Source organism: Lates calcarifer, linkage group LG9 (genome assembly GCF_001640805.2).
Source record: "Lates calcarifer isolate ASB-BC8 linkage group LG9, TLL_Latcal_v3, whole genome shotgun sequence".
NCBI classification, from domain to species: domain Eukaryota; kingdom Metazoa; phylum Chordata; class Actinopteri; family Centropomidae; genus Lates; species Lates calcarifer.
In genome coordinates, this window is record NC_066841.1 from 21,998,620 (window position 1) to 22,229,617 (window position 230,998).

General features: G+C 39.8%; 10 protein-coding genes across 19 annotated transcripts; 7 read left to right on the forward strand and 3 right to left on the reverse strand.

Moving 5' to 3' along the window:
* Positions 1–1,342: 1,342 nt before the first annotated feature.
* On the forward strand, positions 1,343–21,685 carry dqx1 (DEAQ box RNA-dependent ATPase 1). Its single transcript, XM_051072701.1, is given in 14 exon segments — positions 1,343–1,653; positions 5,509–5,914; positions 8,306–8,499; positions 11,144–11,597; positions 14,122–14,430; positions 14,695–14,794; positions 15,200–15,358; positions 17,486–17,526; positions 17,528–17,569; positions 17,572–17,680; positions 18,111–18,236; positions 18,563–18,753; positions 19,643–19,833; positions 20,677–21,685. Coding segments are annotated over 13 exon segments (2,466 nt in total). The 5' UTR covers positions 1,343–1,653; positions 5,509–5,572; the 3' UTR covers positions 20,885–21,685.
* A 1,522-nt stretch (positions 21,686–23,207) lies between these two features.
* Positions 23,208–33,084, reverse strand: macir (macrophage immunometabolism regulator). 2 transcript variants are annotated; one of them, XM_018701897.2, is made up of 2 exons: positions 33,026–33,084; positions 23,208–26,365 (listed from the first exon to the last, which is right to left on the reverse strand). In XM_018701897.2, exon 2 carries the CDS (start codon positions 26,356–26,358, stop codon positions 25,705–25,707), a length of 654 nt encoding a protein of 217 aa, XP_018557413.1. In that variant the 5' UTR covers positions 26,359–26,365; positions 33,026–33,084; the 3' UTR covers positions 23,208–25,704. The 2 variants fall into 2 exon arrangements, with proteins under 2 accessions (XP_018557413.1, XP_018557412.1); XM_018701896.2 differs by lacking the exon at positions 33,026–33,084 and adding an exon at positions 31,273–31,889.
* Positions 33,085–36,010: 2,926 nt separating this feature from the next.
* Positions 36,011–41,885, forward strand: cdk9 (cyclin-dependent kinase 9 (CDC2-related kinase)). The gene is made up of 8 exons (XM_018701898.2): positions 36,011–36,108; positions 36,241–36,354; positions 37,088–37,169; positions 38,082–38,172; positions 38,349–38,515; positions 40,043–40,214; positions 40,460–40,608; positions 40,717–41,885. The coding sequence occupies exons 1-8, from the start codon at positions 36,068–36,070 to the stop codon at positions 41,080–41,082; spliced, it is 1,182 nt and encodes a 393-aa protein (XP_018557414.1). The 5' UTR covers positions 36,011–36,067; the 3' UTR covers positions 41,083–41,885.
* A 4,746-nt stretch (positions 41,886–46,631) lies between these two features.
* Positions 46,632–57,952, forward strand: sptlc1 (serine palmitoyltransferase, long chain base subunit 1). 3 transcript variants are annotated; one of them, XM_018701900.2, is made up of 15 exons: positions 46,632–46,723; positions 48,444–48,551; positions 48,755–48,849; positions 50,129–50,222; positions 50,314–50,386; positions 50,862–50,994; positions 51,169–51,298; positions 51,450–51,539; positions 51,866–51,973; positions 53,098–53,193; positions 54,624–54,720; positions 54,895–54,949; positions 55,806–55,923; positions 56,174–56,247; positions 57,443–57,952. In XM_018701900.2, exons 1-15 carry the CDS (start codon positions 46,670–46,672, stop codon positions 57,534–57,536), a joined length of 1,419 nt encoding a protein of 472 aa, XP_018557416.1. In that variant the 5' UTR covers positions 46,632–46,669; the 3' UTR covers positions 57,537–57,952. The 3 variants fall into 3 exon arrangements, with proteins under 3 accessions (XP_018557416.1, XP_018557417.1, XP_050928667.1); XM_051072710.1 differs by lacking the exon at positions 46,632–46,723 and adding an exon at positions 47,701–47,786; XM_018701901.2 differs by lacking the exons at positions 51,450–51,539; positions 51,866–51,973; positions 53,098–53,193; ... (3 more) ...; positions 56,174–56,247; positions 57,443–57,952 and having other exon boundaries at positions 50,862–51,045.
* Positions 57,953–59,155: 1,203 nt separating this feature from the next.
* On the forward strand, positions 59,156–108,920 carry ror2 (receptor tyrosine kinase-like orphan receptor 2). The gene is given in 10 exon segments (XM_018701899.2): positions 59,156–59,904; positions 80,443–80,514; positions 91,048–91,335; positions 91,705–91,735; positions 100,281–100,402; positions 100,538–100,852; positions 101,219–101,473; positions 105,349–105,554; positions 106,382–107,203; positions 107,205–108,920. Coding segments are annotated over 10 exon segments (2,811 nt in total). The 5' UTR covers positions 59,156–59,840; the 3' UTR covers positions 107,841–108,920.
* Positions 108,921–118,295: 9,375 nt separating this feature from the next.
* Positions 118,296–126,208, forward strand: nfil3 (nuclear factor, interleukin 3 regulated). 6 transcript variants are annotated; one of them, XM_018701952.2, is made up of 2 exons: positions 118,296–118,378; positions 122,405–126,208. In XM_018701952.2, exon 2 carries the CDS (start codon positions 122,520–122,522, stop codon positions 123,891–123,893), a length of 1,374 nt encoding a protein of 457 aa, XP_018557468.1. In that variant the 5' UTR covers positions 118,296–118,378; positions 122,405–122,519; the 3' UTR covers positions 123,894–126,208. The 6 variants fall into 6 exon arrangements, with proteins under 6 accessions (XP_018557468.1, XP_018557466.1, XP_018557467.1 ...); XM_018701950.2 differs by having other exon boundaries at positions 118,303–118,539; XM_018701951.2 differs by having other exon boundaries at positions 118,303–118,532.
* A 2,128-nt stretch (positions 126,209–128,336) lies between these two features.
* auh (AU RNA binding protein/enoyl-CoA hydratase) lies at positions 128,337–141,048 on the forward strand. Its single transcript, XM_018701930.2, has 10 exons — positions 128,337–128,620; positions 130,012–130,079; positions 130,899–130,986; positions 131,290–131,376; positions 131,527–131,619; positions 132,181–132,237; positions 135,295–135,482; positions 135,735–135,785; positions 138,193–138,240; positions 139,303–141,048. The coding sequence occupies exons 1-10, from the start codon at positions 128,392–128,394 to the stop codon at positions 139,378–139,380; spliced, it is 987 nt and encodes a 328-aa protein (XP_018557446.1). The 5' UTR covers positions 128,337–128,391; the 3' UTR covers positions 139,381–141,048.
* A 10,771-nt stretch (positions 141,049–151,819) lies between these two features.
* syk (spleen tyrosine kinase) lies at positions 151,820–178,107 on the reverse strand. Of its 2 annotated transcripts, XM_018701923.2 has the most exons (15): positions 177,985–178,107; positions 177,806–177,892; positions 170,236–170,707; positions 169,424–169,584; positions 166,124–166,262; positions 164,733–164,814; positions 164,543–164,589; positions 163,120–163,182; positions 161,755–161,836; positions 160,320–160,479; positions 158,997–159,206; positions 157,093–157,282; positions 153,641–153,781; positions 152,286–152,398; positions 151,820–152,144 (listed from the first exon to the last, which is right to left on the reverse strand). In XM_018701923.2, the coding sequence occupies exons 3-15, from the start codon at positions 170,635–170,637 to the stop codon at positions 152,072–152,074; spliced, it is 1,863 nt and encodes a 620-aa protein (XP_018557439.1). In that variant the 5' UTR covers positions 170,638–170,707; positions 177,806–177,892; positions 177,985–178,107; the 3' UTR covers positions 151,820–152,071. The 2 variants fall into 2 exon arrangements, with proteins under 2 accessions (XP_018557439.1, XP_018557442.1); XM_018701926.2 differs by lacking the exon at positions 163,120–163,182.
* Positions 178,108–189,680: 11,573 nt separating this feature from the next.
* On the forward strand, positions 189,681–215,628 carry chd1 (chromodomain helicase DNA binding protein 1). The gene is made up of 36 exons (XM_018701905.2): positions 189,681–190,047; positions 191,496–191,611; positions 192,434–192,641; positions 193,044–193,163; positions 193,336–193,532; positions 193,719–193,993; positions 194,290–194,515; positions 195,406–195,506; positions 195,616–195,794; positions 195,933–196,057; positions 198,353–198,569; positions 198,773–198,862; positions 199,145–199,335; positions 200,248–200,436; positions 201,024–201,186; positions 203,511–203,663; positions 203,873–203,944; positions 204,041–204,190; positions 205,849–205,997; positions 206,217–206,313; positions 206,828–206,923; positions 207,031–207,207; positions 207,350–207,510; positions 207,589–207,630; positions 207,710–207,843; positions 209,143–209,281; positions 209,490–209,640; positions 209,731–209,853; positions 209,982–210,125; positions 210,229–210,507; positions 210,817–210,942; positions 211,235–211,413; positions 211,829–211,928; positions 212,008–212,059; positions 212,148–212,400; positions 214,065–215,628. The coding sequence occupies exons 2-36, from the start codon at positions 191,559–191,561 to the stop codon at positions 214,345–214,347; spliced, it is 5,394 nt and encodes a 1,797-aa protein (XP_018557421.1). The 5' UTR covers positions 189,681–190,047; positions 191,496–191,558; the 3' UTR covers positions 214,348–215,628.
* Positions 215,629–217,741: 2,113 nt separating this feature from the next.
* reep5 (receptor accessory protein 5) lies at positions 217,742–227,397 on the reverse strand. The gene is made up of 5 exons (XM_018701906.2): positions 227,187–227,397; positions 226,865–226,958; positions 224,001–224,139; positions 220,752–220,920; positions 217,742–218,057 (listed from the first exon to the last, which is right to left on the reverse strand). Exons 1-5 carry the CDS (start codon positions 227,302–227,304, stop codon positions 218,008–218,010), a joined length of 570 nt encoding a protein of 189 aa, XP_018557422.1. The 5' UTR covers positions 227,305–227,397; the 3' UTR covers positions 217,742–218,007.
* Positions 227,398–230,998: the final 3,601 nt, after the last annotated feature.

A 230,998-nucleotide genomic window follows, 5' to 3' on the forward strand; every position in this document is an offset into this window, starting at 1 on the left:
GAAGCAGAGACAAAGACCTGACACAGGCTGAATTTGATATTAAATCTGATTCTACTCTTAAATGTAATCCTAATTTCCATCCAAAGACATAATAATTTGCATTTCTACAATACTGCAGGACTGTTTTATAACATATTATAACAGTAAGTTATTTGAAATTTCTTGAAAAATCTGATTTTATAGACACTTCAGATAAATAAAACAGGAGCAATCAGTGTTGTAGTTTGTTCAGAGGAAGACTGGTGCCATCTACAGGCTAAGCCTTGAAACATACCATCATTCCACAGAAGACCAATATCTCTCATCTGCATGTGTACAGCTGGGTGACTGATGAAAGTGTCAGTGCTCCCCTGCATAAATTCTCCAGGTTTCTACAATCATTACTGGAAGGATGAATGCCATTCCTCCAACAGATATTCTTTCTTTTGATATTGTGATAGCAGGAGTGAGGGTCGCCATCTAACACGATGCTCCAAAATCTCACATAGACATCCAGCTGGGTTGAAATCTGGTGTCTGTGAATGCATTTCCACTGTTTTTTGGTAGTTAACTTGTAAGCAGCATTTTAATGTTGTAGCTGGTCGAGGTAAAAAATAATCTACATTTTTAATCTACAACAATAAATCATAACATACTGTGACAAGCTTGCTTTATGTTTTGTATGTAACATCTTACTTTTAAAAGTAACCAGTGACCCCAGCTGTTAAATAAATGTGCTGTTGGACTTTCACAAAGCTGAGACTAAGCATTAATTATTGACTTCTGTTATCTGCACTTTTGGTGAGGACACTATCCTTTGATCAAACTATCAGTGGGATGTGGAATTTTATGGTTTTGGTGTAAATCAAAATGGTGCTCTGTTTAAAATATGATCTGTGTGAGTTTCTGTTACATATATATGTCTATAATGACTTTGGCTCAAATTTTTCTAAGATTTTATAAGGTCTGTAATTTAATGTGTGCAACTTGTATAGTAACTGGTTTCTGACTTCAGGTGGCGCCCAGCTCTCAAAGGACACATGATGGAATCATTACATCAGACTGTAAGTTGTACTGACAAACTGCTCAATGTAAAGCCGAGAAGAACCTGATTCCAGGGCAGCCCCATGTCCAACAGCAGCTAATGGAATAGCACTGTAGCCCCTTCCTTAGATTGTAATGAACGGAATAAATAAAAAGTATTGAGGTATTTTGTTCCAGTAAAAATAACTGCCTGGGTTATACTAACTAACTAACTAACTAACTAAAAAAAGTAAAGACAATAATTAATAAAACGTGTAAAGCATTTTATTAGGTGAACATTTGTCCCACCATTGACTGTAGGTGTTCTGTGTTTTCCGAGGAGCCCTGAATGTAGCACTAGGTTTGACAGCTAGACAGCCAAACATGGCGGCTGTTAGCTAGGGTAACCACTCAGCACTTGCGTCTTTTATTATCATTGTCAGCTGTCAGGAAATAACCTGGGCCGGGAAGGATTCACGGAAACAGACGGTGAACGTCCTCCCGTGGTCATCAGGCCGTTGTTCGGTATGTGAAGGCGGTTTGTGAACCACAGAGGACGGCAGACAGGAGTCAGTGCACACAACAGAGGGCTGAGGGCGGACTGCCTGTCTTTATTTGGTTTCTTCACCTGTCTGCCGATATGTCGCACAGGTAAGACATTGCTCCACTGTTAATCTTGTAATTCCCGTGCCTGCTCAGTGCAGTCTTATGTTCGCATGTGTGACTGTCAGCTGACACGTCGCTCCTGGCAGAATTTAAATGGCGTTCAGAGATAAGTAATGGAAGAGAGAGAGAGGCTTTTGTTTTGATAAAAGACAAGAGCGAGACTCGAGGCTGCTACAGGAGTCCGTACAGACACAGACAGCCATAATATGGAGTTTATATTCTGACCCATACACTCACTTGTTCAGACATCTCTCACAAAAAATAATAATAATGATAGTAATAATAATAATGAGAATGAACAAAGAGCCCACCTTGAATTCCTTGCAGAGAAATGGTCAGTATTACAGTATCATGAAAAGGCCACTGGCATTCACAGCATCCTTTGTTTTTTCTGTACTGACCTGTAAACAAACAGGAGCTGTGGCTCCACCCATGGCTCATTCATATCAGAGAATCCCCTCCACCTAATATTTATAGTCCCCGACATAGCAACGGGACAAATTAAAGTAAAATGACAATAAAGGCTTGACTAAGTTATACTGTAGTACTATTCAGTGTAGTGGGCTCTACACTGTGGAGAAGCAATACTCCTAATAAGACATAAGGCCAAAGGGTTACACTTGGTAAATAGGTAAGAACATAATTTTAATGCAGGAAAGCAGATTCTAAAATGCTGGAGTACACCTAAAAGGATTACATCTCTGTAGCACTCAGTGGTAAATTATCAGAAATCAGCAACAAATTTGATGATCAATTACTCATTCCCATGGGCTCTGGGTAATTGTGATGGACATCATTCCCTGTTTTTGACATTTTATAGACTAAAGAATGAAAATCAGTTGTGGTTCCTCACATAGCCTTACTATTGTTAGTGAAGCATGGTGGTGGCAGCACATTAAGGATACCTGTCAGCAGCAGGAGCTTTGAGACTGTCACGCTTGAGGGAATTATGAAAAGATCCAAATACAGAGAGGTCCTTGAAGAAAAGCTGCCCCATAGTGCACACAACATAACCTGACAGGAGTCATGACATTTCCTGTGACATCAAGATAAGAATGTGAATGTACTTTGCCCCGTGTAGAACTCTGAGTCTATGAAGACCTGCAGGTCACAGTTGACCAACATCTTTTCCCATCTGATCAGATGCTCTGAGATGATCTGAAAGAACAAGTGAGAGTGCAAAGCTGGCACCGGCAGACGATTCAACCACAAACCAACTGCTTCTCAATGGTGTGTCTCTAAAGGGCTTAATAAATGGTCAAATTTGTATAAATGAGAGATTTCAGATTTTTACTTTCAGTGCAACTAAAAATATCTAAACATCTAGACACTGTATCTAGATGAGTGTCTTTGTCCACTCTGTCTACATCATGTAGCTACAAGCCAATTTACTTCATAGCAGCTCACGTATGCTCTGTATAACTTTACAGTGCACCTGGAATCCTCAAGGCTCCTGTTTGTAGAGTATGTCTAACTTATTGACCTGTGGCTTACATAACTTCTGTGATGTCAGGACAGTAACATTCACTGCTGAGTCTGAGCTGAATGACTGCAGAGATAGCATGTGCCTTGACAACCTGCTCAAGCGTATTATTATTACCCAACTGTGATCTATTTAATGCTCTGCTCTTCACAGTGAGTGTGCTACTTACTGCATGCCTCTCTGTATTTCAGTGTTATGGCTTTCATCAGTGGCTCTGTGCAGACACTCTTAACAGTTTCTGTTCAATTGGAGATGGGTATTATTAGAATTTGTTTTATTCTAATGCCAAGATAATACCCAAGTTTTACTACAGACGCCAAAGTAGTTGTTTTTTGTTTTTTTTCCCATACCTTACTTTGAGAATAGAAAAAAAATCTCTCCAATTTCTTTCTTCCAAGTAAAATGTACTCTAGAAGTCAAATATTAAATAAATAAATAAAAATCAGTGAAGATTCTGACCAGATACTCAGTACCAGGCCTCAGTACTCTGGTTCACAAAACAGTATTGAGGTTTGATACCCAGCCCAAAATTGTGTTTTATTATTACCCCACTTTGCCAAAGATTAAGACATTTTTCTACAAAAACCCGTCTCCCAAACTTCACATTGCCACGCTGCTCAGATATGTATAGTGATTCAGTCTGTGAACAGTCAATGTGGGAAAATGGTAAATGTACATGTTTACATCCCATTTCTCAAACTACTATCTGCCTTGACACCTGTCTCATAAATGCCTCTGCTCATGTTGTTACATGCAGTAAATGTTTTGCACTGATATGATCTCAAACCCCCTCTCATCCTTTATTATTTGATGAAGCAATAAAGTCATTCTGTAGCATTTAAATTTCTTTTGCAGACTTTTCATGTTCAGTCTCAACCAGGGGATCTCACCATGAAGTAGCTTATCACTGTCTAGGGATGCAACTAACAGTTATTAGAATTATTGATTAATCTACTCTTCATTTTATCAGTTAAACTACAGTTAACTAATTGTTTTGTTCATGAAATGGCCCTGCTATTGACTGATGATCTGTCCAGGGTGTACCACGCCTCTCACCCAGTGTCAGCTGGGATAGGCTCCAGCCCCCCCTCAAGATAATGAATGAATGAATAAATGAATGTCCATGAAACAAGTGAAAAATGCCTATCATGGCTTCCAAACAGAGTCCAAATAAACTGTCATTAGACAAAGGTGTTGAAGAATAATTTAAACAATAAATGGATTCTTTAAATAGCTTCAAATGAAATGTTTGTCAATTGATGGATTAGTTAACTAATTGTATCAGTTCTACAGCTATCTCTAGCTAACATTATGGATCATGTGATGTGACACTACCCTACAGTTGTGTCATTGTACTCTTTGACTTGTATCTTTTCTGCTCATCCTTTTAATGGAAAGGTTCAGTGAGCCTCTGACAGACAATATGACTGTTTAAATTAGGGTTGCAAATAACAGTTAATTTGCCAATAATTTTCTCAAGTAATCATTTAGTGTAAAAATGTCAGAATAATGACAAATGCCTTTCACAGATTTAGTATATTTTCTCTCATAAGACAATAAACTGGACCAGTTAAAACCTCTCAGTTAATAAGCTAGAGGGAAGAAAATGTTTTTTGACATATGACTTCAAAGATTATTGTTTCAAATCAAATTTAAATTGTGCCATTTATACCAGTGTATCCTGCTAATATCTCTGTATTAGGCCACTGTAGCCAATGTTGAAAATCAATGAGAAGGACTGCTTTATGGCAATGATTTATTTTTATAGGACTGCTGTATCAGTGTGATAAGGTTTCTTGTTTTCAGGTATTTCATTCACTGGATTAACTAAAAACAGTCTTCTGATAGTGTAATCAAAGTGTTTTCAATGGAGTGTCCAGGAAATATACTATATCACAAAACATTCTCCAAAATGATGCACAAGTAGAAGCTTAAAACTTGCTTTTCTGTCTTCCCAAAACATGAATAAGCCAGCACAAGAGTGATGTGCCTGCAGGCCGTCCTCTCGGAGCAGATCATGTCTGTAGCAGCTGTCCAAGACACTTAATGGCATCTGGGTGGAGACAAACATTCCACTGAAACATACCGAACATGTTGCAGGCTCCTAGGCCAGGCTGGTGGGAATGAGAATGGAGAAAATGTTGAGTAGAGATGGGGTAGAGACAGGTAGTACTGTGGCCCTACCTCACATTGATGTTTGTGGTGGATTTCTTGCTCACCTGAATGTTAAAGGTTTATTTGCACTGCAGGTAATTTGTAACTCCAGAATCATTTGAAACATGAATTTTGTTTACAGTAACTAAGTGTGTCTAACAAACTGGTAGCCTGACATTCCTTTGCTTCATGTCACCTCTCAGCAGGTAATCTCCGGCCTCTCTGCGAACCAGACCATCACGCCTTCCTTATCCCCACCCTCTGCTGATGATGTCATCGCCACCAGCAAAGCCCTCCACCACCTCCACCTCGCCTGGGTCCCAGCTGCAGGCTTCAATGGCCCTTGACGCCCTGTCTGTGTCTTCTCTCCTGTCTGGGGATTTAGATGATGAAGGAGATGGAGGAAGAGGAGAAGGGGAGGGGGAAGGGCTTGGAGACCTAGAAGTGAACCCATATGATGGTTTGCCCTTCTCTTCCCGCTACTATTCGCTGCTGGAGGAGAGGCGCCGGTTACCTGTATGGAGGCTCAGACAGAATCTACTGGAACACCTGGAGAGCCACAACATGGTGCTGCTCAGTGCTCCCAGTGGAACTGGAAAAAGCACCCAGGTAACCAGGGACCAACAAGGCCACAGGCCAAATCACATATAATCACCTCGATTTATTTATTATCACTATTATTTTTAGCATTCTAAAATTGACAGTGTTGCAATTATGGTTGTTAAAGTTTGTGGTACATGGGAAGGGTTGTGAGGGAGAGCATTAAGCAAGGATCAGTAGAAGTGCAGGAGGCATAAGTGTAGTTAAGTATGTCAGTGTTAGGAGAGGAGGAGCTCTCAGACAAGATGAGTCTCAAGAGATTGTTGAAGACAGAGAGGGACACTCCTGCTCTGATAGGATTTGGAGCTGGTTCCATCATCAGGGAACCACAAACCAGAGCAGTCTGGACTGAGAATGTCTTGCATGTAGGGATGGTGATACCAGATGACAGTCCTTGGAGGAACACAGTGGCTAAGAAGGAGCAGAAGCCTGTATGACTGAGTTCAGACCCAGAAGTCTCTCTGTAGCTAGCAGCATTAGAGACTTGAATTTGATTTGGGTGGCCATGCGTAGCCAATGGAGGTCAGTGAACAGCAGAGTGACATGTGACCTTTTAGACTGATCACAGATCAGATGTGCTGCTGCATTCTGGACTTTTTGTAAGGCTTTCAGTGTCTGTTAAACGGAGGCCTGCTAGAGGAGCACTGCAGTAGTGGAGGTGAGAGATGACCATGGTCTGTACCAAGAGTTGTGTGGAGTACTGAGACAGGTTAGGCCTGCTTTTTCTTATGTTGTTAAGTATGAAGTGATATGACTGGGAGACAGATGCAGCAGAGTCAGAGAAGGAGAGCTGGTCATCAGACATGACACCTGAGTTTTTACAGCAGTGCTTTGGATGAGAGATGAAGAGGAGATTTTGATGTTGATATTGTGATGGAGAGATTGATTGACTGGGATGGCTAAGAGGTTAAGAGTTTTTATGTAAGTGAAGTGCTAATCTACAAAGTAATCTGTAACTATAGATGTCAAATAAATGCAATGATGTGACATGTACTGTGTCTCCGTCTGAAATGAGGTGAAGTAGAAATGTCAAGAGAAATAAAATGGGAATAAGCAAGATAAGTACAAATAAAATCCTAATTGCACTTCAGTGTAGTACTTAAGTAAATGAACTCATACACCGACAGCCAATATTGTGGGAACAATGTTAAAGCTGAAATTTATTACAACAATAGCAATCATTAGCTCATTTTCCATCATCAGTGACAAATAGTCCAAACTACCACCATACTGTTTGTTTGTAATGACGTTTGATTAAGTCTGCAGAAACCAAAAGTAGAAGCAGTGAGATTATCCTATGCCACAACTTGTTCAGTGTGGAAGTAAGCTGGGCATCTCAATCAAGTGTCTCATAATCACAGTAGAAGACCGACTCGGTTACTGTAACACAGTAATAATGGTTTTATCTGTTGATATTCTCTCATATATTTTTAGGGCATTTTATCATCAGGGAACCGTCCCTTTGACCTTTGCACTTCTTACTGTTGGCTTCATGTAATGTTTGTTTAGCCTTTATTAGCTAGGACAGTGCAAGAGAAACAGGAAACAGGGAGAGAGAGTAGGGGAGTGACACGCAGTGAAGGTGTAGCTGGATCAGGAGTTGTCTATGGGAGCACCCCAGGCTTCATGTAATGTTGATCATTTCTACTCCCTCTGCTCTAATCTAGAGTTGAGGAACAACAACTGTTATCTTGCTCTAAATGTCTAAGGGTTAATTGTAGAGAGCAAAAACATAGCACTTAAGCCAAGAAATTAAATTTTAACACAGGTGAGAATATTTCTGTTCTTAATTCTCAGGTTAGAGCCTCCTTAGCTTCCATAAAGTGACATGTTGTTTCAAACTTCAGTCTGTATCTTTCACTGTCTTCATCATTAGCTCTGATGTAAGGCTTTGATTAAATATTTGTTCAGAATCCATTGTTGGCCATGTTTATTTTCACTAATCATCCATGGAGGGCACTTCAGTTTCTTGTTCATTCATTACCTGAACATGTCCACACTTACAGTGCTGTAAGCCATGTGGATAAATGGCATGAAAGAAATGGCTGATGGTTGTGGATACAGTCTGTATCACACACCATGTATTAATTTTCTTGAAGATATTTTAACCTCATACACTACTTTTGAGGAAGATGTCCAGAGCGATGTAAATTTTTTGTCTTGTGTTGTACAATACAATACAATACACACACACAGTGATGTCATAACTATGCTAATTAGAGTATAATGTCATTTAGCAACTTTTCAAGCAGGCTTTAGCTGCTCTCCATTTAAAGTAGCTGTTTATAGCAGAACCACAAATGGTTTCAACTACATGTTCAATTTCACACTTTGACTCTACACTTTACTTCTGACTACATCCTCCTCTTGTTGACCTCTGGACTCCTGTCCTCCCTGCAGGTGCCTCAGTGGTGTGTGGAGTATACTCTGTCCTATGAGTTCTCTCAGGGCCTGGTTTGCTGCTCCCAGCCCTACTCAGTGGCAGCAGTGAGTCTGGCCCTTCGTGTGGCTGATGAGATGGACCTCAGCCTGGGTCTGGAGGTGGGCTACAGGGTATCTCACGATGACAGCTGTACACCAGACACCATGCTCAGGTGAGGAAAGATGGATACTCATAGGGGCGGCTGTGGTTCAGGAGGTAGAGTGGGTCGCCCACTAATCGGAAGGTCAGCGGTTCCGATCCCTGGCTTCTCCAGTCCATGCCGAAGTATCCTTGGGCAAGATACTGAACCCCACATTGCCCCTACGTTGTGTGAATGGGTGTGGATGTTAGAGCCCTTTGTGATTAGAGCAAGTGCTGTATGAATGTGTGTGTGAATGGGTGAATGTGACACATAGTGTAAAGAGCTTTGAGTAGTCGATACAACTATAAAAGCACTATACAGTCCATTTACCATTCATAGTCCAATGAGTCTCATTTACAGCTGTACTATTACGGCTACCACCAACAAGACTGAAATCTGTGTCTTCCCTTTAGTCACACACTGGAAAAGAAACTGAGCTATCCAGATTTTGTCATGTTTAAGAGTAGTGTTTTTTCAGCTTTTTTCAGTGTCACTAAATCAGGTATGTTGATCTGTGTGGTGGGATGAGCAGCACAGTTTTTAGGCAATAGATTATCTTCTTGTGGTGTTGTATGAACCATTGCTGACATGTATTCTAACACAAGAAAAGCACTACAGAGTTCTATCTCTGTACTTAAATGTAAAAATATACTTTGCACTATGCTCCTGTGATCAGAGTGCAGTGGTCAATACTGACTGCTGTTTATGAGATTAAATTTGCCTTTGTTGGATCATTATTAGCATTGTCGCATTGTCAGCACCATGGATTTACCTCATGACTGTATTTTTACTGAAAACTAAAAAAATGTCCAAAAATTATACTGATTGCTGGTAATTTCAACAAATATCTAAACTAGAAACATTGGAGTTTTCATACTGACAGTTTATTGTAAATTTGTGTTCCTTGGCAATATTATGTTTTAGTAAAAACTAATTAGCAGTACTACCTATAGTACCTACCTACCTACCTCATGATTCCTAAAAGTCACTGTGCCCAGAGAGAGACAGTGTGAGTGTATACGTTTGCAACTTCTTATTCTTACAAACTAGATACAACATGTAATTAATTAGTGAGTTTTAGAGGTATTGGTAGACATATTTTTTAGCACTGAAGTTAGCGTGCAATCTTTATCAGTATCACTCTTTGAACCATTCCTTTAATTTATGTAGGTATGGCTAATAAATAACGAGACTAATGCTGTAATACAGTTTTATTGAACATAAACATTTTTCATTGTCTTTCTCCTTCAACATACTCCTCTTCTGCATCAACACACCGCTGCATTCAGGTGTTCATTCACTGATCAAAGCAGTTCAGTTTCTTCTTGGGACAGTTGTCTCAGAGCCTCTGTCATTCTTTTCTTAACTTCTGACACAGACTCAAAACGTGTTCCTTTGAGCACAGATTTGATCTCAGGAAAAAGGAGAAAGTCACACGGTGCTAGATCAGGTGAACAGGGAGGGTGACCAAGCACTGGAAACTGCTTTACTGAGAGTGTAGTGTTTGGGACAACTTTGGCACACATTTTTGTTATGTTCAAATTCTCATGCAAAATTGTCTTTATCAATGGAGACCCTTTCTGCTCTCGTTCTTATACAGAGTCGTTGATCATTTCAAATTTGTTCAGTTTGTTGTTTTCAGAATGTTTTTGATGTGCATGGACGTCATGGTCGTCTTGGACATCCTCTCTGCCTTCACTAAATCTTTTTGGCCATTCAAACACACATGCACATGACATGCAGTGTTCCCCATACAATGTATGAAAAGAATCAGCTGCTGTATTGTTCAATTTGCAAAAAAACACATGCATTCACACATTCAATCAGTATCTAGCAGTGAACTAAAGACGTCACTTATTGGAAACTTAGAGCAGCTGTGTGTTAATACCCAACCTTTAATATATAACACTCAGTGTGACTGTGAACCACGTGTTTTTATCATCACAAGCGCAGTCTCAGTATTTAATAGCCATACCTCGTATGGCAAAAGTCACAAACATAAATGGGCATGATGAGCAAGTTTTTTTGCAGTTTTGGTGACCACAGGTGTTGGCTCAAACCAGATGCAACCAAGCCCAGCTTGAAGAGAGGCTGAATACATTATGAGTGGGAGGGATAGAGAATCAGCAGGTGGAGTCAGGGCAAGTTTCAGTAACGACCAATCACATGAGCTCCTCTCATCCTCTTTAAAAACAGCAAAGGATTGAGGTCTCTGAGAGTGAACCTCTGCGAAGCACCTGGAGTTCCAAAATGACAATTCTCGCTTTAAAAATGAATATTCATTGTCCTAAGGATCCTGTCACCAGTAGAATTTTAAGGCTGCTAATGTACCGACAAATGAACTCTGTGGTTCTCTGTATATTTAAAACACTCAGTTCTCTCTTTAAAGACTATCCTTGCAAAATGTCAGTTATTTAATGAAAAAAATGAAGCAGTCCTTTCATCTTTAAACAAACAAAAACAAAATAATGTAAAGTCAGATAACTTTAAATCCCAGTATCTCATGAAAAGATTTAAATAATTAATGGAGGTGTCCATGAGTCTGTGATTTAAAGTTTCAGTCTGATATTTTATATTACTGACCGATCTTGCTGCTGCGTCCACAGACTTTCATGCATATTACATAAGGTTTTGGTTCTTTCCTCAATTATTTCTTTCTTTTCACTCTCCCCAGGTTTGTCAGTGACACTGTCCTGCTAGAGGAAATGATGTCCGACCCTCTCCTACATCAGTACGGTGTTGTGGTGTTAGACGAGCTCCAGGAGCGCACCATGCCTACCGATGTGCTGCTGGGCCTGCTGTGTGATGTCTGCCGCCAGAGGCCAGACAACTTTCGGGTGGTTCTCCTCACTCACCCGACACTGGCTCCCCGCCTCTCCACCTTCCTGGGACCCTCTGTCCCTCATCTCTCCCTGGACAGCCTCCTTACTGACCCTGCTACCAAAGACCAGGAAGAGGGGGGTGAGGCAGGGGAGGACAGGAGGACTGTGGAAATGAACAGGTTTGAAATGCTGTACAGGGAGCTTTCTTCTGGGAAGGAACCTGTGGCTGCTGCCTGTCACATGGTATTGGATCTTCACAGAAGAGGAGAGGAAGGAGATGTGATGGTGTTTTTGGCCAGTACACAGGTACAAGTTCTATACTTCATATACTAATTGCAGGTTCTGGGGTGAAAACAACCCATGTTTAGATTTGTACCAACCAAATTTAGTCGAAATATCAACATGTAGTTTGACCAACATCTATGAGATTATGTCTTACTGACCTGGCAAATAAGATTTTGGTCCAGGTTGGTTTGACAACATCGTTGTAGGTAATAACAGCTAGTGCATTTTCATGACCCAGATCGCCCCAGAGATCCCCGACTTCTGTTCACAGTAACAAATGTAGCACTTAAACAATTAATTGATTAATTCACAGAACATTAATTGGCAGTTATTATGATAAATGATTGATTCTTCCTTTTAAAGCTAAATGCCTAATACTGTTGTGGTTGTTACAGTTGTGCTGCTTTTCTCGGTTTTATATAACTGTAAATGGAATATGTATAGTGGGATGGGAGGGTGGGGGTGGGCAGTATAGCATAATACAGATTCCATGTAGAGATGTAAAGTGGTATAAATGACAATTATAAGAGTAATAATAATAGTAACAATAATACTAGAAGAAGTAGCAGCAGGAGGTTTGCCATCAAAGATCAGACTCTGCAGCTCCAGAGGGAGAAAAACCTGCACAGTACATTGATGTAAGAGAATGTATCCTACATACAACCATGGCAGCTACTCTCATAGATTTACAGTATCTGTTACAGTGCAGCCAAATAAACTGTAGGCTGAGAGGTTCCATTTCCCAACGTTGTTTTTATAAAGACAGTCAGGTGCTGATGTAGCTCTGTCTGTTGTTCTCAACCTCATGTTTAGTACGTACATGCATTGTTCCCTGTGAATCCCTTATGGTGCTGTTTTATGACTGTTACAACCCCTGCACAGGGAGAGGCAACATGAAGGAGTGAACAAAGTTAGATAGACCTGATTTTAAGTTTATTAAGTGAATGACCAACAGCACCAAACAGCGTGGTGTGGGCACCACAGGACACCATACAGGACAGAACACCCCACCCCCTGAAAAAGATGCCTAAGAAGGCAGGCATTTAACAATGTTCATTTTACATTCTGCAGTAGATTAGAACTAGCACCTTTGTCACTGGACACTGGTTTCATTAGGACATGTCTTAGAAAACCTAGTGACTCTAGTCAGGATAGACCACCAAAGGTTACATGGCAGACACTGTGCAACCATCAGAATGACACTACAGTCTTTTACAGACAAACCTGGAGAGGCACACAGGATTCAAACATTTTCCAAAGTGGGCAGCACTGTGCTACCAACCAAACCACTAGGGACAGACACCTCACAGGCATCTCTGAATCCTGGGGCACATGTACCCAAGAAATCTACATTTCAGAATGATGATTCACAAGTTTATTTACCAAGTATACAAAATCTTTGTCTGATCAGACAAGACTCTTAGCAGCAGCAACAATAAGATGACATGTGCCAGTAAACACCAGTACCATGTGCTAATGGTACTTGTCACCCTCAAGCGTCCTGACCAAAGAAGACATAGCTCACTAAACAAGACTACGTACCACATGCTATACAGTATCAGTCCACACAGCCACTACTGACATGTATAAAAATGAATTAAAAACAAAGAACACAAGGTGGTATGGGGTGATTGCTGGCTATGAGAGAGTGAGTGAGGTTGGTGGAGGATGGGCCAGTGGATCAGTTGTCACAGGTTGGTCTGGAGCAAATGAATGGTCAGGACTTCCTGAAACAATGAACAGAGAGCAGGTAAACAGAAACACACCACACCACCATACCACCATACCAGGCATAACAATGATCGCTTAAAAAGTATGGACTCAGAGGTCATGTAGTATTATGAAGTTATTCATATGAACAATGTGCAAAAATGCAAGTTAGCAGTGCAGAACTAATGTACTGGAAAAAGAAACAGAGCTAAAAATCTGAATTCTATCAACAGTAATGGATGTGGCTGTTTTTGTGGTAGAAACTTTCATTTTCATTAACACCTCTCGAATACTCTTTTTGTATTTTTAACAAAAAGAAACCTGTGTAGCAGAGGAGTGAAACAGGTATACCTAAACCTGAGAGGCCTCTGGTGCACTGCAGGTGTCTGGTGTCCTGGTTCTCACACACACACACACACACACACACACTTAGATGACTGTATACAACACACAGGCATAATCTGTCATTTGTTCTCCCTTCATGTCTAAAGCTGCCTGTACATATTGACCTTCAGTATCACAAACTCTGTAATGCAATTTAACTCCCTTTTTGTCAACATCACCACACCTCTAGTAGCATTTGTACCAGTGTTAGCTGAGGCTACATTTCTGTCTGGTAATACTGATCTGTTGTAGATAATACTCGTGAAGCGCACACTCACACACACTCACACACACACATACACAGTGAAACAAATGAACAAATAAAACCACAATAAAACACTTCTTAGGTTTCCTGTCTGTCTGCTGAAATCAACCCCCACGATGTATGTGGAAGGTTTGAAGGAGTGGATTAAAACACAGACTTTCCACTTTCTTTCCATGTTTTGTGTAGGAAATAGAGGAGTGTGTGGCTCTACTGGAGAAGGAGTGTATAGCTCTGAGTCCTCAGCTTGGTCCTCTCAGGATCCTCCCCCTCCATGCTGGACTTGGTGGACTGACCCAGCGGGTCTACGAATCCGACTCTGAATCTTCTACGCTGAGGGAGAACGACAGCTCTGAAGGCGTGGAAGACAGCTTGGTCCTGGGAGCTGGAGGTCCAGGGGTCAAGAGGAAGGTTGTCCTCACCAACACACTCTCAGAGGCCTCCTTCTCTCTGCCAGCCATTCGCTATGTCATAGACACAGGCCTTCAACTCAAAACTGTGAGTTTATGGTACTGACAAAAAGCAAAGATGAAATTACAGATTATAATAAAAACCTGTTTACTTATGTCTCTTATGATATTATTCTGTTTATCTTCTCATTATAGGGTGAGCTAAACCAGTTAAATACAAAAAAAACAAAATTTAAATTGTACTTAATGACAAGAGACAAATATTTGATTTAAGTAACAAAACAAAATTAGCACATTCTCACTATCATTTAAACAGCTGATGTCTCCATTTTTCCTTCATACTCTGCCTCAGGTTTACAATCCACAAATAAGAGCGAACTCACAAGTCCTGAGGATGATCAGCAAACACCAGGCTGACATGCGAGCTCAGAGGGTCAACAGTCACCTTCCAGGTAGGTCAGAGGTCATTGCTGCTGCTCTGGTTACCAGCTGATATACTCCAATGCAGACCCTACGATTTCAATTAAGAAATGTTTGTAAGATTTGAAAATGCTTACCTTGTGATTTCGAATGTTGGAATCAAAAAAGATACTGTGGCTAATTTAGATTTTGGCTCTTAATTTTCAGTGTACCTCGCTTTACAAAGTATTAGAAAACTATGTCATTAAAAGCTCATTATAGGAAACTTGTATGTATTTTACAATCGGGCTACTGGGTCAGATCTCAAATTACAAGTGATTCATTTTTTTTTTTAACAAAATAATAAAAAATTTTCATTTCCTGGCTAAAAATCTGATTGTACAACTGCAATATTTTACTGTGTCGTGACTGGTTGCTAATCGTTTGATGGTCTTTAGGGCTGTGTCTTCGTCTGTACCCCCAGTCTGTATATGATGATGAGATGATGGAGGCTCATTGTCCAGGGGTGGTGGAGGAAAACCTCAGCCACTTGGTACTCCTGCTCAAGAGGCTTGATATTGCCGACATGGGACAGTGCAAGTTCCTGGACAGACCAGGTACGCTTATAAACTACTTTGGATGGATTTAAAGGAATAGGTTGAGATTTTAAATTAGAGAAGATCGATAGCCCTCATACCTGCATGTTAAATATAAGGGTACAGCCAGCCTGATGAAAGCCTATTACCCCTGTTTACAGGGTAACAAAATCCACTTAAACTGTGTTTGTTTTGAAAATTAATTTGTCATATCTGATTAGGTAGATTCATCACAGATGTCTATCAGATCATGAAGACCTCTAATGCCTGTTGACCAAAGTGAGAGCTACAGATCAGTGGGATGCTCTGAGTGTTGTGTGTAGGTCAGGGGACTGCAGCTGTAGTTTCAGAAATGCTGGAGGCAGAGCAGGTTTTTCAAGACTGTGTAAGATCACAGTAGATTCAGATGTAGAGGAAAGCCGTACATCCCCAGCTGTTCCTACTTGGGTGAAGAATTTCTGTGCTAAACTATTTTGAAGCACAGACATAAGACAGAGCTGACAGACCTAGGCCGTGGGAAGAAGATCGTAGGAAAGCTCCTATGTAGACAGTATTCATCCAGATATGCTTAAAGATCTGGATATTATCAGGCTGTCATTACGGTTGTCATGTCATGTCTGCAGTGCTGTGTGTGTTTCAAAGCCTGATATAGATTATTCCTCTGAGCCATAAAGCTCTATTGTTGAGCAGAACTGTTAAAAACAGACCCACACTGCTGCACTGGCTGACATGTTCCTTCATTACCATCATAACACACTGTAGTTTATTTTGACTGTGTCTCCAACAAACAAACACCAAAACAAATGATTTCCTCCTGGTTGAGCAACGTTAAATAAAGACTACAATAACCAGCTGTTTTAGGACATGACTGAATCTTTTTAAAAGTGGAACTATATATTCTAGACCCATCTTTAAAGCAGTAATACTTATGCGTTCTGAGTTAGTCACACCACAGAAAATTGTGCTATTAACCACCCGGCTAAATTTGAATCGTTAAAAAAAATCGGCAAATATATAAAATTAGGTTTCAAAATCATGACAAAAATAAAATCGAGCTCTCTGCTCTGAGACGCTGGGGGCGTGTCCGGAACAGGCACTGAAACCAGAGAGTTAGCACAGTGTTAGCATCCTGCTCGCACCCTGTTAGTATCACGACCTGGAAAATGGATACTAGCAGCCTTGAAGTTGTATAGACGTTCACGTTTGAGCCACCAGAGCCAGAGTCCAGTCCAGAGCCGGATGACAATTTCTTATTGATTTGGAATGAGCAGAAATTACAGTTTTGTCGGTCAAATGGCCTGTCTGTCTTTCAAGGACTCAAGAAAGTTGAACTAACCGGAATGAAACGGTCAGTGCAGAGACAGGTGTTGGCGGTGTCTCTCAGCTCTCCATCAGTGTGGCTCTTCACTACGTTAATCCACCTCCTCTTAATGACTTTGAAATAAAGAGATGACCGATCTGTTCTGCAGACACTGGCATCCAGGGAAGATGTAATGGCAGGACGACGGCTCAGCTAACTAGCAAAACTAACGATGACACGCAGTCGACCAGGAGAAGTACTGATGCTAATGCAGTGCTAATAATTCAGAGTATTGGGGGCGGGGTTATGCTGAGTGGTGGCTCCAGTGCGTCATTGAGCCACCGTTTCAGATCCACCCATAAAATCCTGAAGATGAAACTGATGGAAAACTGTGAAACAGTCTAACTCCACAGTGCAGTAATACATCATTTACAAGTCAAGTCAGATTTTATTTATATAGCGCCAATTCACAACAGAGGTTATCTCGAGGCACATTTACAGACTTTACACATGTATTCAGGAACTATTGTCTAACATAAATAATGTGTAGGAACCAGTGAGCTTAGGGATGAGAGCCACACACAGGGCAGGCAAGACTACCACATTATTGGTTTTAGTCAGCCACGACATTAAAACCATTGACAGACGAAGTGAATGACTCTGATCATCTCATTACAATACAGTGCTCTGCTGGGAAACCCTGGGTCCTGACATTCAACTGGATGTTAGTTTGACAGTAAATATGATCTAATTAAGATCACCCAACCAAGCAAGTGGTTTTAATGCAATGGCTGATCGGTGTATATAAATACATATTTATCTCTCGTCCACGTCTCCCTCTCTCCCAGCCCCCGACGCTCTGATGCAGGCCTTGGAGGACCTGGACTATCCTTGCAGCATTGGATGATGATGGTAACCTGTCAGAAGGTGGGCATCATCAATGTCAGAGTTACCACTGGAGCCATCGCTGGCTAAAGCCCTGATTGCTGCCTGCGAGTATGACTGTGTGGACGAACTGCTCACTATAGCTGCCATGCTCACAGGTGACTACAGCAAAGCAAATCGTTCTCTTTGGTAGAGATCACACAGTAGCACATACTCAGGACACTCATGGAAATGGCACATGCAAGCTAGAATTAGCAACATATCTGGGAACTAAATGGAAAAATTAATAATGAGTTTCAAGACATTATTGTTCTTTGTTAGATCAAATTTACTGTAAAGAGGATAAATACAACCAATGAGAAAAATTCCAAGATCAGCATTAGTCAAGATATCATACAGCTTATAACCTGTGACCTTGACACAATGAAATGCATTGTCACAGCTGTATGAATAATAGCCAGCAACAATTATTGATAGATACTGACTCTATATACAGCACATTTTCATATCTACTTTTTAAACATTTTATTCTTTCTTTTATCTTATTTTTTGAAATGAACGTGTGATCTGATCTTTGTCTTGTGTCAGCACCTTCCTGTTTCATGATGGCAGAACCCAACAGAGAGGAAGCTGCTGTCACACACTGGAGACCTCTAATGCACATAGAGGGAGACCACATGACTCTCATTAATATCTACAATGCCTTTACAGAGCGTACGTACAGTTCATCCTCCATCACGTGTGCAGTGTTAGTTAGAGGGTCCCTGCCGATGGTGTTATCATTCAGAAGTGAGGTTTAGACAGGGAAGGTTCTCACTTTCTGTTCTCACTGGAGAGATGACATCAGGTGATCTCAGAGCTTACAGGGACATGGAATGTGTCTTAGTGTTAGCATTATTAGCATTAGCCAAGGATTGGATTTGTGTATGAAACATAATGGAAAAGTCCTGAAATTTTGCATCTTGATCACAGTGGGAAAACTGTAGACACAGAATGATACTTACCTGAAGTAGTGAATGGTGTATGTGTTGTAATTGCAGATAATCAGGATGAGGCATGGTGCACAACAAACTTCCTTAGTCACGCCTCTTTACGATTGGCTGTGGTGATCAGGGCTCAGCTGCTGGAGGTGATGCAGCGAATAGAGCTTCCTGTTTCTCCTCCTGCTTTTGGATGCCAGGACAACTGCACAAATATCAAGCGTGCTCTCATCTCAGGCTTCTTCCTCAAAGTAAACAACCTGTTTTCTTAATCTGTACAAAAGAAATTCAATTCTGTATGCCTTTTATTCCTTAGGTTTTATATGTATGCTGCTATATTTGTACTATATTTCCTCCGATACACACACACGCAATACATTACATTTTTGGATATTAAACTTTTATCGTGGTACTTGTCCAGTATAGGTTGAGTTGGAGCAGTGTTCCTCTAGTCTAGTGTCTTATTTCAAGAAAAACAGGCCCTGTCTCTGCTGCCAATGTCCTATCTCCACCCTCTCCTCTGCACTCTGCCTTTCAGCTATGATCCAAGAAACAGTTAAGATGTGTACTGGATTTCTTCCAGGAGAATAATTACATTTCTTTTGAAAAACTGCAGTGTATCATTTCTCTCTCTCCTTTCTGCAGATGCTTTCAGCATCATGATTTAGTCAGAAAGCTTTTGCTTCCTTCCCATCTCCACCAGATCAAAACAGGGACCCAGTTTGGTCTGCTGTGTTTGAGATGTTTTACACCTTCTGTAATGTGGAGATGCAACTAGACCAAAAAAAGCCTGTGCAGTCTGTAATTCACTGGAAATATGAGAAACCACCACTCCACTCTAAATGGGTGGAATGTGTTATGACCATCTAAAGTTCAAAACCAAAATACTCCACAAGGAGTTCAACAATATTTTTATTTTATGTACCAGCCTCACAGTTAGCTGTAGCCAGCTTCTAATGAATGCACTGACTGTGTGTGTGGAGAAAATATTAGCTCTGTCATTCTTTCTTCACACAGACTATTCCACAGACTATTTTTTGCTTTTCTCTAGCCTATTTCTTTCTCATGTTATGTTCCTTTACACTTCATCCCACCTTTTCTTTTTTATATCATAAGAAATGCTGTTCTTTTCTTCCGTAGGTGGCTCATGACGTGGATGGCTCAGGTAACTACCTCTTGCTAACTCACCGCCATGTGGCTCACCTGCATCCCTTCTCCTCCTATCTGTGTCGTCAGCCGTGCCCCAACCCCCCCAACTGGGTCCTTTACCATGAATTCACCATCTCCCGTGATAACTGCATCCGCATCGCTTCTGAAGTCCACCCACAGATGTGAGTTGAACTATAAGATTGGTTATATCATAAACTATTGAAGTGTTAAAGTGTGAACATCTGTTTTTGATGGTATGGGACTCGGTTTGTTTTTGATGAAGCAGAGCTGTTGGTTTTTGAGGGAGTTAGGAGTTGGAACTAGAAGGTGTATTTTTGAACTTTCGCTTTCAGGCTAGCTGTTTCTCCTGTTTCTAGTATTTATGCTAAGCTAGCCCATTGCATTGTGGCTTCAGGGGTAATTCAGAAAGCATTTTAACTCTAAAAGCAAGCAAGTTTATTCTGAGAGATATTAGAGGTAGTGCAGTGGACTTCTGAGTTGCTGAGAAGTGCAGGTAAAACTCCTTGTGGTATGAACTTTCAAAAGCATACTTTGATGGCAGGTAAGTTAATAAAGATCTGGTTAGTTCAAAAAGAAATCCATAGAATCCAATAACTCTACACATGCAGCCCTGATAAACTTGGGATATGTGATTTATTAAGTTATTAGTAAAATGCACTTTTCAGTTCATTCAGAAAATAGGAGGAGGAGTTCTCTGTGTTCCTCACTAAAAGTGTCTCTCAGCAGCTTTGTGAAAAGAAGAAAGTTAAATCTCATTCAGGCGTACTATAAGCTAAGATCTGATCTGTTATGAATGTAGGCCCAGCAGTGTTCCTAACACATGGATATGAGATTCTCAGTCTCCTGAGTGTGCTCTTGGAAAAAAAGCTGATATGTGTATTTTCCAAAATGCTGAACTGTTCCTGTCATCAATATTGCATCCTCTACACTTAGGAGGTTTATCATTATCTGTAAAATGCAGTACCAACCTTACATAATGACAGTCGACTCTGTCTCTGCTGAAGGCTTGTGGAGCTGGCTCCTCAGTACTACCTGGGAAACCTGCCATCGAGTGATGGTAAAGAGCTTCTGATGGAGCTGAAGCAGAGTCTGTTGCCCCGTGGATATGAGCAGGGCGAAGGGTCAGACGAGCACAGCAGGCCTCACAGAGACCCTGATGGGAAGGGAGAGACTCACAATCAGTCCAGCACTGAGCTCTGTGTTGTACAGTGAGATGGAGCTGCTCAGGAGAAGACACTAATCACACACAGCTGTCACTTTACTGTTTGATCTGACATTTGGTACTGTGCATAATTTAGTCTGTGAAATCTCATTTGAGCTTCAGTTTTGATGTGTGATTTCAAATGGACTTGTGAAAACACTAATGTACAGTAATGTATTGTTGATATATCTTCTATGCAGTTGCTTTGGAAAATATTCCCACCTTTTCATTTTCTCCATGTTTTGTTGAGCTATGTCTTAGTTTAGAATTTATTTTAAATCCTTTCTCACTTGATGAGGGATTTCTCTGTTTCTAAATTATTCTTATTATAAAACATATTCTCAAAACCTGTTATCACTGTGTAATTGTTGGGTTTTATGTGGCACAAAAATATATTTTTTAAATTGAGAACAAAAAAAATTGGGGGAAAATGAAGGGGACAGAACACTATCAAACCGCTGAATGCTTGTTTACCTTAAAACCTATTAGAAGCAATACATACTCCTTGAGTGAGCTGAGGCACTGTTATTGTGCAACCTATGACCTTTATACAGATGCTGTTCAGATCAGTGATGAACAGATGACCTCTCAGGACTCACTGTGATCTGTGATGAGATTCCACAGTGATGAACAGAGCTTCTATTTTCAGCTTTTTGATACACTTTGTATAATGTTTGGGTTTCCTGCTTAGATCATCATTCTGCCTTTTTTTCAATAATGAAACATCTTTGTGTAAACTGGATTCTTATGTCCTATTTTATAGGATGTATCTGTCAATACAGAATGAGCTTTAAATAAAAATGTGGTTTTCATGTTTGTGTCAACCAAGTGATTTCTCTATATAACTGAAAAGTACCAGTGTTGGGCTGTCAGGGCCAGCAAAGCCTTCTCTACTGGCCTAAACACTGTCACCATCACCGAATTATATTTTCATATATGTTTTTTTCCATTAAAACTATATGTATTAAATTGTTCCCAATAGTCTATTCTGTTCAGTCTATTCTTGTAGTTTTCCTCTTGGCTGTGCTGCTTCTAGTACAGTCTGTTTACGTTAGAGCTTTTATCCAATCAGATTTCAGCCCTGTGCTGCCAGGTTAAAGGAAACCTGCCCTGAGGCCTTTAGAATCGACAGGCCGCTGTAATTTAAAATAAATGATGATGAAACCAGATGCCATTTAGCAGGCCTACCATGACATCAAAATTTTCATGTCATTTGATTGGATGGTCAGAGCATCTCAGTCCAACAATAAGTCCTTTTCTGTCGTTTTAATTCGCATTAGGGCTGAGAATGTCTGCTCGACAGAAGCAGTTTTTTTCATTTGCCTACAAATAATCAGCAGTTTCAGTAAGATGCATTGACCTAGATTTTATTGTTTACATCTTTGTCATTTAATGAGTTAATATTGATGCTTCTGCTGGAGAGGATGTGTGTGGAGCAGCTGTGGCTGCAGTGTTTAGACACCTATTCAATTGTGTTAAGTGGGTTTTTATAGCATTGCTTCATTAATGGCATTTATTCTGGCTACATGACATGTCTGTCTGTGAAGCAAAGATCTGTTATACTGTGTTTCTGGATGTTGTTGATGGTTTCTATAGCCATGACATCATAGTGACGGTATTAAGAGGTGAGGTAGGTTAATTCAGGTAGGACACCATTGAAATACATAAAATACATAAGAAAAGAAACATATGGGCCCTTGTCCTTTGAGGAAAGCCATGAGATGTAGATGTATGTATGGATTTTTCTGACTATTTCGGGTTGCTCAGCCAAATACATACAAAGGAGCTCTTTTTCTTGCTGTAAGGAAGTCGCCGTCATGAAATCTAGTGTGCATTTTTGGAACGTATCCATGTGTGTACTCCTGATTGCAGAATAAAGTGTCCATGTCCATCTGAGAACAAGTGGAAACCATGAACTGTCTGTGTGAATTGTAAAACTTCTGCACAACTCAGTGTTTTAAAATGTTGTATGAGGCTGCATTTGTCACACATCCTGTGAGTGTTGTCACTATCTACTGTAACGCTGAGAACTCTGAAATCAGATTAGACAGAGGAACATCACCAACAGCTGATAGATAATGCTGCTGCCAGGCTTTTAACACATTCTAAGAGACGTGGCCATATCACATTAATTCAAGAGTTTACTGCTTGTTTTAACAGCCTTGAAGTTTGATCTGCCAACCTATTTACCCATAGTAATAATGGGAACAGTAGAACCTTCCATCCTGCACAACAATGTTGGGCAATCATCATGTTATAGCTAAAACTACTCAGAGGTTTTAAATGTGGGCTTTAATCTCCCATCAGAAAGAAATGTAAAACTGTAAGCTTCACTCTGATCTTCTCAGAGATCGGTTTGAAATAACCTTTAATCATCTAACAGTCATGGGTTAACATCAAACATACATTTTTTGTTTGGCTTAAGGAAACAATAGAAGTGCATAAGAGTGACTTAATATACAGTATACAGTGAAAGAGTTTGTACACCCCTTGAGTTTTATATCAGTGTTCCAAAATGTCTGAAATGATTTTCTGTTTTCCTTGGCAGTAGCTACTGATTTTATCTGCATTAGTGGCTATTTAACATTTACATGAATATGTGAATTTAGTGCCTAATATTGAGCTTTAATAGGCCAATTCTGTTTCACCTTTTGCAGTAACACTGCAATCCCACTCCCTAGCAATAACCTGGTTACATATAGTTTTATGTATGTGAGAGGGTGTGTCTGATTTAAAAAAAGAAGAAGAATAAGAAAGAAAAAGACACTTACAGACAGTAACGCCTGCTAACCGTTGCCCTATGGATCTGAGATGAATGGGCTCCAAGTAACACACACTGTAGCAGTTTTACTCAGATTGTTTCATTTCTTTTCACAAGAAAACAATTTGAAAGATCACATAAAAATTCAACACAGAGGCTTCAACTGTTACACATTCATAAAATTAATGGAAATTTCTAATGCTTTAGTGTACTTCCTTCTCAAAGCAACACAACACATTGTGCAAAACTAAAGGGGTGTACAGATTTTTCCACAGAACTGTGTGTTCACATGGCTTGCTTATGTACAGTATTACAGTGTTACTGTGAACACCTTAACTAGTGCCATGGTCATGACAATGTTAAGGTGCACTGACGTTTCCAGAGAGAGTCTGTAGAAGATGTCCAACAGTGCAATCAGATACAGAAAACATTTTTTCTGCGGTAGAGGCATTGGAAACACATCCATTACAAGCCATAAGGGGAACACATACACTCACTGAAAAGACACACCTATACATACTATTGTGCACCAATAACCAATGTACAAAACTAGAGATGCACCAGTATGGTTCTCTAAAGCCAACATATTCCAAACCATATCAATAACCAATAAACAGATGCAAAAAAGACTTGATACCCCACTCATATATACCTGTGCACAGGAACTCTCACTCACAATATGTTGAGAATGATACTGCAGGAATAGTTTAAGAAGTTTCCACAGATGTTTTCTTATCTTCCACCATGTAAACAGGTTACTACCACCAACATATGAATTCAAGCTGACTGAAGCTACTGTTCTTTGTGAGGACTCAAGCTACAAAAGCCAACTTTCAAACTTATGTGGGTGAGAGTTTGACAAAAGGATTTTTTCCGTCTATCTTAATACATGTATCATATGTACATTGAAAGAGTTACTAATCACTATAACCATTCATCCTGCCCATACTGCCCTGAAGCAATCCCCTTTCTATTACTAAGTATAAGAGATGGAGGAAAAAATCCACAGCACTCGCTCAATGTAGATATGCATACATACATTCTCAGGTTTAGCTGAAGGTGAAATGAAGCCTCAGCAGTCTGAGTTAGACTGATAGAAAATGGATTCTCTCCCCCACATGCTGCAGTGTAGTTACTTTAGGAGAGGACTGTTCTGGGCCATCACTGCGAGTAGTGGTCCATGGAGCTGACCAAATAAGCAAAGAGTCCCTAGTTCAAGTCTGACTGGGGACCTTGTCACATGTAATCCCTCTTCTCTTTCTCCCTGACACTTCTCTAATTGTAACTATCAAGTAAAGATGCAAGCAAGAATACTTTAATATATTAAAAAAGGATGGGATCACTTGATGATTACAGCGATTACCTCTAAATGTACATATAGCAAGTATCTTCCATTCTAGGAAGATACTTAAATACGTTCATTTATCTACCCTTCAATAATCAGATTTTGAATGGAATATCAAGTATCACATTTTTTCCACATGCCCCTCTCATAGTAAATAAGCAGTCTAAAAACACTGGTATTGATTGACAGCATAAAACAGCAATAAATAAATTAGCAACATACTAAAAGTATCATCTTGGTAATTCGACAGTTGTATGCAGTGCCTTAATCTGGAAAGAAAATCACAAAACCTCCATTAACTCAACTCCTTTCAGATACTAGAACTATTGTTGGCCTAACAGCCATGGTGCATTTTTAAAGCTGATACAGTATGTGATATGTGCTTTTCTCAGCTGTAAGCTGATGTATCAGTGCGTCTCTGACCAGTACAAATACACAACACTGTCAATAAATAGGTTCACTAGTTATTGCTAAGTTTATATAATTCACATTTTTTTAACCTCAACAACCTCATTATAATGTGAGGACTAATTTAAGGATTTTCTTCACAATATTATGTGTACAGTACAAGGTAAACCCCCCACTTAATGATGTAACAAGATTATCAGACTGTCTTCTTAAAGAACTGTTTATAATCTGAGTAGAAATAAACCAAGCTGAAAATAGCACCTAAAACCCCAAAGGGTGAAAGACGCCTTCCACTGAAAAGGCCCTTCACTGTACTTTCATGTCTTGTTTCTGGTAAACACGCGCTCTCCCCGCAGGGTGAGGTGCTGCAGTTGGTACTGTAACACCTCAGTGTCTGATGACTCTTTGACACTTATTTTGTCCAGATTAAGGTAGTCCAGAGATTTGGACTGGGCCCCCTTTCCTTTAAGCAGACATCTGGGTAGTGGAGCATGCAGACCCCTCCCAGGCTCTCCATGAGCCAGTGACCTGAGGAAGGTGTCACTCGAGCTGGGCATACGTCTCCGTCTCCGCCCATTGGCAGCAGGGATGTCATAGGGTTGATAATAACGACTTTTGCCTTTGAAGATTCGTGAAGACCGGTGAATGCCCAAGTCCACAGACTTGGGGACAGCACTCTGAATGGAGCTGGATACAGCCTCTGATACAGAGCCCTTCTCTGGAGTGCCCTCTGACCACTGGTGGGCCAGTTTGAGCAGCTCCTCACCAGTGGTGAAGCCCACCAGATAGTTTGAGTCCATGTGCAGGATCTGGTATCCTGCAACAGTTCCTCTGATGGGTGAACATGGGGTGCTGGCACAGCGAGGTCTCTCTGCTTCTGGTTTCAACGTGGCTTTGATCTCAGCTGCAGGTAGAATGGAGACATGTGTCCTGGACACTCCACTGATATCCATTTCCATCCTTACAGACATATCCTGACTGACGAAAGATAGAGAAAAAAACATCACTTGTGTTACTCTTGTGTCAAGAGTGGAGTCAATATAGCATTTACAAAAAAACACTCACACATTCTTCTTAAGGTACAAGATTAAGTTTCCTCTAAATGGTAAAGTCAGTCCTAATTTTAAAACTTAACTTTTTGATCTAACACTAACTTTCACATGTGCAAATTTTGAGTGTGTTTATGATCATATGTGGGATATGATGTTTACACAGAACATGAAAGACATGGTTATTCATATGTCCCTGTGTATGTGATCATAACACTATCCATGTTTCTGATTACCTATCACATCATCTCAACGACAGACAGAGAACATATAGAAACCAGGACCAAGGTGTTCACATGCCACAGCATCCTGATTTCTAACTTCTACAGGTAGCATATTCTAGATTGTCAAAACTAGGATATGGTCTTCTCCAGGTTTCTGAAACCAGGGCATGAGGCTTACATGAACAGATATACAACAAATAAAAACCCACACATAATCAGCACACTGGGGCGTATGTAAACACACTAGTATAATGGCATAATGAGTCTTTTGTATGCTAATTTATCATGATAGTTACTATATAGATCAGGCCTAAAGATTTGCACAACCCTCCACTACTGGGAAAAAATACAGTTTGCATCAGTGATGTACTAGGAATATCTCAGAATGTCAGTCTGTCTGTCAGTGATTCACCAAACCAACTATGCTGTTCAGACACCACTTGCCTCTTACTTGGAGACATATGTCAACATGTCAACCCAGTGTAAGAAAAGTTTGCTCATCCCTCTATTTGCCAAGAAAACTATTCTTTTAAACTGGAAAACCAAAATACGCTGAATGTCAATCACTGAATCAACCTTCTCATCGAGCATATAGACATGGAAAAAAATAAGCACCATCAGCACATAAAACTTGCTCTTCTCCTTCTTATCATCATCATTATTAAACCTCTTTCTGATTCTGGTTTCTTCCTGCTGAGGAGGCTCTCATGCTTGTGCAGCCTCGTAACTATGGCAACTGCAGGTAAATACCAAGGCCCACTATTTTCTCTTTAAATTCTTTTGTATTTAAGATAACAGTGAACACAGTTGTGCCTGTGTGATTATTGTTATTTTGTAGTTAATTTTACCAAACGTCAGCTTCATACTGACTTGTTTACTAAGCTAAGGAAAGCAGTAGCTTTGGTAAGGTAGCCTGTAATGTAGGGAAGTCACTTTTCTGTTCTCTGCAGTGCAGGTTGGTTTACATTTTTATCTTTTTTTTTTTGATGGGTAGAATTTTGATGCTATGTGTTTGGAGTCTGATTAAGAAATTTCATTCCTCTGGGTACTTCAACAAGTCGGTTGTCAGTAAGTGCCATGGAAGATGGTACACAGGATGCTAATCCTGCTGCTAAAAGTATTGCTCGGGTAGGAAACTTAATATCCCACAGGATTATTTAAGACTGTGTAGGTATAGAAGGTTTCTGAATTTTAGTATTTGTCTATTTGTCTGTGTGTTTCCAGACATAAACAATTCCCATTGCACCCAGTTTTATTTGAGTAGTTTTGGATGTCAGTAAAAAATGCTTACAACAATGCTTTACTAGGAATGAATTCAACATTTGGATTTGCAGCAGATATTGCTAATGATGGAGCATTGTCAGACACATGACTGGTGCCTGATGTGCTTTGCCACCTGTACCTCCTATCCCAGGACAGCTCACTTGCTACTTCTAATAATCAATCACTAAATGACCTGCAAGCTATAAGAAACCCAACACTACATGAATAAATACATTTTCTGAACTGCCCTAAGATTTTATTTGGTTCAAGAATAAATAATGTATACATTAAGTTGGGTTAAAAAATAGAGTGAATTGCCAACAATACTAGGATAGACAGCACATGGTATTGTGGTTATTCTGCCTTTTAGGTCCTAAAGTCCAAACATCAACAACACAATAAACAAAAACTGTAATAATATTAATAATTCATTTTATTTATAAGTGCCTCTCTGGTCAGTCAAGGACACTGTACAATATACAATAATCAAAAAACATGACACAAACACACCAAAATAATATAAAGGCCATATTACTGATTGTGGCCACTGCAACTATCCACTGTATAAACAGATGAAGCACCAAAGTTTCCTAAGCATGCCTAGTTCCATGCCTCCTCCATCACTTCTAACCATTTGTCTATGTTTTGTCTCAGTCTCAGTTGAAAGTTATTTTCTCCATTTTATAAATTCCTTACATACTAACTGCCTGGTGTCATAGGTTCGGAGGTGCAGGTCTGTGTTTTTGCTTTTTTGCCCCTGCAAAATGTATATGTAGTAAGTACATCTGATTTTTGATCTGATTTTTGCTCATAAGTGCTTGTGGGATGGCCCAGAGGATGGCAAATAATGGGCCCCTGGGTGGCTGAATTTTTCTAAGATGGGGCATTTCCAAAATGTGAGCACTGCTTGCGGATTTCTCTCTGAAATTCCTCCAGCATGGCCTTTTGTCATGTTCAAATGTTCAAATTTTCAAACTGCCTTTTATCAATAGAGACCCTTTCTGCTCTCGATCTTATACAGAGTCGTTGATCATTTCCAACGATTTGTTCAGTTTGTTGAATGTTTTCAGAAGTTTTTGATGTGCATGGACGCCCAGAACGTTCATCGTCTTGGACATCCTCTCTGCCTTCACTAAATCTTTTTTACCATTCAAACACACATGCATGTGACAAGCAGTGTTCCCCATAGAATATATGAAAAGATTCAGCTGTTCTTTTGTTCCATTTCACCAAAAATTTCAAGTTAATGCATAGCTCAACTTTTAAGCTAATCTTTTTCCAACACCTTAGCAAAAACACATGCACTTCAATCAGTATCTAAGCAGTGAACTAAAGACGTCACTTATTGGAAACTTAGAGCAGCTGTGTGTTAATACCCAACCTTTAATATATAACACTCAGTGTGACTATGAACCATATAGTTTTATCCTCACAAGCGCAGTCTCAGTATTTAATAGCCATACCTCGTACAGTCTGTGGTATGAACAGAAATTATTTCTGATGCAGAACTAAAATGGTTGTCGGGACAGAGTCAATTTTCATTTTAAAACACTGTTTTAAAAAGAAAACGTAGTGTGAGTAACCTTAGAACCTCCAAACTCCACAACCACTGCTACACCCCTCTGGTGGAGCTTGCTGAGTTCAAGACATTCAAAAAGCACTCTGCCACACCTCAGGACAAAGTTGAGAAAGGCTTAGCTATATACATATATATATATATATATAGTTTCCTAATTCTCTACCTCCACCACACAGTAAGGACAAAACTGTCCAGTCAGGCAGAGTACATAAATTGACCCAACTCCAGAGCAAAAGATCTATGAGAGGCCAGACATCACCATGTGTCTGTATATGTGAACACACTGTAAAGGCACACTGGATACAATTCCAAGCAATTACACACAGTGTAAATGATCGTGACAAAAGTCAGGAGATGAGATCATAAATGAGATCTATGACAAATAACTTTTAACTTTGTCAGCCCACAACAGCAGCCGTAGTATGGAGGGATACACCTCTATGTTAGCTAAATGCACATTTTTCCCATCAGAGGTAGCTACTCTGCCACAAGTCTGCTTTTAAAAATGCACAGTAAAAGATAAATTGAGCAGAGGTGATTAACTGTCCAACACAAAAGATTCTCTCCCCAAATGGAAAGCAGCTCCAACTGGAGTTTTGTCTATGGCTTGATCTAATACTTCTTAGTCTTGTTTCTTGAATCTATCTATTCCTTGCACACTGAGGCGTTCCTCCAAAGATCTCTTCTCTTGGGCTGGAGGGGAAAGGGACTAACACTGGCCCTGTTCATACCTGGCACTAACATGTGTCTTGGGTGAGTTTCCATATGTATCTTGAGTGATCCCTCATGATTGTATGTCACTCCCCTGCTGTATATGCAAATAAACCTACAGCCTACATCTTTTCTGTTTGCAAATATGTTGTTGTTCATCGCTTCCCATGCCTAATCTGCCAGACATGAAAAGAAAAAGAAGACAAAACAGTACAGACTGGATCTATTCCTTGGTGTGTTCCAGGCAAAACTAGTCGTCTGAGACATACTCATAATATACCTCTATGGGCTCTTCATAACGTTCAGATGTTGTAGACAAAACTGGATTTACATATCATTTTCAATGTTGTGAGTAGGCCTACCACAAAGCAAATTAAGTTAATAATCATTTGGTTTTGTAAACATTAAGTTAATAGGGTGGGTGACTTATAAAACCTTTTTTTCTTTGTTTCAAATGTTGACATAATAATGATGAAATCAAATAGTTTCAACAGAAATGGACCAGCACACAGACTATTGTGACTAGACGCCTGTTCATGCCATGGCGCGGCCAAATCGTGCCGTAAGCCAGTGGAAAAGGGCCAGTAGTGACAGAAACCCTCCCAGTGACAATACCACTGCAACATCAGGCCTCCCATCTCAGGCTGCACACACTCGTACTTGAAAAACAGCCGTAATAGTCGTGATACAGATGCTAATATCTACTGTAGCGTTTTGAAGTCCAGTGAAAGATGACAGTGTAAAAGATGGCTGTGCAACAAACAAGAGGCGTTCATCCTGTCCTCGGCTAAATGGGAAGCCAAGTCTCACTGCACGATCGAGAGAACGAACAGTATCTTCACACGATATTTTCTGTACCACCCATGCTAAAATGCGACGCCCGGATCAGTTTTAACAGCGACTCTCAGACTTCATTGACAAGATCGAGTCTGTCTGCCGTTTGTGCGGCAGAGGAAGCTCGCGTCATCCTCGCTGTTTAATCCCCATCAAATATCTCGATGAAACCATCTTTCATTGCCTCTGACGACTGACACAGTTAAAGCAGAATAACACACAAACCTGTCTGACGATCCGATGTTCAACCTTCCCGTCTGTGTGGTCTCTAGCCTCTCCTCCCACAGTGTTCCGTCAACAGCAGCAAAAGGAACACTTCCGGTCCATTAAAAAAAACACCATCTGTACACTGTTTCTGTGGTGATAAACACTATTAACACAAGGTTACGGTTTTAATGAGTCTCTCTGAAATTCTAAAAAATATTAAAAATAAAAAAAAATCACTCTAGATGACAAGCGCATCTCACTCGAGACCGGATGTTCATTATTACACATGTCCTGTATCTGCAGACTATTCGGTGATGATGTTAACACCTTTATGCAGTTAAGCAGGTACCAGATAAGGCAGACAGGAGTAGGTGTTGTCATTGATCACAGTGGAATTTAATTTCATAAAATACTGATTCAGAGGCTTTTATTATTAGTTCAGATATACACAGTGGAATATTCTTTAGTTCAAGATCTCCCTATATACTTTTTTATTATTTAAAAGGTAGCATAGGCTGCCACCACCTTTGTTAATCCAGTCTGGTCTGGTGTCAGAGGCACGAGAATATACACCACAAGACCATACCATACCATACAAATAGAATAACCTTTATTGACGACCTGTTCATTAAGTGTTCACCTGATAAGAGCACATAGAGGTAGCATGGAGGATACAAGCGACCACCCTTGGACCCTACAACACAGCACACACCTTAGGAAGAACACTGCACGCAAGTAAAACACAGCAGTTACACCGCACACTAGTGAAATACAACAGCATGCAATAAGAGCAGTCCAGGCTATAAACAGGTCAAGACCATTTCAAACACTTGGGGGCAGTAGAGGGCCCCTTGACCACCAGCGTTCCCCGGAATTGAGCCCCTGCCAGGGTGTCACGTCACTAAAATCTACTTTTTAAAATAGCCTAACTCATACAGCGACATAGGACAAAGCATCTCAACCAGACAACATATAACAGTAAACATTAAGGTATTTTAAAGTTCATTAAAGTTCACTAGACTCGCCCGGTCTGGCGACAACACCCCCGCCGTGGGGTTCGAACATGGAGTCTCCCGTAGGCCTTATCTTCGCTGCCGGCAACACTAAAAGTTGTGAGCAGCACCCTCCTGCCCCAGGGCCATTGGCACAGTCCTGAAAGACAACAGGCACGTCCCCCCCCCCCCCCCCCGCCCGGCGTTCACTGCCCACCGTCTTCTCAGCGTCCTCCTCCCACCTCTCTACACACGTAGAAGTCATCTGTCACATCAGTGATCAGTCCGTGCCGGGAAGCAGGGGCCCCTCCCCATAACATCCACCAGGGGGAAGAAACCCTCCCTCTTATTCCCTCATTACAATATAAATGGAACTAGAGTGGAAGCTATCAGGCTCCTCTTCTGTGAAACCAGAAACCCCTCTGCAGATTTACTGTTAGGCCTGAAACGTTCATTTTTGATAAATGGCTCAGATGAGTAGGAAGTTTGAAATTAAGGACTTTATGGTATTTCTGTTTTGTGTAATTTAAAATTGCAAGTCAGCATTGTCTATATAGGACCACATTGGCCTTTGTACAGTCATCCACAGAATGTAGATTTCAGCTCATCCTACACCTGCCCTATTAGCCTGATTTAGATACCATTTCAACCATTTCAACCATATCGAACATTTCAACAGTGATAATGACCACTGCTCCACCCGACCAGTTCTCTAGTAAGGTGCTGGAAGCAGCAATGAGTCCAAAATGATGTGATGAAAAAGATCTCCACACACTTACATCCATGCTGTATTTGGTGAGTTTTAGGTTTCAGACCTTCATCAAAGCATAGATGACTCAACAATGAGCAGACAGGCAAAGACACACAATCACTTTCTAATCAGTGGTAGAATGGACCACACCTGTGTACACCCTTGCAATAGAAACTCCACCTCTTGGGAATTGTGGTTTTAAAGTACAGTGAGGCAGACATACAGAAGCCATATATGTTATATGATACACAAAAAGGGGGTGGAACACAGTGAATATAGAAAAACATGTAGAAAATCAACAAGCACCTTACACTAATATCATACATAGTGATTTATAGCAGACAAAAACATCTAAGAATAGAAACAGAGCAAAGAACCATCATGAACCTCAGAACCCAGATTCTATGATAGAAACAAAGAACAAAAAATCTTAGACTACAATGTAACACATACCAAATTCCTCACTGAGACCCGTAGGCTGAAGTGTATCTTAAGTATGAATCAAATAGCACTCCATTTGGCATATCTTTCTTTCAACATCTCCCCCTCTCGGCAATTCAATGTGTTCAATGTTCTAAAACACAGCAACAACAATGTAACGTAGCCTACCACATGACCACACTCAAATAAATGTATTGAATTTATCTATACAATTAGAATAAATCCACAGCTTTTAAGCTTGACAGGATATGCAGTATTACACTTATGAACAAATAAAATAATGAAATTCTCTCTTTTACTTGCAGCGTAGGTCATTTCTCTTATAGTAATGCATGCAACCATTTTCTGTGTGGAGTTCACATGTTCTCCCTGTGTCTGTGTGGGTTCTCTCCAGGTTCTCCAGCTTCCTCCCACAGTCCAAACACATGCAGGTTAGTTTAACTGGTGACTCTAAATTGCCCATGAATGTGAATGTGTCTGTAAGTGTTGGCCCTGTGATGGACTGGTGATCTGTACAGGGTGTACCCCACCTTTCACCCAGTGTCAGCTGGGATAGGCTCCTGCCCCCCATGACCCTTAACGGATAAGCGATATAGATAATGACTGAATGAATGAATAATGCATACAATCAGTGTTTCCACTGATAGGGAAACTAGGTGTAGCGGGCATGATGCATAAAAAAATTACACCAGAGGAAGGTGGAAATCTCCAGTGTGCCAGGAGGAAAATACAGCACCCCCAAAATAATTGTGGGACATCCACAAAGGGGATACTATGGTGCTCATTTGGCACCACAAGCAGGAGAATGCTAAATGCTTTTGCTGGCAAGGTCAGCATTGTTGGGAGCTAAAGCAGACCGCTTCAGACAAAGGATGAAAATTGGTGCTGCAGCAATGGACAATGAGAGAAATAGTGTGAATCTTGAACACTAGAAAACGTGTAACATTTAGTACATCCCATCTAATGGACCCCAAAAAAATGTGCATGATATATCCTCCTAACATTGCTATGTTGTTGAGTGCTGCTGTGCTCTCTGATGAACAGAAACACAGGCTGTTATACCTTGTCTGACATAAGTAACGCCAGGGGGAGTGATCAGCTGATAGGTATTCAGTGAATGTTTGCATCTGTCTACAGAGAGTCTTTCATAAAGGAGATTGTAAGTTTGGCAGACTTTGAGAAAAGAGGTGGTGAGGATCTGTCTAAAATAATATCTAAACAGAGATGAGAATCCTCTCCTGCCAAAGCCCACCCTATACAGTATTAATATCATAACTGTACAATGCAATACAACAATTTATGGTACTGTACTTGTAATTACAGATGGAATAGAAAACAGGGATGGTAGGTAGTAAAAGGAACAGATTTCTATACCATACATGTCCTTACTCTGAGTGTAGCTGTGGAGGTTTTGTTTTCATTCTGGATATTTCTCCAGAAAAAAAAGATGAGTTTGACAGAATCTCTTGAGTGTATTTATACCTGTATTGAGGCAATTCAGTTACAATGTGTATGAAATATGTAGCAGGCATATTTTTCCCTGTGTGATCCAAATCTGATCTGATTATCCCAGATCATCTCTGGGATAATCTGGGACCTAAGACTTTACCAGTGAGCCCACTATATAGTCCACTACATTGAATTCCCTGTATAGTGAGTAGGGAGTAGGGAATGAGTGAGTGATTTCAGACATGGCCCATGAAGTACATCATTGTTTACAGAGACTATCAGTAAGCCTCACAAGAGCAAGGATGTAGGAAACTGAGCTGAATCCCACTTCATCTAAAAAACATTTCTTGTGAGGGAGGGAACATCTACAGATAGACAACCACAAATATCATTCAATAGGCTGCCACACCAGAAATTCTACCATACTGCTATCTGCTGTGCTTAATGTTGTTTAATTAAAACACTTAAGTTATCAGATACTACAGTGATGGCAGAATAAACGTTTCCCAAACCTAGTTATGAAGTTCCCTGGAAGGTTAAGAAACACATAAATCATCATACATCATAGGTGCCCGGTTAAGCCATCCAGTTATTAAAAATAAACGAAATTCTTACTGAAAAACCCCTGTCCATTCAGAGTCCAGAGTTTTACTGTCACTGTATTTAATAAACCTACGCACGGTTTTTACAGAAAGTACTACTCCGAGTCGCCAGGTGTCGCTTTCATTTCATTTAGCCGTGTTGTCTATTATTGTCGCCTTCGAGTGCTATCCTAATTATCAGATTTACAATTATTCGTGGTTGGTGCTAGTAACATTCGCATGCAATTATGTGCTTGTGTGAATCGGTGCGACCCGGCAAAGTAGTAATACAGCAGAGAAACATCATAATCATGGGATATTACATGGAATCAACATAATTTTCCCGTATCCCGACGGATGACAAACTTACAAATACTTGATAAGAGCATAGAAGTCAAGTAAGTTCTGTAATGGGTTATTACATTGAGGTCAATATGAATGGAAATAATAAGTGAGAACATGTATTCTGATTATTTTTCATTTGCTATTATTGTTTTATTTATGAATTATTGAAACCATTTCCTTACACTGTTGAAGTGTCGGAGTAGTACTTAAACGTAGCATACGACGTCGTACAGCAGACTCGGAAAAGCAAAGGGATGCAGCGAGACAGAACAAGTAACGCCGGCGGGGCTGAAAAGTAAGAATGTATCCATTTACACTTTTACTTGTAAAACATTCTCCCCATAATTGCACCTGTTTAATCACTTTGTCTACATATATCTCGTGTTGCAACATGAATGTCCTAATATTGAGTGAAATGTCTTTTAAGGCCCGACCGGGAGGCCGCCATAATGTCGAAATACTACGATGGAGTTGAATTTCCTTTCTGTGACGAGTTCTCCAAATATGAAAAAATGGCCAAAATAGGACAGGGTACTTTTGGGTGAGTGGTACAGAAACATTGTATTGTGTGTTCCTATCTGTGAATGCTAGCTGTTGTTGTTAGCTTATAGCTAAAGCTACGAAAGAAAATATGAGACAATAGGTAGACTTTGACTGTTTCCTTTTCCTCCATCCATGTATAGGCTTTTGGAAAAAGGTGATGTCTGTGTGATTTTATAGTAGTTAATAGAGGAATTTACTAGACTGTAGTTGATATACATAGTATGACTTCTAGATCACCAGGGGAGAGGCATTCGTTCATACTTGGACGATAGATGGATGTTGTGCTGTGCTAAGAGCGAAGTATATAGAGTAATAAACAAACCGGTAACTCCTAGTTTGAAAGCAGACCTGATATATTTTGTCAATCAGACAGATGTAGTTCTGAAGTTACGTTGTGAATGATGCCACAGATGTAAACAGTAATGACAGTGGCGCAGTAAATTGAGTGAATTGAGGGATTTCCTCCGACTGCAGTTGTAGAACACCCAACGCATGATGCCAGCAGAGTCGTAGGCTTGACCTCTAGTCAACCCAAGTGAAGTGCCATAGTATTTACTCCTATAATATCGATAAAATGTAAACAATATACATCTTTAGCTTGAAATTATTTACCAATGTCATTTATACATTGAAACCGAATGCTTTCTTTTGTAACTCATCAAAATCAAATTATCATCAAAGCGAGTGCAACTTGTGTTGTCTCTTGTGATATAATGTTCTGTCTTTCACAGGGAGGTGTTTAAAGCAAAGCACAGACAGACCGGGAAGAAGGTTGCACTGAAGAAAGTTTTGATGGAAAATGAGAAAGAAGGAGTAAGAAACAATTCTACTAGTTGATTGTAATATGTTGAACTGATTTTGAATCAGCAATGAGGGGATTTTCCTTATAATAGAAAATGCATATTAATAGACATTATAGTTTATTTCAAGTTGGCTCCTCTTTTTGTAGTTTTGGCCTTTTATTAGTAATAATAAAATTGTTAAATTAGCTGCAGAGATCTGGGAACAGGGCTGTGTTGATAAAGAAGTCAGATGGGTGAAGAAACATGAGCAGTCAGGCAATCAGACCAGTTGTAAACAAATGTTCCAAATTGCAACAGCTGCCTGTTGTCTGGGCCTCTTCCTCTAACCACTCAAGTGTTGCTTCTACCTCTTATACAATTTCTTACTTGAAATTTTAAAACTTCACTAATAGCATAAGTCTTACTCATGCTACTCTCAGACAGCAAGCCCACACATTGAACCCACACTGGACTATGAGTCCATGAGACATCTGTCTTCTTAATGTCAGCAGACTCCAGTCTGCAGTGTAGTTTGCAACACCCAGCTTTTATTTGTAAATTGTTCAGTGTAATTTGCACCCCCTTGTGTTCACACTCCTCTGGATCACCCACGTCTCTCTCCCTGTCTCTCTCTCTTTTTGGTTGGTGAATTGAATGACATTGAAATGTTGGTATGGTTGAGTTAATTTCCATTCTTGGTAGCAACACCAGTTCCCCAAAGCCAGGCAGTGTCCAACCCTTATCTAACCCTGGTCAAGAGGAGGGTTGTGAGGGAGGGTTGACTGATGCAGGTTTACTCATACAGATAGAGCCATGATGCGAGTTTAAGCCCCGGCACTGTACCAGGGAAAAGCCATTCGTAAACTCATGGGTCACTGTAGAGGAAACACTGTTGCATACATCCTGCACTCATAGTGCAACCTATCTTTTATTTTTGTTTCAGTTTCCAATCACAGCATTGAGAGAAATCAAGATCCTACAGCTGCTCAAACATGAGAATGTGGTTAATCTGATTGAGATCTGCAGAACCAAAGGTTGGTGTGACTCGTCTCCATTCTGTAAAAATTTGTTATATAGGTTTATATATATACTGCAGACACACACACATATTTATTATATAAGTCTTGTTGCTCCAATTTACTGAAGCAGAATGTGTAACATTTGTTAGTAGATGTGTTTCATTCTTTTTTTCCCCCTCTGATTCTCAAAGCTACTCAGTTCAATAGGTACAAAGGCAGCATCTACCTGGTGTTTGACTTCTGTGAGCACGACCTGGCTGGACTGCTGAGTAATGCCAATGTAAAGTTCACCCTGGCAGAAATCAAGAAGGTCATGCAGATGCTGCTTAATGGACTGTACTACATCCACAGAAATAAGGTGAGGTGACTCAAAGGCTGTTGACAGATTTAGCATCTAAACTGAAATGTATGTAAAATACCTGTATTTAGAGGGCTGTAAAGACTGTCAGTTCGCTGGTGGTGAGGAAAGGTAACAGTGAAGTGGCACAAGTCTTCTAAGCTGATCCCACTGATGCAGAACACCATCAGTTTTACTGCCAACTAATTTCCCAGTTACTTATCAAAGGTCTGGGGGAATATAGCAGCACAGTTTACACTGATACTGTATCATCTAGTTATCTTTATGTCGGCATTCCATATAAATAGATCCACTTTTCTCCTTTCTTCCACAACTCTTGTCTCCCTATCCTAACTCAATTGCCCCTCTTAAGAGTAGGAACACTAATGCAGACCCCTGGCTGAACAAATCCACAAGCTCTATTTGAAGGGACAGACACCCACAAAGACAGACAGAATGTCTCTTATGAAATGTATAAAGAGCTCCTTCTTATCAAGTACTAATTCTCTTTACAGATGCAAAAGCAAAATGCCACTCAGATATCATTCAGTGTTTCCCCTACCATTATATGGCTCAACTCCCCAACGTGACCCCTTTTACCTCCAAGAAACCAAAGAAACAACATTTTTTAAATTTAGAAAAAAGTATGAGAGTCTTTACTGAGTTTTACTTACGGTCTCGTTTCTCTCCTCCTCTCCTCCTTCTAATGGTCTACTAATCTCTCCATGGTCTGACCCTTCAGAACCTTTCACCCCTTACAGCGTCACCACACCCCTCAGATCCTCCCACTGTGGCACATTGGCTGTACTTTGCTCATGTTCTGTGTTTAAATTTTTCTTGTTTCTTGTCTCTTTCTCTTGTGTTATTTCCACAACATCTGGTATGCACATATCTACTTATGCTGTATAATTACTATACATCCACAGACCACCAGGATGCTACTTGAGAGCTCTTATGCACTATAAAGTAAATAATATGGTATAAAAATAATGAATATTGATCTTGTCATCTTAAACTCAAGAGAGTAGTGCTATAGTCAAAAAAAAGAAAATTGTGGTCAACTGAAATCAAAACTACTGTTTAACCAATCAACTGTCACAGGGAAAAAATCTGCACTGAGTGCACTCTCATGTAAGCTGATAGAGAAACAAGTTACTGTACCATTTTTAGATGATATGCTGTGTTGGTTGTTGAACTGTGATATGAAAACTGCTGTTTGCAAAGTTGACACTTGACTTTTTGGTCACCCATTTTAACAAAATGCAGCCACACAAAACGTTCAGTAAACAATCTATAAAAGTTAAACAAGTTAGATTTAGCAGTCCCCCTTAGGTTGAGTGAGTTAAAGCTGTAAAAACATGAGTGATTTTAAAATGTTTGTAAAAGACCAGTGAGAACTCAGTCAGACCAGTATATCACCTTATATTAACCAACTTAGAACCGGGAGACTTTTGCCCTACAAGAAATCACATTTGTCATAAATTGTTATCACTCTTACAATGTCTCATGGTCTTAATCATTACATTACATGGTCGTCTGTTGCATCAGATCCTTCACAGAGACATGAAGGCTGCCAATGTGCTCATCACCAGAGATGGTGTCCTGAAGTTGGCTGACTTTGGTTTGGCTAGAGCCTTCAGTCTGGCTAAAAACAGCCAGGGAAACCGCTACACCAACCGCGTGGTCACACTCTGGTACCGACCTCCAGAGCTTCTGCTAGGTAAGAGACAACCATAAAACTCAAGACATGTATGCACTCCAGCATCTTGCACACAATACAGTATCCTGATTTGTGTTGTCTGGGTCTACTACTGCTGTGAATGTGTATCATACCACCCATGTGTACAAAAACAAACAAAACAGGAACCCATTTGTTGAAACATTGCTCCATTGTTCTACAGTGCATATATAACTCTCATACAGTCAAGAAGAAAGCATACTTTATTTATTTATTCATTTTGGTAGGAGAGCGAGATTACGGCCCACCCATTGACCTGTGGGGAGCAGGCTGCATCATGGCAGAGATGTGGACAAGAAGTCCTATCATGCAGGGCAACACAGAGCAGCACCAGCTCACGCTTATCAGCCAGCTTTGTGGCTCCATTACTGCAGAGGTAAGATGGACTCACAAAAATTAACATTAGTTCAGACTGAAGTTGAATTACATGGTGGCATACTTCTCTTCTTTGTCAACTGGATGTTTAACAATATTCTCTTATCAGGTGTGGCCTGGCGTAGATAAGAAATATGAGCTGTACCAGAAGATGGAGCTTCCTAAAGGACAGAAGAGGAAAGTGAAGGATCGTCTCAAAGCCTATGTCAAAGACCCATACGCTCTTGACCTGATCGACAAGCTCCTGGTCCTTGACCCGGCACAGCGCATAGACAGTGATGATGCACTCAACCATGACTTCTTCTGGTCTGACCCCATGCCGTCAGACCTGAAGAACATGCTCTCCACCCACAACACCTCCATGTTTGAGTATCTGGCCCCACCCAGGCGGAGAGGCCACATGCCCCAGCAGCAACCCAATCAGAACCGAAACCCAGCTACCACCAGTCAGACTGAATTTGATCGAGTGTTTTAGTGGTTAAAGAGGTTTATGTTTGGACTGTCACTCTTACCTCTCACCCAATGACAGCTGGGATAGGCTCCACCCCACCCCAACCCCCGCGACACACACACCCTTAACAGATAAGCAGTATAGATGATGGATGGATGGTTATGTTGCAGCTTTATTGTAAAATTTGAAATTAAATTTTCACCCATCAATCTACACTCCACCCCATGACAAAGCAAAAACTGAATTTTTGATTTTTTTAAAATAAATTTAATAAAAAGATAAAACTGAAATATGATTCATCATTCTCATTGACATAAGTATCCACTTGAAATTTAACTCTGGTTCCTCCTAGGCACACACCTGTCTATATAAGGTCTCACAGCTGACAAATTATGTCAGATCAAAAACCAAGGCATGAGGTTGAAGGAATGCCTGCAGAGGGCAGAGGCAGAAGTGTGTTGAGGCACAGATCTGGGGAGGACTACAAAAAATTATTCAGCATTGAAGATGAGCACTATGGTGTCCATAATTCTTAAATTGAGGATGTTTGGAACAACCAGGAGTGTTGCACCTGTTCAAGCTCAGTGTCTCTGAAGACTAGGTATTCTGGGTTGGTCATAGGTACATAGGTAATTTGGAAGTATTGGCCTCTTTTAAAAGGTCACTTCCTCCAGAAGTTGATGACTGCTGAATTTCAGCAGCAGTATCCACCTAAAATACATTTACACAAACATTTTATAGAATAACTTTCTGTCATAGTCTGTGCCTACTTGTTAGTTCAATGAACATGCATTATCTTTCTGTGGATTAAAATGAATTGCAGAAGCGTTTCTTGTCATTTTACATTGATTTTTGAAAGGGACTCCAAGCAGAAATGTCTAAAAGAATGAAATATTATTTAAATGGACAGGCTTTCTAGTTGCTTAACATTACTGTGATATTGGAAGTTCTGTTGTACTGTTTATGACAGTTTTGTCATATTGTCAAAGACATAAATCTGACCATATAGCCCGGTGCCTCAGGACCAGGAAACAGATCTTGGATGTCATCTTGGGAAAGTGAAGGTAGTAGGTCTCCTCCAATATTAGCAGCTGGAATATAGACAAGTTACAGTCAAGTGACACCTCTTGTACAATTACCATTAATTGGACAGTTTGCTCAGTCTTGCTCAGACTACCATTCTATTTCCAGAGCGCTGACTGAATTTGAAAGCATTTATAAACAAGATATAGCCTATCTATATTCCAGCCATTCAAACTATAGTAGGAGTGAAAATGGAGACTTGTTAAATAAAGTGCAGTCACATTCACAACTCTTATCAGTTAACATATTTTATAAGGCTATAGAAAATCAAAAATTTTATTTTACTCAAGTATATTACACCATACAATTCATATTTACTATAGCACTTTTAAACAAATGTGTTACAGAGGAACAGCCAAGAGTGTCTTGTAAAAGTTCTGTGGATTGGACATGGGATCTCTGAAGATCTCCTGTAGTGTCTGGCACTTGGACATTGGTGGCAGATCCTTTGGGTCCCGTGGATGGAAATCAGTTTTTAGCAGCCAATCACGGTTAGGCACAACATCTGTTCTCAGACCTCAGCTTTTCTGTTGTTAACAAAACAAAGGTGTAGCCTCTGGTAGCATTCTGTGTGTATCTGATCAAAAAAACCTAGTGTATATAAGTAGGAGGCAGAGGTGTTGCTTGGTATAAAGCTCTACTGGGGCACAGGCCCTCCACCACAAATCCATCCCCCCTGGTTTCTTGCATTGATATCAAATGAAATACATATTTTACTAGAGGCATTTATCACATGAAATTGTGAAAGTGTAATATTGGCCAGGAATCATAAGAAAAGTGATGCATACGAGGGGGTTTCAAAAAGTTTGTGGAAAAAGAACTGTTGGAAAAAACAGTTTATTTGATGTTTATTTTTGCATTGTAACATGCATTTAAAGGTTCATGTTAGAACATGTTATGACACATTACTACGTATACGTATGACCATGCAGATAATGACCCTCATAGAGCTGGCCCCCAGCCCTGGTCTGAAGAATGGGAGCCCAGCCCAGAAATGTAGGTGGCCCCCTCTTCCTCCACATCATGAAAGAGGGAGGCTGAGGCTGGGTGTCTCTGCATCCTCTGCTTCAGTGCCAGAGGGTTAAGAGTAGAGACTTCATCTGAGCCAGCTTGGCAGATAAGTGCCTCTCTCAGTTTTAGCCTTCTTCCTGGAGGAGACTCTTGCAGCAGTCCCCACCTGATGCTTAGAGTAGGGAGGTTGGCCCAGAGGCACCTGGTCTGATGAGGAGAGCCCCTTTCCCCTGATCGATTGTTCCACCTCGGCTAGTATAGCAGCCTACATGCTGGAGGCATGAATGGTTGTCTGAGAGGCCCTCTCTTAGGTGCTCAAGGCCAATACACAAGGGACACAGATTGTGACCATCATCTAGCTGAAGGAGAGCCATAGAGGTGCTATAGTAGTGAGGAGTATTCCTCCGACAATGCAATCAATAATGTTAGTTCGGGCAAGAGTCACTAAATTAAAACACCAACCACCAAGTCAGCCTAATCAGTAGCACTGTTGGGAACTGAAGGCACAGGGCAGAAACAGTAATATTATACCACCTGCTACCAACAAGGAATGTTGTAACACCTCACAAGTTAGCTCAAGTGGGAACGCCGTTGCTAACTATAAGCAGGAATTAAACCACAATTAGTATTGGGAGTGGGGAGCGGAAACACCAACCTCACCAACAAGGGTTGCTGTAATACTCAGTAGGTTAGCACAGGCGAGTACCATCACTAACTGAGGCCACAAAGAAAACATTCCAAAGGTAACCAACAAAGGTAAATTCAGCGCTGTTAAATCCCCTCCTTGGTTCACTGAATCTATCTGCACTTTTAGACACACTTGTTGTAAAACTTGCTGGAAAGTCACAAAACTTGAGTTTCACTGTTTACACCTTAAGAAACTCTTGTCTACTTATGATGATATGGTGAAAAATGCAAGAGCCTTCTATTTTTCAAATTCAATAACTATGGGGAAAAGAAACCCTAAAGTGCTTTTTGACACAGTAAGCAAGATTGTTTCTCCTTCAGTGCCAAACCTACCAGTCTTTTCAGACAAGGACTGTAATGATTTTCTGACATTTCTTGTGGAGAAGGTCAAATGCATTAGAGAAAAAATCATTCCTTCAGCCAGTCCTTTTAATCATGGTCCTCCTCATCCCACCATCATGGATTCCTTTCACCTGGTTTCCTTGGAGGACATCTCTGAAATATTGACCCAAATGAAACCTTCAGTGAGCCCAGCTGACATTTTACCAATATCTCTGTTTTTAAAAGTTTTTGATTCTATTGGTCCATCTTTAGTCTCCTTGACAAATGGCTCCTTATTGTCAGGCCATGTCACCAGCAACTTTAAACAGAGTGTTATTCACTGTCGAAAAAAACTAATCTTGACCTTTCCAGAACCATTTCAAAACTTCCCTTCATCTCCAAAATATTGGAGAAAATTGTTGGGACACAACTCAGGAAGGTTTTGGATAAGCATAACATCCTTGATAAATTTCAGTCTCTACGGGCACTTTTTTTTAATCAGATGTCACTGTTTTATCATGTGGTGTTCCACAAGGATCTGTGTTAAGTCCTCTGTTATTTTCATTGTATATTTTACCACTAGGTGAAATCATTAGCAGTTTTAAAAACATTTCTTATCATTTATATGGTGATGACATTCAGCTGTACCTATCCCTCAAACCACACGAAATAGACAAGTTATATATTTTAACTGACTGCCTAAATGCAATCAAAGATTGGATGGCAAATAACTTTGCAACTCAACACAGACAAAACAGAATGTCTAACTAATGTCTAAATAGGTTTTTTCCTTTGTAAGAGCCAACGTGTGGAACCCTGGTTTCATTTTTGATTAATCCATGACGTTTGATTCTCATGTCAAGTCCCTGTCTCGATCTTGTTTCTTCCATTTACAAAATACTGCTAAACTCAGGACTGCTGTCTCAAAAAGTGAATTGGAGATGCTTGTCCATGCCTTCATCTCCTCACGTGGACTATTGTAATGTTTTCTTGTCTGAACAAAAAGTCAATTAATTGCCGCCAATCTGTACAAAATAGTGCTGCGAGGCTCCTAACTCACGCTCATAAATTATCCCACATCACCCCACTTTTAAAGCATTTGCACTGGCTTCCTGTCAAGTTTAGATTTCATTTTTAAATTTTGGTTTTCACTTTTATGGCCTTACGGGTTGAGGCCAAATTACATTATGGAATTACTCCACCACTATAACACGACAGCTCTTAGGTCCTTAGACAGAGGTCTTCTTATGATTCCACGTATCAGTCTGAAAACTAAGGGTGACTGTGCCTTCCAAATTTTAGCTCTTAAGCTACCCACCCTTCACACTGTTGACTCAGTGGCATCCTTTAAAAGGCAGCTAAAAACGCATTTGTTTAGACAAAGATTTGAGTAGTGCCTTGTGTTTATGTTTATTATGTTTGCCTATTTTTTGGACTTAAAGAATGTTGTGAAACACTGACTTCTCATCTGTAAACTAGCAAATTTTAATTTCTCCACTAATACACTGAGAGGCCTATCTTGAAGGCAGAATTCATTATGGAAGGGTGGGTGGTGAAACGTCACCCCTTCTTACTAACTGAGTCCACTTACTCCTTCCAAAAACAAGTGAAGAAAGCAATGCAAATAACAAAATACAACCTGGCAAATTTTAGATATTTGACAAAATGCTTAACAATCTTAACAGCAAAATTATATATGAATGCAATGACTATCCCCAGTTTATGACAAGCTGAATTCAGGCAAAAGGTTCAACACTGAGGCCCAATCTCTTTCTGTACAGGCAGGGTCTGAAGGTGTTAGACAGACATTACTGCAGTATTCTTGGCAAATATGACATACTTAGCTGGAAAAATCTTATGAAATACACCAAGACCCACCTGATGTTTAAGATTGTGAATGGCAAGACTCCACCACCACTTTGGTAGCAGGAAAAACAAACACAAGATCTGCTCTGAGATAGACTGTGTAATTCTTCTCAGGTCCCTGATCATGAGGATGGGTAAATGTGACCTGTAGTGTAAAGTGCTTTGTAAGTGCAGCAACATTTGTGATATGCCCCAGGTAGGTGGGCAGTATAGAAAAGTATAGATAACAGTATAGAAAGCACACTGCAATGAATTTGCCCTACAGCATGGATTTGGACTACAGGTGTCAGTATTTAAGTAATGGTTGCAGTGATTAAAGCAAATATGAATTATACCATGATATAAATGACAGAACTGCTCAGCCCTAGACCCAAGGTTCTGTTCTTGGTCCCTAATGCAAAATGTTGGTGTCACTATGCCCACTGTGTGACAAACAGATATTGGGATGATTATTTATGCTTTAATCTCGTCTTCATTATTTCTCTTCACTGGCTCCTCAGAATTCACATTCAAAGTTATTGACCTCTGCATGGTCAGGTAGCTGCTTATATATATATATAGAGAGATGGATTCTCAGATCTACTATTTTTCTGGAAGAACTTAAATGCAGCCTTACTGATGACGTTGCACAAGGAAGCTAAACATGGCGTCCGGGCAGCAATGGGTGTTGGTGGAAATGGTGCAAGCGTTTTATGAGGTAAGTTTCTCTTCTCCACAATTTAGCGAGTTGGGTTATTTTCTGACGTTTACAAGTAGATTCCTGGTATGTTCACCTGAACGGTGATGTTTTAAAATTCTGTCCGGATCTGTTGATGGTAAACTTCTTAGTCAGGAAGTATCCGTGGCCTAGGGAAGGCTCGAAGCCAATCAGCTGCTCCCTGTGTTTCTGTTCACGTAAAGACCCGTTAACGTCAAGCGGCAAAATAACAAGGAAGTTGGTTGATCCTTGGCAACCATTATCTTCGTCTACGTGTTTCCACAAAAGAAACTTTTATACAAACTAAAATCACAAAATCGCACGTTTGTACACAAATAATGTAGTTGTAATCTGTCAGTCTGTTACTTTAGGTTTGACAGTAACAGAATGGCGTTACTTTCTTCTGATGATAAAATCACAAGGTTCTGTAGAATCACAAAGCAGCCAAGACTGCTATCAGAAATTTCTGTCATCCAGAAATATGATAAGGAGCTACAATGTGCAATACAAAGAAATGTGGTTTGCAGCGATTAGTTTCTGTTAGGGAATTACATTTTTTGCGTTTCTCAGTTTAGCTGTTTGGTCATTACGGTAACTGGACAAACGTTCCAGGGGCGGGGATTCTCTTTGTTGCTCTTCTATTGGTCCAATAAACTGTCAGTCATGTGTTCTGATAGTCTCTAGGAGTTGATCACGGTGCTCCTTGCTGTAGCACTTCCTTAAAGTAGCAATTAATGTTATTTCACTGTCAGTTTTCGTCATTGATTTACAAATGCTCTCTGTCAACAACATAGAACCTTGTGGAGAGTATGTCAAGGACTCATTAGTACTCTGAGCTACTGAAGTTAGTATGCTACACCCACGCTGAGTCAGCTAAATGTGGAAATGCTATTTGACAGCACGTTTTCTGCCGTTTTGGTGAAGAGCCTCGACTATACCGAAACACACTGACAGAGAAAAATTCTCCCCTAATTCAGAAATCAAAAAACTGTTGCTGACAGCCAACGTGAGCAGTGCAGCAGAGCGTCTTCACGGACACAGACTGTTGAGCTGCTCTCATCAGGTCTGTTCCTGTGTAATCATAATTACTAAGTCCAGTCACTTTTATTTATATAGCACATTTGTAAACAACAGTTGTTGTCAAAGTGCTTTACAATCACAGCAGATATATCAGCAATACAAAAGGAACAATCCAAATGAGTACAAGAGAAATGACAGGACGTAGTAAATTCAGGCCTGCTTAGCAGAAAAAAATCTGAAAACTTCCTCAGCTGTAAAAATCCAATTGTACAGAAGCCTTTACCTGTTCTATGTTCTTCGAAAAGCTATGTGACAATTGAGCATTGAAGAAAATCTTCATCCTGGAGCAACAAGGACAACTAATGTGTATTGGTGGATTTATTTTGCTGTGTTTGCTATCAATCATTGTGTTGTATACCAGCAGTTAAGCTAGATATTTAAAACAAACACTATATCCACATTAAGCTAGTATTTTTTATTATTCACACGGGGAAAAAAGACTTGGTCGTACGCCTGCTACATGCAAGTGTCCATGCATAAAGATCAAATGCGACATGACTGCAATTAAAAGATGGGATTTTATTTGTAGGCTTGAGTTCAGTGTAATTTTGTTCCGTTGAAAGGATTAAACACTGATACTCGGAGTCGACGCCCATTCACCAGTTTTACACCAAAATAATCATGTCCCTGTCTACCTCAGGCTCCTGCTTATCACCTGATTCTGGAGGGGATCCTCATACTGTGGATCATCAGACTCCTGTTCTCTAAGACCTACAAACTTCATGAGACCTATAAACTGACAGAGAAGGTAAACGCAACACAGTGCAGTGAAAAGCAGAGCAGTTTTAGTTTTGTGTGTGTGTGTGTGTGTGTGTGTGTGTGTGTGTGTGTGTGTGTGTGTGTGTGTGTGTGTGTGTGTGAAAGAGAGAGAGAGAGAGAGAGAGAGAGAGAGAGAGAGAGAGAGACACCCACCCACCAACCAAACAGTTGTCATGTGTGTCCATGTTACAGGAAAAGGAGGACCTGATTGAGGAGTGGCAGCCAGAGCCTCTTGTTCCTCCTGTATCCAAAGACCATCCCTCCCTCAACTATGATATTGTCACTGGGTAAAACCAACAGGACTTTCTCTGCTTTACTTACTGCTGTTAAATATCGTCTCAAATCAAATCAAGTGTGTCCACAGGTCGCAGAAAGTTCTCTGTAATCACACTTGGCAGTGGCATATGAGATGACTGTGTAATGCAGTATTTATCTGGATGTTTCTGAACAGATTTCATATTGGCAGCTTGACAGCAATATATCAAGGAAATTAAGCACAAAAAATCAAGTCTTAAAATAAATATCATTCATCTACATCTTAACTGTCTAATTTACTTATGTGTTGGGTTTAAATTATTTCACATCATTTAGCTAAGAGAGGAAAAAGAGCTGCATCCAGGTGAGACATTATATACTGTCAGACAGAGGTGAAGAAAATGATTTGAAGAGGAGAGTCAGGCAGACTGAATGTTAAGGGGTTTCCACAGATCATGGCTGTCAGCAGTCTGTACAGTCTGTCACCATGTGTGTTTGGATGCAGATATGAATCCATAGGGAAATGATGAATTTCTCAACATTTTCTGTCATTAGAATAACAGATATAGTGGAGTGGTGGTATGAGGTAGTTTCTCACTTGCACTGTCTATGTTTTTGCTTTGCTCTACAACTAGAGCCTGACTGATAAAGTGACATGGCTGACATTATCTGCTAATTATAGCATGCATATATTAGTACCAGTGTATATGTGAGCTGATCAATAACAGTAAATGTGATTCATTTAAAAACATGGTGTGCATTACATAGATTGTCCAACTGAGAGAACCACCAGTAAAATGTCCTGCTCATTATACATTTTAAGTTTTTAAGTGTTAAGGAATCCAGATCAGAATTGCTATCAGACTAAAAAGAACGGCTTTTTATCAGATGTGAAAATTAATCTCATTCTGTTCTGACTCTCTGCTGTTGTTATCTGTCACTTGTGTTTAAATAGTACTGCTGTCATGGGGCCAAATGAACCAAAGTAAATGAAGAAATGAGACTCCAGATGCTCTGATACTTTAAGACATGCTCTGTGACTGTTTTTGCCACTTGCTTTTCTGCTCAACATTAATTAATGTTGTAACCAACTCCCAATAATTGTAACTATAACTGTAATAACTTTTCTTATGTGAACTATATCTCTTAATTTAAACACTCATTTTTAATGCCAGGTCTGAACAGGGCCCATGTATTTTATTGGACTAAAAATGCAGAACACTAGCATACAATAACTAGATGTTGTTTTGTGCTCTGAACTTTATACACTGTGTTGAGCTAAGCATTTAAACAAGGTATTTTCCATTACAGACCTCCTAGCCACAAAATCATAATCAATGGGAAAGAGTGCACTAACTTTGCATCATTTAACTTCCTGGGTCTCCTCGACAATGAGCGGGTTAAGGTCAGTACTTATTTAAGCCATTATTGCCTGTAGCAGTAATGTTTGTTTGTTTAATGTTTAATTATTTCCTCTTTTTTCCTCCTCGTGACAGCAAAAGGCTTTGGCATCACTGAAGAAATATGGCGTGGGTACATGTGGTCCAAGAGGCTTCTATGGAACCTTTGGTGAGCAAAGGATTCTCTGCTTTCCATCTTCTATTAACAGAATGCCATCTGATAGAGAGATAATTTAATAGACTATAGAAAACACAGCAGAAAATTGGCCTATGTTTCTAAAGGTTGGTTTAAATGTGGATTTTGAATGAATTCTGTTAGAAGGATGGACAAGCCTGTGGCAGCCACTGAGGCCCCTCTCAATCAAGCAATACCAATTTTACCACACCCAATACAGAATCAGAAATAATACAAATTATTAATAATAAAAAATCACCATGAAATTTTGGATCATAAAGTTAAGAAACAGTTTGAAAGAAAAGAAAAAGAAACGTTTGTCAAAGTTCTTCCTGATATCCTCATTAAATCAGGTTTAGTTTTGCCTTGCAGAAAGCTGCTGTATTCTCTGCAAGCCTGAATATGTTCTGTTATAGTAAATGCAAATGAACTTTTTAATGTCACCTACTTTTTGGTTTCCCTCCTCAAGATGTTCACCTGGAGCTTGAGAGTCGTCTGGCAAGATTCATGAAAACAGAAGAGGCCATTATCTATTCATATGGCTTTGCAACCATTGCTAGTGCAATTCCTGCTTACTCCAAGAGGGGGGACATCATCTTTGTGTAAGAAGTGGCTCTGCTAACCTGTAAAAAGCAAAAATACACCCAATATAGGTACTGTACGGTACTGATTAGACAGACACAGATATCATCATTTGCATCCTGCACACTTTTCTGATTTGTGTTCGTTTTATTTTATTTGATATTTTTTTATATTTCCCTTGATTTTGTGTTCAGGGATGAAGCAGCCTGCTTCTCCATCCAGAAAGGTCTTCAAGCATCCCGCAGCTTTATCAAATACTTCAAACACAATGACATGGAGGATCTGGAGAGGCTGCTGAAGGAGCAGGAGCTGGAGGATCAGAGGGTTAGTACACAATTGCTTATTTTGAGAAAAAAATGATTGTGGCTGTGTGTCACAATATGCCCTGTGCTTCATGCTTACAGATGTTTGAACTGCAGATAGTGTTTTATAACCCTGTTTTCACTCTGTAAAATCTATATTGTTTCTGTTGCAGAATCCTCGTAAAGCACGAGTGACCCGGAAGTTCATTGTAGTGGAGGGGCTGTACATCAACACTGCAGACATCTGTCCTCTCCCTGAACTGGTAAATAGATAACCAATGGACCTCAACTGCTGATGATTATACTCCATGATACACCTTATGATTTGTTAACTGGCCAACATTCTGCACAAACAACATGACAACATTTCAACCACAGTTCTGTTGAAAGAAAACACTCACTGGTTGATTCAACTCCACCATCACTATACTTCCTGTTGATACTCAGATGCCCCCCAGTGCCCCTCAATAAGTGTTATTGGGGTGTTGTGAGTAGCAGATATAAATAGTACTCACTAATAAGTTGTGTCTCATGTGACATGATTTCTCCACGACTGTCATTGCCATTTTTGTGTTTGTCTAACCTCCAGGTGGAGCTGAAGTACAAGTATAAAGTGCGGATCTTTCTAGAGGAGAGCCTGTCTTTTGGTGTTTTGGGAGAACATGGCCGCGGAGTCACAGAACATTATGGGGTCAATGTGAGTACAGCTTTAAATGAAGCACTTAAATCATTACGTCCAGGTCTGCCAACCATTTTAACATCAAAATATGCTGGTACAGTTTTTCTCTGAAGTACCAGTACTGGTATCATAGTGCCGGATTTGCTCCCTTCACCGTCACCCCACTGTTCACCCATATACGACAGAAAATATTTATAAGCAGGTACAGTTGACAAAGGTGTAATGTCATTTCAAGAGACAGAGACTAGTATTAGCAAAGTGACAGCAGTGCTGTATTTGCAGGCTAGCTTGCTTGTTCACCAGTCATTTAAATTGGCAGAGTAAATTATATTGTCCATGTGGCTCAGATGGTTATTGTGACTTTTTATAATATTCATAGTAGAGGTGTGCCACATCATATTATTCACAATAATACTGGTACCAATTTTTACAAGAAAAAAGTTTCATATCATGACATCAATGGTATAGCAGCGTGATGACGTGTTGCCACATGTGCATACTGTAGCATGCAATCTAGTCTTCTATCACCACAACAATGGTGGGAAGCCAGAGCAGTGCATCAGCTGCTGACGAGGAGCTACATCTGTTGTGTGGAGGTGGTTTGGCTTTAAGAAGTCAAACCTCCAACAAGACACAATTTTCTGCAAGGTCTGGAATGATCTCAGCTAAAGGTGGCAACACAACCAATTTGTTTCACCACCTGAAACAAAATCATAGAGTATGATGAAACTCTGCAGTTGCATGAGGACCAGAGTTCATCTGCTGTAGCTGGTGATGTGCGGCTGAATATTAGTTTTCATATATTCTTGAATGTTATTACTGCACATTAACCTGAAATATTATTACATTATTTTAAGACTGTAACGTCCACCCCTAATACTGATTGCAGCCAAACCCATAATCATCATAAGAAGATCAGGATCATGGCAGCCCAGGCTGAAAAAAAGGCACAAACCATATGTAATAAGTTTGTAATTCTGACACTAGTCATGAAGGATTCCTCCGAAGTCCAGCTTTAAACTTTTCCAATAAACAAAAATACATGACACACATGGCTTTGGTATCCAGTGTCTGGAATCTGAAAACATTTTGGGTATATTTGTGTGCAATGATAACATGGGACCATTTCTGCCTCCATGCAGATAGATGACATTGACCTGATCAGTGCTAACATGGAGAACGCTGTGGCCTCTATAGGAGGCTTCTGCTGCGGACGCTCCTTTGTCATCGACCACCAGGTAAACACAACAAGAGTTTTATTGATACATGTTGAATAAATGACTGCTTGTTAGCTTTGACCAAATTTTTGATTAAGCTGGTAATTAAAGTAATGCACTGTGTCACTGTAAAACTTCTATTCTCATATCGCAGCTGTATTAAGTAACATTAGTGATGACTCCTTTCACACTCACTGAGGTGAGCCAGAGATCTATGCCTCCTGAAGAAAGTTTTTCATTATTCAAAGTTTGACATTATCTGTATCTGTTGCAGGTTTATCTGATGGCAATTTGTTGTAGTCAGTTATGGATAATTCTATCTCTAGTTAGCAGTCTTAAAAACTGTATTAAAAGGTTGATGTTGAACAGCCTTAATATGTGTAAATGATGATGCTACAGCTTCTCATGCTGGTTTTCCAAAATATTACATGGACAGTCATTATTGCACATAAATTTGAATTGGTTCCTCACAGTTTCCCTGGATGGTGTATTGGTTTTTAGGTCTATTATTAAAGGGCCCATATTTATTTCCATTTGTGTTTGTGATTATAAAGCAGGTCTAGTATAAATACTATGAAAGTGTGTATTTACAAATTGTGCCCCTAAATGAGCTGTCAGGGCCTCAGTAACCATGATTTCACAACTTTACTGTCTCCTGGACCCAGTGTTCAACCTTTTTTTCTTGTTGTTTTAACTTTATTAACAATACCACACCAAACGGTCATTCAGTCAGATGTCAGGAAGCCAGTATATCATTGCACAGCCTTCCCAAGACTACTCATATTTTTCTGAAATACCAGAGCATTTTAGGCGTCAACCACACTAATATGTTTTAGTTTTAAAACCCATTGTTGCTATGGTTACACCTGGTGTCCACACTACTCTGTCTGTGCAGTAGACCATGCATCCCTGTTAATCAGCTTAAAGATGGAGTCAAAACACCCTGTTCTTGCTAGAGCTCCAGAGAGGAACATGGCAGAGGAGATGTAAAATTCTGTTTATATAATACAACTTCAAATAAACCACTGGAAAAGTGTAAAATACTGGAAATTTAAACTAGTTTTATTCAGGGAGTAGTCTCAAGTCAAGTCTTTTGTCCTGCAAACAACAACCCCACCTGTAAACCCTGAGTTCTCTCAAGGAAATTTAAATCGAACGCAACTGGACTTAGTTGTAGTCTGGGAAGATGTTTCACCTCTCATACAAGAGGCTTCATCAGTTCCTGTACACATCTGACCAGGCTGGGACTGGTCCACACAGACTGCTGCCAGCAGTGCTTTAACTAAATACTGACATGACAAGTTGTTTTCTTTTTTTTAACATTCAATTTTGGCCAGTTTGGAGATACTGTTACTATATTATTTTTTAGTGAGAAGTGTGAAAATACTCATTCTAATGACATCCACTATGATTCAGTAAAAAGTAAGATGAGTCCTTTGTGTGTTTTGTAGCGTCTGTCAGGTCAAGGTTACTGTTTCTCTGCATCTCTGCCTCCCATGTTGGCTGCTGCTGCCATCGAGGCCCTCAACATCATGGAGGAAGATCCAGGTACAAGTTCTTAACTGGCTTCACCTCAATGCACATTTATCAACCTCAGCTGCAGAGAGCTCTTTGTTTGAGACAATGTGTTATTTGAAAGAGAGATAGATTTCTGTCTGTTGCTGATTAGAGGTATATTTTAGATCTGTTCCCACTCATCCATCTTCAACATGTGTTTTGCAGATATTTTTGCTGTCCTGAGGAAAAAGTGCAAACATGTTTACAAGGCTTTACAGGGGTGAGTTCATCTTTGATTAAAGTCAGTGTGTTTGTTGAATAAAGATCTGTTTCTGTATGAATTTATCAAAAAGTTAAAATTTGAGTGTTGCAGGCAAAACTAAGACAAGGAGTTATTTACTGAGGATTTATGGCCATGATGTAGGTTTCTTTACCAAAGGACAATATTAAACATGAACATAGCTAGCTAACATTAAACAAGTCAGACACTGACACAGACTCTGTGGTCATTAGAAAGATAAACTTTCATCCTCAGACTGAAGTCACCATTTATCCCAAGACCAGCGTTTAGTAATAATACAAAACATAGTCAGCAGTGCATGGGTCTGTACCTGTGCAACTTTTGTAAGCAACCTGAAGGTAGGTAGGAAGGTAAATGACCAGCTGGCCCACAGTCAGATCTACAGTAGAAAACCTCAAGCTGATTAACAAAGGACCAACTGTTACTGGCAGCACATTATCCCTTTTTCTGGTCCTGCCCATCACCACTGCAGAAGGTCATCTTCTTTTCATTAAGTACATTAACATGTTCACACACTAGTAAACATGACAGTCCTATTGACAACACGAACAGCTGAACAGTGTTTGAAACTGCTTCACAAGAATAGGACCAAGAATGGGAATAGTACATACACACAATGGATGATACCAGCCTTCAGTTTACTTGTTTGGCACATTCACAGTCAGCACTCAGTACTCACTGTGTGGACAGTCCATGTGGACTCAAATTTTGGGTTGTGTGTGGATGTTGTACAGGTCTGCAAACGTAGTAGGTGCTGCACACTCGTTTTTCCCCAGTATGTTATTGTTGTGTTGTGTCCTGATTTTTGTTGTTCTTGGTTATCTGTGCGTGACAGAACTCCAGGTCTGAAGTTAGTGGGAGTACCATTTGCCCCAGCTCTTCACTTACAGCTGGAGAGAAGTTCAGGCTCCAGAGACTCTGACATGCAGCTGCTGCGCTCTCTTGTAGATTATGTAAGTCATACCCATTTTCACTTCTCATAACAACATTAACCCTGTCACATTTTATGCCTTTAAAGGTACACATGAAGAAGACACCAGGAAATCATTTCTGTGTTCTATAGTTTTTAATCCAATTGTATACTCTGCATATATTTGCTTTATTTATTTATTTATTTTGCATTATACTTAAGATCAGATGGTGATAACACCAGAGATTGTTTAATACCAGTACTCTCATAGTAGTTCATGTTTTCTGTATCAGTGTTTGGAAGGACAGGTGGCTCTGACCCTCGCTCGTTACTTGGAAAAAGAGGAGCGCTTCCTCCCCCCTCCCAGGTAAGGGGCTCAGTGTATCAAATTGTATAATTGCGTGAGTCTCCTTTAGTGCTTTCTTACATGTGTATTTTAATCCTAACCCCTGACCCCTGTACTAAACACACTGTCCACTCAGTCTGTTCTATGACCTCTGAAAACAACTGGCTGCACTAGTAATAGTTTAGCTGTGTTGTAGTTAATAAGTATACACTTCATTTATCAACAGATCCCATGTGCAGACTCAAAGCCAAGAATGAATGTAACCCACTAAGTAGGGATGCACTGATACCGATACCAGCATCTGTCCGATACCCTGTTCTTGTACTCATACTCATATTCATAAAAGTGTCCTATACCACAGCACCTGATGCCACTTTACGGCAGCGTGACGTTCAGTTGGACGTTCAGGTGCTAATTAAGAGCTAGGAGGAGCAATGTCGGCAGTGTGGAGGTATTTCACAGTGGATGATGGTGACTAAAGTAAAGCAGACTGCAAGAGGAGGGACGAACGTGAGAACTTTCAACACAAGCAGTCTGTTAAAACATGTAAAAAACAGCAGCAGTGTGGAAAGTGAAAGGCTTGTTAGCTCAGTGTCCCACATTGTAGATGAAAACCAAAACAGCTGATAATGCAGAGAAGCTGCTTTTCATTAAAAAAACAAAATAGACTTAGTTCTCACAGACAGAAGCTGCTGATTACAGGATAATGCCTTAGTTGCTCTGCCACAGTTTGATGTTGGTACAGTTATATTTCAGGGCTATATTTAAGTGAAATATGTAGTTAGAAAGTTTGTTAGAAAAAAGATGCAGTTGAATGCTAAAATGTCAATAACAGTACTTCTGTTTGAATAAAATGTGTGGCAATTTCTTACAGCCAGAGAATGAAACAATATCTGATGAAAATAAAACATGTTTTCAAGTAAACGTACAAAGTGTAATGGCATTAATAAGTACTCATATCGGTACTCGGTATCGGCAGGTACTCAAATGTAAGTACTTGTAATTGTAATTAGATTGAAAAAATGTGGTGTCGGTGCATCCCTACCACTAAGTATTGTGTGTGTATCCATGGTCTGTGATGTGTTGTTCCCCAGTGCCATAGAGCTCTGGTGTCAGTTAGTGAGACACTCACATACACTCTTTCACATAAACTCAGTATGTGGATTCATCTGTCACTGCCTTGTTGTGCCTGACTTCTCCACCTGTGTGTCCTCAGCATCAGAGTGGTGGTCACCATTGAACAGACAGAAGAGGACATCCAGAAGCTTGTGTCCTGCATCCAAGAGGCAGTTTCAGCTAACCTCAAATGACCATGAAGTGTTTGTCACTGCTGAAAGTGAAGCGACATCACTGGAGCTTCACCAGCAGTCCCTGTTTTTACTGCAGACTTTGTTTGTGTTTCATTCTTTAAGTTTAAGTGTTCTTTTACCTGTATCACGTGTCATAACCAAAGCACATGTACTACGTGTTGTATATTGTCATGAATGTGAGTGTGTCAGCAGAGACCTTTCTGCTGTAAATAATAATGGCCCCCAGTGATTCACAAAGAAAAATAACTGCAGTGAGAACTAGACTTGATCTTCACAGGCCAGTTGCTTTATATACTGACCAAAGGTCTCTTTGGTGCACAGTATCTTATTTAATAGTCTGCTGTCTGTTAGAACATTACATGTCTTTACATGCCACTGCTTGTTTTAGCTCAAATACACAGATTGTCACAACTGAATTTATTTGCTCTTTGTTTTTCAGCTTTGTTTTTTAAGGTTATGACATTTCCACCCCTTTACTTTTATGAAATGTAAATGTATATGATTTAAATTGAGCTGTGAGTATCCTGCATCTGCATCTCAGTTAAAATAATTGGATAAGTTATTAGTGAGTTATTAGTCAGTGATTTAGTATTTCACTCGTCTCAAGAGGTGGGACTCACGAGATGGAAAAAAGAAAGGTAAAAGTTAAAGCAGCAGAGGCTGACACGTCCAAAACTCCTTCATCAAAAGAAGTGGACAGAATAATGGGAGTACTTGTCAACATCACACAGTGCAGTCCAACAGCACTACATCCCCCAAAATGATGACAGAGTTGAATCACTCCCCTTTAACACAGGTCCAACAAACACTGATCATTAGAGCCTTCATGATGGAGGATTTTTCACAGGACTGCTGGATTACACTTTTCATAAATCTCTATTTTATAAACTGCAAAGTAAAAAGTAGCAGTAAGCACGGCTGTAGCTTTATAGAGTTACATACTACCATTTTAAAGACTGGAAGTACAGTACTTGAGTAAATGTACTTAGTCACTTTAACCTCTGGCTGACAGCTTCTTATTGAACTTTGAGGTAAAAATGTGATCAATGCCAGTGAACAGTTTCAGGCTGATATTCAAGTTCATTTCATAATCCTTCCCTGTCAGAGCACACAGCTGCAGAGGCCACTGTAAACTCACAGCGTCCAGATACTGACTGAGATTAGGGAACAGTTTTTCATGAATGGTACATATTGTAATAGACCACATTAAATGTCAAATGTTACATAAAGATATGAATTAACAGGCAACATACACATTGTTGCAGTGAGTTGAGGGAGAAACAGGAGGAGTGATGGCTGACATGCAGACTGCAGAGATGGAGGAACATGAAGAACTGAGCAGGATATCTGAGCTGTGACTATGATGTCAGCACTGTGGGTCTCAGGACCCCACTGGCCTCAGATCAGCTGTAAAACCAAACATCAAACTTTTCCATATTTATTTTGATATCAAATAAATCTATAACTTTATTTTGAAGTGACTCCTGTGTCTTTAGACTGAACAGGTTTAGATTAATGGAAAATAAAATGTAAAGAGCATTTAATCATTAACTGAATGGATACATCAAAATCCATCTGATGAAAAACACTGAAGGTGTTTTTGGTTTCCAGATGAGGACCTTTGTCACAGGTCGTCCTCTATCTGCAACAACCATGAGTAAAAATCCATCATAACTGACAACAGTTAACTCTGTTGAAATGACCACTGCAGTTTGAATCAGAGTGGAATGGCTGATCTGATTCTAGAGACACATTCGGCTTCATTTCTACAAACTCCATCCAGGTGTGAGGGAGCTGACACATGACCACGAGCTTATATTAGAGGGAATAATCATCTGACACAAACTTCATCGTCAGCTTGTAGTCCTGCCGCAGGCTGCTTGTTAACTTCCTCTGTCCTGTCTCTAGATGGGGCCCTCCACAAAACCTCTGTGTGTGCGTGTAAGTGAGCGCGTGCGTCCGTTTCAGTTTTCCAAGCTCGCTCCTTCTCAGCGCGAGGACAGAGGCCACTTTGGGTTGAGCACCTCAGACGGAGCCGCGCGGCTCTCGACGCCTCTATCGGACTGAGCTCTGGGGAGGAACGCGGCTTTGTTTTCTCTGAACCCGCATCTGGTCCGCACCTTCATGCGCGACTCCTCCGCGACCTGGAAAGTGCGCTGTCTGTCCTGGCCCAGCTGCTGACTTGGAAAACAACAAGAGGAGAAGATCCGACAGGAGAAGCTCTGCTCATAAAACTGGATGAAACGTTGATCAGTCTTGTCGTTGATATTCTCCTGCTGACTCGCGCGGCTGAAAACTAACGCTATGAGCGCGTTCCTGAGGAGCTGGATCTGGATGCTTTTCTTGTTTCCAAATCTGAGATGTGACGGTAAGTCTCTCTGATACTGCAAGCTTCTAAAAGACAGGCTTTCAGATTTAACTGAGAAGTGGTCCACTGCACAACGCGTAGGGTCGGCCAACAAGCAGATTTATTTATGGTCAAGTTTCCACAGTTTGTGAATAACATTCTTTCTCATCCCTGTGTAAGACCTGGAGAAAAGCTTTGGGCATTCCTGCGTTCTCTCCGCGCGCTGAGAGGAGTTTACACAATCGATGGATTTTTTCTGGGCTTTTTCGTGTTCAGATTTGGGCCAGATGCACTGTGCTGCTGGGAGCTGGAGATTTCACATCCCATTTGTAGAAAAAGGCTCAATTACTTTTCCTCAGAAATGCCATCCCTACATGTTCAGCCTACCTTCATCATCTGAGTCTCACACACTTTGATGTGAACACACTGAAGTTTCTGAGACCACTTAAACAGTCTTTGTCCTCTTTCAGCTTGTTGACATGTGCTGCTTGCAGCTCCTGGTATTCATAAAAAGCTTCTTGTGTCAGACTCAGATGGCTGCTGTGTCCTTGTCATGTTAATAGAGCGCATCGCTCGAGGTGATTTCGCGTCTTTGTCAGTTATGCTAATTCATTTAGTCTCTCTGTGGGGGGTGAGGCCTGGAGAGATTTCCTGTTTTCAGCTCTGGCTTTGAGGACTCTCCATTTGGTATCAAGTGAAAGGGGCATGGGGGGTGGGGCGCAGCGGGCTGCATGAATGCCCCCCACTCCATAGTTTGTGCATCTCCTTTGTCTTTATAGGAAATTCCAGCACATATTCATGTTTTAGACTAGCCAGCCTAAAACCCTGAAGGCTGGCCAATATGCTTTTCCAGTCATGGAAAACATGGTTAGGCCCATTCATCAATTAAATGTATTCATTACTCATGAATTTCATGTGTGTTTCTGAACAATTCACACGTGAAGCTAATGTTCTCACATATTGAATGTATAGAAAACACACATGCAGGTATCCTGATTTGCTGCACTTGATAAATATGTGAAATTGACTAATGCATAAATTTCTTATCAAACGTGAAATGCTGTTACATGTGATTTTATATGTCAAACTTGTTTTATTGTGTGAGATTTCAGACTTCACAAAGAAACTAAATGAAAATCTGCTGTGTGATTCTATAACATGTTCCTTTGGGAACTTAGTCCTCTACGTGGTAAACATGCAGTTTGTTTCACATATGATAAATTCATGTTTGCTTTTTTATGTATTACCACATAGTTACAAAAGAAAAAAGAACGTACTGGAAAGACAAACTGACAAGTTTTTACACCACTGCAAAACAACATTAAATGAAATTAATCACTATCAGTAGTCATATGCTACAAATAGAAAGTGAGAAAGTGCCTGTTGTGTTTTTCTTTGCACTAGTGTCAGCCTGTTGTTTTATCTTGTTGAGGAGCAATAACAGTCTGTGGCTGAAATCACTGATTTCCCAGGATGATACTGATCAGTTCAACATTCAGCTAAAATGTGTTCAGATCTTCATCCAAGTTTTTCCTTGCCTCTGTCTCCTAGTGCTGCTCATGGTGGATCTGTTGGGTCTCTCTCTGTAAATACCTATGTTAAAGAGTACGGTCTAGACCTGCTCTATATGAAAAGTGCCTTGAGTTGTGATATGGCGCTATATAAATAAAATTGAATTGAATTGAATCTAAGTGACATTAATGAACAAACACAATCTGTTTGAACTAATAACAGACACATCATTGTGTTGTTCTTGTCCACACTGAAAACATCATTCAAACATTCACAGTGTAGGCTGGAAAAGGTATGTGAACCCCTCAGCTAATGACATCAACCAAAGTTAACTGGAGTCAGGAGTTAACAAACCTGGAGTCCAGTCAATGAAACCAAACTGGAGGTGTGTTAGAGCTGCTTTAACTTATAAAACACTCAGACAGAAAAGGTCTCAGAAGACGCAGGATCAAGAACTGCTGATTAACATAAAGCTGAAAGGGTTACAGAGTCAGAGTTCCATGATAATGTCAGGGTGTGTGTCCACCACCCTGATCCACAGCTCCTGGAAGAGCTGGACTGAGGTTACTGCTGCCAAAGGAGCTTCAACCACTTCTCACATCCAAGGCTTCACTGACTGTTTCCACCAGCACTGTGAATGTTTAATGAGTGTGTTCAGCAAAGACGTGAAAGATTAGAATTGTTTGTGTGTTACCATCTTAAACACATTGTGTTTGTCTGTAGTTATGACTTTTTCAAATTGAAATAACATGAGAACAGTGTGTGGAGGAAGAAGCAGAAATAACTGAAATCCGAGGCAGTTGCTGTGAATGTAGTGGAAGTTTGTTACTAATGAGTACTCACAGTGCTATGACTCACCATGTTAGGGTTAGAGTAGAGAGGCAGAGCTGCTGCTGTTGGAAACAGGGCCAAAGGGCCTTCCTCTGCTGTGGTGGGTGTTTAAGCAGAGCTCTCTTAAACCTTTGATGAAACCTGTTGTTGATACTGAAAAATGGTAAATGGACTTTTCTAGTGATGTTGACCACTCAAAACGCTTTACATTACATGTCACATTCGCCCATTTACACACACACTCATACAGCACTTTTACATATTCACAGCACTCTGACTTACACACACACATCGGGGGCAACTTGGGGTTCAGTATCGTGCTGAAGGATACTTTGGCATGCAGACTGGAGGAGCCGGGGATCAAACCTTTTTTAATACTCAGTGTCATTTTCTGCTTCCAAGCCCCATTTATAAACCTGAACAGTCTGATAGTGTGTGCAGGTCCCCATTTAAACAACCTTGTGTCTATAGCACCTGGCTTTTCAAGCTGCCTTCAGGTGTAGCCTTTTAGAGCAGCTGTATGTTACTTCATCTTCTATATCCTTTTCTCTTGTATGCACTTTTATCCTCTTGTAAAGCACTTTGTGACTTGTGTCTGTGAAAGGCACTTTAGAAATACATTTTATTTACTTACTTGGCTAAACACTTTTACTGACGTGCTAGAACACACATAAAACAAATGTTTCAAGCCCAAACCTCAGCCTGAAATCTGCTGTTACAAAAAGCCATCAGGAATGGTCCCTGCATGTATTTGATTGGTCAGTACAGTGCCTTGTTGGATGATGTCACATTGCATTGCAGCTAAAGTTGAGCCTGGTTCAACTTTTTTGCCAGACAACAGTGTGTTGTTTTGCTGGAGCCCCCTATGGTGGCCCCCTGGTGGTGGACTGACTGGCTCCTTTCTAATGAATAAGAGGGCTGAATGTTATAATGCATGGCTCAAGTTGATCTCCAAATGTAGTAATTCTGCTAAAAGTAGGTATGGTGAGAAACACAATGTTTTAAAAAACCCAGGTCAGGGAGCCCCTGTAGCTGAATGGTTGGGGGGCGTACCACATGGGCTTCAGTGCCCTAAGCAGCTGGTCCCTGGGTCGACTCCTGGTTTGGCTGGACCTTTACTACATGTCATTCCCCTGCTCTCTCTCCCTGTTTCCTGTCTCATCTCCACTGTCCTGTCTTAAAAAAAAAAAAAACCCAGGTTGGGGAACTGTAACGTTTTTACCCAAACTGTTTATTGTAAACATTTTCTATTATAACTATTACAGTTCACCAAACCACATCCTGCTCTGACCTTACTTTGACCTATTATATTTACTGTATTTGTATGGGCACAGTTGTCCAATTTATTGGATTGTGTATCTGTGAGGGGTGGAGGGGTTCAAGTAAAGAATCCAACCTGTTTGGTTAGTTAGTCACTGTCTGGGGCAGGTATGAATTGTTTGGTCATTTAAAATAGACCACAAGCCATGCACAGAAGAGACAACAAATAAAGTTACTGGAAAGAAAGCCTTGTACCAATCACCCAGTGAAACGTCTCAGTTGACATGGATAAAGTGTAGGGTGCAGTGGTCAATCAGTCTTGGAATTGGCAAGTTGACAAGACAAAGCACAGTGACAGGAATCTCCTGTTAGCTGTAACAATGATGGAGAAGAAGATGTGGAGCACCAAGCAACACGTGTGGCTGTAGACAGCACCAGAGTGTGAGAGAGCTCATGGAAAACCTGCTCTTTGAGTTGAGATTTGACAATGAAGCAGTGTTGGGGGTGAGTGTGAGTGTTGCTCCTCTCCTCAAGACATTTTAGAGAGCAGACATAAAACAGCAGGTGAGAGTGATTCATGTGGAGTCTCAGTCGTAGTTAGGGTAAACTATAGACTGTATATAAACCATTCATGCTGTTGTAATCAGGTGCTCCACCAATGAAATTAGATGCAGTTTAATAAATACATACCTGCCACTCCAGGGTGTACCCGGTCTGTGGTTTGATGAACTGTATGAACTAATGGTGGTGTTTTTACATACAGGGCAGTCACTGATGTAACTGACAAACATAAGGATAGATGATTAACTGGCACACGTAGTACAAGCTTTTCTCAAGCTTTTATAGGCCTCACCTATTACACCCTGATTTACTTCCTGTCCATGCTTCCCCTCCTCAGTCTTAACTGTGAGGAGAAGCAGCACTTGAGAAGCCAGAGGAGTTAGCCAGGGGTCTGTCCATTAATCTGGACTTGTGGGGAAATGTGGGGGATGTTTTCAGGGCCACAAATTCTCCCTCAGTTTTTAGAGCAAGGAACTTGTAATTCTATGCTAAGATGTGAAAACTTTATTTTGGACTGACAATAAGACAGTAGAGTTGGACCCATGTATAGTATATCCTACGTTAATTTGACTGGGCATGAAGTCAGTGGTCGTCTGCCAGGGACAGCAAGAGATAACATGTTTTAAAGCAAGACTGTGTAACCTTAGAACAACCAAATAACACAGTCCTCCTCTTACAAATGAAGAAGTGAATTCATAAGCAATAAAACACACTGATACTCAACACAAGGGTTTCACTGCTACAGCCATCACCAAGTCTGTTTACTGACATTATGGCTCTCGCTCCACTGGCCCATCGCATAGACTTTGCATTTCTACATTGAAATCTAGAAAGGTTTTAGATTTCCTGGCCTTGTTTGCAGTTTTACTGATATCTCTTTTGTAATGGTCTTGGGGACAAAGCTTTTTGGGCTACAGGGGATTTTTTTATTGTTGCAGGTTACAATATACCACAGATGTATTGTAAGAACTAGATACCAGACTCCTTCATGGTCCTCATTCATTAGAATGAAAATGATTTACCTGACAAACAAGCCAAAACATTTCTGGTGTTTCCTGGTTTTCTTAAACATTGTGCAGCCCACTGTATAAGCCCCTCCCACCCAGTCCATAGATTTTACACTGAGATGATGTCAGTCACTTAAAATGGCTTTGCTGGACTCAGGTTAAGTTTTACAAATATAAAAACGTCATGATTTATGACTTCAGAATACAGTACATAGTAACAACTGACTTTTGGAGTTGGAGCTGTACTGTAAAGAGTTTTTCAGAGTTTGTCATATAATGGATTTCATTAAATAAGAGACATTATCTTGTAGTTGCCTTCTGTGGCTCTCATGGATGCTGCTCAACAATGTGTTAAACTTTCTACATCCCCAGGTACACAAGGGTCAGTGTAATGTAAATGTGGTCATGGGAGGGGTGTGCACAAGTCTGTGTGTGGACATCTGCCTACCCAGCATGTTGTTGTGTCTTTGTAGGGTCTGCACACCAGCTAAACATGAGCTCTGCCATTGTAACTGAGCGGACACACACTTTGCTTTCTTGTTCTCCATGCTTTTTCATGTTTCTGTGCTCAGAACAGATAAAGCAGCTCTTCTTCTTGCATGGATGTCACCATTTTGATTTGATTCATCTCCTGACCTTTCAATTAATTGATAAACCATCCGTCCTGCTTAAGTGCTAACTTACACAGTTTCCTAAAACCTAAGACAACATAGTCAAATAGCTTATTTTTTCCAACTATATCCCAAATTGACTATCATAAAAAAACTGGCAAATACTTACATTCATGAAGCTGAAACCAGTGAATGTGTAGGATTTTTATTTCAAAATATGTCAATAATTTATCAATTATCAAAAGATGTGCTGATTAACTTTCTTACTATTAACCGATTAGTTGAAAGTCTAATCATTTCAGGTCCAACCAAAGCTATGAAAAGCAGAAACAGCTCCACACAGCAAAAGTCTTGTATTTCTATGCTAATTTTCTTGATCATTACTTTTGTCCTGTGCATGGTGATTAATGAAGTTATCTATATATCTTAAGAGTGAATCATGCCCCCCCCCCCAAACAGAAGCCAGAGGTTGTGGTTTTATTAATTACAATATGTGTTTGTTTTTTCTCCCAGTTTTTACCTGGGGTATTTAATATTACCCTCTCAGCCACCTCATCACAGTGCATCATAGCCAACCATCTTCCATCAGTTAGTGCCTAGTCATCCTGCCTGTAACAATGGTAGCTTTGTTCTAAGTTGCGGCTAATTGCTGGCTGGTGACAAACACTCAAAGGAGTGTGAAACTGCTGGGGGGAAGCTGCAGGGTGCTGTTGTGCGGATACACGCAGAACAGCACCACAACATAAAGACAGAGCTCCACAGAGATCATGCAGATGTATATAATCAGAGTCAAACTTCAACATTATGAAATGTAACATGGGATAAATGTTATAGTATTATAGTATATTCAGTCTAAATGGGTCACACCAAGCTCCCGGCAACAGCACTGGGCTTTACTATGATTTTGGCAGAGTGACCATAGTGCAGCAACTGCAGATTGTGATGCCCTCTTGCCCAGAAAGGCAAAAATCAGTATTACAGAGGAAGCAGCTGTCAGATTAAAGCCACAAGTGCAGGGTCTGAAATTCACATGTACCCCCCTTTCTCCAGTGTAAACAGTGCAACAACCATTTTAAATGTGAATGGAACTACAGTGGCAGACTCAGGTCTTGTGTGAACAGTAACAAGTGAGCAGTCCTCTGCTATGAATGGGTCAAACATTGGTTGAACATGTGCTAATTATCCAGTGTTTAACACTGGGGGTTTTCTCTGAGAGACGGTATGAGTAGAACATTTTGAATAAGAGAAGGTAGACAGTCAGCAGTTTGAATGATACCTGGTCTGTGAGGGAGAAGGGTGTAAAGCTGTTAGTGTGCTTCAAAATATTCCTCTAACAGCATCTGAAAGATGCACCTGACCATTTCTGTAACTTTCTGAAACAGACAATCCAATCTCACTTCACCTGGTGACTGGTTGACTGGTGTGTGGATATAAGACAGGCAGGATTTGAACAGGATCTGCTTTTTTCACTTATGTGAACAACCACTCTAAGAATTCCTCTGAGGACACACTGTGTGCACTCATAACCCCATTTGTTTGATTCATCATGTCTTACCCCCCTTCATAGACTCTTTTACACAGAGATAGCAGAACCATCATTACACCACACGTACCTGTTTATACTGAACCAAACAAAGTTGGCATAATGCTGCCCCTGTGTGTGATTTTGACATGGGTGACATGTAACACAACAGCATCAGCGTCCGTCCCACCATTCAGCTCTCTGACTGTCTCTGCATAAAGAAACAACAGCCCCTCCCCCTCCAATCACATAGGTAAACTGGCCATATTCTTCAGTCTCTTCTGTCAAAGCAGAGCACTGTTCACTGCTGCCAACACAGAGGTGACACATGCAGTTGATCAGGGAGCAGGGACCCTGGCAGGAAAAGGAATGCAACGGTTGTGATGGCAAGAAGTTGTTTGGCCACAATGATCAACTTGAAACAAATAAGAGACTGATTGATGTTAGGTGACAGGGCAGAGAGTAGTGACTGTTGGGAGGTATACTGCTGTATGCTGGTATGTCTTGGGTCTGGTACTAATTATTATTCTGGATCTGGGACTAATTAGAGCAACTCAAAACATTCCCATGGACAGGGCTCAGTGTGGACTGACTTATAGACAGGATGAACTCTGTTAGCATACTGTTGTTGTTGAAGTTGTCTGTTTAAGACATATTAGTTCCTGTTTTTTTGAAAATACTAACTATTTTCTTGGTGACCAGTTGTTTAAATTACCATAGGGCTGGGTTTTAATGTAACTACTAAATGCTAGATTTTGTATGCATTAATACCATAGATGGACTTATCTTGATTTAATTTTGAAAAGACACCAAGAGGCATAGTATTAACATATGTTGCTAATTACTGTAGCTGTAGAGGCGTACATGTCTCTGTAGGAGAAAAAGCAGTGCGACACAGTTGGGCTGTTCCTCTAATTCCTCAGTGTGTTACTGTTACTGTCTGTATATGTTAATGTGTTTATGTGTGGAGTATAAACAGACAGACATTTTGCATCAGAGGGTGAGACAGAACCCAGCACAGAATGAGGAAAACTGACAAAAGCAGAGAGCTTTTCAATGCACAGTATGAAACAGAGAAATTCATTATTATTAAAATCTTTTCTGACGTTTTTTTTACTGAGGGTTTTAGACCATTCTATTTTTGTTTTTCTCACATGCACACAGGTTACACTTTGGCTGATCCACAGATGGGAATAATACTCAAACAAAGGCAGGAGACTAGATTCCAAATACTTTAAAAATCAGTGTAGCAAATGTTTTGTGAGGAAGGAAATGCATTCACTACATTTGTTAGACTTCAGAACTTCATTCTGGTGATGGCTTTAGAACACTGAATGTACAGATAACTCTTCTTTGTTAAAAAATGCCACAGGGCACCTTTAAGTACTAATAAAACTCCTTTCAGGCTGAGATGGGGTTCTCTCCAGTATTTCCTTTACTCACTGATGGGGGTGGAGGTGGTGAGGAAGTACAGCCCTGACTGCTCTCGCTGCTGCGTGGACAGAGTTATCACTCGTGGCTGCTTACAGAGGATCTTTTAACTGGAAGGTAGATCTGTTACTTCCTGTGTGGAATGGTAGTAGTGTCCCTACTGACTAAAGACATCCATTTTGGCAAATCAGGTGAATTTATAGTGTGTGGGGACTTGAGGAGATGGAGCATGTCTTTGTGAATTAGTGTGACTGGATCTTCATAGAGGGGCAGGCAGATTTATTCTGCACTAGACAAAACACACGTCATACATCACACTCCCTCCACTGTGTTGGAGATCTTCATGTTGGGAGGTTTATCACTTGTTTGGTTAGGCAGTTGGCTGGATCACCTTTTGAACTATATTACATAAATTGTCTGTTGAGCAAGAGAGAGACCCACCCATTCCAACTCCTCTACATACCCAGAGGTTAAAGGTCAGTCGAGGCACTTGCCAGGCCTTTTGTGTTTTACTTTGTATATTTAAGACATTTTATCACAACACTTATTGACCATGAATATGTTGCTGTTTATTTTAAATCTGTGTGTTAACCAGGAGAAGACGATACTGTGGATGTTTTTAATTTTGCTGAATTCCTACATCTGCCTGGCCATCATCTGTTTGGATGAGAAAATATTTGGAGCTACAGGCAGTGTTGTAAGTCTGTTCATAATTATCCTGTTAAAATGTCCCAGGATGTGTTCTCATGTTTTATGGTGAATACTTGTCTACCTGTGTAACTGTCTTCAGAGAGCCTTGTTGTATTTATGTATATTTGATTCTGGACCCCTCATACATTCCTCCTTAACTTGATACATAGAAACAGAGTTGAGTTTCTTACAAATATGAGCTGCTCTGCACAGTTTGTCTTGGACCCTGGATTGTTCAGTGCTGCTAATGTTAGCTGAAAACATTGCACAGTGTTTATTTTTTGGGAAACAAAGAACACAACAATCTCTATTAATTATGATCTTTTAATAACTAGTGCTAATTTCAGTAAAAATCCCTAATCCTTGCATATATATACCATGCAGGCATTTGTATTTAAAAGCATATGTACTAATAGTGAATTAAAACCACTGGATTTTCTGTGCATTGTAGAAAATGCTACTCATCCAAGAGGCTTCATTAGTTCTGCACAGCAGTGGAAGAACGCTCAAACCTTTCCCTTATTCTAAAGTATTAATTCCATAATGGGAAAACAGGCAGTTAAGAGTCCAGCATTCAACATTTGACTTAATCTCTGTGATCTCCTCTGTCTGCACACAACACCTAAATATATTTCCTTCTGATGGATGCAGTAAAACCATGAGGTCCTGGAGCAGAATGTTGAGCTTTTTTTTTTTTTTTTTCTTCACAAAATGTCCATAATGACTTTAACTTGCATGTAATGGCCAATGTTGTAGATTTTTTTGCCAGTTGCCTTTTAATAGAATAATTTATTTATTTTCTGAAAAATAAATAATAAATAATTGTAATGATAATAATTAACCACAGAATAAGTGTATAATTGAGGTGGAGGTCGGGCCACCCTCCACTGGACACGCCGACTGATATAAATGGAGTGGACAAAATAATTGAAACACTTGCCCTCATAACATGATACAGTTCAACACAGACTGAAGCCTCCAAAATGACCAAAAGTTGAATCAACTCTAAAACAGTTTCAACTTAAATTGAATAATTTAACTGTCATGGAGGAGCATTTATTGCAGGACTGTTGTGTTAGACTGTATTAGGTGTTGCTATGTTTACCTAGTAAACAACACTAACACCTGAGCATGGGTGGAGAAGTGTTGAACAACCCTCGCAGCAGCAGCAGATATGCTGCAGATACAGTGTTGAAAATCTAACAGTGTTATGGTAGAGGTTAGGTTAAGGGAAAGCTAATAGGACTTTGTCATGGTTACAGTAATAAGTCCACAGTGAAGGTTCTGGAACAGTCATGGTTAAAAGAAACAACACTGACTGTCAATTTGAAGCAGGAAACAAATGGAGGTTTCCTGTGTTAAAGTCCAACGTTTTGTTGATCCATCCAGAGTCTGACCTCCTCGCTGTAAGGCTCTGCAAGATCATCACCTGCCTTCCTACCACAGTCAGCCTCTAGATGGATTTGACACTTAAGACTAATGGCTGTCCTTTTGGGATATTTGCTCAAATGGTTCACTTCATCACTCAACCACCACAGGTTGCTTCACAATAAACCAGAACTGTAGGTCATAATAAGGTGCATGCACCTATTGGACTGTTTTTATTTACTCTGTACTTGACTTGTTTTATTATCCAGCTCACTGGAGTTTTACACATTGTCTCGGTGACACACAAGTTCACAGCACATGGACTGAAGGATATGAATGTGATCTGAATGACAATAAGATGAACCAAAATCAACTGAAGAGGTGTAGAGGAAACATCACACGATTTTCACAAGGACTTTGTGTTGATTTATTAATCAGTTTAAAGTGAAGAATATCTATTCATGGAGACAGATGAGTTGAATATTCTTAGAGCCCTCAGTGAGCAGTGGTTGGCCTTTACAGTCTGCCATGGGTCTGTGAAAATATGTTAACAGCAGGCTTGTCAAAGTAACAGCCTGTCCCTCCTCCTCCAGCAGATGCTTTGCTAATCATAGTTTAGAGGCAGGGACCAAAGAGGAAGAGTTCTGAAGAAAATTAAATGAAATATCTGTAATGTTCTGCTGCTGTGTGGAACTTTTCAGCTCCACATTCCTGCTCTTCCCTCAGACTGTTTGGGTGAAGGAAAGAATGACTAAGAGCTGGTTTGGAGAAAGATAAACAATTGACACAAGAGCTTTGTTTTACATGCAAAATCTTTCTTTTTCATGGCTGAACCTAGTTTTCCAAAGACCTAGCCTGGTTTGCACAGCTTGGTATCTTATCAGAGAGTCAATAAAATGCAAATGGCTCAGCTCGTCCCCCATCACGACCTTCCCTGTCTCATTTATTGTCTTGTCTTTGAGCATCCAAATGGCCAAATATTTGAACGGAAGTCCCTGCTTTTTTATGAGATGGCTGTTGTTGTTTTAACTCAGTCATGGGGATGGAGTTACCCTGTGTAAGCTGCCTAGAGATGAGGGTTTTCAGGGTAGGAAGATAGCATCAGAGCCAGTTAGGAGGAAATTCCACAGCAAGTGATACCATCTGCCAATTCAGAGAGTGCCATGATTCAGTCATTATGTCAGAGAGACTGTAAACTTGTTTCACATAAACGTTTATGTCCAGAGAAGTGTGATGGAGCCTGTGTGAAAGACATAGTCACATCTGGGCAAGCTTTGTTTTGTGAGGAACTTCACCACTGTCACAGTTCTGTACAGAACTTGATGCTGCAGTCTCAAGAATACTTTCTGGGGGAAAAGTGACTTCTCAGTGCATGTCTGGTAAAACTTAGTAATAATAGTTTGATTTCATAGTCCAACACGAAAGTTCAGTATGCTTCAGACAAACTCATGTATATGGTGTCCTCATTTATTCTGGTACCTTTGCAACAACTAACTTTTATTTCCATTCGGTGAGATCTTTTAAAACCTTTGGGGTTTCTTTTGTTATTAACTGTGCAACTAAATAACCTGAATGTCACAGTGTAACCAGGCACACAAGGAAAAGGACCCAAATGCAGATGTGAAAACTGGTGAATGCAGTTCAAAGATTTATTTAACAATGAAACTCAGAAGACAGACAAAGATCAAAGTCCAAAATAAAAGCTGTGTGAGGAGAAAGCAAACAAGTCCAGTCTGGGGCACAGACCTGGTAAAAATTCCAAAAAACAAACAGGAACTATGGTAGAAGCACAGACAACACTGGGGGCAGAGGCATGATGCAACACCAGGGAAACTGACAAAATGTGTGAAGGACATACACACTTCAGTACTGAGGGGAAGACAAGAGGATACAGGTGAAACTAACAAAGGTGCAGCAAGCAATACCACGGGAAAAATAAAGATACGTCCTGTCTTTTAAAGCATAATGGACACACGTGAGTGATCCTTTCAAAATAAAACAGGAGATTAAAAGAGAATCACACAGGGGGCAGATATTGAAACTGAAACTAAACTAAATATGAACATTGCAGAAGTGTGGAGGGAAGAGGTTTCATAAGCTGTTTGACAATAAGCTTACACCCATCCAGCAGCTCCAGAGCAGCATTATCATTCATTTAGAGTTGTGTTTTTATCCACCTGATGAATGTTGGATCAGTATTCACTCTAAATGAGCTCTTGTTTGGGCTCCACCAACCCCTGAGAAAAATGTCAGGTGTTGTGCAGGTTGTTTATCAGAGCTGCCTGCTGCAGTTGGAAATGAGGAGCAACAAGAGTGCTGCAAACAAACAGTTACAGGCAATGAAACCAAATGAACTGAAAGAGGCTACAATGTTCTACAGTGTTGAGTGCAGAGTTACACAGTGATCATTTACCATTGGTTAGCCACTACAAGGGGCCTGTTTTACATTACACATTGTCAAATGAACCATTTTTTAAAAATGTCATTATGTAAGGGACAGTGTTACAGTGGAAAAGGCACTAACCTAAAGCCAGGGGAGGTTAGCTGAATATTTTATTTTTGAGTATTCATAGACTCTTCTGGATACGTAAGGATTTTATTTCATTGTTACCTGGTCTAGCCACTGGTGCAGTATAGCTGAAACACTGACTGTTTAAAATCTAATTAGAGTGACAGTCACTATGAAAAACAAGCACTGATTTTAGAGAGAGATAACTTTATTATTAGTGAATTCAAGTGGTATTTTCTGCATACAACCAGCTGTGAGCAGACAGATAGTACAGATACTGATAATGCAAGGGGAAACCTGTGGAATTATGGTTCATTCCGATGGTTGTCCTTAAGGAGCTACTCTGTCAGTTCTTCCATAAAGATGGGGGACATACTGTCATGGGACAGGTAGTAGTGATGAAATAATTTTTTACCTCTAGGGGATTTAGTTACCACTGAGCCTTAGTGTTGTATCAGCTACTAACAGGCCACAACATGCACTTGAATGCCTGGTTACCGCTGAAGAAAGGATGCAGGTTTTACCTGCTGCAGACGAGCAAGGCTAGCTTTCCACTTAGCTTCACTTATTCCTGGTGGTGTCATCAACTTGACTGGGTGGTCAGGCCAGCAGGTCCACTCCAGTTCTCTCTTGGCTTTAGCCACTACGCACTGAGCTTAGGTTAACACCGACATCTCTGAAATACTTCAGCGATGAGGGCAATCATTGTTTATCGTACCCTAAACAATAAGTTGCTCTGTGCATTTATTTGCAGGCCACACTCCCATGTCTCCATGACATCACAAGAGCCAATAGAAGGATGGCCAAAACAGCAGATGCTGAGATATCCACGTTTTTAGTCCCTAATAGGGTTAGACACTAGGTCCTACACCTCCCATAATGCAGTTCAGTAGCATCTTATGGTAACTGTTTTCCCAAACTTGACATAACTCTGCCCTTTAACATTGAAACAAATGACTGTGTAATATCATTTCACTCAGTGCAGAAATCACAGATTATTAACACTCAACTTTTTATGGAGCACAACTTTGATGTTTATGTTTAGGCTCAGGACTCAAATGAGCTTTGTTTCCAGCAGGCAGTGACAAAGCTCTGATAAACCCAGTGTATGAACACTGTGGAGCGTTTAGCAGCTTCTCGGTAGCTGGTGGAGACCAAACCAGAGTTAAGAAAGAGCATGACCATGGGACTCATTGTGTCCCCAGAACATGACTTCAAATGAATCTTAATGTGTCTACTGCATGTGTCATAACATCTTTGCCATAACATCTCTATGAGATGTGGATATGATGGTGGCTGTAAATCTGCATCTGCATCTGTAAACTTGTTTTGACGTTTCTCTGCCCTCTAGTGGCCAAAAAATTAATAAAGCAGCTTTTGCTTGTAAGTAACTTTAGAATATCAGTCAACAATGTCTAGGTTTTTTTTTTTTTTTTAATTTGACCTGTTTTTTGTTTGAGTAGATAACAAACAGCCCTTGGTAAAGGGCTGTTAGAGTGTAGCTTCGGGACAGTTTCAGCTTCAATCAGATATTCTGTCTGTTGGTTTTTATGAGGGGTCATAACTTCAGGACATCTTTTGTTTTTCCCTTCGCAGTGGAGACGAGGTGTGTGTTGTGAAGTAATTTGTTGAAATACCAGTAACACATTCCAGCACGTTACATTCAGACTTTCCATTCCACTCTTAACTGGCTTTGGAGAGTAATAATTTAGGATTTCCGCTCTCATTTTTTTTCTTGTTTGATTTGGCGTCATTTCACTCCCTTTGCCTGGTAACTCAGTCCACCAGACAGGACATTGCTTGTGGTAGTGCGTAAATGGCCTCTGCAAATTAGTCTGTCATTTTGATTATGGAAGGGTCGATTACCACTCCTCTCTTATGCAGGTCCTACGTTTGCCATTTCCGTTTCACCCAGCTCCCCCTCCCATATTGTGCACTTATCTCATTTCATAACAGTTCTACAGCTGCAGACTGTAGGAAAGCTTTAAGATTTAGTAGATCCTTTGAACATTTGGTGCCTTACCAACAACTTGTCTTTGCTCCAGTTAGTTGCTTTGTTCATCCTGAACAAGGACAGTTCCTGGTCAGATTTAAATTACATCTGTTTTTTTTTTTTATCAGAGGAAGATTCCTAATCATTTTGATGAACTTCTATCCTTTACCCTGGTGCCATAATTGGGCAGATTTTCCTGTATTCTTCTTGTAATCTTGTATCTAAGAACATTTAAAATCTAGTGGCTATTGTGCTATGTCATTTACTGTACACATTCATGTGCCCCTGTGGATGAGTCCTTTCCATTTTGACCAGCTAAAATATATGAGGTTGGGTGTGGTAGATGTCTCAAACCTGGCAGTTTGAGCTGGGCTCAGTTTGTTTGGGTGTTAATGTCACCTGGTTTAGATGTCAGTTTCACGCCCATGCAAACCTGAAATGAACATGATATTCTGTGAAAAATAAGAAGCCATGGAAGGTAAAAGACTTGGATTCTAGGGAAAAGTACATTTCACATCGAAAGCACATAGAACCCAATTGAGGGATATCTGTATTAAACATAAAATGAACTATTTTGAGAACAATCTAGGGATGCAACCTCTAAACAGCAGTGTGGGTTTTCCTTCTAAGACAGCACTTATCTCGGTAACTGAGGAGGGCCTGAATAACTCCCATGACAGAAAACTGAGAGGCTGACCAGAGCGAGAAAGACAGAGGCACACAGTGTGGTCTGACTTGGATATCTAGAAGAGGGAGGTTGACCAGGACTTGACTTTGCCTGGGAAGATAACATGTGCCCTTCCAGCTACTCTGAGATTATAGCAGAGTCCGAGTCTCAGCAGGCCAAGGGCCAGATTAACAGATAGAATGCAGGTGGTTGTTCAGGAAGAGAAGTAAAAGCACATTGAAAAGAATGAAGACAATACAGACTACTTTTGTAGAGGCTTAATAATTAGATCAACCATCTACAACCATGTGATGCTAAAAATCAAAGCCACTTCAATGTTCTCTTCATTCACATCAATAATCCACTGTCCAGAATGAAACAACCCTTAACCTGGAGCTTCTCACAACCTGAACTATGAAGGACCTTGAGATGATCTGGATACAAGGTTATTCCTGTGTTGGTACTGCATGTCCACCTTTTTCTCTGCCCTGTTTGGCTATGTGTTGTATTCCCACAGCTGACTATAACTCCCTGCGAATGGCCTCCCTTTACCTAGCTATGTCTCCATGTTGTTTATAAAGCACTATGCAGCAGTAAAACAGTGATTAGTTGTTATGTTTGTAGTGATGTGAATTGTCCAACCACTATGGACTGCTCTGACGATTTCACTGCAGGAACTACTGTAGTGAACTGAGTCCAATCATAGGTCAAATATCAATTCTCATTGTTGTAAGTCCAGTTGTTAGGTGGTAAGATAGTGGTCCAGGAAAAGGGTTGGGTGCTGCTGGTGCATGGTGACTCCTTGTTACCACTTTTATCCACCTATTGAACAGATGTAACTTCATAATTATGTGTCAGCACTGTCAACCAGGAGAGATGGCACCATACATACAAGCTGATCAGTAGCTGAGCAGAACCTCTATCATTAACCATGTTACTTACCCACATACTTCATACAGAGATATTGATGAAAAAACTTCATAGCTGCTGGCAGCTTTAAAACACTGCAGTGTCAGAGAGACAAGAGGCAGCGGTTGAGTTTTCAGTCACATTTTCCTCCTTTGACACACTGTGGTTCTTTACCTCCATCCATTGAGGTTTAACATAATTTCTGCCTCCAGAGTAGCTGTGCCTTCAAGAAATGTTTATACAGCTCTAGTCTGCTCTCCAGCCGAAAACTCAAGGAAAGGTTGGAAGTGAGAGCAGAAATGTAGAGCGGTGGAGGATGGGGAGTAATGGAGACAAAGGATAGAAGACTGAGAGGCATGCGGACACACACACAAGCACACACACACACACACACACACACACACACACTTAACAAGCAGTTTAAACAGGGGAGGGAAGGAAAGTGTTGAGGTGTGCCAGAAGGCCCTCAGTCAAAACTCCAGTAGATGGAGCTGTGACCTGGCCTCTCAGCTCTCAAAGGGTTCTTTCATGATGGGGGCAGCATGCTGCTGGAATGCAGCAGCCAGCAGTCTTACTTAGCTTGGGATGGAAAAGCATCCATGTCCCCAATCACACATTTTCCAAAGCTGGAGATAATCAATCAGCCACTGCCTGCAGCCTGGCTCTAGGAAGCTCAACTCTCCTCTGTGTTGTCTTGGTTTTCTTCTAATGAGCTGACAAAAGTTAAATATATGACAAAATACTACATTGCTCTGTTGTGGGGTGCACAGTGTATAGGTGAGCCACTTATCAAGACTGAAGTTCCTCTAATGGCTCCTAGAGGCTGCTGTGTTCATTACACCTCACAGTACAAGAGAGTTAGAGGATACCAAAAGCAAGCACACCATTTTATAATTTTTGTATTTTGTATTTGATTTGTAATGTAGTGGCTGTGAAATCTAGAATTAGTGTGTGAACTAGAACAAAATTAGTTATAATTATTAATTTAAACTGGTATTTCCTTGGAGATCAAGGTCACAAGTTACAATGCAACACTCACATTAGTTGATATAGTAATTTACCCTTATGCATTTAAAACAACTTAAACTCAGTAAATCTGGGGTTATTTGGACACCTGGGGCAGTTGCCTGACCTTAGTTGTTCTTCATGGGCAGTAAAAGAAATTCCTTCCAAATTCCCAGATATTTGTTTTTTCCACTTAGAGAGTTAGATGTGTTTGGATACCAGCACATAAAATATGTTACATCAAATCCCATTTTAAATCTGTTTGTTTAATCTGTATCTTTCTAATCATATATTGAATCTAATTTGGATTTGACTTGCAAAATTTGTAACAAAAGTTAAAAATAAATAAAATCTTGTTATTTGTTATTCGGACTGACAAAAGTGATCAGCTGAAACTGAGAGGCCTGTTCACCGGTGTGCTCTGCACATTGTTGGTATTTAAAAAAAAACAAAAAACAGACCCAAAATAAAAACTGCTGTCTGACCCAACCCAGTCAGAGTTCTTGGGCTCTGTGCAAATTAATAACAGAGGGTTAGCATTACAGTCTGGAGATGTGGAGTATGAAAAATGTGGAGAATGGAGGGTTTCATGAAAAGACACTATTGGCAGCACTGTGGGAAATGTAGGATCCAATGTTTTTGGAGCTTTACCCACGTTGACTAAAAGTCAGGAAATCTCAGCCTCTACTGCTTTTGTTCTGACCACTCTTTTTTATCTGTCTGTAGTGAATTTCCCAACTTTATGGAGATGCTATACTGAATTAGCGGAGTATCTAAGCTTACACAGGTAACCTGTATTACAAGTCGGTTTACCTGTACACTTTATTCAGAATGTTTAGCTGTTCTGTTGTTTCACGTTCTTTCAGGAGCAGATCACTCTTTGTTATTTCCATTCACTTGTTACTTAGTGACTTCTGCAGTAGATCTATAACAGATGGGAGCAGTGGTCTGAGTATGATCAAGGGAAAGATCAAACAAACACCAGTGTTGATGCTTGTACTTTATCATTGCAGTGTGAGGATAACTACTGTGATATTTAGAGGATGTCTAAATAGACTGTTCACTTGTACTTCCTTTAAACCTTAGAGGACTATGCTCGACCTGTCTACTAGAACTAGATGGCAGGAAGACACACTGAATACAAATCTAGCATTCACATTTACAGTCACTCCTGCTCATTAGCATCTGATGCTGAAATATTTTTGTTCTTCTTCCTTCTTATACTGAAGGAGACTTGACTTGCAGTGGGAGAAGCTCAGGAGGTAGAGCTGGCTCAATCCCAGGCTTCTTCACAGAGTTCATCAAAGTGTCCTTGAGTAAGACACTGAACCCCTAACTCTTCCTGCACCATCAGTGGGTGACTGTGTGTATGAATGGGTGAATGAGACAAACACTATAGAGCACACTGGGTCATCAGTAGATTAGAAAAGTGCTATATAGAGTAACTGCCTTTCCATTTCTGCTTATATCTATGGTTGAATTAAACAATCCAGTCTACAGAGGGAAGTATGGCTACTGAAAGGAATTCTGTATGACTCTGTTCACTGCAGTCTTCATAATACCAATCTCTACCACAACCCACATCTGTCAAGCACATGCTCTGTATCACAGGGAAGACAGGAGCCAGTGCCAAGTAAAGTTGGGCTAAAAACTAAGCTATAAATTGTGTCTGTTCACGTGTGCCTGATCTTGATTAGTTCCCAGGGAGAGCAAGGCCCAATCACACTGAGTGGCCAGAGTATCCATAACACATATTCCTCCACACAGAAACTAAACAAACTCTAAAAAAACTCTACACCACACAGCCTAAACTGAGAGAAGTGGCTGTATCCTTTAAAGAAACCAAACACAAAATATGACTTTTAGTCAGTTTATACCTGTCATATACTTTCTGTTGCTGCATTCAAACCTGTCTGTGTTCTCTCTGTATTTTTCCCAGTCAGTGGAGACAACTGAAGGTCTCAATATCTCTCAGTCAATCTGGGAAACATTTTGTTTGACTGACACTGATGCCTTAATTCACTCTGTCCACCCAGTCCACAGCCAGATGTCTGGTCAAATTGTCATAGAATATACATATCCATGTCTCCAGAGACAGACGTCTAATAATCTGACCCCAAACCTTTAGTCCAGTGCCATGTCAAGTCAAAATGTTCCTTTGAGATGCTCATAACTTGGAAACAAATGGCTGGAATATCAGGAAGTTCTCTGTGAATATTCATTCACTCCTCTGGTACCACTATCAAACCAAAATTTCCACTGTTACTATTTTACTATGAAAACTACTGAGATCATTTGCTCTTCCCACAGGATGAATCATTGTCATTCTGTACACTGTGAGTTCAGGCCAAACCACCAACTTTTCACACAATGCAGTCATATTCAGACAGATTGTCCTGAAAGTTACAAAGTTCGTTGCTCCTAACTGGATGAACTCCTAATATTACAGTTTTTCTCGTCTACAAGACACGCTTAATGAACATCATCACCTTCTTTGGTCAGTCTGCTTCTGTTTCAGCCTGTGTGTTAAATGTGATCTCAGAATGGACAAATGTGTTTATGCAAATGTGAAAACATGTAATTGTCCAATGACCTTTTCAAGCACCAGCCTCAGGACAAATTTCACATTTGTAGCTGCACTACTGCCAACTCTACAAATGTTTCTGTGTTGCTGTTTCTGCAGCTGATCCAGGTCCGTCAGCAGATACAGATGGTCTGGCTGAAGCTCAGAGTGGTGCTGCACCTACAGCCGAAGGTAAGATAAAAACTACTTGTTTTGTTTTCTCTGCTGTAATCAGTGTGTACAGTTAGTCCAAAAAACTGTGCAGAAATATTTTAGGGGTTGCTACATGCTGGAACTATTTCTTGATGAACAGCACAGTGCAGTGACTGTGCCTGGTTTCTTGGAGTCTTGTCATCACAGTGAGCTTGCCAGGTGTGTCAGTGTTGTGCTTGAACAAAGAGCAAAACTAAAAGCTGTGCTCATCAGCTGTATCTAACAACTGGCACCACAGCAGGACATGCTGCTCAGAGGCAGAAAAATTGACACAACACTTAACAAATTGCCATTTCACAGTTTTGTCTGTGTAAAGATAAGAAAAATTAGATATGTTGTGTAAATCATTCTGGCTTGTTACAACTTTTGTCTGTCATTTCTAATAGCCATGGTAAGTTAATATTCACCAGATTAATTGCTGAGATCTGGAAACTGCATCATTGCTACAACAAAGTCTAATAAGCAACTAAACAAATTTCAAATTTTCAAACCAACTTTCCTTGGCCAGTTTTTACCTCAGAAGTCAGTGAACTCATGCCAACAATCAGGCCTCTCAGTGATATTAAAGAGTTCATTAATGATTAGAAATAGATTTGTTAATGGCTGTGCCTTCTGGTTTTTAAGCTCTGTCCTTTTAGCTTAGCTCTGTCATACAGCATGGTGTGTGTTCAGTGTGGCCTCCTGTGATCATCAATCATGTTATAATTTAAGGGGAGGCTTCAAGACTGCCTGCGGCAGGGTCTGTTTAATACCAGGGTAGAGAAATGGAATGGTACAATGTGAGGACTGTTTCTGTTGACCGTCTGGGGACCAAAGTGAACACTGAGTAATAAGAGTTTTCATCAACATTTGGAATCATGCTTTGGAAAAGGAGAGGAATACTGCAGAGCTCTCTACCTAATTATTCTTGTCTTGATCACATAATTGTTTAAAGAGTAGGAGGTGTAGTTGTTTTATTGTTTATATATGTCACTTATTTTAGTATATATATACACTCCTGATCAAAATTTTAAGACCAGTTGAAAAATTGCAAGAATTTACATTTTGCACTGTTGGATCTTAAGAACGTTCTAAGTAGTGCTTCAAAATGCAAAAAGAAGAAATGAGACGATAGTGAGTGTGAGACAATAAAAAAATTTTAGTAAGCAATTTATTGCAAACAACCATTAAACTGAAATAGGCTGTTCATCAGCTGATCAAAAGTTTAAGACCACATCTCAAAAAAAACCCAAAACCCCTTAAAATAGAAATAAAATTTTCAAAAAAGGACTCAGTAATGAGTAGTTGCGCCATTCTTGTTAATCACCTCAAAAATTTGTTTCGGCATGCTTGATGCTAGTGTTTCCAGGAGGCTAGTGGGAATGTTGTGGTGAAGTGGTGAAGATGGCTTCACAGAGGGCATCCACTGTCTGGAACTGGTGTCCATTTTTGTAAACTTCACTTGCCATCCAACCCCAAATGTTCTCAATTGGATTTAGATCAGGGGAACACGCAGGATGGTTCAAAAGAGTGATGTTATTTCTCTGGAAGAAGTCCTTTGTCAGGCGGGCATTGTGAACTGCAGCGTTGACCACCACACAGACGATGGCCTTCAGTCATAAGAGATGCCTCCTGCAACATCTCCACACAGCCAGCTGCCGTTTGACGCCTCTGCACAACCTGAAGCTCCATTGTTCCATTGAAGGAAAAAGCCCCCCAGATCATGATGGCGCCTCCTCCACTGTGCTGTGTAGAAATCATCTCAGGTGGGATCTCCTTGTCATGCCAGTAACGTTGGAAGCCATCAGGACCGTCAAGGTTAAATTTTTTCTCATCAGAGAATAAAACTTTCTTCCACCTTTCAGTGTCCCATGTTTGGTGCTCTCGTGCAAACTCCAAACGGGCAATTTTCTGCCGTTGAAGGAGATGAGGTCTTTGAAGATGTTTTTTGTTCTTAAAACCCTTCTCTCGCAGATGGTGTCTAATGGTTATGGGACTGCAGTTGGCACCAGTGACAAGCTTAATTTGGGCCAAGGATCGTCCGTGTCTTGACGGACAGCCAATTGGATCCTACGACTCAGGGCTGGTGAATTTTTTTTGGGTCTACCACTTGACGTTTTTTTTCCCATAACCCTCAGGATCTTTTAAGAAGTTTAAAATGACTGTCTTACTGCGTCCAACCTCAGCAGCAATGGCACAGCTCAACAATCTGGCCGCGTTCAAAGAGAGAAAGCTTTTTTGCCTTTGCCATCAGGAGGTCGTGACAGTGTGGATACCTGACAGAAAATGACACTGAATCCACATTTTTGCAAAGATTTGGGCTTTTAAAGGCTGTGGTCTTAAACTTTTGATCGGCTGATGAACAGCCTATTTCAGTTTAATGGTTGTTTGCAATAATTTACTTGCTCAAATTTTTTCTTGTCTCACTCCCATTTCTTCTTTTTGCATTTTGAAGCACTACTTAGAACCTTCTTAAGATCCAACAGTGCAAAATGTGAATATACATATATATATATATATATATCACAGTCTTCATCAGCAGATTGCTCAGCTGTCACACACAGTTACACAAGAGTCATTACATAGAGTCATTCCATTAAGTACTTTTTCCCTCCAAATCTTTAATACAGACTCAATGAGCAAACAGGAGTAAAACATATATAATATAGAATATGTGATATGATAGGTTTCTGTGGGCTTTAGTCCACTTTTACAGCTCTTTGGGTACTCATGCCTCCAGTGAATTAAGCAGTATTAACCGAGAAGGTGTACTTTAACGTCATTTGAGCACAACAGTGATACGGTCAGGTAAGCATCTCTGAAGTGCTCAAATGATGTTAAAGTGTGTAACATTGCGATTATAGAGCTATTACCAAAAACAGTAAAATGTATATGGCGGAGTAATATTTTTAGTGATGAGTAAGGCGTGCTGTCATACTGATTTGAGCACATTCTAAATGTCTTGTTGACCAATAAGATTGTTGTTATTGGTCAGAACTATTTGTTGTATAATCAAGAATTTGTTGGCAAGGGCTTGTGTTGTTTCTATTGCCTACGGAGGATTTTACGATCTATGAAGTCAGCTGGCAGAGGGGGTTCTCTAACCCAAAAGACTTCATGAGAAAGGTGAATGTTCTCCTGAAGTAGCATGGAGTCAGGGATTCGTATTTCCACTCCGGTCATATACCCCATGTAGAAGGTTGATCTCCCATGTGCAACCTTGTTAACTCAGGTACCCATGCACGCTTCCACCACCCTGTCTGTCCATTCTCAGTCCTAACTTTTGACATTTGAGCCACAGTCTGATCAGAACTATGACATTGGCAAAGAAACACCTTACTGTACTGATACAGCTCTGGGCGTCCATACATAGGTTCAGTTATTTCAGTGTGGACTGTCCATGAATTTAAACAGCTGCTCGACCTCCTCTCTGTACGTCTGGCAGTTACTGTCCAAGGTCTAAACACCTCTTATCCTATATATGTGTTTGGTGGGGTGCTCTGCTGGTAGATCTCCCATCTTTGTGATTCAAATTAGCAGTCACCTGCAGGTTAGACATTTAGGACGGACTAGATGAGTCTTTTTTCCTCTCTTGTGTCCAAGTGTGCGTGTTTCGGCCAACCTCCAATGCAGACGAGATTATCTTCAAGAATCAGATTGGGCATGAGAAGTGTTCTCTTCTTAGTCAAAGGTCTCTCTTTCGCTAGAACAGTGAATTCTCCCAGAAAGGCTTCTCTGCGTAGCAGTTGTCAATACTTGGTTATGGACACTTTTGATTAGAATCAACAAAGTATTAAGGCTCATTACTGAGCTCCACCTGAAGCATATCATTAACAGTTCTACTGCAGCTGAACTGAACATTTTTAAGGCAGGCAGAAGGCAGACTTACGCCATCTCTCTCACTCGTGTTTGTTTGAAGAGAGTTTAACCTCCTCTGATTTAACTCGGGGTTATCAAGGAAAGTCGGGGTTGAGAAACCCTGACTGCCTCGATCTGTGTTAAATGGTACTACAACAGTGGTTCAGATGTTGGTAACTTGAGTTGGCGTTAACTTAATCAGAGTTAGTGTGCGTGCATAAAACAGGCGTGCACCGTATCTCTCAGATGAAGAGCGCACGTTAATTCTGTCAGTTTGTGAGTAATTTAAAGAGGACAAAACAAAATGTAAAACTGCGGCTGCCAACAAAGACAGGGAGACTGGTCACATGTTCTCTGGGTTCTTTATCTGTAAATTGAGATGTAAGGACACCCAACATATGTGATGATTTTTTGGATACTTGGATTATAGACAACACGTGGAGCACATGTCTGAGAATGAGCTGTTCCTGTTAATGATGTTCTGCCTGGAACACTCAGGCTGTATATGTATGAATGTAATGCTGTTATGTTCAGTATGAACTTCATGTTAACAGTATTTCAGCCTCAGTGGAAACTGAACCTGGATCAAATAGAAACATTCTATAAAGTGGTTCACATTCATATTTCCCATCATTAATGCTGCATGTTTTGGTCTGTAGTCTACAATTACAACAGCCTGTCACATTCTTTCAGGACAATAATGCCCCCCACCCCCATTTAAAGGATTATTGAAATCGATAATATGCAACACTAATGATGCTCAATTCTGCTGCTTGACTGAGAAAAAAATCAATGCAAACTAAAATAACTGAAATTGAAAATGGAAAATGCGGAGCATAAATAAAATTTATTGGTCCATATACCTCCTCCATCCACTACATCTCCACCATTTTTCTTTTTTGTGGAGACTGACCATCTTAGGACAACCCCCATCCTGCAGAGTCAGCCTCTCTCAGTCGTTGTGCCAATATCCATTGGTTGTTCCACCTGTGGGGCGGAGCTTAGGTAGAATAACACCCAGTTAACTGGGTGGTGGGTGGTGGACAGACTTTGGACACTTGCCAGAGAGCTGGCTTTGAGAGAAAGGTGCTTTTCATTACCTCTATCTCGTGGGGATAGGACAAATCAATCAGGCACTTCAGCCTCGATATTTGAGACAGCCATGCCTCCACAAAGTACCTTACAAAGCTGTTTGACTTTTGACCAGGAATGATGATGTCGGAATCTCCCAGTGGATTATTGAAATTGGGCCAAGCATGCATGTAGACATGCTGCCATTACCAGTCAGTGCATTTGATGAGAGAATGGTATTTGTGCTGCACTTACATACAGTGGAGGAGTCAGGGATCAAACCACTGCTGATTAGTGGGCGACCTTCTCTCCTTCCTGAGCCACAGCCACCTGTGATTGTGATTGATAAGAGAATTGAGTGTGTTGATTGCAGTGTGTTGCAGCAGTGTTGCATCTGCCTCAAATTTTTGATGACTTGTCCATACAGACTGCCATGTTTACCAAAAAAGTCAGTGCCATTTATGTATAAACATTAGTTTACTGGGTTTTAACAACTGCATCACAAGGACAAACCAACAATGATTTGATTAGCATAGTGATGTGAGGGTGGGGAATGGAAGGGGTAGAGCTCTGTTGAGTAGTTTGATGTAAACATGTATGGTGAAAGTTCTTATTTTGAGAAGTGAATGTTTGAAGGTGATAAAGCTGATAATGTCAAGGGAAAGAAAGAACTACATGAGGCTACGTGAGGCATAATATGTTTTTAAACAGCTCTATCCTTAGTTAATGACAAGAGCATAGCATAGCAAGTTTAGGATGGCTTCTGGGGATGTGGTGATCAGATGGAGAAGCTGAAAATGGTGGAACCAGTGTTGGATGGAAATCTGAGCCCAGTGACAGGAATTTGACTTTCTGAAAGGAAGAACTGGACAGAGAGTGTGTGGTGGTCATATTATCATGACGTTCCCTGAAAACAGAGAAGCATTAATTCCCAAGGGTCAATTTACTGTTCTGGGTCTTTTAATCACTTCTGCATGTCAGCTGTTTTATCTTTCCTCTCCTGCCCTGCCCTCACACCCTAATTCACTCATTCAGAGAGTTGCAGCACATCCTCTAATGATGGATGAGGACATTATAATTAAAGAGTTGTGTGGTGACATCACTCATCTGTAGGCCGCTCTGTGGACAGCTCTGCTGTGGCCAGGTTTGGAGGCTGGGCACACATCTCTGTTTTTCCATTGCATAAACTTCAGAGCCTGGCTGCTTCCCGAAATGCAGATGGTACAAAAAGCCAGGGGACTGAGTGTGTGTGTGTGTGTGTGTGTGTGTGTGTGTGTGTGTTTATCATTGTTTCTGCTCCCCAGCCATTCCTTTTTATTCCCTTATTCAGTAATCTACATAGCTAGCAGGGACTCTAGCTTTTATTGTCAGTGTACAGTTAAGTACATGAAATTGTGGCTCTAGCAGAGAGTTTTCTGCATTGTTGCGCATTGTTGCGCTAACTGACCGAAACCAAGACTGAATCTGAGAACACTAATTACATTATTTCAGCCAGAGACACTTGCATCACGGAGGAGAAGGCTTAAAATGTATTAGCCCTTCTCATCTCAGGAGTAGCTCTGAAAACATCCTGGCTGCTTCCCAGATAAACATATGGCAGGATACTAATATTGTCCTGATTCAAGAGAAATATCCTTCTCTAGAATGGACTAACTGGAGTGAAGTATGTTGCAAAGCTCTTCTTATCTGAGATAGAACCCAGTATTACTTATAGCTCTCAGATGAATGTCAAGATCCTAATGGCATCTTGATAAAAGGGAAATATCCAACTTTAAAATGAACAGACCCAAATTTCAGTATTGTACCTCTGAATGAGCTAAATAACATGTACAACCCAAAAGAAAACCAGCTGAACAACATCAAACCACAGAGGGAAAATGTGCCTAAGATGGATTCAACCCAATAATTACTTAGTAAGAAGACAAGCATAGAGCTCAACTGCTACATGAATTTCAATAGGATAATGCCAATGCAAATAAATACACATAATGCCACATTTCAAACATATATACAGATTGCAAATAAATATATTCAAATCAGAAACATAATAACAGAGCAGGCAACAGCACAATATACCCTGTAGTCACACAGATACCATAATGCCAATAATTTATGCGGCTCACAAATTGAATCTTAACAGCATAAGCTGAATGAATGAATGAATGAAAGCAAAACACCACAGCAGCAGATACTTGGCTTAGTCCCCTGTATAATGGCAAGTTGGGAATATGGTGAATTGGCCCAACAGAGTAGACACGTGGAAAACCAGGTTTCTCTCATCACTCTACTCCTCACTGTCCGGTCAGTTGTAGCAGCGAACAGTGTCAGCATGAGCATTATCATTAGTAACAGTGAGGAAGAGTCAGGTTATAATGTCCTGAACATGTGGATGTTACTATTTGTGAATGAACCAATCATTGTGAGGCATACTGCAAATGGCTAGAGCCAATTAATGCTCTGCCTGAACTAACACTAACCTTCCTTTTTGGTTGATCCCAGTGTTTTACAGTGAAAAAGCAGCACTGGGAACATGCAGAGCTGTTAGAAGGCTTTTGGGACAAATCTAAGGAAAGTCACAGCCCTGTCAGAACAAGTTTCTCAAGGAAAACTCCAACTCAGCTCTTCAGTCAAACTTCATAGCTTTATAACTGTGGTTGTCTTCTAGTTTTGGCCATTGTTCCCATCAAATGAATAACTGAGATCTGGAAATTGCGTCAATATCACCGAAAAAAAGAAGTCTGACAGCTGAGGAAAGGTTAGTCAAAGTGAGGGTGAACAGTAAAATTATCACCCAATCACTTTTAGCCAGTATCATCAATTGTAAACATCCATTACAGCTGACAGACCCAGTTTCTGCTTCAACTTTGACCGGCTGTGCTTATTGTAGCTGCATGCACACAGCTGTCCAGTAGAATGACAGATTATTAACATCATTTCAGATGCAACCACTTTCAGTATGACCTTCAAATTAAACAGTTTAAACCACCTGGATAAAATATGTATTTGTCTCCAACCTGTTTGATTATCTGACTGCTCGAGTTTGTTGACCTGTAAATTGGTGAGGTCATTGATGTTATAACCAACAGAAGCAATACCCAAATTATTGGAGCTATCCTTTGATCATTACAAAGAAATGCACTACCACTGCAAGAACAAGCCTACATGAATATCTGGACAAGAATTCACAGCCAGTGGTAAGAAATAGAAGAGATCGCCTGCATCACCACCATCAGGTTCTGCTTAACAGGCGAAGAATACAAACAAAACTCTTTGCCTCATTCAAGTACTCTCACCTGTGATTATCATCAGCCTAAATGGAAAAAAACTATCACTGCGAATAATAAGAATCCTGTGTCTGTCTGACTCCAAGGCTGTTTGAGGCAGAGTAGTTTGAATCAACAGTTGGGGAGAAGCCAGTAACTTTTCAGGCCTCCAGAGGAAACAGTGCTGGAGTCATTTTTCCAATTGGAATATTAGTGGCTCACTGCCCACTCCTGAGTAGCCTGCTAAAGTTCTTGCTTTTGTCCTCATTTACCTTTGTTTTTTTCTTTCTCTATCTTTGTCTTTCTCTTTTTTGTCTTTCAGTACCAAAGGCTGTTTATCCAGATTTATTTCATCTACTGTCAGCCACACTCACATCCTGCTCTCTTCTCACTGTACAACTACAATCTGTAGTCTTTCATCAGTTCTTGGAGGGGGAGATAAGGCTAGTAGCTGATAATGGGGGGAAGGTTGGTCAGCCAGTCTGTTGGTCCATAGACTTGGTCTGAAGCTAAATGTTACACAAATTAAACAAATACAAACACATCTTCAGGTTCATCTCCCACAGAGAATGAAGAAATGCTTATTACAGCACACAGCCACAGTTCCCCCACCACCCCAACATCATCTGTGTGTCTTCAGACCTTCTTTATTAAATGTACATGTAATCATTATTTTGTTCAGTTCCTTGTGAAGTAATTATTGGAATGCATTATAGCTGTCAAAAGAAGCGTGGAAGAGAGGGAGGACACTGTCCACTCGTCCACAGCATAATTTACATGTCACACAAAACAGGGCACACATGCTTTAATTTCACATTGTAAATCTCAGTAACAACCACTGTGAATATTTGAATTATGTTTTCAATATAGATATTTTAGAATACATTTTCAAATAAATGGAGAAATTCTGAAGAGTTCACTGGCAATAAGAGGAGGGGTTTATGTCTGGTGTCATTAGAATGTCTTTGTCAGCTTTGTAGGTGAAATATTTCTATCTCCAGCTCCTGCCAGGAGTTTCATCAACCATTATGGCAGACCTGGATTACTTTCAGAGAAGGATTGGCTGCTTAATGCTCCTGCCATATGTTCAATAGTTTGTGTTAGTACAAATTCTCTTGCCCTCCTGCACAGAGCCTTAGCAGAACCATTGGTTTCTTTCTGTACACCCCTGTGGTCACTGTTGAGACTGGCATATGGACTGTGTTGGAAAGAGACAGCTTAATTGTGACAACAATACATCAGTCACAGAATAACAACTCCTGTTTCCAATTTTGATTGAGGTGTGTTATGCTAGTAGCAGCTAATGCCCTGAGCATCTAGTCTCAAGCAGAGATGAGGAGTGGGCTACAGAGGTTAGAGCTCACCTCTCTCACTGTTCTTTCATTTTCACACTGCTGAGTCAGACAGCTCCCTCCAAGTTTTTTTTACACATGAAGTAGTACACAGATGCATAAAACGTGTGGATTGTGTGGCACACTTTTGCAAAATAACCTCTGTATGCACATCAAACTTGTAGTCCTGATAACTTTTCTTTTCTACAGTTACTGCAAATAAACAGCTTAATCAATTAAAACTCCCTCAGGCCTGCTCCTTTCTCCTTCCCCAGTGCCTCCATCCAAAACGTCATGTAACCGGAGCACAGCTTTGCACTATACCTTATTTTTAACCAGTCTGGCCAAGGTAACACCTAAGATCTACATTTAATAATCAGAATAGAGGGAGACATGGCTTCAATGAGCAATGTGATGTGATAGAGACTATTTGGGTTACATTGTATACGTGAATGTTATTTTAAAATCTTAATTTATCTGTGGATCACACTATGATCACTTTAATGTCACAATGAATTTCAGAAATAAAGTAAATGAGAAATACAACATAAAAACTAGACCACATTTTAAATTCTACTTTCACTGTATATATGCAACTAAGGTGGTTTTAATGGCAGATGGTCACGGGTGATGTATGATGATGCCTGGGGTGCACTGTGCAACATGTTCACAAAAATTTGGGTCTAAATGTTTGTTAAATCAACAAAACCAAAAATGTAGCAGGTAAGCTGCTCTATAAATGTCCCGTATCTCAGGTTTAATGCTTTCTATAACCTTAAGTGCTAAAGTTGAAGGCAACTAGACTTCTTTTAGGTTTCTTGAAGATGTTTCACCTCTCATCCGAAAGGTTTCCTCAGTTCTGAAAACTGGTTGGGTCCAGTTGCCAGAAGTCCAGTTGCCTTCAACTTTAGCAAAGAAGACTGAAGACTACTGCTACCTGGATGACTGAGAACATACATAGGCACACTACTTTCTATAACCTTTGAACCATAGTGTTTCATCTCCTCCAGGTTATTTCCTGGAGTTCCAGGAGCCAGTCAACAACATCACCCACTTTCAGGGCCAGACAGCCACCCTGCACTGCAAAGTAGCAGGAAACCCACGACCCTCCATCCGCTGGCTTAAGAATGACGCCCCTGTGGTCCAGGAGCAGGGACGCATAACCATCCGCAAGACAGAGGCAGGATCAAAGCTACGCATCCAGGACCTGGACACCACCGACACCGGCTATTACCAGTGTGTCGCTTCCAACTCAATCAAGGTCATCTCTGCCACAGGTGTCCTGTATGTCAAGCTAGGTGAGGTTCACATCATTTATAAACCATATGTACAAAATTTGTGTTAAATGTTTCATTTATAGACTCTAAAATATGAAGCACTCCTTTAATGATTGCCTGGTTTTTGATCTACAGCTGTTCTCACAAGGTCTCAATGACACGAGGAGCTTGTGCAGAGAGCTTGTATATTTTTTGACTGATGATGTCATTAATGACTCCTACATGTTTCTTTGCACTGTAAAAAAGTCAAATCTAACATGTTAGTGAGAGTTTTTCAAATAACAAATAGTCATACATGTAGAGTCATAAAGTGATCACTCCTTGATGTGAATTCTGTTCTTGTTAACACAATCTTTATGTTTTACACATGTTTTTATTTTGGATTCACAGGACAGATGCCCACACATGGCCCCGATGAACCGTAAGTGAACACCTTATTCAGATGAGCATGTTTGTCAGAGTGTGTGTAAATAAATGTCCTTACAGCAACAGAAAGAAAAGCCTTCCAAAGAAAGATACTTTCTTCGGAGGATTTTTGAAAAGAAAACTTTGGAAATTAGGATCTGGACTGCAGTTAGAATTGATTGTAAGGATTTTACAACAGGAAATCTTTCCCAGAAACTTCTCAAACAACTAGTGCAACGTGAGCCACCTCTCTGCTGTGCCTCCATATGTTTATTAACATCATATTTTGCCACAACATAATCAATCAGTAAAAAATATCACAATGCATAGCAAAAACAGTGATTAGCCATACATGAATCATTGACATACTGCAAGATCACATCCAAGTGAATGAATTCTTTTTTTTTTTATTTTTTTTTTTTCTATCTGTAATGCATCATTTCATCATATTTACTGATGCTATCAACTGCAAAATAATAAATCTAGAAAACACTGCATAAAAGAGCGAATGAAATAATAAAAAACATGATCAGAGAACATCTGATACAAACATCAACCAATCATAAAAATCAAAAATATAATCAAAAAATAGCAGAATGATCACAATCAATCATCAAATCATCAAGCCATCAAATCAATCAGCAGGAATCATGAAATCTAAAATTATCTGTAAAAATGGTATAAAAAAATAAAATCTACAAAGCTCTTTTAAGAACATAACAAAAAGGACCAAAGATTTCATCAAATACCTATCACCATTACATTACATACATTACATTCAAACAATCCTTTCTCAAACATCATCAAACAGAATGAGAATGTTCAAAGAACTCTTTATACAACAAGTAGTTCCGACCGACCAATCTGATTGGTCAACAAGACATTTAGAATGTGCTCAAATCAGCATGACAGCACGCCTTACTCATCACTAAAAATATTACTCCGCCATATACATTTTACTTTGTTGGTAATAGTTGTATAACCGCAAGATTACACTCGAGGGTGTCCTTTAGCGTCATTTGAGCACTTCAGTGATGCTTGCACACACTCTCGGTTAATATTGCTTAAATCAAATATACATGATGAGTTGAAGCAGAAATGTAAAAGTCAAACAAAGAGAGAAATAAAAAGGCAGGCTCAAACCAATGTCAGATGGAGTTCCCCAAGCAATCATTAAGAAGCCCTCAACTCTTAAAATGCTTGACTGTTTATTTTCTTTTTGGCCCCTGGCCCTGCACCAAACTTACAACACCCCCTCTACTGCTACATCACTTTGAGCTATGTCTTGTTGCACTTTCATGAGACGTGTGTCTATTTAGGTGATAGAGAGTTTATGAAAAGCCGAGAGAATCTGTGTGATTGTTCTGATAGATAGTAGTAGCGGCTGTAGTAATACAAGCAGCACTTGCAATAGTTGTAAGAAGAGTAGTAGTGCCAGTGTTAGGAATCATTTTAATGAAATCTTTTTAGTGTTGCTGTGCTGGCTGATGAATTTTTACCTACAGTGTTCCTCAGTGTTCTTAACTCCAGTCCTCAGAGGGCTGTTGGGGAGCTGATGTGGAAACAGTGGTGTGATCCAAACATGACCAGAGGAACAATGCTGAAGCTGTTTGTGCACCTGTCATAACACTGATTGACTGCTATATTAAGAAATGTGACGAGTGAACTCCATGTGACACCAATGCAAATTTTTCATTCATGCCATAGTGAGCTGATGAAAAACTGTGTTTACAGTGATGATACAACAAACTTAATTGTACTGAGTCCATTTAACTGCCATGACCATCTCCCTCCCTGTATAATCATAAGCTAACTACAGGCCTACTTTATTTTCCATGTGAAAATATCCAAAAACCCAATGAATATACGTGATTATATGGTGCAAACATACTTGTGTTAGGTTTGATGTAACAACTAAATAGATTTGATGTTAAGCATTTCCAGCTCCTTACTGTCATACCCCAGGGCTAATTTGGTTTGTGCTTACAAATTGTTTCATGAAATAAGAGATAAAAACTGTCTTTGTTATATTTTATAATTGTTTTAAGCATTTCCAAACTCTAAATGTTAATGAACATTTGTTACATAAAAGTATACATACTATTGCATTCAAATGTCATTATAAAACATGACTGTTGCCTGTTGTGTAGCTCCAGTCTGTGATTGGATTGTTCCAGGCTACAATCAACATTTGGCCTGTTTAAAGCATTCAGTTTAATACTGAAACAGCTGTTACTGATTTATTTGATATGTTTGCTTAGTACCTCTTCCAACCTAGAACTTAGACTCATGTACAAAAATCTCAGTTTTGGGTTTTACTCAAAAACATTTAGTAGAAATACCAGCAAACCTGCTTTATGAAACCAGACCACTGAACTGGCTGTTGGTTTCTTGTCTGACTAGCTGGTATTTCTGTTTTTCTCTGTCAAAATTCCAGACGGGCTATTGTGTCACCTGTTTAGACATTAGGTACAGTCAACCCATTGGGTTAAGGCCATGTTTGGTTTTGACTGCATCTACTGAGGTAAGGAGTCCAGTTTAGAAATGTGAAATTCCCAGTCCTTTCCCTAATTTGACAAGCTAAAGGTTTGTAGTTGTGAGGATGGATTAGAAGGTTGGTTTTTAGGAAGGGGCTGTAGTTAATTAATATCTTCAGAAGTGTAGAGGTGCAAATGCACGTGTGTGGTGTTTCAATTCAATTAAATAATGTCTGCCTCCCAGACCCAAACTGGGAGAAGGTTCCACAGTAGAGGAGCCTGATAACTGAAGGCTCTGCCTCCCATTCTACTCCTGGAAACTCTGGGAACCATCCAGTAAACCAGCATTCTGGGAGCGCAGAGTCCTGGTGGGATTGTAGGGGACTATGAGATCTTTAAGGTAATGATGGTCCCTGACCATTAAGGGCTTTGTATGTGAGGAGGAGGATTTTAAATTCTATTCTGGATTTGACTGGGAGTCAATGTAGAAAGGCTAACACAGGAGAAATATGGTCTCTTTTCCTAGTTCCTGTCAGTAATGGTGCTGCAGCATTTTGGATCAGCTGCAGAGTCTATAGAGACTTGTTGGAGCAGCCTGATAATAATGAATTACAGTAGTCCAGCCTGGAAGTAACAAATGCATGGACTAGTTTGTTGGCATCCTTTTGAGACAGAAAATGTCTGATTTTGGTGATATTACACAGGTGAAAGAAGGCAGTAGAGGCCTAATGTAACTACATCATTAGAAAATGTATTTCTGAGGTGTTTGGGGCCAAGTATGATAATTTCGGTTTTGTCTGAGTTCAGAAGTAGAAAATTGCTGGTCATCCAAGTCTTAATGTCCCTAAGGCATGTCTGAAGTTTAGCTAACTGATTGGTTTCATTAGGTTTCATTGATAAATAACAATGGAAGTTTATTGAGTGATTCCTGATAATGTTGCCTAAGGGAAGCACATACAGAGGAGAGGTCAAGCACTGACCCTTGTGGAACTCCATTTCTAACTTTTGTGTACATGGAGTAGTGAATGTACAACTGAGCTATCAGATAGATAGGACTTAAACCAGTTTAGTGCAGATCCTTTAATACCAATAAAATGCTCCAGTCTCTGTAAAAGGATGTGATGGTCAATCGTGTCAAAAGCAGCACTGAGATCTAACAAGACAAGTACAGAAACAAGTCCTGTTGTCTGATGCTATCAGGAGGTCATTTGTAACTTTTACGAGTGCTGTCTCTGTGCTGTGATACAGCCTAAATCCTGACTGAAAATCCTCAGATAAACTATTATTCTGTAGAAAGTCGCACAACTGTTTTGCAACTACTTTCTCCAGGATCTTAGAAAGAAAGGGGAGGTTAGATATTGGTCTGTAGTTGGCTAATACGTCTGGATCGAAAGTAAGCTTTTTCAAAAGAGGTTTGAATACAGCTACTTTATAAGATTGTGGCATATAACCTGTTAGTAAGGACAGGTTATATATCTGGTACAGAGTTGCTAACTAAAGGTAAGGCTTCCTTAAACAGCCTAGTTGGGATGGGGTCTAGAACACAAGTTGAGGGTTTGGATAAAGAAATAGTTGAAGTGAGCTGGTTGCAGTCAGTGGGAGCGAAGCAGTCTAGATTAGGTGTTACAGTTGGCTCTAGAGATCCTGTGTTTTGACAAAAATCAGTGCTGGTTGAGGGCAGGAGGTGGTGAATTTTGTCTCTAATAGTTAAAATGTTATTATTAAAGAAGCTCATGAGATCATCACTGCTGAGTGTTATAGGAATACATGGATCAATAGAGCTGTGACTCTCTGTCAGCCTGGTTAAAGTGCTGAAAAGAAACCTGTTTTTATTTTCCTCTATTAATGAAGAGTAATAGGCAGCTCTGGCATTACAGAGGGCCTTCTCATACCTTTTAAGACTGTCTTGCCAGGCCAAGTGTGATTCTTCCAGTTTGGTGGACATTCTTTGAAGTCTACAGAGTTTTTGTTTTAGTGTATGGGTTTGAGAGTTAAACCATGGAGCTAACCTGTTTTGCTTTATTGCTTTCTTTTTTTAGGGGGGCAATAGAGTCTAGAGTTGTATGTAGTGAACCTGCAATGCTGTCTACAAGATGATCAAGTTGGGAGGGAATAAAGCTAATGTGGGAGTCTTCTGTTAAATTGAAATCTGGTAATGAATTTAGGACAGAGGGTATCACTTCATGAATTTAGCTACTGCACTATCAGAAAGATTTCAAATAAGGCCATTTTTGCCCATTGATATGTAATCCAGAGACAGGAATTCAGAAGTAATTAAATAGTGGTTTAATAAAAGGGGATTCTGTGGGAAAACTATTAGATGTTCAATATCAATACTATAGGCCAAAACAATGTCAAGGATCTGATTAAAACAGTGAAACAGGTTCATTTATATACTGAGAAAAGCCAATACAGTTCAATAACGAGGCAAATGCTGAGCTAAGGCTGTCATTGTCATATTGTCATATTAAAGTCACCTACTATAATGACTATATCTGTTCTAAGCACTAAACTCGATATGAACTCTGAGAATTCAGATAAGAAGTCAGTATGGGCCAGGAGGGCAGGAATCTATGATAAACAGAATTGGCTTTAGTGTTTCCCACCTTGTGTGTGACAAGCTAAGAACAAGGCTTTCAAATGAGTTTAGGCTTAGTGTTAATTAGTAGACTGGAATCAAAAATGGCTCCTCCTCGGCCAATGTCTCAGGGGATGTGAGTATTAATCTTGGGGGTGGGGTGGGGAGGCTAATATACCTATACTGACACAATCAGGTTTTAGTCAAAATAAATCAAGATGGAAATCTGAAATCAAATCATTTACTAGTATAGCTTTAGATGAGAGAGATCTGATATTAAGTAATTCACATTTAATTATTTTATCTCGCTGTAAATTTGATTTTTAGAAATTTCTGCCCAAAGCTAAATGAGCATGTAAAGACATGTCAGCTAACAGTCATACCTCCAGTGCTTTGACTGACTAGTAGAAGCAGATTGCAGCTGAATGATGAGGGTAGCAGGACATGCAGTTTTTTCTTCCTCTGCCTGTGGGTTTGACTCACCAGGACGGGGCTCAGAATAGATTCCTTAACCAACAGTCAGACACTAGCCAGTGGTCTGGAGAGGCCTGCTCTGAACTGGAAAGAATGCTGAATCATGTTCTCAATCAGACCAACTGTTTCCAGGGAGCTTATCTCATCACCCAACAATATGACTCCTTTACATGTAGAGTTGAGTAAAGAGGGAGTTTACATTTTTAGGGGCACTAGGAAGGGTACAATGACCCTTTTTTGTCTATTTAAGCAATAGCTGGCATATTTATACATTGTATAACTAACCATAAAAGTCAAAGTAACAATATGACATAGTCCCACTGTGTCACAGTGTTAGTATGAACACATGGCAGATTTATTAAGTAGAGCCATTGTCACATTAAAAGTATGCAGTCTTCCAAATAAATAAAAGTGTGACGTCAGGCTAATTCATCACAATGACAGTGTTAGGTTTAGTCCACGATGTCACAAAAAACTGTATGAGTACTAAAATGAGGTAGGAGTAGTAGTATGAGGTAGGTCTATCATGTGTAAGGTTGTCCTTCTGTGACACAGAAAGAGGAGGAGGTAGACCCATTGCATCTGTGTAACAACAGAAATATCGCAGTGGCAGCACCACACATTTAATCTCTCGTCAAAGTCAGTGTCACTACTGTGGTTTTGTTGTTATTCGAAGGATCAGGCGTTCCAAGTAGTGAAGGTCATATTTTGTTACATGCTGAACTCAGACATGGTGTTTGTGTAGTGGTGTGGTGCAGCACTGTGAGCACTGTGTTTCATTTCAAACAACAGGAGAGGGTCACATAGTCCTCAAGCTTGATACACAGTATACAGTCTCTCAGTTCAGTAGTCTGTTTTACCTCATTCACACTGCCCACACACAGACATACACAACCAGCAAAGCATGTCTAACATAGCAGAGCATCAGACCAACATAAATCACAGTCCATTTGCTTACAGCTGGCTCACACACACATCACAGTAGTAGATAACAGGCTGGAACGTGAAGACAGAGCTCCATTCCAATGACATAGTGACATATACACATTATTCAAAACTGGCATACTCATTATTGTTTAAAGAAACAGTATGACATTTTGGGAAATACTTTTCTTTGCCCTCTTTCTATTAGTCAGATGAGCAGATAGATGCCACTCTCATGTCTGTACAGTAAATATGTAGCTGTACCCAGCTGCCTGTTTGTGTAACTCAACACAAAGAATGGGGAAAAGGGGGAAACATCTTGCCTGGCTCTGTCCAAACATTCCCCCAGGCTACCAGTAACTTTCTGGAGTTGCCTGGCAATTGTTTCCGTCAAGAAATTGTCTGGCATATAACCCCCCTGTAAAAGGGGTGAACTGTCAGTTTTACACCTCAGTTTTCACACAGATTAAACAAATAAGATATAACACATTAAGATTTTGTAATACTTTCCACATCCGTGAGTAAGCAAAGATCTGCTAGGGTCCATGGAATGTAAATTTCATCATCAGAGGGTGTATACAACACTCTGTGCAGATATCTGTGTACCCTTTAAGTCCAAGTGGCCACTACAATAAAGGGCATGCATGTCTCCAAGCAGACTGAAGAAGTGTAATAAGAATACCTATGTGTCCATGGAGTCCACAGCTGTCTGTGTGCATGTCTGTAAGGGAGTATAATTGAAGCCTTAGAAGTGTTAGTAGATGAATTTTGCTGCTCTTGGAAAGGGCCAGTCTTTTTTGCTAAGCCACTGGCCCAGCAACATATTTACCTTACAGCAGATCCAATTTTGGGCGGCACGGTGGTGCAGTGGTTAGCACTGTCGCCTCACAGCAAGAGGGTTCCAAGTTGCAAACTCCACACAGACAAACTCCACACATGTTCTCCCTGTGTCTGTGTGGGTTCTCTCCGGGTACTCTGGCTTCCTCCCACAGTCCAAAGACATGCAGGTTAGGTTAATTGGTGATTCTAAAAAATGCCGGTAAGTGTGAATGTGAGTGTGATTGCCTGTTTGTCTGTATGTGTTGGCCCTGTGATGGACTGGCGATCTGCACAGGGTGTACCCTGCCTCTCACCCAATGTCAGCTGGGATAGGCTCCAGCTGCCCCTCAACCATTAATGGATAAGCGGTATAGATAAATTTTGCAAACCCACATAAGTAAACTTGTTACCAGAACCAAACCTGCACCTTTAAGGTGAATTAAAGGTATAGTATGCAGTGATCAGTAATGTAGTAATCATCTGTCTATGTATCTAATATAACTGCCCTATTGCCAATCAGTCCCCTGCAGTTTCAGCTCGGGAATGATGGTGAATTGAGGGGTGACAGGTTGTGTCATAAGCATTCACAATAAAAAGAATATCATGACAGCTAATTGGGACTGATAAAAAACTAGACACTGGTTCAGGTGAAAAACTCTGCCTTTATTTTAATCTCTGTTTTATCTTTATTGTTTTTTTTAATTTTCATGTTTATTTACACTTTTGTCTTGAGCAACTTACAAGTGAAGGATGGCACTAAAGCTTAAATTAAATTAAAATTCAACTAGACAAATAGCAGGAGATAAAGTAAGGAAGTTGACAGACAGTGTTAGTTGATGAGTCTTCCAGATATTGTTGAAGACAGAGAGGGACACTCCCACTCTGATAGGGTTTTTGGGAGCTGCTTCCATCATCAGGGAGCCACAAACCATAACAGTCTGGACTGAGAACACCTTATGTGTAAGGATGGTGATGCCAGAGAACGTAAGGACTAAGTTCAGGTAGATGGTGCAGACCCAGTCCTTCTGTAGGTAGCATTAGAGACTCAGACGGCAATGGGTAGCCAATGGAAATCAATATTAACTGAAAATGTTTTTATCAATTGTCCCCTAAAGTACATTTAACTGGACCAAGACTGGACTAATTGTTGGTCACTGCCCTCTGACATGGTGATCCTAGACTCTCAGCAGTTCCCAGCATCCAGGCAAATAATGAAGCTGCCATGTGCCATCTGCTGTGGGTACTAACGTGATGTTTGAGGTGACAGCTTATTTTGTTTATCTTTTCAGGTCACATGAAAAAGGTTTTTGCCAGCCATACCGGGGCATCGCCTGTGCTCGCTTTATCGGCAACCAGAGCATCTATGTTGAGTCCCTGCAGATGCAGGGGGAGAGTGAAAACCGCATCACAGGTAAGAAAATCAGCTGGTTAGTTTGACATCAACTTAGTTGACAAGATGCACTCTTCAGTAAACAACTGTGTAAGATATCTGAGGTTACATAAGCATGTGGGAAACAGTTGAAACGTGTGTCTGTTTCACCCCAAGCTGCTTTCACAATGATTGGCACCTCCACCCACCTATCGGATCAGTGCTCCAGGTTTGCTATTCCATCCTTCTGCTACTACGTCTTCCCTCTGTGTGACGAGGGCTCTCGGGGCCCTCGGCGGCGTCAGCTTTGTCGAGATGAGTGTGAGGCCTTGGAGAATGACCTGTGCCACGCCGAGTACACTATTGCCCGATCCAATCCTATGATCCTCATGCAGCTGAAACTCCCTAACTGCCACCTGCTGCCACGGCCAGGCACACCTGATGCTGCTTCCTGTATGAGGATAGGCGTGCCACCAGAAAAACTAGGTCCATGTAAGTAGATGCTATGGCACACACACATTACAATTATTGATGTAAAAAAACACCCTGCTCATGAAATCAATGACAAATGAATCATTTCAACAGTTTGCAGCCACAAGTATAATAGTGTAACACTAAGTGGAGTTGGTCAGTAAACCAGAATAATGCACTACTGTGCATTACTTTGGCTACAGTAAGCTCCAAAATGTGGAATATAAGAAATTTACAGTCCAATTATAATTTTAGATGTTCTTCAGTACTGAACTTACTGAACTAAATCTGCAGTCATTTTGCAAACTCAAAATGTACTACAAAATGTAAGTCACCCCTCTTATAGTGTTTAAGAGTATTTATACTGAGTCACTGTCTACTCTATAGATTCCCCCTCTGACCACATCTGCTACAATGGAAGTGGGGCTGACTACAGGGGTACAGTCAGCATCACTAAATCTGGCCACCACTGCCAACCGTGGAGTGCTCAGTACCCTCACAGTCACCATCTGTCCCAGGAATACCCAGAGCTCTGGGGAAGTCACAACTTCTGCCGTAACCCAGGAGGCCAGATGCAGGCACCCTGGTGCTTTACCTTGGACCCTCAGGTCAGGGTGGACTTGTGTGACATCCAGCCCTGCAGTAAGTGCCAAAATACAATAATTGTACCCTTAATACTTGATGGGACTACAACAGTTCCATTAATGTGGTGTTCTACAATTCTTTTGTCAAAATCTTTTTTTCCCAGCAGGTATCAATATATCACGTGTTCCATTAGCCAAAGTAGACAACTCCAATGACCACTCTTGGTTTAGTGTCATGTGCCAACACTACAGTGTATTTTTATGATTGATGATGATGAGCATTTATATCCCTTATTATTTATCCCTTACATAAAATGCTGTCACATTAACCCAAAGGCAGCACAAGCAGCATGTACATGTAGCCAAAAACATGCACAGAATCATGAATCTTAGTTAAATCAGGAACTATATAGCAGATAGTTATATGGTTAAGGAAAGAGTCTTCTGTGTGAGGGATGAGTCTAAGCAGTGATGTGGCCTCTGCTGAGAGAGCTAATGCACCAAAACAAGCTTAAGATCCCTGCTTAATATGTATTAGCAAGAAGCGCATAAAACCCCTAAAACAACAGAGCCACTACAAATATTCATCCTGAATATACAACCAGCATGTTATGGTTTCCCTTGAATCCTAACAAAGCCCTTCTCATTTGAGAGGAAACTCAAGATTATTGATTACTCTCAGATGAACATATACCAGATGCTACTGGCAGTGTGATAAAAGAGAAATAACCCACAACTGAAATGAACACCCATACCAAGTTTAGTTACAGTATTCCTGTAATGATCAGAATGAGCTACATGACACCTGCAATGCAAAAGAAAGCCCCCAAAACAACTTCAAACCAAAAGGGAAAATGTGCCCATGTCTGATTCAGAATCAAGAGGAAAAACCTATGTCAGACAACACCCCAGTAAATTAGCTCAACTGCTACATGAATCTCATTTGGATAATACCAATGCAAATAAATACAAGTATGTTGAAAATTAATTAATTAAATTAATTCATTTATATTTACATTACTGCAATAAAATGAATACACCTGCTTTAACGCACATAGAGATTGAGCAGTATGATGGCAAACTGAGCAGACAGTAGCACAACATCCACAAGCATGCAGAAGTCATAAATGTTAATAATGCATGGTAATCACAAATTGAGTCTGAGCAGAAACAACATAGCAGTAAGGCTAAACCAAGAAATAGCCAACAATAATGCAGCCATAGCTAGCTTACCAGCATTGCCAACAAAAAACATGCACAAAAACACAAAAAAACGCTGTTTAAAGCAACAAAATGTAACTTTGCTGAGCAGCAGCTCCCTCTGCAGCCAGTACTGATGATTAATTCTGTTGGGCTCTGAGTCCAAGCAGTTAAGTGCTTTTATGGACATAAAACACAGCCTATCAATCTGTTGACTGGAGCTCCAACTGTGTAGTCCTATTCAGTGAACTGAACCATGGCCAAACAGTGCATATAAACCATCAACCCCATCCTCTGGAGCAGGAAGTTCTGTAGAGCAGTAGAACAGCAGCAACATACCAGTGATCAAATGTTTAGCAATAAGAATCTGTAAATGATACAAACAAGGGGCACACCATCAGAATGTTGGTGGAGTGTGGTATCTGCCAGTGACTTGCACAAAGCAGTGGTAGTGTATCATTGACGGCAGTGGCATAGGTTAGTAAAAAAATCAATATATGCCAGTGAGGAGACTGAGACCCCATCAACCACTTTTCTATCTCAACACCGTGGCCTCTCTGTGCTGCAAAACATATGACTGACCACTGACAGCATTTAGATTTTAAAATAACATTTTAATGATGATCAGTGTCATTAATAATCAGTGTGGCTAGAAATTTTGGGAGCACCTTTTCTTAAATCTAGGCATCCTTCAAAGGAACTGTAAGGTTGCAAATCTTGGATTAATAACTTGGAAAATAAATCAGTTTAAGTACCAGAACTGTGTACCTCAAAATTTAGTCAGTTGTTCTGATGAGCTGGAGATGTCTTCACATGTGCAATGCTCATTGTAAATTCAGCAGCATTTCCCCACAGTCATATAGATAACTGACAGGTGTGGGTGGTAAATCTGTTATGAAACTTTTTACCAAACAAATTGTAATAACAATACCATTTAAGTTCTCTACTGGCATGCTTTGTGAACTAAAGTATCACATTACCACCGTGGTTGCACAGAACTCCAGATCATTGTGATGTATGAGGATCTTTTGTTAACATGTACAGAGCAGCAGAGGTTAGTGTTACTGGTTGGTTGTGTGTGAATGTCACACTGTTAAAAAATTGCATGTGTGAACAACAGATGCTGGGGCCTTTAGTTGAACAGATCAGGCAATTAACTCTATCACTGTCACTGAATGAATGTGTGAAAAAAACATTAGACATATTCTTTTGTCATGATCAGACCATCCAGCATTGTTTGAGACTGGAGGGGAGATGAAATGACTGTGGGTAGCAGCATGGACTGTATTACAGGACAGCAGTGTGAGGCTTTGTAACAATTCAGTTCAATTCAAATAACTTTATTTATTCCCAAGGGGGGAATTAGAGAGCATGAAGAGCAGTTCAACAAATCACACAACACACTTGAATTAAAAAAAAAAACCCTCAAAAAGCACACAATAGCAATAACAAATAAAGACATACTAAATCTACAGTGCAGTGTAGCCCCGAGAAGCCAACAGAAGCTGCCAAACACTATAGTTGTCCCATCAGTTGATGACATAATGCTGCAGTGTAATGAACAGGCCACAGACACTGTTTTACAGGGTCAGCCAATTTTTCCAGATTTGAATTTGTCCTTTAGGTAGATGATGAGCTGTAACAGCTATTAGTAAGCTCTCCAGTGTCCACATGTCCCTGTAGCTGATGGCATTACACAGTTCCTTCAACGATGGACCACAGAGCCCATTCAAACAGCAGACAGGGCTCTCACGTGCAACTGGTGGAAGATGTCTGTTTAAGGGCAACAGAAACTCAACTTATGAAATTCTGAAAGCTGCTGCAGGTCCTCTCTTGGCACACAAACTGACTTATCTCAGCCCTCTTTAAAAGGGTAGGCACCAGGTGGCTTAATAAAGTCACACCAAAGGTCCCCTTAACATGTAAAATATGTGGTTCTGAACACTGTGGGTGTGTTTAAATAAACACACAGTGCTTGAACTGAGCCACTCTAGATTTCTGTCCATGTGCAGTGATTGAGATTGTGGGCAAAAAAGGTGCCACTGTGGGACAGCCAAATCAGATTTAAAAGGAATTCTTTCAGCTTGATCTACAGAATTTACAAATATAGTTCCAGTTCAGGTTTGTGCAGTAGGATCCATAAGACCTCACAGCCATAACAAACAGGACCTCTCTTGCTGTTGTCCTTCATTAAATACCACTGTTTTCAGGAACAACACATCAGTACTATTAGTAATGTGCAGTCCTGGGTTTTAGGATCGTCACCATTTGTTATATTATTATTGTTTATATTATTAATTTACTTTTCCTTCCTTTCTTATACCGTATCTGCCTACTGGTTTAAAGTCACTGTCACTTACAGTTTATATCTGTAATGTTTCATTTTTTGCTCTAAGCTCTCAATGGGCCCCCAGTAGTTTCCATTTAATCCTTTGATTTGTTTGTCAGAGAACAGAACATAGTTGTTCTACAAGGACCCCACATCTGTATCTGAGTAGAGTTTTACTCTTGCACCATGAGGGAGGGTGTGGCTTTTCATGTGGATTATTCACAGTGACTTTATTTTCAGTTGACTGATGTCCCACTAAAACCTCAGTTAAAGGCACAAGAAGTGTCTATTAAACAACTGATGTCTATCCGTAATTAATTGTCAAAGGAAAATTATTACAGATAAAGACTATTACAAGCATGAAATAAAGCAGAAAACGTAACATGTTACTCTGTTGTCTTCAGAGCCACCAGAGAATCCCAGGAAGGAGATCCTCTTCATTCTAATCCCTGCTATTGCCATCCCATTGGTCATCGCTTGCCTCTTCTTTTTGGTTTGTATGTGTCGTAATAAGCAAAAGGCTTCAACTGACACACCACCTCGCTGCCAGCTCAGCAGCTCACCCAGCCAGGATATGGAGCTGTCTCTTCTCAATCAGCAAAAACACCAGGTAATACATGCACACAGTGCAGACTCATTTATGTAAAGTTTTTCATTTACATGACATGTTCAGACTAACATTAGCAGTGTATTAGAAAACACATCACCTTAATTCATTTTAACACAGAGAATTCTGGAAAAATAAATGAATAAGCTGAAATTCTATGAGGAATTTGTGCCATGTAAACATAAGAAGAATTGAAATAATAAAGCCTTTTAAAAACTAGGTTTAAACTCAGGGCCATTATACAAGATTGGGCTTCAAGATTATGTAATAATTCTTAAGTTTCAGTTTCAGTGCTTTATTTGGTGCATACAATATAACCAATGTTTACATTACTGAGGATTTGCAGCCCCAGGGCAGTTGCCTGCTATGCCAGGTTGGTTATCCAGCCTTGTACTTTTTTGATCAACCAAATATGAGTTGAATCACATATTTGGAGTGTATTACTTTGTAACATGAACAGAGTGAATCTCCCTGTTGACCTGGTGAGATTGTGGAGATTGAATATACAATGATTGTTGCTGGAATAAGTAAAATTCCCTTCTCACAGTATAAGTAGTATAAATCACTGTGCTGTGTTTTAGTGTCTGATAAACCTCTCTACATCTCTAAATATCTCCTTGGTAATTCAAGCAAAACACCCCACCCACCCAGATGATTTTGTGGTTTCAATCCAGTGCTGATTTTAGTCTGAACACCCAATGATAAAAACAGACCTCCAGATACCTGAATTAAGAACTGTTGCATTCCAGTGATAAAGTACTACTTTAGGTTTCATTGTTGGCCATACACTTTAATGACATGTATTTGTATTTATTGCTTTGTGACTGCAGGCCAAGCTGCGGGAGATTAATATGTCAGCAGTACGGTTCATGGAGGAGCTTGGAGAGGATCGGTTTGGCAAGGTTTACAAGGGCCACCTGTATGGAACCACAACTGGTGAACAGACCCAGGTGGTGGCCATCAAGACATTAAAAGACAAAGTTGATGCCACTCTCTGTGAGGAATTTCGCCATGAAGCCATTCTCCGCTCTCACATACAGCACCAAAATGTAGTTTGTTTGCTGGGTGTGGTCACCAAAGAGCAGCCAATGAACATGATATTCACCTACTCCAGCCTTGGTGACCTGCATGAGTATCTGGTGATGCGCTCCCCCAACTCAGATGTTGGCAGCTCTGATGATGACAAGACAGTCAAGTCCACTCTCGAGCAGGCTGATTTTCTTCATGTTATCACCCAGATTGCTGCTGGAATGGAGTACCTTTCTGCCCAACAAATAATCCACAAAGACCTTGCTGCCCGAAATATTCTAGTCTTTGACAAACTCAGCATCAAGATCCTGGATCTGGGCCTGTTCAGAGATGTCTATTCGGCTGATTACTACAATCTCATGGGTACAAGCCCTTTTCCCATACGTTGGATGTCTCCAGAAGCAATTATGTATGGCAAGTTTTCCACTGACTCCGACATCTGGTCTTACGGTGTGTTGCTGTGGGAGACTTTCAGTTATGGTCTGCAGCCATATTGTGGCTACTCCAACCAGGACGTTATCGAGATGGTCCGCAACCACCAGCTACTGCCTTGTCCAGATGACTGCCCGGCCTGGATTTACACCCTTATGCTGGAGTGTTGGAGTGAATTCCCAGCAAGAAGGACCTCGCTTCAAGGACATCCACACACGTCTGCGCTCCTGGGAGAGTCTGTCCAACTACAATAGCTCTGCTCAGACTTCTGGCACCAGCAACACTACCCAGACCAGCTCTCTCAGCACAAGCCCTGTTAGTAACATCAGCATGAGCACAGCAAATGCATCACGCTATACCAGCCCTAAAAAGAGCTTGCCATTCCATCAGCCCCAGTTCATGCCCATGAAGGGTCAAATACATAGGCCAGTGGTGCCCCCACAGCTCTACATTCCTGTCAATGGATATCACCCCATGTCAGCTTACCCATACCTGCAGAACTTTTACCCCATGCAGATACCCATGGCCATGCCCCACCAGCAGATGCACCACCCACCACAACTGGTTACCAAAGCAGTTTCTCACCATAGTGGCAGTGGTTCCACATCCACAGGCTATGTCACCACTGCCCCTTCCAACACTTCTGTCACAGAGCGAGCAGCTTTACTAAACGACAACTCCAAAACCAATGATGAGGACTTGGCTGACAGGGTGTCCCAGGAAGAGCTTGACCAAAATGAGGACTTGTCAGTGCCTGAAACAGAATTGTTAGGTGACAGTGACCTCCCACAGACTGATGAACTGGTGGTCCACTTGTCAGACACATAAGTGTGGTGATGTCTGAAGGACAGTAGAGTTAAGATATTCTGTGAGCTCTGCTTGCTTGCCAAAAATTCAAAGAGCAGCATAAAAGGAAAGGAGGGATTTTGCAGAACTGTGACTGAATGTTTTTTATGAGTTTATTAGATAGTACTGACACATTTGAATGTCAAATGTGTCTCACATTTGTACCTCTTACAGGCCTGTCAATGATTCAGCAAAATGAATGAAGCAATCTTTATTCACCAGAATGCCTTAAGGGTGAGATTCATGCCCCCAACACCCACCCTTCCACCACAGATGCCACACCCCTCTTTATAGGTACCCAAACACTCCAGTTGGAATAGTCTCACCCTCTTCACCTCACCCACTTAAAATGCTAGTTATGTTTGTTGGAATGTACAACCAAGCCAGAGGTATTGCTACCAGAACTGAGAAATGCAGTGTTTTCTTGTGCACAACTTGCAACTGCATCCCTTATATTGTAATGTTGTTTTTGAGACATAGAACAACAGAATGTATGATGGCTAAAAATATTGCGGGAGATTTGAAACTATCTTTGTTAATGATTGAATTCACTAAGATATATTTTGTAACTAACTCGATCAAACTTTAGCTTCAAGAATAAGAACAAAGAATCTTGTTGAATCTCATTTGTGACGCCACTGACAAAGGTTTTATGCCTCATGTCATGTGTCCCATGAGGCTGATACTTTTTATAACAACTTTGATAACCAAGTTGTACAGATTTGTAATTTATGTACGTTGGTTTGAACATTTTATTTGTTTATAGTTTTTCTTGGTGACAATTTCTCAGCCTAGTGTTAATGTGATGTCCTTTTTACCCCATTTGCTTGTTTAAGCTGGTTTTTGCTTACCATATATTGTGTACATCCATCTGTGGAGTATCCAATAAAGTTTGAATAAAATCATGTATTTCCCCTTGGTAAGAGAAGAAAATAATGTGTTATTACTTGTTGATTGTGTCTGTCATTAAATGTACACTGTAGAGGCAAGTTACACTATACTTTGTAGTGAAGCAATACCGTACATTAATTGCTGATATTAATAAAAGAATCTAAGGGATCACATACTGTATCTTTCTTTTGGGTTTCACATTCTTATTTGCATAATATATCTGTTTATATTTTTGTCTAATAGGATTATATTTCACTTTCCCTCAGAACAGTAGCCAGGTATATGAGGATAATGACAACGGTCACTTGAACTCAAGGATGAACTGATTAAAATTTTAACATATGCAACAACAGTACAAGCGTTTTACTTTTGCAGGAGTGCTGAGGAGTCATGGATTTGACAAGCCAGCCTACATGTGTTTGTAGACTTGAGAAGCTTATGACTGTGTCCCTGAGTGGATCCTGTGGGGTTACTGCATCTCTGCCAAGGTTGTCCCTTGTCCCTGATCCTGAGGCTATGGTTCTCAGCTGGAAAACAGTGGATTGTTCAGGTGGGGGGAGAATTGCTGCCTCAAGCGAAGGAGTTTAAGTATCTAGGCCGTCTTGTTCACAAGTGAGGGGAGGATAGATTGTGAGATTGACAGGCGGATTGGTGCAGCATCAACAGTGATGTGGTCACTGTACCAGCCAGCTGTGAAGAGGGAGCTGAGCTGGAAAGCAAAGCTCTCAGTCGATCTGCATTCCAAGCTTCAGCTATGGTCAGAAGTGACCGAAAGAATAAGATTGTGGATACAGGCAACTGAAATGAGTTTCCTCCATAGGGTGTCTGAACTCAGCCTTAGAGATAAGGTGAGGAGTGTGGACATCTGAAGAGAGCTTGGAGTCACTGCTCCTTTGCATCAAAAGGACCCAGTTGAGGTGGTTTGGGCATCTAGTTAGGATGCCCACTGGGCAGCTTTGTCTGGAAGTTTTTTCAGGCATGACCAACTGCGAGGAGGTCCCTGGGTAGACCCAAGACTCGCTGGAGAGATTATATATCTCATCTGGCCTGGGAACACCTTGGAATCAAACATTGCTGGGGAGAGGGATGTCTGGAATACTCTGCTTAGCCTGTTGCAACTACGACCCAACCCCAGATAAGCTGAAGAAAATGAAGAAGACCTCAACAATTAAAAAACAACAAAGAAAAGGGGCAATAAATAAAACAAGAATAACAATAACAATCAACAAAGAGGACATGTAACCATACATACAAATCTGTGAGATACCTCATCCATTATACTTGGATGCAGTAATACTGGCCTTCAAAGCACTTAACACTACAGGTCACATTCAACCATTCACACAGCACACACATAGCACACTGGAGGAGCCGGGGATCGACCCACCAACCTTCTGATTGGTGGGCGACCACTCTACCTCCTGAGCCACAGCCGACCATTATGATGCCATACTGATGGAGGGAGAGAGAGAGAGAAGCTCAGTGCATCATGGGAAATCTCCCAGCAGTCTAGGCCTATAGCACCATAACTAAGGGATGGTTAAAGTTAGCCTTAAGGGCAAGCATTAAGGGCTTTGTAAGTGAGGAGGAGGATTTTAAATTCTGTTCTGGATTTGACTGGGAGCCAATGTAGAGAGGCTAACACAGGAGAAATATGGTCTCTTTTCCTAGTTCCTGTCAGTAATGGTGCTGCAGCATTTTGAATCAGCTTTTCTGCATCCTTTTGAGACAATAAATGATTTTGGCAATATTATGCACATGAAAGAAGGCAGTCCTAGAAGTTTGTTTTATGTGTGAGTTAAAGGACATATCCTGATCCTTTTGTGTTTTTATTTATAAGGAGACATAAAAACAGAAATGGGGGCATGATCTGATTATGAATTTCGGAATTAATCACATTTTCAAACACAGGGCTAGATAAGATAGATAACATGTCTCCTAGACCCCATCCCAACTAGGCTGCTTAAGGAAGCTCTGCCCTTAATTTGCAGTTCTGTATTAGATATGTGTATAAATCTGTCCTTGGTAACAGGTTATGTGCCACAGCTGTAATCAAACCTCTTCTAAAAAAGCCCACTCTAGATCCAGATGTATTAGCCAATTACAGACCTATATCTAACCTCCCCTTTCTTTCCAAAATCCTAGAGAAAGTAGTTGCAAAACAGTTGTGTGACTTTCTACAGGATAATAGTTTATTTGAGGATTTTCAGTCAGGATTTAGGCTGTATCACAGCACAGAGACAGCACTCGAAAAAAATTAAGACAGACACTTGTTTCTGTACTTGTCTTGTTAGATCTCAGTGCTGCTTTTGACACGATTGACCATCACATCCTTTTACAGAGACTGGAGCACTTTATTGGTATTAAAGGAACTGCACTAAACTGGTTTAAGTCCTATCTATCTGATAGGCTTCAGTTTGTACATGTTAACAACTACTCCTCCATGTACACAAAAGTTAGACATGGAGTTCCACAAGGGTCAGTGCTTGGTCCAGTTCTCTTCACCTTGTATACGCTTCCCTTGGGCAATATTATCAGGAAACACTCCATAAATTTCCATTGTTATGCAGATGATACACAGCTTTATCTGTCAATGGAACCTGATGAAACCAATCAGCTAGCCAAACTCCAGGCTTGTCTTAGGGACATTAAAACTTGGATGACAAGCAATTTTTTACTACTGAATTCAAATAAAACTGAAGTCATTATAATTGGTCCTGAACATGTCAGAAATACATTTTCTGATGTAATTCCATTAGATGGCATTGCCCTGGCTCCCAGCTCCACTGTAAAGAATCTGGGAGTCATCTTTGATCAGGATATGTCCTTTAACTCACATATAAAACAAACTTCTAGGACTGCCTTCTTTCACCTGTATAATATCACCAAAATCAGACATTTTCTGTCTCAAAAAGATGCAGAAAAACTAGTCCATGCATTTGTTACTTCTAGGCTGGACTACTGTAATTCATTATTATCAGGCTGCTCCAACAAGTCTCTAATGACTCTGCAGCTGATTCAAAATGCTGCAGCACGATTACTGACAGGAACTAGGAAAAGAGACCATATTTCTCCTGTGTTAGCCTTTCTACATTGACTCCCAGCCAATAATATCCCTCTCCTCCCCTGCCCCTCTCCTAGTCTCATCCCCATCCCCACCGCCCAAATCCCTTTCCCCATGGGCCTTCAGTTATCAGGCTCCTCTACTGTGGAACCTTCTCCCAGTTTGGGTCTGGGAGGCAGACACCCTCTGTACCTTTAAGAGTAGGCTTAAAACTTTCCTCTTTGATAAAGCTTATAGTTAGGGTTGGCTCAGGCTTGAACCATCCCTTAGTTATGCTGCTATAGGCCTAGGCTGCTGGGGGATTTCCTATGATGCACTGAGCTTCTCTCTCTCTCTCTCTTCCTCTCTCTCCCTGTGATGACAAGTCTCCTGCTGCTCCTACAACTCCACTCAACACCTGCTGCTAGAATTACAAATGACTTATACTGCTATTAGTTTTAGTGCTACGTTAGCAGTTAATACTTTAATTATTACTATTATGATTACTACTGCTGTATTACTGGCATCACCTTACATTTTATATGGAACCTGTGTTATGCTATGTTCTTCTCCTGCTATTCTTGCTCGAGGTTTCTGCCTCTTAAAAGGAAGTTTTTCCTCTCCACTGTCTCCTAGTGCTGCTCATGGGATCTGTTGGGTCTCTCTCTGTAAATACCTATTTTAAAGAGTACAGTCTAGACCTGCTCTATATGAAAAGTGCCTTGAGATGAATTTTGTTGTGATTTGGCGCTATATAAATAAAATTGAATTGAAATAAACTGAATAATAAATATTACATTCATGAACCCTGTCCAAGGTCAACTCAGTGAAAGCTGAAGGACCTGACAACATCCTGGGACATGTGCTCAGGGAATGTGCTGACCAGCAAGCAGACATCTTCAACATCTCTCTTAGTCAAGCCACTGTCCCCAGATATTTCAAAGCCACCACAGGAATCCTAGTAGCAAAGAAACCACTTGTGGCCTGTTTGAACAAATACTGTCCAGTTACCATGACTCTAATAGTGATGGAATTCTGTTAACAGTTTGTCAAAGCACACATCACAGTCAGCCTTCCCAGACCATTGGATCCATTCCAATTTGCTTACTGCCAAAACTGATCCATGGATGATGCAATATCCTCCACACTGCACATAATACTCACTCATCTAGACAGTAAAGGCATCCAATGCTGTGCATAGATTTTAGTCAGTCCATGTTGGCAATACAACTTAAGGATCCATCACTCAGAGCACCGGAACCTCTGTGTGTTGATAAAGCATTCACTCAGGACTGCAAGACCAGGCAGACCTACCTGTGCCTGGACTGACTACAAGAAATCCAATGACTCAATGCCATGTACATGGATCCTGGTATGCTTGGAAATATACAACATCAATAGGACACTAAGAACCTTCATCAAGAACTCAATGTAGCTGTGGAAAACAACTCGAGGCCAACTTGAAGCCAATGGCACAGGTCACCATCAAGTGCAACATATACCAAGGTGATGACTATCCCTGCTGCTGTTCTGCATAGGCCTGAACCCCATCAGCCAGATCATTGCAAAGAGTGGGTGTGGATACCAATTCAGAAGTGGAGCAACCATCTGTCACCTCCTCTACATGTATGATATCAAGCTGTATGCCAAGAATGAGACATTGGCTTACTGATCCATATCACCAGGATCCACAGCAACAACACCCAAGAAATCTCCTCACAATCTATGACTGGTTTCATCCCAAGTCCAGCACTCTGAGACTGTACACTAAGCGGAGCTGGGGAGGCTGAGAACTAGTGAGCATCAGGAACCACTGTCCAGGATGAAACAGCAAAGATCCACAAGTACATCAGGAAGGTGACCCCCCCAAAGATAAAACGAGTGAATACCTCAGGCAGCAGAAACTTGATGAAGAGGAGAAGGAGGATAAACCATCATGGAGGGACAAGCCTCTGTGTGGCATGTATCACAAACGGATAGAAGAAGTGTCTGATATTAAGAAATCCTACCAGTGGCTGGAAAAGACTGGATTGAAAGACAATATAGAAGCACTAAACATGGTCGCACAAGAACAGGCACTTAGCACAAGATCAGTAGATGCTGGGTTATACAACAAGTAGTTCCAACCAAGCAATCTGATTGGTCAACAAGACATTTAGAATGTGCTCAAATCAGCATGACAGCACGCCTTACTCATCACTAAAAATATTACTCCGCCATATACATTTTACTTTGTTGGTAATAGTTGTATAATCGCAAGATTACACTCAAGTGCAAGTGCCTCAGTCCTGACCGCATCACTGTCGTGCTCAAATGACATTAAAGCACACCCTCTCGGTTAATATTGCTTAATTCTACCACACCAGACAGGGCCTCAGGTGCAGGCTGAGACAGTTCAGCACATAACAGCAGGGCGTAAGATGCAGGCAGGAACAATGTACATGGAAAGCCATAACCAAGCAGCTGATATAGTGTACAGGAACATACTGCACTGAGTATGGACTGGAATGGCATATCTGTGGTGCTGTGGAGAATTTTGATGTTTCACTGTGAACCAGGAAGTTGATATAACTCATGCATACGTTGTCCTGATCTTTGCCAAACTTCACCCTTGACAAGGGTCCTGGCCCAAGGACATCTATATGCAAATATTTAATTATGAACATAGCGCCCCCTACTAGCAACAGGATTTTTTTTTATTTTGCTGTACTTAAACTGGGGCTTACCAGATCCACTTAAAATGTGGTCAGGAAAGCCTCAAGGTCTTCATGTTGCTTTATTGTGAAAACTGTGAGGTTTCTTTAAAGGGCACGTCTGTAGCAGCACAGCGGATTCAATGCTTCTCCATGGAGTGGTAATTCAGATATACAATATCAAATCTGGCCCAAACTTGACATTGATTAGAGTCCCGCCCTGAAGACATCTACATGGGTCTTCCCAGAAATTTTCAAAGACCCCTTTCCACTGGGCTTAGTTTGTCCTAGGTAGACGAAATTTGGTACACAAATTTTGGTAACATGCCCAGATGTACAAAAAAGTGTCTTGATGTCATGACCTAAAACCCCTATTGATTTTGATACACAAATTTATCGTATTTTTCACCATTTGGGGATGTTGTATTTGCACAAACTCTGCCTACAGATTTCATCATATCAACCCCCAACTAGGTCACCTTAATCTTAAGACCTATGTGATTTAAAGTTATCAAAAGCTTTACCTGATGTCGATGGGCGTGGCCATGGCGGCATCTCACCTTTAAGCTTGAACCTTCAAGAAGGTGCTGTAATACAACCATATTTTGTCATAATCTGCCCCAGATTTCATGTTTGACATCAGGCCTGACCTGAACACTTCTACATGCTCCCATTCAGATAAGACTTCTAGGACCAGTCAACATTGGACTGAGCTGTTCTCCACCAATTCATGTTGACGTGTCTTAGAACCTCAATGAGAGAACATACAAATTTGTCAAAATTTTTTGCTTGTCCAGTAATAAATATTAACTACTGAGGACCATTTTCTTGTTCCAAAAAAATCCTGATACTATTATGTAGCTACCTTCCTTGTCAGATAATACTTCCAGAGGTCTGAATGAGATAGCTTTAGAAATCAAAATACTGACACCACTTCAGGTGGATGGACACCATCGAAACATAATGCCTCTGGCCATGGCTGTCCTTGGCATGGACACAAAAAATCAGTGATATATATGTTTCATCCATGTGGGTTGATCTGGTTCACGTCAAAGACAAGTCAGACAAGCATTAAGAACATAATGATGCTTTATTGTGAAGACTGTGAGTCTTCATGGGACGCCCTTGTTGTTGAGCCATGGCGAGTTTCGATGCTGTCAATGAAACAGGAAGTTGTTGTAACTCACATATACATTATCCAATCTGCCCCAAACTTCACGTTTGTTAAGAGTCTTAGCTTGAACACATCTACGTGTTAATATTCAGCCATACTCAAAGTGCCACCTACTGGCAACAGGAAATGACATGTATTATACATCTATGTATTTCTCAAGTAGGTTGATAAAGATCCATTTCACATGAGGTCAGAAATTACGTATTAATGTTGCAACTAGCCAGGGGGCATACATGTCAAGTCTGAGGGCGAGAGGAATGAGGATTAAGGGTCTGTGCACAGGGCTGCATTCATGAATGATACAAATATGCAACTGATGGACACAGTAAGTGATATTTAACTTGTTTGTTTAAGTTGTTTGTTTTGTGTCCAATGGTCATGCAATTTCTATGTCATATAACTTGCAGGTCAAAGATCCTTTTCACATTAGGTCAGAGACATTTTTTTACAGATAAAACCATCTAAGAGTATACTTGTCAAGTCTGAGGGAAAAAAGGACAAAGGATTAAGTTGCTCTTAGGCTCTATCTGTGCAGGTGGCTGCCTTCATGCATGATACAAATATGCAACTGATGGGCACAGTTTCAGAACCGTGTTGTACGACCTGTGGCTGCCAGTCGCCCAGTGGGCGTGGAGTGGGATGCTTTAATTTATTCTATTATTGTTTTAACTGTGTTAATGTTTCATGTATACGGTATAGTGCTTTGCATAATGTTTTCCACCTTGATCCTGGAGAAACGTTATCTCATTCCGCCTTGTATAGAAATGTATGGTAAAATGACAGTAAACTTGATTTGATTTGAAAATATTACATTATTACATCTCCAAATATCTGTTGTACCTAATGTTGACTGAAATACATCAAAAGCTACAATAATCACATATTCTGTTGCCAAAGACTTCTAGGACCAGTCAACATTGGCCTGAGCTGTTCTCCACCAATTCATGTTGACGTGTCTTAGAACCTCAATGAGAGAACATACAAATTTGTCAAAATTTTTTGCTTGTCCAGTAATAAATATTAACTACTGAGGACCATTTTCTTGTTCCAAAAAAATCCTGATACTATTATGTAGCTACCTTCCTTGTCAGATAATACTTCCAGAGGTCTGAATGAGATAGCTTTAGAAATCAAAATACTGACACCACTTCAGGTGGATGGACACCATCGAAACATAATGCCTCTGGCCATGGCTGTCCTTGGCATGGACACAAAAAATCACTTTAAGGGAATATATAGGGCATAATATAAAGTCCCCCTCTCCATTCCTTGTGCATGATCCAAGAGAAATAGTTCATATTTGACCTCCTGTCCATGTTGCTATTAGCCAAAAGCTGATGGGACAGTTTTATCAGGTCGTGATGTGCCTCTTAATCTGCTCTTCTTAATGAGACTGATAACACTGTTATTGAATATCTGATACTGTCAACATGAATATTAGAGGCATCCTTTTATCAGAGACTTTGAGAAACAGGTTCCATACTTAAAATGTTATTAGACAGAAAGCATCTAAATATTGTAATATTATGTCTCCTTTATGTACAGTAAACCTACATGCTTCAGATTGTTGTAACCTCTTTTTACTGTCATCTAACTGTAAATGTAAAACTGTACGTTTGACCTGTACGTTAAACTCCAGTCTTAACGGGCCCTGTGGTATTGTGCCAGTTACCAGAATTACGTCACACGAGCAGCCACTTGACTACTCACTAAACACTGCAAGTGTGGGTGTTGGGACGAACCCTTGGACACAGGCAGAGATTCAGAGACTGTGGTATGCAGCAGCCATTTTAACTCTGAACCTCCAGGTACAAGCAGGATTCAAATTTACACCAACTATCCAATAGTGACCCCTAGAGGTGTGAAGTAATGTGTGCAAATGAGGTGATGTAACACAACTCAGAGCAAGAGAACAGGTCCCTCAGCTACATGTATTACTCCATGTTATGTCTTTTTTCTGATAAGAAATTCTGTTCTGTTTTTCCCATGAAGTACATTTATACTGTATAGCCAATTTAAATTGAGTAAAGGATCTTAATGCTCTATCCGTATCTGTATGAAGTTGGTGCAGGTAGTGGCGGTTTAGATATGGCATGTACTGTATTTATTTATTTATTTATTTTTATCTCTAACTGTACTTTTCTAATACTAAGTATTATTATTATTATTAGTAGTAGTAGTAGTAGTAGTAGTAGTAGTAGTAGTAATAGTAGTAGTAGCAGTATTATAAGTAGTATTATAAGTAGTATAAGTTCATTTATTAAATAATAGTAAATTTTACATTTCGGCCGATGAAGCTTCATATATTAATTTAACACCGTGATCAAACAACATTTGATAATCAGACTCATCATTTGACTGTGCTATAAATTGTTCAGTCAGATAACTGAGCTGTAAAGAATTCCTGTGTTCCTTTGTTTACAGAGGTGTTTCTTTGTGTATTAGCAGTTGTGGTATAAACGTTAGAGGACTCTGTGGTGGACTAACTTTGCCTAAATAGCCCATACGCATTGCGGATGACGACATACATTTTATTTGAGATTTGAGCTCTCTGCTGACGCCAAAAATCATTGGCTTAAAAATTGGAAAATTCTGCATTCCGATTGGCTGCAGTGGCTGTCATTTAATCTCACGCTGCCAGTATACTTAACCACTGACCTACTAACACAGATCCATGAGTCAGTAGCCACCTTGAAAGGAAAAAGCCACCGGAGGAGAAGTAGGTGCTCCGCAAGTTGTAGGATTTTATCACCCGAGCTATTTCCTTATTAGCTGATGGAAAACCTTTACTTCTTCCTTGTGCTTGAAACGCGGTGGAAAACCAGACCAAACCCACCAACCAGGTGGTAGAAGAGGTACAGTTTTGATTTGAGGTCAACAGTAAGCCAGCCTTTTTCTTACTCTAAAGTGTTAGAAGGATTTCTGTGGGCTGGTGTTTACGCGCGCTGCAGAGAGCGCACCACAATCACAGACTGTATGTCTGTCTCTGTCTCGGATTAGAAACGTTTTAAACGTAGAATAGCGGGTTAGAAGTCATGTGAAAATGTATAACCAAACTCGAGGTCCAGGTAACGTTTATTATGTCGGTGTGCTGTTGTTATTCCAGTTGTACTGTAGCTACAGTTCGCCTGAGCTCAGCTGATGAGAGCAGGATAATGGCCGGAGACATGGAGTGAATTGTATCAGGCACGCAGGCCTACCAGGAACAGGGTTTACGGATTGCGGCACAGTGTTGTAACCAGAATGTGATGTGGCTGGTAGCAGCCTTATCAAAGCCCTACGGCTGCTGTTGGTGTGCGGCTGTAATTAGTTAGTTTTCAACCACAGACTTAGACAAAGCGTCGGTCCTCACTGTGCAGTTGGTGTAGTTGATCCTCATATTATAACAGGGCGTAGATGGACCCACGTTTCAGCCGCCAGTGTTATGAGTAAGCAGGGCAGTGATGTCATGTAAGTACATGTCCTGTTAGAGCCTAACTTCTCCCACACATATCAGCCTTTTGTTGAAAGATATTTGTCTTTAAATACACGTACGGGGCCGAATTAACACAGGCCCGTATTGTTATTGCCACACAAGCAAATATTGCATAATGTCTGCAACCATAGAAATTGCTGGCAGTCGGAGGCCAGAGGGAGTGTGTGTTGTGTAATACGGACACAATGAGGGAATCTGGGGCAACAGGACGCTGCTGCCAGGCCGTCTCGGTCCGGACCGAGTCCTCCGTCAATCTGACGGGGCCTGTTGAACCATCACCCCGGTGTGGTAACATTACCACCCATTCTTATCACGTGTCGTTCAAATTTAGTCTTGATGTCATGTGTTGCCTTGTTAGAAAAGACAAATGGGAGTGATTATCCCCGCGCAACCCCGGTCATGTTGTGCAAAATCTCAACATGTGTAAAACCTCTCACCACTGATCTAAAATGGACAAAGAAAACGTGTTTAAAGAAGAGTGGTTACTCGCCTCTGGTTGGTATTTTACATGGTAAAATGAAGCATGAAAAGTTTCACAGTAGACTACCAAAGAACTAACATTGGGCTGTTCAAGATCATATTAAATCTCATTAAGCCACATTCTGTAAGTAAGGCAGTAGCCTATACCTTAGACTACTTGTCATTTATTAATCATGTTTCTCCCTTGATCATTTACCTCTTGTATGTTGACACACTAGCTGCAAAACGAGGACAGAGACAGGGGAGACCTCTCTTTCTCTGTCGACATCTTTCTGCTGCAGTCATAATTAACATTAGTTATGAGGGAGTGTGTTAGGATGACTGTGTGTAATGGAGGCCTCGGGTTATAGGCTATGTCTTCCTGTGTTTGAACTTCTGCAAGGCCACATGTTATGATTACAGCTGTCTGAGGTCCTTTGTTCTGTTGGATGTATGGGAGCTTGGTGGCTCTAAATACAGGAAGAACGCAGGAGTTTGAAACTTTGTGAAGAATTAAATTAACCTCCTCAAATACATTAGGGCTGCAGATTTACTTCATTATTGATTCACCTGTAGGATTTTCTTGATTCATCAATTCCCCAATCATCTCTAAAAAACAAACATCATTTCTGCTCTGAAGCACATATATCAGTCACATGCCTTTTTGACTTTTTGTATAGGCATTCAAATAGGATAAAGAAATCATCAAAGCATAAACTGAAACATGAGACTGAACAAAGCAATATTCACTAATTCAGTCTGCACCACATTACACTTTATGTCCTTTCAAAAATGTATTTTTCTTCTTAATATTTTCAGATTAATTTTTAGACCTCAACTAAAAACGTTCTTATGACTTTAAGTATCTGATGAAACTGCTTGATTCAAAATGGATTCACGTTACTTTCCTCACATTCCTCATTACTTGTTTTTCATCCAGTAATCTTTGACACTGAAACACTGAAACTACAGACAGATACAGCGACACTGATATACAACCACACTGACTTTGTGTATGTGTGTGTGTTTTCAACCCACCCCTCTCCTCCTAGTTACACTCCCCCAGACATACAGCGTTTCTTTCATCTGCCTTTCTAAAAAATATGGAGGGTATTCCTGGATTTTACCTTCTATATTGTAAGACAAATCAGAATCTACTATAGAACTTGCTGGAAGTTGCAACTTTTGTGATATTAACAAAGTTAAAACACAGTTAGTTTCTTCAAAAGTACCAAGGACACTTATGTCACTGAAACTTTTTTAGTTATCATCTCTGCTTTTGTAAAACATGTCTTACATGTCTAATCTCACTTCAGCCCCTTTCACTACTGACCTAAAATTGACGAAGAAAAGAAGTCACTGTCAAGCTGCAACATTTAGTCTGCAAAGGTCAGGGGTTATGGGAAATGATGTTCATTAAAGGCAGTTGAAAAAGAAATATTAAAGAGTGATACAGGTATTAGATTGTTCCTCAATAAACTGGTGGCCCTATTTACACATACAAAGAGAGCAACATGACATATTGTTGACAACATTCCATTCCTAGCTGGATTTTTAGTTATTAGTGTTGTTACAAATTGTTGACAGTAGAATACTTAATGAGATTTGCTTATTCTCATAATGAAGCCTGAAAGTTTTTTCACTTTGGCTCTCCATACCTTTCTTCTTGTCTTTATTGTATTTATGAAGTATTGCAAGATAACCCAAAGAAACTGTCATAATAATTTCATTACAAATATTGTTTTAAAACAGATAACACAAATCATGACTCAACAGTTATCCACAGCTGCATGCCTACCCCAAGCCATTCACATCTTAAATAAATGTCCACAGTGACACACAGTACTGTGCAAAAGTTTTAGGCACTTCAGATGTTTTTACTCTTATCCTTCATCAGTACCATCAGGGAGGTGTCTGATCAGTCCCAGATTAATTCTGCAGCTCAATGAGTCCAAACACAGTCAGCATCATGAACTATCCTCAGAGACAAGAAGAACAAGGAGTCCTGCAACAGATGGTCTGACCCCCACAGGGTCCTGATCTCAACATCATGGAGTCAGTCTGAGATGACATGAAGAGACAGAAGACACTGAGACAGCCTGAATCCACAGAGGAACTGAGGCAACGTCTCCAAGATGCTGGAAAAAAAAACTACCTAAGCACAGGTGTACTGAGGAGAACTGGAGCTGTTTTAAAGGCAAAAGGGGGTGGGAGTGGGGGCTGCTGTCATAGGAAATACTGATCTGATTTAGGTTTTTTTGGTTCACTGCACTTTGCATGAGGTTAACTGATGAATAAAAAATAATCATGTCACTTTGCCTTTAGTGCCTAAAACCTTTGAACAGTACTGTAAGTGTCAGTCTGCAGTCAACAGTAGAGCAGATAAACAGAGGCCAGAAGCTATCACTACTTTGCAAACACCGTGTCCTCCGAACCAACAACCCACAAAACGGCGGGGACTGGCTAAAGTTACCCAGTGTATCAGTGACCAACATTAACAGACATTAATGCTGAATGCCTTGCATTTTGTTCTTCATTTTACAAGAAGGCAACAGTACAAATGAGCTATGGAAAAAGTAAAAAAAAAATCAAGTCCTGCTGACTCACTATGAGACATCAATATCAACTCGTAGAGAATTTTGGTGTCAGATTTGGTGTCATGTATCTAGATTACTAGAATCATCTGTGAGGGAGACATCTCCTCCCTAGAGGAAATAAATGACTTTAAAATATCAAGATCTTGATGCCATGTTTGTTTCAAACATACACACTGACATGTTTATCTCTCTCTCTCTCTCTGTTACTCCACAGATTTCTTCAACTCAAGTGGATTAATTGAATGTTGCAGTCACTACTGATGCATACAAGCATTATGGTGTACAGTTAAAGACTTATCAGCATATTGACAGTAGCAAACAGTGGTAATATGCAATCTATCAAGCAAGAGGTGGACTCCAGTGAGTCCTACAGTGGAGAGGATGCTTTGGTCCTGGCTGTGGCCTTACAAGGGGCGAACAGAGATCTGATAGGTCACAAAATTTCGGCAGCTCCATTTAAAGCTAAAACTACCTGTCGCAGGAAAAGGGAGTTTATCCCAGAGGAGAAGAAAGATAACCTTTACTGGGAGAGGCGACGTAAAAACAATGAGGCGGCCAAGCGCTCGAGGGAAAAACGGCGCATTAACGACATGGTGCTAGAGAACAAGCTGATGGCCCTTGGAGAGGAAAATGCCTCCCTCAAGGCTGAGCTCCTGTCGTTGAAGCTGAAATTTGGCCTGGTGAGCTCAGCAGCATATGCCCAAGAAGCTCAGAAGTTATCCAGCTCCACCACTGTCAACCTCTACCAGGAGTTTGTTCCATCCAGTGCTGACCAAGGTTCTTCCAGCAGGGATCTGGAGCCTCATCATGTGCGCAGCAGCTGCATATCTGTCATTAAGCATTCACCTCACATGGCCAAGACATGCACTGCAACTCAGGGTAGCTTCGATATCTGCAGGACTGCAGAGATCAAGCAAGAACCAGCAGAGAATGGCAGCTATGCACAGGAGAGGAGTAGTCCCCATGAGCTCTATAGGAACTTCATATCCAGCCCTTTGTCAGGTGTCTACTCCCAGCCTGCTTCATTCCTGCAGATCACCAGGTCATCCAGTAACTCTCCCAGGAGCTCAGACGATGGTGCTGTGAGCAAGTCGTCAGATGGTGAGGATGAGCAGCAGGTCCCCAAAGGGTTGATACCATCTGTAGCTGACCCAAGAAGTGTCATTGTCTCCACACACAAAGTGCCCGATGCCAGTTCTTCAGCTTTGCCTCATAAACTGCGGATCAAAGCCAGAACCATCCAAATCAAAGTGGAGGCCATTGACCCTGAATATGAGTTCTCTGGAAAGTCCTCATCCCCCGTCAGCATTACAGAGGGAGGATGCTACCACCAGACCACTCAGGACTCTGCAGAGTACACACAGTCGCCCCTGTGCCCTTTGTCAGTTCAGGTCACCAACATGCAAGGCTGGACCCATCGGTCTGAGCAGTGGCATAAAAGCAGTACAGAGACCGTGTGGGTGGGCTGCAAGAGTAGCAGGCGAACCCCAAGCCCTGTCTCCAACAAAACCATTGTGGATGTAAAAGAACCTTCCTATGCACAGACAGATGCTGACTTATATATAAAACCGGACCTTGCCACCCTGTCTGAAGTGGCCTCTTTGAAAAAACTGATCACAACACAGCAAGGGTCTGTGATAGAATCAACCAAAAGCAACACTGATCATCATGAGTCATTATCAAAAGGATGTTCCTCTGAATAACTTTTGTGTGTTTTGCATTTCCACTTTATTTGCTGTTGCTGTGTGGTTGTTATTAGGTTTGATTACTGATAATGTTTGATTACTGTAAATTTTCAAATAAAAGGTGTTCAAATAATGGCTGAGTCTAAAACAATAGCTGTTGTAAGCACAAAGAAAGGCTGCGTAGTAGAGCTGAGGGGGGTGGAATGACCTGTATTTTAATAGCTTGCATGGTAAAATCAGTATAACGTACAATACCACAGCACTAATTTAATCAGCACAACAGAGCTTTGTCACTCTACTCTCTTTTGCCACTCTTCAGTTTCCCCCCTCTAACACAAAAACTGTTTTCACTTGTCAATTCTGGCCGCTTCTATGGTGGTGGTGATTTCGAATGAAAGTCAATACTTCCTGCAATATTAAAAGCCCACCAGGAAAGTGGAAGGCTTTTAATGTGAAAAATCTGTGCAGGTAGCTTTGAGTTTGATGTTAGTAACTTGATCAGGGATGGAAAAGTGTGAGCCACTGGAATTAATAGTGATTGAAAACAGTGTGTCTGTCAAAATGAACAGAAAAAACTCTTAGTGAGAGCAGCATAGTGATAAGTATGACATGAGATTAAGTTAGTGCAGGAAATGTTTGCATCAAATATGGTTAGAAACAGGAAATTAGAAATGAAGGCCTTTCCCTTTTATAAATATTGTACCTGGCTCTCTGCAGTAGAAGCAGCCTAAATCAAGGATTTCCAGTCACTATTTGAGAATTTACTGTAAATTGTTAATCAGTGATGTATGCCACATTGTGTAGGACACTGTTATGTGTGAAACATTTATTTTACCTTTACCAAATTATTCATGACTGCTATCACTGGGCTCTAACCATCATTAAACACCTACTGTCACTGAACACTGTTGCTTTGATTTTGTGGAGGTGAAAAGGCTCCCGTTACTAATAGCTGGCTCCAGCCTGGCCTGCTGCTGTTACCATTACATGTTTGGCTGGGGTGCAGTTTTGCCATTCTTTGCCTTAAAGCTGAAATCCATAATGTTATTAATTAATGTAATATGGTTATTGTATCCATTTGTATGTTGCTGTTGTGACATATTTACAGTGGTTGGAGATGCTTTCCATACTTTAAAAGACTGTTTGGTGGTGCTTTATTTTATAGATTTCTAATTTTGTGAATAATTTCCCAACAATTTTAAAGACATTTCCTGGAAAACTATGTAATTTGGGATGTATTATGGGGAATATGGATGTTTAATTGGCACACTTCTGATTACATAAATTAACTGCTAATGTAACCTAGAGACCATTTAGTCAGTGTGCAGCAGGTCATTGTCTACAGGTAGATATATAACTGAAAACATAGAGAATTAAATTTCCAATTTCCAATGAATGAATATAAGTAAAATAAAATTTAATGGGAAATTTCTTTCACAGACATTCCTGTTTTTCCTATAATTAGTGTCAGATTACATCTTCTAAACAGGAAAGTTTCTAGGAATGCATTTTAGTTACAAACCCATGGAACACAGCATCACTGATCTCTGTTGTTAAAGGCACTTACCTTCATCACATCAGTAAAGAGTACTGTATTCTTGTACATGTTGCAGTCAGTGACACTGTCACTGCATTCCAACAGTAAGCTGAAACAACTTCACAGACACCACACTCTCGACTTTAATCCAAGTTTAAGGTAACTTTTTAAGAGGCTGTGCTACATTTACTGGTTCATTTACAGCCATCACTGATGTTATGTTTTTTTGTATTTTTGCTGATTACTTAAACTTTCCAAGCTGATGGTTAAACTGAGAATGTGTGTGATACTGACGGGAGAATTGTGATTACCATCTGATGGAACTGACAAGAGTGTAATTGGAATTTATAAAGCGCTGATGTATATTGTGTCATGTTCTCAGCTTGTGGAAAATTAATATTTCTCCAGAGATTCAGTATTATACTCTTACAGTTCTCTTAACTGTAGTGTTACATGGTAAGGAATCCAGAACTGTCAGGGTTTCATCAAATGGCTTAATTATTCATTTCCTACGGCCATTTGGGGTGATTACATCATACCTTGTGACCTTCTCTGCAATCAATAAAAAATAGCGACTTTGGTTATGTTGATATGACATAAAATAATGCAACTCATTTTAAACAAATGCTGTGTTTATAGTTAGAGTTTGGAATATCTTATCAGTGATGATGATGATGATGATGATGATGATGATTTGTCCAGCAGCCTGAAGTCCAGCTATCTACATGAGAACACTTTTCATAAGATTTATTGTAACAGTGAATTTTTGTTTGCAATAAATGTCTTGTCCCTGAATCATGTCTGCATTTTTATATTTTTCATAGTATCCCAATATACATACACATAATTTCTACAAAACAAATGTTTAAGTGCATAATGACTACAGTCCTCAGAGAAAACATTGTTTTACCCAAAACTAAAAGAAGCCAGCAGTAGCTGGATTTTTGAGGTTAATACTAATTTAACATTTGAGAGTTTTAAAGAATCTGTTAAAGATGTTTTGGTTGAGAGCTCTGCTCTCACATCTGAAGTCATGCCTTAAGGCAGTCAAGTCTTAACTAAGTCAGATCTCACACAACACAAATCAACCTCCTACATGGTGTTTATCTGGAATGAAGAAGCCCCTGCAGGCTCATGGAGAACCACTGATCTGATAGTGGGTGATGGAAAAATATGTCTAGATAGTGTTAGTTGTATTATGAAGACATGTTACTATTCCTCACTCTGAAGAATGATTTGGGAGAGTTAAGGACATTGTTTCTGGATAGAGACATTACTGTCAAATTTTAAATCTGATGCAGAAGAAAAACTCTGTACCTCCTTGTGATTAGGATGGTGGAGGAATTTAAAGAGTCAGAAACGTCTAAACCATGTTTGAGCAAGCTGAAACTATCTGCCCAGTTTTCCGTTAGAGACAAGTGAGAAAACACACTCCTGTGATTCAGGTGAATAGAGCCCTTAAGTTAAATAATCTCCAGCTGTTTGTGTAGGACCTGGTGTTAAAACAGGCCTGTCACAACTGACATTTCGACTTTCTACAGAATAAAACACACACGTGTAATTACTGATGGAGAACAAGGGCTCTGGTCCATTCTCGGGTTTAGACTCTGCTAATCCACGTGCTGTCTCTGCTAGGACACTTCACATGTTAATGTCTTCATATTTTCTTTTTTACCTCTGACAGCTCAAAACTTCTGCCATGAAAAAGGCCTGTTCCTTCACAAACACTGAAAACAAAGCTGTTGTTGTTGATATTTCGGGTTTTTTTTTTTTTTTTTTTTTTTTTTTTTTCGTAGATTTGTCCAGCTCAGAGCATGGTGTATTTGAAAGAACGTATGCTGTATCTCGTTTGCTACCTCACCATGGTAGGAAAGAAGTGATGTTTGTATTTTAGCAACATTTCGCGAGTTATTGATTCATTCGACCAAGGTTGGGGCCAGGGGCGTCACCAGACCCCTTTTACTGGGGCCCGTGCCCCAGTATAAATGCCACATTAATTCTCAACAACAATAAATATTTATCATCGCATTGATTCAGATAGTTACGGCATACTGGCGGGAAAAGAACCGATGAATTTCTACTCAAAGGTGTAAGTAGAGTGTTGACTCCAAACACAAACTATCGCCCACTAGTGTGGGTGCGCGACACTGAGCGCAGTTTGAGGTCTGGTAACGTGACACAACAGTAGCAGTGTTTCCCCTCCCATTGTCTCGGCAGAGCGGCCCGCAAATGCGTCAGCGCACAGGAGCGGAAGAGCCGCAGAGGAGACAGGTTAACAACTCGCTCGGTTAAGTGCAACTGTAACAACCAAATTTTCTGCATAACATCAGTGTGCTACAGCAAACCACTCGCCAAAATTTGGGTTGATTAGACAGAAACTGTGTAAATATGACATCACCTCATTATTCTGCATCAAAAGTGCCACCTAGTGGCTGTTTGGCGCCACAAGTTGCAATTATTGACAAGAGATGCAGTACTTACTGATTTGACCAGAATTTATTTTGAAAAACATTTTGATCACTTTTTATCACGAGACTCCATACATAGTCTACAATGTGCCAGTTTCGTGCATATCGGACGCACATCCTCGGAGGAGTTCATATTGAACAATGTTTGCGGGAAAAATGGAATGGGCGTGGCTTATACCGTGACATTCAACTTAATTCAGAGGATGCGTGTATATTAAGTTTTTGAATGTGCGATGTATCATGAGGTATTGGCCAAAACGCCTTTACCTTGATTACAGCGACTTGTGTCATTTTTGTTTCTATTTTGTGCACCGTTCTGTCTCCATAGAAAATTTCACTTGCACAACGGTGTCTGCTGCTGTGCCTTTTTAACCAACAGAAAAATGACATCTGACAGTTGACATTTAAATATTACTTTCATATCATCCGTGCAAGCTGCACATAAATCACGTGATTACAGCACGTGATCAGGTTCAAAGTTGAAAGTCAAATAGCACTGCAGCTCGTCAGCATGGCGGTCCGGGTGGGATGCAGACACCTATTGCAAGCCTTCCGCGTGCAGGCAGCTGATCGGGACAGCGCGTGCAGACTGGCAGCGTCGCTCGCCTGCTCTAGGCAGTATATTCTTTCCAGAAAAGTGTCGCCCTCTCGTCTGAACGGTCCGGGAACAGTGACACGACACTACAGCTCTGACTCGAAGGACGACCTGCGCGTCAGATACCTGGACGGAGAAGACGACGGTGAGTTCCGTTCACTGTCAGCGCCACTTCAAAGGCGAGGTGTCAGTGGAAAAGCTGCTGTTGTCCAAAAGACGTAATTTTAGCATTCCAACAAACGGAAGCTAACCGTGAAAGGTTGTACGGAGTCTGCCATCCAGATCCGATGCAACATAAATAGAACCCCTCCCACTGTGAAATTGGAGGGTACGTTGACGTGAAACCTAAAAATGCACATTCAGTTCAGCACGCTGTCATAATTTTTCAGAGTATCAAAGTTGAGTACCAAACCTCTATTTATCAGCAGTTAAAACCCCCTCCTTCCCGACCACACACTTCCACAAAATGTCTTTCTGCTGGCAGCTACAAAGAAGATAAAAACATTATTTTTATTTTGCGAAGGGTGAATCTTCTTTTTTTCAAGGAACTCATTCCTTTAGATGTGAACTTCTGGACCAGCAGGGTAATTGAATACTGTTTAATTACGGATCCAACAGATCTGCTCTTGTTACCATGTGTTTCAAGAAGTATCCAGGGGACATTACCACATACAGTGACTTCAGAAAATATTCAGACCCCTTCACTGTATTGTGTTGTAGATTTGATTTTATAAAGACAAAATAGCACATCAGTCTATACTCTGTAATCCACGATGACAAAGTAGAAAAACAAATTTTAGAAAATATTTGCATATGTTTTACACATCAAATACTCCCCTTTGTGTTTTTTCATAAGATGTCTAGAACTTGATTGGAGTCCACCTGTGGCAAACTGTATTGACTGGACATAGTTTAGAAAAGCATTCTGGCCCATACACATAATCAGTCTCTGTGGGCTGCCTTCAGGATTGTTATTAGTTTCTTAACCTGCTAATAGCCTAACATATAGGCTATAAATGGCTGCTTGAAATAACCTTTAGTTACAACTACTTCATGAGCTCAACTTGTAGAGATTTTTTTATGAGGACTCAAAGCACTAACTGCTGCCAAAGAGAACTCTACAAAATACTGAATTAAGGGTCTGAATACTTTCGTAGATTAGAGATTCAATAAAGTTGCTTAAAAAAAAAAAAAACAGACATGTTTCACTTGGTCATTATGTGTTATTGAGAGAGGACTGGTGGGCAGATATGACAAGTTGCAAGCTGCACCACTTGTAAGTCGTTTTTGCTAAAATTGTCTGCCAAAATATTAAACATAAATGTAAACTTTGATAAAACAGTATATCAGTAGTATTTGGACATCCTATACAGTGTGTGTGCTGTGCTGAAGTCTACTGTAGTAGGGAACTGGGACACAGTATTTCAGTGTTTGTGATCTGATCTTGGTAGACAATGCTTTGACAGTTCTACAATGGCGACATGATGTCTAAAATACTGCCATTGTTAATCAGCATGATCTAACTCTGTCTTTCAGGTATTGTTGTCGTTGGGATAAATCGACCAAAAGCCAAAAATGCTATAAGCAAAAATCTGGTCAAAATGGTATGTGATGCTATTTACATATGCATTTCTTTTAACATGTAAAGATGACTAAGTCAATGATTGGTAACAGAAGTAAAGCTGGAATTTTGCTTCTCCGAGCTGCACAGAGGTTTAGACTCACAGAGGCCAGTCCGAGGTGTTTATTGTAAAAATACTGTTTGTACGTTTGCAGACGTGCTTTTTCTGAGAAGCCTAATTCCATCTTAATTATGAAGTAAATAAGTAAGTTAAGTTTATTTGTATAGCACCTTTCAAGAACAAAAATCATGAAGTGCTTCACAGTATAAAAGAGGAATAATGAGGAATAATGAATAATGAGTTGCAATAATTGAGCCGTGACAAAATAAAAGCATGTATGAGCATTTCCATTTCAGACCGAGACACAATATACAGTACTGTGCAAATGTTTTAGGCAGTTTTAGGCACTAATGGTAAATTGAGGATGCTGTCAAAAATAATGCCATGATTTTATTCATCAATTAACCTCATGTTGCAGTAAACAGGAAAAAACCTAAATCAGATCAGTATTTCTTATTACCTGATGACCTGACACCTCCCTGATGGTACTGATGAAGGATAAGAGTAAAAACATCTGGAGTGCCTAAAACTTCTGCACAGTACTGTATTTGAGGTAAATGTTCCGTAAATGATAAAAACAAGATTGCTCAGTGAATGGAAAGTGGTCAGTTGACCTCTTAACTGGCTTCAGGTGCTCAGGTTCAGTTTTTACAGTCTGAATATGTCTTGAAATTATGCTGTAGTTTTTATGATTTTCTTATATAAAATATGTTTTTGAAGTACAATTTTTTTGTCTTTCAGATGTTTGAGACTGTGGAGGATATCAAGAAGAATAATAAAGTGCGCAGCGTCATTTTATGCAGTTTGGTTCCTGGTATCTTCTGTGCAGGTACACTCTCCTGTTTATTGTATTGGAGGGATTTGTAATTGTTTGAATGTCTTTTCATTTCTGTAATTATTGTAGACATTTTGCCAATTTAATCTTCATGTGTAATTTTGTTTATTTGATATTGTGATTTTCACTCTTTAATGTTGAACAGGGTTGGCTCTAGTAGAGAGAACAGTGCACTCAGCTTTATATTCAGAAATCTTGATACTGAAGTTTTAGCAGTTGCCACTCTGCACTCCTGTGCTGCGTGTTTTAGGGAGCCACACGCTGCTGGCTTGATCCTGATGCTCTCTCTCTGTGCAGGTGCAGACCTGAAGGAGAGGGCCAAGATGCACCAGAGTGAAGTGGGACCATTTGTGTCCAGAGCAAGAGCGCTCATCACAGAGCTGGGTAAAAACTGTAAAGAATGATAGACCTGTGACTGTTAATCAAACAATGTAGTTAGGTTTGTGGTTGTAGTGATCTGATAGACATTGTTCAATGAGGTGCATATGAATGCATTTCATATTTAATGATGGGTGTCATATTGTCCTTCAACAGGTAATTTGCCGATACCAACAATTGCTGCAATTGATGGAGCTGCCTTAGGAGGAGGCTTGGAAATGGCTCTAGCTTGCGACATCAGAATTGCCTGTAAGACAGTGGACAGTAGACTTAATGTCGAGATGACAGATAAGCATGTCTCTGGTCTATGCTGTTTATCCTTTTAAGAGGCATAAATGTTTGGTTGACAAGTCTGACAGATTAGTACAGTCAGTAACAGTTGATGCTAACAGATGAAAATGGTGAGTCTGTTTAAAAATGATAAGTTGCTTGTCTGTGCATCAGCTATATATGGAATTGGATTTGAAAGGAATCACTCAAAATAAAGTTGAAAGTGAATAAAAACAATTTGAAAAAAAAAAACAAATGTCAAAGCACATTTTAACTGCAGGAGTGCGGCAGTTAAAATACAATATTCCTTCTATCTGTCTGTCTGTCTATCTGTCTATTTCTTGTGTATGTAAAACCAGTCAAAATATAGTTTTTAAGTATATTATTTTTATAGTATAGAATGTATAGTGATGTTATTGAATTTTTAATATAATTTATTATTTTCTTTGCATTTTATCATACGGTTTTGTAATACATTTATACTATTAGTAGTCATAGTATTGATGTGTAAATAGTAATCCTTCTCTTTCATCTCTCTAGCCAATACTGCTAAAATGGGACTAGTTGAAACTAAACTTGCCATTATCCCTGGAGCAGGTAAGGATGGATTTTTTTTTTTTTCATAATTTTGTGTTAAATGTTTATGTTCTCTACACACATCTGCACTTCAAGAGACTACAATCCATCAGTCAAACTTTATTTGTATAGCATCTTTCATACAGGTTAGTGCAGATAGGACTTAAACCAGCAAATGCAGCGCTGAGATCTAACAAATGACAAGGTCATTTGTAACTTTGACCAGTGCTGTCTCTGTGCTATGATACACTCTGAATCCTGACTGAAAATCCTCTAATAAACTATTGTCCTGTAGTAAGTAATCGAACTGTTTTGTAACTGCTTTCTCCATAATCTGGGAGAAAAGGGAAGATTAGATATAGGTCTATAGTTGGCTAATATGCCTGGATCAAGAGTGGGCTTTTTCAGAAGAGAACAGGTTTAATTATACTTACTTTGTGACTGTGGTAAATAGCCTGTTAGGATGAAAGGGGTTGATGATATCTATTAGAGAGTTGCTAATTAAGAGTAAAAGCAAGTAGTTGGGATAAGGTCTAAGAGACAGATTGATGGTTTAGATGAAGAAATAGTTAGTTAGCTGTGAAGAGAACAACAGTCTGGGTCAGGGTTTACAGCTGTCTCTACGGATCCTGTGTTTGGATATTAATCACTGCTGAGGGCAGGAGGTGGTGAATTTAGTCTCTAATCGAATTTGATTGTTAAAGAAGCTCATGAGATCATCACTGCTGAGTGTTATAGGAATACATGGATCAATAGAGCTGTGTCTCTCTGTCAGCCTGGCTACAGTGCTGTTTTTATTTTCCTCTATTAATGAAGAGTATTAGGCAGCTCTGGCATTACAGAGGGCCTTCCTAGATCTTGCCAGGCTAAGTGGGATTCTTCCAGTTTGGTGGAATGCCATATCCTTTCAGGATTTCACATTGTTTGCCTTAATATAGAGGTTTGGGAGTTAAACCATGCAGCTAACCTCTTTTGTTTCATTATTTTCTTTTTTAGAGGGGCAACAGAATCAAGTGTTGTTTACACTGAGCCTGCAGGGCTATCACATCTACAAGATGATCAGTTTGGGAGGGACTAAAGTTAACATAAGAGTCCTCTGTTACATTGAGACATGGCATTGAATTAAACGCTGATGGAATCACTTCTTTAAATTAGGCTACAGCACTAGCAGAAAGATAAGGTAAGGACATAGTAAGGACGTGCCTAATGGTATATATACTCCAGTAATAAGAATTCAGAAATAATTCATCAGTGGTCTGATAAAAGAGGATTCTGTGGAAAAGCTATTAAAATGTTTAACATCAATACCAGAGCCAAGTCGAGGGTGTGGTTAAAACAGTGAGTGGATTTATTTCCTCACTGAGAGGAACCAATAGTGTCCAATATTGAGTGTGGTACACTATAATAAATAGAATTGGCTGTAGTGTTTTCCAGTTTGAATGTGACAAACTAACAACAAGGCTTTCAGATGAGTTAGTAGTCCACATTTAACTATTTTATTTTGTTGTACTTTTGCATTGGTGGTGTTAGTTTTTTTATATATATATTTTTTTTGGGGGGGGTTTCACCTTTTATTTTGTTAGGACAGTGGAGATGAGACAGGAAACAGGTAGAGAGAGCAGGGGAATGACATGCAGTAAAGGTCCAGCCGAACCAGGAGTCGATCCGGGGACCAGCTGCTTAGGGCACTGAAGCCCATGTGGTACGCCCCCCAACCATTCAGCTACAGGGGCTCCCTGGTGGTGTTAGTTTTTATTAGTTTGTTGAAAATAACTGTTAACTTTTGATTTAATTAATCAATGGGCAGACACAGTCTCTATTGGATGTTGGAGAGGTGAGTATTGGAAGCACAGAGTAGCGTGTAGGTCTGTAACTCTGGAATGTCAATGGCTTTGGCTTTCTAAAAAACTTTTCTATAGATGATTTCTAGAGATGAGAGCTGCTCCATCCAAAGTGGGATGAATGCCTGAAGTCTTCAAATAATCTATAAATCCACATTGTTTGCTGGACACCACCTCTACAGCCAGCATTTGAATGATGACATGCGGCTATACACGTCATCACTGATCAGATGAGGTACTTCTTCTTTGGAGCGTGGGCCGCCCTGGCCCCATGACCCTCCGACCTCCCAAGAAAAGCTACGAAAAAAAAGTAAAAATCAAAAATTTACATGTGTGTTTCTCTCCCCGCCTCCTGTCTCACATGTGTCTCTGCAGACACACGGAGCGGAGGAGCCACAGTGGAGACTGGTTAACAATTTGCTATGTTAAGTGCAAGAAATGCTCCTGCAAGTGCTGTAAGTCTCTGTAAATCACAGAGACTTACATCTAAACATCTAAAAGTCAGACCAAAATATCAGCATTTTTTTAATGCCCCCATCTGTCAGCAGTGGCTCTGCTGGCAGGGAGACTAGCCCTAGTCCTCTCCTCTGTATATAAATATAGGCAAATAGTACAGTTTTTTATTGTCATTTTTGGCATTATTGCAATAAATACCAAAAAATACTGTGATTAAAATTTTAAGTCCATATTGCCCTTCATTACTTCATACCAGTCAGTGGCACATTGTGCTCTGATATACTGGAGCTCACAGCCTGGCAAGTTTTTTTTCCAGACTGGAAGCAGCTCAAAACACCAGTTACAGCATCTCTGGGACACCAGTGTTACAGAGATTCCCTGTTCTATAAATCATATTCTCCAGATATAAGGGAACAGTTTGTTTTAGTGAAAATAAATTTCATAAATTCCCACTAAAATCATCACTCATTTTGCAGTATGTGTCAAAATAACTGCAGTATGATTGGTTTTTCCCCCCTCCTTGTATTGCTCAGCCCTGCTATCCACTGGAAACATTTCAGAAGGGGCACGTATTCTTCAGCAGCCAAATTTCAAATGTAGTTCAGTTGTTTTACTGACATTTTTCACAGTTCATTTAGATGCTTTGTGGGTGAGATTGAATATGACAACTCACTGCACCAACTCATTTTAAATGTCAGTCTAGTTTATAACCTTATCATCATCCTCGGTGGTTGAGGCCATGTTCTATCATCTCTCATCATTTCTCATCTCTCTTGTGCAGGTGGTACACAGCGTCTCCCCAGGGTGATTGGTGTCTCTCTTGCTAAGGAGCTTATCTTTGCAGCTCGGGTGGTGGATGGAACAGAGGCATGTCGTCTGGGTCTTGTCAGTTGTTCTGTGGAGCAGAATAAGAGTGGAGATGCTGCCTACCTGCAGGCTCTGGAGCTCGCCCGGGAGATCAACCCTCAGGTAACACCTCACTGTCAAGCAGACCTCTGGGTCAAGGAAGTTGTACACTGAGGGAGGAACAGGACAGTGACTTTAGTTATGAATGTCATGACCAAAGCCACAGCTTTTGCTCATTTTAGGCCTGCAATAATTGTATCATAATATTGTATTGTAATATTATATCAAAACAGTTTACACAAGCAATATGGCACAGCAGTTCATGAAATCTCATAACCTGAAAAAAGACAGTCACTCTAATTTTTGACTTCACAGGGCCCCATTGCAATAAGGATGGCAAAACTAGCAATCAACCAGGGGATAGAGGTGAGTCTTCAAAGTCAGCGCAGGGCTGATTTTACAGTATTTTATGACTGCTTTGGCTCAGTATTCACAACAATGGTTCAACTGGCAAAGGTCTTAACATCTTGAATCATGTGGATACTCTTCTCCACCCTTGGCACTACTAAGCAGTCATGCCATCACATGCTGTTTCCAGCCTCAGGTTAGGGTAGACTAGTCAGCATTCCTTTGCAGGTTGTTGTGAATGAGCAGAACACTGACAGTACACACATATGTTTGTGCCATTCTATTCAGGCAAATCAACAGCAACTCTCTGTCCAATTAGGTGGCAACCACAGCACCAACTTTTATGTAAATCGAACCCTGATTCATACATGTAGTGGGGTGCATGTACCAGCACACATTTATAGCAAACCCTAATAATGTTCAGCCACCGTGTTCAGTGGTGTGGAAAGTTGGTAGTAGTAAGTAGCTTGAAGGCATTTACAGTAAATATGGACTGCTGGATGAAACCTAAATCTCCATCATCTGAAGTGGAACCTGCTCAGAAAATAAACACCAGAGGCTGAAAAAACTAGTTAAAAAGCAGCAGCAGCACCAGTCATATTAACATTAATAACATTAATCCTCAGGATCTTGAGACTTCAGTAAAAGGAGGTAACATTAACATTACTAAGGCAAAGTCCAAAGACAAGTTTCAGTTTAACTGGCTCAGAATATATCTGTGGCTCAGTGACATGAGCTTCTCAGTTGTAAAATGCACAGTGCTGTGCCTTTTGTGCTAGAAAGTCCTGTGTTGTCCTTAGTGCCACAGACCTAAGTAACAGAAAGCAAGTCATTTAATATTTAAGGTACATAGATGACAACAAAATTGTTTGAGAACTCTGCAGTGCAGATGAAGAGGGGAATTCTATGTAGGGATGCATTGTACAGTTCATGCTCTTGGTCCCACTGGTAGTGATGAAGCCAGATCTGTGCAGCAGGTAAAACAGGTTTCAGCAGGACGTGGATCAGTTTTGGTATCAATTAGTAATTCAGAACTAAGAGGCTGCAGAAATTGCAGAAAGAGCTTGATGAGCCCCCACTGAATTTTTCCCAGCCACATACAGTGTGGTGGCTGTCTGTACACAATGCTGTGTCAGTGGTGTGTCGATCACTAAAAGCCCTGACAGATGTTCTAGAGTTGTCAGACAGTTCAACTTTGTGGCCCTGTCACACGATGAAGGATCTACTTACACATGTGATCCTTGTCCCAAAACATTTTCAAAGACAAGGATTGGACTTCCCCACATTCTAATGGTTGGATGGATAAAGGTACAAAAGAGGCCTTGAGATGAATAGTTATCCACCCTGGCCCTGCAAAAGAACAATTCCTCATCTCTGAAGGTAACACGTTTAAAGGAGACAAGCTTTTCAACTTCAACAGTCACAGCCCAGCCTTCAATGACATGAAGAGCAGGTATGTAGTATTCTGGATAGATGAAACTGACAGAAGATTCCCTTCTGACTTTTCTCTCTCTCTGGTGCAGAGAAATTTGAAAACCTACTGAGACATGTAATGTAAGTGCAGAGGAAGCTCAGTAAGAGTTTGCAGTGTTGAAGCAAGTCATGGTTTCCAGTGACTTGTATGCTTCATTTTCCTTTCAACAGTTTGCAGAGCCTGTGTTGGATGAATGTAGTGGTGTATTCACTGAAGTGGAGAAACTCATGATCAGACCAGACCCAAGTGTGACGTGTGAATGTGGATTCAACACAAAAAACAGGATTAAAACTAAATTCAGACTTTCAGTGAGAAAGACGAACCTCACCAGTCTAACGCTCATTTCAGAGCTTGGCCCTGCCTGAGAGAGGTTTTGTTTTAACAGAGCTGTTATCAGGTGGAAAGAGAAGACTCAAAGGAGACAAAACAGGGAGCAAAGGGAGACAACAAGAGAAGAGGGAGCTTTCAAAGAGATGACCACCAAGAGAGGAGCAGGAGGAAGACTCTGTTGAGAAAGTCCCTTAATGTACTGCACTCCATACAGTGTGTACTCGATCTAAAAACAAAACTGCTTCTGAGCACTATATGAACCGTAGTTTTGCAACATTGCTACATGACACCTGAACATATTCATATCTGAAGGTCTTCTGTCATTTTGTTCTTGTACCTTAGAGAAGGCGCAGAGTATGTCTGTCTCACAGATACTTGGTACCTCTTCAGACTTTGTAGAATTTACAGTAAAATGAGATGGAAATCAAGTTGCACAGTCTCACCAAAAACTAGGTTTATATATTTTTAAGGACTTTTTGGAAGGGGCAGTGCATTATATAGACTTTACATGTATTATTCTTTGTGGTGGCGCTGTCATGCTGTAAAATTACCTGCATGTTCTGAGTCCGGTGTACTTCAGATATCAGGTCATTGAATAAGAGATGCCACATTCTCTTTCAGGTGGACTTATCTACAGGTCTGGCCATTGAAGAAGCATGCTATGCCCAGGTGAGAATTTCAACAGTTCAGTTCAGAATTATTTACCCTGATCTACTTTAACACTACTACTTTAACACTACTTTAACATATTCTCTGCTGGTAGTTTATTAGATCAGCATAGCTGATCTAAGTGTTGACAGAATGTGGAAAACAGTAAAACCTCATGTTAATCCAACTTGTTAGTGTTAAGGTGTTACTCCACGAAGGTTCACCCCACTGCCTTTTAGTCACACAGTGTACAGTATGTAGCCAAAATTAATTATTTTTGCAGTGTTACCTATTTGTGAAAGCAGATTCCCACCCTGTATCCCCCTTCCTAAAATATCTGAATCAATTGTGGAAGTGTCCAAGCTGATCGGAAGAGTTGTCCTAATCAAAGTTTCTGTTTACGTGTTGTGTTTGTCATTATTATTTGTGGGTGTTTTCTTGAGGTTTAACAAGCATATCTTTTCTCATAAACCATTGGCTAAGCTGGGTGCTGTTTCCTGAGGTAGACTGATCAGTATTTGTGCAACACAACATGTTACTGGTTTTCCTACGGCAGCACTTAAAAGTGAGTGCATGTGAAAGCCATACTACATATTAAAAATATATACATTAGGTCAAGTGTTGTCAACAACACAAAGAAACATTTTATACATGGAATTGTTGAGTATTAAAACAAAGCTTAATGTGCAATTCACTGCCAGTTCCTTTGATGAAGGTCTGAGATGGTGGGTAGTGTGAAATCTTTCTAAACTCAATGACCATATCTTTGGGCTTTATGGAAATTCACTGTAGGAAGGCATCATCACACCATTCATCAACCACTGGACTGTGCTCAGATGAATATGGAGCAGGCTGATGATAACTGTATCTTGAGCCAATATCAGAAAGTGCTAGTCACCATGCTGGCTTCCACAGTCATTGTGTTAGGGGACAGGACCCAGCCCTGAGGAGACTCACCTTTAACCTACCATCATCAATATAAAATGAATGGACAAAATATTTAAAAATAACTCTTCATGTATAGGTAAAATGAAAGAACAGGTGCATCTCTTTCAGTACTGACACATTTGTATTGTCTTTAAGGTGATACCAACTAAAGATCGATTGGAGGGTTTGGCTGCATTCAAGGAGAAGAGGCGTCCTCACTACAAGGGGGAGTGAGACAAAACTACTTACAGAAGCAATTACATGCCTTCAGTTCTCCTAATGTTCCACTGCTTCCAACATATTAATGGGTGAAACTGTACACGTTGACACATTAACCTGTACAGTATCCAGGGGACGTCTGCTTGACCACAGGACATTAGGGTTGATCCTGGCTGGTGTTTTTTGAGAGTGACTTGAACATTCAAGTGTAAAGCCCTTGCTGGGCATGTCAACTATCACTTAAGCATTCGGAGAACCAAGTGAATTAACCAAGCATTGGCCTCTGCTTACAATATGTGAACTTAAAATGGGTATGACAGTCTGTAACAGTAGCCTCCTTGACTAGTGAACCAATCCAAGAACTACTGACATTGTCCTAAATTTCTGTGAATGCTGCACAGGAATGATGCATCAGAAGTTTGCTTGCTTTCTTACCTTGGTAGAAGTGTACTGTTGTGTTCATAGCACTGAATAACAGCAGAGGTGTTTGCATGAAAACCTTGAACAGACTGGTTTTTCCCTCTTTGAACAATGTCCAGAGGGTGGTGTTTTGGAATTGACACTTATTTGTCAATTGTGTCAGATTTGACAATTTCTGACTTTGGCACCAACCTGTGGCAGTAACAAAAAAGACACTGTGACTCAGTAAACTGGCTAATAAACAACACATAAATCTAAATCAAGTATCAGCAGATTTTTTTTAGTGTTTCTTCAAATTAGAACTTATTCTATTAACATGCTATAGATGACACCAAAACTTTCTATACATACTGGCTTTTAGCACCACTAAGCACTCAAACATTTTTGGGAGAATTCTTGTGTGAATATTCTGGTAACTTAAGCCTATATAACTAGCCTATATAAGAATCTCCCTTAAAAGAACACTATTTACATTATGTTGACATATCACAAAAACATCGTTGTGAGCCTGAAAGTTCATTCTCAACATGGAAATTTAGTCCCACACACAAAGATAAAGGTCCACTTATATAGTCCATGAAATTTTGGTGAAAGCCCTGGACAAGTAATAAGTTTACTTTAAGTTGGTCATTTTTTTGCTTTTTTAAAGCCATATTTTCTTCAGGGCCACCAACAAAATTTTTAAATTATGTGCACAAGATAAGGAGTATATTACCTTCCAGGACTTCAGAGACTGTCTTTTTCAATAGATGGCCCTACAAATTGCTTAGTGGTCCTTTAACTGATGCCTTGTGTATAAAAATGTGTTTTGTGACCCTGGTCAGATTTCAGCAGGTGACCCTCAGACAGCGTGGAGAGCAGTCATTGCTGTATCCACACAGATGGAAATACACTGTTCAGTCATGAAACACTTGAATTCATGTCCTCTGAGTTGCCTTTTCTTCTGTATTACATGTGTTTTAATCTTCACTGAGCATCAAAAGGCTTTTGCAAACCACTATCACGCCTCAAACTGCTTTTATGAAACTGCTGATGAATGAATTGGCCCCAGTGGGGATTTTTTTCCTTTTGTCAGGGTGTCAGTAACCCAGTACTTTAAATATACTCGGTCAGGCAGACAATATATTATTTTATTGGATTTGGTTTTATTTTGTTTAGTTTAGAGTTTGCAGTTCATGAAATATGTAAACATAGATACATCTTTGCACTGAGGCATCTACAGTAGCTAAGTACAATAAACTGTTTTCCTTATTAGGTCTATGATATGTTGTACTATGTTTTTTATTATCATTATTGTTATTTACTTAAGTGATTCCATGCTCACAGAATTCCACTTTTACAAATAGACCTATTATTACATCTAAGCAGCAAAAGTGAAAGCTCTGTAAAAATCTGCTTGACATGCCTGAAGAAAACAATGTGATTCTTCTGAGGAAACTCCTGAGTATTTGAGCTCACTGTATGGACAGCTTTGATCATGCTGCAATCCTGAGTACAGTTGTTCTGCTCCCATTGATTTCATTGTTAAATTTTGGAATCTGTTTGCTGTGGAGAAAATATTTAAGTTAGCTGAAAGACAAAAATGCCACACTCTCAATTCTCAACACTCTCATGTACGCTCTGGACTCTGCTGCTGTGTGATGACAGCAGATACAGTTGCAAGAAAAAGTATGTGAACCCTTTGGAATTTCATGGTTTCCTGCATTAATTTGTCATGTTCATCTAAGTCAAGGGTATTGACAAATATGATGTGCCTAAAATAACACAAAAAAAAATCTGACTAAAGACTAACGAAGATTGAACTATTTGGAAAGAACACGCAGCACTACATCTGGCATAAAGAGGGCACTGTACATCATCATGAAAACATCATCCCAACCGTAAAGTATGGTGGAGGAAACATCCTGATTTGGGCCTGCTTTGCTGCATCAGGGCCTGGCCAGCTTGCAATCAGGGGAGATGAGGGGAAGATGAATTCCCAAGTGTGTCAAAAAATTCTTCAGGATAATGTGAGAATGTCTGTATGTCAGCTGAAACTCTGTAGAAGTTGGGTGATGCAACAGGACAATGAGCCAAAACACTGGAGCAATTCCACAACAGAATGGCTTCAGAACAACAAAATCCACCTTTTGGAGTGGCCAAGTCAGAGCCCAGACCTCAATCCAATAGAGATGCTATGGAATGATTTGAAGAGAGCCATACACATGAGACATCCAAAGAATATGACAGAGCTAAAGCAGCTCTGCCAGGAAGAATGGGCTAAATGGAACACAGTGGGCGGCTGTGGCTTAGGAGGTAGAGCAGTCGTCCACCAATCAGAAGGTCGGTGGTTCGATTCCCGGCTCCTCCAGTCTGCATGCCGAAGTATCCTTGGGCAAGATACTGAACCCCAAATTGCTCCGATGTGTGTGTTTCACATCGGTGTGTGAATGTGTTTAGAAAAAGCACATTAAATATATAGAATATGTGCTGTATGAATGTGTGTGAATGGGGTGAATGTGATCTGTAGTGTAAAGCGCTTTGAGTGGTCGAAAAGACTAGAAAAGCGCTATATAAGTACAGTCCATTTACTGTATATGCATTGCTAGAAATGGGCTAGAGTGCTCTATAATGAGATGAGGAGGAAAATCTTGAGGTGTAATAATCCAAACTTTGAGTTTTGATTTTGATTGATGTTGAGGCAGTTCTAAATTAGATCTACAAAAATCAAAAGTCAACATATAATGATGGCAAGTGTCAGAGAGCATAACAGCAAACATCATTCTGACAATATAGGCCAGAAGAAAAAGTCAATTTTTCTAGTGTGCTGGAAACAACAACAGACAAAATTCTGAATCACTGATTACAAACACAGACCATGTAAATCTCTGACCAACAGCACCACACATCAGATCAGAACACACACTGTGGACATTGTACACCAAACATTCACCAACCAGTTTGAAATACTGTGCTTGAAATCAACAACTGGAACTACTACTAATCTGCGGATTGTATGTTGGCTGTGAAGATGCAGTGTGATGTTAATCCATGATTTAACATCACCTTCATTTAGTTGGTAGATGAGTTTATGTAGCTGCTTTTTTCATTTAATTAGGGAAAAGAAAAAACCTTAAAATTCACAGGTCATACAGTGAAGCCTTAATTCCCCTAAACAATACACTAAACAATGAAATAATGATGGATGGATAATGATTGGATAAGATAATAATTATTTTAAAAATAGTATAAAAGCAATAATCTCAGCACATGTATTATTAACATTTTTATTCATTTCTTTATTCCTACTAAAAATGTTTTTATTGCATGATTAAACTCATTTTTTTAAACTTCTCAGTTGAGTTGATTACTCAATCAGCTTCAGAGTTTTCCATTGTTGAGAACTATATTATTATTCCTCTTACGACATATGGAAAACTAGGCTGTAAACATTTTGTATATTCATGTTTTTGTTTGTTTCTCTTTTTTGTAATTTAGTTTTTTTTACTTCAGGAGAGAGAATTAACAAAAACTATTTAAACAAAATGAATATATGAACACGATGACCTTTTAAGCAGGGACCATCCTATCTTCCGTTTGCTGAAGCAATTCTTAAATTCATGGCTGTATTCTGTCCTGTCTCAGACCTCCTATCCTAAGTTACAACAGGACAAGCACTTAGGACCTTCTGTATCGAGCTTGGTTATTGGAGGGGAGTGTATGTATTGGATTGAGTGAGGCCAATTCCTTTATTTTTGCTGTAGACTGAAAACATTTGGGTTTGACATCAAACGATGAATATGAGACACGAGATCAACATTTCAGCTTTTATTTTCAGGTATTTACATCTGGATCTGACACACAACTTAGAAGATAGCACATTTTGTAACAGAACACCACATTTTTAGGTGAGCAAAAGTATTGGAACAGATAGACTTAAAATAGATTAAAGTGGATAATATCTAGTTGCTTTGCTTCAAGGCTTTCACCGCAGCCTCTTTCAGTTGTTGTTTGTTTTGGGGGGTTAGTCCCTTCAGTCTCCTATTGAAATGCATGCTCTATAGGGTTTAAGTCTGGAGATTGATTTGGTCAGTCTAAAACCTTCCACTTCTTGTTGAACTCCTTTGTTGTTTTGGCAGTGTGTTTTAGGTAATTATCTTGCTGCATGATGAAGGATCTCTCAGTCAGTTTGTTTTCATCTTTCTTTAAATTGCCAGACAAAATGTTTCTGTAGACTTCTGAGTTCATTTGCTGCTGCCAACTTCAGCTTTTCCATCACTTTGGTAAAGGTTCATCTTTGTCTCATCAGTCCATAAAACTTTGTCCCAGAATTTTTGAGGCTTGTCTCTGTACTTTTTTGGCAAATTCCAGTCTGGCCATCCTATTTTTCTTGCTAATGAGTGGTTTGCATCTTCTGCTGTAGTCTCTGTACTTTTGCTCATGAAGTCTTCTCCAAACAGTAAATTGTGATACCCTCACTCCTGCCCTCTGGAGGTTGTTGCTGATGTCAACAGTTGTTTTAGGGTTTTTCTTTAAAGTTCTCACAATGTTTCTGTCGTCGACTGCTGATGTTTTCCTAGGTCTACCCGTCCTGTTACTTAGTACACCAGTGGTTTCTTTCTTCTTCAGGACATTCCAAATGGTTGTACTGGCTATGGCTAATGTTTGTGCAATGGCTATGATTGATTTTCCATCTTCTCTCAGCTCATTTGTTTTTCACCCACAGACAGCTCTCTGGTTTTCATGTTGGTTACACCTCTAACTGTAAATGCAGTCTGCACGGGCAAAACCCAAATCTGAAACTGAGAGTAGACATTCAGCACTATTTATTGTTTGAATAATCAATGTACTATTTAACTGCACAACCGTCCTGTGCAATACATTCACATTCACACCATACCTCATTGTACATAGAGTGGCACTGTTTTTTTTAATATCTTTTTTACATATATATATATATATATATATATATATAATATATATATATATATATATATATATATATATATATATATAATAGTTTAGTTTAATCTGTAGCAGTATGTCATAACTAATACTGGGTTTCATAGAAGATATAATAACTAATATAACTCCAGCTATTTGATGATGTAGCAAATACAAGAGCACAGTATTTCTATCTTACTGCAGGGAAACTGTCCTTCAGTCCTACTCCATATACAGTGTGTGTGAGAGAGAGAGAGAGATCATTTCTAACATAGCTGTCTGAAGTGGAAACTGTTCTAAGTATCAGCGTAGACATGCATGTATTAGACATTAAAATGTCAAAATCACTCAATAAGACCTACTGATGATTATTCATTCATTCATTATCTATACCACTCATCCATTAAGGGTCGCAGGGGGGCTGTAGCCTATCCCAGCTGACATTGGGCGAGAGGCGGGGTACATCCTGGACAGATCACCAGTCCATCACAGGGCAAGATTATCATCATCATTATTATTTACCTCTAAGGTATTTCTGCAGAAATCATCTTGAAGCTGAATTCGGTGCAGTATCTGTGCTGCATCTTGCCTCATCACTACTTGAGACCACAACAGGACAGTGATGTTGGTTGTACAAAAATGGTCTTAATCAGAACCTTTGTTAGAAACAACAACAGTGGACAAACAAAGCAAGCAGTTTCGTCAATGAGCCTGATGAATATCACATATACATCTGTGATCGTATACTCAGGGCAAAAATGCTATAGATAGATAATACTAAACTCAAAGTGCACTCATTATCTTTTTACTGGAGCTTTGGGCTGCGTTTAATTGATAACATAACATTTGCTGAAAAAGCCAGTGATACAGTACAAATCATATCTGTGTAAGGACCTAGGTTCAGTTTTTACTGTCATTTATTTTTTTTATCTCAAGACTAACTGATCAACTAATTGAATTTACATAGGGTGAAAGATGGCAATGGATGGAAAACCCAGTCTCCAGTCTACCTGTGGGTGACATCACAATGGCTACAGCCATGTTTGTCTACACTGTGATCAGGATTTAATTTTCAGGGTAGAATCAGGTTCCTATCAGCATGCAGTACTGATGGTAGGGTCAGGGTTATCATGAGGATATAAGTAGAGGGTTTGTGTGCGAGCCTGTTAACAGACTGTTGAGGCCCTGGCCAGCAGTTGCGTGCAGGCCTGTCCTGTGGCTTCATGCTGCTGCACAAAGCCTGACACTAGGCTGCACATCCCCACTGTGGCTGGCCTCCTTCCGGCAGATGTCCAGCACTAAGCCGGGGGGAATCCCACCACAAGTCAAGGTTGCGTAAAGAAAGACCGGTTCCCCAATACTGAAGGCTTGTACCCAAGCTGCTGCTCATGGGAAACGTTGAAGATATAACGGTGTCTTTCACAGCATCTTTTAGTTTTTTCTTTAGGTTTTAGTTTATTTTTCTGTAGGGACAGCTTTTTTCACCGCAGGTCAGACCAGTCTGAGAAATTTGTCTCTTCCTCCCTGGCCATGTACAGGGGCTGTTTCTGTTTTAACCGTTTCTCAACAGGTGGTTGTTGGCCTCTAATGTTATAGACTGTATTAAACTGTCTCAAAATGTATAATGTTGTTGTCACTGATAGAGACAATGGAAAAATTTACATGTCACACTGTTGTCAGTACAACAAACAATTCATTCACCTTCACACTCATTTTGACTTGTCACAGGCTTTATTCTGTTCTAGATGACAATGTGACAGGGTCCTGGAACAGCTCCTGCTGGTTCACCAAAGATTCTTTCCTTTTTTTTAAAGGTGCTACACACATGGTTTACCTGTGATAGAAAAACACCATAGATTATAGCTGCTGACAAGCTGTGAGTCATTATTAGTCAAGTCATTTTATATATATGTTAATAAGTCATTACTTAAGGCATCCCTTGGAGAGTCTGTGAACAACACTGTATCTGACTACATGGAACAGAGAGAATCAGTTGTGAGAGTGCTGCCTTCCTAAACAGGAAGCACCAGAAAAGGTTACTATGACAGTAGTTAACATTCCCAATTAAATGGGAAGAGAGGGTCTTGTAGCCATGACTTAAGTCAACAGTATAAACATTATATTATACAGTACAGCAACAAGGCATTTTTGTTACTCATGGGTTAACCATAGCATTGTGTTGGTGCCACATCTGGTTAGCAAAAATAGAGCATTGTTGTCATAATCTTTCTAATTTATGAAAAGTCTTGCTTAAAGAATATGAGATTATTATGAATGTAGTAATTGCTATGATCATGTTTGGCTCTACAAGTGTAGTTACTGCAGATAGTGATATTCAGAATAAAGCATGCAGTGACAGAAACATAAGAAAAGCTTTGAACTGTGACACATTTTATGTAGCACAGTTATTCAGGGGCCTCTGCACTGTAATACAGAGGAAAAGGCTGCTGTATTCACCATGAATATCACATCAGTAATAAAGTTATAAATATGATGATATCCAGATTTTACATACACTTGATTTGATCACAGTTGGCAGTAATCTGGTTGAGAAACTTCTGCATCATTCTGAAAGTTGTGCTTCATAAGGTAAAACATATAATGAATCTGTCAATAGAGCAAGGCAGGGTCCCAAAGTGATTGAAGAGGGCTCTAATTATTACACTTCATAAATAAATCAATCAAGGAATAAAGGCAACAAACTGGACAGGTCAGGCCAGTGTCAGTTTTATGATATTGTCTAAGGTCATGGAAAGATTTATTCCTGAACAGATTGAAGAATACTCTACTCTGAAACCTTCCATCTGGTTGCAAATACAATCTGCCAAGATGCAGAACAAGTAGATTTAAGAACTCCTTTGTTCCTGCTGTAGTCTTTTTTTTTTTTTTTTACTGTACTCACTATAATTGTATACCAAGAGGATAATAAATAGCCATTCATGTACATGACATAAAAGTTGTTCAGTCCTGTCTTACTAGAGATATTAAAAGGTGGAAGTTGTGGGGCTCCCCAGGAGAGTGTCCCATGATATTATTTTTATGTGGACAATTAAACTAGAATATAATATCTGATATAATATTGGTAAACTTTTCCCTCATCATGGGAAGACTATGGCTACTGTCACTGGTATAAAAAGCCAAGCTGAAGTAAGACCATGGTACTGAGAACACAAAGAAAAAGTTGGAGACTGAACTCTTTGTTTGGAAAACAGCACTCTGCTGCCACCTGCTGGTATGGCAGTTCTCCACAACCACGAGAACAAACTAAATATACACAGATCAGAGGCCTGTACAACAAAGCGAGTTCAACATACCCTAACCCAGGATATCTTATCATTATCTGGCTTCACTAAACCTAACTACCACAGTCTGGCTAAGCAGTGTTACGACACTAGTTATTAACTCGTTAAGTCAAGCCAGGAGGCGGAGTTGTTAGTTAAAAGCAGCGTTGTCAGAACCATGAGTAAGGTACCTAATATTATACGAGAGGTAACGCTGACAGCTGCATGTTGTCCATAAAAAAAAGACATTTAACAAGTTGAAATGTGAACAAGAGAAACACTAGAAATAATTTACAATTCTCAAAATCAGGCTGAGGATTTATTGTAAATAAGTACATAAATGTTTTTTCTTACTGAGCGAGCGTTTTTGTTCTTTTGTCTGATGGTGATTTATTCTGAGTTACTGTGAATATGTGATGTAGATAAACAGTGACAGTAAAGTCAAACTGTTTCTGCTGCCAAAGCAGAGAGGAGAGGAGAGAGTTCATGTCTGAGGTCGATCTGACTGAAGTGTTCATTTATAATCGTGGCAAATATTCAACAGTGTGAAGATAAAAGCATCTTTGTTCTATCAAAGTGAAGATTGAACAGTCAGTATGTGATCATTTAGTGTGATAAACTCTCTCTCTGTTTGTTAGAAGCTCTGTTGTGGACATAATGGAACAAAACCATTCCACAGAGCTATAAAAATATCTATTGATCTTTATTATTTGGTACTTTATTGTAAACTCTGTCCTTCTCAGGATCCTGCAGAAATGTTGACGCTAGTTTTCCAGTGTAGTTGGGCTGTTGACAGGTTTTGGTCGACAGCAGTGTTTAGGTGGGTGGTACATGTCAAAGTAACATCTAGATAAATGAAGGACTGAAGGTTTCCCAACAGAACATTGTATTGTAATGATATGATCACCTGTCAGTGGCCGTGTATATAATAATAATAATAATAATAATAATAATAATAATAATAATAATAATAATAATAATAATCTGGGCTTTGTTGTTCCTTTCCTGAGATCAACAATGTTTGTCTGCACTTTCTCCTCCTCGACTGTTTTAATCTTTGCTCTCACCATAATCTTTCGTCCACTACTTGTCTCCTCTGTTACTCAATAACCACTAAATCTGTTTAATATGAGACTTGATGCTTCTTCCTGAGTGTCGAAACTTTAAAGCTTTGATGAAAGAAGGCACAGCAACATCTAGTGATTTGCATAAATTGCAGCAGCCAGTCATTGTCTATATGTGTTTCATAAACCTGACAAAAGGTGACCTGATAGTTAGTAGTTAGGGCACATACCATATGGACACAGCTTGTTACTGTAATGAGCAGGGATTTGGTTTAGTTTAAAGCTCGTCTTTGGATGTGGAGTGGAGTGGAGGCTATTGGACTGATATCATTACTCAGTGTTCACTATATATTAACCACAAAGAACTTGTTGTGAACTGGTGAACTGGAGGTGAAGTGTACCACAAAACACCTCATAAAACCCACAACTATCAAAGGTAATCACAACTGTATCCCTGCACAGTTGAATGCACAGGCCATATTTCCAACCAAAAATACAGGATGTCTTATTCCAGTTATCCATCATCTAAAGGTAGCTCTACATATTAGTCCATTACTGAAAGCTCTAGTTTTAACCCTTTCATGCATGAATTATGAAATCCTCAGTCAGGATTTTTTTTCCTAAGTGTTTTTATTCTTTTGGCATGAAAAAAAAATTTAACTTAATTTTCTTAAAACATGCATGTGTCTCCTTCTATAGAAGGATTAGCAAATTAGCAAGATATTGCTGAGTTGCTCAGCATTTCATGGAACAACACTCTAGCGTCCAGTGTGGTGGCTGATGTGGAACTTTACCATCAAAACCCATACATTGCACTGTAGTTTTTAACATTAACTGAAGGTTCCTCAGGGCAGCACAGTGGTGCAGTGGCTAGCACTCTCGCCTCACAGCAAGAAGGTTTCCTGAGGTGTTTTCCTAACCACCTTAAGAAAGCACCTTTCCTTGATCTCGATGGAAAATGTCATGAAGTCAAGGAAAGATGCAAAGGAGAACTGATAAAGAATTAGGAAAAGAGAATGTTGAGAGTGTTTAGAGAGGATGTGTGTGGAGCAGCTGTGGCTGCAGTGTTTAGACACCTATTCAATTGTGTTAAGTGGGTTTTTATAGCATTGCTTCATTAATGGCATTTATTCTGGCTACATGACATGTCTGTCTGTGAAGCAAAGATCTGTTATACTGTGTTTCTGTATATAGCTGATGGTATCTATAGCTGTTATATTGACATCATTGACACGGTATTAAGAAGTGGGTTAATTCAGGTAGGACACCAGTGAAGGCCTAGGTGTGAAATGCTGCCACTGGCATTCATTTCTATTTTCAATTGAACCTCTTGACTTGATATTGCATATGAATTGCATATTCCAAGTTTTTCTGAAAAATTTGGAGAATTCAACTGGTTACTGACTCTGATGAGATTTTTGGTGATTTCAGTGTTCACCTGAGTAAAGCCTGTGACCCTCTAATGAAGCCTTTTTGGTACTTCTTGATACTTTCAGTTTCACCCAGCTTGTCTATGAACCTACTCATCGCAGTAATAACACCACTGACATGATTCTTTACTCGACAGTGGTTTGTGATCCAACTGTGTCTCCTGTCACGTTTATTTGAAGCCTTTCCTTCCTTTTGGTGCTGATGCATTTATCATTCACACTGTCCTTTCACTTCAGCAACAGACTTTGTTGGAAACTGTATCAGTGACTCATACACAGCTCTTTCTAATGTCCTGGATTCAGTGCACCTCTTACCACCAAAACTAGATGGTCTCACTAACAATAAAGACAATCCTAGGTTTCTATTTGACACTGTAGCCAAACATAATCATCTTCTTCTGTAGAAGCAGTTTAACAATATGTTGAATCCCAGATATTCTCTGTTTTACATAATACAAGTTTGTGTTGGCCTTTAAACCTACTTCCTCTACTAGATAAAACGTTCAAAAATCTCTGGCCAATTTTGGGACCTGTAATGCTGAATATGTTTAACTTATCATTTACAACTGGTATCATCTGCATTAACCTTAAGACTGACGTAGTTAGACTACTTGAGAACGCATAGTTGTGTCTTAACTTAGCTTACCTTTCAGCCCACTGAAACTGCATTTACTAAAGTGATAAGTGATCTTTTGCTTTATGATGGGTATAGATCCCAATTCTCTTACTGGATCTCAGTGCAGCCTTTGACAACACAGATCATAGATTATATACTTCTAAACCAATTGGAAAACAAATTCATCAGTTTTTTCTGATGTAAAATATGGAGTATGTCTGGGGTGTTTTTGTACTGTTTCTGGCCTCTGCTTTTCTCTCTATATTTCAGCCAAATTATAGACAGTAATGGAATTAATCTCTATTGCTTTGCCAATGATACTCAGCTGTATGTGCCTGTAAAGGTTGACAGATAATTTACTATTCCTTAGACATAGATACTAACGACTCATATGATGGCAGACTGGGTCAACGACTTAGGACCTCAAAGGTACCTGGACCTTCCCAAATGAGGAAGCCTTTTGGATGAGAGGTGAAACGTCTTTAGGAAACTGAAAAAAGTCCAGCTGCCTTCAACACTAGCTATTAGTCTTGCTATTAGCTATTAGTCTTGTTTGTTTCTTATGTGATTTGATAGTCTAAGGACAGTGGATGTTGTATGCTATACAGATTGTAAAGCGATAAAGTGATATTTGGCTATATAAATTGATTTAACTTGACTATCTCTCCATTATACTGAAATAATCAGTTCTTCATTCCAGCATATTAAATTTAACCATAATGACATTTCAGTGGTGAAGCTTTAATACATATAATGCACATACAGAATGAGACACATCTATGAAATTAATGTGTTGTATAGTTTGTTAGCTGTAACAAAGATGTAGGAGCTGGACTCTCCAGTGGAAGTCAAAATTTTACATTTGCATTTATATTTCATAACAATTTCCAGTTATTTGTATATTAGTAATTGCAGTTTTTCATATCAACCAACATTTTGCATTTTGCAGTCTTATTACATCCAAGTGAAGAATCACTGTGCAATATCATAATAATACTCTCGTAGTCTTGGTTCAACTATGGTAAATCCAGGTCTTTCATCTGCCCTGTAAGACATGAAAAAAGCAAGTAATCAAAAATGAAATATCCTAACATACACTGTCCTTATTATTCCTGTGTGGCGTAAGACAGTCCATTGTTGATCCAACAGTTACCTTGTGATGACTTATAGACAACTTGTCACTTACTTGTAAGTCCAGCAGGTTCTCATGAGGTCATACATCTCTGGTGGACAGTTCATTGGAGCATCCATACGCTTTCCACTTTCAATCATCTGCATGACATCATTTCCTTTCATTCCCTGGGAACAGTAATATATTCAGATTAAGTGTGATACAATCAGAGAGGTATTGCTCATATATATAGATACACATATATAAGCCTATATCTAACCTTCCGCTTTTCTCTGAGGTCTTTGAGAAAGCAGTTGCCGAAGTTATGTGACATTGTACAGAACAACAGTTAATTAGAGGATTTTCAGTCAGGATTCAGAGTGCATCATAGCACAGAGACAGCACTGGTCAAAGTTACAAATGACCACCTAATCAGGTCAGGCAATGTCTCGGGCGGCTGTGGCTCAGGAGGTAGAGCAGTTGCCCACCAATCAGAAGGTCGGTGGTTCGATTCACGGCTCCTCCAGTCTGCAAGTCTGCAAGATACTGAACCCCAAATTGCCTCCGATGTGTGTGTGTGTCACATCGGTGTGTGAATGTGTTTAGAAAGCACATATATATATATTGAACATGTGCTGTATGACTGTGTGTGAATGGGGTGAATGTGATCTGTAGTGTAAAAGTGCTTTAAGTGGTCAAAAAGACTAGAAAAGTGCTATATATGTACAGTCCATTTACTTATCTTGGTAGATCTCAGTGCTGTTTTTGATACTATTGACCATCACATCCAATTACAGATACTGGAGAATTTTATTAGTATTAAACTGCACTAAACTGGTTAAAGTCCTATCTATCCGATAGGCTTCAGTTTCTACATGTTGATGACAACTCCTCCATAAACATAAAAGTTAGACATGGAGTTCCATAAGGTTCTGTGCTTGGACCAATCTATTCACTTTGTATATTATGCTTCCTTTAGGTGATGTTATCAGGAATCACTCCATAAACTTCCATTGTTATGCAGATGATACACAACTATACTTGATGACCAGCAGTGTTATGCTATTAAACACTTCCTATCTCAAAATGATGCAGAAGAAAAAAAAAGTCAGTGTGTTCAAATGCTGCAGCATGACAGGAACTAGGAAAATAGATCAGATTTCTCCTCTGTTAGCTTCTCTGCATCGGCTCCCTGTAAAACCCACAATAGAATTTGAAGTCCTCCTCCTTACCCACAAAGCCCTTAATGGTCAGCTGACAACAGCATATCTACATCAGGAGGTCTAAACTACTGCTGTTGTTACTTTGTAGAGGTGGTATGATAGTGGGCGTTCTCACCTCCTACCACGACCACATGAGTGAGTCAGTAAGGGACTTGAAGTGTGAAAAAAGTGTCAGCATGTCTTGGGTTGGTAAGTAATTGTTCATACCTTGTATGGTTTCTGGCCGTAGGAATAGGCCTCCCACATGAGCACCCCAAAGCTCCACACATCACTTTTGGATGAGAATTTGAAGTAGTTTATACACTCAGGAGCATACCATTTCACTGGCCACTTCCCATGACCCTTGGCCTGCGAGAAGAGATACATGCAAAATCAGTCACTGTAAGCTTGTGTTATGTTGGCCATTTTGCAGCCTCAGATTACTGTCTGTCTCATCGCACTGAGGGAAGTAAACTCTTTTTTTCTGTCTGATTATGATCGACTGCTTGAGATACCAAAAAACAGCAGATTGACTGTTGTCAGTGCTGCAATGATTCTAATGCTTTGTAAGCACATTCATTTTTTTTAATTATATACTTTTATGCACAGATTAAAAGGACCTGGTGCGATGGACCACACAGACTTTTAGTATTAGTATGAGGGAGCACTACCCGCCCTGAGGTAACAATAAACTGGAGACATACTGAACTCTAACTGCAGAGGTCACTGTTTCACAGTTTTTCTGGTTTATGGACATCATATGAAAACAGTGATGAAATTATGGCAGGTAATTTTGAAAATAGGTCTATCTGTATTCTCTAGAATATCATGGACCCCAAAATCATGGATTTCTCAGCCAGTCCACTTGGGTCTCTGGGTTCATGGTAAGGAGATTGGCATTAGCAGTTCTTCACAAGAGCAGTTCACCAGCTCTGCAAATCCAAATTTATATTTGTACGCCATTTTGTTTGGTTTCATTTCTCTTTTTGAGTTCATGTTATAACTTGAGAAAACCAGAACTAGTTCTCTTTAATTACTCTATCTACTTAAACTTAACATAAACACCTATAGGAAATATACATGTTCAACTTAAACAGTGTCAGTGAAAACCATTAGAAAAGGAACTAACAAACCATAGTGTTCAGTTAAAAATTCTTATTTCCATTTTCCATTTAATGCTCTTAATGTGTCCTTAAAGTTGTTAGTTTTTTCCTTAAATGTTCCTTTAGATGTTTGAATTCCAGTTAGCATTGGTTTATTTTTAGTCTCGACCCAGAAAACATTTATCAACAGAAAAATTTAAAATAAAAGCTAATCGGCTCCTCCTTAGTTAAGTTTCCTTACAGTTCAGACTGAGCCTGTGCTTCCACTCTCCGTCTTTAAAATGCATGAGGTAAATGTATGTGTGAAAATAGAAATTAACTGATAGCTTAAAATCAAAGGCACCCAACTCATCATAAGTGAATTGGCCAGTGCCAAGGAGGTAAAGAAGGTGTGAGCTCAGATTTTGTGAAGTCAATAATGACACGGATTGTGGATCTACAGTGTAGTAGCAGTACTACTATCTGAAATAACAAGCAGGACTTCAGGTTGGGACTCATATCCAGTTTCTCAGGAGTGTATGTAGATCTTTCAACACTGGTGTAATTAGGACCTAACACTTGAGAGTGGTTGAGGTCTAATGGGTTGTCCCTCCCTTTGTATGAAAGGACCCCCTGTGATTATCTCTGGCACCATCCTCCTGATCATCTGTCTCAATTTGTGACTGTTTGATCTTTTTGTCTTTAAGTCTCATTTTCTTATGTGTCCACCCATCCCTTCTAAAGGCTGATGTGGTCATTCGCCTGTTTCAGGATTCTCTACATAAACTTTTTCAAGTGTTTGACCATAACATGGATATTCTGTTCCCACCTGTCTGTGAATTTATGTCTTCTTCTGACATTCACCTTTCTCACTTGGGCCCTATCTCTTGCAAATAGAGCTCAACTACGAACTTGGAGTTTTCCAGAGTTTCCCGCATGTTCTTTCAGTCCCAAAACACAATGACATGAATTATGGCAACTCGCATGTCTGTAAACAACAAATGTTGAGGTTATTTTCTTTCTTCTAGAAAAGGACTTATTGTTGGAACTGAGACACACAGATAACCTCTACAACAGAGTCACTGAACTTGAAAAAACAGCTATTGAACCTATACTAACCTATACTAACATGTTTTAGCTTGTGCTAGTAGCTATAGATGCAGTTTGCTAGCTGTGACCAGTACGCTCTCTGACCATCCAATCAAATGAAATGAAAATGTCCACGTTAGCGTGGGCCTGCAAGATGGCCCATGGTCTTGGCAACTCAAAAGCTGACTGGTTAAAGGATCTGCACGGCAACAGTTTCATTGCCATTCATTTTTTAGGTTATTGTTGATTTTGAAGGCTTCAAAACAGATTTCAGCTGCGGTTGAATAGTCCTTTTGCTTAAGAATGTCCCTAAATGAGTGAAATGACTCGGAAGTATCAGCAGTGGCAGCCATGATAAGAGCTGGTCAAACTCTCTAAATGTAAAGGAAAGGAGCTTCAGAGCTTCCTATCTTATCTACTTTAGCCTAGCATACACTGGACCTTCCTTTACAAAAGGACGCCATGTTTCTTCTTGCACACCACACAGTATAAGAACAAAACTGTGAAATCTGACGTCCTGACTTCACTGAAACTGGGTTTTAGGTGCTGGAGAATTAGAGCAATTTTTCAGATAAAAGTCTGTGGATAATCGTTTAGTTTAAACGTGTGTGTTCATTAATTCACGAGGGTACGGTGAGGACTTTGGCAGTAGCAGCTCCTCATGAGAGGAATTAGGACCTCAGACCACAAGGAATCTGATCTTACAAAGAGTTAAAGTAAAAATATGAAGCTTATATTTGTATTATATTTTATTATATTGGTAAGCCATTCTATTTGAGTAGAGAAGCACTTATTTTTAATGTCAAAAGGTTATTATTCTCACAACTATAATTTTGAGTTACCAGTTCTTTTTCTTCCTGAGGTTTGATTCCCATTAACTTTCCCTAAATGTCTTTAAAGTTGTTCATTTTTCTTGTGTTAAATGTTCCTTTAAACGTTTCAGTAAAGCCTCACCAACCCCTATGGGCAAGACATCCTACAACCAGCCAGGATGATCCCCTTAATTGAGTGAATGCCATTTCATTTAACTTCATGGTTTACCAGCTTCTCTCCCTAAAACTATCACCAGCTCCAGGAAACTCAGCTCCATGTTCTGATTATCACCAGCTTCCCTTGATAATTTCAATGCTGGTCACAAAGAACAGCATGTTGCAGTGCTGCGCAGACATTCAGCCATAACATGGTTATTGTGACAAAGAATTTTTGTTTTAGTTCTATTTTTCTAAAACATCATTAAAACAGATTTACAGTGTTGAATAAAAGAATGTTTATACCACTCTGCACCTCTAACACTAAGAGCTTAGAAATGTAAAAAGTCTTTTTATAAAGCCATCAAGGCTTATTAATATTGGAATATTTTTTAGTCTTATTGCCCAACTCTACCATGTTTTTGTAATGAGCTGGAAATAAGCCATGGAACATACACCCATGTGTCATTGGCCTGGATGGGTTTTATACTTAATCTATGGCAAATAAGCTGCATCCACCACTGTCCCTGTCAGCAGTTACCTTGTAGTAGTTTTGCTCCTCAGCGACAGCTTTGGAGAGGCCAAAGTCACTGATTTTGGCATAGTGCTGTGTGACCAGCAGCACGTTCCTGGCAGCAAGATCCCTGTGGACAAAGTTATGCTCCTCCAAGTATTTCATCCCCATAGACACCTGGTGGACCAGCTCTGTGATGTTCTTTATGGTTGTTTGCCTGTAGATGATAGAGAAATTGTTATTTTAATATAAAAGTGATTGCAAACGTCAATACAGATAGTTGATCATAAGATTAAATTCTGTTTTACAAGGATCAGCTTTAAAGCTGACTCAGGTTTATCAATATAGTCTAAGTAACTGAAACTTTGTCCCTGTTCTCTCTGAGTTTGAGATGCTCACAGCAGTTCACTTGTGGACAGTTCAAAAAGACATGAACCAGAGGTCAGTCTGTCATAGGTCTGATATACATAGGTAGGACCCCGCATCCACACCTACAAGTCATTTATAGTTACTAGTTCAGGTGGATTTTGTTGTTCTGAAGCCATTCTGTTGTGGAATTGCTCCAGTGTTTTGGTTCATTGTCCTGTTGCATCACCCAACTTCTACAGAGTTTCAGCTGACATACAGACATTCTCACATTATCCTGAAGAATTTTTTGACACACTTGGGAATTCATCTTCCCCTCATCTCCCCTGATTGCAAGCTGGCCAGGCCCTGATGCAGCAAAGCAGGCCCAAATCAGGATGTTTCCTCCACCATACTTTACGGTTGGGATGATGTTTTCATGATGATGTAGCAGTGCCCTCTTTATGCCAGATGTAGTGCTGCGTGTTCCTCCCAAATAGTTCAATCTTAGTTTCATCAGTCCACAAAACATTTTGCCAATACTGCTGTGGAGTGTCAATGTGTTCTTTCACAAACTTCAGGCGTGCAGCAATGTTCTTTTTAGTAAGCAGCGGCTTCCTTTGTGGTGTCCTGCCTATAGACATCCCTGCTTGTTCAATGTTTTACGTACTGTAGACTCATGAACACAGATGTAAGCCAGCTCCAATGATGCCTTCAAATCTTTGGCTGTCACTTGGGGATTGTTTCTTTACCTCATTGATCAGTCTTCTTGTGCTCTTGGGGTCATTTTGACTGGGTGCCCACTTCTTGGTAGAGTAGCCACAGTCCCAAAGTGTCTCCATTTGTAGATTGTTTTCCTAACTGTAGACTGGTGAATTTCGAAAGTCTTTGAAATGACTTTATAACCCTGTCCAGCTTTATGTAAATCAACAATTCTCAATCAACAAAACTTTTTGGTGAAGCATGGCTCACATAAGCGTATTCTTCTTGTGATGAGTAAAGTCAAAAAGTCAAAGTAGCTCTAGTCCACACCTCCAAACTCATTTTCTTAACAAGACTCCAGGTATGCTAACACCTGACTCCAATTAGCTTTTTTGAGGTCATTAATTCAAGGGTTCACATACTTTTTCCACTTGCACTATGAGGTTTTTATGGTTGCTCTCAATAAAACCATGAAAGGTCAGAATTTTTCTGTGTTATTATTTTAGGCACATTATATTTGTCAATATCCTTGACTTAGATGAAGATCAGATCACATTTTATGACAAATTGATGCAGCAAACCCTGAAATTCCAAAGGCTTCACATACTTTTTCTTGCCACTGTATTATTGCTGTAAAAAATGAATTCCTTGATAGAAACCTGATACTTTGATAGATGATTAATTTGAGTTTGCAAATGTATTACAAAGTGCTTTGTCCTTTGCCTTATCTTTGATTGATGTTGCCACAGGCCAAATATCTTTAAAAATCCAACTTCAAACCACACAAATAAGGATCATGATGTCCCTTGTTTTAATGTAAAATAAGCAATATAAATAGAGTGCCTTATTCCTGAGAATAATCAGGATCCATTTAGAGAACATACTTGTTTTTCTGCAGGAACTTGTTGAGAGGTCCCAGCTCAGCCAGCTCCATGACTAGCATGAGGTTCTCTGCTTCACAAATACCGATCATCCGGACGATATAAGGATTGTCCAGCTGCTGCATGACATTGGCTTCTCGCAGCATTTCCTCACGCACTGAAGGGTTGTTATCATCATTCTTCAGAATTTTGACTGCAACTGGCTTCTCTGTCCTAACACAAAAGGAAGGTTAATGTTAGGGTGACTATACCACCTGGTTTTTATTGATGCTCACCACAAATGCACTTTGCAGACAATATCAAACACACTAAGCCACTAAGTCAGATCATTTTTAATTGAGTTTGAATCGAATTATATTCAGCTGATTTTATTAGTGAAATTGTTTTAAGCTAATGGTGTCATGGTGTCATTCTTTCCACATCCAATGATGCTCAACTTGGATCTGACTTACTTTTCTACTAAAATAATTTCACAGTGCAATGCATCCATGCCAAATTCATTTTCATTTTTCAATACAAAAAACTTTTGACTGACTGACCTCACCACATTCAATATGAAATGTCTATATATATATACTGTATTTGTCATGGTTGGGCGGCACCTTCCCCTCATTCCCTGTTTTTTCCCTGCTGTTTCGCCTCCCTAGTGTTTGTCCTTCTCCTGTGTACCTGAGGTCTATCCACAAATTAACACCTGTAATATTAAATCCTGGCTTTTAGTTGTGCTAATGTGGCACTAGCACAATTGACAAGTTCTACTCTCTAGTGAAACTATTTCCTCCACCGTGCCCATTTGCTTGCCTTATCCAGCTCTTCAGCCTCAGTCCTGACCGCATCACTGTCGTGCTCAAATGACGTTAAAGTACACCCTCTCGGTTAATATTGCTTAAGTAAGATCTAAATCCAGGTCAACCAACTGTCACCATCACTTAAAAATACAGCATCAGTGCCAATGGTATAACTTTTCAGTCAGGAACAGACATTCACATTTCCAGAACTTGTCCCACTGTTGCAGTCCAGCCAAAAAGAAAACAGAACGATGAACAGCTCTCAGAAAATAACATAAGACTTGCTAATTCCATTAGCATGTTCTAAATGCAAAATGTTCAAATATGAAATATTCTCTTAATATTTGTGATTTCACTCTTGTATTGCTTTGCTCTCAGACCAGTGTGAATATGATTTATAACATGGTATACAATATCAAAACTTAGGGACGTAAAGTCTGAGAATGTCTGACAATCCATAATTATTATAATCATTACATAATGGTGATTAAAATGGAGTTGTTTGTATGTTTGTGTAATGGAATGTGATTTAACATACTTTCTCATCTTGTAGATGCCCTTCATGACTGTGCCAAAATTCCCAGAGCCCAGTTCTCCATCTTCCAAGAAAAGCTGGTTGCGATCTACTGTGGAACTCCTCAGTTCATCTGGGTCTGCGTATGGACTCTCGTATACCTCCGTGTCCATTGGCATGGCCTCTGATGGAGAAATTACCATGTCACATTAGAGGAACAGTGATTGACATTCATATGAACAAGCGCAGACATACAGTCGGGTGACAAATTAAGAGAAAAACCATGAATAAATTCGTGGAGAAACATAACAAATGTAGATTTGTCCACACAGATGCACTGCAAGATACAATTAACATCCAATTATGCTCTGTGATGTAATAAAAAAAATTCTAAGCAGAACCAGTTGAATCTGATGTGTATGTATCAAGATATCAAGAGGAAAATATCTAAGTGACTTTGACAGAGGGTTCATCGGGGCACAGGTGGCAGGACTGTCAGCCACAAAAACTGCTCAGCTGGCTGTTGAACTGTGACTACAGTGGCGTCTGCATTTAGCTCTATGAGGAAGACATTAGTAAAAAGGATCGACAGAGCACATTTGACAGCTGTGATGCTCATGCATTAGTGTGATATGTAAGGAAAAACAGAAGTGCAGCTCTTCCTCATGTGACTGAGGAGGTCAACGCAGGATGTGATCAGACTATGTCAGCAGTCATAAAGAGGGATATTATAACAGGGTTGCAGTGCATAAAGCCCTCATTACAAGGATGAATGCACATTTGAGAGTGGTATGAACAGGCACTGGTCTACAGAGGTGTTGGAGTGATATGGTCAGATGAGTCATTCTTCACCATATTTATGATGAGTGGGTGAGTGCATGTGTAGCTACACCAAGAGAACATTACAGGCCTGAATGTTTGACCCCTACAGTGAGGATATCTGGTGGTTCTATTATGCTGTGGGGGCATTTTGCTGGCCATGGTTTGGGTCCACTTGTCCTCTTAGAGAGAGGGGTCACACAAATATGAATATGAAGTTGTTTCTGAGTGAACACCTTTTCCTATGATGAAACATTTCTGTCCTGATGGGAGTGGTCTCAGCACCTCCATCCATAGGATGGGGCACTGAATACTGTGATGAATAGGAAAATGATGTGAAATATATGTTGTGGCATTCACAGTCAGTAGATTTTGTACCGATGTGTTACACAGCTCTCTCCACCACCATCACTAAAACAACAAATGAGGGAGTATCTTTTGGAAGAATGGTGTCCAGAGTCCAGAGACTTGGAGAATCAATGCCACAACACAGTGAAGCTGCTCTGGTGGCTTGTTGTGGCCCAACATTTTACTAAGACACTTTATGTTGTTTTTTTTGTCATCTGTCTGTACATACAATATGCTCAACTTTCTTTTGAGTACAAGACATGTTTACACTATTATATTTTCAATAACTTACCTTTGCTGCCTGCTTGATTACTGGGTACCCTGGTTTCATAAGGATTGAGATTATCTGTGGTGTTGTGTCGAGATTCCCGGCTCTGTTTTCAGTTGTCAAAGACAATGTTTGAGAGAATATACAGAGTGAAAACACATATAGTATTTTTTTTCACTGGGTGCACTGCTAAAATTTAATCTGCAATGAATAAATAAATGCAATATTCAGGCAACAATAAAATGTTTCTCTTATGTAGCAAGGTGCCACTCTTTATATGGAACCTGTATTACAGTGACAGGCTGAAATGAAAGCAATTTCTGATTCAAAGTATGTGAGAAAATGTTGAGTCTACCCGTAGGCATAAGGTTAGTACATTTGAGTTTCTCTAATATGTTTTCATTCATTAGCAGTCTTTCAGCCATCAGTCAGTATCACTCTAATACATGGTGTCCATTAAATGGGGCATTGTATGACTGTACATACAAAGCATTTAGTGAAAGAGAATAGATGCATGGAAGATCGTCATTGACATGCATTCAAAGGAGGGGTATGGAACAATTTTAGTAACTGATTTACTGTCTAAATATTCCTCGGACCACATTAAAACAGCTTGACCTCTTTCATTTTGAAGCATATAGTTTGTCCTACTCCCCTGCTTTAAAAAAGTTCATATCAAAGAACCCTTTTTGAATCTCTAGCATTGATGACTAGAGTGCCACAGAAAAAATATTTAAAGCAACTGCATTAGTATAAGTTGGAAATGTTGAACTCAAAAAACACAGAAGGCATGAAATGAAAAAAGCTCCAAAGTTAGAAAAACTAAGTGACAAAGCTGTGACAAAGTGGCAGAGTTTATTTCAGGGGCTGCCTCCTTCAAGGACCACATCCAACATGAAGGTGGCTCACCAGAGTCTTAACACCTCACCTCACAGGAGATAGGTCAGTATTATATTTCAGGGACCCTTTCTTTCAGTTAAACATCTCAAGGCCAAATGCTCTACACCAACACACCCCCTGCCTCCTCACAATAGGTTTGTGAGGAGGCAGGGGGTGTGTTATTGCACCTTTTTTTCGGCCAGGTATGGGAACACCATCCAGAGGAAACTCTGGATCATAAGTAGGTCAACTATCATTATGTCACAAACCATAAACTGAATAAGTTTGTGTGTGCAGTCAGCTCCAGTTGTGACATTTTCTGTTCTGATCTGGGATCTGTCAGATAGAAGAGGGATGTGATAAAGCAAAAGAGCAAGAGCTCAAGACTCTAAGCTGAGTTAGTGAGTAGCAATCCACACTGAAGCAAAACCACACAGGGGGAAGGGTTAAGTGAGGGTTAAACACTGTGACTAATAGGTTTGTGAGGAGGCAGGGGGTGTGTTAGTGCACCTTTTTTCGGCCAGGTATGGGAACAGTTTTGAGTCTGGAGAGAATTCCACCTGCTGCATTTTGCTAGAAATCAAAATGTCAGAGAGGTTATCAGTAGGTTACCTGATAATGTTATTGTCATGCATGTGATCATTACAGTAGAGACAAATTCAGGGAAAAGGATAGCTCCAAATAAGAGTGTGTCAGGTTTATCTCTTCGAGCATAGAACAAGTCATCTTACTGACTCATTCAACTGCAAACTACAAGAAACAGAGAAACACTTTGCTCACACAGTATACAACACTTCTATGTTCAGTATGCCTGTCAGGAGGAAGACAAAAATAATCCCATCTGGTATCTATCCATGATATCTAGAAACCTGGAAAAAATAAAACCAAAACTATCTGTAAATACCACTGGAAGGAAGTAGAAGAATGTTAGTTGTTATGTTTTGGGGTTTGTTTTTGTGATTGTGAACCAGTCTTTTGAATATTAGCCATCAATGATCCAGGAGGTGAACAGAAATGTTTCAATTTAACCTTGAAAGTGTTGTTCATAAACCTTTTATGCAGTGGTGGGCGGCATAAAAGCTCGACATTCAGTGAGTTATATTTTATATATGTTTTTTTCATTAATACTATATGTGTTAACTTGATTCCAATAGTCTATTCTCTTCATCTCATAGTTTTCCTCTTGGCTGTGCTGCTTCCAGTACAGTCTGTTTACATTAAAGCTTTTATCCAATCAGATTTCAGGAAATCTGCCTCGATGACTCTGTTGTAGAGGTTATCTGTCTCAGTCCAACAATAAGTCCTTTTCTGTCGCTATGGAGGCTAACGCTGAAAGTCAAGTCGTATTCTCACACAAGTTTTAATTTGCATTAGGGCTGAGAATGTCTGCTCGACAGAAGCAGTTTTTTTCATTTGTCTACAAATAATCAGCAGTTTCAGTAAGATGCATTGACCTAGATTTTATTGTTTACATCTTTGTCATTTAATGAGTTAATATTGATGCTTCTGCTAGGAGAGGATGTGTGTGGAGCAGCTGTGGCTGCAGTGTTTAGACACCTATTGAATTGTGTTAATTGGGTTTTTATAGCATTGCTTCATTAATGGCATTTATTCTGGCTACATGACATGTCTGTCTGTGAAGCAAAGATCTGTTATACTGTGTTTCTGTAATTCATGTAGGACACCAGTGAAGACCTTGGGTTGACATGGACAGCCTGCCACTGCTGTCAATATTTTATCATCAGGAAACATAGAGTAAGAGCTAAATTCATTACTAAAACCTATTTCAGACACAAAGCTGTGATTAACAAAGTATGTGGTATTATCTTACTTCTTGTTTTTTGGATGTAGGCACCGGACCATGACATATGCAAGTGACACCACAGACACACACAGACACACACACATGCACACGCACACAAACAGAACTTACAAGTGCAGAACTTAGTCCAGGATGGTCCCGTGGGAGTAGCGGCCGCCCTATCAGTCCAATGAACACAGCACATGACGAATTAGATTTAAATATCTTCTTACACTTTTAATTATTGATGAATATGCAGTGAACTTAGTTTGAATGACAGTCATGCTGTAGACATGTTTCAGTTAGTTGTATGTGTTTTTACCAATTTCTCCATCAGGTCTCGGACAGGGCTCTGTTAGCACTCGCAGTAGGCCATCTGGTTTGTATGAGTAGTGCTCTACCAGCTGTGGTAAAGAGAGAAGTTCACATTTCAGACACTCATCATAATGCACTGTTAACATGCATCAGTAACTACACAGGACTAAAAGTCTTTCAAACTTTCTTCAGAAGCCAAAATGTTAATTGTGTACCCCAGAGAACATGAAGAGCGTCCCTAAGAAAACAGCTACACGTGAAAAAGTCTGTCCTAAAGGTACCATATCATTTGGTACTAATTATTGAAGTCGAGACTGATCAGTTGGTACACCAGTTACTTTTAAATGCTAGTCTACAAACAAACATACCACTCAACATAAATGAAATTCTCAAAAATAAATGAATGAGTGATAAATATTTACTGTATTTCTTTCATGGAAGCCAATGATAAAATCAGCACAACTACTTGATCTGTCTCTATATTTTCTGTAATTAGTACCAAAGTTTTTTTTTTTTGTTTTTTTTTTTAAGAAATAACTAAGAAAGAGCAGAGTTGTAAAATAAAGCCTTATTCTGTTTCTTTCCAAGTGAGATGTTCAGATGGATATCAGTGTCAGGAGTCAGGAACCGTAACCTGTGCTCGCCCATCATATCTGGACCCCTGTAGCCAGAGATGCTACATACAGTTGCTAGGTGGATGGGTAAACTGAATATTGAACAATATTGAATACTGAACTCTTCTATTAATGACCTATGGAGGACTTTACATTCTAAAAATTTAAATGCATAGTATGTAATCTGATGTGGTGAAGTAGCACAGGATCATGGGAGTTGTTCCTTTGTAATCAGCCTCTCCTGGTTAGGATTCCTTCAGTGTCAGTGATTCAGGAGCTGATTTATCCTGGAAGGTCTCCAACCTCTCGGCAACTAAGGGACCAGGTGACTGAATAAATAATAAAAACACTGAGAACTTTAGATCCAGACATCTGATGACCAAATTTTGATGCTTCTGGCAACCACAATCCTGATGGAAGTGCAAAGAGGATGACACCACTGACAGGTGAACAAATGGATTACATATTTCAAGGTTTTTCTAGGTTTGAAAATTGTTGAAAACATTTTGGACAATGTAAGTACACAACAATAGCATATGTTTGGTTATATTCTACCTGTGAGATAATAATAAAATGTTAAAGATTTTTTGGTGGCTAGAAATTTTCTCAGGAGGGGTGAGCTGGGCAAACCCCTGACCACAGTCTTGGGAACAACAACAAAAAATGTTAAAATATTGTTTTTGTTTCAGACGGCTGCTGGTAAACCTTTGAAGTCCTAATCCTGAGAGTCATAGTTAAAGACCAACATGAAAATAACAAGGAATATTAAAATCACTGTGTTAACCTGCCACAGGGTGTCAAACTTCTTGCCATCTGGGATAGAGAGCTTGCCCATCCTGTCCCTGTCGATGCGATAATGCATGACTTGTCCTTCGTGCAGTAAACACAGAGCATAGGATCCATTCAAATCTCTCTGTCGAATCCTGTCCACACAGGAAGAAGAAAATGGGACAAAAGGAGGATGGTTAGCATTGCACAGTGGAGGCGAGTGGAGTTTTGTTTGTGGTGCTCTGACACTGACAGTTCAACTCAAAGCTCACTAGCTACTATGGATACAGATCACATTGTTGACAGTTACTGGGACAGGATAACCTTCCTCTCAGCCTTTAACCAGATGCTGAAAGAGTCTGGCATCTAAGTCAGTAAAGAAAAATGAGTAGGAGCCAGGCAGGTGTCGTGCCGTACAGATAGCTGGGGTGAGGCAATTTCTATATGTTACACAACTGTTATGGTTGTAATATGTAATATATACGTTAAACACTGTAATGCTGCACTTTGTGAAACATCATTTTCCATTTGGGAAACCTGTTGCGGTGAGAAGCAGTGGGTCAGAGTCAGGAGGGACTCAGCAGTAACGAAGTCTCACATAAACTATATGTGTACTGTATGTAACCCTTAAAACAGGATGTTGTGTCAGTAGCCAACATTTGTTACCACAACATAAATGACAGTTTGGTACACGAAGCCTCCAGTGTAGTTTTACACTCATCAAAACAAGTGCAGAGCTATTACAGAAAAATGTCAGTAAGAGTTTTTATTGTTGCACTACAGCAGATTCAACACATCCACATTTGTCCATGACAGCAAATGCCTCAAAAATGTAATATAGTGAGCAACATATTAAAAAAGAATGGAATCATTCATCACTACAATTATATCTGTGCAAGGATCAAGAATAAACCATACAGGAAATACATCAAGGTTACGAGAGTAAGTGTGATTCGAAGAGTCTGGAGGATAGATATATTGTGTTTCTTTGAAGAAAAGAGTATTTATATCTCTTCTTCTCTTCCTCACCACTTCTCTTCACTGCTTCTGTACTGCTGATCAATGCTCATGGTTTATGGTTTCAGACTTTTGTGATGGAGGCACCATCATGAAAGATTTTTGGATATTTGAACCCTTTAGGTGACATATTAACATATCTAACATTGTTATGAATTATATTGTTATATATCATGAAAAAAACATGATTCAACATGATAGTAATAGTCCTACAAAGTTTAGATATGTTGTAAATGTTTTCTCACTAAATGTGCCTATGTGTGTATTTGATGTAATATTGATCCAGTACTGTTGTGTAGTTGATCTAATGTCTTTTGTAAACAGTAAATGATTCATAAAGTCCATGTCTACTTCTGTGTGAATGTTCAACCTCAAACTTTGATGTCATTTGATTTTATTCTTTTTTATTATCATTTTATCTTCTTTCTCATTTGTTTTACTAAGGCTTCATGTCTGCTCTCATCTATTTGTTTAGATCTTTTTTTTAATCTTATTGTTTTAGTCTTGAAATACTTTACCCTTTCTGTTTCAATGTGTAGAGCACACTGAAAGCTTAATTTGAGACACACATTGGCTTATTTTTCATTATTCAGTTTCATTTTATTCTATTTTACTTTTTGGTATTTGCTTTTTGCATCAGCTGTGACCTGCTGGCCGACACATCTGATCTGAAGAAGAACCAGCAGTGACATTACAGTAACAAAGAGAAGCCTGGTTACAAGAATGTATCAGGAACTAGCCTGTGTCATTAATTATGGCACACTGTTCTGATCCATTTTGTGATCTGAATCATACAATAAAAACATACAAAATGCTAAAACTATTACAGAAACAAAAATATATGAAAACAGCATAATAGCGTAATAGTGTTTTCCTTAACTTCTCTTGGAAACCAGAAGGGAAACCTCACAACTGACCGCACATTATTCTCACCATGACCACAGAGCATCTGTAATGGCTGCAATACTTTATAAATAATCAACTGAAGTTACAAACAGGTTTTAGAGACTTCTTGAGAAAAGGGAAAGAACAGTCGCTCTGCTGTCATTCTTTAGTTTGGCTACTTCAGGAAGTCCTTTGCTAACTACCAGAGCGGAAACCACTGTGTGTGTGTGTGTGTGTGTGTGTGTGTGGGTGGGTGGGGGGGGGTGCTATAAATACTCAACACTCATTTTGTGCAAATGTAACAAAGCTAAAGAGCCATTTTAAATATGTAATATCTTCCATATGTAATTAGAACGCAGCATTTCCATTTATTTCAGAATTCACACTGATACAGTGCTGATCTACAATCATCTGTACCACAGAATTATGAAATCCAGCAGCACAGAGGGAGCATCACACTGAACGTCTGTGAATCAAACTGAACTTCTGTAAATCATTATAGCATTAATAATAAGATATTCGTTTTTGTGGCCCTAGAACACTGCTGTACAAAATTATTTTTAATAATTTTTAACAGATAGAATATTTGTGACATTTCTCTGATGCTTCTGTGAAAAATGGCAGAGCTAAATTTGAAAAAGTCAAACAATAAAGTCTGTCAAAAAGAATCAGCTCCCAAAAAACTTTAAATTAAAAACAGCTGTTTGGCTCAGTAGTGACAGGAACGGGCTCTGACTGGCTCTATATCAGTGACATGTATTTATAGATTTTTTTATCCACCAAACACTGACTACAATCTCTGACCTTTTATATACTTTTTATATGCATTTCTTTGGTCATTTATTTAGATAGTAATAGATAATAGATAATAAAGACAGTAATATATAATATACACTGATCAGCCATAACATTATGACCACTGGTGGATGAAGTGAATCGATCATCTCGTTATAACACAATGTTCTGCTGAGGAAACCTTGGTCCTAACTGTCATCTGGATGTTACTATGTCACGTACAACCCACCTAAATATTGTCACAGACCAAGCACAGACCTCTCCAATGCCAACAACACTCCCCAATGTCAAGGGCCTCCCCCAGCAGGATAATGCTCCCACCACTGATTCATAAAAGGGCTGTGTACATATGATGTCATTACTTTAAAACTAGGTAGCACAAATCCTTCAAGATGGTTCCTGCCAAACCAGGACTATAGATGTTCTTCGGTGACTTTTCCTCCCCATTTATAGACACTGTATGAATTTAAAGCATGCTGGCTGTTTGATTGAGTTTTTAAGGGTCAAGATGGTTTCAATTAAATATGTTTGCTTTAGTGTGACTTGGGTCGAATAGTCAAACCATTTGTTACATTTCCTTTTACACCATTGTCAAAGGCTATACAGAGGATATACTTACAGGAATTTTCCATTTGTACGGGAGCCATTTTGAAGCCTGGGCTCAGAGTCTTCTCGTGTTATTGTTCCATGAAACCAGGGCATTCTTTCATGCGCAGTGGTGGCAATGAGCTTCTCCAGCTGAGGCCTCTGGCTGATGATGGCCTGCTCCAGGGCTGCCCCCTTGAACACACACACATGACCTATGAACTTGCGGCTTAGAATAAGAAAAAATACACAGACCAAACCAGATCTGAGGATAGTTAGCAAGCCACTTGCTTTTAACTATACTGTGTGCATGCAAGATGCAACTGAGCTCCTGAACAGTGAGGGCCATGTGTCAGGAAATTAAGTAAGATCAGCAGCAGACACTGAACAAACCACAAAAATGGCGGGGGTAACCATTTGCATGCAAACACACACACGCACACACAAATATCACAAATATGGGCTCATTTTGTAAAAGTGCTCAAACACTAACAGTATCTTCCTTTCTCTCAGTTTTCAGAATGAACTCTTTAAGCAGTAGCTATGTGATGGATGATCAGTGAAACACACAGTGCACAGAGCAGTAAGGACCATACAGCAGAGACAATGTGCTGTCATTGATTGTCTGTCTGTGCATCATTCTTGGCCCTTTTGACCAATTTTTTTTCTTCTCAAAATCTGAGTGATAACAGTGTTACCATAGCCAATTGGGTGATGAGCAGAGCTACAAAAATAAAGTCTATGTTGTATAAAACCATAGTTTTTTAACAAGTAATTTGACTGTATTGCTATTGATATTAAATATTTTCAGTGACCTTCTACTTGAAGAAGAGAGTTCCAACTAACCTGCAGGTTCCAGGTCTGCTTCACATACTCCCGGATCAGTTTTTCCTTCAGGTCCTCAAAAGGCCCCACCTTTGGCTGCATGTTCTTGGGCCTGTTGCAGGGCTTCTTTAGCAGACACACAAGGCCATCCATCTCCTGGGAGTGGTAGTCAATCACATCCACGGGGCTCCTGTGGCTCTTACCACCAGCTATGGCATATGTTTCATTAGGTTCCCTTTCAATGGTGTAGTGGTAGCAGCGGCCTGAATGCAACACAGAGAGTGCAAACCCTCCAAGGTAGTTGCGGCTTTGTCGTAGCAGGTACGAGCCATTGCCCACACCTGCCTGCTTCAGGTAGTCCTCTGCCTCCTCCCTGGTGATGTTGCCATAGAAGAATGGCAGTGCATTCACACTGTCAGCCATTTTGGCTTCTGGATGGTGGCTCCCTTAAGGAAGTTCCCTCACAAGGTTCCACCACCAGGATACAGTAAACCTAAAAACAAAAAATGAATGTAGAGCCATTTACACACACACATTACACACACACACACACAAAATACTCTCACAAAAAAAACATTTCTTTAGCTTCCACAGAAAATGTAGCCTAAATAATGAAAATGGAGTCACAGGAAGTGTTGGATGATTTATCAGTAATCCAAGACTAAATTCCATTATACCAGTGGCAGGGAACATGGCATGGGGTACAGTACATTTGTCACATGGCAGGTTAGTTTGACCTAGGACCCTAAGTGAGTGAGGTTCAGTTCTCTGGTAGAAGACACTCTAGTGCCAGCTGACTGGATGTTCTGGGCAGTTGTCAGTTTAAGAACTGTGTAGAAATAGCCAGTGGTGCACCAGGGAATAAACCACTCACTCAGTCTCTCTCTTCTTACAGAAGATCCAGAACAACATGAGCAGTGTGGAGGGAGTGCTCATTGCCAACAAGGTCTTTGCCAAAACTACAGACCCTGCAGCCAAGCCACGCTCCAGGACCGAGGCAACAGACCATGTGGCGGAACCCTGAAGATGGACTGAAATCACTGAAATTTGGGAGTGCGCAGTACCTGTGACTGGGCTCCCCATTTGTTCAATTTGTTCAAAGAACCTTTAACTGTGGGACTGTTGATATCAATATCAAATTTAAAATCATGTGACCAGTAGCTGGTGAGATATCCTGCTGTGGACAGAGCAACCATTCAACAGACTGACAAACTTGTGAAGAGCTATATATTTTACAGGCAGGGAAAAAGTCACAAGTGCATAAAATAGCCAGCAACACTAAAGGCCTTGAGCCGTAACAATAAGATAAGATGCTTGTCACAGTGAGCAGAGTAACCACAGCACAGCTACAGCAAGACACCTGTGCAAACTCCTCCGCACTGCACTCATGCATGTCTGCAGTCTGACAGATGCAAGAGACGGTTTCAGGTCTGACCACTGGCAAGTTTAATCAGTATAAAATACTTTCACTAGAAAACACAGTATTGTGTTCTCAAACAGAAAAACATTTTTGACAAGTCTGGGTGCAGTCACTGCCTTAAGAATGAAAACAATCACCAAGTTATTTTCAAACATACTCATCAAAATCCTCTGATTCACATACATTTTCTCTTAGTTTCACACACAGTATAGATATTTGTAATTCTGCTCTGCATAGTCAAAATGATGTGGACAGTCTGTAAACCAGTTGTGATCAGTTTTAGCTGAAGCCAAGGTTGTTCTGTTCAGTAACTCACAATTTCATTCACTATGTAAAACATACAAGGAACCATCACTCTGAATATAGAGCATGTCTTATTTTCAGCTGCATTTTCAAAATATAAGATGAGATGTAAGATATAAGATGAATACACTTTGACTTTGTCAATTTTTTTTTTTTTTTTTTTTTTTTGTTCTTGACAAGTAAGAAGTCTGGTGGCAGGAAATCTGTTGTAATGTGACCGCTCAAGAGTCAGTAACATGACCAAGTGTTACATTACCACAGCTGGAATGAATGTGCATATATTAAAGTGCTGCAGAAATATACTGACCAACAGAGGATTTAATTAGTGGCAGTGTGTGAATGTTAACATGGAGTTATAATTATGTTGAGGTGGCGGTTGTTTCCATCAGGCAAATAAAACTGGATATTGATGCTATTTGCACTGAGCATGGACTGAGGCCTATAGTGAAGGACAGCAAAGCTTTCCTATCTTTGAAGATTGAACAGCTTGTATCACGTCTCCAAGTGATGGAAACAGTTTTGTAAAGAATGAAAACATAGAAAATGAGAGAGAAGTTCAAAGCCCACTTCCTGTCTCACTTCCACACATGTGACCAATCACTGTGTGAAGTGGGTGTTCTGAACACAGCCAACCCAATTCTGACAATTCAGTATCAAATATTCACTCTCTTGGTGCTGGACAGGTAGAGTATGGTGAGTTTATCACATCTCTTTCAGTTCGACTCCAAACAACAGCTTTCATTATGTAACTGGCTATAGATGTCCTTCAGGGCCAACATAAGGAGAGCCAGCCTGTGGTGCCTTGCACTTCCTGCTTGCTAACACACACTCAGGCCTAGTTAAACTCCAACAGGTAAGTGCTCATGTTGTGATTATCCTGGGGGGAACCTCCTTGGACATGTGTCATGGGGAACATACAATCAGTTAATGAAGTTTGATTTTTTATTTTTTATTTTTTTGTCAATCTCATGGCGATTCCCTGGAGCATATGTACAGCTTTCCTGGTTGTGTATTCAAGCTAGCCATTGTTCCAGTGTGTTCCCGCCATGAGTTGGCACTATGAAACAGCCAAACTACACTGCCACTACTGTTGTGTTTGTTGTTCTAGTATCTTTGCTTTTGCTTGGTATTGGCCTGAGCCCTAACACTCACTGCCTGTAGTTAGGCCTCAGCTGCATGCTTCCTGAAATACTTTCCCCCTAAGAAAAGCATGAGGGATCAGATTAAGATTATCTCTGTGTATTGATGTTGTGTACCTGCTCAGTTCTCTGACTTTTTTCCTCTGTTTTCTGCCCACACTGCCTTGAACAGTGTTCTTTTAATGTCTTCACAATTTAAACATTCTCACCATGTATAATGCCTGAAATCAACAGTTCCTTGGTCTTTGATACATGAAGGCAGAGGAAGTTATCATTACAGCATTTAACAAACAGGTAGGATGCAACAACAATCTGACTCTGAACCCTGAAGGAGAGGCAATGGGGCAGTGTCATCAGACACTCTCACAAGGTAGCTGTCTTCATGAGAAGTCCTGCCGTCCTGCTAAAAGCTGAGGACAGATCAGTGAATAAAAGTCACCACACCCTCAGAAGCTTAGTAAGCAAACTGTAAGAGGTCTAATCTGCCATCAGTGTGACACAACCATACCTTTTAAAATCTATTTTTGCTTAAACATTTAAGATTTTTCATGACAAGGGACATTACAGCAACAGGTCTAAACTTGTGTAGTTCCTCATTTTATTATTATCACTATCATTATTATTATTATGCCTCAGCCTTCAGCCTTCTTTATGTTCGCCCTCTTTAACAGAACTGTGACACATTCCTGAGGTATCACAACATCACTATGAGGTTCAAGAGACCCTCTAAACGTGGAAATATTTTCAGAGAACTCAGACCTTTTGAAGCAAGGAAAAATGTCCAGCAAATCAGAATCAAGTATCCCATTTACACTGATGTATTGTTTTGTCTCATTTGCACATTAATTAATGAAGGCCAGTGTTTTAATCCCTGGGCTGCTCTGAGATCGCCACTGACTTCATTTTGGCTTTCCGTATATTATTTCCCACACTGATTAAAGCTCTTTTGTTACTCGTGGCTTGTTGAGTAACAACCTTTTTAGTTGGGATGACTGAGCTGACACAGAATGTAATGAATAGTTCATTCATGTCATGACATCGCCAATCTCTACAGTCAAAGTATGTTAGAAGAGAGGAGACACTGAGGACCTTTCACTGTTCTACACTATAGGCATGTGATACACAGTGTTGTGGCAGGACACACCAAAGGAGGTTAGTAAGCACCAGCCACTGAACTGCTAACAGACATCAAGTGTCACTGGATCATTGACATATAAGGATTACACAAGGTATAGACTTGGTTTTGCTGCAAGATTCATCTTGTATCTTTTTATTTTTGGTTTGAGATGGTTTGATGTTAATTGTGTGTGAGCTGTACTGTGTTGTGCTGTAAGACATGTTTTATTTAAGGTTTTTGTTTGTTTGTTTTTACTGGGACCTGACCAACTCATTGTTTCATCAAAACTGAAAATTGTTTTATAAACTTTTTAATGAGTTGAGTTCACAAAACTCTGTGATAACCGGCCCTGCACCAACAGAACCAGTTTGAGCTTGTTTTGCTGAAAGTACAATTTCTTTGTTGTTAGAATCACTTGTATGTTGAGTCTCGCAGGAATGATTCTCTACTTTAAGGAGCTATGTAACTTTTACCATCACTATATAGCCAACATTATCACTGACAGCTGTTTACTGAGTGGTCTGGAAGAAAGTTCAGCATCAAGCTTCATTCCTTTCCTCATCAACAGCAAAGTTTTATCTCCTGTTCTTTCACTTTTCTTCTAATGAATTTAACATAATAACCAGCTAGCCCCAGCCCGGCTAGCCCATCTTGTCACTCTTGCATAGGAAGTTAGTGTAGTGTCCAGTCTGCCCTGAGGAAGCAGCACTGCTCAAACAGCCATCACCACCACCTGCTCCCAGCAAGAAACCATGTTCAGCAGCAGAGAAAACGTTAGGACACCTGAGCACTCTTAGCAGTGTTTTAATCAAAGTTCTTACCACGTGGTGGAGGTAACACAGCAGAGTGCAGCTGCAGCTTTTCCACCATTATAGAAAAATGTGTTTGGATATGTCTGTGTTTGGAATGCATTACTGTTAAACATAAAGTCAGGGATGGATGGCATCACACAGACTGCAGCCACAGAAATGATTGTCTGACATGGTCTCAAAAAATATGAACACAAAGTAGGAGGACTCTGTGTCTTCATATCAGGCAGTGCCTCTTTTATTTTCTACACCTCCTGAAGGTCCAAGTAACCAACAAATTCCCATCTTATCATTAAACAAATGCTAGTTTTTTGTTGTTTGCAAACAAGTACATTTTTTTTGTTTGTTTACAAGCTTATTCTAAAGAAATGTTCTTCACTGAGGCATATTGTTGGAATGAGTTCTTTCCAGCCTGCAGCTGATCATTTCTGAAAAGAAGACTATATTTCTTACTCCAGTATCATCTGAATTCAGTCACCAGACATCTGTTGGATTTACAGTTTTCCTTTCATCACAAAAATGTGACAGTGTATAGTTATAATAAGCATGGTCTATTTGTGTGTTTTTTAGGGAACAGCAGAGAGTTATATGCACAGGCACTTTAAAAAGCTGAATGAGCAGCATCATGGAGGAAACGGCAGTGCTGACTGGCTACACTCGCCTCAGCCTGACACATATCTTCAGTTCTTCCAAACCTCTCAGTCTTCTGAGCCTTAAAACACTGAAGCTGAAATCAGCCTCAGAGTACATCAGCCTGGCTTAGATAATCAAACATGGCTGCTGGCCTCACATGGCTTGTGCACTGCAGCGTGTGTGTTTTTGTTTTTTTTTTTCATTTAATGCTGAGGGGAGTTCTTGTTTTGTATATTTCTTTAAGTTAGGGTTAATGGGCCGTGTGCACGAAGAGACACTGATCTGCACTTTAAACTGATTACTGTCAGTTTTCTTGGGACACTTACTAAATGTCAGTGCTGTTTATTGTATGTAAAGTTTAGTTATGGTGCAGACTGACTGTTCTGTAGGAGCTATTGAGTTCTTTTAAATAACTGTACTTCTGACTAACTTTTGTAAAGGTGAACTATTTTTGGAAACTGATATTAAGTACACTACAGGGTCAAACTGTACTTTTTGTGGAGGCTGTTGGGTCATTTCCTTCTGTATTCTTATGTATTAGAAATTATTTGCCTCTGATTTGGTTTAAAGTGTTTACATGTTTAATCCTAAATAGTGTTTAAATTACAGGAGATTTGCCGTACTGAGAGGAATTCCTCAATGTATATGCTTATTAAACATAAATTATGGAATGTTAACATTATAATATTTGTTTCATTTTATTTGTTACAATATAAATTGTGTTGACTCTAACTAATTATTCAATTTAGATTTGATGCAGTATACAAAAAAGAAGAGTTCATAAAAACATTATATAGTGACTTACCATTGACGCAGCTCAATTTTCACAGCAATTCTCTTCTTGTGTAATTCATATGCTGTTGATTGAACTGATTTTCTTTGCTTTGATTTTCATGTAGACTGGACTCCGTTTTTTACTGTTACAGTTATTGAATTTTCCCAACTCAAAATATGAAGTTCACTAAACTTACAAAATGAGTTGGAAAATATTTTTTACCATGACCTCAATACATTAACTGTATTTCAGTATTGACAGAAACAATACATTTTAACTGCCAAGAGCAGCACAATATGTTTGATCTTTTTATCCTGCCAATTAATTTAACATAGGCAGATCTTTTATTACACTCTGGTTTTAGATGCACCAAATAAACTTCACATTGTTGATGTTATTAAAGTTTTTACACCATATCATTCAATTAAATTCTCTATAGGTGCAATAACAAATGCACATCAACTTATGGTTAAAATGATATGGTTATGGTGTTATGGTACAAGGTCATTTCAGCAGCAATGTACAGCACACAGACTGGTGATATTAATGTTGACCCCAAATTCAGCTGCAAAATGTATGATGTATAAAGTAAAACTAAAGTAAAACTAAGTCACAATATATTGTTATATATATCACATTAAAATAAAATATTGTCATTGTCACTGTAGCTGGTCGAGGTGGAGCTGGTTTTAAACACTTTATATACAGTTACATAGTTAGGTAGTTTAATTCAGTAGTTCCAAACCCAGAGCATGGCCTCCTTCTAAAGGGTCTTAACAGAAATGTGGGGAGTTGTAAGATATTTCATGTGGTTGGAAAGAAGCAAAAACAAAGCTATGCTGCACACATTTAGAGGATAAACTGCTAACAATTCACAGACATCTCAAATGTGACATGGTTAGGACTGCTTCTCTGTAAGGGGTAACAGCACCTCGTTCAGTGCAATACGTTAATAAATGTAAATCGCCATTTTTCTCTTCTGTTAAAAACTTGGACAAACTGCTTTTTCACTTCTGAAAATAAAAGTCCCTCCTGATCATCTGAGTCTGTAGCCAACATGTAATATGTCCTAAAATATTCATTTCATTTCTCATAAAACTCTGTGTTCAGTGGCGTTAAAGAATAGTCCCAGGCCAATCAATTTGTCTTGAAAACACATTAGATGACTCTATGCTTTTATCTGATTCATTCATGTCTAGATAATAATTAATTTCCTGAAACAAGGCTAACTGTACTGGTGACAAGAGGAATGATCTCCCCTCCTTGCCAGATTTTCTTCTTGTTTGATCAAGAATAAGTCAGTAAAGTGAGAGACTGACAATAAAAAAAGCTGAATATTTTGAACTGACGTAGCAAAAACCAATATCTTAAAGAAAACACTGAAAATGCACTTACTGTTTATAACGTGTTGAAGTAGATCCAGAGTTTGATCCTCCTCTACTTTAGTTCTTGTAGTCCTTCAGCATAGCGGCTGCCAGCAGTCTGAACAACATGTGAACAGGTCATCTTAAATTCAGCTCCTGACAAACAAGAAATGTGCTGTCAAAACCACATGAAAACAGTCAGACACTCACAGTTAATCCTGGCTGTGTTTTCCAGCTGGAGCAGGTTAACCGTCGGTCTGTTTACTGACACTGAGGTGGTGGAGCCCTGAAGCTTCCTCATTTCAACGACTTCCTTGATAATTTAATTCTTTTACTTCCCTTTTTTTTTATCTGAACACTGACCAACATGTCTGTTGCATGCAGGAAATGATGTGACAACTGTAATGACAGTGCTGATCAGTTTAGCAATGGCACCAACTGAAAGATCATTTAGATGAGTTTTTCATTTTTGTTAATGTGTTTTATTGAGAGATGAGGTTCATCGTTCACCTTGGAAACAGTAGTTAAAAAAAAAAAAAGAAAAAGAAAGAAAAAAATGAAAAAACTCAGCTGCTGAGGAAGACTATGAGATACAGTTGAGAGCTACATAAAATAATAATTGGATGATGGATCTTAAGTCCTTTTGGCTTTTTATTTTTGTTAGATTTGTGGGGGGTTGTTTTTGTTGTTTTGACAAATTGTGTTTTTGATATTTACTTTCTTGTGTCTTAAAGCTCTGGCATGTAATATAAAATGTTTTATTATTTGACAGAACTTCATTATTAACTAGAAAGAATGATAATGAATAGTTTTTCAACGTTGTTTTAAGTCTGTTAGTGTGAGGTGTTGGTGTCAGAAATGGTAAAGCTGCAAAAATCAATATCTATATTTACTTGTTTTTTATTCATCAGTCCTGATTAATTTTAATATATTTGTGTCTGTTTTCTGCCTCCACATATGACCTACCTACACTGTGTAGAACAATCACACTGGCCATATGTGATCATAACTAATCTTATAAGAATATCAGTGACAAACAGCAGCCAGTGATATACATGTATGATATTTTATTGAACTTTGTTATATTGCTAATTTATTGTTTTATGTGAAACATCAAATGTGTGGGTGCACACAAACCAGGCTGCATATATATTTACAGTTCACAGTGATCATTACGTGAATCAAGTATCAAGTTATTCATTAAGTTATTAAGTAAATAAACATTTAATTTTAGTAATAAGATTGTTATAATATTATATTTTTTAATGCAAACAGCAAAGTGAGAGTGTAAGTGTGGTGTTTTCAGTTCCTCTTCTGCACTAAGATAGACTCGGTTCAGTGTTTTGTTCAGTACTCAGGTCAATGATTCAGGTAAAAGTTGTGGTATCACAGTGTAAACATACTCCAGTACAAGTAAAAGTAATGCATTTAAATATTTAAGTAAAGTAGTATTGGTCAAATGTCTGTATGAAAAATTTAAGTACTTATCATACACATCAGAATGTTATTATATACATTATTTGATTTATATTACTGATTATTATTATTATTACTGTCAATAAGCAATATTTATACATTTGAGCTCATCAAGGTGGAGCTAATTTGAACTCATTGATATTCTTTGGGTTTTCTTTTCATATTCTGAAAAAAAATTGGATCTAAAACCTATTTAGCAGAATGTAGCTGTCAGATAATGTAAGTAAGTAACATGACAATAGTTTTCTAACAGAGATCTGTCTGCTTTATTCATGTGATCAATTTTCAACCAACCACTGCTAATGTAAAGGCACCTCTGTTGAGAGCATGTTGACTCTGTGTATGTGTGTGGGTGAGCATGTGTGTTGGGGGTGTTAGCACTGAGCAGTGTGAGCAGGGACAGTCAGTCATGTGTCATTACCAGAACATGTTTACCACTCAGGAAGTGCCAGCTGGCTTTTGTGCAGTCACACTCACAACACTGTGTCAGTAAAACACATGCACCGCCCCTGAAGTTACAGCCTTTTCCTGACTAGTTGCGTGTCCTCTAGTTTCAATTAAATTAAACTGAGAAATTCTCATAAATGTAAATGTAAATGTATTCCTGGTAACTAGAGCAGGAGATGATGTGTGTAAATTTGTGAGGACTAATTAAAGACTTGGTTTCTCAGGAGTGATGACATTTTATTTGATGTGACCTCCTCAGCCGGCTCTTTGAAGGATAAAGCCTGGTTTTAGGATTAAGGTTAAGTGTAGATTTAGTGTAAGGGTTGCAATCAACTTAACTTAACTGTATTAAACTTTGTGCTTTGTTTTTTAAAAATGTATATAGTTGCGTATTGATAAACAACCTGAAAAACATGGATTTTTAAAGCCACGCATTTCCTCTTATCATTTTAATGCTAACAAAACGACTGTTACATATTTATATCTCAAAATCATCTACATTACACACTAGAGGACAACAATAAAAGTTCCCATTCACTCCCATTATATACATGACTAAGTCAATGCATAAATGTCACACTAAGTTTTCTCATGACTATAAAGCCACTGAAAATAAAATGATCACACACACTTTTTTCAAGTGTCATTTTCTGGATCACACTGCAGCACTCTGCATCAAAGTGTGAAGAGTGAAAAGGAGAACAGCAGGACTGTCTACAACACAGCATGAAAGAGATTGTGCAACACTGTGACATTTCAAACTAAACAGGCTACAGGCAGATTTTAGTTCAAGGTAAGACGGTTCAGGTTTGTTTGGAGCTGATGCACTGGAATGGAAAATCTCACATATGATGTGCATTTTACACTTTGTGTGTTTGTGCCATCACTTTACTGTAACTATGTCAAAGTCCTCACATCTCTTCCCACTGAAGGAAGCGAAGCGTTTTCACTTCCTCAGCTGTGTTAACTCAATTGAATGTAGCCTTTAAGAGCTATAGGTCTCAATGTAAAATAAAATATTAGGCGTCACATTTATCTTTGAATCTGTCAGCTACAGCTAATAATTGTATGTTTTTCTTCATGAGATCTTCAGAACTTGAGAAACTTGATGTCTTTAATGACGCCTGGAGTCCATTCTTTCATGAAGCTCTCAGTAAATCCATCTTGTGGAGTTTTCTGTAAGGATGTGATTATTATATTCCAAAACTTTCTATTAAGTTATTAGGGTTTCACAAAAGAAAAACGTAACTGCTGGAAGATCGCATTTACTCTTAACTGTAGTCCAGATGGCTCCACCTTGTGGGACGACAGAACTATCACAATCAACTGGAAAATTTTCCTCAGTCTACCTGGTATGAAAAAAAAGTTTTACCAGTGCACACAGCTGCAGAATACCAGCTAACTTAACATGGGCATTGAGTCTGGTTATACATTAATTCTTATAACAGTTTTGATCATTTTTTTCTAATACAAAATATTAACAAATGCAGCTGCACAGTGCATACACAGACTGCAGTAATTCCACATTAAAATCACTGGTGTGGACCTTAATATCTTGTATTGTGTCCTACATATTGTATTTTACTTTATCTAATGTTTGTGGAAAGGACTATCAGTATGGCTCTGCTGTGGCAGGAAGCTTTAGAGAAGATTTAAACATCTCTTCTTCATTTCTACTGTAGTTTCAGACAAACAGCACAGATATCTCTGCAGCTCCTGGTGACCACTTGAATAATTCTAAGCCATGGCTCATAATTATTTTTTCATAAACATCAAAAATGACAACACACAGGACATTCAGTACAAGTTGGAAAGGTGACAAAAAGACACTAAATTTCACCAGCCTGTTAGAGCTGATGAAATTTATTGTATGAAAAGAGACGAAAATAATGTGATTATCGTTATGACAAAATCAAAATGAACAAATGACAAGTTCAGTTTCACAGTTCATATTTTATTGCACTTGGCCTTACAGACAGTTCTGGACAATTACAACACAAATGTATGTCATAAGAATCAAGAGCAAATAGATCAATATATACAGTAAATACTAAAAGCATTGCTGATATAAAAAGCTATTTCATTAAAACTGAAATGTTGTATGCATGTAGCTTTTCACGATTAAAGGAACTTGCTCTCTTAGCTGGTTTCTACTTTAAATGCCAACACACTGAGGTTTTTTCATATTCTGTGTGAATTATATAGGAAAAAGCAAAATGGTAAGAAAAATGTAAGTAAGTAAAAAATGTGAAAAGAATTATGTAAAACAGTAAAGTCAAATAAATCACTGTTAAGGACAAATGTTCTCTAAACACAGAGGTAGAGTGAGTGAGTGAGTGAGTGAGTGAGTGAGTGAGTGAGTGAGTTAGTTAGTCTCACTATCCTTTTGGGATAACAACAACAACAATGACAACAACAACAGTTTGAAATAATCTTGTTTTGCACAGTTCCATCTTTAATCAGCACGTGACAGATTGTGAAGATCAAACAGGAGCCATTCCAGTAAGTAACACTTGAACCTCTTCTCCATTGTTTCCAACAATAATAAAGCTAGTGATTGCCTCTGATATTGTTGTCAGAAATGCATATCTTATACCAAATCAACTGACTTTTGCAGGAGTTAACAAGTGGTCTCCTGTCTATAGCTGTCTGCCAAATCTGCGATTGTGAAGATTTTGTGTATTATGAATGCTGAGGCAGGAAACTCCTGGGTTTTCTGTTCAAATATTTCCTGGTTTTTGCCACTTGCTTGTGTCTTGTTTGGTACTGCCTGCCTCTAACAAGCTCTGCCTTGTTCTTTGACTAGGTAAATGCCTCCACCTGTCCTGTGTTTGAGTCATGCACTTGAGTCCACACAACCCAGTACAAAGTGTTAGACATTGTCTTGACACAAAGGAAACACACTGCTCTATCTTTCAGTCATTGTTGTTAGGACACTGAGTACCAATACTGTGTACACTGAAGCTTTTGATAGGGATATGACCCTATCAAAATAGTCATTTGTCAACAAGATTTGTCAAATTTGACTTGGATTTGATTACAAACTGTAGTGAACAAATCCACCGCCTCCAAAACCCAGTCAAGAATAGAAAGTAACATCTTTTTAAATACAGTAACTCCTACAACAGTCTCGTTGGCTCCTCTTGTAATCAGCATCATTCCTGTAATATGTCCTCTGATCTGTCCATCGCTATGAGCAGGAATCATGACACAGTGTCATAGTGCCCTCTAGTGATGTGTGTGATGATGTGGAAAGTGTATGTGGATTATATGCTATATGAAAAAAGATTTTTGATTTAAACCCTTTCATGCATGAATTATGAAATCCTCAGTCAAGATTTTTTTATTTTAACAATGGTATTATTCCTTAGATGTTAGATGTGCAGGGGTCTCCTTCTATAGAAAGATAGAAAGCAAGATGTTCCTGAACTGCTCAGCATTTCTGGCCATGTGTCGGCCATCTTGGTTTTGAGAAATTTGTGTCAATTTACATGAAGTGGCCAGTGGGTGGAAGTGTATAGAACAACACTCTAGCATTCAATGTGGTGGCTGATGTGCAATTATGAGTCTGAGAGCTCCCTGACTTTTGGTTAGAATTTTAAAACAAAGATGTCTATTGTCTAAGATTAAAAAAAACCTTTAACATGTTGCAAATCTGAAAAGCTGTTTAATAAACATATGCTTAAAGGCATTTAAACAAAGTTAAGTGTTGGAGTTTGTATTATTCAAAATTTTGACTGCCAATATTTTCACTTTTTACTGCTAAATGAATATCGGCTCCAAATATCAGTTATTGGCCTCCTTGACTACTAATAATTGGTATCGATTATTAGTAACCTATACATGAAAGGGTTAATATCAGTGCTGTGGTGAAGTCTGTCAGTATGAAATAAGGCAGTCACTTCTTTTCTCTAACAGCACAGATATCATTTCAAATATAACAGTCAAACACATATAAATCAAGTAGCTAAACAGAGGTGAACAAAATAAAAAGGAAAGTAGCATGAGATCAATTACTAAGTATCATAGTCACGAAAATGTAACAATGAAATCATTACCTAACATAAAAGTAAACTGATAGGACAGAATCTTTGATAGTCATCCAAAGTGAAGAAAAGGTATTCCCAGGTACCAGTCCAAATCAGAAACCACTAGACTACAGGCATGTCATGATCGCTGCTCTGACTCAAGCATACATGAAATTCTGCATATGAATGTCTTGTTTAATTCTCATAGCACTAATGTTTTTTCACTGTGGGAGTGAGTGTGACCACCTAAATCTAACCATGTAGGATAACAGTGCCTCTGGACCCTCTGACAAGTCTAGCAAGAAAATGATTAAATCTAAATTAATCTGTCATTTAGATTTTATCATTGCATGAAAGAAGGGGAAAAGAAAGAAATTCACAGAAAAGAAAATGGTAACAAAAATTCAAACTATTCAACCAAGTAGTGTTCAACAGTGACACCCTCAGTACAGTAAGACAACACTCCTTAATCCTGATTTAGTCCAGTTTCATAATCCCTCTTTTAAAGTTAACTTCTGTTGTTTCCCACCTGATGTACAGAGGCTACAACCTCTACTCACACTTCTGCGATGGATGGATGGGTGGATGGATGGATGGATGGATGGATGGATGGATGATTTGATCAACACAAATTCAGATTTACAAAGATCTCAACCTGCAAACAGCAGGGAAAATATCAGTCATTATTACTGTGCAGCAGTTTGTTACCATTACTAACCTTATGTCTACTGTACAGTGTACAGATAATCTTAAGTGAATCCATTAAGTATGAATGAAATCACAAAAATAATTTTGAGATAGAAATAACAATTGGAAACCTTACAGAATGTTAAATTACAGTCAGATGTAGAGTATGTGGATGTGGATATTAGGATGTTCACTTATGTTAATAATAACTCTGAGGTGAATCATGTGACTATTAAATAATGATGAGAAGGAAATAAATTAGAATGTTTACAGGTCATTTAAGATTTCCACAGCTGATAGCTGTTAATATACATAATATAAATGTTTACACTGAACAGATGTATTCCAATATTTTCTATTTACTTTCTGCGTCTCCAGTGGCATTACCCCAAATTTTAACTAAATGCAAAGAACTCCTTGTGATCATTTTTATGTATGTGACGTGAGGCCATGGATGATGTGGTGCTAAAAACTGAGTCTGAATGCACTGTGTGTGAGTTCCTGGCTGACTTGCCGTGTAAGATAATGAACCGCTGTGTCACTGCTCCTCCTCCAGGGACAGGGACGCAGAGAGCAGCTGTCTGTGTGGTGGAGCTTGTTGTACATTGTCACATAAATGTAGAACCTGGGAAAAGTGAGACAAATGTATCAAAATTATTGATAAATAAAGTAAGTTACTGTTAAAAACATATATACATTTATTTTTATGTTGACAATGTGAGATTTGTGATCAGATTGATGTCAAGGGAAAACCCCCTCTGTGGAGGGTTGAACACAAGTAATGTTTTAACACAAGTAATAATATTCATGCTGAAACAAGTAGGTGAGAAACTTTAACTTGCTCAGATCTGTCTGATATGGTAAAACAAGCACATTACCTTCAACAACTGGACTGGTGTGGTAGTAGACTGTAATAAATCCTGGGATACACTTGGCTCTGAATACAACTTCAGAGTGGAGTAAGACATGTGTCCAGTGTGGGTTAAAAGTACTGAGTGTTGGCATATTTCAGGTGACGCATTGTATGGGTATTGGAACTGACTCATAGTGTGTGTGTGTCTGTAGTAGAATTATGTATCACTACATCTTCACCTGTGTCTGTCCTATTTGTTTGTGCAGCCCCATCTTGCATGATGATTTTAATCCAGGATCAGACTATATGATTTTTTGGTCTTTCACAATCATCTTCATCATTAATGGTCATCATGTCAACACTACCAGTCTAACCTCGACCAATCATTGTTCACGTCCTTACACGTCGTCAGGGACGAGGGTCAAGACACTGGAAACATGCTGTCAAGAGCATGTCAAACCAACAGGCTACGATAAACACTGATGCCATGTCATCCTATTGGTCAGTGTGAAGGAACATGTAGAGGGTGTCACACTAAGCAGGAAAATACAAAAATTCCGACATACTAGACTTTTTATTGAGATGTCATGAACCATCCCAGACACAAGATTGCTGTTCTCCGATTATGTCATATCACAAGGCCCCCTCATCATTCTCCACGTTCATATGTCACAGTCAAGCTGAGTTTGTGTCATCAGACAATTGCTGGAATGCAGCAGCTGGGTGACTAGATGACATCCATAGATCTGATGGACATGTTTTCATATCTCCATTCTGCCATGTCACCAGAAGTATCTGTGTTTCACAGTAGGAGAGGGGATTTATCTGTCTGATCCTCTCCTCCTCTCCACAAGAGGCCAGCACCCACACAGAGCTGGTGATCCTATACATCACACAACTGGGTGCAACAGAACTGCACCTGGATGCTCTAACCATGAATGCACACCTGTCAGAGGAACACATGATCCTGCTGTTACAGTTGGCTCACTGGGAGGAAACAGCTGCCACAGTAACAGCAGGAATGCTCATTTGCTACTAAGAATGATGTCAGTGGCTCATTCACCAGGGATTACTGCACATGAGAAACTTCCTAAGGTGGTTTACACATCACAACTGCATCTGAGTCATGACAAGCTCCACAGACTGTGTGTGACAGATCCCATTGGAAATCAAACATAGAATAGAAATAGGAGTTACTCAAAGTAAGTTCAGTTCATGAGTATGTGTGTAGCCCTCTAACTGCAGGCCCAGCTGGCCCCTTTTTTGGTATACATTGCTGAGTTCAAAAATGAGACAAGCAGTGCACGTGTTGGGGTTTTACAGGCAACTGCGGTTTCAAGTCAAGTCGGGGGTTTTTTAGCCTTGAAAGGGTTAACCTATAACGGAGCCTGTTAGAAGGCTATGCAAGTACTCACAGAACTGGAGTTATGTCCAGTAACTACTATTTATTCAGATAGTTAGTTAGCTAGATAATGCTAACTATTGACGCGAGGTCTGTCTGAGCAAATGCTGTAAGTGAAAAACACACCTGACCAAAGTGTCAAGAAAGCAAGCAGCCAAACTCATATCAGAAAATGATTTGCTGATGTTTTAAGCAGACATTCTATTGGACAAAAAGTTGGTAGGTCTACTGAAAAAATGAATTCATTTGTGTAAAGACTTATTAGGCCAGTCGTATAAACATGTACTTTTACTTTCTTTTACTATGCACCACATTGGTGAGCGAGAGAAACAGAGAGAGAAAGAGGGAGAGAAAGAGACCTCTCTTTTCACAGTAGCTGCTCCTCCGTGATGCTGTTGAAATGCAAAAAACATAAACTGCACCACTTGAAGCAACTGCCAGTCTAGCACTGCTCTATCACCATGTATTTGTCTAAAAACAAGGAAGAAAAGGGGGAAAATGATATAAAATTTAAGTCCAACATATTTGAAAAAAGAAAAATGTCCAGCAGAGGGCAGCAGGTGACCACAAATAAAATGAAAGCTTTACCAGTTCCTTTTTTAAAAATGATCTATCCATACAGCTTATCTGTCGTGGGGGTCAGGAGCCAATCCCAGCTGAACTTGGGTGAGAGGCAGGGTTCACCCTGGACAGATGGGCAGTCTATGACAGGGCTGACATACCATTCACACTCACATTCACACCTACTGACAATTTAGAGTCACCAGTTAACCTGCATGTGTTTGGACTGTGGGAGGAAGCTGGAGAACCTGGAGAGAACCCACACAGACACAGGGAGAACAACCTGGAACCCTCTTGCTGTGAGGCGACAGAGCTAACCAGTAATTGATGTGCTCATGCAATTTGCCTTCTTTTTGATGAGTACCATTAGAGCTTGGACTACTACTACTACAACTACGACCACCACCACTATTACTACTACTAATAGTAATAATAATAATCATCATAATCATAACAAAAACAATACAAGATCCAGCACTATTGGAGCTTTAACCCCTAAAAAGCAATAAGATCAGAAAAAAGAGGTGTTAAATAATATTCTTTTTCTATCTTTGCTCTCATTTCTGCCTCCACTCCACAGCCCTAGAGCCTGGAGGGGCTGGAATGTTCCAGACTCACCAGACTCACTGTACGGACAATAGATTGTAGCTTCTGCAAATGTCTGTGGTCACACTGTATGTACTAGTAAAACTAAAGACTGACATGAGAAGGACATCAAGGCAACTCTTGCCTTTTACCTGCTTTTGATCCATCTAATATCTAAACCGCCTATTACAGAGCTAATTGCAGACCGGGCGGAGGGGGGGTCAGTGTCAGCCACAGTATTTAGCATACATACTGTCCATTCAAAATAGACAATCACAGTGTGAAAATATAAGAAGCTGCCGTGTGTGCTCTGCATCTGACCGTTGCGATAACAGACTTCATAAACGATACAGGTCATTTTGCCCCTGGCAGGTTAATCTGACCCTGGCCTTTGTTCCATATTTGTATGTCTGCATATTCACTGAACTGCGCCTTTGAAGTCATCCCTGCACAGGCTTTCTCGCTTGCATTGGAGAACATATAGAAGGATCATCTCTCTGACGATCATCGTCAGGGACGCTGCTCTCTGAGCTGTTTCACCTCCGCATTGCTTGCGTCGTTTAATTTCTCTGCTGGGGCATCGGTCCATCACTTTAACTCGTCTTTTAACACACGTACACTTTACCACTCTCCTGGCTCTGCTGTTTCATGTTTACTGCTGAATAAATGTTGTCAGGCGGATGCCATCCAAATGAGACTGTACGAATGATGCGGTTCAATTAATCGATATTGGCGGCCATGTACTCACCCTGTGGAGAACAGTCCATTTATTCCCAGCAGTCGCTCTCTGTCACCCGTTTGTTATTATTCTGTTAGGTCGCCCAGAATTTTAACACTTTCTGTGGGAGATTAGTCTGGTTCTACGCTGTGGACGGGACTGATGGTGTCTCCCTGGCTGAGCAGTAGCATGTTATAATCAGTGCTTTTAAATGTTTAAAATACCGAATATGTGCTTCCTTTCCGTGGCTGCTAGATTCCTGGATCACTTCCTATTGGTCCATAGACAACGAGTTCATTCAGCCAGCCAATGATGCTCGCTGAAACAAATCTCATCACTGTCAGAATTATGTAGGCCTAGATATTATTATTATTATTATTATTAGCAGTAGTAGTAGTAGTATTTATTCCTATATTTGTGGTTAGCTATCTTCTGTACATTTATTCTGATTGACAGGTAAAAATTTAATGTAATAGAAAATATTAACAAGGAGATAACTATTGTACTCTCTGCAGACTCTGATTTCAGTTCAGTTCGCCACACGATCATATGAAACATTGTTTCTTCAGGGATCAGGGCAGGTTTTTGTGCCCTAATTCTCTGATTCTGAGGAAACAATGTTCCTATACATATATTTCTCTCTCCCTCTCTCTTTATATATATATATTTGACATTCTCTATCAATAGATGACATCTTCATCAAATTTTGTGAAGTTTGTGGTGACTTTACATGTGTATGTTTGGTGTGTATAAGTGCTGGTATACATAATTTGTTGTTGAATTTTGGTTTTACAAAACGAGATTAATAGTGGTGCCTTTTTCTGTAGGAAGGAAACATTCCCATAGGCTGTACAGAAGGCTATAAATCTAGAGGCCATACTATTATTAATGGTCACCAGCCAAACATACTGCAAAAATGAATCTGTAGGCCAGTGAACATCACACATCAGAACACTGTCTTCATCTTTATCAAGGAATCGGCTGAATAACAAAGCCTAATTTTATATTTTATGGTCCTGCTGTTGGGATTAATGTTAACATTTCAATGTGTATCTCCATTTATGCCTAATAAGTATTTATTGTCTAAAAATACCCGCTGCCAGATGTTTGCTGCTGGTTCTGTGTAGTGAGGAACAGGAGTCGTTACGTCACTGCCCGGGGTTTCCTAGTGAAGTGAACCCTACGGCGTCATGGCGGAGGCCGGTTGTCGGAAGACCCTGGGTTGAAATGCCAGCTTTCTATAGTCACAGTTGACCGACGAGCACTAGTCCTTGCTTACATCTAAAACGGGAAAGGGAACTTACTCGATTTTGGAGGGAGAGGAAAACCAACATTGCACCAGTCTTACCGAACAGAGTCGTTCGGGGCTACTCTCCCTAACTGGGAGATAGCTAGCTAGCTAGCTAGCTAGCGTTAGCTATCAGCAGCTGCTAGCTCACCAGTGAAATAAAAGAAGAAAGGACCTCTGAAGTGGAAAGGCGGGTTTAGACAACTCTTTCATTGGAATTAACACCAGGTAACATGAAATAATGCGAGGCAACATACAGCATTAAGCTATTTCTCCCCTTGTTGAGGGAAAAAGTAAGCTAACATTGCATGTTGATGTGGTAAAAGCCGCGAGAAGTGAGCGGCGAATTAAAACAAGATGGAAGGGGGTGAAGTTAGGTTAGCTAATTTGTGTTTGTGGGTTCAATAATGAATAGTAAATAAGTTTAGGACTTTACTGTGGTCCACCACTTACACGGACATTTGCATAGTTAAATATCGCTGACTGATAAACAGCAAGTGTCGACCATATGTGGAAAGTGAACATTCCAGTGGTTCCCTGCTCAGTATAACTAAGGCAAAGTTTTGTCATTTTGTTAGCTTCCGTGGTAGCCTCGTGCTTCATGTTAGCCAATGCTACTTTCCTTGACAACCTCAGTAAACGCTGCGCTATCATCTCTCACCGTGTTTATTGAACCCACGTTGACATTAAATTAAAAGTGGAACGACTTTTAACATTAAACCAACATGACTGCGGCACATGTGATAGAAATATAATACAAACTGTTGTTTTAATTGCTAATCAAGAGCTACGATTTTATAACAAAATCATAATACTAGCATAACACACGAGAGTTAGCAAACAGTAATTGGTTATATGTAGACGACTGTGGCTAGCAAACTGGTTAGCATTAATCAAGCTGTTTGGTGGCAATACGATAATGCCGACTGTTGTGGGGTTTTATCATCTGTTTGAATTTTGAGATAAAATACTGGCTGGCGTGGTGACCGTGTCTGTATACATTAATGCTAACGTACCCCGCCAATAGCCATTATTGGCGTCATTAGCCGGTATTAGCCAGTTAGCAACAAGCTGAACTATAGTACATAAAGACTAACTGGCACCTCGAATCGGCGACACCAAGGTTGCTTCAAGGCCTTTCTATAAGATATTTTTGACCGTGGTTAACGTTAATGTGGTTGGAATTCCCACGGAGCTTTGTGAGATTGTGAAAACACGCTTCTGCTGCGCAGGCCTGATAGGCCTCCGCGCTCAGGGAACAAATGCAGTTTACTTACATGTAGCAACAACCATCCGCACAGGTCTGTCTGTCCGGCTTTTAACTCGAGATATTCATTTAATGTGTTTTGGTGTGCAACAGAGATGCTGAATCTCTCTCGGAACTAAAACGCAGAATACAAACTATCTTAGAATTTTTGACATTAAAAATCTTGTGCGAAAGTATTTGACAGTTCCAAACGGACGTTTCATTGAACGGTTTGGCAGAGACTGAAGTTTGTTGGGGATGGTGTACCGATCAGCAAAGGCATTTTACTTTATTAGAATGTGGATTTGTGTCTGCAGTGTGCAGTTTTTCCCATGTTGTGCCAAATTTTATCAAGCGTGGGATGAAGGTTCAGTCCTCACATTACCTACATAGTATTACTAATGTTTTTAATGTATATCTTCTCTCACAGGTTAATCACGTGGAACATAATACCAGAGGTTGTCAGAGGGAAGTCTATATTTTGGACTTCATCATGGCTGGACGCAGTGAGGATGAAAGTGTAAGCAACAGCAGTGGAGAATCAAGGTAAGTCAGTTCATCATCTTTCATAAAATGACCCCAGAGTAGTGTTGTTGATGACAGTTCAAAATTCATGGCTTTTATTAATGTTTCATTTCAGATAATACAGCTATGATGACATGGTGATAATAGTAACTGTCTGTCTCAGCCTTATTTTACACAGAGTAGAATGCTTGCGGACAACTTGTCTCCCATTTCTGTTTGGGATGCTGCTATCACCAGTTTATTTACATTGTGTAATTTATAATGTTACGGGCTGATGTCAGTCATATGCCACTGTTGTTTTGCACAAGCCTGTTGCATTGTGGCGGAACTTTACAGTTCTAGGAAGCTTTAATGGGAATCCCGCTCAAATGTGCAGTTGCAAATATGTAATCAGCTTAGCATATTCACTGCCAGATGACATAGGATTGCATTTTACTATAAGCTGTGCAAGGATAAACTTTTGTTGCTGCCCATCTCCCTGTCTGTGGTGGCACTTGCAATACAGTTATTTCATTAAATTGAATGATGTGGTTGTGCATTGTTGTTGATATTTGTTGGTCTTTGTTTTTTACTTGCCATCATATTGATCTGACCAGAATGGATGTTAATACAGTTTAATAAAGGCAGGAAACCCACTTTTTTATTTTTGAAAAATATGTTGGTACTTGTCAAAGAGTGACATAGAAAATGTTATTATTGGTAGTACCCATGGTTTTATTGGCACAGGTTAAAATGTTTTAAATGAGTACAGTATATCAAACTGATTTGATCTGTGAATGATTCATCAGTGATTATTATTGCACAAATATGTGTGTTTCATGATTTTCTCTGAACATGTGACAGCAATTCTGATGATGAGTCCGGTTCTGGATCGGGCTCCGCATCGGGGTCCGGCTCAGGCTCCAGTTCCAGCTCCTCCAGCAGCAGCAGCCAGTCAGGAAGCAGTGACTCAGGAAGTGGCTCTGACTCTGGCAGCCAGTCAGACTCTGACACAGAGAAATCCAAGGAGAAGATGGAACCACCAAATAAATCAAACATTGATGGAGCTGAGGTAAAGAAATTTGATTTCAAGAAATGATAAGAGATTGGCTCTTATTTGTTAATCCTCCTGAAAGTGGAGAAATTATTCTGACATGAAAATATTTGAAAATTAGGTGTTGACCATAAAGCTCCTTTGATATAATCAGCATCAGAGTGCTTAATGCTGTGTGTTACTAATTGACAAAAGACACTCAGCATTTCCGTCAATCTCTGCAGCAATACTGCAACTAAATCCAGGGGACTGCTCAAGAAATGCATTGTAATGCTCAGAGTTCACACAGTTGAAATAGTTTTCATGTTATCAGCAAACTAACATTTTGCTATTAGTGGCACACAGTTCTTTCTGGGTTTTTATCACAGTAGCAAACTTGTCATATTTTGGCTAAGTTTCCACCACTCTCATTGATTTCAGTTCTGGAAATCCAACCCAAGTATTCTAGCGGTGCAACGGTCTGCTATGCTCAGGAAACAGCAGCTTCAGCAGCAGCAACTGCAGCAGAGACAAAGCTCCTCAAATAGTGGATCTGATGAGGTATGTTTCAAGCTGATCTGATCCCCAATACACATTCTCTGTGCTGTTTAATTAATCAACACCATTTGGAGATGTTATTAGTGTACTAAAGTGTAACATCTGTAATCGGAGGTACACAATTAAATTGATTGCTTGTTCATGATCATTATGTCTTTGATGATAATCTTTTTAGGACTCTTCAAGTAGCGATGAATCTGACTCATCAAGTGGATCCAAAAGGAAAAGAAATTCAGGCTCCTCTGAATCTGGATCTGGTTCTGGATCTGAGAGTGGTTCTGGATCAGACTCATCAGCAGAGGACAACAGTGATGAAACGGCATCAGACTATGAGCCCAGTCACAAAATCAAAAGCAGAAAACCTCCAACCAAGTAAGTGGACAGCTGTCCTTCAACAGCTGCCACACAGGATTACATTATTGTCCAGTAATTTCCCTTTATAGTGGTCACTCACTTAAGTTTTTCAGTACTGATTATGTGACCTATGATCTTCACACAGATCAAATACACAGAGTCACTTGAGCTTAACTTGACACATAACTTCTTGTTATGTTTAAGGATGAATTTTCGTAATGGGAAGAAAAGCAGCACCCAGAGGAAGAAAGGCAAGAAAAGCTCTTCCTCAGAGGATGAGGATGATAACTACAAGAAGGTGGCATCTGCTGGGCCACGACGGCAGGCCACGGTCAACATCAGCTACAAGGAGGACGAAGAACTGAAGACAGACTCGGATGATGTGGTGGAAGTTTTGGGTGAAGATGTCCCGCAGCCTGAGGAGGATGAGTTTGAAACACTGGAGAGAGTTATGGACAGCAGGATAGGAAGGAAAAGAGGTAAGTGACAAGACGCTAAATCTGATGATGCCATCCACTCTGATTTAACTGAGACTATATACAGGAATTTAGGCAGATATGAAATTTCAGGATTATCCTCAAATTTTCAGAGGTGTAGGGGATTTAGATTTTTTGGGGGGTGGGGCTTACTTCTGTGTTCAGCTTGATTTTCCTGTTGATCTTTACTGTTCACCATCCAAACCAAATATACATAAATATATACATTTTTCAGCCCAGTTCTAAGGATGAATACAGAAATATGGTACACATTATTTCTTTTTTTTTTTTAACAACAGCAACAGGAAGTGCAACCACTGTATATGCTGTAGAAGCAGACGGGGACCCCAATTTCAACTTCAATCCTAACAAAGAGGCTGGAGAGATCCAGTATTTGATAAAGTGGAAGAACTGGGCCCATATCCACAACACCTGGGAGACAGAGGAGACACTCAAGTTGCAGAATGTTAAGGGCATGAAGAAACTGGACAATTTCAAGAAGAAGGAACAGGAGAAAAAGAAATGGTGAGCGCTTGTTTAATAAAGCAAGTGCTTCTTGCTTCATTAAACGTAATCACACTCATACACACTGACTGCTGCCTTGTCTTCTACTGACCACTGAGCAGACGGAAGACTTCTAGGTCGAATATGATGACAACCACGATAGACAAACGTGGTCAAAGTCTCAGTGGCCAGCTGTCCTCACTGGTGAAATTTACTGACAATATATCTAAGTAGTAAGTAATGTCTAAGAATGCTAAACGTAACCATTTCTATCCTAATGCATACACATAAATAGAAAAAGAGATTTTTAAACTCATTTGGATTTTTCCAGGTTAAATGAAGAATTAAAAAAAAAGACAAATGTCACCATCTTTAACTTTGTCCTATCTCACTCCTGACTGATCTTGTTCATTCAAACTTAAACATAGCTACCTGAACAATCAGTAACGTAGTGTCTCAAAATAGCTACTTACACATAAAAACTAATGTCATCCATTGGAACCGGTATTCAGTATGACTGGAAATAGACTGGTATAACTGTCATGCTACAAGACCCCATTTAACCTTGTTGTGCTCTAAAATGAATTGGATGGGATGGAGAGAATGGAATAGCCCTTATCTACCCTCAGTTCCGTGTGACTGATGACAATTTTGTCCACTTTCATTGGTTAAAACTTTAATCACATTTATCCCCTTCAAAAAAGATGCCTCATGGGACCATTCCATTTGGTTTAGAGACTTAAAAAAGTAACCCTGATACATCTTGTGCTGCAGCCATTTCCTACTCTGTACATGAGCCCGCTTAGTTGTGATGATGAAAACCTGAATTTGTGAAAACACTGGTTTTGCCCTGATTAGAAATATACTACAGGTTATTGCTTACTTTGTAATGCTTCTTTCTCTTTCCCCAGGTTAAAGGCAGCTTCACCAGAGGATATAGAATATTTCAATTGTCAGGAGGAATTGATGGATGACCTGCACTCTCAGTACCAGTTAGTAGAACGAATTATAGGTGCGCTTCATATTTTTTATTGCTTGTTTGTATGAAGCAGTTTATTCTGGATATATATGATGCCACTGGATTTGTGTAACTACATATCTCTCTGAATTCTTTTGAGCAGGCCATTCAAACCAGAAGTCAGCAGCTGGTTACCCAGACTACCTGTGCAAGTGGCAGGGCTTACCATACTCGGAGTGTAGTTGGGAGGATGGTGCTTTGATTGCCAAAAAGTTCCAGAAATGCATTGATGACTATATGAGCAGAAACCAATCCAAGACCATTCCATCCAGAGACTGCAAGGTAATGTATTGATAGTGGCAGTATGTTTATAATGCATTACACTGTGGTAGTGGGTTTTTTTAATTTGGTCAAGCTTGGTGTGTCATTTTCCAATCTGAAATAAACTGAACGCTGATGAGTTACTGTTGTTTCCTGCAGGTGCTGAAACAGAGACCCAGGTTTGTGCCCATGAAGAAGCAGCCTGCTTACATAGGAGGCGATGGACTGGAGCTTCGAGACTACCAGCTGGACAGTTTGAACTGGATGGCCCACTCCTGGTGCAAGTATGGCTCAAGCAGTCCTTCAGTTCTCAGCTTGCAGTGTCCAATTGTCCATTCTGTAGTTATGAGGGGAAATAACTACCATAGTAATCATGGTTTCCCTGGATCAACATGAAGATACAGTTGTACATAAAAGTTTTGGTACCACTGGGCAAATTACAGACTATGTTGATTGTTGAAGTGAAAAGACGTCCACCCCACGTGTGGACATCCACACTGGACCCTAAATTTGAGACAGTGCTAACTGCAGGGTTCCCGCAGATCCTTAAAAAGTCTTAAAAGGCATTAAATGCATTAATCTAAAAATAAGGCCATAAGAAGTCTTAAATCAGTCTTGCAAAATTCTTAAAAATTCATGGAAGGTGGCATTTTATTAATTTTTGATATTACAGTTTTAACATTAAATGTAAAATAAAATGTAATGGATAGAAAATAAAATAAAAACGGTTTATAGAATGCCTCATCTTGCATTACGCCACACAGATCAGGATAGTGAATATAGGCCTGCAATTATAAGAGAAGAAACACTGATACCTGCAGGTTAATTCAGTTCTAGCGACTGATTTATTTGTTATTGTTGTAGTTATTGTGCATGTGTGATGTAGATAAAAGGTGAGCTCAGTCTGACTGAAATGTTCATTTATGATTGTGGGAAATATTCAATAACATTATGTGTCTTCGACACATGGGAGTGCTGATGTGATGGCACAGCTCATCACAAAATCAAACACTCTTGAGTAAATGATACAAAGGAAAGCTCTGTGAATTACAGGAAGTTTAGATAAAGTTGGAGAAAAAAGCCAAAGAACTCAGATCTGTGCTGTAGGTGTAAGAGAGAAGATGTTGTTGTTGTTGACGGGTTAACTGGTGCAAGGGACAAGATCCAGATATTGTTCATAATGTTCAAAATGAGGACACTGGGTGGTGTCTGTAGCTACAAACTGCCTGTTGTTTAAGTCGGATCAATGTGACAGTATTTTTTAATACTTTTCTTTGTTTTTATTTGATTCATTTGGTTCACAGATTTAAACAGACCGAGGCCCACATACTTCAGTCACCACAAACAAAGTCCACTGTGACATCCATCAGCAAAGTGATGCCCTAAGCACCATGCTCCTCCTCACGCTAGCTGGTGGATTTCCCAGCAGACTATTTAGGGGAGCTGCAGTGTGTGGACTGTCTCTTTTCATCTGTAGGTTTTCATTGGTTTCATTGAATATTGTGGGATGTGCGCATCTTGCACATGTCAATTTTGTTTTTGTTTCATCTTTCAAAACACATATATGGACAAAATTGTCCTTAAATCCGAACAACTGATGTTGTTGTACCCATTATTTATTTTTCTGATTTTTGTTAGTAAAATTGGCCTTCCTTTTTATTCTGAGTGGCATTAAAAAATTCTTAAATCCACTTTGCCTAAAGCTGTACGAACCCTATGACTGTCTGCACTACAAGAGCACCAACTGTGCATGTTCCAGAAAAATAAACTGGACATTCATTTTGTGCTCCGTATGTACTGTTTATCTCCTGTCTTTGGTCCAATTCTTATTAAGCAGTGACACACACCTTTTTTTGTTTAGGTTTTTTGTTCATCTAAACACAACAAACAATTAAGGTCTTCTAGCTGTCAGAGGTTGCCTTCAGGTTTTTAGTGCGCACGTGGAACATGTCCACATATGCATTGTGATCCTCTATTGTAGAATGTATAGCAGCACATTAACGCGGAAGTCTGCATCTGTCCTAGTGTATGATAGGGGCCTAAGTCAGACTTTTGTGAACCCCACTTTTGTCAACTGTTGAGTGTGAGTGGACATAATGTGCTTTGGGGTTGTGTGGCAGCCAGTGGCGCAAGAAACATTGCACAGCTGGAGGGAACAATGGCTTTCACTAGAGAACAGTAAATTCTAGATGCAGATGTCATGCAGCAATCAAGAAACTGAAACTGGAAAGAGTCTGACCTCTACAGCAAGACAGTGATCCAAAGTACTACCACTACTACTAAGTACTGACCTAGTAAGACTCTCAAACGTAGGCACATGTCACAATTTCTGTTCATAAATGAACAGTAATAGTGCATTAACTTTTGAATAAAGACAAATTTAATGTCTGTTTGCAAATCAACAAAATATGTAATTTGCTTAGTGGTTCTCAAACTTTTGTACACAACTGCATGTTGGCACCTGATATATAAATGGGATATATCCTGTGGTATGCTGGATGCTTCATACCTCAGAAGTGTGTAGCAGACACACAGTTTGAACTTTTGCTGTTGCTCTCCTCTGTTTTGTCAATTCATAGAGGCAACAGTTGCATCCTTGCTGATGAGATGGGTTTAGGAAAGACCATCCAGACTATCTGCTTCCTCAACTACCTGTTTAATGAGCACCAACTGTATGGGCCCTTCTTGCTGGTTGTGCCTCTCTCTACACTTACCTCCTGGCAGAGAGAAATCCAACTCTGGGCCCCTCAGATGAATGTTGTGGTCTACCTGGGAGACATCAGCAGCAGAAACATGGTATGGTAGTTCAGGCACTGTTACACACACACAGTATCTCTCATACTGTGTGTGTTTTACCATTTTTTGCCACCTCATCGACACAATTTCATATTCTTCTTTTCCTGCAGTTGCTTGTTAAGATGTATGGATGCAAGAATTAAGATAGCAGTTAATGAATTACTAAACCTTTTTGATGTTTTCTTTTCTCCTGTGTCTATTAGATCAGGACACATGAGTGGATGCATGTCCACAACAAGAGACTGAAATTTAACATCCTTCTCACAACATATGAGATTCTTCTCAAAGACAAGGTCAGCAACTACTTCACATTATAAGGTTTTTAGTTTAGATAGTTTATTTCAAACATGTTCATCATTCACAATATTTACATAGCACATTTGCATTTCCTTCTCCTCACAAGTTTGAAAGGGAGTAGGCAGAAGTATAAATTTATATGTTCCTGTGGAACATGCTCTTGCTATTTAATAGTTAATATCCTTTATTTAGGACCTGTATTAAATGGCATAGGGCAGTTCCAATGCTGTACAGTATGTTGTTGGCACATAATATAACTAATAAATATGTGTCTCCAGTCATTTTTGGGCAATGTAAACTGGGCCTTCATCGGTGTGGATGAGGCACATCGACTGAAGAATGATGACTCCCTCCTCTACAAGACCATGATCGATTTCAAGTCCAATCACAGACTTCTGATCACAGGAACACCACTGCAAAACTCCCTGAAAGAGCTCTGGTCCCTGCTGCACTTCATTATGCCAGAGAAGTAAGCTTTATCAGTTACTACACTTAAAGACTAACTTAGTGATTAAAGTTCTCTTGTATGTATGCAAGTATGATCAATATGTTCAGAAATGTGATGCATGAAGTATGATAAATTGCATCATGTGATATCACTTTAATCAGAATTTGCTTGGGCTGAAGATTCTAAGTTTTAAAATGAAAGGAGGGCTGGTGGCTTAAGGCTACAGTAGCTGCTACTAGCATAACACACCCAAGTCTCTGACCAAAGTGTTTGGATTAGTTGCACTGTGGGCAATTTAGGTGTCATATTTTGTCAAGGAAAAAGAATGTGTGGAATAAAATAAGACTTTTTTTGTCTCTGTTACTTGAATTTCTGATACTACTCTCCTAACTAAAGTTTTGCTATACCAATTTTTCTATAATTTTGCTTTTCTTGTCATTTTACATCTTTCACCTTCAAACACTGGATAGTTCCAACTCTTCAAGCCTCAATTATTTAAATATATCTGACAAAAGACGGGTAGAAAACACAAGCTTCCTACAAACAGAGTTACAGCTATATTTCAATTATGCTATCTTTGCTTGTTGACTCTGAACCAAACAGAGTGTGTGATTTTTTTGATAGGATGCCAGCACGTGATGCAACAGGGTTGGTGTCTGTCCCACCATGCCAACTCTCCCTTTTACACAGACCTTTAATTCTGCCTTCTCTATTCTATCTCCTCTGCTGACTTAGAGGCAAAACAACAATGCCCCACCCATTCCGCTTTTGTACCTCAGCGAGACTGACTAAAGAATGACGAAATTGAACAAATTTTTGAATGTTTGGCTTCTAAGGAGGAATAAATAAGGAATTTTCTCTGAAAGAGTATCTCTTACCATGAGTTGACTAACTCTGGAAACCCCCACTGTGTTGTATGTTATGTTTCTCAAGGTTTCACTCTTGGGAGCTGTTTGAGGACGAGCATGGTAAAGGTAGAGACTCTGGCTACACTAGTCTACACAAAGAACTGGAACCTTTTCTACTGCGCAGAGTCAAGAAGGACGTCGAGAAATCCCTTCCTGCCAAAGTGGAACAGATCCTCAGAGTCGAGATGAGTGCTATCCAGAAACAGTATTACAAGTAAGAACTGGGCAATACTTTCCAATCAAAGAAAGCATATGGTTTTCTTATTTCTTGTCATTATGCACCTTAAAGCAGGGACACAAACACCTTTTGGCAAATGCTGCTTTTATCATTAGATTGGGTGATGTGTGTGAATTATGAGGAACTCACATCACCTCACATTGTTGTTTACTGTAGTCTTGCTGGACTGTGACTTAAATAGCTGCAAACTCTAGTACATTTGTCTGAATACACACTATCTCTGCACTAATACGGTCCGTTAGGGCTCTGGAACTACTCATTCAATATTACCAACATTACCATTTTGCTGACGATTACATCATAAGTTGAGCTCCTCCGCTGAAGTGCCAGCTTAATGATGGTTCCTTTTTCTTTATGCTAAGGTGATATTAGCAAGGCTAATACTGTCATAATCATTATGTAATTAAATTATCTGGTGGCAGTTTTTCTTTAGTAGCAGTGATTATAAAATCAGTTTCTATACTTCTTATGTAAACTGTCTTTCATTGAATTGTTGGGAATTATAGGAGAGGATTATATATGATAAAGTTTTGTGTGTGTTTGTGTCTTCTGTTTGTGATCAGATGGATCCTGACCAGGAACTACAAGGCTCTGAGTAAAGGTACCAAAGGCAGCACATCAGGTTTCCTGAACATCATGATGGAGCTGAAGAAGTGCTGTAACCACTGTTACCTTATCAAGCCCCCAGAGGACAACGAGTTCCTCAACAGGGCTGAAGCCTTACAGGTCTGTTTAATTTGTGTTACTGTGTTGCAACACCATGGTTTCTGTGAGTCATAACTAAGTATTTTTTGTTTTGCCTATCAAGATAAAGTGGGAGTATATAATCAATTGCTAGTTCTAATCATTTTGGAGCTCAGTAGCTCCAAAATATGATGGATATTTTGTAGTAGCTCCAAAATATGATGTAAACAACATATCTTGGTTTTGAGAAACCTATATATTATTTGTATTAATATATACAAATAACAACAAATGATAATGAAAATCAGAACAAGACTAAAAACTGGAAAATTCAACAAGGAAGAGTGGAGTAGAAAAGGACTGTCAAGTAAATTCAAAGGAGATACTTAATTGACTTAACTGTTCTGTCATAGGCACAAAAACACAGACAAGATAATCTGATGAAGTAGAGGAAATTTTATGGTAGAAGCTTTAAAATTCTTTATATCTCTCTGCCTCCCTCTGCTTTGTAGGCATTTTCAGATCCTTAGAGCTGAGTGTTGTTGAGTGTTAAAACAATATCTGACTCTGTGAATATAAAAGCTCTATAACTGTCATCAATTAACAATTCCCAATGAAAATCTTGACCTGCTTTGCAAGTGCTAATGGGCCAATTGAGGCCTCACAAGTTAATGAAGGTGTTAAAGAGGAGTGTTTGTAAGTAGGGTGCCCAAACATTTGCTCATGCAACAATCACTGTTTTATTTGTTTATTTCGTTTAGACTCTTGACTTTGCTCTGTGCTTAGTCTTAGACTGGGGTGATTCTGACAGCCCTGTCAGTATTTATATGAGCCAGGTTTGGGCAATTCTATTCTATTGTATACTGCTGTATCATTTTTACAAATTTCTGTTGTTTGATGAAGGTTTCAAAGCAAATTGTTATTAAAAGCTCCCAGAATTCTAAGGCATTCTCTCTGCTGTAGAAAAAGCAGTATATTAATATAGTATATTAATATTGTTATTCGTAGTTTATATTAGAAAGTGTGCAGATTAGGGATGGGCACTTGAATTACTTTTTGAAGTTGATTAATCAAGCCAATTTAAATCGGTTAATCGTGATGTCATCATTAACACTTGCCTTCCAGTCAAACCAAAATAATAAAATGCTGTCATATCAAGTCATGTGTTTTTGCAGTGTAGTGTACAGATACACTACCTTTACCTCCCAAGCTCCACTCATCACCAATGCAACTCAGACTAGTTCTCCAGCATTGTGTCTCATCTATTCTGAGTCCAAAGCACAGAACCTGAAATGTTCCAGTCACCGTCAGTGTAACAGTGACAGTGACCAAAAAAATCCAACAAGCTGTCCCTGCATCAGTTGTTATTGCTACTTTCTTGGCTTCCATCAAGTTCTTGTTCAGAGCTGTAGCTGCATATTATCTGAATCTTTAAGTTATTATATACATATATTTATAAGTTAAGCTATTTGTTATTTGTTCCTGTCGTTTGCTGTCACATGAGCGTTTCGGTACAATAAACCATCAAATCAAATCAGCATATGAAAATACAATAGGAACATAAACTGTGCAAAATACAACTATGGAAAAGAACGGAGTTGCATAGACTGTGCAAATTAGTGAGCTGCATCAGTAGTATGTGCAATAGACTGCAAATTGAAAAAATGTAAACAGTCAAGTGCAGTTGCATGATGTAGTCCATGACTATAAACTCCTGTCAGCTAGTTAGGAATCTGATGGCAGTGGGGAAGAAAGAGTTTGTTAGTCTGGAAGTCCTGCATTTCACACTTTTGTACCTTCGGCCTGAGGGTGGAAGTGTGAACAGTCTGTGCTGGGTATGGGTGGAGTCCTTGAGGGTGGAGGCAGCTCTACTGTGGACTCTGCGGTAGTAGATTCTCTGCAGAGAGGGCAGTGGAGTCCTGGTGATCTTCTCAGCATTCTTCACCACTTTGCTGGCGTTTGTGGTCCATAGCAGTAGTGTTGCCGTACCACACGGTGATGCAGCTGAAATAAACCATTAAACATTAAAACATTTTCACGCGACTACTCTGAATGTTTCAAGTCAATGTCAGTTTATATAATGTTGTAACCCTAATCTTAAACCAGATGAGGATTTTTTTTCATCAGACATCTGGATCTCAAGTTATCAGAAAAGCAAGCTGAGCAAACAGCCGCTTCAACATCCCGTGTCCATGTCGCGGAGAAACATTGATTGACATTGGGGCAGAAAATGTTTTGAAATGTTTGCACACCCTGTGCTTAATTCCAGATGCACATCAAATTGATACTGTTGAGTGTATATTTATTTCATGGCCTTATTTAGAGAGACCATCCAATAATTGCTGGCCCCTCTTTTCCTTTTACAGCAACTGATTCGCAGCAGTGGGAAACTGGTTCTGTTGGACAAACTTCTGGTGCGTTTGAAGGAGCGAGGCCACAGAGTGCTCATCTTCTCTCAAATGGTGCGGATGCTGGATATCCTGGCTGAATACCTCAGGAGCCGACAGTTCCTCTTTCAGGTAGCTAAACGCTCTTCTCACATGACCATGAGACACACTGTACATAAACTCACCAACACTTTATTAGTGACACTATGCTATTTTATCCATTTATTATTAAATCTACAACTCAATAAAGTGTGCAAAAAGTGAACCGGTCTGAATACTTTTTGAAACCACTGTGTGCTTGGTTTAAGTTTATTAATTTGAAATGTTGTACATTTGTGTAGAGATTAGATGGCTCCATCAAAGGGGAAATGAGGAAGCAGGCATTGGACCACTTTAATGCTGAGGGTTCAGAGGTAAGTTCTATGCTCTTGATACAGTAAATGCAGTTGGTGGTTCATTTGAATAAACCAGGACTGATAAATATAGACAACCTCAACTTGTGTGCCCAGGATTTCTGCTTCTTGTTATCAACACGTGCGGGTGGTCTGGGTATCAATCTGGCATCGGCTGACACAGTAGTCATCTTTGACTCAGATTGGAACCCCCAGAATGATCTGCAGGCCCAGGCCAGAGCCCACAGAATTGGACAGAAAAGACAGGTAAGCAGCAAATGTCATACATTTTGGTCCATTTCCAGCTCTTTGTTTGTAATGTATTTAGCTACAGGAGTGCAAGCTGTCACCTTTCGAAATGCATGGTGGAGTTGGCAGTCAGTAACCTCATGTTGACTGTGGTGACAGGAAGCAGTAGCTCCATGAGAAGTGGCTTGCAACAGAAATGAGCCCAACCATGCTGTAAGCAGTTATCCAATCATCCAAGGTAGAAGTCCTTGGACCATTTACTTTTCTAAAATATGCAGAATGGTCCATTCCAGAGGGGAGGGTTACACATAGATGTCGGAGGAGAGGACTAGGGCTAGCCTCCCTGTCAGCAAAGCTACAGTTAGCAGATAGCCCATGTAAAAGTCCATCTGTGATACTCAGCGACTTTCAACGCTTGCCTGAGCTTTTCCTGCACTTAACAGCAAGTTGTCCATCTGTCTCCTCTGGGGCTCTTCGCTCCTGTGTGCAGATGCATATGCAGAGGCACACGTGAAACAGGAAGTGAAGAGAGATGCAAACGTAAATTATCTTTTAAATTTTTTCTTTGCTTTGCTTGGGAGGTCTGGGGTCCCATTGGCAGGGTGGGTTGCCCTGCCAAGACAATGGTAGGGGAAACACTGGATTTGGCATAAAAACAAACAAACATACAACTCACTACAATGCAGAATCAGAGGGAGCAAGTTCACGGCAGATGTCCTCAGCAGCAGGCAACATCAGCTCATCACCAACAATGAAAGGCTTCTTAGCCTTAGCAATACAGTTAGCCACCAAGTACAGTGTTCTCAGTACAGTCACACTCGTAGCTGTGGGTGGCCCTGAAGACTTGCTTCTGTCCTCCCTTTTCATGTTTTTTCTTCAAAGAACTTGGGTTCAGACTTGTCTCTTAATGCAGGATTCTTTGTCTCTGTGTCGAAGCAGTTTTGAAGGCTTCATTGCCTCATTTGAAAGCCTGTTGCCACATATTATGTAGAGGGGACTGCTGGTCCCACTAAATGCAGCTTTGTTTTTCTTTATAGTCTTTTCTGCTGTCTCATTGTTGGGCCCTTTTCCCTTTTCAACGAAGCTCTCCAAAGACATTTGTTTTTTACTCATTTTAGCTAGTTGACTAACTGCCTTAATTTGTCGGGCATTACAGCCATGACAAAGACAGGTATGTATCAAGTGGTATCATGAGGCACAGACAGATGTGATCGGCACAGTTTCAATAATTTGTCAAAATAAAACACTCTGCAGATTTCTACAGTCAATAAAGTTAATTAACATTAATTGTTTATTCTTTCTGTGCGGCCTGGTACCAGTTCTTGGCCTGGTGGTTGGGGACCGCTGGTATATACTGTTTTATAGGATTATTTTACTATTATAGATACATTTTTAAGTAATAGGTTAATGTTTGCACTATAACAGCTTGATGGGCATTTCATCTTTAATAATATATTTTTTCAGATCATGACATGTTTTATATGAACATGTTTAATCTGTAAAGAAATTAGTATATTTCAGTAAACTTCAGTAAAAGCTGGTAATGGAAGAGTGATAATATTTCTAGTCCTTATCCAATCCTAGCTCATCCAAAGAACGTAGAACGTATTCGAAATGACCTTCTGCTGATGTACACAGCGTACTGTATATCTCACTGTTTGCTTGTGAACTGGCAGGTGAATATCTACCGTCTGGTGACAAAGGGCTCAGTGGAGGAAGACATCATTGAGAGGGCGAAGAAGAAAATGGTGCTCGACCATCTTGTCATTCAGAGGATGGACACCACTGGGAAAACTGTCCTCCATACTGGTGCTGCTCCCTCCAGGCAAGCAACACATTCTGCTGCTTGATTAACTCCCCTCCTTTTTGTCTATGTCCCTCGTAAACCTACCTGCGCTCGTCGACCACCTTTTTATAGACAAGACTGCCAAGACAATTCCAAATAATCAAATCAGGATATTTCATGTGTGGTGTTTGTATTCCTCTTAAAGATTGTCGCTACACTTTCTTGTTATCTCACTTGAGTGTGTTTTATTGCATACAGTTCTGCACCTTTCAATAAGGAGGAGCTTTCTGCCATCCTGAAGTTTGGTGCTGAGGAGCTTTTCAAAGAACCAGAGGGTGAGGAGCAGGAGCCTCAGGTATGTACTTATATATTCAATTGTATGCACATAATTACTTAAATATATTGGATTAGCACAGTGGTTTCCAAACTTATTCTGTCATTCCCCACTTTGGGAAATGGGAAAATGGACTATGGGGTCTTGGGGGGTAAATGCATTTGGCAAGAAAGATGAGCTGCCCAGCTGTAGTGTGTGGTTTCTTGGCCTGGATAATTCTGTATGAGATGCAGATTTTACCGTGCCATTTTCCTGCTGACTTATTGATGTGATTGGGGTGTGTGGTCTTTGAGTGTCGTCTTGATTTGTTGGGTCTCATGTTGTTTGCTGCTAGCGATTCAAGACATAAATCACACGTGGGTCTCTACTCTGCCCCCACCACCCCCACAGAGAATCCGACAGCAAGATGAATCTCATCATATTTTCTTTTCGGCTGCTTAATGATTTATTACTGTCTCTATTCCCCACTGGTGGGGCGCGCCCCATACTTTGAGAACCACGGGATTAAAATGTCATGGCTTGTTCTCCTCTGTAGGAAATGGACATTGACGAGATCCTCAAAAGAGCAGAGACCAGGGAGAATGACCCTGGGCCCTCCACAGTGGGAGAAGAACTGTTGTCTCAGTTCAAGGTTACAAATTTGCTTCTTGTTTTAGAAACCTATTGAACAGTGTCCAAAACTGTTACATCCTACAGCAAGTTAACATTTACCATTATCTGTTGACTTAACCTGTGCAGGTGGCCAACTTCTCCATGATGGAAGATGAAGAAATAGACATTGACTCTGAGCGTAGTCAGCGGAGTTGGGATGATATTATTCCTGAAGAGCAGAGGAGGAGGATGGAGGAGGAGGAGAGACAGAAGGAGCTGGAGGAAATCTACATGCTGCCGCGCATGAGAAATTGTGCCAAACAGGTACACTTACAGGCATGCCAAATATAATTAGGACTGATGATTTTGAGTTTTAGTTGTTGTTCAGTGTAATTTGTGTGCAGTTCTGCGGTATTACAAGTTCTTATTGGATCTCCAGGTGATTTTTCTCGGTTTGTGTTAACAGATAAGCTTTAATGCTGTTGAGGGCCGGCAAAGCAGAAACAGAAGGTACTCTGGGTCCGATAGTGACTCTCCCTCAGACAGAAAGAGGCCAAAGAAACGAGGACGGCCTCGAACCATTCCACGGGAAAATATCAAGGGTTTCAATGATGCTGAGATCCGGAGGTGATTATATCAACAACCAATTTTTCACTGTGCCTTTTTATTTGCTCCTCCTAACCTATAACTCTGAACTATTTACAGGTTTGTCAAGAGTTATAAAAAATTTGGTGGACCCCTGGAAAGGTGAGCTACATCTAATTTACTGTTTTTGTCAACAACAACATGCTTCACACTCTGCTCACAATGTATCTTCTTCACTCAGGTTGGATGCTATTGCTCGTGATGCTGAACTTGTGGATAAGTCTGAACATGATCTGAAACGCTTGGCAGAGACGGTTCACAACGGCTGTGTGAGAACACTACGAGAAAACCCCTGTGGGCCAGACAAGACCTCAGGTAACCAAACAGATCTTCTTACAGATTAAAGATTCCATCATCTCATGGTGGGAAATACTAGGCTTTGCATTCTTGTATACTATGGAAAATTTGGAAATGAGATAATGAGATTTAATCCAGAGACAACTTGAAATTAGAGCTGGGTGATAAAACAATATCAATAATTATTACGATATAACTTTTCCTCGATAGACATATAAGACATGAGAAAGAACTCATTCCACCTGGGTTTTGACAGACAATCCGAAAAGCCACTGATAATGAGAATAGCGCCGCACAGAACCAATCGTGAGGCTGAAATAGCTATAGCCATGTATGGTTAGGTGGACGCACACAGCACAGAGCAGTGCAGAAATAAAGTTGGCATCCTGGTGATAGCACAGTTATCTCAGCCACTTTTAACTCGTCATATCACCGGTAGTTTCTGCTTTAGCTGTGTCTGTTCTCACAGCAGGCATGCAGTTCTCAGCAGGCAGGTCGAACTCACCTGACACCGGAGCAGAGAAAATTGGAGACTCACACTGTCTGCATCATGCTGACACTCTGCCCCTTTCATCAAGTATCTAACTCCAAAGTTAGTTTTGTGGTTTGGTCATTTTAAGACCAGATCTGGTTGTAAAGTTTACAGCCTGTCGCTCTGTTGCTCCTGCAGTGCTCTGTGTGTGAACTGTGAGGCAGCTTAAAAAAGAAAAAACGACTCGTCCACTGACATTCTGTGAGTTGAATCAGGGTCTTCCCAACTGATGCATCAAATAGTCAACATTTAGGGGGCACCCCAAAAACTGACCTTATGGTATCTTCACACATCACTTAGGAGTCAAAAAGAACCTTTAAGTTTGACAGAAATATTGATTTGACATATATATATCGATAGCGACCAGTATGAAAAGTCATATTGTGATGTGATTTTTTTCCACATCGCCCAGCCCTACTTGAAATTAGAGCAATTCTACAATTAGCCCATGAGTACACACAGTTGCTCAGGTTTCTGCACCTTAGTCAGCAGTAGCACCAGTGCACACCATATTTCAAGATAAATTTTATGCACTGTCATGATCCAGATTTCCAAATATTTTAAGCCTTTTTGCAAGATAAATTACTTAATTAAATACTGAAAAAGAATCTATTTTTTTCCTCATCTGATCATAGTGCAGGGATACAGTTAGTACAGTAAATGAACTGTGCTATGTACTCATGCTGGAAGGGCTATAGGTCAAGGTATTCTGTGCACTAACACTACCACTTCATGCCACTCAAGCATAAAAAGTGATGATGTTTTTCCACTTGGTTGATCATCAGGAGGCAGAAGAGGAAAGGTAAAAGGCCCTACATTCAGGATCTCTGGAGTCCAGGTGAATGCCAAGCTTGTTATCTCCCATGAGGAAGAGCTGGCTCCTCTCCACAAGGCCATTCCTGCTGACCCCGAGGAGAGAAAGAAGTAAGGCTCCCGATACACTAAACGATTTCTCCCAGACAAGCTTGTGCATCACACCATATTTTTATTAGTCTGTGTAATATCCACCAAGTTCATAGCACATGCATTCTTATATCATTTCTTTGTCAAGCAACCCCATTGCTAAATTTGGCGTGTGATGGCAGTGAAATATATTTGTATGTCCGGATGACAATTGTTTGTATTTGAATAGGTATATGATTCCATGCCACTCGAAGGCAGCACACTTTGACATTGAGTGGGGGAAGGAGGATGACTCCAGCCTCCTCATAGGAATCTATGAGTACGGTTATGGCAGCTGGGAGATGATCAAAATGGACCCAGACCTCAATCTCACACACAAGGTGAGTTCAAACACTCACACACCCACACCTATATAGAAATAGGGGTGTGTGTTGAATTGAATATACACAACATGTTGCTCTGCTGATCAGCTCCTACCAGATGACCCTGACAAGAAGCCACAGGCCAAACAGCTACAGACCAGAGCAGACTACCTCATCAAGCTTCTGAGCAAAGACTTGGCAAAAAAAGAAGCACAGAAACAAGCAGGGACAGTAAGTGTTAGTGACTCTGCATGCCAAGATTCCTCTGCATCACTCACTAGAATGCTTATATATGAATCATTTTCATAATTGATTAAAATTTCTAGCAGAGTCTAACATGCCTCTTTGCATGTATGTAGGCCAATTCACGGAAGAGGAAACCAAGAAGTAAAAAAAGTAAAACTCTGAAACCAACAAAGACAGATGAGGCGATGAAGAGTCCATCCTCAGATCCCCCATCAGACAAGAGGTCAGATGATGAGGATGAAATTAAGGAGGAAAAGGTAAATTGAGTTACAAGTGGTACTGTTTTTTCATTCTATAGCATGAAATAAATGTTTCCTGTTTTGAAGTTGGTTGATGCATGATGTGCTTTGACCTTTTCAGGAGGCGGCACTAGTGAAGCCACCAAGCAGACGGAGTCGAGCAGACAGGGTGGTGTTGAAGGAGGAGGAGGACGAAGACGATGATGACGAGGAGGAGGAGGAGCCTGAGCAGGAGGAGGTCTCTTCTTCAGGGGAGAGGGAGGTCAAAGAGAAAGAGATCAAAAAGGAAGGCAAAAAGAAGGAGGAAAGTTGGGATATGAAAGAAACAAAGGAGCCAAAGGAAAAGAAAGAAACAAAGCCACTGGAGCCAGTACATAAACAAGAGGAAAGCATGGACAAGGTGAAACAATAATTCTATATGTGATATTTTATTTAACTACTGTGGATCATAGTCCCATTTAATTAAAATTGATAATTGATAATTAAGCCGAAGGCTGTTGATGTAAATAAGCTCCAGGTTTCAAAATACCAGAGTTGTCACACTGACTATTTAGCCTATTTTTAACCAGACATTTTGGCTGGTGATATTATCATCTGCTGGACAACAACGCAGGATACTGGCCAAAAGCCGGCATATGCCAGCTAACATAAACTCTGGTGTAAGTAAAGGAAAAAGATTATGAATTAATTCTCAAATCCTTTTCATCAGAATGAGGTGAAACCTGAGGTACGGACAAAGAAAGCCTCCGATGTGCCGCTCCATATAACAGCAAGTGGAGAGAATGTGCCAATATCTGAGGAGTCTGAGGAGCTGGACCAGAGGACCTTCAGTGTGGTATGTTCCACTGATAATCAAATCTTCATATAAAATATATATGTGGTTAAATAATCAGCTAATGCCAAAACACAGCCTTTTATGTGTGTTGTATTGTAAAGTGCATTTATACTGTGATTTATATTGGCTAAAACTGTGACAGTGTATAATAAATATGTCATTGTCTAGTGGAATAGTAGCAGCATTTAAACAGACTTTACTGACTAAGATCGGACCTCGCCAACATTTTGTATCCAGATGTTGCAAAAAAGTTGTGGAATTGCTAGAGTTGACTTTTGTTTGAATGTTGCAGTGTAAAGAGAGGATGCGGCCAGTGAAAGCAGCACTGAAGCAGCTGGACCGACCAGAGAAAGGGCTGTCGGAGCGCGAGCAGCTCGAGCATACAAGACAGTGCCTCATTAAGATTGGAGACCACATCACTGAGTGTCTGAAGGAGTATTCAAATCCTGACCAGATCAAACAGTGGAGAAAGTTCGTATACAGTCTGTTATACTGATACAGTGCATACTTTCCACACAAAGTGAAGCTGACCATGATCAGGGTCAGATGATACTAGTCAAGTCAAATCAATTTTATTGTTTTAGCACCAATTCACAACAGACGTTATCTCAAGGCACTTTTTATATGGAGCAGGTGTAGACTGTACTCTATATTATTTACAGACTCAGCGTACTTTCTTACCTCCACACAGCTGGCCAATCACAGCATTAAAATGGGTCTGAATTTCAGATCAGTTTTGGAAAGTTGCAGTTGTGGTTGGATCAGTCTGATGTTGGAGGGTTTCCAAAGCTATCCAAAAATCCAGAGAAGCAGTTACAAGTGGAGTAAGCTGGCCTCTTGGTTTATATGTGATATATATTAAACCGGTGTCATTTATCTTTTACAGAAACCTGTGGATATTTGTTTCCAAATTCACTGAGTTCGATGCCAGGAAACTACATAAACTGTATAAACATGCCATCAAAAAAAGACAAGAGAACGCCCAGGTATGTAAAGGCCTTATTGTCATTTGAATCCTGTACTGACATTATAAATCAATGAATGATGGTGATTTTGTTTCTTCAGGCAATGGAACAGAACACTAGAAGTATTAACACACATGGCTACAAACATGCAGGTACAGTCAGTTTCCCTCTGCTGTACATAAAGAATAAGATGAGCAAGTTATTGCTGTGAAGTAATTTATTTGTGGTTTTCATCCTCAGATGTTGAAAAGCTGAAGGACAACTCTCACCAGGACGAGAGCAGCAGGGACAGCTACAGTTCAGAAAGGCATCAGACTTCAGGTCGACACCATGAGAGCAGCAGCAGCAAGGAGAGACACAGCTCAGAATCACACAGGAAGACTGCAGGAGGAGAGTCCAGGAAAAGACCATACTCCTCCTTCAGCAATGGCAAAGACCACCGAGACAGAGACCACTACAGACCAGACAGCAGGGACAGAGACAGACAGGACAGGTGCGGGACAAAGACTGCCTGAGTGCAAACAGTAGTATAGCCAAACAGTATTACTGTCATTTATTTAACAGGCACCATTTACAATAAAGTCGCATACAAAGAGAGAAGATATGCTGCACCAACTTCAGTTACTAATTAATTTCAGACAGGTAGACACAATCACTAATATAACTAATGCATTTAATACAGGATGTGGCTCATTTAGGACAAAGGTGACAGAGGGCCAATAAGATCTTGAGGAACTAAGGAACTAAACCTGTGTTTAGTCCACAGGAGCACATAGTTTCTTTTACAACAGGTCCAGGTGCTCCCTCCACTCACAAAGTTTAGGGGAGGGATTTGTGGCCCTGACTGTCTCTGACTGGTCAAACACAGGTGCCATGGCCATTGCAACCTCTGTAGCCCCTCGTTTATGCAACAGCAGCAATGTGTTATGGTGTCAATACAGTGAGGGTAGACATCTTGTGGTCCGCTCCCCGACTCCCTGGAGAGAGAGAGAGAGAGAGAGAGAGAGAGAGGAGACAGACTGTGAATGAACAGAGCATGAGAGAGTCTTGGTAGAGAAGACAGGCAGGGAAGGAGGCACTTACTTTCTAAATCTGAAATGAATAACCACTGAATAGTCATTTCTGACTGTCTACTGTGTAGAAGGGCCATCTGTAGTTTTCAGTCTCCTTGTCCACCTCTGACTCTTCACTCCTCATAACATCAAACTCATGTTAGAGTAACTGCATGACTTTATTGTTTTCTCATGTGGAAAATGTGTTCCACATGCTGCCAATGTATTTTAATTTGCCATAGTTAGTTATTCATTTTTTAGTTTTTAGTTCTCAGATTTTTTAAATAATGATAATAATTAACCTTTAATTTTGCATGGAGTTCTAAAAAGAGCATCAAAACAGTTTTTCAGCCAAACATTGGTGCAGCTGATGTTCTTCTCTAACTCTGCTGATGATTTGTTCTTGAGGGCCGCAACATGTTGATGTTAGGGTTTATTTATAGCTAGACGGTAATGGAATGTATTATACATTATTAATCACATATCAACTTAAATTTAGTCACATCACAATTTGCAGATAAAGTCTATACGCTAACAAAACTTAGTAACTTAGTAGTAAGTTTATATATACTGCACACATTAAAGTACTAAAGTACTTGACAAAAAAGCAAATAAAAGTGCAGACATGCAATTCAGACATAAAATATATGCTACAGACACAAAAAATATTAAATAAGATATTGCAAACTAAATGTAAGCAGAGCTACATAAAGGGGTCTGTGGTACCCTCAGATGGGAGAGAGTTCTAAACTCTCCCATTGTGTTGAGCCTGGAGTAAGGAACAGCCAATAAACCCTGATCAGAGCAAGGCTCAGCAATTGCCTAAAAAAAATCACATACCAGCTCCTGGTATTTGGATATTGTGGCTGTACTGCAGTTTTGCTAATATCTTGATTCATTATTTGGGCCTAGAGCAGAGGACCACAGGTTGTGTGGAGCCAGGACACGTGACTTTACTTAAACCAAAAAGGAGGCAATGACATTGAAATGTGTATTGAAAAAATCTTAATATCAAATAACTTGTAGTTAGCAGTGTGTTCGGTCTTTGTCTAAATGTCATCTCTGCCTTGTTGCCCAGTCATGCTGATGGTGTGTTTATGTGCAGATACTACAATGACAGTAAGCACAGGAAGCTGGAGGAATTCCGCACCAGCAGAGACCACCGGCTGGACATGAAGGATTATTCCCACTCAGACCAGCGCTCTTCCTACCGCTACCACTCAGACTGGCAGACGGAGCAGCGAGCTTCAGCCTGCGGGCCCCGTTCTCCCCGAGACCAGCGCTCACCTTACGACTCCCGCTCACCCATGGGGCACCGCTCACCTTTCGACTACTCGTCAGACCACAAGAGCACACCTGAGCAGATCTGGAGCAGCCGCAAGACATAACAGGAGCTGCCTGGGTCTGCTAGTAGCAGCCATAGACTCAGCAAATGCCTTACAGGGACTTCTGACTCCAATCTGAAGCAGTTTGAAGCACTGTGCATCAGTCAGTTCAGCATGACTGTCATCTCCACGCTTCAGCTCATCTCGGGAACCTGGGAGATGAACGCCAGGGTGCGGCTCCATCCAGGTAGCAGATAAAAAAATCAAAGCATATTTTTATATTTAAGAGTTTAAAGCTGCATCGTTGTGTAGGCTCAACAGCATGCAGCGCATTTTTTTGTTATTTTTATAAACTTTTTTAAATTCTGGAAACGGACACAATTGACCCTGAGTGCTGCCTCATTCTCCCACCAACCCATGACACTGGATCCTGTATTTGACTGTTCTCTATGTTCGTCTGTCTATCTCTGTCTCTATCATGCTTGATGTGATTATCTAGCTTATTTAAGTGTTAACGAGAAGTCAGTCGTCACATGAATCACATTACAGGTTGATGTAAAGGTTGAATCCAGTCTGGGCTCAGGCTCACCACCTGAAGTACCTCATTTACAGCATTTTTTCATTTTCTCTGTAATTTTTTTTTTTTTGTTTGTTTGTTTGTTTATTTTTTTCCACCAGGCGTGAATTATTTAATAACATATCTTAGCTGTAAAAAAATAACTTGGATTTTTTTTAGAGCATCTTGTATCATGTTTTTTTTCCTTCAGTAAAACTGTTGTAAATTTTTGTAAAATAGTAAATCAGTGGTCTTTTTCCTCAGGCTTTTTGGATTTATTATGACTCTACTTTTCCCCATCAACTCAGGCTTTTTTGTCGTTCGACTATTGACTTTATGTACAATAGTTCTTTCCTGATAATGCTTTCAGAATGTAACTTTTGGTAAAGGGAAAGTTCTTAAACAATACTCAGTTTTATTCACTAGTGCTTAGTTCTTTTGTCTCAGTGAAATCAGTGAGTTGGAAGGAACTGACTTTTGTAATCACAGTCTGAAGAGAGACGGTTGTCTTTCAGTAGAAGCACCTGTTAGATCTTAAATAATCTTTTTACATGATTTTGTTTTCTTTCATTTTATTTTCTGTGTAGGCAATAATAATGTTTCTATGCAGCCAAGTATATTTGTGGTGAACCACCCAACTGAATGAAGTCACTGTTACAGTTCACACTGTTGTACATAAATTTCCTCTATTTCAAAATGAATTTACACTGAAAGTGCATGAATTTTTATGAACTGTTTTATATAGTTGTTTATGAAGCCATTAAAATCAATCAGTGTACTCACTCGTACCAACTCTTCAACAAAGTGTCAAGTTTTTGAATCTGCTAGAAATCAAACATTTGGGAGACGTGGTAGGTTCATATCATCACACTTCAACTATCACAAGCAAAGTTCTGCCCAGTATCTGTTTGGTCATTTTCATTTAGATTCTTACTTGCTCCTGAACTACACTAACTGAGCACTTTATTAGGAACACCAGTACACCTGCTTATTCCTGCAGTTATCCATCAGACAATCATGGCAGCAGGGCAAGAGCCAGGTCAGGAGCTTCTGTTCATGATCACATCAAACATCATAATGAGGTAAAAATGTGATGTCAGTGACTTTGACTGTGGTATGATTGTTGGTGTCAGATGAGCTGGTCTGAGTGTTTCTGGGATTTTCACACACAACCATCTCTAGAGTTTTTACTCAGAAAGGAGCCAGAAACAAAAACCATTCCAGTGAGCGACAGTTCTGTGGAGGGAGGGATGAGAGAGGTCAGAGGTCATGGTCAGACTGGTTGGAGCTGACAGCAAGGCTGTGGTCACTCAGATAGCCACTCTTTACAACTGTGGAGGACAGGAAAACATCAGAATGAACAACAGCTCCCAGTTTGAGGCAGATGGACTACAACAGCATCAGACCACATCAGGTTCCACTCCTGTCAACCAGGAACAGAAACCTGAGGGGGCTTTCATATCAGGGATCCCAGGCCCTGATCCTAGTACATTTGACCCCAAAGTCCAGTTTGTGCCAACACTGTGTACTGTAGTGTGCCAAAACACCAGTGGACTGCTGCTCAGAATGTGTAGTGGAGTGTACTCTTGTTTGTGTTTACTGGGGGATCACAAACCAGCTAGGTGCATACCATGTAGAATGACCAGTGTACACAACATTACTAATGTGAAGCTGAGTTGTACTTAAGTGTACTAGTGTAATGTCTTGTAAAAGGCTGTCATTCGCTCAAAAGATCACTCATCAGTGAGTTCATTACTGCCACCAGATGTCTGTAAGGAGTGCAGCTTCACTTCTCCCCTAAATAAGTGATATATTGCTGAGGATTGACATGTTGTGCAGTATTAGCCTGGGAGGATTTACACAATGAGCATAAACAGATGAACATCCGAGTCACATGATTCATTAGAAATTTGATGTAATTCATGTTGACAGAGGAAAACCCAATGCATCACCTCTGAGGATTAGATCATATCATAGGTGACCTATGATAGATTTATACACAGCAAACCTTAGGTATTAACCTTGCTAGTTCTGGGTTAGACCCACTTTTGCCTTCAGAGCTGCCTTAATTCTTTGTGGGAACATTCCTCAGAGGTTTTGGTTCATATTGACATGATAGCATCACACAGTTGCAACAGATTTGTAGGCTGCACATACATGATGCAAATCTCCCATTACACCACATCCCAAGGGTGCTCTGTTGGACTGCGGTCTGATGACTGTGGAAACCAGTTTGAGATGATTTGAGCTTTGTGACATTATCCTGCTGGTTTCTCTGTTTCAGACCATTTTCTGTAAACACTAGAGGTGGGTGTGAGGGAGAATCCCTGCAGATCTGCAGTTTCTGAGATACTCAGACCAACAACCATGCCACGTTCAAAGTCACTCAAATCACCTTTCTGAAAATTGTGCAGCTTGTTAATCAGTGAGGGTTCCTCTACTGTGGAACCTTCTCCCAGTTTGGGTCCCGGAGGCAGACACCCTCAGTTCTTTCAAGAATACGCTTAAAACTTTCTTTTTTGATAAAGGACTATATAAATAATACTGAATTGAATTGACTCATACCTCTATGTTGCATTTCTGAATTAAGTTTAAATGAGGATTAACAGATTATTCATATCTGCAAATGTTGCACAAAAGTCTCAGTCATGATACACTGTGATGGGCAGGATCCAGTTAGACCATGTTGCATTGGAGCTCAGCGCTGACTCGTCACATCACTTCTTCTTCTTCTTCTTGGAATGAACAGAAAGTATAGAATGTCTGGAGTGAAAGAGACTATCAATATATAACAACATTTTGGAGAAAGTTTATCAAGCTATGATTCTCAGTGATTCTGCACATATAAGGAATTCACCTTAGGATGGAGAAGAATAGAAGGAATCAACATCAGAGAACCACTTCAGCAGGTTTGTCTTTATTTGGTTCATGAAGCGAATCAGGGCCAGCAAACAGTTACCTGACAGCCCTCCAGAAGGCAAAGTTAAATACGTAAAGTGACCTGGGAGGATGGCTTTGACTGAAATGTGTAATATCTAATACAGCTCAGATGAAGACTGCGGTTACATACAGAACAGGATCTCTTTAAAACAAACATTTTCAAGGAAACATGTCTTCTGTAACAGATTCAGCTCCAGCGTGGACATTGTGGACAGGAAGCCTCCTCCTTAAGAGCTCTTCTTCTCCTCAAACATGATGTTTGCTGTGGCTCTCTTGGCTGTGGACAAATTACACACAAATGTCAGATATCTTGTTTATTATATTCATTCTGAAAGCTATGAATGTCCCAATCCTCTACCACATTTCTGCTCAGTGAAACACAACACTTTCTGCAGATGCTTCACTCTACAACCAAGGTTTTTTTTCTTTTTTTTATTTTAGTCATAAAAATGATGAAATAACACATATGAAGTAATGTAGTGAAGAAAAATGTGTTAAACAAACCAAAATATGTTTCATTTTTTAGATTATTCAAAGTAGCCACTGGCAATATCTCAACCAGCTCATGAGGATTTTCAACAGGTGTGTGTGGAGTTAGTGTTGGTATACAGTAACTAGGGATAAACAGTCCATCATTACTTTAAGACATGAAGGTCAGTTGTGAAAACCATCAAACACTATGGTGAAACTGGCTCCCATGAGGACCACCCCGGGAAAGGAAGACCAAGAGTTACCTCTGCTGCAGAAAATAAGCTCATTAGAGTTACTCGCCTCAGAAACCACAAATTAACAGCACCCCAGAATAGAGCCCACATAAATGCTTCAGAGTTTGGGTAGCAGACACATCTCAACATCAACTGTTCAGAGGAGACTGTGTGAAGCAGGCCTTTGTGGCTCCCATACACACCCATTATAAACTGCCAGAGAGAAGCATAAAACATAAACTGTGATAATTCAAACACTACAAGTCATCAAAAAGTCTCTAGCTGAAAGTATGCTGATGTAGTTGAATCTCAAAGACAAGGAAGTTTAGAAGATTTGAACATTCCCTCTATTTATGCTGCTAACTATTAAGTATGATGATAATCACACTTTCTCTTGTTGTTCTATCATGAAATATGTCTGGGTCAGTTTTGGCAGCACAGTCACATTTTGATGATGTGGTGGAAACACTGGCTTTATTCTGCCTCTCAGCCAGGTTCTCCTTTTACTGTTTTCTTTCTTACTGCATTATCAGTTACATTACTAAGTGCTTTGAATTGTCTGTCGTTTCTTTCACTGATTCATCACAGTTCTTCTCTGCTTAGACAGCTCTGTCTTCATTGCATCTCTTTTCTGTCTCCCCAGCCTCTAAGCTTTAACTGCCTGACATTTTGTTTAATTCATTTCATTTACATTTAAGGTGAGGTAAGATACATAACAAAGTTGATTCAACATAAAATTTCTGGTTTTCATTTTCAGACCACTTCAGAAATGATAAACATGAGTTATTCTGGCGATCTGTACAGGATGTACCCCGCCTCTCGCCCAACGTCAACTGGGACAGGCTCCAGCCCCCCACGACCCTTAACGGATGAGTGGTATAGATGATGGATGGATGGATGGAGTTATTCTGACATGAATTTTTTGAGTTGAAATGATGTATTGACAGAATGAACTGCTGAAATTTCACTGAAATCATTACATTAAGTTTAGAAACATCATCAGCATGTCAGCAGTCAAACTTCTCCACAGACTTCTCTGTCCTCAAGTCTGAATAAAATAATCCTGACAGAAACTTGTTAAACTGCATCAATACAAAACATGTTAAATCAAGTTCTGTGAGCCACACCTCAGTCCCTGCTCCTGCAGATTTACTACTGAACACAGTGACAGCTGTAAGTTCTTCCATTTTTACATTGTCAAAACTTTGAACTTAATATTCAACCCTCTGTTCAGTTAACTCTCATTTAAGTTTCAGTTACTCTCAATGCAAAAGCATTTGTTTGAACCAACTTGAAATGTTTTGCAGTGAAGTTATAGTAACTCAGCATTTAACTTCAACTCAAAAAAATAGTTGAAATTACTTCATTTTTATGTGTAATGAACTTAAAATCTTGTGTTTATGTTGCCAGTTATTGAGTACATGTTCATCACTAACACTTTGGCATGCAGAGGAAAAGCTCATTCACCTTAATGTCCCTACTTGGTTCGAGAAAGACATAGCTGTCGGGTTACACCAGACAACTGCAATTTAGAGGAATCAAAAAACTAAGAATGATTCATAAATATCTATGTATGGACATCATATTAACATAATAATTTTGTATAATAGTATTATAATTATAAGAATATGTCTTCACATTACAGACCTCAGGAATTTGTCATGCACCTTTTCTCTGACAGAAAACTACCTCATGTCTGAGGAGTGACAGTCATCAACACTCTGTAAAATGAGCCTGAGTGAACAGTTTTCTATTTGGGCTCCATCTAGTGGAGCCAGCCCTTGTGAAAAATGGACCTTTAAGCAAAGTAGACTGAGACTAATTCTGGTGTTTGCAGTTTTTTTCTAAAGAGCAGAGTTAATGTGTTAGAAATAATGTGTTTAACTGGTGGGCTGTTTACACAGATCTAACCTCAGGAAGGTGACAATATAATCTGTGATGTGTTCAATTACCATGATGCAGGTTTTTAAAGTGTTAAGTCAGTTCACGTTGTACAAAAGTTGCAAAAAGAAATTGAAGACCAAAATTTACATCACTGTCTACATTTGATCCCTTCTTTTCTTTTGTTGTCGAACATATTTTTTGTTTGTTAATTATATTTTCTTAGTACATGTTAGTAATCATAATAACTTTGTTCACTGTTGAAACCTCTCGTTCCTGACCCCTCAGATTTTGTGACAAATGACAAAATCTGATGGGTTTGTTGATTTTGAATATTCGCAGGTGTATTTACAGTTAACACTACACAGACATGTTGATTTACTCACCCTCATCTTTGAACTTGTCAGCAGCTTCTGAAGCCTTGTCCTTGAGGTTCTTCACCACGTCGTCGATCTTGGCTTCATTCTTGAGGAAAAATGGTCGAATGATGCGGTTATAAATCTGGACTGATCCGTTCGAAGGAGTCGGAGCCATGCACCACACCAGGAAGGCGCACTGGGAAAGAAGACAAGAGTTCCTTATCAAACTATATCAGGACACAGACATCAAGTTGCATTACTGAAGAAACTAACTACTGAGCTGTCATGTCAGCAGGTGTCATCAAGATAACCTCATGCACACTGTGCAGGAAATGCTACATTTGTTTGTATTTGCAGTATTCTGTGGCAGTCAAGTGCTTCCTTTTGTGACAAAGAAGGATGCCAAATGCACTGAGGACATGCTGTACCTCACGCAAACACACTCACATACATTCATGCTTATAAACTTCACCTCCTTCTTATTGTTGATCTGAAAAGCAGCTTACGTGTATAATACTGCCAACAACTAGACTGGTTAGCGTAAGTGTGTATCTGACAGGGACAAACTTGCCTGTTACCTGACAGCACATGAATACACACCTTCAAGCATGGATCCTGGGACAGTATTTCTATCACTTTCAGTGATACTGTTGAGCTGTGGCTGCTGACAATTGCATATATGCTACTGTATATATATACATATGGTTGTAGTTGTCAGATAATGGACGTTCTAATCAAACTGAACTGCTTAAATTTAATGTTGTTTTGATTTTGGACAGAGTTATAGATATCACACACACTGGGCCACATGCGGCAACATTCTTTCAAAATACAAGAGAGAGCAGCTCCAGATGCACCAAACATTCTTTCTCCTGGCGCTGGACAAACCTTATCCTTATCTTGGTGAGAGCGCTCTCAATCACTCACAAAATGTTCTTACATGAGAGCAAAAGGCTACTAACAGAAGAAACTATGGATACAAACAAAAATAAGAGGAAATTTGTTCATATATCTCTACTTGCATGAGGCCCACTGTGCAATCTCTGGCATCCCTAAAACATACTGTATATTAAAATGTCAATAATATATGTTAAATGCTGTGATCTTTCATTTTCTGCAAATTATTCATGACACCACATGGTGGTGCAGTGATTAGCACTGTCACCTCACAGCAAGAAACTTCCCAGTTCAAGCCCTCGTTCGCCCAAACGTGCAACATGTAGTGCATGTTGTCCTGTGCTGAGTGGTTCTCTCCAGGTACTCCAGCCTCCTCCCACAGCCCAAACACATGCATTAGATCATAACCAGGTTGTAAGTAGAGCTTCAAAATGCTGAAAAGAAGAAACAGGAGCAAGAGAGAAAAAACAGAGCAGGCAGTTTATTGAAAACTGCATTTAAACTCAAACAGGCTGTTCATCACCTGATCAAAAGACATTAGCCTTAAAAAGTCAAAATCTGCACTAAAATCTGGCTTTCATGTGATTTTCTTTCAGGCATTCACACTATCATGACCCCCTGATGGCAAAGGCAAAAAGACTTTCTGTCTTTGAATGTGGCAGGTTGGACACAGTAAGACAGTCATTTAAAATTTCTTAAAAGATCCTGAAGGTTAAAAAAATTTTGCCTGCGCTGAGCTGGAGGATCTGACAGGCTGTCCGTGAAGACACAGGCTGATCCTCGACCCAGAAGAAGGCCCTTACTGATCGATGACTGTAGCCCATAAGACAGCATCTGTGACAGAAGGACTTAAAGAACAAAAAATGTCTCCTCCCATGCCACAAACTTTGCAAGGGAGCACCAAACATGGGACACTGAAAGGTGGAAGAAAGTTTTATTCTCTGATGAGAAAAAATTTAACCTTGACGGTCCTGATGGCTTCCAACGTTACTGGCATGACAAGGAGATCCCACCTGAGATGATTTCTACACGGCACAGTGGAGGGGGTGCCATCATGATCTGAGGTGCTTTTTCCTTCAATGGAACAATGGAGCTTCAGGTTCAGGGGCGTCACACCGCGGCTGGCTGTGTGGAGATGTTGCAGTGGGCATCCCTCTTGACTGAGGGCCCTCGTCTGTGCAGTGATGACTGGGTCTTTCAGCAGGACAACGCTACAGTTCACAACGGCCGCCTGATGAAGGACTTCTTCCAGGAGAATAGTGCCGCTCTTTCGGACCGTTCTGCATGTTCCCCTGATCTAAATCCCATTGAGAACTTTTGGGGATGGATGGCAAGGGACGCTAACAAAAATGGTTGTTAGTTTCAGACCGTGGATGCTCTTTGTGAAGCCATCTTCACCACATGGAGCAACGTTCCCACTGGCCTCCTGGCGTCAAGTATGCCTAAAGGAATTTTTGAAGTGATCAACAAGAATGGTGGAGCTACTCACCGTTCTTATTGATCTTATTGACACTCTTAGTTCTGTTTTGGGTTTTTCAATAAAGTGCCTACTCGATTTTTTCTCTCTTGCTCCTGTTTGTTCTTTTTTGCATTTTGAAGCTCTACTTACAACCTGGTTATGATCCACCAGCGTGAAATGGGAATACTTGTAATTTTTCCCCCAGTCTTAAGATTTTGTTCAGGAGTGTATATGTTGGCCCTGCGATGGACTGGCAATCCGTACAGGGATGTAAGCCAATGTCAGCTATAGGCTCCAGCTCCCCCGCAACCCTTAATGGATAAGAGGTATAGATAATGGAATGGGTGGATGAATGGAAATTATTCATGACAGATCATAATTTATTCACTAGGGTCTAATGGTGTGTCTGTGGTAACCAGCAGCTAGGCTACAGTGGCTGCACATTAGAAATGACTGCAGCATCAGAATCTTCTTGTTGTGTCTCTAGAGTTAATGACAAGAGAAAATATACACAACCAGAACGTCTAAGCTCTGACAGTACACATCTTTGACACAGCTTCTTTCACACTCTGTCTCTCTGTGTCCCTGCCTGTCATCTCTTTGCAATGGATTATCACCTTTATTGCACACACCTTAATGCAAACACAGGCTCTCTGTATTACTGGCTGCTGCTGAATTCTCAGCACTCAGATATTCTTTATCATCACTGCAGCATGCTCCACCCTCAACATGTTGATTAACATGTTGTTTATGTAGCTAAGAGGGACTGAGAGAAAACACACACCCAGTCTAATGAGGTGCTGGCTTAGCAGTAAGCTAAAATCAGGACAGAAAAACTGCAAACTCAGACCATTCTTTTATCTCTAATTTTATGAATCAATGTTACTACAAACAAGCACATCAGACCCCAGATGGATTACCTTTCCAATATAGTAGAATGGGAACCAGGAGAGGAAGATGTCAGCAAAAAACTCTGCCACACTGAAGACTCCATACACCACCCAGTAGGTCAGCCATTTAGTGTCATCATCTTTGTTGGCACTTTCAATGGCCTTAATTCTGAAAGAAAGAAGAAACTCATCTGAGAGACAGATGTTATTTGGTCATGTGATTCACTCATTCTGTCATTTCTTTAAACTTCCACTCCTCATTTGTTTTCTCCTCCCCTTCCTGTCTTTCTTTCACTTGTTCTCTTCTGTTCTTGTATTGTCTTCCTCTTTTGTTTCCAGGACATTCCTGGAGAAAATGTCACTGAAGGAATCACGCTGTGTAATACAAAACGAAATAATAACAACTACAACAAATACCTGAAGTCACTGCATATAGTCATTATGAAGAAATCACTGATTATGAAGAAATCATTTAAATCGAAATAAACAAAAATAAATAAATAAAGTTAGTTGATGTTGAATGAATTTCAGTGAACGCTGTACTAAACTACTGGATGTTTCTGACAAGTTAATGAAGGGCTTCTCATGTCGCCTCCATAAAGCTGGGAGACTCACAAAGGACAGATTGAAAAATAATGGTCAAAACTAAAACAGCACAGATATCCTGATCTTTAATCCCTGGTAACAGCCACACTCCAAAACCAGGAGATTTTGCAGAATGTGTTTTCATTCCACCATCTCTGGTAAATGTGGTCGACTGACAACACAGGTTTTCTGTTATAAATACGTGATCTCTGTGGTAAATTCAATCTATGAAGTATAACTGGGTTTTCTGCCTGCTACTGTGGACACTCACAGAGGATGACCTGTTTACCAACTTGTCTGGCAAAGACACTAGAAACTCACATTTATTTCTTGAAATGGATTTTTAATTGTTACGTAATAATTGTTACATAAATATGTAATACATTAGAACTAGACCATAATAGAGCCTGAATTAACTCTTATTTCTGTGGTTATCCTGCTAGCTGTATCGTAGCATGCAGAGTGAGGAACTGCATGCTACAGTTATTATGTAGATCGCAGTGTTGTGAAATAAATGTGGCGACAGAATGCACAGGAAACATGTCACAACAGGCTTTTCAGCCACACAATTCACCATACACATTTGTGGTGCCTGCAACAGTGATCTGCCACTCTGCCTCAACCATTACACTGGTTTAAAGACGCAAGAAGAAAGATTCCATAACTGGAGCTCCAAATAACATAGAGTGACTTTGTGAATATTAAATGTTTTTCAGAGTCGATCAGATAAGGTGTGTAAATAATAAGTGTGCCAGCTGTAGATATTTTAGAAATACCGACTGTTAATGACTTCATATTAAATTATAAATGCAACATTTCCCTCACATTCACCACTCATTCCTTTTCTTCAAGCATGTCTCTATACACATCTTCATCTTCTCCATGTTATGTAATGAAACACCATTTTACTGTGTTTTACTTCTTTATAGTGAATAGAGCTTTATGATTGAAAATGTATGCAAACAAGCACTTTCTATTTGTAATGAATTACTATTTTCTGTTGATCAGTGTCAAAGAACAAGACAGAAAAAAGTTGTTTGCCTTGGTTACCACGGAGACGCTCTCACTCAAATCTAGTTTAACCATACCCACAAGTTGTCTTGGCAATAACAAAATAAGAATTCAGGTTGTTAAGCCTTAAACTGTTTAACAAACATTAAACCATTTAAATTCAAATGTAAAATTGTGCCAACAAATAAAGCCAGTATCTAATTTCAACAAAAGTGAGTCCTGATTCATTACCAACAGAGCCAGTTCAGCTTCCTGGTGGTCACAGCACAGATTTTGACTATATGCCCTCACAGATCAGAAAGCAATGATGTGATGCACCAGTGGGAGGCAGCAGTGCACTAATTCATGCTAGTTTAGTAGAAAGAAGAAGAAGAAAATCATCAGCCACTTATGAACTGAAAATTCAGTGGGCACAGCATCTGAGACACTTTAACATAGAATAAATTAACAAAAGTATGAATGCTGAGTTGTGCTAATGTAACAATACTATATAACTTATAATACATTAAAAGAGGCTCAAACCTTTGGGTGTGCTGTTATTACACCATTAGACTGACTTTCTTCAGCCTGTTTGAGATCATAACTGTCATGTCATTTTCTGAAAGTAACTGCTGTTTTTATTGACATTTTTACATCTACAATGAGAACCTGATCATAACATGAATTACAGCTATCAAATGTTCTATTTTAGTAAGTAGTAAGTCTCATTAGCTGAGAATAATCCTGGTCGTTCTATATCAGTCTCATCATGGAGTCTTGAGGCAAAGGGCATCAAGAGGCACAGAGCCAAAGTGAGAGAGGAACAGCAGAAGGCCCAACCCTAAACTGTGTTGACTACATGTAGCACCACTCACTGAGATTAGATGTTTATATCGCTATAACTGTTCAACTTCAGCTGATTCAATTGTGAGAACCACGTAAAATTGTAATTTGAAAAAAAATACTGAGTCATGATCACAAGATTATCAGAGGGAAACTCCTCTAACTTTACAGATAAGGATCCGTTTACTGTTGACTACAGGCCTGTAAAACAGTTGTATAATGTCTTGTGTGGCTCTGGGGGAGCTTTGTCAAGTCTGAGGAGATATCCCTGATAACAGGTGGCCTGCCATGGTGAGGAACAGTCATCCACATAAAAACTGTGGTCATTCAAAACTGGTCAGCATAAAGGTCAAGTGTAACTCATTGGTTTTATATATGTAATAATGATTTAAAGAGTGTGCGTGCGTGCGTGCGTGTGTGCGTGTGTGCGTGTGTTAGGCAGGCCCCTCCTTAGATTTGAAGATGAATACACTCACGATATGTAGGCTGGGTACAGAAAGCCGATGAGGTTACACAGCAGGGAGGCTCCGTAACCAATGACCAAGTAAACTGCGATGATACCGACGACAGCTGCAACAAATCACACGAGTTTGTCACAAATACACTCAACACATTGCACTTACTGTAAGAAACAGTTACAGTTACTACTGATTAAAAATAAGAGAAGCATTTCGTGTCTTTAGTTTGACTTTGATTGAAGGTAAATGCGGCCTCTCCCTCACACATCTTTTCCTCCGTGATGCAGTCGGTTTTTTCCGTTTTCTCTTTTTTTCCATCCCTGTCCCAGTCAACACTCACCCAGAGCGATGTACGTCCTGCTTACTCCAGTTCTTGCCTCAATTTTGGCCAGAACATCTGTCATCAGATTCTTTTCATGAAGAAACTTTTCAAATCTTTCTTTGAGCCCCTGCGCCATGGCTGCACTTCCTTCTCCGGCGATGCTGACGAATTACGAAATTTATCTGAATCAAACTGCGACAGCGCTGAAAGCCAGCACAGCGCTGCTCTCAGAGGCGTCAAGTCAGACCGGATGCACGACCACAGCCTTCAAAGTAAAAGCAGGGGGGTTATTTAGAGTTGCAAATGTTAGTGATAATCAACCAAAAATATGCGCTAAACAGCCGCTCATCACGTTAATCAAGTCCAAGGTAATATCTTAGATGAGGACTTTCTTTGCCCCACACCTAGTAAAGTTAGTAAAGTGATATTTTTCCCCGATAATTGACTATAACGGTGAGATCCCATTCTGAAAACAGTACAACCACCACAGGTTCAGCTGTCGAGTCAGTAATTTGTACATTAATGGAAATTGCCGTAATAAGAGGAGAGCTACTGCATATGATCAAGCCCCACACACTCATGCAAATGCCATTACAGTAAATATAGTTTTGGTCGTTGGTAATGATAATGTCATTTTAGTTACGCGTGCAGAAAAAGCAGTTGGAACAGTAAGCACTATATTTTCCATCTGTTCCAGCACCATGATTCATCCTTGTTGTTATCATCGTTGTTGTTGTTTTAATTCTGGAATTCCCCCAGTACATTTTACTGTGAAGGTAAAAGGAAATGAATGTGGTCTCATACAGCCACAGTAACCGTGGCTAGCTTTGTGCAGCTGCTGCACAACAATTACAGAACATGGAAGGATTTACCCCTGACTTTAGTCTTACAGGCTTTGCATTCTCCCTGATGGTGTTCTCTGACAGAGAGCTCTGCCCACTGAGTCCTTAAGGTGATGAGTTGTTGAGTTTAGACATAGGCCGTGGTCAGGTAAGGGACTGCCAGAGCTCCTGAAGAATGTTCCACAGAGGAATATCCTCCTGAGAGGTCAAAGTCAGGGCACAAATAATGCCATTTTAAAATGAACCTTCAGCAGCCACACCCTTCCTTGCTCTGATGACATTACAAAATACAACTGCTGTCATGTTAAACATCCTGCTGTGTGTGTTTAAATGTCTGCTCTTTAGGATGTATTTAGGCTTTGCTTGTTTCTTTTCTCTCCTCAGTAAATATGCTATGTAAAAAGGCCAGATCTCAGAGCACATGATTTACTACATGTGCATTGCTCTCTAAGTGCTGACTCTTAGTATTCAATTGACAATGTTTACATCCATGTGACATCATACACAGTGTTACACTCTATATACAGTGTCTATAAAATGATGTTTGATATCACAAATTTAGTTGTAACTCTTCTGTAGTGAAGCTGAAGGCTGAGGACCCACAGAGACCAGCAGCAGCAGTTCTGTAAACACCAGATCTTTATTAGTATGACTGAAGAAGCATTTACATTAAACGAATGTAAACATACATTACATTACATGCTCTCTTTGCTCATTAGTGTTGTGTTGAGGAGTGGCTAGAGCAATAAACAGCTCTTTGGGTTAATGTGGATGCTCTTGCTGCCAGGCTGTCTCAGATGGTTGAGATGTTAAAGACGGATCACTATTAGGGTTAGATGTATAATTTCATATCCAACTAAACTGCTTTCTCAGTTACAGTCTGAAGCACATTTACCTCTGGTTTATACTTCATGTTTGTTTGCAAAGCATCATTTAATGGGTTTGTAATTAATATACACTCACCAAGCATTTATTGGGAACACCTGTGCACCTGCCTATTTATCCAATTATCTGTCCAACCAATAATATAGCAGTAGTGCAATGCATAAAACCCTGCAGAGTCCAGGTCAGGAGCTTCTGTTCATGATCACATCAAACATCAGAATGAGGTTAAAATGTGATGTCAGTGACTTTGACTGTGGTATGATTGTTGGTGTCAGATGAGCTGGTCTGAGTGTTTCTGGGATTTTCACACACAACCATCTCTAGAGTTTTTACTCAGAAAGGAGCCAGAAACAAAAACCATCCAGTGAGCGACAGTTCTGTGGAGGGAGGGATGAGAGAGGTCAGAGGTCATGGTCAGACTGGTTGGAGCTAACAGATTAGGCTATGGTAACAACACCTCCAACCTTGAGGTGGATGGACTACAACAGCGTCAGACCACGTCAGGTTCCACTCCTATCAGCCTCCTGCAGTGGACACAGGCTCACTGGAACTGGACAGCTGAAGACTGGAAACATGTAGCCTGACTGGCTTATAAATCATCATGCCCAACACTGACATGATTTTCTGTCATTGCTATACCTGTAAATGTTGTTAATGCCTCTCACTACACCAGCTAAAAGAGTCATCATGTCACCATATCAAATATTCCTCCATGTATCAGTGATGATCTGCTGCTGAGTGGACTGTTGAGGTACAGAAACACATACAGTATATTCAGAAACAATGTCAAATGCAGACTGGAGCTTTTTGTCTGTATTAAAAGGACAGCAGCTAACCTCTCCCCTTTACCTGGCACCTTCATATTATCTGAATTGGCCTTAACAAAGAAGTGTTTGTTAACCTCCCCCACATATCATGCAGTCGGTCCTGGAGGCCATCTTTTGATTCCACCATCTTTGTTTAAAGCCATTGAGCTTGAAACAAAGCAGCCCTTTTGAATCAGCCATCTAGCCATTGTCACTCACACCCACATACTCTCTCTCTCTCTCTCTCTCTCTCTTTCTCTCTCTCTCACACACACACACACACACACACCTGTATGTATTGTTCCTAAACTAGGTTAAATCCTTTTATATTTGTTAAATAAATACTTTAAATGCTAAATATTTTGCTAGTCTGATTAATGTTGCACAGGAGTGAGTGTAGCCAACTTAAATGCTACAGAATTCCAAAACCTTTAGTTTTTACTAAATACTGATAGAGTCATTTAGTTATTAAATTGATTAATTTAATTATTGATGAAGATTCCAAATTGATACTTAGCATACTTTATGGAACTGACTTAATAAATAGGCTTTCTGTTCCTGTTTTCCAGGATGGTGCTCTGACGTTTACGTAATAATTACCTAATATCAAATTTTTTAATATTTCATATTAATACTTTTTATATTAATATTAAGGTATGTAAGACTATGTGTGAAGAAGCATAATGCAGATTCCATATGGCAGATCCATCCCATCCATTATCTATACCACTTATCTTCTGAGGATCGCAGGGGGGCTGGAACAAATCTCAGCTGACACTGGGTGAGAGGTGGGGTTCACCCTGTACAGATCAGCAGTCCATCACAGGGCTGTCACATGGAGAAAACAACCATTCACACTCACATTCACACCTACTGACAATTTAGAGTCACCAGTTAAACTAACCTGCATGTGTTTGGACTGTGGGAGGAAGCTGGAGTACCCAGAGGAACATGCAAACTCCACACAGAACATGCAAAGTAACCATCAGATTCTTGAACACCTCTCTTACTAAGCCCATCTCCCCAGATTGCTCAGTTTGGCCTGATGGCCACCTCCGGTAAGAGTCTGAGCTAAATTCCAGTGTCATATTTCAGTTTTTCCTTTCTAGTAGAAAAAAAACACAAATTCTGTAGTGTAGATTGATGAGGGATTTTTTTTTTAATTTTGGCATAAGGCTGCAACAATAAAATATGAAGTAAGTGAAGTGGTCTGAATACTTTGTGAATGCACTGTAAATCTAAAAGATTCTCCGGGATCCCCTTTTGAGCTATTAGAGATTCTTTCAGGAACCTCTTC

Excerpts from the sequence above, each read along its gene's own strand:
- macir (XM_018701897.2), bottom strand. The coding sequence starts at position 26,358 with ATGTCTGTAAGGATGGAAATGGATATCAGTGGAGTGTCCAGGACACAT.
- cdk9 (XM_018701898.2), top strand. The coding sequence starts at position 36,068 with ATGCAGCGAGACAGAACAAGTAACGCCGGCGGGGCTGAAAA. Across the intron at positions 36,109-36,240 it reads AACGCCGGCGGGGCTGAAAA|GCCCGACCGGGAGGCCGCCA; the intron begins GTAAGAATGTAT and ends ATGTCTTTTAAG. Across the intron at positions 37,170-38,081 it reads TGGAAAATGAGAAAGAAGGA|TTTCCAATCACAGCATTGAG; the intron begins GTAAGAAACAAT and ends TTTTTGTTTCAG.
- sptlc1 (XM_018701900.2), top strand. The coding sequence starts at position 46,670 with ATGGCGTCCGGGCAGCAATGGGTGTTGGTGGAAATGGTGCAAGCGTTT. Across the intron at positions 50,387-50,861 it reads AGGCTTCTATGGAACCTTTG|ATGTTCACCTGGAGCTTGAG; the intron begins GTGAGCAAAGGA and ends TCCCTCCTCAAG. Across the intron at positions 53,194-54,623 it reads CCTTTGTCATCGACCACCAG|CGTCTGTCAGGTCAAGGTTA; the intron begins GTAAACACAACA and ends TGTGTTTTGTAG.
- nfil3 (XM_018701952.2), top strand. The coding sequence starts at position 122,520 with ATGCAATCTATCAAGCAAGAGGTGGACTCCAGTGAGTCCTACAGTGGA.
- auh (XM_018701930.2), top strand. The coding sequence starts at position 128,392 with ATGGCGGTCCGGGTGGGATGCAGACACCTATTGCAAGCCTTCCGCGTG. Across the intron at positions 130,080-130,898 it reads GCAAAAATCTGGTCAAAATG|ATGTTTGAGACTGTGGAGGA; the intron begins GTATGTGATGCT and ends TTTGTCTTTCAG. Across the intron at positions 131,620-132,180 it reads TTGCGACATCAGAATTGCCT|CCAATACTGCTAAAATGGGA; the intron begins GTAAGACAGTGG and ends TCATCTCTCTAG.
- syk (XM_018701923.2), bottom strand. The coding sequence starts at position 170,637 with ATGGCTGACAGTGTGAATGCACTGCCATTCTTCTATGGCAACATCACC. Across the intron at positions 164,815-166,123 it reads AGTTTGACACCCTGTGGCAG|CTGGTAGAGCACTACTCATA; the intron begins GTTAACACAGTG and ends TCTTTACCACAG. Across the intron at positions 152,399-153,640 it reads ACGGCCAGAAACCATACAAG|GGAATGAAAGGAAATGATGT; the intron begins GTATGAACAATT and ends TACTGTTCCCAG.
- chd1 (XM_018701905.2), top strand. The coding sequence starts at position 191,559 with ATGGCTGGACGCAGTGAGGATGAAAGTGTAAGCAACAGCAGTGGAGAA. Across the intron at positions 198,863-199,144 it reads AGATTCTTCTCAAAGACAAG|TCATTTTTGGGCAATGTAAA; the intron begins GTCAGCAACTAC and ends ATGTGTCTCCAG. Across the intron at positions 212,060-212,147 it reads ACATGGCTACAAACATGCAG|ATGTTGAAAAGCTGAAGGAC; the intron begins GTACAGTCAGTT and ends TTTCATCCTCAG.
- reep5 (XM_018701906.2), bottom strand. The coding sequence starts at position 227,304 with ATGGCGCAGGGGCTCAAAGAAAGATTTGAAAAGTTTCTTCATGAAAAG. Across the intron at positions 226,959-227,186 it reads CAGGACGTACATCGCTCTGG|CTGTCGTCGGTATCATCGCA; the intron begins GTGAGTGTTGAC and ends GATTTGTTGCAG. Across the intron at positions 218,058-220,751 it reads TGACAAGTTCAAAGATGAGG|CCAAGAGAGCCACAGCAAAC; the intron begins GTGAGTAAATCA and ends ATTTGTCCACAG.